General features: G+C 45.5%; 9 protein-coding genes and 1 long non-coding RNA gene across 21 annotated transcripts; 5 read left to right on the plus strand and 5 right to left on the minus strand.

Annotated features, from left to right (window-relative positions):
* Positions 1-22,689: 22,689 nt before the first annotated feature.
* LOC136586843 (zinc finger protein 271-like) lies at positions 22,690-40,094 on the minus strand. Of its 2 annotated transcripts, XM_066585097.1 has the most exons (9): positions 39,970-40,094; positions 34,852-35,016; positions 32,398-32,577; positions 32,192-32,315; positions 29,164-29,261; positions 28,998-29,076; positions 28,776-28,873; positions 28,497-28,623; positions 22,690-25,199 (listed from the first exon to the last, which is right to left on the minus strand). In XM_066585097.1, exons 2-9 carry the CDS (start codon positions 34,972-34,974, stop codon positions 23,209-23,211), a joined length of 2,820 nt encoding a protein of 939 aa, XP_066441194.1. In that variant the 5' UTR covers positions 34,975-35,016; positions 39,970-40,094; the 3' UTR covers positions 22,690-23,208. The 2 variants fall into 2 exon arrangements, with proteins under 2 accessions (XP_066441194.1, XP_066441195.1); XM_066585098.1 differs by lacking the exons at positions 34,852-35,016; positions 39,970-40,094 and adding an exon at positions 32,674-32,693.
* A 4,188-nt stretch (positions 40,095-44,282) lies between these two features.
* LOC136586853 (tyrosinase-like) lies at positions 44,283-50,562 on the minus strand. The gene is made up of 4 exons (XM_066585120.1): positions 49,777-50,562; positions 47,856-48,069; positions 46,179-46,317; positions 44,283-44,684 (listed from the first exon to the last, which is right to left on the minus strand). The coding sequence occupies exons 1-4, from the start codon at positions 50,560-50,562 to the stop codon at positions 44,501-44,503; spliced, it is 1,323 nt and encodes a 440-aa protein (XP_066441217.1). The 3' UTR covers positions 44,283-44,500.
* A 5,668-nt stretch (positions 50,563-56,230) lies between these two features.
* HASPIN (histone H3 associated protein kinase) lies at positions 56,231-93,229 on the minus strand. Of its 3 annotated transcripts, XM_066585092.1 has the most exons (16): positions 92,912-93,229; positions 88,106-88,304; positions 79,725-79,889; positions 77,277-77,394; positions 74,661-75,980; positions 74,320-74,512; positions 71,155-71,234; positions 66,547-66,753; positions 63,768-63,853; positions 63,341-63,403; positions 61,424-61,515; positions 58,843-58,922; positions 58,548-58,636; positions 58,285-58,427; positions 58,091-58,193; positions 56,231-57,099 (listed from the first exon to the last, which is right to left on the minus strand). In XM_066585092.1, exons 2-16 carry the CDS (start codon positions 88,300-88,302, stop codon positions 56,892-56,894), a joined length of 3,144 nt encoding a protein of 1,047 aa, XP_066441189.1. In that variant the 5' UTR covers positions 88,303-88,304; positions 92,912-93,229; the 3' UTR covers positions 56,231-56,891. The 3 variants fall into 3 exon arrangements, with proteins under 3 accessions (XP_066441189.1, XP_066441190.1, XP_066441191.1); XM_066585093.1 differs by lacking the exon at positions 92,912-93,229 and having other exon boundaries at positions 88,067-88,194; XM_066585094.1 differs by lacking the exons at positions 88,106-88,304; positions 92,912-93,229 and adding an exon at positions 84,265-84,710.
* Positions 93,230-93,232: 3 nt separating this feature from the next.
* On the plus strand, positions 93,233-105,097 carry LOC136586859 (uncharacterized). Its single transcript, XR_010787339.1, has 3 exons — positions 93,233-93,376; positions 96,201-96,323; positions 104,955-105,097. It is a non-coding gene; the product is annotated as an uncharacterized lncRNA (long non-coding RNA).
* Positions 96,096-130,598, minus strand: LOC136586858 (regenerating islet-derived protein 4-like). 2 transcript variants are annotated; one of them, XM_066585128.1, is made up of 6 exons: positions 130,530-130,598; positions 100,999-101,070; positions 100,280-100,377; positions 98,792-98,929; positions 98,481-98,595; positions 96,096-96,305 (listed from the first exon to the last, which is right to left on the minus strand). In XM_066585128.1, exons 2-6 carry the CDS (start codon positions 101,063-101,065, stop codon positions 96,238-96,240), a joined length of 486 nt encoding a protein of 161 aa, XP_066441225.1. In that variant the 5' UTR covers positions 101,066-101,070; positions 130,530-130,598; the 3' UTR covers positions 96,096-96,237. The 2 variants fall into 2 exon arrangements, with proteins under 2 accessions (XP_066441225.1, XP_066441224.1); XM_066585127.1 differs by lacking the exon at positions 130,530-130,598 and adding an exon at positions 101,181-101,275.
* Positions 130,599-135,851: 5,253 nt separating this feature from the next.
* SMARCD3 (SWI/SNF related, matrix associated, actin dependent regulator of chromatin, subfamily d, member 3) lies at positions 135,852-190,509 on the plus strand. Of its 2 annotated transcripts, none has more exons than XM_066585118.1 (13): positions 135,852-135,976; positions 167,094-167,284; positions 167,379-167,421; positions 168,527-168,649; positions 171,209-171,331; positions 172,237-172,332; positions 173,704-173,805; positions 180,575-180,736; positions 180,886-180,983; positions 181,700-181,835; positions 182,959-183,081; positions 183,224-183,325; positions 189,079-190,509. In XM_066585118.1, the coding sequence occupies exons 1-13, from the start codon at positions 135,965-135,967 to the stop codon at positions 189,130-189,132; spliced, it is 1,365 nt and encodes a 454-aa protein (XP_066441215.1). In that variant the 5' UTR covers positions 135,852-135,964; the 3' UTR covers positions 189,133-190,509. The 2 variants fall into 2 exon arrangements, with proteins under 2 accessions (XP_066441215.1, XP_066441216.1); XM_066585119.1 differs by lacking the exon at positions 135,852-135,976 and adding an exon at positions 160,092-160,363.
* A 119-nt stretch (positions 190,510-190,628) lies between these two features.
* CHPF2 (chondroitin polymerizing factor 2) lies at positions 190,629-199,299 on the minus strand. 3 transcript variants are annotated; one of them, XM_066585105.1, is made up of 6 exons: positions 199,164-199,299; positions 195,239-195,290; positions 194,240-194,497; positions 193,574-194,138; positions 193,032-193,214; positions 190,629-192,009 (listed from the first exon to the last, which is right to left on the minus strand). In XM_066585105.1, the coding sequence occupies exons 3-6, from the start codon at positions 194,494-194,496 to the stop codon at positions 190,753-190,755; spliced, it is 2,262 nt and encodes a 753-aa protein (XP_066441202.1). In that variant the 5' UTR covers position 194,497; positions 195,239-195,290; positions 199,164-199,299; the 3' UTR covers positions 190,629-190,752. The 3 variants fall into 3 exon arrangements, with proteins under 3 accessions (XP_066441202.1, XP_066441203.1, XP_066441201.1); XM_066585106.1 differs by lacking the exon at positions 199,164-199,299 and adding an exon at positions 198,884-199,077 and having other exon boundaries at positions 195,239-195,286; XM_066585104.1 differs by lacking the exon at positions 199,164-199,299 and adding an exon at positions 198,884-199,077.
* LOC136586560 (uncharacterized) lies at positions 195,222-197,360 on the plus strand. Its single transcript, XM_066584696.1, has one exon. It carries the CDS (start codon positions 195,222-195,224, stop codon positions 197,358-197,360), a length of 2,139 nt encoding a protein of 712 aa, XP_066440793.1.
* Positions 199,300-212,029: 12,730 nt separating the features above from the next.
* Positions 212,030-220,731, plus strand: ABCF2 (ATP binding cassette subfamily F member 2). 2 transcript variants are annotated; one of them, XM_066585107.1, is made up of 14 exons: positions 212,030-212,172; positions 215,483-215,653; positions 215,887-216,099; positions 216,346-216,528; positions 216,619-216,790; positions 216,868-216,963; positions 217,713-217,815; positions 217,896-217,991; positions 218,091-218,210; positions 218,334-218,423; positions 218,504-218,614; positions 218,692-218,883; positions 219,276-219,479; positions 220,301-220,731. In XM_066585107.1, exons 2-14 carry the CDS (start codon positions 215,518-215,520, stop codon positions 220,427-220,429), a joined length of 1,845 nt encoding a protein of 614 aa, XP_066441204.1. In that variant the 5' UTR covers positions 212,030-212,172; positions 215,483-215,517; the 3' UTR covers positions 220,430-220,731. The 2 variants fall into 2 exon arrangements, with proteins under 2 accessions (XP_066441204.1, XP_066441205.1); XM_066585108.1 differs by having other exon boundaries at positions 212,143-212,221.
* Positions 220,732-223,486: 2,755 nt separating this feature from the next.
* On the plus strand, positions 223,487-235,162 carry ASB10 (ankyrin repeat and SOCS box containing 10). Of its 4 annotated transcripts, XM_066585114.1 has the most exons (6): positions 223,487-223,505; positions 223,680-224,033; positions 230,077-230,344; positions 231,292-231,796; positions 234,273-234,386; positions 234,858-235,162. In XM_066585114.1, exons 2-6 carry the CDS (start codon positions 223,727-223,729, stop codon positions 235,041-235,043), a joined length of 1,380 nt encoding a protein of 459 aa, XP_066441211.1. In that variant the 5' UTR covers positions 223,487-223,505; positions 223,680-223,726; the 3' UTR covers positions 235,044-235,162. The 4 variants fall into 4 exon arrangements, with proteins under 4 accessions (XP_066441211.1, XP_066441212.1, XP_066441213.1 ...); XM_066585115.1 differs by lacking the exon at positions 223,487-223,505 and having other exon boundaries at positions 223,614-224,033; XM_066585116.1 differs by lacking the exons at positions 223,487-223,505; positions 223,680-224,033 and adding an exon at positions 228,738-229,410.
* The last annotated feature ends 13,308 nt before the right edge of the window (positions 235,163-248,470 follow it).

The following is a 248,470-nucleotide window of genomic DNA, read 5'->3' on the forward strand; positions in this document are numbered from 1 at the left end:
GTTGAATCTGAGCCCATCAGACCATGTGCCTGTATCCACTTAAACCATATATTGTAGTATTTTTGGCTGGTTTTGCGTTTGGAGTATATATTCCTTTCCCATTGAAGGATTTGATTAACTTTATTTTTGAATTCACACAGTGTAGGAGGGGCCTTGTCCAACCAGTGTTGGGCTATCGTTTTTCTAGCTATGTACAGTAACCTAGCTACTGCAAGTCTTTCGTGTTCATCCAGTGCCAAGTCATGTATTTAGCCCAGGATTCACACAAACAGCGTGAAATCTATAACTATTCCAAACACTGTGTTAATCAAATCGCATACTTCCAACCAATATCGATGTAATACAATTTCTACATATTGATGTGAATGAGTCTGCTAATGATCGGAGTCTGCTACATATTGATCAGAGTGAGTCTGCTAATCATCCCTAGTGACCGTCTGTTCCCCCAGCCCGGTGACTGTATGTACAGAGCTATTTTTCTGCACCATATGCTGGTAATACAGGCTGAGTCACATCAAAGTAAATGGGAATCAGTATGCAATACCAGTCTGGACCACTGTGCAAAGTACGATGCTGTTTGCTTCCAGTGACAAAACAGCTGAATACACACAGGCACTGGGCTCGGGGATCGCAGGCAGTCCTGAACAGCCGGCCCTGAGGATCTGCTATTGATTATGTATTCTGAGAATATGAAGTGGATTAACCCGTTTAAATACAATTGTTCTTATTCTTTTTTAAGGTCAACTTCACACGAGCGTAAGTACAATTACGCATATCTTAGCACAACTTTTTTGCACTGTGAACAAGGCATTTTGCATGCATGCTGTCATATTTTACTATACTTTTTCTGCCTGCAGGACGTTTTTTTATGCACAGGACACAAACACACACCGATTGTAATGGCTAATTAGTCTTAACGAGTTGCAGATGCGTAGTTTTTCCAGCAGAATTATGCAGTATTTCACGCATGTATTGCACGTGCATTTGCGCACCCCCATTGACTTCTATGGGGACCATGGGTGTACAAATACATAGAAAAATAGAACATGTTTTATCTTTGTTTGTGAAACTGAAATGCGTGAACCAAAACATTTACATCAATGGGTTCTATTCTGGCATATTGTGCGCACAAATACCGCTGTGTGAAGTCGGCCTAAGTGACATAAATGTAATTCGTTAGACTGACCTAATTTCCCACTCACACTGCTGTCCGCTCGTTTATTTGATGTCCTACTTCCCACACAATTAACACCAACTAGCCAATGAATGACCCCCCTCTGGGCTGCATTTGGTGGAAAGATAATCTACATTGCTTTATTGGATCTGGGGGGAACGGACTTGAAAAACAGAACAAGATATTCGGAAAAGTAATCATACTTTAACAAGCTAATGATGGAAGAAGACTTCAAGGCTTGGAGATGAGTTGTAAATTACCACAGCAATGATTGGGAAAATAGAACTATGGCTTATTGCTGATTTAATTTTTGGGTTGTGTATTTGAGGGGTGAGGGGTGAGGCGGTGGCGGAGCTAAGCAACACCCCGTCTCGCCACCTCCCATTGCTGGCTGTGGACAGTGGGCGAGGAGAGGCAGAGCCTAGTACCGCCCCCCCACCGCCCCTTTCCATTGCAAAGAGCAAGCGGGGAGGAGCGCAGAGGTGAGCCTGCGAGTGGGGTGAAGAGCAGAGGGAGGGAGTTTAGCAGCCACGCTGCTAAACTCCCTCCCACCTCCAGCTGCTGTCATAGGAGCCCACGCAGTGGCCAACGTATTCCAGCCCAAAAGATAGTTCCAGGACTATCTTTTGGGCCCGACGTAAAAACCCTGCTGCTATATTGGCCTGGCCGGGCGCTGTTACGTCACGAGAATACGGCCATGTGATCTGATGCATTGTAATCCAATGCATCAGATCGCAGCGTATATCGGCCGGCCGTGAAAATGGCGGGCCAATATACACTCGTGGGAATGAAGCCGTATAAAGACATGGCTGCTTTCTTCCAAACACAGCGCTATCCTTGTCCGTGGAATGTGTAATGGAAGTGAATAGAAGCTGAGCTGCAATACCACACACAACCCTATGGACAAGTGTGGTGCTGTGTTTAAAAGAAAAAGCAACCATGTGTTTTGAAAGCAACCATGTTTTTCAAACCCTTTAAGTCATAGATTGAGATTGCTATTTTTGAACTAGTTCATGTGACGGCATTATATGGACAGTACTAGTGATATGGCACTTTATTCATTTATTTACTATATAATGGGAAGTGTCTCATATTGACTGAGGGAGGGATCCATGGGATTGCCAGTTAGGCACTTCTAATTGGTTTCATGCTTGTCTGCTTTTCTGTGTGTCAAGAAATAAAATATCTTTTTGTTTTATTTGCTTGTGTTTCTTGGATTTTGTGGGTACACATCTCTTTGAGCGTGTAAACACATATATTTATTACCATGGATAGTTCAAGGTTATTATGCTCTGGTACCCACCGCTGACATAGCTAAAGGCTCGGGGCCCTGGTGCACACGTTCAGCTTGCCCCCCTGCCCTTAATCCATTACCCTTCATGGCTGCTGGCCGTGGACCCTTTACCTCTAGAGAAAAAGAATAATGCAGTTACCATGTAATAGATACCAGCTAGAGATGAGCGAACCTACTCGGCCACGCCCCTTTTTCGCCCGAGCGCCGCAATTTTTGAGTACTTCCGTACTCAGGTGAAAAGATTCGGGGGGCGCCGTGGGTGAGTGGGGGGTTGCAGCGGGGAGTGGGGGGGGGGGATAGAGAGAGGGCTCCCCCCTGTTCCCCGCTGCTACCCCCCGCTCCGCCACGACTCCCCCCACCCCCTGGCGCCCCCCGAATCTTTTCACCCGAGTACGGAAGTACTCGAAAATCGCGGTGCTCGATTGAGTAATTACTCAAAAGGAGTATATTCGCTCATCTCTAATACCAGCTCTACACAGTGATAGTGATTACAGTGCAGTTACCTCCAGTGGTCACAGGTGGCCTTGTCACAGTTTGGAATTGTTGTTTCTCTTTTTCTTCTGATCCAGACCAGCATGAAGACTTCTTGCAGCCACAACTCATCTCTGCTGTGGCCTTTCACGGCGCCTCTCCTACAGTACATCTATTACGAATTATGTGCAGCCAATCACAGCGCTGCCTCCGCTAATATGTCTATTATATCGACACATAATGACAGATGTATGAGTGGTGACGGCGCTGTGATCGGCTGAGCATAATAAGTGATATATGTAGAAATAGTGTTGTGACAGTCTGCAGCTGCCATATGAGTAATACACATGTATTTTCCATTCCAGGCTGGAGTTTTAGGCTGGCTTCACACGGGCAACAAAATCATGCGAGATTTGTGCGTTGCGAGCACAAATATGAACCCCATTCTTTTGAATGGTGTCATACACATGAGCGATTTTTTTTTTTCTTGCATGGCACTGCATAGCAAATCGTAGCTCTCGCATTGCACCACCCAATGTTTTCAATGGGGCTGGTGGCAGCATCGCACCATGCACAAAGTGCACACGATGTGATGCAAGGTCTCTCATTGAAAACAATGGGAGAAACTCTACGAACCACCGCTGCAGCTGACAGCCATGGTGGAGGTTCCCTGCATCCCCGAAGTGATGCGAGGCTGTTTTCACATGAAACCATCTGATATCGCTCTCGCTCGTATGAAGTTAGACTTAGGGGCCCGATGACTGTGGCAAAGGGAAACTTTGAGCGCCCACACTTAGGGACCTGGTCATGGCTGTGACTGTTGTGACCCCCATAGCTGCATCACTGCTGCTCACCTTTTTTGTATTGTTTTGATAAGCTATCCAGAAAGCTCATAATGCTGTCTGTTCAGCAGTTGTCCGGTATTTATTGTAGCTATCTCCCATTGAAGTGAAAGGAGAAGAGCTGAAATAGTTAATCGGGCCCCTGCCAAATGGACAGTGTTATGAACTCTTTGGTCTGCTTGCAGCAGCTTCTTAGATGATTGGTGGGAGTCCCTAGTAGCGGATTGACGCCACTCTGCTATTAGTCTGGAAAACCCCTTTAAGTGGCTATTCCATTGGAATCAGTTTAGCTGTTCCAGCCATTAGTGTGGGAGCTCAGCTACTAATGTAAGTCAGGATACGGGAAATACTGTAAATCTAGCTGACGACTTACAGTATTGTACTGATAGATCCAATGAAAGGCGTTAAACAAAGAAAGGATTAGTGATTTTTAAAGGAGTATTCCCAACTCATAAAGTAATGTCACATTGCTAGAATTTTCCATAATTCAGCGATTCTAAGGACGCCTTCACACATGCAGTAAACGCTGTGGAATTTCCACAGAAATTCCATTGCACTTCCAGTACAAGCCATGTAGAGGAAATTTCAGAAATCTCCTTCACATAGTGCAGAAATTTTTCTGCAGCAAATTTGCAGCGTTTTTGAATTTCTGTTGTATTTCTGTTATGGAATTCAACTCTTGAAACACAAGTTCTGCATTTAAAACTTGGCCAAATCCGCAACATGAAAGTGCGGAATTGCTACAGGTATATCATTATCGAATGCCCGCAGCGATTCTCTCATGTGAAAAGACGGCCTATGAATAAAGTAATTCAGCACAGTATGCCCTTCAATGTTTTTCACAACTGTCTAGGAAAGTACAACTGGCCCCATTTACTTGTATGGAAGTGTACTGCAATCTTCCTGCTGCTGGTTGCTAAAACACTGCAGCCCCTTCATTCTCAGGATCTGTGACAGTCCCAGATTTCGGACCTCTACCTCTACCATGCATGTTCTGCTGTGTTCAGTGTCTATGTAGGTGACCAGACACTTGGTGTGATCTGCTCCCTGTTTAAGATGTACGTCACTTTTCTGTTTGTGTGTGTGAACTGTGTCCTGTTCTGCGTATATGTAGTATACCATCTAGAGCGAGCCAGACCCCTAGGTTCCAGTGTGGGACCATCCCTATTTGGATGATTACCCCATTTATAGGCAGGATTCCTGGGGTTTAAATTGTCTTGGTAGAGTAGGGACTCGCGAGACAACGAGGACCCTTATCGTGGGCTCGTGAGCTTGACTAAAATACGAACCAATACCTCATAGGTACTTTAGCTATTCCATTTACTTTTGCATGTTGGTATTCTAGGTAAGTGTTTTGGTGTTTGTCAGTCATTGTTCGATAACACCAAAACACTTACCTAGAATACCAAAACACATAAGCAGATGGAATAGCTAAAGTACCTATGAGGTATTGCTTCGTATTTTTGGCAAGTTCAGGAGCCCACAATTAGGGTCCTTATTGTCTCGTGAGTCCCTACTCTACCGAGACAACTTAACCCCAGGAGTCCTATCTATCAGCTGGGCGATCGTCTCAATAGGGACGGCCCCACGCTCAAACCTACGGGCCTGGTTCACTCTAGATAGTATACAACACCATTCACATGCACAAACAGACAAGGGACATACACCTAGAACAGGAAACCGTTCCCACCTCATGTCTGGTCACCTACACATTGTTGTTCACACCAACAAACAGACTCCCACCCAGAAGCTCCTGCAAGCAAGCAACACCACAGCAGAACATGCATGCCTCCAAAAACCAGGGTTCATAGAGGGATTGCAAAAAACAGAAAACGGAATAAATGACCAGAACCCTCTGGAAGGAGGGGTTGGTATTTATATATACAGACGCATGGTGATTGGCTGGCTAGCAAACTCCACATCATCAGCCAGCGAAATTAACCACACCTGCAGCAGTGTGCACCTGGAAACCCATAGAACTACAGGTCCCAGGAGCACAAAGGTGACAAGTGCCTTATATGGTATATGAACTCTGAATGGGATTACATGTCGTTATCTGGGCACTATACACTTCTGCACACACAGACACATGTACCTACACCATAGATGGGGTTTTCACCTTCATCAGTGGAGCAGACAGAAAACAGTGGCAGATGGGAAAAGGAGAGGCAGCTCACGCGATAGGAGAGGTGCCGCTGCCATCAGAGCACCTGCCTTTCCTTCCTCATCAGTTGTTAGTGCTGCTGTAGACGAGCCGTAGCAAGTGGCGTCCTCTAAATAACTGGGCTGAAGTTAGTGGGAGGTCTGGTGGCCATGGAGTTGGGGATGTGCTCCCTCCCCACATATGATAATCTGAGAGCAGCTATCGGCTCCATGATTCTCCTTAGAACTACCGGTAATAGCTAATCATAATGCCATTTTTTGACCACCATAACTGTCAGTGGGACTTTGTGAAGACTAGTATTTTTGCAGGGGCAACCTGTAATTTCTATTGGTACCATTTGGGGTACATATGACCTTTTGATTGTTTTTTGAAGACGAGGTGACTAAAAGAATGCAATTCTGGTTTTGTGAATTTTCTTATGAAGGCATTAACTGTGCATTATAAGTAATGGGATATTTTAAGTCAGACTTTTACGATGCAGCAACACTATTTTTATCCTTTTTTAGTGCGACTGAGAAGTTTTCAGCATTTTTAAATGCTGCATGCTGCACTCATCTCTAGCACACTGAGCACGTCACACTCATCGCTAGCAGGCCATACACATGCCGTACGCATCACTATCACACTGGACACATACCGCACTCATCACCAGCACGCTGGACACGTGCGACATTCATCGCCAGCACGCTGGACACATGCTGCACTCATCGCCAGCACGCTGGACACATGCCGCACTCATTGCCTGCACACTGTACCCATGCCGCACTCATCTCCCGCACACTGGACACATGCCGCACTCATTGCTAGCACAGTGGATACATGCCACACTCATCGCCAGCACAGTAGACACATACCGCACTCATCGCCTGCACACTGTACCCATGCCGCACTCATCTCCCGTGCACTGGACACATGCCGCACTCATCTCCCGTGCACTGGACACATGCCGCACTCATCGCTAGTTCACTGGACACATGCAGCGCTTATCACTAGCACACTGGACACATGCCGCACTCATTGCTAGCACAGTGGACACATGCCACACTCATCGCCAGCACAGTAGACATATACCGCACTCATCGCCTGCACACTGTACCCATGCTGCACTCATCGCCAGCACACTGGACACATGCCGCACTCATCACTAGCACAGTGGACATATACCGCACTCATCGCCTGCACACTGTACCCATGCTGCACTCATTGCCAGCACACTAGACAGATGCCGCACTCATCGCTAGCACACTGGGCACATGTCACACTCATTGCTAACTCAGTGGAACATGCCGCACTAATCGCTAGCACAGTGGACACATGCTGCACTCATCACCAGCAAGCTGTACCCATGCTGCACTCATCGCCAGCACACTGGACACATGCCGCAATCATCGCTAGCACAGTGGACATATACCGCACTCATCGCCTGCACACTGTACCCATGCCGCACTCATCGCTAGCACACTAGACAGATGCCGCACTCATCGCTAGCACACTGGGCACATGTCACACTCATCGCTAACTCAGTGGAACATGCCGCACTCATCGCTAGCACAGTGGACACATGCCGCACTGATCACCAGCAAGCTGTACCCATGCTGCACTCATCGCCAGCACACTGGACACATGCCGCAATCATCGCTAGCACAGTGGACATATACCGCACTCATCACCTGCACACTGTACCCATGCTGCACTCATCGCTAGCACACTGGACACATGCCGCACTCATCGCCAGCACACTGGACACATGTCACACTCATCGCTAGCTCAGTGGAACATGCCGCACTCATCGCTAGCACACTGGACACATGCCGCACTCATCGCCAGCACACTGGACACATGCCGTACTCATCGCTAGCTCAGTGGACACATACCACAGTCATCACCTGCACACTGGACACATGCCGCACTAATCACTAGCAGAGTAGACACATACCGCACTCATCGCCTGCACATTGTACCCATGCAGCACTCATCGCCAGGACACTGGACACATGCCGCACTCTTCGCTAGCACAGTGGACACATACTGCACTCATCGCTTGCACAATGTACCCATGCTGCACCCATCGCCAGCACACTGGACACATGCCGCACTCATCGCTAGCCTACTGGACACATGCCGCACTCATCGCTAGCACAGTGGACATATACCGCACTCATCACCTGCACACTGTACCCATGCCGCACTCATCGCCAGCACACTGGACACATGCCGCACTCATCACTAGCAGAGTGGACACATACTGCACGCATCGCCTGCACACTGTACCCATGCCGCACTCATCGCCAGCACACTGTACCCATGCCACACTCATCGCCAGCACACTGTACCCATGCCGCACCCATCGCCAGCACACTGGACACATGCCGCACTTATCGCTAGCACAGTGGACACATACCGCACTCATCACCTACACACTGTACCCATGCTGCACTCATCACCAGCACACCGGACGCATGCTGCAGTTATCGCTAGGGCAGTGGACACATACCGCACTCATCACCTGCACACTGTACCCATGCTGCACTCATCGCAAGCATAATGGACACATGCCACACTCATCTCTAGCACACTGGGCACATGTTACAGTCATCGCTAGCAGGCCAGACACATGCCCCACTCATCACCAGCACACTGGACACATGCCGCACTCATCGCCAGTACAATGTGCAATGGTTTTAAAGGACTCCATTGCTCAATGGATTAGAATGACAATCCCAATCCATAACAACCATCTACAGCTCCGGCTCTATAATTTCGATTATGGTGACAGGTTCCCATTAATTTGTATACTTCTTGCTTATATTTTAAAGCATTATGTGCACAAGCAATTGAGGGCTGAGAAATGCCTGCATTACTGCAAGACACTGAAATATACTATTATTTTAGTTAGGCTTATTCATTCGTGTGGGTGTTCTTCAAACTCCTCCATCTTTTTTTAAATATCTTTTTTACCAACTAAGTTACCTTAGCATCAAACTGAGCAGGCACTGAAGTAAAGCCTTTCTTATCTCTATTTTCTGCACAGTTAAAGGGAACCTATCACCAGGTTCATGCTGCCCGAACCATTTGTAGATGCTGTCACTCTAGATAATGTGGGCAGTGAAGGGTAGCATGGTCTCACCCCCATGACCCGGAGCTTCATTTGAACAGAATCTTCAAAGTACGCTGTAGTTTCAGACATACATTGGCACATTGTACATACCTTTCCTAGGTTCCACCTGTCCGTGGTTCAGAAAGCACGAACCTGGTGACAAGTTCCCTTTAAATACATTTTAAACTCGGAAATACTTGTGTATCTGCAGGCCCAATCTGATAATCTGGCAGGCCAGCCAGATACCTGGTGGGCCGGTCAGTCAGTGGGCTGGCCATCACTACACAGTATAAACTGCACTAATAATACTGCCCCGTACTGTCAGTTCAGTTAGGAGGCTACAGTGGATGAAGGAGCTGCAGTGACATCAGTCACATGACCATCACAGGTCCTTCATCATGTAAACCCTCAGCAGTATGCGGTGGAGGTAAAAGAGGAGCCGGTATAGCTCCCTCCAGCATCACATATAGGGGTGAAGGCGGGTAATGTCAGAGGAGGAGGGATGATTAGGGGGTAAAATGCTTCTGCTGGTGGGGGAGAAGTGAGTGGAATGCTGCTGCTTTCATCTGTGTGTGTGTGGGGGGGGGGGGGGTGCTGCCGCTGCCAGTGTGCAGGGGGTGGTGTAAAATGCTGCTGTTTGTGCTGCACGGTTGTAATAATCTAGCATTCCTGGTGAAACTTTATGCTGCACCGTGATACTTGTCTGGTGCTGTAGAGGTGATATGTTGCACTGCACTGCGGCACTGGCCATTGATCTGCAACTGTCGGGACATGCTGGGTTGCCTTGTCTTTTATATTTTTCCTGTCCCTCGAGTGGACTCGAAGATGCGATCATTTGAATGCTAGTATACTACACTGCATTACTTAAAGGGGTTGTCCCGCGCCGAAACGGGTTTTGGTTTTTTTTTAACCCCCCCCCCCCGTTCGGCGCGAGACAACCCCGATGCAGGGGTTAAAAAAACAAACCGCTCAGCGCTTACCTGAATCCCGGCGGTCCGGCGTCTTCATACTTACCTGCTGAAGATGGCCGCCGGGGTCTGCTCCCTCCGTGGACCGCAGCTCTTCTGTGCGGTCCATTGCCGATTCCAGCCTCCTGATTGGCTGGAATCGGCACGTGACGGGGCGGAGCTACACGGAGCCGGCATTCTGCACGAGCGGCTCCATTGAAGAGAGCAGAAGACCCGGACTGCGCAAGCGCGGCTAATTTGGCCATCGGAGGGCGAAAATTAGTCGGCTCCATGGGAACGAGGACGCCAGCAACGGAGCAGGTAAGTAAAAAACTTTTTATAACTTCTGTATGGCTCATAATTAATGCACAATGTACATTACAAAGTGCATTAATATGGCCATACAGAAGTGTATAGACCCACTTGCTGCCGCGGGACAACCCCTTTAAGCATGTGTCCCAACCATGCCAGATTTGGCGGGACAGTACCATATTCGGTCACTTACTGTGAGGGGGTCACTGAAGAGCACTATTATACAGACAGCATGGCTGAGCATAAAAGCAGCGTGGCCTGTCTTAAAGATTTGCCATAACGCGCATAGCACTCGACTACTGTAGCACTGACGCGCATAGCACTCCACCACTGTAGCACTGACGCGCATAGCACTCCACTACTGTAGCACTGACGCGCATAGCACTCCACTACTGTAGCACTGACGCGCATAGCACTCGACTACTGTAGCACTGACGCGCATAGCACTCCACTACTACCGAAGTTGTCACTACAAAAAATATAGTGTATTGTTTATTAATATGGTTACGTTTGTTTAATAACTGTACTAGAATGGAGTTGGAGAAACCACCAAGTCTCAGCCAGTGGGTAGTCTCAACCCTTGTCTAGCCCCTGAGCCCTATGCTCATGGCTATACCCAGAGTTCTTACCCCCTATAGGACCAGACACTTTTTAGAGATTTTACCCATTTAGTGGTTTTACTGTCCTATTTTTTTTTCCTTTAGCTGCCAAAATTATTTTTGCTATGGTTTTTTTCTATGACATATAGGGATCTTTTTAACCCCTAAGTGACCACCCCATAGTGATTTTACGTTCCGCCTGGCTGGGCTTTAATCTCAAAGGCTGTAAAAACACGCCAACTCTGGGGATTAAAGCCCTGCTGATGGTTAGCCAACAACCTGGAGCTGTCATGGGGGGCAACGGGAAGCCCCCGGTCATGCGATCTTCGGTATCCACAGTCATGCAGTGTCCTAGGAGCAGGCCCTCAGTCGAGGACACAGCAGGGTAGAGAAATAACCTTGTCATGGGGCTCTACCATCTCCTCACTACAGGTGACTAGGAACCAGACCTCGTTACAGGGGAGATCACAATTAGTAATCTGAGTTACCTTTTAGTCCTGTTTGTCATGATAACGCCGACGTTCCATCTTCTGTGGCGGATCGCCCTAATAGAATAAAGTAATCCACACACAAGGGGTATTTTCTGAACAAGAACCGGGATTGTTCGGTCCTGTCTGTTTACTTAAACTCTCCATAAAGTAACAATAAACAGTCCTTTCACAAGACAACTTGTACAGTGTTGAAGCAGTGAGGATTCTCAGGGCACTGTATATCCACAGTCTTAGTTATCTGTAGGATACTACTGCCAGACACTCACTTTTTCTCGCACACTGGCGGTTTCTCTCTCTCTCCAGATACATGCGGTTCTTACACTGAACTCCCTTGTGTTTCCACCATGTACGGGCTTTCATACCCCTAAGGGTTCCTGGTATGGCTGGGCTCTGGCAATAGCAGCAGACCATCTTTCCGCTTCCTCCATCTCTCCCTCTCCTCTCTCAACTCCTCTCTCTTCTTAAGTCCTCGCTTCTCCCTTCACCACAACTCATTTCAAGCCAACTTTAGACACCTCACACTCAACTCATCACATCACATGGACACAGACAATAGACAGTTAGACATATATATACATTTTTCTAGACAACACCAGACATGACCAGACATTAACCCTTTCATGCCTGCAAACTCCAATAGACATAAATCTGATGCATTCCACATTTAAGACAGTAATACAAGACAAACATAAAACATGTATTCTGAGGTGCTGGAGGGGACCCCAAACTCAAGGCCACTACAGTTATTATCACCAACTGGGTCACCATTTCCTAACCTTAACCCTAGCTCAAAAGCTAATCTAACCCTAAAGTTAACTCAACACTAACCCTTGCTCAACCCTATCCATAGCCTAACCCTATCCCTAGCTAGACACTATCCCTAGACTAACCCCACCCTAGCTCAACCTTAACCCTAGTTTAACCCTAACACTAACCCTAGTCTAATCCTAACCCTAGCCTATCCTTAGGATTAGGGTCAGGGCTAGGGTTATGGTTGGGGTTAGACAAGGTTAGGATTAGGCAAGGGTTTGGGATTAGTTTTGGGGTGTTGCACGGAGTAAAACTTTAATACAGAGGGGCCTATACTTACGGTTGCAGTTTAACAATTTTACTGAGGAACATTAAGTGCTGTAACAAAACATATTTCCATCCAATCCACTCTGAGCTTTTTCTTGATATGGCCTCTTAAATTCGTCCTTGCTGCTCCTCCAACATTACTTTAACTCATTAACTGCAAAATAAATAAATAAAAGCTAAAAACAAAAAAGAATTTATATGGTAGAAGAAGGTCATAAGGGTCATAAGGGACACACGATCCACATAAAGTGCTGTATGTTTGCATATTTTTCCTTTGAGGCATGCTACCTGAGTCCTATCGCTCCTGATAGTGGCCTTTGGCAACTTCCGAGGCACACTTTTTCTTGTGCCTGTTATGATAAAGATCTATTGTGGTGTTCCACAATGCAGGCTGCTGTTCTGCAATGGCAATTAGCTTGCCTAGATCCACACTATGTGGCATCCTGAGGTGTGCAATTACAGATGAGCACAAACGTATACGAGCAGCAAATGATCTCACTCTTTCTTCCTCACAGCACAGGCTTTACTTCCTGCTCTCGTTTTTTTTGTCTCCGTAAAAAACACAGTAAACAGCCATGACACATCTGTGTTCACTGCAGGTTTTTTTGCATGCCAATTAACTTGAATAGGCAATTTTTGTCCATGAAAAACAGAAGTGAATTGCCCATTCAAGTGCACAAAAAATCTGTAGTAAACACGGATGCCAATGCATGTTTGCTGTATTTTCTAATACTCCCATTGACTATAATGGGCGCCTTTGGTCTGTAAATTTGGAACAAAGTAGAACATGTGGCGATTTTTTTTTAACGTGCCCATCTAAATGCACCAATTTAATTTAATGGTCTGTGTGCTGTCTGTATTCAGTCAGTAAAAAATACGTCCTGAATACAGACAGAAAATACGCCAGTGTGCCTGAGTCATGTTGCAAGACCCGTTAATGACAATGGCAATCTCTCCCTCAGCAAGCATTAACAAAATAAAAATTGTTGCACAGAACTGGGCACCATAATGAAAATGCAATAGAACTACTTTTGAGCTACATCTGGTGAGCATTTAGACACATATAGGTGCTTTCTGTTATGTTTTGCAAATTGCATTTCTTTATTGGGCTAAAGTAGCCATTGTGGGGCAAATTTACTAATATGATTGAACCTAGCAGATCTTATGGAAACATCATACTAATATTGAATTACTTTATTAATATTAAAACAACTTGAAACGTAATGCTCATTACAATATAAGGTAATTTTTATTTATACTTCTCTATAAAATAAAATTGTGGAATTTGGAGGAAATTGGGAATGTTCAGCAATGAGGAGAAAGATGGCTTTGCATTGTGTTAGCACATAGAAGTCAAATATGGAACTAGAGCTCCCACTAGTGTAGAAGTGTAATCTGTGCACCTCTAGCTAGTCATATGAAAGTTCAGCACTGTAGATAATTTGTGGGGTTTTTTTGTTTTTTTTTAAGGATGCATAATATAAGAAATCACAAAAATACATATGAATATTAAGTAAATGGACATGAAGATAAAAGGGGCATCCACCACCTTGGGATCTTCAAGACTGAACTTCTTCCAGCTCTTTACAAACACTGCTGGCAGCAGGAAAATGAATATTTAGAATATTTCAAGTGTACCACCAATAATATGAAAGTTTTAATGTGTAAGATCTTACCCAATATGTGTGTCTTATCCATTGTATGGACCCCTTGCAAGGCATAATAAGAATCTGACATTGTGGTAGCCTATCAGATAGAAATTTTGAAGTGGCAGCCTCTGAAGATTATTCTCCCAATGTAGCTCTTAAAAGTGTCGCCCAGGTATCCGACGATCTTTCAACTATAGCTACAAATGTGTTAAAATAACCAAAGCAGCCATACTTACCCATCCTCTCTCGCCTGGCGATCCAGCACTGTGGTCCTCCCGGTCTCTATTTAAGAATGGCTACTGCCTGAGAGCTGCAGCCAATCAGAGGCAGTAGCAGTCATGTGCCATTCTCCTGGCATAACCGCTCAGATACTAGGAGCCATGATGCCAGGAGAACGACTTCTGACTACTGCGGTCTCTGATTAGCTGCAGCAGTCAGCTAGTAGCCATTTCTAAACAAAAACTGGGGGGACCACTTGGATCGCCAGAGCAGAGGACAGGGAAGTACTACGCTTTTGTTATTTTAACACATTTGCAGCTGAAGTTGAAACATTGTCCGACAACTGGACATCCCCTCCAAGCCCAGGCACTCATTCATGTTAGAGGAAGAGAGCACTGCCTCACCTGTTTTGTCTTGGTGATGTATATCTGTCATCCTCTAGTGATTTGGATTCTTACGATAATTTCTTTGTCAGAAAGGAAGAGTCATCCAACCTTCTCAAGGTGGTCAAGTCTACTGTGGGAGAGCATGATAAGGAGTTGCCCAGAGAGGGTAGAAGAGGACTTTTATTTCCCTAGAGAAAAAGGAAGAAGTTTTCCTTCCGTTTCAGTGCTTGAGACTACAGTAACAAGAGCTGACAGTCCCTGACAAAAAGCTTGATTTGGGTAACAGCTTTGTAGTGGCTCAGTACTAGCTTTCCTGGTCCCCTCCATAATGTCATATATGTAAAGTCTTGTGTTGATGCACCGTGCAAAATGTCGTGTCAGTCTGTTGTGTGTATTGCACAGCTGCAGTAAGTGATGGGTTAATGTCTGCAAAATATGAGTTGTCTGCCTGTGTATGTAACAATTCTATCCTGTCACGTGGTGTTATAGTAGGGATAAATGTGAGTGCTTGAGAGCAGGAAGGGGAGTTCCATCTTCCAGAGCTGCTAGAGAAAGTACAGAGACACATGAGGGCACCTTCAGCCCTTATGTGTTGAAGATGGAGGAAGAGAAGTTTTCCCGGAATGCGTGTCTTCCATTCAAATTGTAAGTGAGCCCCAAAGAAAGAGAGTGAGCAGAGCGCAAGTTTAGCTAGTCACGGCCTAGTGCAGAGGTACTCAATTGTCTGTGTTTCACACTCAAGCATCTTGAAGTCTGAGTCCTGCTGAGTGGAGGTACTTATCTGTCGGAGAGTCTGTGGAGTGACCCTACCCCTTTTCCTCCTCTGGAGAGTTCCCCGTCCAGGAGCGGTTCCTGACAGATAACGTGGACTGCAGGACTGGTATCATCCTGAGTTTCCTCCCTGACCTCGAATCTCCTGTCTTACCTGCACTAGTGTATTTTGTGAATGTATGCCTTGTACTACTAAAGTGCAGTTTTCAGTAAAGTTATTTCAAGGCCCTGACCATTCCCGGGGACCTGAGGTACCTAAACTCTCTGTGGCTCATTTATTTCCCCTTCCGATGGTCATGCCGGGGGGTACCGGAACAGTGGCATCACACGTGACAAATTCCTCTACACCTGTTATCCTGTTTATTGGACATCCCATGCCGGGGGTGTCCAGGAGAGTCCCAGCGCTACCCTGGCCTTGGCTACGTGTGTCCCTCCGGAAGAGAGCCTGGTAAGTGCCGCCGTGACAAGCCAACAATTTACCCTTGAGGCTCCTTAACGTATGTCATGTGTCCGGGGTTACCCTACGGGACGCTGCAGGTTGATGTTTGTTTATAAAATAGATTAAAAAGACTCTGCAGTCTGCCATACTCCTGCTAAAATGTATTTAGCTGTTACCAAGCTGGCCAGAAGAGCTGTATCCTCCGTGGAGGATACTTCTTAAAAATGTAATAGACAGAAGAGCCATTAGAGTTTTGGAGAACTGGAAGTACTGTCTGTGAACCTTGCCTAAAAGAGGTGTTCCCATTTTGAGCAAACGTTGGCCAAGATGATAGAAACAATCAAGCTGAGCTGAGCTACACTGTTTCAGTAACTCCTATAGATGTCAATGGAAGTTACACAAACAGCTTAGCATAGCAAGCTTCACTGTTTCCACAACTCCCGATTTACAGATACAACATAGCTTGTTGGGCTACACTGTTTGCGTAACTGCCATTAGAAATTACAGCATAGGGCAAGTCACTTGTCTGCCTCGCCCTCTCGAACATTGCATGCAAGGTGGCCGGGGGCATTAAGGACCCTAACTCAAAGTAGTTGTGGATCCCCCAGAGGTGGGACACGCACCTATCAGACTTTTATGGCATATCCTAGGAATGTGCTATTAACCCTTTAAGGAAATGGCCTATTTTGGGCATAAGGACGCAACGATTTTTAGGGGATTTTCATCTCCTCTTTTCAAAAGCCAAAAGCCATTTTTTATTTTTGATATGACTGTATAAGGGCTTGTGTTTTGCGTGGCGAAATATAGTTTTTATTGGTACCATTGGTACTTTTTTTTTTTTTTTTATAGAGCAGGGTGAAAAAAAACAAACATCAATTCTGTTAGTGGTTTTTATTTATTTATTTTTTTTACATCGTCAGTCATACAGCATAAATGACACAATACATTTTTTCTGCGGGTCAGTGCCTTTTTTTAAAAATTATAATTATTTTTACATTACTGCATTCAAAGTACCATAAATCTTTTATTTTTCCATGGATGGAGCTCTGTGAGGGTTTCTTTTTTCCGTCACCAGTTGTAGATTTTATTTGTACCATTTGGGTGTATATATAGTTTCTTTGATCACTTTTATTGTGCTTTTTGGGAGGTAAATCAAACAAAATAAGCATTTTGCCCCCATTTTTTACGGCTTTTGCTGTGCAGAATAAATAGTGTGGTCAAATTATAGTAAAGGTCATTACGAACATGATGATACCAAATATGTGGGGTTTTTCTTAAATTTGTAATGTTTTTATACAAAGGGGAAAATGAGCGAAAAAAGTTTTTTTGTTGTAATTTTTTTACACAATTTTTTTTTGTTTTCTTACACTCTTTATGTCCCTGAAGAGGACCTGAACCACAGCACCTATGATAAAGCATGGCAGGACTTATGTAGTGTCACACCTTATCGCTTATAATAGTGATCATGGGCAATGGCAAGCCGAGATGCTAGTATCTGATGTCCTGTTGCCATGGCAATTGATCGGCCCTCTGAGATTACATCGCAAGGGTTCAATGACGCCACAGAGGGAGTACCCTCCCTCTGTGAACCCTTTACATGACGGAGGGTACTACATAGATCGCGTCATGTAGGGAGTTAACAGAGGGGGTCGCTGTCCTCATGTACCCCCCCTGGTTTGTGAAACTATTTTTAAAGCTTTTTAGTACCAGAAAACATCAAGCAGATAATAAACTGGATGGCTGAAAACTACGGTACCATCACTTTGCGTTACTCCCTGGAGGACATTATATTTTCAGATGGCAGTCATGGATAAAACAAAAGATCCACTAAAGCCTAATAGGCGGAAGTGGTTTCAGTGTATTTGCCAGACTGTATCTTGGGCCTCAGCTTCTACCTTCCTAACGCGTTATAAGCTGGGCTTTGCTTTCTCTGTGAGTAGCAAAGCCTAGCAAAGGCATTGCTGAATACTCACAGAGGAAACAAAACCTAGCTCATAGCGCTTTTGTCTTAGCTGTTTAAATCCCATGGGTGTCACCGAAAATGATAAGGAAGGTGAAAATTTACTTATATGAAACTTTATTTACCTTGAGTCTGAAACAGCAGACGCCCACCAAATACATGTTGTTTTTTTCAATTTCTAGGTTGTTGTTTCACATTGTTGGTTCCTAGCTTTTATTGAGATAAGAGTGGATTATATTAACTCTTTTGCACTTGCTACTTTTAATTAGGTTTTCATCCTAATTCTGGTTGGAACCCAAAAGCTATGGGTGCTGCCTCTGACTCAAGGAAAAGAAAATTTCAGGTAAATGAATTTTCATGTTATGACTACTTTAACTCCTTCTAGCAGCAGCTAGTCTTGGCTTTTTGACATAGCCTCATTTTCAAATCTCACTTTATGTGGAATCTCGTAATAACTTTGGAAAGCCTTTAACACCTTAGAGAACAGCCTATTTTGTGCCTTAAAGGGGTTCTGTCAGAAAGATAAACAAAAATTATACTCACCTGCATCCCTTTAGGCCTTAGTCAGACGGGCGATTTTTCGCGCGATTTGCGCATGCGCATGCGTCCGGCGATTTTATAAAACCATTGCTTTGCAATGGTATCGGACACATGAGCGCTTTTTATGCGCTCGTCCGATAAATTATAGAACAAAAAATCGCAGATCGCACCTATCTGCGATCTGCGATTCCTGTTCTCTTCTGTATATGCACTCAATGGGGCTGGCGCCAGCAGCGCCGACCCCATTGAGAACATATAGAAGACAAATCATTCTTCTCTGCCACAGCTGTAACAGCTGTGACAGAGAAGAACGATGTTTGCCCATTGAATTCAATGGAGCGGCAATACAGCCGCTCCATTGAAAGCAATGGGCTGCCAGCGTGCGCGGGGTGAATTGTCGGGAAGGGGTTAAATATATAAACCCTTCCCTGCAATTCATTCTAAAATGTGTTAAAATAAAAAAAAAAATCGATACTCACCTTTCCGCTGCAGCCGGAGTCCAGCCGCGGCCGCTGTCAGTTCTCCTGAACTGCTTCTTGGCACTATTCAGCCGGCGGGGCTTTAAAATCCCCGCCTGCTGAATGATCTGCCTCTGATTGGCAACAGCCCTGACCAATCAGAGGCTGAAAACACTCACACACCCATTCATGAATTCATGAATGGGTGAGTGACTGCTGCCTCTCAGCGCTGAGCCAATCAGGGGCAGGTCTGACTCACATCCATTCATGAATTCATGAATGGGTGTGAGTGAGGCATGCCTCTGATTGGCTCAGCGCTGAGCCAATCAGGGGGCAGGTCTGACTCACACCCCCTTCACACCCACTGCAGGACGGCCGCACGGAGCTCCGGCTGCCGGCAGAAGGTGAGTATACAATTTTTTTTTATTTTAACACATTTTAGGATGGATTGCAGGGAAGGGCTTATATATTTAAGCCCTTACCGACAATTCATCCCGGGCTCGCCCGCAGCGCATTGCTTTCAATGGAGACGGCTCTATTGCCGTCTCCATTGAATGCAATGCGCTGGACAGCTCCGGCCCGTTTCTAATGAAATGCGGCTAGGAGCAGATTTTCGGGCGATTTGCGGGCGACTTGCGCGCACCGGTCACGCGATTTGCGGATGCGCATCCGTCATGCGATCCGCAAATCGCGCGAAAAATCGCCCGTCTGACTAAGGCCTTACAGTGCAACCTGTGGAAAGAGAAAAGTTAAAAAAACAAAGCATACTCACTAGAGAAGAGCGCGCATACTCGATAAGGCAAACTACTCGAGCGAGTAGGGCCTTAATCGAGTACCTGCTCGCTCGTCTCTAAAGATTCGGGTGCCGGCAGGGGGCGGGGAGCGGCAGGGGAGAGCGAGGAGGAACGGAGGGGAGATCTCTCTCTCCCTCTCTCCCCCCCACTCACCCCCGCAACTCACCTGTCACCCGCGAATCTTTAGAGACGAGCGGGCAGGTATTCGAATAAGGCACTACTCGCTCGAGTAGTTTGCCTTATCGAGTATGCTCGCTCATCTCTAATACTCACCTAATCCCATTGTACTTGGTCCCTCCGTTGTTCAGGTGCCGCATGAGGGGTCATCTCTAAAGATGAGCGAGCGTACTCGTTAAGGCAAATTACTCAAGCGAGTATCGCCATTTTCGAGTACATGCCTGCTCGTCTGAAAAGATTCAGGGGCCGGCGGGAGTGAGCGGTGAGTTGCGGGAGTGAGCAGGGGGAGTGGGGGGGAGAGAAAAAGATCTCCTCCCTGTTCCCCCCCGCTCTCTCCCACCGGCCTCTGAATCCTTTCGGGCAAGCAGGCATGTACTTGAAAATGGCGATACTTGCTCAAGTAATTTGCCTTAGCGCGTACGCTCGCTTATCACCAGTCATCTCTCAACAGCTCCAATGGCTCCTGCGCGTACATGCGCGCTTTCGCCGACATGGCTGCGTCTAACCTTTGCCATCCACGAAGAGTTGACAGCGAGTGCGCAAGCACATCGGGAAGGGGGATGCATGCGCACTCACCTCTCCAAGGAATGCAGAGGTTAGACGCGGGCAGTCCGATCAGTGGGCAACGCAGGGGCGGAAGCTGGCACTTTGCCAGCTTCTGCCCTGCGATCAGACAGCTGCCGGAGGGAGAGGAGAAGACCAGCAGGTTCCCGGTGACCGGCCCTGTAAGGCAAAGGTGAGTATGATTTTTTTTTTCTTGACAGAACCCCTTTAAGGACCAAGTGATATTCATCATCACATTGCAAGAGACATAATTTGTGGAAATAGCCATATGAGGGCTTATTTTTAGTGGGACGAGTTGTATTTGACCCTACAGGTGTTTTATAGAATTTATAGAATGAACAGCACATAGTGAAAAGTGAAATTTGCTTTTTATTCACAGAAAATTTCAGGAACCAATTTCTTCTGCCAATCTTGTGCCATTGTAAGCCATAAATTAACTGGGTTCTTGCAGGTACAAAAATTCCATTGGGTCCAGAAAGTCTTTGGCCCATTGCACTTTTTGCTATGTTGTGGCCTTGTAAAAATTCAAAAAAAGTTCACGTTTTCCCCCATCATTCTGCATTCAATACTCCATAATGACAATGTGCAGACAGAATGTTAGAAATTTTTAAAAATATAATTTATTTATTTTTAATTCTAACAAACATTTTGCATTGACATAAGTATTCAGACCCTTTGGTATGACACTTGAATTTTGGTCTGGCGGACTTCCCATTTCTCTTGATCATCTTCAAGATGTTTTTACACCTTGATTGGAGTCCATCTGTAGTAAATTTAGTTGTTTGGACATAATTTTAAAAGACACACCACTGTATATAGAAGGTCTCACTGCTCATAATGCATATCAGAGCTAAACCAAGCTATGAGGAGGAAAGAACTGCCTGTAGAGCTCATAGACAGGATTGTGTGGAAGCACATATATGGAGAAGGCTACACAAATATTTATGCTGCACTGAAAGTCCCAAGACCACACTGGCCTCCATATTTCTTAAATGGAAGAAGTTTGGGACAACCAGGACTCTTCCTGGAGCTGGCCAACCCACCAAACAAAGTAATCAGGGGAGAAGTGCCTTGGTAAAAGAGGTCACCAAGATCCCAATGGTCAGTCTGGCTGAGCTCCAAAGATCCTATGCACAGATTTTGCTGGGGCCCCTGAGGTACTAGCAACACCTTAGGCTAGTCAACTTGATATAATAAAGAGTAATTTTGTTTAGAAGATTACTGGCATTTGAATTCACAATGTGGGTTCATCTGTTAACTGCCCAGGATAGATCAGGGCATATTTTTTGGGATGGATAAGTGTGTATAAATATGCATGCCTCTTCAGATCCAATCCATTTAAGCCGGAAGAAGTACCCTGCGTTGGTACGAAAGCTCGCTATTATTACATCATGTGTTTTTGTTAGCCATTAAAAGGTATCATATCTACAAGATTACGTCGTTTCTCTTGCTGAGAACAATCACATTTTGGGATGGAGTAATGAAAAAGAAACTAAAACAACAATTCTGCCATGATTGCATGGATTTCGGTAAAACGGCATTAAACTTGCAGTATACATGACATGTCAACTTTAGTCTGCAGGTCAGTATGATTATCGTAATACCAGACATAAATTGTTTATATTGATGATTTATTACTTTTACACAATAAAACACAGGGGTGTACATAGAAATCATGGAACCCCAAAGCAAAATTTAGAATTGGGCACCCCCCACTAAGAAAAAAAAGTTATGTTAGCGCCAGCATATTTATAACGTGATGGATTTAGACACAGCGGCTCAGCTCTAGGATACCTCTAAATAATGCAGTTGGTATATAATACTCAGATACAGAGGCGTAACTTGAAGCTCCTGGGCCCCAATGCAAAACCTGTAACAGGGCCCCCAACTATAATGCTTTATTCATAGTACTGGGCTCCCTATATGGAGAAGTGAGGCCTTATGAGCCTCCTAAGGCTCCTAGGCCCAGGTGCAACCACATCTCCTATACTTACGCCAGTGCTCAGATACCATTTCTACTGTGATAGTGATTACAGTACAGTTATCTCCAATGATCACAGGTGGCATTTTCTCTGTTGAGTGAAGATCCGTTGTTGTTCTTTATCGGATCCTAGATGACCATGAAGCTTTTCTCCAGCTATGACTTATCTCTGTGTACTCTTAACATCCTGCCACTCCCCCTAATGAACCTTTCCGTAACCCCCCTATAGTACTATTGTCCCCTCTGTGGCCCTCCAATACTGTGCCCCCCCCCCAAAGCACTAGTGTTCCCTCTGTGGCCCCTCAAAGCACTGGTGTACCCTGTCTTCTTTCCATGAATGTTTAATAGCATAAGCTTCATTTACATTGTAGTAGAGAGAAGGAAAGGAGCCAGCTGCACTGAGAGAGCAGTGTGAACGTAAGTGACACTTGTGTTGCTTCAGTGAAAGGGGGTAGGTTCGTTGATAGGGGAAGGGGACCTTAGTCCTGAGCCCCCTATCCCACGGGCCTCATGACACTCACATGGCGTGCCTAACATTGGTAGTACATCACTGATAAAACACTTTTTTAAAAAGAAAAAACGCTTTTCTCACCACATTCTCAGAGGCATAAGGTAAATAAGACTTCTTGATCACATTTTATTCTATTTTTGGGATATGGAATGAACAAAAAAACTGCAGTTCTGGAATTATTTTGCTGTTACAACATGTCCTATATTCTGAAAAGAACATGCTTTGTTCCCTAGAAGAATTCTCACATTTCAATATTTGATTTTCTTTACAACAGTTTCCATATATAGAACATCAAAGTGACATCTCCCCTGTGTGACTTCTCTGATGATCCCCAAGTTTGGCTTTAGTAAGAAAACTTTTCCCACATTGTGAACAAGAATGCGGTTTCTCCCCTATGTGACTTTTCTCATGTATAACAAGATTTGATTTACTTGTAAAACATTTCCCACATTGTGAACAAGAATGCGGCTTCTCTCCCGTGTGACTTCTTTGATGATCCCTAAGTTTGGCTTTAGTAATAAAACATTTGCCACATACTGAACATGAAAATGGCTTTTCCCCTGTATGACTTCTCTCATGTATAACAAGATTTGATTTATTTACAAAACATTTGCCACACAGTGAACATGCAAATGGCTTCTCCCCTGTGTGACTTCTCTCATGTATAGCAAGATTTGATTTATTTGTGAAACATTTCTCACATTGTGAACATGAATATGGCTTCTCTCCTGTGTGACTTCTTTCATGCGTAACAAGATTTGATTTATTTGTAAAACATTTCCCACATTCTGAACATGAATATGGCTTCTCTCCTGTGTGGATTCTGCCATGTGTAACTAGACTTGATTTTTCTGTAAAGCACTTCCCACATAATGAACAAGAATACGGCTTCTCCCCTGTGTGAATTCTCTCATGTGGAATAAGATGTGATTTTTGTGTAAAACTTTTCCCACATACTGAACATGAAAACAGTTTTTCTCCTGTGTGAATTCTCTGATGTTTAACGAGATCCGATTTCAGCATAAAACTTTTCCCACATTCCAAACATGAATACGGCTTCTCTCCTGTGTGACTTCTTCTATGTATAACAAGATTTGACTTTTCTGTAAAACATTTTCCACATAGGGAACACGAAAATGGCTTTTCTCCTGTATGAATCCTCTCATGTGTAGCAACATTTGACTTTTTTGTAAAGCATTTCCCACATACTGAACATGAATACTTCTTCACTGCGTGAACTCTCTCATGTGTGACAAGATTTGCTTTATTTATAAAATATTTGCCACATACCGAACATGAAAATGGCTTCTCTCCTATGTGACTTTTCTCATGCGTGTCAAGACTTGACTTGTCTGTAAAGCACTTCCCACAGACTGAACATGAAATTGGCTTCTCTTCCTTGTGCCTCTTCTCATGTATAACAAGATTTGATTTTTTCGTAAAAAGCTTCCCACATACTGAACATGAATACGGCTTCACTCCTGTGTGAATTCTATCATGCGTTACAAGATTCGATTTTTTGGTAAAACATTTCCCACATACTGAACATGAATACGGCTTCTCTCCTGTATGAATTATCTCATGCTTAACAAGATCTGATTTCTGCATAAAACTTTTCCCACATTCAGAACACCTAAATGGTTTCTCCCCTGTATGAAGTCCCTGATGCTGCTTCAGTTTGGCATTTGTGATAAAACATTTTCCGCATTCTAAACATGAAAAAGGCCTCTCTCCTGTGTGTATTCTCTTATGTGTAACAAGATTCGATTTTTGAATAAAACATTTCCCACATTCAGAACATGTAAATCGTTTCTCCCCTGTGTGAATTCTCTGATGATCCTTGAGTTTGCCATTTGTGATAAAACATTTCCCACATTCTGAACATGGAAAAGGCTTCTCTCCTGTGTGAATTCTCTGATGTTTAACAAGATCTGATTTCAGCATAAAATGTTTCCCACATTCTGAACATGAATATGGCTTCTCTCCTGTGTGAGTTTTTCTGTGTGTAAAAAGACCTGAGCTTTTTGTAAACTGTTTTCCACATTCGTCACATTTAAACTTTTTACCCCCTTTCTGACCTGTACTTGTGGAAACAATCTGTAATTGGTCAGGAGAAGGATTCTCAAGACTAGGAGGATTATATGATAGATCTGTAGAATGATGTCCTGGAGGTAAATTAGGGGGAAGGAGGTTTTCTGAAGAGTGTTGCATGATGTTTTCATCGTCTACTTTATAATTCAGCAATAACAGAAAGTTTCCTTCAGAGTTTTTACTGGGATATTCTGTTAGGGATAAATTGGATTTTCAGGTCAAACAACAAAGCAGACACTTATAATATTCCTACGTAGCTGGAAACACACATGCAGTTTGAGGTACAGTTTTTGAGCAAAAGAAAAGTGGCTTCAGTAGGAAATCCTTATGTCCTTTCTTGATATTTTTAATTTTTTTAGAGACAACTTCTGGCTTAAAAACCGTACAAAAAACTGTCACAAAAACTGTATACGCAATTCCGTGTTTTGCTGCAGAAAATCTGTCAGGAATTTCTACAGGAAATCCACAGCAGCAAACCAACATCACTTTGGTGCTGACCTGCTAGTAGATTTGCTACTGCGAAAAAGTTTAAAAAAACACATTTACTCACCTTCTTCCCACTTACCTGCAGAGGCTTGCCTGCTCCCCTATCGGTCTTTTGGCCCCCAGCAACGACGTCTTGACCCATGTTACCACTGCAGCTTGTGATTGCTTACAGCGGTTAAATGTCTATACCACACATCATCACTGCAGACCAGGATGCAGAGCGAGGGAGCAGACAAGCCTCTGCAGGGGAATGAGGTGAAGGTGAGTAAATGGTGTTTGTATTATTATTTTACAGCCTTTTTTTAATGTAACATTGCTAATGTCTCTACCTGTGGAGTTTGTTGCAGATCCATGGCTAATTTACAGCAACATCTGCATCCATTTGGATTTGTTGCAGATTTTGTCTTTTCCATTGAACTCAATGGGGAAAATCTGCAACAAATCTGTGACCAATCAGCAGCATAAACTGACATGCTGTGCATTTAAATTTAACACCATAGGTCACTTTACTGCTGTTTTTTTTCACACTGGATGAGATTCACAGAAATGGGATCCATGCTCACTTTGTTGCTACCCCATTATGTTGTGCAAATTCAGGTGAAAAATCCACAGAAATTCTGCCATGCGTGAGCAAGCAGTTACAAGGATCTATATAACACGTATTGAGAGTCCTGGCCTAAACTCATTGACAACTTTTAGTAAATAAACCTACAATTGATAAAACTCAAAATTTTGAAATATCACAACCTTGTTTGGCAATCTAGTATGTCCTCTGCCGACACACTTGGCTCTTCGATAACAACTGGCCATTAGAGATGAGAGAGTATACTCGCTAAGGGCAATTGCTCGATCGAGCATTGCCCTTAGCGAGTACCTGCCCGCTCGGGAGCAAAGATTCGGTTGCCGGCGGCGGGCAGGGAGCTGCTGGGGGGAGCGGGGGGGGGGGGGGATGGAGGGGAGATCTCTCTCTCCCTCTCTCCCCCCCGCACCCCCCTGCTGACTGCTGCAACTCACCTGTCACCCGCGTCGGAAGCCGAACCTTTTCTCCCGAGCGGGGAGATACTCGCTAAGGACAATGCTCGATCGAGCAATTGTCTTTAGCGAGTATGCTCCCTCATCTCTACTGGCCATCACTTGAAGACAACCTAATGGTGATTTCGCATTACTTAAAACCGTTTCACAATCACTCTATCGTAGTTTCTGCTGATCAGTGCATGTAACTGCTGCAGCCAATCACTGGCTACAGAAGGTCACTGCCGTGGAGATTGATTGGCTGCAGCAGTCACATGTCTTTGGGAGCAACAACCAGGAAGTACAGAGTGGTTGGGAACCAATTTTAAGTCACAAGAAAGCCTTTTAAATCTGGTTATTGGCAATCTACTGATTTGCCACAGAGAATGTTCCATGAAACAAAGCACACATCTCAGCCTGAGTTCATGGTGCATGGCAGCCTATTAGCTACACAGTCACCATATCTCAATGTTATAGTGCATTTATAGGGTAGAGAGGGAGGTTCTCAATGGGAATTTGTAAGGCCAATTCATATACAGTAAGTGCATTAGAGGCGCAATTATGTGCCTGTTATATGGACAAATGTGCTGACACGACCATGGGTCTCCTTACCTAAACTCAGGGCATTATAGGAATCTATGATGTTCTGAGTTCAGGTCAGCAGACCTAAAGTTGGGCGAGAAACTCTTCCATATTATAGTGTTAACTTGCCTAAAAAAGGTTTCCAATGCCTTGTTGAATACATCCACTAAGAATTTAGGCTGTTCTAATGGGACAGAGGGTCATATTACCCCACCCACAGCTCCGCTCCTTACCCCCTCAAGTCTAATCAACCTGTCCTTGTTAAGATGACTTTCTCAGACTACAGATAGCCACCATTTTGTTCATTTCCTAAACTACCCTTTTAATCCCTTAAGGACCAGGCTGTTTTCTGCCTTTTTTAAATATCGTTTTCACTGACTTTTTTTCCGTTTTTTAGTTTTATTGGGGGTAAACAGCTGAAAACATTATTTTTTTTTTACATTTATAGTTATTACTTTTAAATTAGTATAGTTACGCTAAAATAAAGTATGGGAATGGGTTCCTCATTTTGTTTTGGACGTTTTGATATATAAAATGTATGGCTTTGGATTACAGGGTGCATACAGTGATGATTTTGGTTGGCAATGGATTTTGGTTATTTTCTTTCTTATGTATATATTTTTATTTTATTCTGTAATTTTGTTTTACTTATTTATGTGAGTATTTTTCTACTATCTATGTCCCCCGTGACATCATATAAGACCTCTGGGGGACATTCACGTGGTCTTTTTTTTTTTATTTGACATTTTTCCACTCTAGCTGAGGCATCCATAGGAGCCCCAGTTACAGGAAAAACATCCCCCTGTAGTGACAATAGTCACAGGCAGAGCTGATCAGGGTCTGCTAGGACCCTGTAGCCCTGCTGTACTAGGGGATCCCGGTGGTCATGTGAAGAAACGCTTCCACTTTGACTCTTTAGTACATAGCGCTGTGTACTAAGGAAAGGAGGAGGCAGAAGGGGTTAAAAACCACTTCTCCCTCCTCCGGGTTATCAGCTGTGTCTAACAGCTGACAGCCCAACCTGCTTCTGATTGATTGCAGAACAAGGGCTTTAATCCAGTGCTGTATTTTTACTATCAGTTGGGATTAAAGCCCAGGACCAAGCGCCGTAAATTTACAGTGCTTGATCCTTAATGAGTTTAAAGATTTAACTGAGCTTTCTCATATCCTGGCCATTAGTGCAGCTGTTCATCACAGCTGGTGTGCCCAAAAAAACTGATGCAAAGCCATGGCAGGATCTATAGAAAACCTTGGAGAGAGTTTCTATGTGCATGCACAACTCCTTCAGATCCCGCACTGTGCATAACACAATATCACTTTTACCAGAAGTGTTACTTTAATATAACTCTAAGGTGGAACCTCACCTTAAGAATCCTCTAAATTCACCTCCTACATATATAATTACATACCTCTGGTAGCATCTACTGGGATTTCCTTCTGCACTTCACTGACATACAGTTGATCACTGCTCATTCTCTCCTCTTCAGCTTTAAGCTCCACTTTAATATTAGTCAGACCTTCATCCTGATTTGACATCTGTAACAATTCAGTGCAATATAGCGGTTGGAAAAATCTGACAGATCAGCATAAGAAACCACCAAAAATCTATGACAACATTGATGACTGTAGGACCAAAAAAGGTCCAAACACCAATATATAGATTCGGTATATGGCTCATCGTCATCTACCTGATGATTCTCCAGAACATTGGGATTTTCCTCTGGACATTCTTGTGAATACAGAGTATTGGGACATCGCACTGATTCATTTCCTTCAATGAGTCCGTCTGTAGGAAACACACAGACATGGATTAGATTGTTTGCATGTGATGATCAGATGATGGGTGTAGTATCTGACTGACCCTCAAATCAAGTTTTCCTTTAACAACCAATAAAAGTCCCCCTCCTTACACTGCCGATGATCCTTTAAATCCATCAACTCTTCTGTTTCATCTATAACCTCAACCTTAACATCAATCAGATTTTCACCCTAAAAAGAAGAGTAAAAAAACTGTAGAATGAACTCGGGTGGATTTACTTTAAGGTCATAGTATGGTGAGACTCCAGTGCCTTCTACCTGAAGGTTCTCTGGGACATTGTGATTGTCCTCTGGGCAATCCTGGGAATACAGGAGACTAGGACATCTCTCTGCTGGATTTTTCCTACTGAGTCCATCTGTGGGAGACAAAAACATAGAATGCCTCAATATATTATCTAGTGAACATCTGACTATATATCAAGAACTTCAGTTCTTGGTTTATTTATGTGGGACCTAAATGTTGTGCTGCTCAGAAACTTTCTACTAGAACATAAAGCTAATGCAGTCAGCTCAACACTAAACTACCAGGAGCTGCTGCTGTCGTTCCATATAGAGACTCGACTTTCACTCTTTTTTTTCAGGACACGTCAATATCAACAGGTGGAAGAGACTCCAACATTCATGTGTCTGATTGGATTGTCTGGTGTACAACACATTTTTAAATGCCTTATTAGGGAATTCTGAATTTCAAAAAAAGAAAATATTGTGCAAGATCCCTTCACTTAAGCAAAAACCAGTAGTTTGAAGTTGTTCAGTGATATCTGGCACCAAGATGTTAGCAGCAGATCCTTTAGAGGAGTGTTCCGGAGACTGGGCAAAATTTTAAACCTTTTTTCAAAATTTCCACTTACTGCAATTACTCAAAATAGCGATCCTAATTGTATGACTGATGTTATGGTAGACATATGTGTTTGATGCACTGATTACTATGACTGTGCTGTTGCGTTTCCCCTGCATACATGGGCAATTCGTAAAACTCACCTGAAAATGGGACTTTTTTATTGTAGATTTTGAATTTGTCTAGTTTAAAGATATTTAGTGCAGAACTTAGTCATATTAAGTGAATTTTTAACCCTTTAGAGGCATAATTTTAGCCTTAAAGGGGTTGTCCCGAGCCAAAACCACAAAATTTTAAATCTGCACATTCCCCCAGTCACCCCTCGGCATAAAGCAGTCCTTTAAACCGTTTAAAAACCGCTTCCTACTTACTGTTGAGATGAAATAATAACTTATAAAGTTCAGCAGCTAAGATGGCGCCTGTGTTGTCCCGTCCCATGGTGCATCGTGCTTCCAGGAGGCCTTCATGCGCTCCAGCAGCAGCGGCGTTCTGGCTCCGCCCCCTTGTACGCGTCATCGCGAAGCTCCGCCACATCACATGTGCCGATTCCAGCCAATCAGGAGGCTGGAATCGGCACATGTGACGGGGGCGGAGCTACGCGATGATGCGTACAAGGGGGCGGAGCCAGGATGCTGGCTCGTGCCGGAGCGAAGAGATGGCAAAAGACCCTTCTGCGCAAGCGCGTCTAATCAGGAGATTAGACGCTGAAATTAGACGGCACCATGGAGACGGGGACGCTAGCAACGGAACAGGTAAGTGAATAACTTGTGTATGGCTCATATTTAATGCACGATGTATATTACAAAGTGCATTAATATGGCCATACAGAAGTATATAACCCCACTTGCTTTCACGGGACATTAAGGGCAACATACTTGCCTGAAACATGTAGACAGCACATGCTCTCTGTTCCTCTCGGTCTGTCTGGATTTTTCAATAAAGAGAAAGAGTTTTTCTCCTACGCTAGACCTATTCCCTTTTCCTGTACAAATGGCGGGAAGAACTATTAGGAAGCCCCTATCTTGGACACTCACTGTGAAGGTCAGGTTCTGTTCACATCATACTTGCAGGTATACATCCTGACAGAAGGCTTTGACAAATGCCACTGTATCAAAATACTAACGACCACCTGTCCGTGAGTGACTGTGTGAGTTACACATGATGATGTCACTGTCATGTGATAAGTCATGTTGCTATAAATACAGCAGTACTTAGTCTGGAAGTTTTTAGCTTGTTATGAGACAGCTGGACACCTGTGTGGAGACTCCAATAAATGATACCTCACAAATGTCCAAATACATAGCTGGCAGTGCATATTGAGCAACAACATTAAAGCATAGTCCTTCACGACCATCTTCACATCTCCTAAACACGATATCATGTCATCTCAAGTGCTAATGCCGCCAACACCAGTCCAGCTTCCATCTAATCATGAACTGTTGTCCAGTGTTGAAACAAACCGTCCTTGTCGTGCAAACATGTCACCACAGAGGGTTCAACACCGCCGTATAGCTAATGCAGCTTACATGACAATATTTTGACAATTTCAATCCCTTTCACTATATTATATTAGTAAGTGGTTCATTGCGCCACCAGAAACATTGGTGGCACAATGCAAATCAAAATACTAACGACCACCTGTCTATGAGTCACTGAGTAATGAGTGACTGTGTGCATTACATGTGATGATGTCCAGTCAACTGTGTGGGAAGAGTCCGGAGTCACATGACCAGGGGGTGATCAGTGTGTGCAGGACTCTGCTGTGCTGGTTGTGATCCTGTGTAGTAGAGACTTGCATGTAGCAGAGCTGTGTGTGACGTGCTAGTAGCAGAGCTGTGTGTGATGTGCTAGTAGCAAAGCTGTGTCTTGTTGTGCTAGTAGCAGAGCTGTGTGTGACGTGCATGTATCAGAGCTGTGTGTGCGTGATCTGCATGTAGCAGAGCTGTGTGTGTGATGTGCATGTAGCAGAGCTATGTGTGTGTGACGTTCATGTAACAGGACTATGTGTGTGACGTTCATATACCAGAGCTGTGTATGTAATGTGCATGTAGCACAGCTGTGTGTGACATGCATGTACCAGAGCTGTGTGTGTGACGTGCATGTAGCAGAGCTAGACTAGTAGTCATTATGTTTGCCAATGTAACAACAAGGTTATGTTGAGGGGAAAAAAACGAATATGGCCTGGCAAAATCCTTTTGCGAGATGTCATTGCAGAGAATAGCTTAGTCTACTACACTATCTAGTTGGATGGAAGCCCTATGCATGAATTTGACATGTACAGTGATGTAAAAAGAGCCTAAAATTTGGGAGCTCCTATATTACACATCACTGCACAAGGATGCTAGTATTGAGGTTTCAACATACCTGCCAGTGCCAGCCTTTGCCCACAGTAATGGACAAAGGGCCAAAAAAAATTATAATTTTATTATATATAATGTCTCCTCTTACCTCGTGATGTGAGAGACTGGTAGTTTTCCATCATGACGTCCTTGTACAAATCTTTGTGTCCTATTAAATATTCCCATTCCTCCATGGAGAGATAGACAGTGACATCCTGACACCTTATAGGAACCTGACAACACAATATTCAGTCATCACCCATACCCCTCCAGTGCTGCTAACATGTAATGCCCCAGCATTCCCCGCAGTGTCACCTCTCCTGTCAGCAGCTCAATGATCTTGTTGGTGAGTTCCAGGATCTTGTGTTCATGTATCAGTAAGTAAAGTGAAGGCTCAGCGACGGGGCTCTGGCTCCTGCTCCATCCTCCTGACTCATGGAGGTGAATGATGGGAGTCACACAGTCACCAGATGTCTTTTTCACTAATATGTAATCCTGTGTTTGGAGAAAGACACTTAAAGGGTTTATGTTACTTTGTACTATCGGTGACCTATCAATGAATTCAATGGGTAGTGCGCCTACAATACTAACCCAAGCTGCTGCACTTTGGTCAGCACTAGAGATGAGCGAGCGTACTCGGAAAAGCACTACTCGCTCGAGTAATTTGCTTTATCCGAGTATCGCTGTGCTCGGGTCTGAAGATTCGGGTGCCGGCACGGAGCGGGGAGCTGCAGCGGAGAGCGGGGAGGAACGGAGGTAAGATCTTTCTCTCCCTCTCTCCCGCCCGCTCTCCCCTGCTCCCCGCTGCGACTCACCTGTCAGCCGCAGCGGCACCCGAATCTTCAGATCCGAGCACAGCGATACTCGGATAAAGCACATTACTCGAGCGAGTAGTGCTTTTCCGAGTACGCTCGCTCATCTCTAGTCAGCACCTTCTGCGCCATCTGAAGTGACAGCAGCGTTGGGAATCAGCTGATCAGCGGGGATCTTGAGAAACGGTTCCCCGATGATCTGCTATTGATGACCTATCCTGAAGAGAGGTCAGAAATAGTACAAAGTGACAAAACCCCTTTGACTTCAAGACACAAATATTTGGGGCCTTCAGTACATGTCAAATTTCTTTTTGCATCACTGCGTCCTGAGAGTGATAACTTTTTGACTTTTCCATTGTTCACAGCCATATGAGGGCTCGCTTTGCGCGCCATTTTATGTTACTCTATATATATGTGTGTTATAACTAACACCCAGGTGTGCATCTATGCTAGCATGGAGGGGGGATACATGAAAACTGGGGGTGTTCTTAAAGGCATTTACTATATTGGATAAACAATGCATTAATTGTATAGTATTGGTTATTACCGTTACAGCAATATTAAGTATATAACCTTTTTATATAATAAAGCATCATAGAATGGGAAAAAGGGGTTTTTTTGTGTTAATTTTTTTAATAAGTTTTAACATTAATTTTAACTATTTTGTACATCTTTTTAAACAGTATTAGGCTGGGTTCACACAGGGCGGATTTGCTGCGTTTTTTCCCGCGGTTTGCTGTTGCATATCCGCACTGCGGCAAAACCGCTGCGTTTGCAGTGCAATGTAGCACAAATGAGATTTGGAAAAAAGCTGTTCTCACAGGACGGATTTTTTCCGCACAGCCGCAGTGCGGAAATGCAACTGCGGCGCGGTTTTTAAAGAAGCAGCATGTCCATTCTTCTGTTTTTTCCGCAGCGCTTTTTTGTCCATAGACCTCTATGAACGCAGCTAAATCCGCACCAAAATACGTTGCAAAATGTAAAAAAGCGCTGCGGAAAAAAACGCTTGTGGATGTTTCCACAAGAAAATCCGCAAGCTAAAATTAACCTTTGAAGCGGTTTTGCCGCAGAAGCAGTTCTTCTGCGGCAAAACCACAACGGAAAAACCGCGTCAAAACTGCAGCAAATCCGCCCTGTGTGAACCCAGCCTTAGGGGGATATTTTTGTCCTACTGTAAACAAGGCAGAAAGGGGAAGATGCTATTCCCGACATTTTTCTTACGGCCCGATACAGGACAGAGATTTCTTCATATACAGACTATATGAGCACAAACGAGCTAGCGGTGACGTCACTTGCTCATTCTCTTGTTCAAAGTTACCCTCTAAGGATATCTTCACATGGAGCAATTATCTTTCAGATAGTCACTCAGACAAGTCGTTGAATCTTACAACAGTTGTTTGAAACCTTTTACAAAGAGCACTTTCTGTTCATTGGTTGTTCATTGAGATATCGTTTGTAGGGGGATCTCTATGCAGATTAGTTTTCAAGTCGTTCAAATACGAACAACTTCGACTTTATACCAGGCGACTTGTAATCAACCAGAGACTATTTTTTAAGTCAGCTGACCTAATGACTAGCAGATGAATTGTCACCCGGTTGGTGGCCTTGCTTACATAGAACGGCTGTTGTTTGAATTCACTCTATCAACAGATTATTTAGACAACAGTTATCAAAAGGCACCCCAATTCTCATATCCCTGGTGGGCTGTTCTCTCCTTGTTACAATAGGCCTTTTTGCCAGCCTCACTGCTCCTACAATATAACTATGGGTGCACTGATTACCATGCTACATGACCTGCCATATTGGTGGCTGATGTTCATGTTTTCTGCTGTTCTGTTCTTTTCCTTCACTTGGAAGGTCTGCAAGGAGACTGGATTCTTCCTACTACTTCTTATTATGGATTTCCCTTCCCTTGTTAAATAATACAGCAAAGTTCACAGAAATATAGAAAGTGTACCTCTCCACTCAACAGGTAGATGATCTCCAAAGTGAAATTTAGTATTTTTTTTGTGATCTCATTTCTGTCTTTGTCCATCTTTGGTGGGTCATTGAGGAGAAGGATGGTTTGGGATGAGAACATGAGAAAACAGGATAAACTGGAGGGTTCTCGCACTGCAGGCACCTTTATGAATAAAAGGTGAAGATATTAATCATAAGTACATAAACTCACTTATTGCACACTGAGAGAAACAATTTATCAGAGCCTTCACCACATGAATTAAAAAGATATTCTCAACATAGACATTTATGGCCGATGCATAATATATGTTATAAATGTTGGCTAGGTCCTGCACCTGTGTGGATAATAGGGGTCGCCGATTTTGGTAACTCCTATAGAAGCAAAAGGCAAGAACTGCGCATGTGTGTCATCTCCCCAGTTGTTCTCCACCTGGATATGGCGACCAGCTCACGTGGGTAGTTGGGGTTCCCATGTTCCCCAAAAAAGTGCAGGTTCCTGAGTTGGGATCCTCATGTATCAAGCATTTGTGGCAAAAGTGTGAATATGTCATAAATGTCTGTGTTGGGAATAGCCTTTTAAGTTAACACTGTGGTGAATCAGTTAAAGGAACTAAACTATTGAAGACCTATCCACAGGATCAGTCATCAATAGTTGATTGGCAGAGTCCACCACTTAAGATCCCCACCAATCAATTAATTGAAGAGGCTGCAACCCTTGGGTGAGTGCCATAGTCTACTCCTAGGCCTGTGACATCACGTTCATCAGTCACGTGGCCTGAGAGCAGCTCAGTGCCATTCAAGTGAATGGGACTGACCTTCAATACCAGGCACAGTCTCAATACGTACATGTTGCTGTACATGATATAGACTAAAGTGGCTGCCCCACTCATCTGAGCACTGCTGTCACATCAACCAACTGATCTGCAGGGATTCTGAACGGTAGACTTAGGCCAATCAACAACTGATGACGTATCCTGGTCATTAATAATTTAGTCCCGGTAAACCTGTCTAAGAATTTCTACCTTAGAACAGTATAATGAAGACATTTCCACAGACAGGGTTCACTACACACAAGTAGCCTCTGAGAGACTTTTGATAGACCAAGGAAATCACTTTTAGGCCGGGCTCACACAAATGGGTTTGATTCAACTTGGTGATATCCGCAGCGGAAGACCTGCGTATGGTCGCATATGTGTGCGGTTTTCTGGGTGGATGTACATTTAAGGACAGAAAGTTGCCCAACCCCCCTGGAAACACCCTTCTATCGCTCAGGTGACCGCCCAGGCGACATTCTCTTGTGCTGTCGTGGTGAGAGCTGTTCTGAGAACCATGCCTTCAGAACGGGATACTGCTGTCTTGGCTGGTTTTATACTACTTTTTTTTAAAGTAATATAAACCACTTAAAAAAACTAGGATTAATCTTACCATTAGTCCCTTTTCCATGAGTCCATCATAACAGCACACATGGAGGTTGCCCTCTGGGACACATTGGGGCAATAAAGAGTACCCTGGTCTGGCTGGTTTAATTTTTTTGTAGGGCTCGGGAGATCGGAGGAGAGGGGAAAAAGCATATGCCAAGTCCATGCCCTATTCTTGGGAGAGAGCATCCAGTACCAGGGGATTGTCTGCTGGGTTTAGGGAAAAGAACCTGTGGCACTTTGAGTTCCTCCTTGAGGCAAAGAGGCCTATTTAGGGCTGACCCCACCGAGACGTTAACTGATTGAAAACTTCCAAATTCAGAGATCATTCCCCTGAGTCCAGTTTTTGCTGGCTCAGAAAGTCTGCTATGATGTTCTGGGAGCCTTTTAGATGAATGGTCTATAAGGACTTTATTTTGCCTTCTGCCCAGAAGAATACTTTTCGTGACAGATGTTGGAGATTTGGATGTCTGGTGCTGCCCTGATGGCAAATAAAAAGCACTGCTGTAATATTATCGGAAAATATTTTATCATGTTTCCCACATATTATCTCTTCTGTTTGCCTCAGCATCTCCCATACTGCTCTAAGTTCTCTAGTGTTTGAGAATTGAGAGCGGACTTGGGAAGGCCAGAAACCCTGAAGTTTCCTATTTGCCACCTGTTCCCCCCAACCGGACAGGCTTACATTGGGGGTTACCGAAATGAATGGGGATAAGGACCATTAAACCCCTCTTTTAAGGTTTTGGGGTAACAGCCACTGTTCTAGAGATCTTTTCAATTGGGTGGACAATTTAAGTTTCTTGTATAAAGATGATTGTCTCCTATCCCATGCCCACAGGATTTTCTGCTGGAGGCGCCTAGAATGCAATTGTGCCTAAGGGACGATCTGTAGACAAGCGGTCATCTGGCTTAGTACCCTCATGGCCTTTCTTCTTGAGACAGAGTCCTTCTCCTTAAATCTTTTAATGGAAAGGATGATATCCCCCCGTTTTTATTAGAGCTAAAAAGGAGTAACCCTATGATGATTCAAGGAGTACCCCATGAAAATGTTTTGAGTGTCCGGGTCTAGGCTGGATTTCCGAAAGTTAATAAACCAACCTAGCTTGAATAGCAGTTTAACTGTCTGCCCCAGGTGACTCTCCATAGAGTCCGAGCTATCTGAAATAATTAGTAGGTCATCTAGAAAAGGAATGATGTTAATTCCTATTCTCCTGAGAAAGGCTATTGGCTCAATCATAACTTTGGAAAACTCTCAGAATTTGATTCTGTACTCCAGAGCTGTTATCTGCAGCACCCAGGGATTCCCAGTTCTCTGGTTCCATGTCCCCGAGAACTGAGAGAACATGCCTCCCAGGGGCTTTCTATTTTCATCTGGATTTCGGTTGTCTTGGGGTAAAGAGGGAGCTCTTAACCTTGCCTCTTTTTGGGTAGGACCATTTACCCGTTTTGCCCTTGACTTTCTGGTCATTAGGCTGATATGCCTGCTTATGAAACGAAGGATTCCTCTTGGGTAGGTAATCAGTTGGGAAACCTTTTTTCGTATATATCGCTTTCTCCAGAATCTTGTCTAGTTTGGGCCCCAATAAATACTCCCCCTGGAAGGGAATGGTGCATAGCTTATTTTTTGAGACTCTGTCACCTGCCCAGGCCTTAAGCCATAGGGCACGCCTTGCGGAATTTCCCAACGCTGTGTTTTTGGCTGAAAAGTGTACGGATTGTGTTGATGCATTTGCCAGGAATATGCTGGCCGTTTTAAGCAATGGCCCTTAATAATTTCCTCCCTGGAGGTCCTCTGCTTTAGATGGCTTTCTAGCTGGGAGAGCTACAGGTACATTGAGTGTGCCGCAGAGGTGGCCGCTATATTTGTACCTAGAAGACTGGATGTAGTCTCCCATGATGTTTTGAGGTCTGCCTTTTTATCCATTGGGTTTTTCAGCTGAGAATAATCCTTGAACGGCAAGGAGGTCTTTTTAATTACTTTGGCCAATTGTATATCAACTTTGGGCACTTCACTTCAGAGTTTAGTATCTTCTAGCGCAAACAAAAGCCTATCTTCAAACTCTTGGGAGATAGCCAGCCTTTTTTCTGTATTCTCCCATTTGTCTGTTACAAGGTGTTTTAGTTCATTCACTGGGAAGACTATTTGATGGTGTGACCTTAACCCCCTAAACATTTTGTCTTGAACCGAGCGCAGTTGTTGGACGCCTTGTACCTCCATAGTGTTTCGAACGTTTGATATTATGGGTGGGAAAAGAAACATTTTTTTATAATCTTCAACGATATGGGGGGCTGTTAATTCGGAAAGCACTCCCTCAGATAACTATCTTCGATAATTTGGATGTAGAGGACATATAACCCTGAGTACAGGCCCTAGTCTAAAGGGGCCCAGCGTGGGCTGAGAGACTGGTTCTGCTTTTAAGGCCTGAACCTCATCAGAGATTATCCATTAAGAAGTTTTGCTCTTCCTCCCTGACTATATTTGTTGTACAGTCAACACAAATTAATTTCTTTGCATTATTGTCTAATTTTTTGAAGCATAATGAATATTTCTTTATCCTTTTTTAATCAGGCATTGTCTTTGGAATTTCATTCTAACTCAAACAGGAGAAGCCATTATACCAAACATAGACAGCCTGTAAATGAGCTTTTTTGTCCAGGTGGACTACTCATGGTTTGTGGGATTCCCCTGTCACCTTCCAATTAATCCATAGCATTTTTGAGGTGAACTTTTGCGCCAAAATCCTGCAGGAGAGGCTTTTTGGGGTAGTGTAGCTGTCACCTTTTGAATTTGGCAGGGCTGACATTGCCAAAGCGTGCGTCTGACGTCATAGAGAGCCACGCGGTGCTGCATCATTACCGTGCACCCCTGCGCCAGATGTCGCGTCACTACTCAACATCGGACCCATACACAGGGATGCTGTGCATATGAGGATGAGCCTGACGATCTGGGGACCACCTCTGCTCACAGAGCAGGTGCAGGATCCTGCGCTTCATCGCTTAGGTAAGCGATCCTTCTGTCCTCCTCCATCAGTCCACGGAGGAGCTCCTCTGTATCCGTAGGGACAGGAAGAACACTGGAGAATGGTGGTAGGGGATGGCCTTTTGAACCCTTCTCTTCCTGTCCCAGCAGGGTCAGAAGACAACGTCCATGTGTGCTGTCAGGATAGCAGAATGGTAAACCTTACTTATTCTACTGGAGGAAGGGCCCAGAAGAATAAGTGGAGGTTGCAGACAGCAGTCTGGATGGTGTGTTGCTTCCAAGACTCTGTCCTGCATTGTCTGCCAAGAACTTCCTGCTTTCTTTATTCCATTTGTATCTGGTCTCCTAGCAACGTGCGTACGAATCCGCATCCATATGTAATGTAAATTGAGTATGAACGCATCTATAGAGATCAATGGAGCCCATACATTCAGAATCCGCAATTCCTACCTGCAAGTGTGAGCGAACTGGTGAAAGTCAATGCATTTCATTGCCTGAGTATCACACGTGCAGATGGCGATTGCGGAATCAACAATTCAAATTCATTCATGTGAGGCCTTAGGTGGCAAGACCGTTCATCTAATCATGCCACAACTCTCATCGTGTACATATCTGCCTGAGATGGAACTGCATGCTGAGTTTTGCAGCATAATGATATCTTCTTCTATGTGCTGGATTGTTTTTGGCAATGAGTGTGTATGAACACATACAAGCTTACCTGAAGGCTGCAGTCACACAGCGAGATGCAGCAGAGGGCAGCCGCGCCTGTAGCCTCCTACAGTGTAACATATATTGTATACACAGAGCAGGAGATCTCACACCAAATGCTGGACTGTACAGGCTCTGTGACGTGAGGTCACATGACCAGTCAGGGAGAGGCTTATAGCTAATGCAATTCTACGCAGGGCAGAGGGGAGGAGGAGGAGGAGGCTGGGAGCTACTAGTGTTGTGAGGGAGCAGAGGAGGAGGCTGGTTGAGAGGAGACGGCTGTCTGTGGAAAAAGTGCTCTACACGAGGGGAATGTTGTGTGAGGGGCTGTGCGAGTCCTTCTATAGCTGCGCCGCACTTCTTATTTTAGTTGTTTTTCTTAAAGGTTCGTTCACACAAGCGTATTTGCGCCAAGTGTTACGTGTGCAATGCGCAGTAAATAGAACCGACTGATTTCAATGGGTTCGTTCCTATGAGCGTATGACCATAGAAGCCCACTGAAATCAATGGGTATGTGTATATACCCCTGAAATATGATGGAAACCCGCATATTCGCTGTGTATTTATGCTTAAAATCAATGCGTTTTTATGTGCTCTTTTTTGCGTGTAAAAGCGATTTTTAGTTGTGAAAATATGACTTTAAGGGCTCCTTCAGACGAGCATCTGCACGCACTTCAGCGTAACATATTTAAGCTATGAAATAAGTTGTTTTGTATGTGTGTCAGTACTTTTTTCCGCCCACAGAGCCTGTTAATATGTGTGCAACACCCCATAACCCTGATTAAGGGTGCCTGTCCATGATTTCGCCCTTGCTATGGAAAGCGCCGGCAGTTGTCCACGAGCGGAGAATCATTGCGATTCTGCACTCGCGGCGGGCAATTCGCAGCATGCTGCGAATTGCCCCGATTCTCCGCGGCCAGCCTATCTATCAGATAGGGATGACCAGGGGAGAATCGGCGGCGGCTCCCGCGGAGATCTGCCGCGGGACTTCGCATCGCCCGTGGACAGGGGGCCTTAGTGTCAAAAGATTTTATTAGTTATTTTGCAGATTTATCGATATAACAAACTGTTGTGCTTGATATTACCCCTCGCAGGGGGGTCTTATATATTCGATAATCATTGCAACAAAATAAACAAACTTACAAACATACAAACATACACTGCCTTAGTGACTTGCTTAAATTAGTGTTCTGCTATAAATTTCAGGATTTACTCTGTAATGATATGTGTTCTGCTTCCCGACTACTCCACCTCCTCCTCCCCTGTTTTATGGTGTCGTCCAGTTCCTTCCCTTCCCCTCTTCCCCATATCAAGATGCCAGGTCATCCTCTCATATTGCTAGCAACCGGGGCAAACCGGGAAGTTAAGGCATACAGACCATGGCGACCAGGTCTTAAAGAAGCCTTCCATGTGATCTTCCCTCATGGTGGACAACTTCTCATACAGCATCATTCTAGATATTCTCATTAAAATTGGTTCCAGGTGTAAAACAGGCGAGAGCCACTGAGAGGCGATATAGATTCTAGCCGCCATGCAAGTGTATTGGGAAAGCTTGTGTTGTTGGTTGTTAAATCCCCTAGGTTTGTCTGCCAGGAGGCAAGCCGATAGGAGAAGTGGGAACGTCCTACCCAAGGCTCTTGTTATTAAGTTGGTTACTTGACCGCATAGGGATCTCACCAGTGGACATGTCCACCATATATGACATACAGTCCCCAGAGCTCCACACCCCCTGAAACAATAGGGGGAGGAAGTTGGGGAGAACTTGTGGATGGTCGTGGGAATAATACTCCCTATGAAGTATCTTATATGAGGATTCTGTTAAAGTCACTTGGTGAATTCATTTAGAAATAAAGGTGCAGCAATGACGCCACCGTGCAAGTGATAGCGATAAGTTCAGGTCTGTTTCCCAATGTTTCATGGAGGGCAGTTTGTCCTCAGTTTATGGTCGAGTACAGGAATGAAATCATCCTCTGTTGCATAGGTGATCTCAAACAGAACCTTTTAAAAGAAGTTGGGTTCATGGAGGTGAAGGGTCGGGAAAGCCTGGAGCGTATAAAACTACATATCTGATTTACTTCTATCCATAGGTGAGCTGGGACCATGTATTTCTCAGACCTTTGTTGTGGGATCAGGGGCTTGTCTAGTGAGGTAAACTGGTGTAATGATGTGATACCACTGTTCCTTCACCACGTCAGCCTCTCTCCTTGAATACTCGGTGGAAAGGCCTGATTAGGTATAATGGGGAGCATTGGAGGGTGGGCTGACATCAATGGATATTTAAATCTATTTTTCCCCCATATTAATTAGAGATGATAAATTAGGGGGAATTGTTTTGCATATCTTCTGTCTTTTCATCTTTATTCCAGAACGACCCCAAGTCCTGCAGGGAAGACCAACGAGGCTTCTAAATCTACCCAGAGGGGATCTCCAGGGCCAGCAAACATGGGAGGGAATCTGTAATAATTGTGCTGCAGCATAACATTTCTGCAAGCTGGGTACAGAGAATCCCCCTTCTCTCCTATGATAAAACATGATCTTCTGTTTTATACGGGTCTTTTATTGTTCTATATAAATTGGAAAATTGCTTTTTGCATATCTTTGCACAAGGCATTGCACTGGCATTGTTATAGGGAGGTAACGGAACAAATAAAGCAAACGTGGCAACGTGTTCATCCTAATGGAATTTATGCGCCCTATCCAAGAGAGCGTGTGTTGATCCCATTTTTTCAGTTCGCTTTTGAGCTTGTTAAACAGGGAGGGGTAATTCCATTAATAAAATGTTCCCAAAGATGAAGTGATCTTAATACCTAGGTATGTGAGGTAATGTTGCGGGAACTGAAATCCAAAGTTGATCTCAATCAATTCCTGCATGCTCAGGGTGATATTGATATACAGAGCTTCTGTTTTATTTATATTCACCTGTAGCCCTGAAATCACTGCAAACCTGTCCAGGATGGCCATTAAATTAGGAAAAGATGTTAGTGGTCTAGCTAGGGTAAGGAGGATGTCATCCGCAAATAGGTTGGCCTTATACTCCTTCCCATCTTGCATGATCCCTGCTACATCAGGGTCACACGGGTGACAGCGAAATCGCCGTGAAAAAATTGCGCAACTTTTTAGCGCAATTTTGCTGCAATGTTTTCGTGAGAAAGAGAATAGGACTTTCTAATGTTAAAATTGCATCACACGAAAATTGCGATTTCATGCGATGCAATGCAACAAAAACAAAGGCTCTATAGGGAAACACGGGGTACAAAACATTGCAAATCGCTGCGATATAGAGCATGCCACAATTTTTATTCTCGCAAGATAGCAGCAGAGAAAACATCGCTACATTGGAAAGCATGGGCTTCACATACATGCGTTTTCTTGCGCTATCGCATCGCGGCAAAATCGCACGATTTTGTCGCCTGTGTGAAAGCGGCTTTAGTCATAAGACATAGTCATAACTTCTTCGCCTGTAGCTACCCTAGAGAGAAGAAACGTGACTCTGCAAGAAGAAGACTGCACTTTTTCATGCAGGTTTTCCATGTTTATTAACCCCTTCCCAGACTCAGAAGTTGTGGCATATGCTGCAGGTGCCAACTATAAGATACAGCAAGCACCCACTGCAGCATTGGCAGGGCTCAGCTGGTGGTCTGTAGGGAATTATGAGCTGCTCTACAAATAGGGCAGTTTTTTGTTGATTCTTTTTTTCCCTAACTTTTGATATTTTTTATTTATTTATTTTTTAAATCCCAACATGCTCTGGGTGTAGGTTTTTTTTCTGGCTTTTTCTATAGGCGTCTGGTCATCTTCGTACACAGAATGCAGCAGAGCGCTGCCAACAGACGGAAGAACCGAATAGAGGAGCGACAGTGGTGGTGGTGACCTATAAACTACAGCTGCAGTAGTAGCAGCACCACAATGAATCAGGCCACCGACACAATGCATATTTGCGGCCGTGTGCTCTCTTAATTCACAAGCACCACATGGCCTCATTATAGTCTATGGGGCTATTCTAATTCCATGTCCTATTCCTGTCCGTATCACGGAGAAGAAATAGGACGTGCCAGTGCATGTGTCCCTCTAAATCGAACAGACAATGCTCCTTCAAGCGGCAACCCTGGTAAACTTCTCAAAGGACATTGTAGTGGCCCGGAGTTAACGGGGCCCCTCTATAAGTGTGAATGCATTTGTCTTGTGCCTATGTGTTGTCAGTAAGAGAATATAACTAAAAAACTGGTAGTGGAGGAGGCGCAACACCCCAGGTTAAAGCAAATAGGAAGTGACCAAAGGTTTGGGAAACTTCTCCTTTTATTTAGTAAAGTACATGATCAGCTTATGAAAACGCGTTTCAGGGATAACCCCTTCGTCAGTTCATCTGGTGTTTAAAACATACAAGCAATTGGTGGGTCCCAAAAGGGTTAATGATTAGATCTGCTTGCCTGTAGGGTGCGGGTCAGCCAGGGCAGGAGCAGGAGAGGTTCAGAAACGGTTTCTGAACCCAGTGCTGGTGGGGTGTGATCCTCGGTCATCAGTGCGGGTCAAGATCCTTGTCCTCACATGTGACCAGAAAAAGAAGAAAATCGATAACCAAATTCAGCTGATCTGCGGATGAGATCCTTGTTCTTGTAGCATGGGAAGAAGGGAGTTACACAGTCATCCGGGCCGTGACCAAGCTGGTTATTCTCTGGATATGTGAGAGGTGATGCATTATACCGCACAATCCATGACTCCAATATCCTGTAAAATACGCAGGAATTCCAAGATGTGAAATATTACCATCAATTACTGGAGAATGAAACGTTCTGCACTTACATGTGATAGCCTTGTGTTCCCAATCCTCATAGATTTCTGCTGGCTGTTGGTAAATGGATCGTTATCCTGCTAACACAGTAGATGGAACACATCTAGTGCTCCTTTTGTTTAGGGCCTGCGTCGCACAGGTGTATTTGCACAAAATTTACGCACGCGATACGCAGAAAATAGAATGCATTGATTTCAATGGGTTCATTCACATACGTGTATTTTCCTGCGCATTTCCGTCACGCAAAAAAAAAACAGAAATGCAATATGCTCTACTTTCCTGCGCAGTTATGCACTAAAGGTCTCCCATAGAAGTCGATGGGGGGTGCTCAAATGCACGCGCAATATGCAATAGTGCAGAGGGGTGGAGAATTGATGGAGAGGGGCCGGGAGCTCAGAGCACTGATCCTGACTCTTCCAGCCTCCTCCCCCTGCAGAGAGGGACGCGTGAATACGCGGCCGATATACGGTCGTCTGAATAAGTCCTAAGGCAAAGAAACATGCCTTGTAAACTGTTCTAATTACAAAACAATAACCTTGTAAGGGTTAACTTAATTCTTGACTTCATCCTGCTCTAACCTATGAAATTTCCATAGTGTTGACTGCATGTATCTGTTATGTGTGCTGCTGGGATCTGTAGTTCTAGGCTTCCTAGCAGCACACGTAACAGTATCTTTATACAAGGAACTACCTCTAGTGGTGGCTATATATATATATCAGTACACAGTAATCGCCCCCTAGTGGTGGTTGTATAACTCTGTAAACAGTGTCATCTCCCTAGTGATAGCTCTATAACACTATATAGTAAGCTCCCCCTAGTGGTGACTATATATCTCTGGTTGTACAAATCTGTATGTCGTGCCCTCCACCTAGTGATGGCTTTATATATCTGTATACAGTAATCTCTCCCTGGTGGTGATTGTATAGCTCTGTATATAGTGAGCTCCCTCCCTCTAGTGGTGGCGCTATAAAATATATATAGCCATCTTCCCCAGTGGTGGTTGTATATCTGTATACAGTGAGCTCCCCCTGGTGGTGGCTTCAGTGAAGCAAAGTTGTATCATGTAACTCTATCACTGTGTAATGGGGTGCAAGGAATCTGAAACTTTGTATCGGTAAACTGAAGCTCGAACTCATGAAAATGTATTATGAAATGAAGCCACACACAATTTAGGAATTTGACACTCTGTGTCAGAAAACTGAAGCTCATATTCCTATAAGCATAAACATTTGCTGAATTTTTTTCCCTTTCTGAGCTTTTTTTCTGGGACTCTGGGATTTCTATGTATAGTCTAGTATCTATAGGGTCTCTCCTGAAATAGTCTTGTTTTCTTTCTGTCATTAAATCTTCCTACTGATCTGTTTCTCTTCAATAATATATCTGTTTAGGCCATATCGGATGGCTTCTTCATATTTGCTCTTTTTACTTACTTGTCAACAAAACTGTGATGTAATAAAAATATGGGGTCATTACTGGAGATGGGGATCTGAGACATAGTGCCTCCCAGGTAGATGTGGATCAGGTTGTGCATGCTTCTTTTTAATGTCACCCCATCAGGGGATAAGAAACCTGTAAAAGGGCAAGAGAAGAAATATATATTGAGTATACTTCATGCTGTTGTGTAATCATATCATTAAAGGCAATTCTTTATTGAAATTCCTAACTGGCTTAATTATGTTAAAGGGAATCTGTCATCATCTTTTTTGCAGCCCTGACAGCACCCTGAGGCCTCTTTCACGCGACCGTATGCGTTTTTACGTGCGCCGATGCCGTAACAACGCGTGAACAGGCACACAAATCTAACGTTTGTGTGCCCATTCAGATGTCACGGGCCCCGGCGCATATATGCCGAGGCCGCAATGCCATTGCCTCCCCTTCGTTCCCTGGCTCACCTCCTCTCTCCTTCCCGTCGGCTGTTTGCAATGGGAGTGGGTGGCATGGGGCGGAGCTAAGCACCCACCCCTTTGTTCGCAGCCAGCAATGTGAGTCCCCCCCCCCAAACCCTCTCATCCCACCCCCTTCTATTGCAAACAGCTGGAGGGGAGGAGAGTGGAGGAGAGAAGAGGTAGGGAGTTTAGCAGCAACGCTGCTAAACTCCCTCCCACCTCCCTTCTCCGGCTGCTATCATTGGCTCCCATAGGAGTTCATGCAGCGGCTGACGTATTCCGGCCGGAAAGATAGTTCCAGGACTATCTTTTTGGCCCGACGTGAAAGCGCCCGATGCTATATTGGCCCAGCTGGGTGCTTTTACACTGAAGGAATACGGCCATGTGATCTGATCCATTGGAATCCAAATGCCGAGATGACAGTGCCTCTTAGGTGATGTATTATTTTTTATTTTTCTGTAGCTAGGGCTTAGTTCAGGGCTTTAACAGTAGGTTTTCCTACTGTCAAAGTTGCATTGCACCACACGAAAATCACGTTTTCGTGCAATGCAATGCAACAGAGAGGAAGGCTCTATGGGGAAACATGGGCTGCAAAACCTGCGAGGTTTTTGACTCACAATGTCGCATGCCACAAAACCATGCATTTGCTTGAAGTCCTCTGCCAGCCCTTCCTGGATTTGAGGATCAAAATCCCCGCCTCCAGGAAGGGCTGCCTGTGATTGGCTGATGAGCTACATGGCTCATCCAATCATAGCCATTCAATAAATGAATGAATGCATTGGCTGGCTGTGATTGGTTCATCGAGCGTGGGCAATGATTGGCTAAATCACAGCCAGCCCTTCCTGGAGGCGGGGATTTTGATCCTCCAATCCCGGAAGGGCTGGCATAAGATTGAAGACAAGTACGGAGGTGAAGAGGAGATCCGTGCTGGAGCCGGACAGCACTTCCTATGTGATGTATTATTTTGTTCTGCAGCTAGGGCATATTTTGGGGTAGGGCTTATATTTTCTTGATTTTCTCACGGTGATATCGTGTCGCCTGTGTGAAGGATGCCTAAAAGTCTTATGATTTTTTAAAAGTGGGTAGAAAGAAAGAAAATGCGAAAACGAAAAAGGGCTGTAGAGGGAAGGGGTTAAATGAGAAAATATGTACATTTTGTTATAAAGCAAGGTAATTCAGTAAAAACTGCTCTGAAAAATAATGTTATATGACATCGCTCACCTTCCAGGGCATTCCTGAAGCTGTTTACGGATGTTTCATTATAAGGTGGAGTGTCAAAGTTCCCCAGCTTCAGTGTGTGCTCCACATCTTGGAATGTGGGCATGTTGGGGGCATATGGTGTGGTCCCAGGCTTTCTGTGCAGTCTTTCCATCTTGTACTCGGAGTCCGCCAATGGACAATATTCATCTGGGAAATTGAACCCGCTGCAGATTGCCTACAAACACAGTTAAGGGAGCGAAAATCCTGTTGACTAATAAAAGATTAGACGACAACTGCGGATACTGACACTTTATCATATGTTACTGATCTGTATAAAACACACCCATTTGTCCTATATTTGCTTTCTTTCTTCTCTGTTTGGTCTTCATAGGAAGCTCTTGACGGACATGGAAGGACATATTCCTCCCAGACTACTCTTGCTTCTGTAATATCAGTGCTCACACTCTAGACTTTGAAAAGTTTCTCTTGATGTCTCTATTAGGCTGCATCCGCACGGGCTATGAAATCTCGCTCATGTGAAAGAACCCATTGGAAACCCCGGGCTTCACATTGTAGCGATGATTTTGTAGCTCATGCAGAAGCAGCCTTAGGTAGAGTTCCTTGATGATAACTGTGGTGTCCAGAGTGTTAAGGCAGCAGAAATGCAGTCCTAAGCTCCCGCTCACGACCTGAGGGTTGCGAGTTCAATTCCAGCTTGGTTTAGGTAGCCGGCTCAAGGTCCTTCTGATGTCGGGAATATGAGTACCCAGCTTGCTCGGGGGTAATAAATAAAATGACATGAAAGTGCTGTGGAATAAGTTGGTGCTGTACAAATAACAAGATTTATTTGATGTTCAGATAAGGCAAAAATCTAATTCTTGGATGTTACAAAGTCATTGTGGAATTGGTTTCCTTTAGGCCAATTCAAGATATATGTCCTGTAAATCTCGGCAGGCTGTGTGCAATTCATATATCATCTCAAACATTACTTACACCATCATCACGTAGGTCCTTTTCAATATCGTGATTACTGTTAGTCTTTAGAAATGATCACGACTTCACAGAAATCAGTTTCAATTTATAGCAATCAGTAAAAAAATTATACCAGGATTTTAGAGCTTAGGCCCAATGCACACGGGCGTATTTGCACTGCGGATCCGGAGTGAGTGTTCCCCTCTAGATCCCGCAGCAAATACTGCCCATAGACATGCTAAGCAAAACACTTTTCCATGCCCACGAGCGGAAATCAACTGCGATTTTCCGTTCATGTCCTATCCTAATGCGAGCCTCGCACAAGCTTGCAGTGATGGCTTCCATTGCAGTCAATGATGCGGATCCGCGTCATCGCCGGTGTGACTCTCTGCACAGCGCATGAGCAGAGCTGGTATATCCAAAGCGAAATAAATCAATATAGGTACACATTACTATTTAAAATGTCTGAGAGTAAACAGCAGACGTGTAAATGGTGTAACAGCACACTAGTAACGAGCACCTACATACATTTATTCAACTTTGGATATATCTGATCACCTCTGCATTGAACATTTAGAGGTGTTGCTACTTGCATTTTGGATATGCACTCCACCCCAATCTGCCCAAGGCTTTTTATTCAGCCTAGGTCCTACATGTCCTAAATGATTTGGAGGCCATAGTCCCAAAAGAGAGGTAAGTCTGATTGATAGGGTTCTGTCACTGGCAGATGGGCTCTCACAATTTGATCAAAATGTATCTCGATTATATACATAATACTTTTAGCAGTAATGCAGTTCATGTTACATATTGAGTGTTGGCATAGTTGTTGGTGCTTTTAGTTGGCCGTTAGACCATTTATATGATCACAATCAGGTATTCCAATAAATGTATGCAGCTCTGCTACATCTGCAGAAGAAATTGTCAAATTATAATTCTATCCACATAAGATAATTAATGTCACGTGGCTTACCTTCCAAAAAGAGAAGTGGGAGTAGGGATTGAGAACTCCTTGGTCATCGTTGGTTCCCAAAAGGTCATCTGTACATATGGAGCAGTTTTTGTCCCCTCGCCAATCATAGTATGGGATGGCAAAGTCTTCATCTCTTGTCATGAGCTGAATTTGTCTTTCTAGAAATAGGAGATGTAAACGATGCCATCCGGGAAATGCAGGACCTTGGTGAGCAAAGTTCTTAATAGGGTCAAATGTGCTATTTATCATGATAGGTTTCATGGCGTAATAATGCAACCATGCAAAGACATCATAGAGAGATGCATTTACAAAGCGGTAGGTCTCACGATGATGTCGGTCTCCTGTGCTCAAGACAACAAAATCATGACTTTTTGTGGTCTTGGCCAAGGCCAAGTAGCTGAATAATCTTTTCTGTTCCAGAACTGACAGTTCCCGGAGCTCTCTTCTTATTATTGCTTTCTTTTTGTCACACTTCTCACCATGGTAGCCAAATTTGCAGTCGCCACAATCAAAACCACTATAGTTTCCAAAGCACTCGCAGGTATAGTCATAATAGTGTCTTGGCCAATCTAAACGATCATCATTGTACTGTGGAATCTTCATTCCTGTTGAAGTTACCCAGTCTCTACATCTCCCACGACCTGAGAAGGAGCCACAAGGACTTTTGTCTTTCCAAAGCGGACAGCAGCTCTTGGTGCGAAATGAAGCTTCAGTTGTGCAAACTCTGGGGAACTGGCTCTCCACGAAGAAAAGGCAAAAAGTGGCGAACATGACAATGGGAAGCATGACTTTCCAAAGCTGTTGGGTAGCTAATGACCAAAAAATGTAAAACAATGTTACTACTTCTAAACTTAGTTTAACCCATTGAACTGAATATATTTGAAGAAGGGTAGGGGCATCAAACTGGTCTGACTGAACTCCTGCTGGTCTTTTTTTTTTGGGGGGGGGTAACGTCCATGTGGTGTTGCCAAGAGCGTTTGTTCATATTGGGCATCTATATCGCTCCCTAGTGTCAAGAGCTATGCTGTAAATGACCCTTCGCTTTGGCTAATAGAAGGGTCTAAAGAAAGGATCTCTTCTATTACCTAAACAAGGCATAATGCACGGAATGTTGGAAAGTAAGAACTTTTTACCTTTGCTGCTTCCTCACATTTAAAATCACTGCGGCTTATTTATTAAGCCCTGGATGCCAGGGTTGCAATTGGTGCATATACCAAAATTTCAACTTTTCAGACATTTAAGCCATTCAATGCAGTTTTTACAAAAAATACGGGGTCACGGCTGTAGGGGATGGTTCTGCACACAGCCCTTCGCATATGCTCTAATCTATGACAAAAACTGGTGTAGATTAATGCGAAAACCTACTTCCACCGATATATTACAGAGCCATATGATATGAAGGTAAGTATTAACCATATATTTCTGTCTCCTTCACAATAGCAAGATGTAAAAGAGCCATGTTCTATTAGGATTACTATTAACCCTATAGTCTCAGTCCAGCTCCCAAAACAGCGAAATACAAGGGAAACATGTAATATTAGTATAAGGCTTAACCCCATATTTTAGTCCGATTTCTGGGGTTTCGCTACAATTCTTTGTCATGTCCCAGGATCTGCCTTGTACACACAGAATCATGCCTGTCCTATGGTTCTCTAGTGTGAATGTAAATGCCCTCCATCTATATAACACAGAGTAATGAAGGGAGTACCTTGCATGCTGCTGGGTGTCTGCTGGCCACTGCTCACAGCTTATGAGTACCTGGGTAAGGGGAGCTCAGTTTATAGGTGGCAGAGCTGGGAGGTGACAGGTGTCACAACTCTATAGTGACTTTGAGTTGAGTCACTGATGAGAGATGCACATCAATGGCTTATTAGGAGCCACAGATTACTGATCACAGCTCCTGAGCACTCAAACACCCCAAATCCAACAAAGAGCTCATGTTGGAGGCATAAACATGCACTGGTACTGCTATGTATCTGATTTTAGTTATTCTTAATAATACATGGTGTATTTCTATATGACTTAATATAATTAATTTAGACCTCATTATTATAATCTCATCCAAGCTCATAAATAAAACCTTTCTTTTGCCAAACTTTTTACAGACACAAAGGGATAAACTCTGAAGTCAGCAAAATGTCCAAGCCTCCCCCATCCTGAAATATTTTAGTAAGAAAACATGTGTTGAGTCATTTGGAAGCGACGGTTCTGATGAGACAAATCAGTCTGAACCACCAGATAACACTAAAGATATTCAATCTAATTCCTGCCCCAGCCACAAAGAGGTGAATCGTCTTGCAATACATTTACTGACGTTTCTACCTGGGACCCTCTATTGATGAGGCTTCACATCATATATATCCTTATGATATTGGGCTTTTCCCTAGAAAAGATATTTCAAAAGAAGAAAAGCTGAAAACGTTAAGTAAAACCTTGGAGCCGGATCCTGGTTTTGTATCCAGCAAAGGCTATAAGCAATTTATGATTTCAGAATAAATGGCTTTATCTCTGGAAATGGGTTAGGCTACTTTCAAAGCAAATGTTTCATACCTGCACTAGAACTCAGTTCAGGGTTTTCGTCTCTATGCTCCATTATTGAAGAAGAGAAACCAAAAGAAATAGTTTTTTCCCCCCATTGATTTCAATGGAGTTTCAAAAGACCATTAAGGCTTCTGTTTGGTTCCATTATGACAGGAAAAATAACGCTACAGGCTGCGTTTTTGCAATCTTTTTGCCTCTCTTTCTAGTGTGGGCTTTGGGTGTCAACCTTTACTCTAGTTATAGAAAACAAAATTTGTTAACTGGTAAGTTGTAATCTTCCTATTCCCCCCGTATGAGAGTTGTCACTACCATCAAAAATGTGAAGATTGCAGAGTCATTGGATGTATTGCATGTAGAGACAAAACTCGTCTATGAGCAACGTGACACTGGGGTGGGGGTGGGGGGCGTTAACTCAGCGTAATTTGGAAAAAGGTTGTGTTTATTTGGAAAGACTGCATAGAATGTTAGCTGGTTACAGAAAAATATTATAATGTTAGTGTTTGCTAGAGTAAAAGCCGTAATACTGCTAATTACTAGAGATAATGCTAGAAATAGCTGCCTGGGTAAACACATGTACTCTTGAAAGTCAGCAAGGGACATTAGGTTGTGTACCCCACAACAACATTCAGCATATGGGATAGCTGAAGGGTGCTTGATTTCTGCCAGCCATGATCCTCCTCCTATAGGGCAGGTCACAGTGAAAGTAGATGCAGTTTTGTCACTCTGGATCATACTTGGTGCTGGCGCTGTCACTGGAATTCAGGATTAAACTTTTGTTTATTGGTAGAAGGCTAATGCATTTCGGATCGGTACATTATCCTTCATCAGCTTTTAACTACAACACTTCTTAGATGTAAAATGAGGAAACTCATTAGGTATTTCGAGGAGTTGCGGCCCCGCGCATCTGTCATCTGCAGGGTAGTATGATGGGATGTTGTACTCTCAGATCAGCAATTCATTTCAAGTGTTCCTCATACTTGTATTTATGGAGATACATGAACCTGGCGGATTAAACTCTTTGATCTCATTCCTGGACAGCCAGTAGGGTTTGGCATAGAAAGCAGTGAATCCTTCATAGGCCATAAGGTGGAGATAATTGTAGAAGAACAAAGAGAAGTTTATATAGAAAGTGTTAATGGCCATGAATCATGAGGTCTGTACTGTTTTATTACACACAAGGAAACTGAAGAGGCGAAAACAGTCAACTTTCATCTCTGGCTACAAGGCGTTCATCATGATCATTATACAGATACTAAAGATTATCACAATGAGCAACAAAATAGAGGACTGAAGGAAAATAGGGAGAGAGAAGGGAAAACAGAAAAAATAGGAAGGAAGGGGAGGAGGAAAAGGGAAGACAGGAAGGAAGGTCAAGAAGGAAGGAAGAAAAAGAGGAAGGAAGTGAGGAGCATATAAAGAAGGAAAATGAAGGAAGGAAAAGAAGGAAGGGAAGGAGGAGAAAATAAAAAGAAAGAATGAAAAGGAAGGGAGGTAAAGGAAGGGCAGGAAAAATAGGAAGGCTGGAAGGAGGAAAAGGAAAGAACTAGCCAGGTAGAAGGAAAAGAAAATGAAGGACACAAAGGAGGAGGATAGGGAGAAGGGAAAAGAACATCAGCAAAGCAGGACAGGAAGGAAGGAAAGAGGAAAGGAGGGCTCCTTTGACCTGTCCAGACACTTTCCAGGCAACCGAGAGATGGTTTATGAAATGCGTCAATCCTACCAAAAACAAATCTCCAACTTCCTATTGGTGAGTTTGCTCTGATTAACAGTTATCATCTATCTTTTACAACGTCCCAGTTCCTTTTTGTATATGGTCAGCATCAAAAATTATATTTCTTTTCAAAAATTAAGGCATATGCTCCTTAATGCTCATTAACCCCCCCCCCCCCAACCACACTTTTTCCCCACCAATTTTCCCCATTTAAGGGGAAAAAAATTCCTGACTCCAATCTGGCAATCGGAATAATCCCTGGATACTATATGACATGTAAAGAACCCCCTTCTATGTTGGTGCAGAAACCTTCTTTCCTCTAGATGTAGAGGGTGCCCTCTTGGTAAGAGTCACAGTCCTGAGTATAAACAGATCATGGGAGAAATCTCTGTATTGCCCCCTGATATATAATACATAGCTATTAGGTCGTCCCCTCGGCTGTGTCTTTTTTCTAAACTACATAATCCCAATTTTGATAACCTCTCTGGGTATTGTAGTCCGCCCATTCCATTTATTATTGTAGTTGCCCGCCTTTGTACCCACTGAAGCTCTGATATATCCTCCTTGAGTACCGCTGCCCAAAACTGTAAATAATATTCCATGTGCTGTCTGACCGGTGACTTGTAAGGAGGAAGAACAATGTTCTCGTCATGTGCCTCTATACATCTTTTGATGCACCCCATGATCCTATTTGCCTTGGCAGCAGCTGCCTGACACTGGTTGCGCCAGTTAAGCTTACAGTTAACTAGAATCCCCAAGTCCTTTCCCATGTCAGTGTTACCCAGTGATTTCCCATTTAGTATGTAATGTAGACATGTATTTCCTCTGCCTATGTGCAGAACCTTACATTTATCAGTGGTAAACCTAATTTTACACTTTCCTGCTCCCAACTTATCCAGATCCTCTTGCAACCACATTCTGTCTTCTTTTGTGTTAATTTCTTTACATAGTTTTGTATCATCTGCAAATATTGATAGGAAGTAGAGCCAGTGTTCCAGTGTTCCTTTAACTTTGAATTTGCCAACTCTGCTTCCAACTGTATCTCTAGAAACAGTGTCTTTGCTATCTTTTAGTATTATTTTCTTTGTTTGTGCAAGGCAATAAACGCTTAACCTTTTTGGACCAGGCTCTTACCATATTATAACATACAATCAAACCTCACAGACAACAAAGCCGTAGACAGCCCATATTCATTTGATACCTTTTATCTCAAACACACCTGATGCAACTAATAAAACTCTAGACTAGTTGTATCAGATGTGCTTGAGATAATACCCGACTTGCAAATCTGTGCTTTTATGAGGGATTCTATTCAGGGAATTGAATAATTCTGAAACTGCAGCAGTCATTATGGCAGTTTGCTTGAGTTTAGAGAAACCACTTATTATATTAGTTGTGTTGAGCTATTTAAAGGTGCTTTTCCACAGAATGATTACCTTTCGAATTTCCACGATCGTGCGAGAATCCGAACGATAATCGTTCAGTGTAAATTCATGCACCAACTAAACGATGAACGAGAAGTCTTTCACTTCTTGTTCGTCGTTCAGTTTCTGCATGCAGAAAACTGAACGACGGATTGTGCAGTGTAAACAGGCAGGCGTTAACTTACTGCAAATGGAGATGGGCGGGCCGGAACGATCACTGGCCCCACTCCACCTCCTAACGATGCTTGCTGCTGTATAAAAAACACCAGTGAAAAACAATCTAAGCTCTTCGGGGGGAGGGGATGTGTAAGTTTGGCAAATAAATCTAACTTGCAATGAGGATTGAGTAATTTTGATTGCCACTGCCCAGTACTTGTTTTATAAGACCTGAGAACATATGAAATAAAACTTGCGGGTCCGAACCTTGGACTTTGTGTGTGGCAACTGTATGCTGTGAGAGGGCAGTTTGAGTTGTCTGTAATGGGCACTGGACTTTTGATTTATTGACTAGAACTGTGGGTGGCTTGGTTTAGAGGTGCCTTTTGCAAGATATAGGCTTATTTTATGCTGAGTCAAAGAAGTGCAATATTTGAGGATACCATTAATATATATTTTCTTTTATGAAACAGGTTAAATTTATATTCACGCTTTATAAATTACAGTATGTTCACACTGACCCAGTGTGAATGTAAGGCATTTAGCATTATGCTCTGTGTACATAAAACATTAAAAGTCTGGAGTAACAATTAGATTGTGATTCAGTTATGGTACAGTTCCATTTATGATGCAAATTAAGCAAAAGTCTTTTATTTATCATTTTTTTAAAAATATAACCAGAGAAATCTAGAATATTAGAAGTGAAAGAGCTGATTTTGACGAGCTGCTGAGCTGTAGAGGAGAGGAAAGAAGCCCAACTTTTACACCGCGGCTGATAAAAATACAGGTATAAAGTCCTAGGCTAGAGCCTGGCCAGACAGCTCCACTATAGGACACAAAGCCTAGAGCGGTAGAATATCCAATGCAATGGGCCAGGCCAGTAGATGTTATACGCTTGGACTCTGGATTTTCCATTTTTTGCTCTAGGTGGATTTTAATGTCTATAAGCAGCAATTCCTCATGTGGCTGACCCTTTTAATGTAATACTTGGTGCCAGAGGATAAACTCCAGAAGCAAGAGAAGCTAAATAACGGAAGAATAGAGCATAAAATTTCAAGGGCATTTAACTATAACGAAAAGATTAAATAAAATCAAGCAGCCCAGCCTCTCCGAGCCACATCCACTATGGACCATGTGTAGCGGACCCTCCTGGCATCACCACCAAATCACCCCTTCTTCTGGAGGATGCAACTACAGGTCACAGTTTACATCAGACCAGGATTTGTAAATTTCTTGGATCTCCTGACTTCAGAAGACTTATGACTGTGCTCCAGGGTTTGGGCTCACTTAAACAGGCGGCTTCTCTTCAGCACTTCTGTAGCAGATCCAAACTGCTGCACCTCTCTCCTGAAATCCTGGAGTCTGCGAAGCTCCCGGCGCTGAGGGGCAGATGTTGGCTTCTTTATATACTTGACTTCACTAAGAAGCTTATCACACAGATAGTGAAGCCACAGGACATTGGAATACGGTTTATAAGAGGACCAGACGTTCCTGAGGAGAAGGAGGACATTAGGATGAGTGTAGCCTGGACCCTGATGAACAACAAGACTCTAAAACGGGACATGCAATGTTCATTATTAACCTGAGGGCCACTAATTTATACAGCATGTCATTTCATAATTGCCCAAGCACCCTTCTCTCCTAGTCAGTCACTCAACTGATGAGTAAAGCTGGACATACGCTTGAAAGAAATATTGTCCAAAATGGGCAATTTAGGCCATTTTGGGCAACCATCGGTTGTACAATTAAAGCAAATGATCGTTCATGATGGCCGATGGTGGACTATAGTTGGAAATTTTATTTGCGGATGCACTCCAGATCATCCACACCCATTGACTTCTATTGAGCCCGTCCGCACTGAAATGGAGCATGCTGCGATTTGTTTTCCACATCAAACGATCTGCAAATCAAATCCGCCCGTGGACATTGGGCCTTCCTGTGTCTACTGAAGAGAGTCACGGCTCTGGTGGACCTCCTAGCATTGAATTACTACAAATTCAAAAAAATGTTCTCCATTATAGAATGTTCATAGTTCAAAATATAAGATGGGGGTGCCTTTGGCTCAAGAGTCTAAAAAAAAATTAACAGCCAACTAACATTTTTTTGGTTGCCTAATTGAAAAATAAATAGTTTTCTGCTATTACTGTACATTTTAAGACTTGCACATATACAAGCTGGGAGTCCTCATTCATCCTCCTCCCTGTTGCAATTTGCCAATAAGTTTAACTTGCTGTAATTAAAGACAATTGAGAAGTCCAGAATTTGTAACAGACACTAAAGTGGTAGAGGTGATAAGATATAGAAAAGACATAAAAAGATGACTCCTGCCGTGTGGACAGAGGACCCGGGACAAGTCACACCTTAGGAGTAGACACTGGCAGAAGGAGTGGACTTGAGGACGAAGTACAGCAGCTACTTATAGAAAGGATGGATTTGAGGACATCCATCCCCCACAGATAAGACATCCTCCACAGTCACTTACTGGTTCTTCTGTCTCATTATTTTATAAACCTCAAACTGCAGATCTCCCTCTCCCATGAAAAGCTCCTCATCCGTGGACAGGTCGCAGAACACTGTGAGTCCATCTGAAAAAACGCAGCAAAGACAAAGTAGGTTTGTGAAAGCAATAGTCATTTCTGCATTCAAGGGCAACTACATATAATCTGGCCCACGAACCTTTATCCAGCCGAGACAGAGTATAGTCAATGATCTTCACTTGTACCCCAGCGTTGGGAATATCAAAAATCTCACCATTCAAAGACACTGACATAGTGCATGAAACAGATTTCTCAATCAGGAGATTACCCCAGTGTAAATCCCTTAAAGAAACAAAAAAAAAGTTAGATGGTGGGCAGCATGGTGGCAGCTGAGGGCAGACCCTAAACATACAGTATATGGGGACATTTAAGGACAAGAATGGCCGATAACAGGGCAAATACCTGTGCTCAAATCTCAGCTCTTCTTCTGCCACAGCCAGGGCTGCAGTCACCTGGTGCAGGATACTGCGGGAAGCAGCCACAGAAGGCAACTGTAAAAGGGACACAATGATGGACCATTAATGGCCAAAGCAAGGAAAGGGGGAAAAAACTGTTCTTACACAGTGGCAGAGCTGATTGGCTCCTATGGGCAACATAGATGCATCCAAAGAAGTTTTTACATGTCAAGTCTTACGTCTTCAACCTCTCTAATGTGGCATTCAGTTTACAGTAAAGTTACAATGTCATCAGCGCTCACCCTGGAACTCATGCACTCCAGGTCTTCTCCACCAAACTCAAACTCCAGAATCATGAAGAGCTGCTCAGGTCCAAACAAGTCTGCAGGCAGAGAAGAAATGACTTAAGACAAAAGTAAAGATACACAGCAATATACAATAATACAGAAAACAAAGCTCTTCAAAAGTAACCTGTCACCTCCCTACAGCACCGTAAACCAAGTTATTGTGCTATTAGGGAAAATGACAGGGAGCCGGGTGATGACAATACATCGCCTGTCTCACTGTCACCTCCATTAACAGCACCATAACTTAGCTTATGGTGCTGAAGGGAGGGAACAGATTCCTTTTAACCCCTTAAGGACCAAGCCTTGTAAATTTACGGCACTTGGGCCTGTGCTTTAATCCTTTGCAGATGTACAGCACGGGATAAAAGCCTCTGCTCTTGCAATCAAGAAGGAGCAGGTCGGGTTGTCAGATGTTACCAAAAGCAGAGATCGATTCCCAGCAGCACTGCAATAGTCCTCTAATAGAGTCAGGCAATAAAAGTGCAAACGCCAGTAACGGAGCCCAAACCAGGCGAGCTCCACAAATGCAGTCCAGATAAAGATAATAGGAACTGGTAGAAAGATACAAAAAGTATTTATTTACCCCATTACATAGAATAATAGCGGCGTTTCGGTCAAGTGGACCTTCCTCAAGCTTGAGGAAGGTCCACTTGACCGAAATGTCGCTATTATTCTATGTAATGGGGTAAATAAATACTTTTTGTATCTTTCTACACTCTCGATTGCTGCCAGTTACTATTATCTTTATCTGGGTTGTCATATGTTAGTCACAGCTGAGAACCCGGAGGAAAAGGGAGATGTGATTTGTAACCATTTCTGCCTTCTCCTTTCCCGGGTACATAGTGCTCAATGAGCATCATGTACTAAGAAGAGAAAATGGAAGTGTGTCTTCCACTATGCGACCCGGTGATCAGGTGACCGTCGGGTTCACCTGTCACAGCTCGGCTAGTGACTATTGTCACTACAGGGGATGTTTTCCCCTGTCACTGGGGCTCCTATGGATGTCCCAGCTACAGTGGAAAAGTATCAAATGAAAAAAAAAAAAGACAATGTGAATGTCCCCCATAGGTCTTATATGATATCATGGGGGGTCATAGATGGTAAAAGAAATAGTTACATAAATAAGTAAAAATGAGTTATAGACTAAAATAAAAATATATACATAAAAAAGAAAATCATCCAAAGCAAACACAAAGCAAAACCATTGCCGTGTGCACCCTTCAATCCGAAACCATACATATTATATATCACAACGTCCAAAACAAAATGAGAATCCCATTACTTTAGCATAAATACACTAATTTAAAAATTAAAAAAAAACTTTTTTGAAAAGATTTTTTATCCCTAATAAAACTGAAAGTCAGTTACAAAGATATTAAAAAAGCCCTATATGTCACGGAAATAAAACGCAGCAAAAATTATTTTAGTAGCTAAAGGAAAAGAAATAGGGCAGTAAAACTGCCACATGGGTAAAATCCCTAAAAAGTGTCTGGTCCTTAAGGTACAAAACAGTCTGGTCCTTAAGGGGTTAAAACAGCAGCCTATAAAGCAGTGATCTCCAGCCGATGGCTCTCCAACTGCTGCAAAACTATCAGAGGATGCTGGGAATTGTAGTTTTGCAACAGCGGGAGAAATACAGGTTGGAGATAACGGTTATAGGGAATCAAATTTTGACTTGTTACGGATGTTCAAGACCAAGATTTGACGATTCCCCATGTTCATCACAGTTTTCCCTTCATAGATCCATTGACTTAGATCCTCATACGTGTGTGATCCTGGTTTCCTATATTGCTGCATACAACACTCTTCCTAGATTTAGCCCAATTGTGAACTTCACATTAATGTTACTGTTAGGTAAGGGGAATATTGCATATGAAGTGCCTGGCTACTTTAGTAACCCTGACTAGACACCATCTATGGAACTGGACAAAGCTGTGGCACAGTCTTCCCTGTGCAGATATCCAATATCTCAAAAGAATGAGTCCAAGGGAATCTGTCAGCCACTTTGAGTCCTTTAAGCTGAGCTTATTGATTTAAAAAACCAACACACCAAGTCCGGGGATGTATATTTTTTTTAGGGCGCCATTAGATGGAACAATTATAGTTTAAAAAATTGTTCCAACGAGCGAAAGTGAATGATAATCGTTTTGTCTAATTGCAAGCAAACGACAAAAGAAAATTGTTTGCTACTCGCTCAGCATTTATTTTATGTCTATTTAAACATCACATGTCTATTGGGATTGTCTTGTTGTTACTTGTAAAGCCCAATAAATGTAATACTGGCGGCCATGATAAGATACAAGGATCATAAAAATCTGAGAAAAAGAAAAAAGCATAGGAAGATTATACAAATCTCAAATTATAGACTTTGGAAGAACTTTCCTACAAGCAAATTAATTTTGCAAGGGAGATAAGGGACCTGAAAATGAAGCAAACAAAGCACAATACTGTTAGAGCAGCTGCACCCCATGTTTGGGACAGCAGTTACTTTGGGGGTGTTGTCTAATTTGTAGTTATGTGGTTACATTGTTCTTACCGGGCCGCTCATTCTCTGTCCCCTTGTCTTCAGCAAATGTGTCCCAAGCAGAAAGCAACTCCTGGGGATATGAACCCTGAACACAGTGAGCTCTGCGGGTGAGAGGAAAAGGGTTAACCCTGTAAGCCAACATACAGAATTGATGAGTGTCGGGGCGACTTAATCTGAAAGTCCAATAGGCCTCACGTTGCCCAAGGTGTCAGAAACTATTAGAGATTTTGAGTGGGATTTGGAGTAAAGGCCCATTTAGACACGATTATCGCTCAAAAGCCGTCTTTTGAGCGATAACCGTTGCGTCTGAGCACCTGCCCATCGTGCACTTTTTGTTCAATCGCTCATTTCTAATTTTCTAGAAATGAGTGATAACTCTTATCAGTGGCGCACAATAATATCTCAGTCGGCAGCGCTAATATGATTCTCTCAGCTGGTATCCCGCTGGCAGTTCTCAGCGGGACACCAGCTGAAAGCTCAGAGAACACTGCAGCTGTTTGCATATGCAAAACAGCTGCATTGTTCTCGTAGTGATCGTGGAGGTATCCTGCTCCGCCTACATTAACTCTTTAGTAGCTAATTAGCCACTTAGAGTTATGCATAGATGATCGCTCAACACTGTCACTCAAACTGTCGTTTGAGCGATCATCTATTAGTGTAAACGGGCTGTAATGCGGAGAAGCTTAAGATCAGAGTTATGAGCTACTGTATAATAACAAGATACACAATGCAAAGCATATTTCTTTAGTATGTAGGGCACCACCAGCTCAGTCTGCTTCGTTATTACCCTCTTTGATTGGTTCTTTTATATGTTGCAAAGCTCGCTGTTTATGCTGTTTTAGTATTTCCCACAGGCGGGATTATTTTAGTTCTACAGTCTGTTCTGAGAACTTCCCAATTTGGTCATTTTTAAATTGTGGGTCTGACAATGGGTCTACAATACATGGGCAGGACTATACAGTCCTATGTGCTTGTCTCAACAAACATAGATCCAACGTACTGAACAAATATGCTTTACGTAAGTATATCTCGTCATTTTAGAGTAGCTCATAAGGCTGATTTTAAGCTTCTCCGCATTACTCCGGTCAAACAAATCACATTCACAATCTCTTATAGGTCCCTACATCTCAGGCAATGTGAGGCTTATTGGACCTTCAAATTATGTACCTTGGTTCCCAATGGCCTTAATGAATGCAATGAATCAGTCTGTTAAATGTTATAATCCACCCCCCTTTTTTCTTCCTGACAGCAGGAAGAAAAAAGGAGGGTGGATTATAACATTTAACAGTTTGGAGATGAAGGGGAGATTAGAGATAGGTCGGTAGATGGCAGTATCAGTCGAGTTAAGAGTTGGCTTCTTTAGCAGTGGGGATATGATTGCGTGTTTGAGAGAAGAGGAAAAGATGCCTGAGGTTAGAGAGAGGTTGAATATAGTGGTGAGATTGGAGATGACCACCGGGAAGAGGGATCGGAGGTGGTGTGACGGGAGAGGGTCGCTAGCGCAGGTGGTGGGGCGAGCAGAGAAGAGCAATTTGGAGACTTCTTCCTCTGTCGTTGGTCTGAGTACAGTGAGCAGGTGCTAGATGCAGCGCTGACAAGACTAGGGTCAGGGCTAGTCTGGGATTGGGAAGTTATTTCCTGACGGATGTCGTCAATTTAATGTGCTGTAATGTGCTTAATACGCAACGAAATTGGGCATGCTGCATTTTGACACACGCATGAAAAACACAAGTCTCAACGGTCCAATGTAAATCAATGGCACTGCGTATTTTGCGTGTAATACTCCGACAATATACACCTGTGTGAGTGAACCCCAACTCTACTCATAATGACCATCAGACAAAACACAAGAAGTGAAGGACAGCACGCAGGAAGCAGAACACTGGAAAACAGAGAAAAGGCAAAAGGACACGGGGAGGAACTCACATATGCAACTGAATGAAGCCGCTGGTCTGGTTGGCTTCTCCTTCACTCAATAAGCTGAGCTCCCTGCAACAAAAAGGGAAACATATGAAGACCCCAACATACATGTGTACCACGTGTTCCTCTCATGATGGCTTTGAAGAGGCATTTTCCAGTAGGATACACAAGAGGGTCACAGGAATGTCCCCAAACATGGTCATACTTTCATGGCCGCCCAGTCATCAGATTTATTGCCAATAGAACATGGATGGGATCATCTGGGATGCCAACTTCAACAGCCTATGAGCTTATGCAGAGCATCCCTTTGCTGTGGAAGGAAGCTTCGAGATGCACATATCAGGGCTATATGAAGGGTGAGGAGCCCATGCATTCACTTATACCAACCAAACATGTGACAAAAATCCTAGAAAGGAGCCCAAATTATACTCACTTGGAGATGATGATTTCTGGGAGAATTTCTGCAAAACTTTTCTGATGCTCTCCATTAACCTTCTGGCATCCTTCTATGGGGATGACCTATGAGAACAAATTGATAGCTGAGTTCAGAGTCATGGCGAGTGGACAGGACACAGTATCATCCAGGACAGATTAGCAGCCCCTCTGTGCACCAGGCACACACCAAAGACAACACTTGTCCCAAAAAACTTGTTAGAATTGAACACAATTATTCTGTTGACTTTGTGTTTTTTTTTAATTGGAAGGGTTTTGTTTTGCTTCTTCAGAATCTATCAGCTGAATCTTTTTTAACCTAAGTAGCAATGTCCATGACAGCGGTCAATATATGGCTAGCAGGGAGCCGCCATTACCCAAATCTACACGTCTGATTTATACTAGTAGCACAATAGTATGTGGAATACTTTCCTGCTTATTGCCATTGGTCAGGTGAGTGAGACAAAAACAATTTGGTAGGGAAAAAAAAGTTTCATAAGCTTGTTCTGTCACAGTCATTCAGAAGCAGCATGAAATTGGAGGTTCCTTAATAAAAATGGAAAAGCAGGATCTGGACAGTTCTGATACATCGTGCAGCAGCATCCTCATCACTAGGGGGCAGCAGGTACTGGGATTGCACCTGGAGATACATGGCCATTGGACTGATCATTGAAGCTCTCTCTACTGTAGGTAGGAATCACACATGCCGCAAGCCAGGATCGGACCCCAAAAGAAGGAAAAGTATGAAGATAAAACTAATATATCTCCTCTCTTGTATCCACTTTTGTGTCTACAAGCGTGATTTCAGCCTCAAACAGAACAGAAAGTTGCAGGATACTGGAACATTGATTTCTCCTAAAAGGGAAATAAACCGCTTTAAAACCCATATTAGGGAATTGTGAGCGGGTATAAGGGGACTCTCTGGAGGACCTGTCCTGTATTATACAACCATTGAAGTAAATGAGCACTGTATGTAATGCTTTATTTTCCCTGTGGGGGCAGTAGAGAAATTGAACACTTACTTTCAGGTTTCCCCACAAATTACAACTGCTCACTGGGGGTTCCTACTGGGGGACCTTTATGATCTTATGTGATAGCCAATATGATAACTAGCAAACATTATTTACCTAAAACAATGTTTTTGTGCTGAACAATGCTAGCTACTAGGGGTCTGCTTTCCTTTTAACTTGCTGTCCACTGTCTGTTATGTGAAGTCTGCTTGTAGCAGTAAAAACACATTACAGGAAGTGGGTCTCTGCTTGCTGCTGCCTCATGCTGTCCACAGAGGTCTACGGGCAGCATATTAGCACTAACTGCTTAGGTTAAGCAGCGCTGCTGATTAGAGCCACCTGATTGGCTCTTCGGCACCACGTGACTACACAGCGTGCACGCGCATTGCCTTCAGCAGCCGTGCACTACACAGTACAGTTAAGCAGACGTGCACTACACACTACACTTAAGCAACACGGGGTTGGGTTTAGGTGTAGGGTTAGTTTGAGGGTTTAGGGTTAGGTTTAGGGTTAGTGTTTAGGGTTAGGTTTAGGGTTAGGTTTAGCTAACCCTAAACCTAACCCCGTGTTGCTTAAGTGTAGTGTGTAGTGCACGTCTGCTTAACTGTACTGTGTAGTGCACAGCTGCTGAAGGCAATGCGCGTGCACGCTGTGTAGTCACGTGGTGCCGAAGAGCCAATCAGGTGGCTCTAATCAGCAGCGCTGCTTAACCTAAGCAGTTAGTGCTAATATGCCTACGGGCAGTGGAGGGAGAAGAGTTGCTTGGGGAAGACAGAGGAGGATAAAATTCACAGAGATACGTGGGTTCCAACTTCTAGTAAGTGTTTTATCTCACCTAAGTACTGCATTCAAAATTACACTACTGAGTACTGCTGTATAATATCCTCCATGCTGCTTGTGTGTGTGACAGAGATAGGGGAATAGGACCTCCTCTTTTCTGCTGTGTATGGGAGAGATATAGAAGTTGACATCCCACTTCCCTATGTGTACTGTGTGAGACATATAAGATATCCTTGTCCTGTATCTCTATGTGTGCTGATATAGAGGAGCGGATCACCCTTTCTCTATGACAGACACCATAGCAGCTGGTCTCTACCAGGGGCCCCTCTAACAAGTATGGATTGTCCAACGTGGAGAACTATTCTAATTGGAATTCAGTGCAGAATCCTTAGGTAAAATCTGCAGCAATTCTGTCCCGTGTGGAATTACCGTCTATTTGCACAGCTGAAATTCACGGCGGATTACAGTACCAGGCAAGTGGATCAGATTTTACAAATTTCATCTACATGCAGAAAATCACATGTGGTGCAAATTTTAGGACCTGCGTGTCAATTTCTGTTGTGCATTTTCACTGTGAATTTCACACCTTTCAATGTAATGGCTGAAAACCACAGTGACTCCCGAGCAAAAGCTACATGTTGCCACAACGCTCCACTGTCCAGTCACAATCCCAATACTAGTCACTTGGAGCAAGAGGTGATTCTAAATATCCAACCAGAATCCACTCACAAGGTAATAATGGAGTTACCTCAAATAAGCAAGCGCAATTTAGCTGAAAGCCAGCAATAGTGATTTATGGAAGCAGCCCTACACACATTTTGGTTTTTGGTGTGGCTGTGAATCCATTGGTCATTTCCCCTGCAGGATGATTAGGATATAAGAGGTTTGCCTATACAGCTTTGGACTGTGAGCTGCTCATTGTTTATACCTTTTATGATTTTCTATTACAATCCACTCTCTTATGTCGGCACTCTCCAGACTACAACTCACCTTCAGAGCTACATGCTTGCGCCCTCGCAGGGTCCGGAATACTTCACCGTACACCCCTTCTCCCACCTTCTGACAGCGGCTCAGCTGATCCCGAGTGAGACATTGGTAAAACGGGATGGGCTTGTCCTGCTGACATTCAGCAAACACCTTCTCAGCATCTGTGAGCTCGTGTGTAGAGAGCGACGACTGAAAGGGTGACAGTAACAGCTGAGAACAGAAAAAAAAGCAAATGTAAGAAATTTGGAAAGTCGTGCACCACTTGACTGCTGGGAGGTTAATGAACACGTCCCTTTAACTCCTTTTACACCGAACGAGTGACCCAGCTGGTGACGTCATCATCAGCTCGCTCGTGCAGCCTGTTTAGACAGGCAGATTGATCGCTGAGAATAGTTTACATCTCGCTCAGCATTCCACATTCCTACATGTAACACTGCATGATTACTTTTTAAACGCAACAAGTGAACGAGCAAACATTGATTTTTATCCTGGCTAAAACTGAACAACCGACAAGAAGTGAATGATTCTCGTTCAACATGGAGTCGTTGGCTCACGTTTAGCCCGAACGATTCTCGCTTGCTATCGAACGATTTTTTAAACGATAATCGTTCCCTATAGACGCAGCATCAGAATAGCAACTAGCTTTCCTAGTCACATCTGGTGACTGGCAGACTACCCCGTGATAAGACAAGCTAATAGGAGTTCCAACTAATTGATTATCGAGCCTTCCAAAGCTCAGTAGTCATATCAGGGCGGCAAAAACTGACACAAACTCAACGTCCCGCTGTATCAAGTGAAAATTTCTCAGTTTTGACGTACACTCATTTATTTTTGTTTTTACAATCAAATACATAGAAGTTGTTGAAATGCAATGCAACTTTCTCTGTGTGATTGTAACATTGATATAAGTAAGTGATTACAATATCAGAGCAAAAGGAGAATTTATTGGGCAAAACTGACCTCTTGTTGTACCGCCTCTAGCTTGGATACAAGCTGTGATACAGGCGGGCATGGAGGCTCTAGTACCCTGTTGTACTGCCTCTAACTTGGATACAAGATGTGATACAGGTGGGCATGGAGGCTCTAGTACCCTGTTGTACTGCCTCTAACTTGGATACAAGATGTGATTCAGGCGGGCATGGAGGCTCTGGTACCCTGTTGTACCCGTGTAGCGTCCAGACCTGGAAATTGCTGGCGCAGCTCCCATTAAATGACAGTGGGCTACCACTACACAGGGGTCTGGGCGATCTAATTCCGCTCTGTACCCCTTGTGTTTTCCCAGTGACAGCAGGTGCTGAATAGTTAAACAGTCAAGGTCCCGCACAGCGGACCCCAGACGATCAACTATGGACAACCTACCCTGTGGATAGGTCATCAATTACATTTGCCTAGAAAACCCCTTTAACTTTTTTGTCAATGTGGCCTTATGACGGCTTGTTATCTGTGGGACGGGATGCATTTTCATTGGTATCATTGTGGTATGCATGGGACTTGACTATTTTTTTTCAGATGGGAACATGGGTTAAAAGAAAAAGCAACTCAGCAGTTCCTACATATTTTGTTTACATCTTGAACGGTTGGTTAACTTGATGGGTTTAACTTTATTATTCGGGTTGTGAAGATTGCAGCCATAACTACACAGCAAAAGATTTTTTTTCCTTAAAAGGTGTGTTTTTTTGCTTTTGTTTTTTAAGCGCCTTTACAGAGAAGAAAAAAAAAACCACACACACACACAAAAAGAACACACCTTTAATGGAAAAAGATCTTTTATTGGGTAGCTTTTAATAAAACTACATTAATATATAACTATTTAAAAGGGGTTGTACAGTTGCTGGCCGTTTTTTTACCTATAGGCTTAAAAATGTGGTAAAATAAAAGCAGGGGTTCTACATTACCCATCATGTTCCCCGGTGATCCGCAGTGGTCAGTTTCTGTTTTCCTGGCTCCCAACAACTGAGAGGGGATGTTAAGAGAATGGCACGTGACCACTGCTTTTGTCATTTTGACACATTTAGACCCCCTTAACACAGACGACACGGCATCGCCGCGATATCGCATCGCTGCATCTTCTCACGACAATACCGCGATTTTGTAGCGCTACAAAGTCAGATTTTTTTGGGGGGGGGGGGTGCTTGAAATATAAGCCCTACCCTGAAAATAAGCTGTAACTAAAGGAAAAAAAAAAAAAGCATATATCACCTCTCCTGGGCTGTCCCTGGCGCAGCCGCAGCTTCTCCCCGGGCCCCGGCACTGATCTTCTTCATCTTCTGGCTGAGGATTGAAAAATCCCCGGCTGCTGGAAGCGCTGGCTGTGATTGGTTGCCGCTTAGCCAATCACAGCCAGTGCTTTGAAGAATGTCCGTGATTGGTTCAATCACTGCCATTCATCGAGCACTTGCTGTGATTGGGAAAGTGTCAGCCAATCACAGCCAGCGCTTCCAAAAGGCGGGGATTTTTGAATCCCCGGCCAGAAGAGAAGAAGATGATTAGTGCCGGGACCCGAGGAGAAGCTGCGGCTGGGCTGACAGCACGTCTAAGGTGATGTATGTGTATTTTTTTTTCTGCAGTTAGGGCTTAGTTTATAGCTTTGACAGTAGCATTTGCTACTGTCAAAGTTGCATCGCATGCAAACCGCGTTTTCGTGCGATGCAACAGAGAGAGGCTCCATAGGGAAACATGGACTACAAAACCTCGCGAGTTGCGGGCATATCGCAGGACCCATGAGGTTTTTGTGTTGCTTTGTAGCATGCTACAAAACATTGCATGTGTGAAGTAACCCATAGAAGGCATGGGCTTCACATACATGCGATTTGTAGCAACGCGACAAAATCGTGCGACTTTGTCGCCCGTGTGAAGGAGGCCTTAAGCATATACTGCAACTGGATAGCCCCTTTAATTTAGTCCCACTATGAGACGTCACAGTGTGATCATCTGATTGCTTTTCTAATGCTTTGGTATACTCAGCATAGCAAAGCATCATTCCCTTTGAGTTTACAACGGTCATGCAATCTACAGCCTGATACACATTCAGGCATGGCAGGTCTGGTTGTTAGTCTTCCAACTGCTGTGACAACATATTGGCTGGCAACCATTAATTATGGTCCCTCTAAGGGTGATATCACACGGGCGACAAATTCGCACAATTTTCTCGCGATGCGAAAGAGCTACGAATTGCATGTATATGAAGCCCATGCTTTCCAATGGGTTCCTTTACATTAGTCATGTTGTGTAGCCTGCGACATTTCGAGAGAAAAAAAAAAATCCTGGGTTGCTAAATATTGCTGCAATTTGCAAGGTTTTGTAGCCCATGTTACCCTATTAAGCCTTCCTCTCTGTTGCAATGCATCGCATGAAAATGCAGATTTTGCGCAGTTCAACTTTTACAGTAGGAAATCCTACTGTAAAAGCCCTAAGATAAGCCCTAGCTGCATAAAAGAAGAAAAAACAACCAAAGGCAGCGCTTCTTGTAGGCGGGAGGGGGGGGGGGGGGGGGGTTCAACCTCCTGACCAGAAAGCAATGCTTTCAAACAAGTGCCGGGGAGCTTTGGGAAACATGCAGCGGAGCCGGACAGCGCCTCTTACGTGACAAATTTCTTTTTCTTTAGCTAGGGCTTATTTGTCAAGCCCACCAATGTGATATTGATGGGATTTTCTCGTGGCGATATAGCGTTGCCCTTGTGAAAGAGGCCTAAATGTTTACATACACATTTAGTGGGTTAAAAAAAAGTCACGATTGGAGTTATTGCCAAGGCTAGCCGTTACTACAGGAGCCTGGCTGTCTGTCAGTGGTGAAGGGTTCCCGTAGTGATCATGCAGGCACAGCTCCTGTACCCATACGATCACCATATAATAAATGTCCATCATGGGGGCCCAAATCAGGCTTTTCCTTGCTGTACTCTTGCACCATGGTGCAGTTAAGGGTTAAACAGACAATCAAATTAAAGACAATTGAATAACATTAGCCCCTTTATGTCAGAGTAAAGCGCCTGCACACATTGTGGATGTCAGCGATAACCACATGTGGATCAATTTTAATTGCATGCCGATACCTTGACTTCATAGAAAGTCCAGGTGCTGCCCAGCAAATAGGGCTCACTCACATAGGTATTCTCATGGGTTCCTGAGCGCGGGTTTTTTTTGCTATATTGCCTACACCTTACTGGAATACGCAGCCTAGTGAGAGGCTGTACCCCAATGACGACTCTCCAGAAGACTGGATCACGAACCCAGGGTGGTTGTTTAAGCTACCGTGGAGACTAGGTGCCGGTGGTTTCTCTAACCAGAGAAATCCACCGAGCACCAAGTGAGTACTCACCCACATGTTTTTACTACACTCTAAACACTAAGTTAATAGAGGTGCTGATTGATTGAGTTATTTGTCTTGTGTATTATTAGTATGCCGTGCTAAAATCCCATTGACTTCTATTGGGCGTATTTGCTGTGTGTACTGTGTATTACGCGCTTGAATAGTGTGTAATACGTAGCCCCCCCATACGCCTGTGTGAGTGAGCCCTTAGTGGGGGTCCGCATGCAGTTACAGCAGATCTTCTGCGGTGTATACGGGCACACTTATAGAAGTAAAAGCATGATTAGAAGGTGCAGACACATTACCAGAGACGAGTTCTGGAAGTTCATTGACATCTTTCCTCCATTTCTGTGCAGTGCGTAACTGGAAGGTGATCCAGCTTCAACTGAAGGGAAGACACAGATTGATAAGATGACATAAGACTAGTGAGGGAAAGAATAACACAAAGAAGCAGCAATCAAAGAGTCAATCAATATTAGTATCCTCACTTATCAGAGAACGGCTTCGATCTACAACCATTAATGTAAATTCCTAGCAAATAAAGGCTTAAAAGCGAGGGAACCTCCTCTATCCTCCAGCTAGACCCGTATCTACACTGCAACAAAATAATGGGACTTAAGCCTGGTTTAGAAACAAGGATTATCGCTCAAAAGATGTCTTGAGCGATAATCGTTGTGTGCATTTACAGCGCAAGGTGATTGCTCAAACGCCGAGCAATCACTTTGCACTCCGAGCGGGGGATGCAGAAGACAAGTGGGGCCGCTTGTCTTCTGCATCCAGCTGTTCTCTGCTTGGAGCGCCCAGTGGTTATACAGCTGAGCGCTTCGAGCGGGGTATGCAGAACACAGCTGGACCGCTGTGTTCTACATACCCCTCCTGTGTTCAGGGAGCGGGATACAGCTGAAGCAATAGTATCAGCTGTATCCCGCTGTAAATTCCTGATAAGGCTAATCGTTCTCTTTCAGCATGCTGAAAGAGAACAATCAGCAAATCGTTAACAGAAACTGCACGATGTCAGCGCAGTTAGGCTAAACGATTCTCGCTCAAAAGATGGCTTTGAGCAATTTTTGAGCAAGAATCGCTGTGTCTACATCAGCCTTTAGAACAAAGGACAAGAGTAACAAGGACCTAGTCACTGGGACTCAGCTGCCCCTTAAAGGAGTTTTCAATGGCATAAATCCACTCATTGTCAAAATTAAAAAAATCCCTCCCGTAGAAGTTATTGGAATGGAAAGAAACTTTCTCTGTGGATTGTAACATTGATATAAGTAAGTGATTCTAATATCAGACCAAAAAGATAAATTTACTGCTGAAAACTGAACCTTCAAAGGGAGGCTCTAGTACCCTGTTGTACCGCCTCTAGCTTGGATGTAAGACGTCATACAGGGGGGCATAGAGGCTCTAGTACCCTGTTGTACTGCCTCTAGCTTGGATGTAAGATGTCATACAGGGGGGCATAGAGGCTCTAGTACCCTGTTGTACCGCCTCTAGCTTGGATGTAAGACGTCATACAGGGGGGCATAGAGGCTCTAGTACCCTGTTGTACTGCCTCTAGCTTGGATGTAAGATGTCATACAGGGGGGCATAGAGGCTCTAGTACCCTGTTGTACCGCCTCTAGCTTGGACGTAAGACGTCATACAGGGGGGCATAGAGGCTCTAGTACCCTGTTGTACTGCCTCTAGCTTGGACGTAAGCCGTCATACAGGGGGGCATAGAGGCTCTAGTACCCTGATGTACCACCTCTAGCTTGCTGGTAAGATGTGATGCAGGCGGTCGTGGAGGGTCTAGTACCCTGATGTACTGCCTCCAGCTTGGTGGTAAGATATGATACAGGTGGGCATGGAGACATGCAGGTTCTGTACGGTATCCGGCAGTATATCGCTCCACATTTGCTGTAACTGAGCCTCTAGAATTGTACAAACTCGTAGGCTGCAGAAATTGGTGTCCCAGATGATCCTATACATGTTCTATTCATAATAATCTGGTGACCTGGCAGCCACAGAAGTGTGACAATGTTGTGGGGACATTTCTGTGACCCCCTTGTGTGTGCGGCCGAGCATTATCCTGCTGGAAAATGTCTCTTGCAAGCCGCCATGAGAGGAACACATGTGGCTGCAGGATGTCCTGAACATATCACTGAGTGTCATTGTCCCTCATACCATTACTAAGAGTCACCGACTGTGGTATGTGATGCCTCCCAGAGCATAACACCAGCAGTGGGGGCAGTGTGCTGCTCCACAGCAAAGGCAGGATTGAGGCGCTAACTCATAGGACTCCAGACATTAACACGGCCGTCAGTGTCCAAACTAAACCTGGATTAATCTCTAAAGACAACCCGGTTCCACTCTGTCGCATTCTAGTTTCTTTGTTCACTATACCACTGCAAACAGAGGCGACAGTGGGTGGATGTCAAAGGCAGCACACGTATTGGGTGCTGTGAGACCAAGTGTCCTCCAGCCAAGCACCTGGAAATGTTTCATGCTTGTCAGATGATCAGACGATCCTCTCTACCAGTGGTCTGTTGAGGGCGCCCTGAGCTCGGTTGCCTTTTGTGCCCTCCTCCATCCACTGGTCCCAACACCTCCCAACAGTCTGGTCAGAACGGCCCGGGTGACAGGCAATTCACCAATACGATCATTCAGCTTCTTATATTCCAATAATGTGCCACCCCCCAGACTCTGGTAACGCGGCAAAATCTTTTCAATTGCATCATAAAGGCGTCTAGTGGTCAACAAACTCCACACAAGTGGAAAAAAGAGGTCACTACACACAAGGAGCCTCCAAGAGCCTTTGTATAGGCTGAGGGGGAAACCATTTTTAGGGTCTCAGGTGACAAGACCGTTCATCTAATCACACCACAACTCTAATCATTTGTATATCTGCCTGAGGTGCAAAAGCATACCGAGTTTCGCAGCAAAACGACAACTCCTGCAAGTGGCTTGATTTTTTTTTTTGACAAAGAGTGTCCTATTGATGACCTATGCTCAGGATAGGTTTTCAATAGCTGAATGGTTGGGGTATGCCACTTGGGAACCCGGCCAATCAGCTGAGCGGGTGCAAGCTTTTAGCACCGCAATGCACAGGGTTCAGAGGAAAGCAGCTGCTCCGACCCCTGTGCAGTGGCCGGCACTTATAACTACAGGCGCAGCTCTCCTTAAAATCAATTGGAGCTGAGCTGCAATTACAAGCGCCAGCTACTACACAGGGGCCGGAACAGCAGCTTCCGCTTTGACCTGTGTATTGTGGTGCTTACAACATGCATCTGTCCAGCTGATTGGCCAGGCTCCCGAGCAGCGAACCCTGGCCAATCAGCTATTGATGACGTATCCTGAGGATAGGTCATCAATAGTATTTGTGCTTAGAAAACCCCTTTAATGGTAGAAGGGCAGCTCAGTGCTGGATACAACTCATTTACCCTTCTGGACATCCCATTCCCACCACCGAGTGTTACATTACACAAATTCCTAACCTTTCTTCCTTCTGTGGAGTGACAACGCTGCACGTAGTCGTGCCCAGCGCTGATGTTCTTTCTGAGGGTCTCGACCAGTCAGAGATTCCGTAGATAAATTGAGATTCATGACAGCCGTAGAGTTCATGAAGGATTCTGTCAACAGCGAAGAAGAGAACAGAGAAGAAGAGTGTGTGTCACCAACACAGAGATCCTGAGGAACAGAAAACAGAGGACAATTATGATTCACATGCAAACAGAAAAGGACCCCAAAACCCTTTATCAACCGCTACCAGGTCATAGGATCCTGTAACACCCACACATCTCACATCACTTCCTCTAACCAGTTAAAGTCGCCTCACCTCTCTCGATCTGTCCTGGAAGGAGAGGTGCTGCTTAGTTTTGGTGGCTGTTTTTTTCCTGAGTGTGCCCCATCTCTTGGCACTAAAGCCACTGATGCAAACCTTCCTTCCAGTGCCTACGGTCTGTGGTACCGCAGAATTCTGCATCTTGTTCTTCAGCACAGAGGTTGTGATCTGGGGGGTCTTATTTATAATCTGGAAGGTAGGAATATGGCAGCTGAGGTCCAACACTGGAGACTTCTTTGTCTTGGGCAAAATATCAATGTTCTTTGAGTCATCGGACACCTCATCCTTCGTTAGAAGATACTTAGTGACTGCGGCTGAATCAAGACTCACCACTGGCTGTATACTACTCACGCAGGAGTCCATAACAGGAGCGGTAACATTGGGCCGACTATCATAACGGACACTGCTCTTATTCAGCAAATCTTTACTGTTCTGCTGAAAATATTTTGTCACAATTTGGGAATTTAATCTGACAAACGGCTGAAATTGTTTTCTGCTGAAATGTTTCCACTTATTTGGAGAAAATCCACTTAAGCACCACGTAGAAGGGCCGTCGCCCAGATTCTCACTTTTGTTGTTCAGTACATGGACCATCGCATTACTGCTGCAGTGTAGCCGATGCGGCGTCTCCCGATTTTCCTGGTGGACCGGAGCGGTCTCTTTGTTTAACGTGTCATCACTTGAGAACAGTTCAGCGCTGGTACCAAAAACATTATCACTATGTCCGTGGAGATGTGACGTCATCTTCGCATCGCTCATGAGAACAGTCTGCGACTCAGGAGAGACGAGACAGACAGGCGAAAGTTTTTCGTTGTTACTCGTTTGAATAATCAGGCGTTTTACCCCTGACCCATGTCCAGCACCAAAACTTCCTTTATCAAGTGACTTAACTCCGGGGGTTTTAAACTCCACTGTGTTTTTCTCACTTTCTTCGGTGGCTGTTGTTGCCATGTCACTACTTTCTTTACGTGAGAGTGTGACTTCACTTTGTGTTCGAGTCATCCTCCCAAGGAGGTTTCTACAGGATGACGGCACCCGCTCATTTACATCAGAGTCTACAGCACTGATGACCACACTATCGTCCAAAGGTTCAGATAGAGCCAGTTGCCTAACAAAGGTGTTCCCCTTCCTTGGCACAGCGGTCAGCACCATGGATGGCGTGCTAGAGAGAAGGGGGGGCTTCTCAAGAGGACTGTGCAGAATCTCAGTCGAGGAGCTCAGAAGATTGGTCACGTCTGTACACATCTTCCTCCTCTTCTTCAGAGTCAAATTATCAGCTTTAAAATCACATGAGTCGGGAGACAAGAAGGGATCCTGCAGGAAATGTAAGAAGATAATTGCGGTCAGGAATGATTCACGCTTGCCTTCTCCTCATCCTTAGGCTAAATTCACACAGGCGAGTTTCTCGGCCCGATATCGCGCTTGCCAACGGACCTTTTTCACACAGATGCGAGGCGGTTTTCTTTCAAAAACACCTTGCATCACTTCTCTGAAGTTGCAATCCTCATCACACTCGTATGCAAGTGTCATGTGATGTCTTTAAAGGTCCCATTGGAAACAATAGGCGAGGCGTTCCGAGGGAGCGCCAAAAGATAGAACATGATGCCATTTATTTTCCTTGCAAAAATATCGCTAAGGTGAATAAGCCCATTTAAAAGAATGGAGTTCATATTTGTGTGAGCTTTGTGTGAGATTCTTGCCCGTGTGAATGTAGCTTTGGTCTGTTGATTCTCATATGCCTCCCCACCATCGCTAGCCTGCCGCTTCTCGCATGTCTCCCCTATCCCACCTTCCAGCCAATTATCTTATAAGTGCTGCCCTCTGTCCTATACAAGCCACTTCATCTAATACTTTCTGTTAATATCTGTATCTGAATCCTCTCGTGAAGCTTTCTCTTCATCCCTTTCAGAGTTATCTTGGTCACCTACTTGGGTAACTGGTGCACGTCATGGCTACCTTTAGGGTGAGTCCACCAGTTTTCCATATCCCGAATGGCATACAGATGAATGTTCATACTACTTTGCCCAAAAAGGGTCAGCACTGTGGGAAAACAGGAATCTGTCATACAGGATACACCGGGCCATGGCATTAACAATAAAATACTAAGCTACAGATCATGGACCCGGTTCAGCTTGTAAGACTCAGGGTTATATGTGGCTCTTACTATCTACTAACCACCTTAACCAATCAGGGATGGGAGAAGAAACAAAGTCCATGTATCAAAGATTGTATTATATGGCGACGTGACCATGAAATACGACAATATATTACACCCATCACCTCAGCATCCAGATGCCCCATCCCCAACACCCCACGCTGTGACGACTTTAGCTCTAATGTTTGTCAAGTCAAAGCCTGGCTAAAACAGAAAACCGACCTGACGTGCCCCATGGTGAAATAAAATCCCTCACCCACGATTTGGAGTGAGGGAACATATTTATATCATCAGAGCAACTCTAAAGTCCCCTGCCCCACTAGATGACCCCTCTGTCTACAGAAACTAACCCCCATATCCTAGCACACTGTACAACTCTGGAGCCCCAGCGGCAGGTGCGGTGTACTTTCCTTGTCCATCTATATGGACACATAATAACCAGTAAATTGTCTTACCGCATTCCTTTTGGGTTTACTGCTCAAAGGCTTCATAGTGACCCCGGGGCCCTTACGGCGAATCGTCACAAACTTCCTAAATGGTGTTGAAAAGTCAACTGATGAAGATGGGTGAAGCCTTTAAAATACAAAAGAAAACCCATATCTGAGACAAAGAAAAATGAAATTTAAACAAATCGACCACCATATAACAGAGAAGAATTCTTCGGGGTGGATGATGTATCTGGATCAGCAGGTGAAGCTCATCGGCTTCTCCACCATTGTAGAAGCACATTCTTTACACTGCGATAGTCAGGAACTCATCCCTAAGAACCTGTGTGAGATCGCTCAGCTCACAGCAAAGAAAGGGCAGGATATTAGCAAACAGGAATCCTTTCCTTCTGCGCCAAGATCTGATCACTCATTCCGGCGCCTGAGGCTGCACTACTGAGAGGATCTTATGACCATTGCGTTGTCATGGAGGCCACATGTGTAATCAAACCATCACCAGCGGTGTCCTGTCTAGTACAAATGCACACACACACACATATATATATATATATATATATATATATATATATATAATATATACACACACACACACACACACATATATATATATACACACACACACACACACACACACACATTGATGTGGGCAGTGATTCACAGGCTTTTCAGAGGACTTTACAGAATAGGCTGTCGTATGTGTACAAAAGGAGTGGCACCATTTCTGGCCATTATATAACGTGTATCCTGCATTTTTTTCTCCAGTTTTCTCCTCTGCAGGCTGTATCTCTAATTTTCAGTTAGCTACTACAGTTTCGGTGTTTCTTCCCCTCTCTATAGACTTCTATGGACAGCATAAGACTCACCATCTGAACCGTGGCAGATCCCTTAACAAACAGACTTTCCCTAAGTTATACACTGGAGCAAACTCTCTTGAGGAGTATATCGTCCAAGCTATTTTTTCAGCATTATGTGACTGTAGAATCGACCATCAGGGAATGGAATTCTGAATAATCACATAAAAATATCTTACTTTTTTGTCACTATATGGACGGCTGTATTGAACTATTGCCCTGATGACGAAGTTCATATAGTCCAAAAACACCTTCTATTCAAGGTCCCACCCGGGTTGGTGACATCTACAGTATAAGATCCAATCAACTACTACAGGACTGACCCCCTAGATGGCTACAATACGTCAGTAGGGGTCTAGGACATATAGGCCACAAATCAATCCCTCTCTAGGACACTCTTATGAAAACTGAGTGACCTACTCAGTGAGAGCGTTGGGGTAACCGTATCCACGTCACCAACATATTATTGGCCACACTAAAGTCCGTCATTGGGTCCACACTGTAATTGATACACCATCAATATTCTTAGCTGGTGAGGACTGAAGTTATGTGTGATATGTTTGTCCTAGTCTAGTTGGATGTGCCTTTCCAGTGATAGGGCTTTATTCTCTTGTTAAGACTTGCTGCCCCTCCTGTGAATTGAGATTTTGTTTATGACTCGAGGCTCAACAGTCTTGACTAAGGCTCTGTGCACATACGCACTGTTGATTTTCATTGTCCAGCTCCCTCATGGGGGCATGACGCACGCAATCGGCACCAGCTGGACCCCATTAAAGGTTTTTTTTTTTGAGTAACAAAGAATTGATGGCAGTTGTGGATGAATCATATATTAAAAATACAACACTCATCGCTCTGCTATTGCGCTGCTTCAGACCTCCAGTCTTAGTTTACTTCGGCTGCAGAGGTCACATGGTTTACCCTCGTGACCATTGCAGCCAATACGAGGCCCTGACACTGGACGTCATCAGTCATGTCCAGTAAACGTGCCGGGGCTTCTACATTAGTAGCCTATGTAACAGGTTTATGGGATGTGACTAGGACAGAAGACCTAATGGCATCACCTGTCAGATGCTATGGCACCAAATGGCGCCACAGTAAGTATATTGCTTTTATATAGTTTTGGGCACAGGAGACCCAAAACTATATTTAAAAAAATAAATAAATAAATAAATAAATCGGATATTCCTTTAAACCATAAGGTTTGTCAGGTTTCTCAGCATTTTATAGGACAAAATTAGCGCAGCGTACTGCTCTACTTTGTCCAGGATCTGCGACGGAGGATGTAAATGTAGCCTCCAACACATATGTTACAGAACCTTTCAAATACTCAGCTGAGGGGTTGTTACAAATGTATCATACGTGCACTGAACAAAGCAGCACCGCAAATCTCTGTCTTGTCCTGATAGTTTGTTACAATGTATCAGTGCAGGTAACATGTATCAGTCTACAGTTCAGGAGATTTTGCTCAGACAGTTGTCTAGACCCAGTACAACTGAAGCGAACCCTCAGCTGTGAGAAGTACTGTATTGTCCGTACAGGTTTCAGTTTCTGGATATGATCAAATGTTGGGTGGCACTTTTTTCTCTGCCTCTGCACATTTCCTCACCTCTCTTCATTCTCCTTTTCATCACTAGTAGACTGGGCGGGTGAGCTCAGGTTCTCCCGGCTCTTCCTTTGTGGCTGCAGAGATTTCTTCTTCTTCTTCTTCCTGCAGTTCGTTTGGATGTCTGGCTTCAGCTTCACTTTTCGACAGGACCTGGTTGCTTTCCTCCTACAAGACGCAGAGCAAAGCATAAACCCAGGCTGCTCCCCTCAGTAGTGTGGGGGCGATATGAGTGATGATATGTACCTGTCCCCAGGTGGTGTGTGTAATGTGATTAAAGGGGTATTCCAAGGTGGAACATTCCAAGACAAAATCACCTAAAATAATCAAAGAAGTAACACAAGACTATCTCTGATTTTTAAGAAATTTTGCACATGTGCTCATTACTAGAACCTATATACCTATACCTGAGGTCAAGAAATACGGAGGGGTGGGGGTGCGGTCAATTTTTGAAAGGTCATCAAGAACTGTACATTTTTGATCATTCATATCTTGGAAACTATTGGGCATAGGAAGATGTGCAAGTTGTCATTCTCTTCATAATGATGTGTAGCCTTAGAACATTGCTAACACTGTCATCCCAATACAAGTTAAAGTAAAACTGAAACAAAAAGGTCTTAAATCTTTTTCTGAAAATGAGCGAATTCAGTGAGAAAGCTGAAAAATTATATATTATATATACCCCCCCCTCCCCCCCCCCCCCCATACATTGAAGTTTAGCACAAAAATTTCAGTAAGACATTCTTTGTAGTTTTTGAGAAAACAAATCTTAACCTCTTACTGACAATAAGATAGTTCATAATTAATGATACTGGCATGTGATAATAAATATGGTGTGTGGAAAGTGTTTTAAATGTGTTTAATATAAAAATGTCTTATGGTCAGAAAAATACATTATATACAGTATAACGTATTTTTCTGATCATAAGACATTTTTTTAGCAATAGAAGTATTGCGAGTGTTGTTGTACCTTCGAGTCTTAAGGGTCTTCACCGCTTTCCTGTCTGTTCCATGTCCAGCCAAGTGCAGAGCAGTGATGATGTGGCTGCCCCCCAGCAGCGAGCCCACTTTCACTTTAACTAAGCCTTGAGCGACTGATTCTAGACTACCCAGCTGCAGGTACTGCCTCTCCATCTTTCTTCTTATTCCTCTCACCTCACTAAGTCTGCTGAATCACGTCTCCATGCCCCAGCACACAGGCAATCAGTGATAGCGAGAGGAGGCTGAACTTTTAGGCAGAGCAGTTAAGTCATGGGAGGAAGCCATGCTGTTTAACCCTGCGATACTACATCTTCCCAGGCAGATAGAAGATTACTATTCAAAAGTAGTTGTACAACAATTGCCAAGTATATCATCACACGTCTAAAAGTTTAATAAAGTTTTGTTGTCATAAAAGAAATTAAAAGTGTGATTGTTCTCAGTAAGAGAAACCAAGTGATCTTGTAGATATGATATCTTTTAAGGGCTAACAAAAGATATAATATTATAGCGAGCTTTCCAACCTACTCAGGGTCCTTTCTCAGGTGAAAAAGATGGAAGGAACCTAAGTAGTTTGGAAAGCTCGCTGTAACATGATGTATTTTTGTTAGCCATTAAAAGGTATCATATCTACAAGATTACTTGGTTTCTCTCGCTGAGAACAATCACACTTTGCTCTACTGGCTAACACCATAACAAACTTTTTTCTTTTTAAAAGGAATTAAACTAATGGCGCTTTGATGGCACCAATTTGAAAGTTTTATAGGCTAAATATTCACCCAGGGTAGTATTTGAGGGTTAATAATGTCCAGTTATTTGAGCTGAAGCATTACTGAGGAGGGAGTTACACCTTTAAGGCCCAAGCCCTGTAAATTTATGGCACTTGGTCCTGGGCTTTAGACCTCCTTCACACAGGCGATACAGCATTGCGCCGAGAAAATCGCAGTGATATCGCAGTGTCTTCTCGCGGCAATACACCGACTTTGTAGCACCACATGCAAGGATTTGTTTTTTAGTTGGTTTGATTGGTTCATCGAGCACTGGCTGTGATTGGCTAAGCGTCAGCCAATCATAGCCAGCGCTTCCAGGAGGCGGAGATTTTTTTAATCCCCGGCCAGAAGAGATGAAGAATAGTTCCGGGGATCAGGGGAGAAGATGCAGCTAGGCTGACAGCGCTGAAGAGGTGATGTGTGTGGGTTTTTTTTTGTTGCAGCCAGGACTTAGATTAGGGCTTTGACAGTAGGAGTTCCTACTGTCCAAGTTGCATTGCACCGCATGAAAATTGTGTTTTTGTGCAATGCGATGCAACAGAGAGGAAGGCTCCATAGGGAAACATGGGCTACAAAACCTCACGTGTCACGGGCATATCGCCATACCCGAAAGGTTTTTGTGTTGGGTTGTTGCATGCTACAAAACCTCGCATGTGTGAAGGAACCCATAGGAAAACATGGGCTTCACATACATGCGATTTGTGACATTGTAGCAGCGCGACAAAATCATGCAACTTTGTCGCTCATGTGAAGAAGGCCTAATAGCAGAAATACGGTGCAGGATGTTTTCCCCTGTAACTGGGGCTCCTATGGATGCCCCAACTACAGTGGAAAAGTGTGTAATAATAATAATAAAAAAAGACCATGTGAATGACCCCCAGAGGTCTTATATGACAACATGGGGGTCATAGCTGGTTAAAAAAAAAAGTTACATGAATAAGTTAAAAAAAATTACAGAATAAAATAAAACTATACACATAAAAAAGAAAATGACCCAAAGCTGACACCAACCAAAACCGTCGCCGTATGCGCCTGTAATCCAAAAACATACATATTATATATCAAACGTCCGAAACAAAATGAGGAACCCATTCCCATACTTTATTTTAGCCTAAATATACTAATTAAAAAAAAAGAATTTTTCCCCCACAAAACTAAAAAACGGAAAAAAAAGTCAGTGCAAAAGATATTAAGAAAAAATAGCTCTATATGTAAAAAACAGCACAACTAATTTTAGTAGCTGAAGGAAAACAAATAGGGCAGTAAAACCACCACATGGGTAAAATCCCTAAAAAATGTCTGGTCCTTAAGGTACAAAACAGCCTGGTCTTTAAGGGGTTAAGCACTGAGAGATGATGTGCACGCAAATCGTTCTGCCTAAATGATGAACAAGAATCGTTCACCGTTCTTTTTGTGCAGCATAAAAACCATCTTTGGCTCGTTCACTTATCGTTCAGTTCAGGCAGCACATGTTCAGTCCCCCTCAGTGGCTTATACATGTGAAAGACTGAACCATTCTCGTATGATCCAACGATGTATCTGCCTGTATAAACAGGCTGCCCGAGACGTCACTCACTCATTCAAACGATAATCGGCTTGTCTAAAAGGACATTAAGTGGCCAGAGGACATCACTGCTACAATATGTCAGGAATGCGAGTGTCCACTCTCAGGCCTCTTTCACACCAGCAAAGCGTTTTTTCAGCCAGCCGGATCGCGACCGAGAAACACATGGGCAAGAGAGAGCCGCGACCAAGGCCTGGCTAAATCTCGCGTTTTTTCACCCATTCACATGGCCGGAATTCCTTCGGGTGGCATAAATCCTCCAACTGGCTCAATAGAGCCAGTTGACATAGTTTAGCAGCGCTAGCCCAATTCTGGGCTGTTAACTACAGGCTTCACCGTAGGAATAGGCTGCATCTTAATGAGGAGGGTGCAGCTGTGCTAGGGAAGAAGATGGCTAGAAGATTGGAGGAGTCTTTAAACAAGGGATTGGAGGGGAGGACAACAAGAGAGATAGAGGGGAAGACAGTGTTGATAGTGACCTGGGACTAAGTAATAGGAATGGAGCTGGAGCGGTGGGAGGAATTAGTACAGATAGAACTGGCAGAATAGCCAATAGGAATACACTTAAAATAAAAAAATAAGCCAAACCTTCTAAACTGTATGGTGACTGATGCTAGAAGTCTGACCAATAAGGTTGACGAACTGAAAGAAATAATGTCTGAGGAAATCTACAACATAGTGGGAATAACGGAGACCTAGTTGGATGAAAGCTGTGACTGGGCGATTAACTTACAGGGTTACAGCCTGTTTATTTGAAATTAAAAAAATAGGAAGGGGGAGGAGTTTACCTTTATGGAAAGACCACATTATGTGAAGAAATATTTGAAGGGGATGAACATGTGGAGTCTGTATATGAATGAATCAATCACAGCTATTCATTCATGCTGACAGCGCCTGAGAGGCAATGTATGATTTTTATTTTTTTTTGTATGCACATAGGACTTATTTTCAGGGGAAGGGCTTATAGTTCAAGCATTCCGGCAAAAGAGTGCTACAAAGATCGCCGCGACTTTGTAGCGACACAAAATTGCAATATTGCCGTGAGAAAATGCAGCAATATCGCACAGAACACAGATGTGATATCGCTGCAATTTTCTCACGTCCATATCGTTGCCGCCCGTGTGGAAGTGGCCTTAAGGAGAGATGATACCCTACCCAATCCTTTTTTCAGCCGTACACACTATATTATCTCATTCAGCCTTTAGGTAAAGTTATAAAAGTTAGCAAATACCTTCAATTTCTTTTGCACTTTTCTCTGTACACTTCCTTTCCCCCATATGTTGCATACATGCACTTTCCATGTACACCGTCCACTACCGCCGTCCTGCAGCTGTCCTGGCTGAGTTCTCAAGAGCATGCTTCAAAGATCACGTGCAGCAGCTCCCCATCGGCCCCCTCTCTGCATCTCCATAGACTTGAATAGAACGGCTCTGGCACATGTGCAGCAGCACCAGAAGCCGTCCTGTCCTCTCTGTTTGCTGGGAAACTTCATACGGAAGTATAGCAGAGAGGTGTTTGTCACAGTGTGCACTAGCAGGAACAGAGGACGGAAGGCTAATGAAAAAGGAGCAGATGCTTTGCTTCGCTGGTTACAGAAGAAAAGGGGAAGTTTCTAACAAACTGAGTGGCCTGGTGGTCTGTTTATATTCCTCCTTATCTACAAGGCCTCTGCTGACTACACCGAGGAGGGCGGGAGGACAGAGAGGAAGACTGCAGTAATAGGACAGTGCACAGCTGCTCTTATCCAGCTTCCTGCATTCTTACATTCCTCTACAGGCGGCATACTGGTGATACCTGCAGCTGCTCTAATAGTTGTATTACATATTAGTCACAAAGGGCTCTTTTACACTGAGCAAACCATTCAGAGTCTCGCTGGATCACGAGAATCTGAACAATTATCTCTCAGTGTAAATCCCGACACTGACTGAACGACACATGATAATTCATTCGTCATTCAGTTTCTGCAGGCATAAAAATCAAATACCGTGTTTCCCCGAAAATAAGACAGTGTCTTATATTAATTTTTGTTCAAAAAGGTTTAACTTTTTTTACATGTATAGCTGCCTGGACACTATTTAAATGGACTTTTTTAATTAACTGTTAGCAGGGCTTAATTTTGGAGTAGGGCTTATATTTCAAGCATCCTCAAAAAGCCTGAAAAATCATTTTGCATCCTCAAAAATGCTAGAAAATCATGCTATGTCTTATTTTCAGGGAAACAGGGTAGTATACAAAAAAAGGAAAAAACGATACAGCTCAACGTTAGACGTTCACATATAAAGATCCAATGTTCTTGTAAAGTAATCCACAGGTGCCCAGTCCCGGAGTAAGGCTGAAAAGTATGAAGATTTGATCCAGCACCAATATTCTTTTTAAAAAAATCACTTCTTTATTAAATACACAATAAAAATTCCGAAGTGCACAGGGATTAAAAGACCAGCTGACGCGTTTCGGCTGTTATACAGCCTTTGGTCTTATTCCCATGAGCATATATCGGCCGGTGTTTTCACGGCCGGCCGATATACGCTTCCATCTGTGCAGTCCCCCCTTCCCTCCCACTCACCGTCTCTCTGCTTCTCTCCTCCACCCCTGCATTTGCAGTGGGAGGGGCAGGGCAAAGCTAAGCTCCACCCTGTCCCGCTCACTCCCACTGCAAACCGCTCGGAAGGGAGGAGAGAAGCAGAGAGCCATGTGAATGGGAGGGACCGCATATATCAGCCGGGCGTGAAAACCCGACTGATATACTCAAGTCTAAATAAGTCCTTACTCATAGCATGGCACCACAGTAGAAATCAAGATCCTAAATAGTATAGAAGGATATGACATTAGTCCAACCTTCCCCCAGGACTACCAATCATGAGTGCTAACATTAGCCTCCTGACTAAATCACTGAATGATTATCAGCTGGTGACCCCATACCACAAAAGTGAAGGAACACATCCCCCTAGTGTAGAGACCATACTAATAAAGACATTTGTATCAGTTATACAACACAACAATGGTAATGTGTCCAGCAATACAGACTGTACATTTTGGGGTATTTGTCAAAAAATCAAATGCCAATCAGCCTGTAAAAACAGGCAGTCGTTCATTTATGAACAGCGGCCTGTTTACTGTGAATGGAGGGAGGCGTCCAGAATGATCTCCAGCCTGCTCCACCTTCATTCACTAAGCCATCAAGCACAGGAGCGACTATTGCTGGGATGACTGTAGGGCATCCTGTGTAACAGGATCCTAAGTATGTAGCGCTGCTTACCTTCATTCAGGTCTGTGAGCCAGCAGTGTTAGGGGGGGGGGTTCACACAGGGCGGATTTGTCGCAGAAATTCTGTCCAAAATTTCCGCGCGGCAAACCCGCATGCGGCCGCTAATCTCGGGATTAGCCAGCCATGTGGACGAGATTTCTCAGAAATCTCGTCCACACGGGACGGCCAATCCGCTGCGGTTAATCCAGCCGAAACCGTGGCTGCGCCGACCGCGGCATGTCCATTCTTTTTTCTTTCCGCTGCGGCCGCGCTCTCCTCTATGCGTTTCTCCCGGCGGAAATCTCGCGGTTTTTGCTGCGGCCAAACCGCAAGATTTCCGGCGGGAATCCGCCCAGTGGGAACCCACCCTTAGAGCAGCTCTAGATATAGATCACTAACATGTAAACTCAGTTAAGGCCATTTTACACGACAAAATAAATTGGAAGGAGCATGCAACCAGCGGTGCCATAGCAATGTATATGGTTGGCTTAGTATACATGTACACTGAACAATAATTGGGTAGTTTTGATCGTTCATTCGAACATAATCGCACTTCTAGTCAACCCTTCTGCTACTGCTTTCTATTAGGAAAATCATACAATGCATCTTTACACCAAATGATGTAGCGGCAGAAGGAGGATGATTTTCAGGTTAGCATGAAAGATCAGATCAGCAATAATCTGAAAATGTATCGCTGATTGTTAATTTGATACACACATTTACACTTAACAATTATGCAACAATCTATGGGAGGAATTGAGCTAAACAGCAGCACATGTCAAAAAGACTTGGTTATACTAATAGATAACCAATCACTGAAAACAGCCATATATTTCGCTGTTATATTACCCTTACTGTGATACACCATACTAATAGATAACAGACTGAACATGAGCCAACAATGTGATGCAGAAGCCCAAAAGGCAAACACAATTCTGGGATGTATTAAGAGAAGCATAGAGTCTAGATCACGGGAGGTAATTATCCCCCTCTACTCTTCCTTAGTCAGACCTCATCTGGAATACTGGGTCCAGTTCTGGGCACCCCACTTTAAAAAAGGCATAGACAAACTGGAGCAAGTTCAGAGAAGAGTTACCAAGATGGTGAGCGGTCTGCAAATTATGTCCTATGAGGAACGGTTAAAGGATCTGGGAATGTTTAGCTTGCAAAAAAGAAGGCTGAGAGGAGACTTAATAGCAGTCTACAAATATCTGAAGGGCTGTCACAGTGCAGAGGGATCAGCCCTATTCTCATTTACACAAGGAAAGACTAGAAGCAAAGGGATGAAACTGAAAGGGAGGAGACACAGATTAGATATTAGATAGTGAGGGTGATCAATGAGTGGAACAGGTTACCACAGGAGGTGGAGAGTTCTCCTTCAATGGAAGTGTTTAAACAAAGGGTGGACAAATATCTGTCTGGTATGATTTAGTGGATCCTGCACTGAGCAGGGGGTTGGACCCGGTGACCCTGGAGGTCCCTTCCAACTCTACCATTCTATGAACTGTGCAATGTAAAAGGGCTTTTACTCAGTTACACTGTAAGGTCCTGATGCTGCATACATTACTGTATAGCAGCATCAAGAACACGCACAGAGTCCTGCTTTTCTTGTGATTCAGCAGCATAGTCCCACCCCCCCAAATAAAGCAGGGCTCAGCCAGGAAGAGTGGAGCTGCAGTGGATGATGATGAACTGGGGAGATGGGTACACCCCTTTAATAATGCGTGCCTCCCTGGGTGGTGTGTGAAATATGACTGATATGTATGCCCCCCCACAGGTCATGTGATACCTGACAGGGAGCATGGGTCAGCTCCACCTTGTGACGCACCTCGTAGAAGGTTTATACTCAGGATCTTCAGAAGATGTAGTTTCATGTGAAGAATCAAGGCAAGACGAGGAGCTGGAGAAGAGATGCTTACAATCCTTTGGAGAAAACCACTTCTGAGACTCAATCTTCCTTAGAGGACGCAGTCGAGCATAAGTCCGTATGACGCCACCCTGCAAACGCCCACGTCTTGATGCCATATCTGCAAGTCATGACATCACAGGTGAAGAAACATTAGCAAACGTGCATGTCCACAGCCCCCATCCAGTATAATCTACGTATGCACATCCAGGTAGCTCCCCTCCCCCTATAGTCCGAGCTCCCACCCAATATAATTCAAGGGCTAATATAATCTATGAATACACATTCGGTGCCCCCGCCATCCCCCAGGATAGTTTACATATACACAACCAGACCCCATAATATAATCTACCTATACAGATCCAGACACCCCTTATATAACCTATGGTAAATATACAAATTCAATGCATCTACCTAGCCCGAGACTTCTATCCCCTTGTAATATATATAGGCAGGGGAGGAGAGCTGTGTACAACCCTTCATATATCTACACAGCAGATAACATTATGTGGGAGGGTGCTCAGGCTGTGGAGATTTATTACATGGTGGAGAGGGCTCTATAGATATATCTACACAGCCTGAGCCCCACGTAATATATGCTTATATATGTAATATATGCGAGCGCAGGAGATGAGCTTTATCATCTGTAGCAGCTGTGACCGACAGTCAGCCTCCCACTGCAACAGCGGGTATCTGTGAGAACACCGATCCCTGCTGTTAACTTCTTACAACTTTCAAGGTTGACCGCGGCAAGTACAAGGTTCACAGAAGGAGGGCGCTCCCTCTGTGACGTCATTGTCTCTCCGCCATGTAATCACAGAGGGCAATGGGCTGCCGTAGCAACCGGATGTCAGTCAATGACATCCAGGTCTACCATGGCCCGTGATCGCTATGCTAAGGAATAATACATTGCAGTACAGATGTACTGCAGTTTATCAGAGTGCATATATCCTCGCAGGTTAAGGCCTCTTTCACATGGGCGACAGTGATATCAGCGCTACATAATCGCTGTGATATCGCAGCTGTGTACACATGATTTAGTAGCGTCAGTGATGCTTTTTCTTGTGAAAACAGCTTGCAACGCGTCGCTGCTACATGTGATTTTATCACAAGAAAGTAAACCTGTATCCGCACGGGCGATATTTGTTGGGCGATTTTGTAGCGATGCAACAGTGCTACAAATCGCATGTATGTAGAGCCTGTGCTTTCCTATGGGGTCGTCCACACGAGCGACGTTTTGTAGTCTACACAGAAAAGAGTTCTTTACTGTAAGAGCAGTGAGACTGTGGAACTTTCTGCCTGAGGAAGTGGTGATGGCAAAATCCATATTGGAGTTTAAAAGGGGACTAGATGTCTTTCTGGAGAGGAAGGACATTATAGGATATAAATCTTAGGTTAATTGTCAATCCGGGTATACAGGCAGGTAGGAACTATTAGGGGTTGATCCAGGGAACAGTCTGATTGCCATTAGGGAGTCGGGAAGGAATTTTCCATCAAATGGGCTTATTCGCTTCTGCTCTTGGATTTTTTTTTGCCTTCCTCTGGATCAACAACATAGGAGGATAAACATGCTGGACTAGATGGACATTGTCTTCATGCGGCCTTACATACTATGTTACATTGCGAGACTACAAAATCGCGGCATGCTCTATACAGTGGGGATTTGCTATTTTTTATAGCCCATGGTTTTCTACGGAGGCTGCTACTTTCTCGCATCGCAGAGCACGAACTTGCAATTTTTGTGCGATGCGTTTTTAACATTAAAAAGTCCTATTGACTTTCGCGTAAAAAAAATGCAGCGATATTGCGTGAAAAACAGTAGTGTGCAGGGGCCCTTGGCCTCACGTGCATAGGGGAATTCAGGCCCACACGGATTCCCTATGCACAATCCCGCAAACATGAGGCCAAGAAATTAGATAATACTTACCTGTCTGGACGCTGCGGGTCTCCCCTCCGTCGCAGCCGGATCTTCTTTCTTCGGCCCAGCGGATGTGCTCGGCACGCTGGCAGCGTGCCACTCGCATGCGCTGGCGATATATATTTTTTTAAACTCCTGTTTCCCGCGGCAGAGCACAAATACGGCTGTGGGACTGGTGGCTTCCATAGGCTTCAATGGAAGCCGCGGGAGCCGTCCGTGTGGGAAACCTGCACAAACTGGAGCCTTCTGCGGGTGCTTTCCCGTGCGTGCGATCGGCATGCCAGGAATAAATTACATCCGCAGGTATTTAATGGATTCCCTATGGGCGCATATCATGCATGCGGGACACCAGCGCGGTTTTAATAATTCTATTTTGCCCGTGGACATTGGGCCTTAATAGGACTTTCTAATGTTAAAATCGCATCACGCGAAAATCGCAAGTTCGTCTAATGTGATGCAATAAACAAGGAGGCTACATGGGAAAACAAGGGCTATAAAAAAAACCCCGCTAATCACGGCTTTATAGAGCGTGCCGTGATTGTGTATTCTCGCAATGTAGCAGCCTACAAAACATCGCTAATGTGAAGGAACCCCTCTGAAAGCATCGGCTTCACATACAGGCGATTGGTAGAACTGCTGCATTGCGAGAAAAACGTGCATTTTGTATCCCGTGTGAACGCAGCCTGAAGTCCTTATCGGGACGGTAAAAAAATATAAACTAATTAATAAAAATAGTCTGGGGCAAAAAAACAAAATAAAACAGTTAAAAAAGAAGGGCTTAAAAAGCAAACGGCGATTGGCCCGTGTAAGCGGGCTGTTGTCCGTTTAGGAACGACAGCCATGAATGGAGTCAGGCGGGCCGGAACGTCGCCTGCACCGCTCTGCCTTCATTTACTGGACGATGATCGCTCCTATGGAAAAGCGCAAGAGTGATTACTGCTGGGGCGACTGTGTAAACAGACTCTAAGGGGTTAATGTCTTAAGACAACTTTCTAGGACAAGTTAAAGGGGCATTCTGGGCACTAACGTCTGAAGATCCATCCCCGCCAATCAGCCGATCCTCTGGCCCGGATCAGCGGTGCACGCCTGCCGATCGACGATTGATAAACTGGCTGGAGAGTAGGTCATCAATAGTAGATATACTACATGTGTAGATACAGTATATGACACGGGTAGGGTGGGAGGACTTTAGATATACTACATGTGTAGATACAGTATATGACACGGGTAGGGTGGGAGGACTTTAGATATACTACATGTGTAGATACAGTATATGATGGGTAGGGTGGGGGCTATAGATATGCTACATGTGTAGATACAGTATATGATGGGTAGGGTGGGGGGACTGTAGATATGCTACATGTGTATATACAGTATATGACACGGGTAGGGTGGGAGGACTAGATATACTACATTTGTGGATACAGTATATGACACAGGTAGGGTGGACGGACTGTAGATATACTACATGTGTAGATACAGTATATGACACGGGTAAGGTGGGGTGCTGTAGATATGCTACATGTGTAGATACAGTATATGATGGATAGGGCGGGGGACTGTAGATATGCTACATGTGTATATACAGTATATGACACGGGTAGGGTGAGAGGACTGCAGATATACTACATGTGTAAATACAGTATATGACACGGGTAGGGTGGGAGGACTGCAGATATACTACATGTGTAGATACAGTATATGACACGGGTAGGGTGGGAGGACTGCAGATATACATGTGTAGATACAGTATATTACACGGGTAGGGTGGGAGGACTGTAGATATACTACATGTGTAGATACAGTATATGACACGGGTAAGGTGGGGTGCTGTAGATATGCTACATGTGTAGATACAGTATATGACACGGGTAAGGTGGGGTGCTGTAGATATGCTACATGTGTAGATACAGTATATGATGGGTAGGGCGGGGGGACTGCAGATATACTACATGTGTAGATACAGTAAATTACACGGATAGGGTGAGAGGACTGCAGATATACTACATGTGTAGATACAGTATATTACACGGGTAGGGTGGGAGGACTGTAGATATACATGTGTAGATACAGTATATGATGGGTAGGGTGGGGGGACTGTAGATATGCTACATGTGTAGATATAGTATATTACACGGGTAGGGTGGCAGGACTGTAGATATACTACATGTGTAGATACAGTATATGACACGAGTAGGGTGGGAGGACTGTAGATATACTACATGTGTAGATACAGTATATGACACTGGTAGGGTGGGAGGACTGTAGATATACTACATGTGTAGATACAGAATATGACACGGGTAGGGTCCCCGGACTGTAGATATACTACATGTGTAGATACAGAATATGACACGGGTAGGGTGGGAGGTCTGCAGATATACTACATGTGTAGATACAGTATATGATAGGTAGGGTGGGGGGACTGTAGATATACTACATGTGTAGATACAGAATATGACACGGGTAGGGTCCCCGGACTGTAGATATACTACATGTGTAGATACAGAATATGACACGGGTAGGGTGGGAGGTCTGCAGATATACTACATGTGTAGATACAGTATATGATAGGTAGGGTGGGGGGACTGTAGATATACTACATGTGTAGATACAGTATATGACACGGGTAGGGTCCCCGGACTGTAGATATACGACATGTAGGACTGGGCTGTGTATATATGACGGGGTGGGGGGAGCTCCGGCTGTATAGATATATGACATAGAGGGAGGATTAACGACATGGTATACAGAGAAGGACCGGGCGGTACAGTTATATCTTGCGGCAGACAGCCGGTGTCATTTCTCACCCGTCCTGTGGGCCGCGGGTTGTTCTTTATTTTCACTTCCGGTTCCTCACAGGATTCAAACTTCCCGCCTTGGTCACGTGACAAGGCCTCCTTCGCCATCTTTGTAACGGGCAGCTCGGTTCAGGAGTGAAGCAGCGGGGTCATCCTGTATGACAGTGGTTCCCGAACGGGGCTCCACGAGCGACAGTCAGTGGCTCTGACCGCAGGTCTCCGTGGTGGCGCAGCTCTGGCACGCGTGCCGACGGCCGTTCGCCCCCTGTCGTGATCACAGGCCGACTGTCGCAACTCCCCGCCGGTAATCACGCAGCGACGGTGACCCCGGTGCACGCTCTGACGTCAGAGTCCCCTCCTCAGTTCCGCAGGACAGGACAAGTTTGAAATCGTTCCGGGCTCATGCACTGACGTCAGTGTGCACCCGGGCTCAGCGCCGAGAAGAGGAGGAGCGGCGCTGACTACCAGGAGGAAGTAAGTATATGGGTGGGTTAATTTTACTGTGGTTACTAACTACTGGGGCCACGGTGGGGGCGCCTGTTAATGCTGGGGCCACCAATATAGGGGGGCACTGTTACTACAAGGGGTGGATTGTCTGCTGGGGCCATGGTAGGGGGCTGCCTGTTAGTGCTGGGGTCGCTGTTACTACATGGGGGTGGGGGGCTGCCTGTTAGTGCTGGGGTCGCTGTTACTAAATGGGGGTGGGGGGTTGCCTGTTAGTGCTGGGGTCACCACTATAGGGGGTCGCTGTTACTACACGGGGTGGATTGTCTGCTGGGGGCATGGTGGGGGGGAGCCTGTTAGTGCTGGGGACACCAATATTGGAGGTCACTGTTACTACAAGGGGCATATATGCTGCTCGGGCCACGTTGGGGGGGGGGGGGTCGCCTGTTAGTGCTGGGGCCACCAATATAAGGGTTCACTATTACTACACGGGGCGGCATTCACAGTAGCTGTAGCTGCAAAGTAGATGAGATTCTAAAAATCTTATCCACACGCTGTGGGAAAAATCCGCACAAAACCCGTTCGGATACTGAGATGTGGTGCGGAATTTAATACCGCGGCATGTTAATTTTAAATCAAACTACTAACGACCACTTGACCGTGAGTATATATGTATGTTTGTGTGTGGGTGCTTCTCGTGCTCCGCCCCTAGTGATGTCATCGCTCCCACGTGTTTGCATCCATGCAGGTTGCTGTAGGGGTAAACAGCGGCGTTTTCTATGCAGGTGGCTGGACCTGAGGTGTGAACAGTCCTGTTCCGTGTGGTCTGTGTGTTGGTGTGGACTGTGTCCTGTTCTGCTTGGATTGTTTAGCATCTAGTGTGAGCCAGGCCCTTAGGTTCCAGCGTGGGGCCGTCCCTATTGGGACGCTCGTCCTGCTTACAAGCAGGACTCATGGGGTAAATTGTCTTATGAGAGTAGGGACCCACGAGACAATAAGGACCCTTGTCACAGGCTTAAGTATATTGGCCAAAATACAAACCCATACCTCGTACCGTAGTAATTCCATCTGTTTATGCGTGCAGGTGTGCTAGGTGAGTGTGTTGGGTTATGTCTGCTCGCGAGACACGTTCGCAGTTCTCTAGGTAGCTAGATGTAGCGTGTACTGCTTTGTCTTTTTTTTTTTTTTTTAATACAAGAGTATTTAAAGGGGTTGTCCCGCGGCAGCAAGTGGGGTTATACACTTCTGTATGGCCATATTAATGCACTTTGTAATGTACATTGTGCATTAATTATGAGCCATACAGAAGTTATTCACTTACCTGCTCCGTTGCTGGCGTCCTCGTTTCCATGGAGCCGTCTAATTTTCAGCGTCTAATCGCCAAATTAGACGCGCTTGCGCAGTCCGGGTCTTCTTCTTCTTTTCTCAATGGGGCTCCGTGTAGCTCCGCCCCGTCACGTGCCGATTCCAGCCAATCAGGAGGCTGGAATCGGCAATGGACCGCACAGAAGCCCTGCGGTCCACCGAGGGAGAAGATCCCGGCGGCCATCTTCAGCAGGTAAGTAAGAAGTCACCGGAGCGCGGGGATTCAGGTAAGCGCTGTCCGGTGTTCTTGTTTAACCCCTGCATCGGGGTTGTCTCGCGCCGAACGGGGGGGCTGTTGGAAAAAAAAAAAAAAACGTTTCGGCGCGGGACAACCCCTTTAAGGTGTATCTCTCATTTAGATCAAAATGTGTAGAATAGGTAATGAAGCATTTTTGTAATATGTTTCATCAACATATTTTGTCCGTTTTTGCTTCAAACCCTCTCTTCTGCTATGCTAGTACTGTTCTCTAATGCTGCCAGGCACTCTGCGGCGCTCTGGCCCCGTTGTGCGGCGCGCTCTGGCCCCGTTGTGCGGCGCGCTCTGGCCCCGTTGTGCGGCGCGCTCTGGCCCCGTTGTGCGGCGCGCTCTGGCCCCGTTGTGCGGCGCGCTCTGGCCCCGTTGTGCGGCGCGCTCTGGCCCCGTTGTGCGGCGCGCTCTGGCCCCGTTGTGCGGCGCGCTCTGGCCCCGTTGTGCGGCGCGCTCTGGCCCCGTTGTGCGGCGCGCTCTGGCCCCGTTGTGCGGCGCGCTCTGGCCCCGTTGTGCGGCGCGCTCTGGCCCCGTTGTGCGGCGCGCTCTGGCCCCGTTGTGCGGCGCGCTCTGGCCCCGTTGTGCGGCGCTCTAGACCTCCTATGGTGGGCTCTTAAAATGGATGTTACTTGGATATTAATTTGGCCCTACATGGCAGTGTTGTGTGGGCTGTATACACAGTAATATGTGGAAACTGTATGGCTGTATTGTGTAGTCAGTATAGGAGTGTTTAACCCTTTCCAATCCAATTTGTATCCTGGTTTTCCTAGGGGGCTTACTCTTTTTCTGTTATACAACGGCGCTATCTGCTGGCTAAAGCCAGTACTGCATGAGGTGACACGTTGGATAGGCTCCAACAGAAGAGAGGCTGGCAATATACAGTAAGAGAACCCTGACGGATGTCTTCCAACATCGGAGCTGTACAGCCTTACATCATAATGTCTTCAGAGGTCAGACAGTGGATTGGAAAGGGTTAAGTATTGTATGACAGTTATATTTGGGCTGCTTTTACTGATTAGAAAAAAAATCTAAAAATGGTGATCAGGGCTCCCTGTGTTGGTTGTTGCCCTGAGATACAGTCAGTCCCAATATTGGGAGGATCCCCTTTTATTATAGAATGTACACGGAGACCAGCAGTAATGTCCGGTCAGTTCTTTATTGATCGCTTCTCAGTGTGTGTCTTATCAGGATGATATCCCAGGATGTCAGATTTGACCCTCTTCTTGATGGTTTCCTTTCCAGCTCCTCAGAATTCCTCGGTTCTACAGATGTAAAGGATCTAAGGCTTGAACTTGCACACGTAAGGACTGGCTTGATTACAGATGGCGTCGTTCCACGTTTGAAACTCTGCAAAAAAAGCAATGGGTGAGAAACCTGTGCCGATCCTGTAAGAAGCTCCAGACTCTGCGGTGTAAGGGGAGATCTAACACATGGTGGCAGGAGGGGAAACTGGAACAACTAAGAGCAGTGATGTGGTGCCCACACATATGGGGCATGCACACCTACCCAGACGGGGTACGGCGAGATTCTACCCCAACAGATAAATATAAAAAATAGCCATACTTGCCTGTCCCATGGCCTCCGTGGTCCAGCGCCGCCACTCCGGTACAACGACAGTCAGATCCCGGAAGTGAGTGTAGCAATCACATGCCATTCATCAAGCATCTGTGTAGGAATGGCACATGACTGCTGATGCCAGTGATCGGTGAATAGCCCTTCATCTGTACCCTCTCATTGTTTGCTTGATTTTCCAAGATACAAAAAAAAAAACCTTTAATTATGTTTAATGAGGTAATAATCACTATGTGCCATTAACCCTTTAACTGTCCACTCCAGGGAAAACACATTTTTCCATTACTGTGCCCCTCACCTGATTGTCTATCGCACTTTTGCCATTTCCTATGGATATTGCACTTGCTTCCATGCAGTGCAGCCTCCTGTATGATACAGACTATATACTATCTTGATTTTTGGATCCCCACATCCACCCCATTTCTCTCTCTCTGTGCTGTGCTAACAAATCCATGATGCATCAGCAGAGCATCACAAGACCAGCTAGAGCCAGTACCATCTCTGCCTGCCAGGAGGACAGTATAAATATCATTACCCTCTATATCCTGAATAAGTTATAGCCCAGTGGTGTAACTATAGTGGGTGCAAAGACTACAATTGCACCCAGGCCCTGGAGCCTTAGTAGGCCCATAAGGTCTCTCTTCCCCATATGAGGAGACCCGTACCATGAATGTAGCATAATAGTTGGGGAGCCTAATCACAGATGTTGCATTGGGGCTTGGCAGTTACAAGTTACGCCTCTGCTACCGCCCATAAGTATACAGTGAGGGAGGATGAACTGTGATCATCGATATACCTGTGACAGGAGCCTCTAATCATCATTAGTAACCATGATAGAAGTTTCTGCAGGCTCCTGTAAAAACTTGTGTGGTACAGTCCATGCAGTTTCATCATACAGGATGTTCTGCTGACTGAAATAGTGACTCTTAAGAACAGAGACTAGTAATTCCCAGGTGGCCACAATAAAATCACGTGACCTACCTGAAGAGAAGGATGCCAGAAATTTCCAGATAGAAAGGCGTAATTAAACAAGGTAATACTGGCGGATTTACATAGACCACTAGTAGCTGTTTATTACATATGTGAAAAAGAAAACTGCAGCATGTGCTATTTTGATGCATATTACACACCAATATAGGTGGAAATTTGACGTACGTGGCAAATACACGTGTATTTGCTGTGTTCTGCGTATTTTACGCGTGGTACGTATACGTCTGTTTGCGTGAGCGCTTACCTTTTTCATTTTTCCGTCAATTTTTTTTCACCATTTTTTTATGTCCCTCTGGGGGACTTTAAAATGCAATTGTATGATTACTCTGACAATGCATAGAAATACTTCTGTATTGCGGCATATTTTTCTCTCTGTTCTTTTAGCTGATGATGTATGAACATACATTATAAATACAGACGGAATAAGTTTGTGTGTCACTGGCCTTGCACTACAAGCCATGGCAGGTCAGTATTAGGCCTCCGGATGCCATGGCATCCCATCAGCTCTCTGCAATTATATTGTGGAGGGCCGATGCCGTAACAGAGGGAGTTCATTCCCTCTGTTAACAGCTTACATGCTGTGGTCAGCACTGAGTGTGGCATCTAAGAGGTTAATGGCCGAAATCAGTTATCTCCAATCCTGGCCATTGTGATTCCGATCTCGGCCATTGCAGTGAGACCCCAGCTGTCAGTTACAGCGATGGTAGCATGGTGATCATGTGGGCATAGCTCCTGTACCCACCCAATCACCACAGTGTACATCTACATCAAATCATAGGCACTATTTCGTTCTCATGACATTAAAGTGCATCATGGGACGGGAGAAAAGCGTCAAAAAGTGAGTTGCGTTGTTACATGCAGGGGTGAATAAAGAACCGTTTTTGGACTACTGCAATTTTTCATATATGGATATGGGATATTCGTAGATTTTACTATATGCATATTAAAGAGGTTACTTACTTTCTATGCATGACAGCTCCACACAGTACTCTTTTTGGTGATAGTTATCTGGTTGGTTGCGGAGCCACGAGCGATAGTTATACGTGGAACCATCAGTCCACTTCCAGCGGCGATTCTGTAACGTGAGGGTTTTAATGATAAATGTTGAGACTGGCAAATCTCATATATTAAGTCTCGTCTGGGTGTATACTGACATACACTGGGTACTAGTGTACATGAATAGCATTATTAATGGCAAGCAACCCCACACCTAGATGGTAAAGATTAGCCGATGCTATTCTACCCCATTCCGCATGTTACCCTGTAATCACCTGCTCAGGGTCATGAAGTCCTATCCATACTGGATGATTAATCTTCTGTGCAGAAATATGGGTGCCGATGATATCTGCTTCTGCAGCATCCAGGATGGATGCCAGATGAGCTCCGTGACCATACGATTGGCAGTCAAACTATGGAGAGAAGACATTGGATACAAGGTTACTCTATTGATATGTGCATAGCATGAGTTGGTCTGCAAGAGCAAGGACGGTTTGCGACTGGAAAGCACCAATTTTGGCACATGTGGGGTTTTCGGGTGTTTACACCATTTTTTTTCCCAAAAAACTAAGGGGGCATAGCTGTGCGCGGCCCATCACATTTACCATAGTCTAAACCAGAAACTGGTGCAGATTTATAGTAAAAACCTTCTCCAGCTTAGAGTTGGCGTAGATTTTCGTCTGGTGCGCGGAGGTGCCGCCATATGTAACAAATGTATTTAGAGATTTACGCCTCTTAATACATTTGTTGCTCATAGTCAGGCGCAGGGTTTACTTAGACTGGCATGTCAAACACTGATCTAAGTAAATAACCCCATAACTCACAGAAAAGGGAGCCAAAAATGTGCCATCTGCTAAACTGCAGAGCGGGTTCAATCACCATAGACCCTGGTTGTATGCAGAGAGCCAGATTGCAATACGAGCAAGCTAAATATTCAGTGCAGACTAATATGATGCCACCCAGCTCAACCCAGCCCAAATTGGGGTAGGGGTGACTGCTAACAAACATAGTCTGCACATATGAACTGATACCAAGGATGCCAGCCATAGTTAAGTGCGCCACACCATACAGGAATGCAACCCCTACTGGCAAAGCAGTGGATTGCCCTGTATCATCACAGTGTGCCACACTGGCATGACATCCTGGGCTCGCTCAACATCTATAGTAAACTGCAGAAAAAAATAAATAAAAACACACATACTGAAAAATGCGGGTGTAAGTCTGCATTTTGGCTAAAACACATAAGCTGACAGCCCACGGCAAGGCCACCATGTGTACGTCAGAACCTACGCAATCTCACTATTAACTAAATTCAAATCACAGAGGTGAGAGAAAAAATGTACAAAGACTTAACTCACAGAAAAGGCAGTCAAAAAATGCATCATCTGATAAACTTCAGGGCAGGTTCAATCACCATAGATCCCGGTAGTATGCAGAGAGCCAGATTGCAATGTAAGCGAGCTCAATGTTCTATTAATTTAGTTAATGGTGAGATATCGTAGGTTCTCCCCCTAATAGATGATGATGTTGGATAGAAAGAGCAGGCAAACTGAATTGAGGTATCTGGCAGTAGCTTGCTCTCTCCTCCCCATTTAAAGCCCATGCACGTGCAGCCACCAGCTCTTGAAGGTGTGTGGGCACCTTGACATCATATACATTTTTGTACCAAGTTTGCCACACTCTGGTTTTATTATGTACAGAAGCACAACTTCCAGCAGACAGGTCTGCGGTGGGTACTGAGGAGGTCCAGGTTTCATTCTTACCTCTGCTTCGGACCACCTTAATGGATACTTGAAGACACCATAACAGTTTGCCTTGTAGAAGAACCAGCCATTGGGACAGCTTGAGCGGGCTTTACTAACTGAAAACAGGACACAGTAGTAAAAAATAGAATGGTGGCTCCATAAAAAGGCAATATATAGGCTGTATGCCAATGGGCCACCCTAACCCACAGTCTATAAAGAGAGAAATGTCACCCCCGAGGGATGATGCAACGTAGTAGCAATGTGGCAGATGGGCCCTTCTTCAGGTCTTGTGTTGGTTCCTTTCAGGACTGCAGATTCATGCCCATGTTTATTCTTAATGGTGAATGCAAGTGTTTATAAGAAAGGAAGGGCATTCAACATTCAGGCCACTGCTCAACGTCATATCATCAGAACATCTGGAAGACATTTCCAACTCTAGAGCCCATAGAAGTGATGACATAAGGAGAAATAAGGGTGGTGTAAGCAACAGAAGACTGTCACTGAGGCGCAGTTAACCATTTGTATTGTGCAATAATCCCAGTGTTGGTCCCCTCTTAGTAAGTGTAAAAAATAAAGGAATAGAGGAGGATTAATGATGCAGCAGCAGTGACACAGGAGGAGAATTAGGAATTAGTGCTCCGCAAACCCGGAATAAATGGTGAAATAGCAGCACCTACAACCCAGCACAGCGCAGAAATGTTTAGTAAAAATTAGGAATAGAGAATCTAAAACTGTACCTGCAGCCACCTGCGTGACTGCGAGGGAGCCCACGAGAAGAATGACGACACACCAGGTGAGGGCCATGATACCTGAAAATGAGCATTGAGTGTCAGGACCAACATTGAATTGTTAATCTACATAGGCTAATATTAGGGCACATTGATCAGCATATATACAGTATACTTCTCTCAATACTTACAGACTCAGCAATTTTCCTGGCAAGCTCTGGTGCCCCATTCATCTTCACAATTTGCAGAATGGCAGTAGCTTTTGTCTGCTACCAGGGAAACTGTTGTGTGTAGCCCCAGTAGCCATCAGTACTGAAATCTACTGTACATAAGGGCAGCAGCCAGAGGCGTAACTTGAAGCTCCCGGGCCCCAATACAAAACCTGTAACAGGGCCCCCCAACTATAATCTTTTATTCATAGTACTGGGTTCCCTATATGGAGAAGAGAGGCCTTATGGGCCCCCTAAGGCTCCTGGGCCGGGGTGCAACCGCATCCCCTGCATCCTCTATAGTTATGCCAGTGGCAGCAGCACTCTAACATTTGGGTGCTGGAGTAGGATCCCAATCGAAATCACTACATTCCAACTGTGACCCTCTCCATTCTTTATTGAGCGGACAATTCAACACAGCATGTGACATTTTGGTTCAAAACAACATTGACATTTGTCCAACACCATGTTTGAACAGAGAAAATTACAATAAATTATATATACCAACTAGCTGATATACCGGACTTCGACAGAGTTAATTTGATACAGGTGTTTACGTGTTGTTTGCACGAAAAATTTTATGAAGTCAAGGGTACTTTAGAGGAATCGAGGAATGAAATATGTATACACATAGAGGAGCGTTAGATTCTCCTCAGACTGCATGTACCGATGTCCCTTTGCAGAATGTGCCACCTTTCCCACTCTCCTCACTTTAGACCTAAAGAATGCTCGCACCAAATTTCACGCTTTTAAGACACCGGGAAGTTACATTACATAGGGGTGCACTTACTTTTGCAATTAGCATTGAATAATCGAGTTCTGACCCCTTTACTTTTCCTATTTAGGACCTAAAGAATAGTCGTGCCAAATTTCATGTTTGTACTACACCAGGAAGTTAGTGAGTCAGTCAGTTAGTCAGACAGTGAGGGCTTTCACCTTTATATATAAAGACTATGTCAAGAAAAAACTGATTATTTACACATGTAGTAAGTCAACATATAACTCATGGTATACTGTATATCCACATATCGCAAAACAGAAATGGCACACAAAGTATACACATAATGTGTAGGCACACTACTAATAGTAGTATGGTAGTAAAGGAAGCATATCACCTGCAGGAATAATACTGATCTATGGAGACATAAGGGAATATCCACCTGCTAAGACCAGCTCCTTTTCAGGTCCAACATTTCTACATAAAGTTATAGGGCTCGGATCTGTTTTTCTGGTACAGAGCTCCAAATTCCTGGTACAGTGCCATCGCTACAATTGTGGCATCGTTAGGAAGTTGCAAAGATGTCCTTGCACAAAAATGTATGACTTTTTGGCCTTCTTTCTCCACTTTTTTCCAAAAATAAGGTAGGGTTAAGCCCCATTTACACTGGACGAGTGTTGGGCAAACGATGCCCGACACTCGTCCCTGTGTCTCCGTGCTCCTGCACAGGAGCTAGCAGAGCAGCCTGGTTCACGGAGCGGCCAGCAGGGGGTGGGGCAGTGCAGAAGATTTCTCTCCTCTCGCTCCCCCCCCCCCCCCCCCCTCTATTCGCGTAACACAGCGGCCATTCACTACTGAACGGTGGCTGTTTAAACTGCACCATGAGCTTCATCGCTCATTTTTTATGCAGCATAAACGATCAGCAATGAAGCTCATCATGCAGTTTAAACAGCCGCCGTTCAGTAGTGAATGGCCGCTGTGTTATGTGAATGGAGGGGAAGTGAGGCTCCGTGAACCAGCCTGTTCTCCTAGCTCCCGTGCAGTAGCACGGAGACACAGGGACAAGCGTCGGGCATCGTTTGCCTGACGTTCGTCCCGTGTAAAATGACTTGATCACGTCATTTCTTCACGCAATTCAACGGCACGTGCAGGCGACCCGCAAAAATGCATACACTCGTGTGAAGGAGCTTTTAGGTAAATGTGTTCCATAGAGTTATATGATTACATTTTGGCTGCTTACAGCTACCACTAGAGGGAGCTCAGGAGCTTACTGCCTAATGTGTTATAATTGAGTATGCAGGGACTGTAAAGATTGATGAGAGACTAAGTGTGTCAGTAAGGGTATTTTACACAGACCAACAATCAGCTAAAAAAATAAAATTCTGAAACAAATGAGTTTAAGTGATACTTGTCCTGTGTAAATGCAGGACCCAACAGTGCTGTGTGCGAAATCACTCATTGGTCACTAGTTGCTTTGAAACGAAACTCCTAATGAGTGACGTCTCGTTCAGTCTAAACAGGCAGTCCTTCATCTATGAATGGAGGCGGCTGCCCAGAAGAGGTCTCTGGTGCGCTCTGCCTTCATTCATTGAACGACTACTGCTCCTGTGTGAAAGCGCAGGAGCGATAGTCGATGGAACAGCTATTGGGTGCTTATGTGCCAACAGTTGTCCCGTATATAGGTACCCTATGGGAACTAGAGGTAAGAGTAACTGTGTCATTAAGTGGATTGTAGACTGAGGTGCGGGAAGGAACTAGTTCAATAATAATAATGTAGTGCGGCTGTCTTACCGGGGTCACAGGATGAGCGCAGTAGAGCTGTGGCTTATTGATGGCTGCTCTCCTTTTATAATAATTCTGAAGATGAAGTATTTACATGTGAGCATAAAACTTTATGGCGTCCTGATAATTGAGACAGCTGGAGAGTAACTCCCACACCCATTTATAATCCCCACCTAATAGTAATGTTCCACCACCTCTCATACCGGTCTCTTATTTGCCCTGAATGATACATGTAATATAATTAACACAATGATAGGTCATCGGAAAGCAAGAGTCTGACTGAAGTAAGGGGTCCCTGGATTGGACATCATTAACCCTTTCCAATCCACTGTCTGACGTCTAAAGACATTCTGATTCAAGGCTGTACAGCTCCGATGTCGGAAGACGTCCGGCAGGGTATTCTTACTGTAGATTACTGGCCGCTCTGTTGTCGGGGGGCCTCTCCAGCATGGCACATAACGCAGTACTGGCTCTAGCCAGCAGACAGCGCCATTGTATAATGGCAGAAGGAGAAAGCCCCCTAGGAAAACCCTGAATCCAAAACTGGATTGCAAAGGGTTAATATAGAAATATAGAGATCTGATCCTATTCAGCCTACATTTCTGTCTACATTCAGAAAGTACTGGATGCTCTCATCCTTGGTCACTCGCATAGGTATGCGCTTCCATTAGCGTAACCTAGAGGTGAAGAGGTTTCATGCTTTTCATCATCTGTCTCCCACCTACCCATCTGACAACCAAGGCGTCCATACCACTTGACTATACCACCTGGTCTTTAGAAGAAAATTCTTGCCACTTGCTTATTGTGAAGAGAGGGGACAACTACCAGGGTAACGGGCATAGCAGCCGTCATGGAGCCCAGCAACTAAGTGGGCTAATTTCTACTAATATATATATATATATATATATATATATATATATATATATATATATATATATATATATATATATATATATATACAGTTATTCAGATGTAGCACCACCAGGCTTGACCGGCGAGGCGCACTACAATATTTGCATAGTCTAAACAGACATTCAATGGCTATGCAAATAGCACAGTTCCACAAGTTAATCAGATAGATTATTATCCATTCTCCGTAGCATTATGTTTTGCATCATCCCTGTACAGTATGTATTTCATACATGTATTATATCTGCACATGACCTCAATATAGGTATTTTATCTTTTCTGTGGGGTTAAAGGTACATGGTGATTTTTCTTTGTTAGTTTTATCTGTACTATTATATTAACCACAGGTTGTCGGGATTCCCCTTGGCTTTTGGAACCCCAGCATCCCTAGGTCTCCAATTATCTGTATATCTTAACCAGCCAAAGTGAAGAAGAGGTTTTGCCCCAAAATGTGTTTCCCATGCTGGCTGCACACGTTATGTAATAAAAAGTTTTGCACTGCATTATCTTTAATATTTGACATTTAGAGTGTTGCACCATTACCACCAGTTCTTTTAGGCCTCCTTCCCACGAGCGTGACGGGCTCCGCCGCGTAATATTACGCAGTGAAGCCCGTCACGGCGCCCCCCAGAGACCCCATACTTACCAGCGGAAGATAGCGTGAAGACGCTTCCCCGCCCACCGCCGTCGCGTCATGTGACACGCCCACCGCGTCACATGACGCGGCCGGCCGTGTCACGTGACGGGCCGGCCGCGTCATATGACGCGCGGCGGTAGGCGGGGAAGCGTTTTTTCACGCTATCTTCCGCTGGTTACAGCGGGAGATAGCGTGAACGGACGGCTTCCATTGACTGCGATGGAAGCCGTCAGCGCGTACACCCGCGGCAAATAGAGCATGCTGCGGGTGAGGACGGGAGATTTCACGGTGCGTAATTCCGCGGTGGAATTACGCATCGTGTGCATTGTGCTATTAGGTTCAATAGAACCTAATAGCAGGGGGCAACGCAGCGGATTTTTGCCGCGGATTTACGCGGCGTAAATCCGTTCGTGGGAAGGAGGCCTTAGTCTTATCCTCCCGTTAAGTGGGCATTGACTTTTTTGCATATGTGATAGCTATTGTGACAACTATGAAAGTGCAAATCCTTGTACTTAAAGGGGTTTTCCAGGCATAAATACTATTGATGACCTATCATCAGGATAGGTCATCAATAGTTGATTGGCCGGGGTCCGCCGCTCAGGACCCAGACCGATCAGCTGTGCTGGCGCATGCTGTCAGCACAGCAATAACGGAGGTCGGAGTGGAAGCCTCCGCGGCGACTTCCGTGTAGTGTCCAGCGCTTTTATGTGCAGGCATAGCTTTCATTGAAATTAATGGGAGGCGTGTCTGCAGTGACAAGTGCAAGCCGCTACATGGGAGGTTGGCGCCGAGGCTTCCGCTCCGACTTCTGTGTTATTGCGATGCTGACAGCATGCGACTGCTCAGCTGATCGGTCTGGGTCCCGAGCAGTAAACCCCAGCTGATCAATTATTGATGACCTATCCTGATAGGATAGGTCATCAATAGCATTTATGCCTGGAAAACCCCTTTAAATGATGTTTTTGTAGAACCACTCTAAAATGCTGCCCACTAGAGGTCTCCCTATCTTCTCATTTGTTGTATACTGTCTGTTGTTAAAGAGTACCCGCACTTTCACTTCGGAGCACTCCTGCTCTGTGGGCTGTATTTTGCTCCTTCCGGCAGCTGAAGACACCCAGATTTCGCTTATATAGTGCTATATGGGGCCCTCTTGAACTGCCAGAAGTCAGAATGGCTTATAAAGCAGGAGCACTTTGAAGTAAAAGTATGGGTACTCTTTAAGTCTCTAGTAACGAAGAGAAACTGGAAGAGGGTGATGACTCATGTAGGCCATAGATATCTATGGAGAGCAGAGGGTAGACAAAGAGACAAACACAGACATGACTGCTGCTAACAAGTGATTTGCAGCTACTGAAATCACATCTACACTGCTCAATACAGCTATAAAATGTCCCTTCATGTTGATCACATCTCTGTGTGTGCTACAGACATCCCAATGTTTTTCCGACCATGCCGGTTTTTTTTTTTAATTCACATGCAGAAAAATCTGCATTGCATATATTATGGCGTGGATCTGTATTTACCCCAATGGCATATTAAAATTACCCAGTTTTCAGTTTTGAATCCACACCAATAAATCTCCTTGCGAACGAGGCCTTAGGGAGAAGAATCTGCATTTTTCTCCACATGCATAAATTACAACATAGCGGTAGTCTCTTCCCACCACCTCAGAGACAACTGAAAATCAGAGATACAGTCTGCAGAGGGAGAAATCGGTAATAGATACCATCTACAAGTCACCTAATGGGCAGATGTAGTGTTATTCCTCATGCACACACCACAGCTTATTCTGAAAAGTCATGTGAAAAGTTAGGTATGCTCGAAGTATAAAACTATAGTGACACAACAGCAATGAGGAGATACTAGAGGAATTATATTTATAGAACTTTACAGTCCTGATCTGTGTCCTTGACTATCTCCAAACACTGTCAGACCTTCTTATCTTATCTGTGTACATACACTATACCTAGAAGTAGGACTTCCATCTGTGACCATCTCCCTCCACCCACACAATGATTACCTATATTGACAGGAATCTGGCCACATATTTCTTTCAGTATTTAGGCCCGCCTGTTTGCCCATTTTTAACCCTTTAATATAGGAACCCTTCAGATTCCAAAAAGGAAGGGACCCAGAATTCTGGAGGAAGCCTATGGCATGGAGTCAGCGAAAGAGCAGAATGTTGCAAGGAGCTGTAACATGGAGGACCGACCGTGGTTGAACTCTATTTTTCGCCAACAAGGAGTAAGTGGGGCCCCCATGATTTACTTTGCACTCCAACAGAGACTGAGTAAGAGGGTTCACAGGCCTGCAATAGTCTGAGAGATTACAGGTTTGTAGCGACCACTTAGGAATGTGTTATATAGAGAGTGGAGATATCGTTGAGTAGTGTGTTTTGTAATTAATGTAAGATGGTATAGCGCAGTAGATAACCTGACTGGTAAAGTTCAAGTAAAGGTGTTGTAGCTGAAATGACCTTGCGGCAAATTGTGGTGTCGGTGACACTGTGTTCCTAATGTATGGGCGCAGCCCTATGGGGGAAAATTGGGACGGGCTATGGTAGCTAGTCAGTATCGTCCTACAGCCAATATGTGTCATTCAGTGATTTGCTGCCACCAGTGCTTAAAAGATGTGTATTAGTAATGTGATAATGATGACTACAGTTCTATATAGGATGCAAGTCCATGCACCTACGGTGTTGTAGGTTGGAGTAGTGATGCCAATCTGAGAGTAATGACAATGAAAAGTAATTCTGATGAGTGATGGTGAAAATGGAATGCCTATGTAGTAAGTGTTGACTTGCAAGTTAGAGAAATGTTCAGTTAATCAATACACTTATAAGGAGTGGCAAAATGAACCAATGTTTAAATAAAATTTTCTTTATAACTACTGCCTCCGCCTTTGTTTGTCACTGCCGTATCATACATAACACCACTACCTGCTTCATTATACTAAGACACTAAAGCTTACTGTCAGGAATTGAACCTGAGACTTCCTGTACTCCAGTCGATGGCTCTCACTACTAAGCCATCTAGCCTGCAGATAGTTCCCTTGCATGACTCTTAGCCTTGTTCCAAAATTGCAGTTATCTAGTTCCTGCCTCCTGGTCCTGACCCCGCCTCTGTTCCTGATTTGGGTTCATTATAAAAGCCTGACTCTGCCATTGCACCAGCATGTGATTAGTCTGCTCCATAGCACTGATTGATCAAGCTTCACTTTTCTGCTCCTCTGCTATTTCTACAAGACCTCCTGATACTGACTTCTGGCTTCCCTTCTAACTAAGCTAGCAGCCTCATCCATCAGTACGGCAAACCAAGATCTTCTGTTACTGACTACTGGCTTTCTTTCTGATCACGCTACACGTTTTATCCATCTGTACTTCAAACAGAGACCTCCCGTTGCTGAATCCTGGCTCTTCCTTGACTACTCTCCAGACCTGCGGCTATTACACCTGAGGTTCCAACCCAGTGCCTGAAACTGCTACACTTACAGTCCAGTGGTAATATTGTCTTTCTCACAAGGAGAATGGAGAAAGTCCAGGGTTGGGTTGAAAGCTTTCTGGCTTTATTCATTCATGCAGACAGATCTACATGGAGGAAGAAAAGGACTAAGGGCAACCTGTTTCCCTGAAACATCTAAGCGGCACATGCCCTTATTCCTCCATGTCTGTCTGTCTGGATCATCTAATCATCAGAGCCTCGTGTGGCACAGAGTGTAAGCTTACGGTTGCAAGTTCAATCCTCGCATGATTCAGGTAGCCGGCTCAAGGTTGATTCATCCTTCCGAGGTTGGTAAAATGAGAACCCAGCTTGGTGGGGGGTAATAAGTAATAATTACCTGAAAGCGCTGTGGAATAAGTTGGTGCTATGCAAATACCAAGATTTATTTTATTTTTATCTAATAAAGTCTGCTAACTGCATGGGATTTAGTCACTCTGAGCCCGGGGTCACCAACCTACAATACCTGGTTACTACTGTGGCTGTACTGTAATATCTCCTTATTATTGGCCCTTCTCTCATCCTGGGGATTGGCTAGGGACCCCATGATTGGTGCAGAGGCCCCTTTCAGCTAGCTTGCCTTCTCAAAAACTCCTCTTGCACCAAAATTTCTCCTACTGATCTGGACTTTACATTTTGCCCCCAGAACACTAGAGTGCGGTGTAGCCATGCCTATACCTAGGTTGACTGGCCTCCCAGTCACCAACATTGTGCCCAGGGCGGCAACTCCCTGGTGCTGTGCTGAGCTTGCAGTATGTCTACAGCAACAGAAACCTACAATATCTGCCAGAGAGATTCACCACCTGTAATTACGGTTGCAATGACTATAACAATATTAGGATTCCTTCAGTCGTATTTTTGGTGAAAAAAACCAAGCAGAAATATCAGATGCATTTTTGGGGGGCGATACATGCATTTTAGTGTTGTTTTGGTCATACGTACATTTTTTTCAGTAATTTTTTCCTATAGAGAAGCCTATGGGGAAATGCCAGAAAAAAAAATCCAAATCATGTTGTGATTTTGAAAAAAAAATGGAATGGGCCCAAAAACACAGCAAGAGTGAAAATGACACCAGAAACCCTGGTCAAAGGTAACACTGTCTAAATATTAGATGGCGTGGCTTCAGCTCGAGCGGGATGATGTGTGGCTGTAATAAAGCCCATTTTCAAAACAAGAGACTTTGTAATGTCATTATTTGCACTTTGATATAGCTGTGACATTGTAATGAAGTTTGACAATACTTTATAGAGTAGTGTTCTATCAAAGGGAGAACTGTGATCTGACAGGTGGTTATTGACTTTAGCCATCAGAGATGCAACAGAGAGAAATACAAAAAATCTTTGAAAGGCTCAAATATATAGTACATATTCGAGATACTATAGTGTGCTTCAACCCATGTGCCTAAAAAGTACACCACTGTGCACTGTACACCCCTCAAAAGTACCTCATTGCACACATCCCATTAAAAGATGGGTAAGCTAATTTGGTATTATATTATTATGAAACAAATCAAAAAGAGTGGAAACCCTGGGGTATTCACCTATTTTTGCCCAGCTTGGGGCTTAAGATAAATACCCCTTTCCATGGATAGGAGTCAGTTCTCTTTTTTTTCCTGAATTCCCCAAGTTGGGAGGTTCTGTATTCAGCCAGTACTGTGCTATCAATTTGGGTGCCATATAAAGCAATCTAGCAATAGCTATCTGCCCCACCTCTTCTACCAGCAGATCACAGACGTACCCCAGGACACAAACCAGGGGGGCAGCATGCAGAGATACTTGATATACATTGGCAATTAAAGTAATTACTAGAGATGAGCAAGCACCAAAATGCTCAAGTGCTCGTTACTCGAGTTGAACTTTCCGCGATGCTCGAGAGTTCGTTTCGAGTAACGAACCCCATTGAAGTCAATGGGCGACTCAAGCATTTTTGTATATGACTGGTGCTCCGCTAAGGTTTTCATTTGTGAAAATCTTAGCAAATCACCAAAGTCATGTAAAAAACACAGAAATGGATAGGGCAGGCGGGGAGCAACATGCAGGGCTGCATTTCGGGCTCCGAGGTCTCACTATTAAGCCACAATAGTGGCAAGAGTGAGGGGACCCCCCCACACTGTCAGCATAACGATCGTTCTCCTCTGCCACAGCTGTGGCAGAGAAGAACGATGTTAGCCCATTGAATTCAATGGAGCCGGCAATACAGTCGGCTTCATTGAAAGCAATGGACTGCTGGCGAGCGCGGGATGAATTTTCGGGAAGGGCTTAAAAATATAAGCCCTTACCTGAAAAAGAAAGATTTTAGTGTAAAAAAGAATAAAAATGCAGGCATTCTCTTCAATGGAGCTGCTGCTGCTGCCGGCGACTCCATTGAAGACAATGGTCCGCTGGCACACCTGAATTCTTTTTCAGGGAAGGGCTTTACATATAAGCCATTCCCTGGAAATGAATTAAAAGTGATTTAAAAAACAAAAAAAAATAGATACTCAGCTGCCGAGGCACAGCTGCGTTTTCTCCTGCTGTCCCCTGCACTGTGGTGCTGAACTGCTGTCATTCAGCTGAGAGCTGCGCTGAGCCAATCAGAGGCAGCATTCACTCACCCATTCATGAATGGGTGTGAGTGAGATCTGCCTCTGATTGGTCAGGCTGTGACCAATCAGAGGCAGCTCATTCAGCAGGCGGGGATTTTAAATCCCCGGCTGCTGAATACTACAGAGAGCAGTTCAGGAGAACTGCCGGCCGGCAGCAGATGAACTCTGTCTGCCGGGAGCAGGTGAGTATATATATATATTTTTTTTTTTTTTTACACATTTCTGGATGAATTGCAGGGAAGGGCTTATATATTTAAGCCCTTCCCGAAAATTCATTGTGCGATCGCCGGCAGCCCATTGCTTTCAATGGAGCCGGCTGTATTGCCGGCTCCATTGAATTCAATGGGCTAACATCGTTCTGCCGGGACAAGGTGAGTATTTTTTTTTTTACACATTTTAGGATGATTTTCAGGTAAGGGCTTATATTTTTAAGCCCTTCCCGAAAATTCATCCCGCGCTAGCCGGTAGCCCATTGCTTTCAATGGAGCCGGCTGTATTGCTGGCTCCATTGAATTTAATGGTCAGTGCTCGTTTAACCTTTGTCTTTCCAGTGATCAAACTCTGTTGATTTGTTAAGTTTGGAAATCCAAGGAGTGCCCCAGATAGGAGTATAGTGTGTGCACCACCTAACTTCCAGGATTCCCCTAGTTTTCCACCACACTTCATGCATGAGTGACAATGTGGTAAGACGCCGGGCGTTACGTTGAAGCATACTCAGTGTAAGAAAAAAAATCAAGCACCTAGTTGTTGGAATGGAATTAAATTTTTTGTGTGTGACTGTAGTGTTGATATACGTAATAGATTACAATACCAGAGCAAAAGGATAAATTATTGTGGAAAACTAACCCTTGACGGGAGGCTCTAGTACCCTGTTGTACCGCCTTTGGATACAAGATGTGATACGAGTGGGCATGGAGGCAAACCGGGTCCGTATGGTATCCTGCAGCATCTCGGACCACATTTGCTGTAACTGAGCCTCTAGATAGTGCAAGCTCATGGGCTGTTGAAGTTGGCGTTCCAGATGGTCCCATACATGTTGTATTGGCGATAAACCTGGCGACCGGGCAGGCCACATTGTGGAGACATTCCAGTGACACTCTGCCCTAATAGAAGGGCCCTGCCATGAGAGGCAATGCATGTGGCTACAGGATGTCCTGAACATATCGCTAAGCTGTCATTGTCCCTCGTACCACTACTAGGGATGACTGACTGTCATATACGATGTCCCTCAGACCCTCACACCAGCAGTGGGGGCAGTGTATCACTCCACAGCAAAGGCAGGATTGAGACGCTCACCCATAAGTCTCCATACACGAACACGGCCGTCATCAGTGCCCAAACTAAACCTGGATTCGTCGCTGAAGACACAGTTCCACTCCATAGCAATCCAGTTTAGTCGTTCATGACACCACTGCAAATGGAGGTGACAGTGGGTGGGTGTCAAAGGCAGTAAATGTAATGGGCGCTGTGAGACAAAATGTCCTTCAGCCAAGCACCTGGTAATTGTTCCGACAGACACAGGGGCCTGTAATGATGGTGTCACCTGTCTCTGGATAGTGGACAAGAAAATAGTTGGAGCTGTTCTTGCTTGTTGGATGATCAGACAATCCTCTCTACTGGTGGTCTATCAAGGGCGTCCTGAGCCCGATAGCCCTCTGTCCATGCTGTCACTTATCCACTGGTCCTAACACCTTCTAACAGTCTGGTCGGAACGGCCTAGGTGGTGGTCAATTCATTGATACGACCATCCAGCTTCTTGCATTCTAATAATGCGCCCCTCTCAAACTCTGTTAACTGGGCGAAATCTCTTTGATTGCATTGTAGAGGAATGTCTAGTGGTCAACAAGTAGAAAAAGAGGTCTATTACACAGAAGGAGCCTCTGACAGCCTTTTCATAGGCCTGGGGTTGTACCACTTTTAGGGCCTCAGGTGGCAAGACCGTTCATCTAATCAGACCACAACTCTAATTATTTGCATAACTGCCTGAGATGTAACTGCATGCCGAGTTTAGCAGCAAAATGACAACTCCTTCTAGGTACTTAATTTACACCCCGCTTGTCTTCTGCATCCTCCGCTCGCAGCGCAAAGTAATCGCTCATCTTGAGCGATCATCTTGCGCTGTAAATGATACGATTGTCGCTCAAAAGATATCTTTTGAGCGATAATTGTTGTGTAAATGGGCCTTTAGTTACAATGATATTTTGGCCCCAGTCTGTTTTGCTGAGATTCAATCCTGCTTTAGTGATTTCACAGCTTCATATGCTGATGACCCTAAGGCCGCCTGCAGACGAGCGGGTCGGATCCGGCGGCGAGAATTCTCGCCGCGGGACCCGACCTGAGCGCCTGCAGAGACGAGCGCGTACTCACCCGCGCCTGGCGGCCCCGGCTCTTTCATGTGTCGGCTGCCCGGCAGCCGGCGCATGCGCAGACCGGAGCCGGCGGCTGGGTGAGTGACGTATCTGTGCGAGGCTCTGCGAGCCCCGCACAAAAATAGGACATGCCGCAGTTTGTTTGCCGCGCGAGATTTCGCGCGGTCCAAACCGCGGCCGTCTGCATAGGAGTGCGTATTGTAATGCACTCCTATGCAGGCTTTGAGCGGCGGAAATCCCGCGGGAAATCCCGCCGCGGGATTTCCGCCCGTGTGCAGGCGGCCTAAGGGCGCTACCACTAAGTGGGAGGCTCTCAAATGTGTTTTGTGGAACATTTTAGTCTCCCACACCAGTAGGTTAAAGAAGATCAGGGCAGGAGATTTGGAGACACTTTACACTAAACTTTCCAAACTGGAACTCTTACACAAAAGATCTTTGACCGCCAAATTGTTAAGAGTATTTTTGATACCAATGATGTATTTTTTAATTTCATTTGATGTAATTGATAGTCCCTTTTATTTTGTTCACATCGATGTTCTATTGACACACAAGTGTAAACACAATTAGTACTAAGAAGTTTTATGTATGGAAAGTCTATTGAAATCTATGTGGAACAATCTATTCATTATAGCCTGTGCCTGGAATCCGTTATCAGTCAAGCAGGAGTTAGGAGGAGTCAGGTGCAATACCTTGTTTTCAATTAAATTTTAACTGTCTGCTTTAAAAGGAAATTACGTTCTATGTAAGTGTGGTGATCAAGATTCATTCCTGAATCGAAACGCGTCCTTTGTACTGGACTTTATGTGGAACACTTGTTAATAAAGGCTTTGAAATTTCTTCACGGTGAAGCAGCCATCCTTTGATGTGGTACCACTAGGTCAACCTACCGGGTAGGTGAAAGACCAATCCAGTGAGGTTGACAGCTGATCCTTGGTGATCGGAGGTGAAGATACCAGGCGAATGTGACACAGTCCGAAGAAGATACCTATAGACGAAATACCTAATCCTCAGCTAGTACAAGAGAGAAGGGACAGCCGTGCCTAGAAGCGGGGCTGGTGTCCTGATAAGAACGACCCTGCGGTCTTCATATAGGGCCTAGCTATCCGTTGGATAGCGCTGATCGCATTGCCGGGGCGGACTGCCCTCAGCCCAGGATGACAGCTCCATGCTGTCACGTCCTCAGCTAAGAGGGCTTTAATCCAAAGAGGATGCATGTTTTTACGTCCTCTAGGATTAAAGCCCACTTAGCTAGGACGTAAAAAGGCAATGGGGCCGTCACTAAGGGGTTAAAGAATTTAAAGTTAGTAAACGTCTCGGTCCAGATGGCTACATTCAACGGTTTTGCAGGCTGTTTTTCCAAAATTTAGTTTGCTGTCTCCCGTGGGTGTTTAATTAAATTGCTGAGGGTACTATGTTCCCTCCTCAGGCGCTCACTGCTCATATCTGTGTTATTCCTAAGCCTGGAAAAAAAAATTCATCTGTGAGAACTAAAGGCTGATCTCCCTTATCAATATTGACATGAAACTTCTCTAAATTGATCGCTAATCGCCTTCAAACCTATAGCCGGTCTTTGGTTCACACAGATCAGGCGGGTTTTGTGCCTAAAAGGAAAACAAGAAATAACACAATAAAGACCTTGTCCATGATTTCATTGATGCGGCATAGGGGGATCCTGCTGTGCCTTCTTTCTATTGATGTAGAGAAAGCTTTTGATCAGGTGCAGGGGGATTCCGTGCATTTGGCCTTGGAACATGCAGGCCTGGGGAAGATTTTGCTTACATGCATAATGGCCTTGTACGCCTCTCCCCAGGTGCAGGTGAGAGTTAATTCAATTCCAACTGCCAAAGGCAAAAAATACCCATAGCTGATATCCCCTAAAATATAATATAAATACTTTTTTGAATAATAAAGACAAAGACAACATCGAATGATATTTAAAATAAAGGGGCAAATGGTGGTAGCAGTGAAATGTGACCAGCAGTCATTAATTAGTATCATGCGTGTAACTGTGCATATACTCACTAAAACATAGGCTTGCATGGCCAACTTCCAAAAGCCTAAGAGGAAATTAGTAAGTAAGCACCACCAAAACCCTATTAAAATCTAATCTTTACACACCCCTTGGTGCTGCTGACTTAATTCATTTTCACATAAGCTTTTGGAAGTTGACTATCCAGGCCTATGTTTTAGGCTTCATTCACACGGGCGCGACAACTTTCGGCCGGCTGTGTCACGGCCAGAGCGCAGCTGAAAAACGCGTGAATGGGAGGCAGCCGTGACCAAGTCACGGCTGCTACTCCCGTTTTAACGCCTGTGCAGAAGGCCGAGGCTGCGGTGCATATACGCCACAGCCCCAGGATACCGTCAGCCAGGGGGTGGGAGTTTGGCTCTGCTAAACTCCCACCCCCTTCCTGCTCCTTGCCAGTTTACGATGAGAGGAGGGGATGGAAGCTTTGCAGAGCTAGTTCCTCCCCCTCTTCGCTCCAGCCTAAGGGGGCAGGACTTTAGCACACTAGCTCCCATCCCGTCCTGCCCCCTTACATTTTAAACAGCCAGCAAAGGGCAGAGAAGGGGAGGGAGTTTAGCAGTCACACTGTTAAACTCTCTCCCACCTCCCTTCTCCGGCAGCTCTGATAGGCTCACATGTCGAAGATAATTCCAGAACTATCTTTTCTGGGCGGCGTAGAAACGTCCTGCCGGAATGCACACCATACGCACTCTCTTGGCCGGCCGGCCATTTTTACGCATTGGAAATAACCCCATCTAAACTGATGCATTGGAAACCAATGCATCAGTTGGGTAGCATATATCGGCAGTCCATGAAAATGCGGCTGATATGTGCTTGTGTGATAGAGCCCTTAGTGAGTATATGCACAGTTACACACGATACTATTTGATGACTGCTGGTCACATTTCACTGCTACCACCATTTGCTCCTTTATTTTAAATATAATTCGATGTCGCCTTTGTCTTTTTTTAATAATTAATAAAGTATTTATATTATATTTTAGGGGATATTAGCTATGGGAATTTTTTGTCTTTGGCAATTAGAATAGTGTTTATATAAGCTGGAGTATTCCTAGGCCAATTTCATAATATATTCTTGAATTCTAGTGAGGGTTAACTGGCGCATAGCAAATGTGGTGCCAAAATTCAAAAAGGGGTCAAAAGGTGAACTGGAAAACTTTAGGTCGGTAATAGAGATGAGCGAGCACCAAAATGCTCGGGTGCTCGTTACTCGAGTCGAACTTCCCGCGATGCTCGAGGGTTCGTTTCGAGTAACGAACCCCATTGAAGTCAATGGGCGACCCGAGCATTTTTGTATGGGACCTATGCTCCGCTAAGGTTTTCATTTGTGAAAATCTGGGAAATTCAAGAAAGTGATGGGGACGACACAGAAACGGATAGGGCAGGCGAGGGGCTACATGTTGGGCTGCATCTCAAGTTCCCAGGTCCCACTATTAAGCCACAATAGCGGCAAGAGTGCCCCCCCCCCCAACAATTTTTACTTCTGAAAAACCCTCATTAGCAAGGCATACCTTAGCTAAGCACCACACTACCTCCAACAAAGCACAATCACTGCCTGCATGGCACTCCGCTGCCACTTCTCCTGGGTTACATGCTGCCCAACCGCCCATTTCAGTAATAGTAGCAGTCAAGACAGGCCCCAGTAACAATTCCAAAGCAGCAGTATAGGGGGAGCACAGTATTAGTTCCATTTCAGTAGTAGTAGCAGTCTGGACAGGCCCCAGTAACATATCACTAGCAGCAGTATAGGGGGAGCACAGTATTAGTTCCATTTCAGTAGTAGTAGCAGTCTAGACAGGCCCTAGTAACAATTCCAAAGCAGCAGTATAGGGGGAGCACAGTATTAGTTCCATTTCAGTAGTAGTTGCAGTCTAGACAGGCCCCAGTAACATATCACTAGCAGCAGTATAGGGGGAGCACAGTATTAGTTCCATTTCAGTAGTAGTAGCAGTCAAGACAGGCCCCAGTAACATATCACTAGCAGCAGTATAGGGGGAGCACAGTATTAGTTCCATTTCAGTAGTAGTAGCAGTCAAGACAGGCCCCAGTAACATATCACTAGCAGCAGTATAGGGGGAGCACAGTATTAGTTCCATTTCAGTAATAGTAGCAGTCAAGACAGGCCCCAGTAACAATTCCGAAGCAGAACGCTGTAATTAAATGTGCCGCTTATTGGCCTGTGGTTGGAGGCTGACTTCGCTTACGCAACGCACAGCAGAGCCAGGAAACAATTATGCGCAAGCCTGTAGTGAGACCTCGGTGCGTATGACTGAGTTACTGGAATTCACAGCGAAGAACCAGTCAAGTGGCCAAAGGCCAGTGGTAGGCCTTAAGTATTTTGCTTCAATTTTTTAAAATGGTGAGGTGAAAAACCAGACAGACATCGTATGCAGCGTATATATGTATACTCTTTCCCTCTGGCGGGATGACGGCGATCATGTAACGGACACAGCAGAGCCAGGAAACAATTATGCGCAAGCCTGCTGTAACGCTTAGCTGGGTAATAATGAGCGACTACTACCCCCAGCAGACACGCAGTAAACTGTACACGGTCACAGGCTTGGCTGGGTAATAATGAGCGACTACTACCCCCAGCAGACACACAGTAAACTGAAGACGGTCACAGGCAGCCCAAATATAGTATTTTTTTCCAATTTTTGGGAAAAAGCCCACTGCCTATATAGCCCGTATATGGATTTCCCTGTTGGAGGATGACTGTGGTTATTGAAAGCACAGTGCAGCCAGAAAAAATTATGCGCAAGGCTGGGTATTAATGAGCGACTACTACCCCCAGCAGACACGCAGTAAACTGTAGACGGTCACAGGCTTAGCTGGGTAATAATGAGCGACTACTACCCCCAGCAGACACGCAGTAAACTGTAGACGGTCACAGGCTTAGCTGGGTAATAATGAGCGACTACTACCCCCAGCACACACGCAGTAAACTGAAGATGGTCACAGGCAGCCCAAATATAGTATTTTTTTCCAATTTTTGGGGAAAAGCCCACTGCCTATATAGCCTGTATATGGATTTCCCTGTTGGAGGATGACTGTGGTTATTGAAAGCACAGTGCAGCCAGAAAAAATTATGCGCAAGGCTGCAGTAACACCCAGCTGGGTAACAGTGAGCGACTACTACCCCCAGCAGGCACGCAGTAAACTGAACACGGTCACAGGCAGCCCAAAGATTTTTTTTTCCAATTTTTTTGAAAAAGCCCACTGCCTATATAGCCAGCATATCTCTTTCCCTGTACCACTGTCCCTGCCTCACCAGTACTGCCCCTATACTCAGTAAAATGACTGCAAACTGAGGACGCTATGGTCTGCACGCCCGATATACAACCAAAAAAAAATGTGCAAAACTGCTAAAAGCAGCCTCAACAGTACTGCACACGGTCAGATGTGGCCCTAAGGAGGACTGTTGGGGTTCTTGAAGACGAAGATAACAGCCTACCACTCTCCCTATAGCACCTACAGCAGGACGGCACTTTCCCTAATGTCCCTCAGCGTGCATCTGTGGCGAACCGTGGCCGGCCCCAATTTATATACTCGGGTGTCACCTGATCTCCCCAGCCACTCACTGCAGGGGGGTGGGATAGGGCTGGAACTTCACAGGAGGAAGTTGTAATGCCTTCCCTGTGTTTCTATTGGCCAGAAAACGGCGCAAACTTTTGCTATCCTGGAGATGCTATCCTGGAGGACCTCAATAAAATGAGCTGTATAGCTCCGTATCAGCATGAGTTTATGAGAGATCACTCCTGTCAAACCAATCTGATCAGCTTCTACAAGGAGGTAAGTTCTAGACTGGACCCGGAAAAGTCATTGCATCTTGTATATCTTGATTTTTCCAAACCGTTTGATACTGTGCCACAGAAAAGGTTGGTAAATAAAATGAGACTGCTAGGCTTAGGTGAGAATGTGTGTAAGTGGGTAAGGAACTGACTCAGTGATAGAAAGCAGAGGGGGGTTATAAATAGTACATACTCTGATTGGGTCACCGTTACTAGTGAGATACCACAGGAGGCATTCCTGTGACCCCCTTGTGTGTGCGGCGGAGCATTATCCTACTGGAAGATGCCTCTTGGAAGCCACCATGAGAGGAACACATGTGGATGCAGGGTGTACTGAACATATCGCTGAGCTGTCATTGTCACTCGTACCACTACTAGGGGTGACCGGCTGTTGTATGGTCTGCACCCCAGACCATCACACCAGCAGGGGGAAAAGTGCCGCTCCACAGCAGTGGCAGGATTGAGGCGCTCACCCTGAGGTCTCCAGCCACGAACACAGCCGTTGCCCTAAATAAACCTGAATTCATTGCAGAAGACAACCCAGTTCTACTCCGTAGTGTCTAGTTTCATTGTTAATGTCAGCACTGCAAATGGAGGTGACAGTGGGTGGGTGTCAAATGCAGTACATGTTTTGGGCACTGTCAGACCAAATGCCTTTCAGCCCGCTGTGAGATCAAATGCGCTTAAGCCAAGTGCCTGGAGATGGTTCTCACAGACGCGGGGGCCTGTAACGATTATGCCACCTGTGGAATGGTGGACAACAAGGACGTCCTGAGCCCGGTCACCTAGTGTGCCCTCATTCATACACTGGTCCCAACACCTCCTAACAGTCTGGTCAGAGCGGACCAGGTGACGGCAATTTGTCGATGCGACCATCCAGCTTCTCACATTTCAATAATGTACCCCTCTCAAACTCTGGAAACTGGGCAAAATATCTTCTCTGCAGCGTAGCGGCGCCTAGTCGTCAACAAGCTCTACACAAGCGGAAAAAGAGGTCACTACACACAAGTAGCCTCCGGGAGCCTTTTATAAACCAAGGTGGGAACCTCTTTTAGGGCCTCAGGTGAACAGACCGTTCATGTAAACATGCCACAACTCTAATTATTTGCATATCTGCCTGAGATGTAATTGCATGCTGAGTTTTGCAGCACAACAACTTCTTCTAGATGCTTGATTTATTTTGACAAATAATGTACATACCAATCTTATATATATATATATATATATATATATATATATATATATATATATATATATATAAAGGTGAAAGCCCTCACTCACTTACTCACTCACTAACGAACTGACTGACTTGCTACTAATTCTCTAACTTCCCGGTGTCTTACAAACATAAAATTTGGCAGGAGCATTCTTTAGGTCCTACATAGGAAAAATAAAGGGGTCACAATTAGATTATTCAATGCTAATTGCAAAAGTTAAAGGGTTAATGGTTTTGGTATAGTTGTGGATGGGTATGGGTTAAATGTAAAGGTTTATGGGGGCGGGGGACTTTTTTCTAACCTCTTTTATTAGGTCATTGTAGGGTCAGCTGGAGCATGAAGAAATTGCTATGGAAGAACTGTTGATAGAGAATGATTGGGCTAAGGAAAATGGCGGGAGCCTATCAGGAGAGCATGTTCTGGGATGCAGGGACCTAGCAACTGGAGGCGATTGGTGGAGGTGACAAGCGGGAGTGGATAGGAGTTCTTATAAGAAGGTGCTGGTTAGTCCGTTTCCACAGTTTCTTCACAGCATTGAAGTTTTCCCCGCCCGATGATATAGCTATGTTAATACCTTGTCGCAGCATCTTAAATGGGAATATGCGGGTGGACATAAAGGTTTATTAAGAGTACTTTGGTGGTGTAGACTGGAGTATGCTGGACTAAGTCTACAGGTTATATTATATTTCATTATATTTTATTTGGTGAGTAGACTTGAGGAGGACGGACTGAGTCTACGTGTTATATATTTAATATGTTACTTTAACCTCATTTAAATAAATGCCGTGGACTTTTAATCTAAGTTTGGACTTTGTGTGTATTTATTTCAAGTTTAAGATACAAATATTTGTAGCATAAGATTCAATGTTCTCCAGTGGGACAGCTGCTGAAAGAATGTTATCAGCGCTGTCCATGGAGAACTCAGCGTGCAGTCCGTCTTATCAGTCCCGATGGATTTCAAGCTGAGCTGAACTCAGCAATGGACGTAAAGTGCATAGTAAGTGCACGATGGGCACGGATTTATAAGCAACGATTACACAGATCTGCGACAAAAAAGCTGTTTGATTATTTTCAACTAATTTCCATGTATTTTGGTGTGCTGAAAACGAAAAAAAATTGGGAAAAAATCCTAGACGTCAGGATTTACCACAAAATGCAAAATTCTCTTCCCATTAAAGCAATTTTTTCTCAATTTTTGGTATTTTTTTTATCTTAGGGTTTTTAACTAAATTTACAGTCAAAATTACTATTAATTAATTCACATCAGTGCATTTAAAATATATAATGCCAAAAAAAAACAACTTTCAAAGAAAAAAACTTCCAGAGTGAGCTAATAGAGACCAGCATCAACCTGTTGCAAGCTGACCGCACAGGCACTGAGATGCACGGGCTTGATTCAATTTCTTTTCTTGGGTCTCACCTGTGGTACTATTGTATCTTGATGCCACCAGACGTATGGGTGGAGACAAGATACAGGGTGCTTGACAGAGCGGGAGCTGATTGGCTGTCATGAGCAAGGTCCTAGCACGCAGAAGCAAACACTCTCCCCGGAGCAGCCATCCCCCTTCCTCCTCCCTGGGGTGAACCGCTAGGCAGCACCTGCGCTGACAGTGTGATACTGTAGCTGCTCTAGGAATCCCGCTGCTGTGAGGCTGTGCCCTCCCACCTTCCCTGGCAAAGCCTCAGAGCATCTCCCTGGGCCATATGCTCCCTCACAACTCCCTCCGCAGACGTGTCTGTGCCGCCTCTCAACTCTGTCCCAGACACCGGCTCTCTGCTGCTGTGGCCACTGACAGCTTGCTCCCCCGCTCAGTATCTCCTGCCACTGTCAGTGACGCCGGCTCTCTGCTGTTGTGGCCGCTGACAAACGGAAAGATAGGGAGTAACTCCCACAATCTCTTCGTGTTAGCTCGTCATTCTTAAATCATGTTTCCCCAAGTTAGCGTTATGGCTCCGCGGAAGTGTATTAATTCGCCTGTTTCTGTTACATTTGTGGTGAATATACAGTGTTGAAGCAACAGCTGAATATTACAGACTTTGAGGAAAAAGTATACTTCACATACTTTAGACTAAAACTTGGGGATCAAGATAAAGTTTGGGCGCCTCATAAAGTGTGCAAATGGTGTGTTGAGGACCTCTGATTCAAGGGTAAGAAAATGTTTTCCGTTATCAGATTCCTATGGTATGGCGTGAGCAAAGGAACCATAGTGATGACTGTTACTTTTGTTCATGAGTTGTGAAAGGGTATAATTCCAAATGGAAGCATTCCATTTCATACCCCAATCTTCACTCAGCAATTCGTCCCATCCCCCATGGCACAGATATACCAGTACCCAAAACCCCTGCTACCTTGGAAGGGATACCTAGCTCCGATGAAGGTGGAGTCATACTTGAACCAGATGACGAATCAAGTTGTGACTTTGAAGATGATGCAAGACCAAAATTTTTTACCCAGGAGGAGATGAATGATTTGGTAAGAGACTTGAATCTGAGTTACTCGGTTCAAGGCTCAAAAGCAGGAATTTATTGCCAGGAGTGTCTTTTTCATGGTTCAGATATCGTGAAAAGGAGTTCGTTCCTTACTTTGCCGAGGAAGACAAGTTGGTTTACTGCATCGATGTCGAAGGTTTGATGGGTCAATTCAAAATTTAATATGATTCAACGCAATGACGTCTTTTCAAAAAGAAGTCTCAAAGCAGTTTTGCTCCACAACGGCAGTTTTTACCCATCCATCCCTGTAGGTCATTCCGTACAGTTGAAGGAAACCTAGGAGAACGTGGAAATGGTTCTTCATAAGCTTAAATATGAAGACCACGGTTGGCAATTGTGTGGGGATTTAAAGGTCTTGTGCATGCTGCTCGGGCAACAAGCTGGATATACCAAATACCCTTGTTTTCTGTGTCTATGGGACAGTTGAGACCGACAAAATCACTGGACCAAGAAGAGTTGGCAGCCAAAAGCGCTGACATTCGGTCAAAGAAACTTTGGTACCTCCGCCTAAAGTTCTTCTATCACCTCTCCATATAAAATTGGAATTGATGAAGCAATTCGTGAAATCACTTCCAAGAGATGGAGAATGCTTCAAATATTTGGTCACCAAGTTTCCAGACCTCTCGGAGGCAAAATTGAAGGAAGGTGTGTTAGTTGGACCAGACATTAGAAGGCTTATAGCTGATCAAGAGTTTGTCAATACCATGACGGATTCTCAAAAAGAAGGGGTGGATTGCATTTAAAGAGGTCGTAGAGAAATTTTTAGGCACTAAGAAAGATCCTGACTACAAAAAGATCATCGGATGAATGCTGAAAGCATTTCAATCTTTAGGTTGCCTGATAAGTTTGAAAGTGCATTTTCTCCAATCCCACCTTGACTCCCTTCTTGAAAATTTGGGAGCTGTGAGTGAAGAACAAGGTGAATGATTCCACCAGGACATTAAAGAGATGGAAAGAGGATACCAGGGAAAATGGAGCATTACAGTGATGGCAGACTACTGTTGGATGCTTCAGAGAGACATTCCAGATACTACTCACAAGCGTAAATGTACGAAGAGGAGCCTCACAGGGAAGAAGAAATGATTTTAGTGTGTTTTAGTGGCTCGTTTCAGTTCAAAAATGATTTTCATGTAAAATTTGTAATTAAAAATTAATTTTATAAGTCTATTTTCATTTATTTTGAGGTATTTCCTGAGGTATCAGGAAAATTGATGTCCTATGATAAAACAGAGGTCATTTTCGGATTCAGCGTACCGAAAAATATAAATATTATGTGGAATACCCAAAACAGCTCTTAATTTTTTTTTGCCGACCTGTGTTATTGCTCAAAAGATAGCTTTTGAGCGTAATTGTTGTGTATAAAAGGACCTTTAACCCCTTGAGTGGCACACCCGGAAATTTTCCGGGAGGAGCTCTACTGCCCATAGCGATATAGCCCAGAAGATTTCCAGGCTATGTATCACTATGGGAGCTGCAGAGCACAATGCCACAAGCTGTGGCATTGTGCTCTGCCTGCACAGACCCACACAGAGCAGTTCAGGATTTTGAAATAAGAAGCAGGGAGATACTGCCGATCTGCCGGCAATCTCCTGCTTTTAATTTTAAACTCCTGCACTAGTTTGTATACAGGTTGCCATAGAGACCATCGGCTTGACCAAAGCAAGCAGGGGGTCTCTGTGGCAGGGAGAGCTGGTGCTTGGCTGTCAGAGGACAGCCAGGCACCAGCTCTTACAGCAGAGATCAGAGAAAACCTCAGATCTCTGCTGTGTTAACCCTTTAAATGCTCCAGTCTATGTGACTGCAGCATGTAAAGGGCTGTCATCATTGGACCCCCGGAATGTGATCAGGGGGTCCTGATGGGTCTCTGTGAAAGTCCCCTAAAGGGACAAAAAAAAAAAAAAGTTTAAAAAAAAAGTTAAAAAGTTATTAAAAAAATAAAAAACAAAAACAATTGTCTCCCTTTACTTTGTAAAAAAATTAAAATAACATTACACATATGGTATCCCTGCATCATAAGGACACAGAGAAGGAAGTTAGTACATTATTTAACCTCTTAATGACACGGCCCCTTTTTTTCTTATTTCCCCATTTCTTTTTTTCCTCCCCCTGTTTAAAAAATCATAACTCCTTTATTTATCCATCAGTGTCGCTGTATGAGGGCTTGTTTCTTGCGGGACGAGTTGTATTTTTCAATGGTGCTATTTAAAGTACCATATAATGTACTGAAAAACTTTTACAAAATTCTAAGTGGAGCAAAATGAAAAAAAAATGACATTTCTCCATCTTTCAGTGCATTTTGTTTCTATGGCACACAAATTGCAACAAAAATGACCTGATAACTTTATTCTATGGGTCAGTGCGATTACTACGATACCAAACTTGTATAGTTTTTTTTTTGCTGTAGTACTTGTATTTTTTTCAGACATTTAATTTTTTAAAATTATTTTCTGCTGCATCTTCTGCGCGGAATAACTTTTTTATTTTTCCATCGACATACTTGAGCTCATTTTTTGCAGGATGTCCTGTAGTTTGCGTTAGTGCTAATTCAGAATACATACAACTTTTCGATCGCTTTTTATTGCATTTTTTCTGGGAGGCAGGGTGACTGAAAAAGTGCATTTGTTGCGTTGTTTATTTTTTTTTCGGACTACGTCCACCGTGTGGGGTGAATAATGCACTACATTGATAGATCTGACATTTACGGACACTGATACCAAATATGTATTTTTCTTTTATGATTTAGATCTTTTTATTATAGATATGGCAAAAGGAGGGTGATTTTAACTTTTATAACTTTTTTTTTTTAAGTGTGAAAAAGTTGTGAAAAAGAAAAAAAAACTATTACAATTTGGTATTGGCATAATCGTACTGGCCTGTAGAATTACTTTGATACATTATTTATACTGCTCAGGGAATGCAGTGAAAAATAAAAAACATGCCAGAATTACAGATTTTGTTAATCTTGCCTCTAGAAAAAATGGAATAAAAAGCGATCAAAATTTTACATGTTCCTAAAAATTAGATAAATGAAAACTAGAGTTCATCCCGCAAAAAACAAGGCCTTCTAGAGCTCAGGCAATGGAAAAATAAAATAATACGGCTCTTGGAATGTGGTGACACACAAGCAAAGCTTTAAGAAAAAAAAATGTTTTAAATATACCAAAATAGCAAAACATAAAAAAAACTGTATAAACTTGGTATCGCCGGAATCGTGCTGACTCAGAGAATAATGTTATCTCATTCATTATTATGCACACTCAACGCCGTAAAAATGAAATCGAAAAAACAAATGGCAGAATTTCTTTCCTTTTCCCCAATCTCCCTACAAATTTTTTTACAAAAGTTATGCAATACATTATATATACCCAAAAATGATGCCATCAAAAAGTACAACTTGTCCCGCAAAAAACAAGCCCTCATATGGCTGTGTCAATAGAAAAATGAAAAAGTTATGGCTCTTGGAACGCGACTTCAAAATTAGTTGAAATTAAATGATTAGACCATTTAAAAAACCTGCCCTGGTGGGTCTGACAGGGTGGTAAGAAACCTGCCACTCAAGGGGTTAAATATCACTGCCAGCAGCTATATTTACCTCCATGTATCAATGGAATCTACCTGTCTGCATTCTGCTGGGAAGTGAAGTTTATACCTGCCTTTGGTAAATATGGTTGCTGGCAATGTTTAGTTGATTTAGCCAAATTTAGTAGTAACAAGATTAACACTACCTAACCTTATATACATACGCACAGACACAGAGGGGTGGAAAAATTAAATGGCTGTGGCCTTTTTTTTAATTAAAGCTTAATTCAAAGTTTTTCATAATAACTATTCAAATAAACATAAAAACGTGTTACAGTGAAAAATGAGTCCAGCCATAGGCTTGAACTCCAGAAAAACCTCAGAGAATTGAGTCCATTCAATCAATGAATGACTTTCCCCCAGCTCTTAACAATAGGGTGTGACAACAATAAAAGGAGTGGGCAGGGGGCTTTATTAACCGCCTTTCCAGATGGTTGAGCAAAGACAGCCAATCAGCCCTGAACGTCAGTTTTTATAACAGTTGCCAAGTTACATGGGCTCCAAGTGAACCCAATGACCTGCTGTTGGGAGGTGAGGGGGAGCAGAGAAGCTTAAAGGTGCTTTTTCACGGAATGATTATCGTTAAAAAAAACAAAACCGTTGGATCATTTGAATTTGAACGATAATCATTTAGTACATCCACGGCCAAGGATGAATGATAATTAATTTGCTTATTGTTCATTTGCAAGTATGGAAATCATCATTGGCTCGTTTGCTAATTCCTTGGTTTAAACACTAATCGTTTCGTCGTTCTTATTCACTGGTACAGCGAACTGAACGATCCTGTTAAAAAAAAAATGAACGATTTATCTGTGTTTAAATTGCGCAAACGCGCAAACTGTGTCGATTTTTCGGTCCGTGAAAAAGTCCCCCTACCAGCAGTTACTGGCACTAATAAAATAGGAACTTTGTCCAATCGGCTAAATCATCTCCCGGGGAAATTTCTGTTGGAAAGCAGGCAAAAGAGCAGGAAAATTTCCCACCTAAACCTATAGGAATCCACAAGAAATGTCCATAATCCCATGTGGATCCCTCCATAAGGTCTGGGATCCGGCCGTGAGAATAATCGAAGTTTGAACGTTTGTGGGGGAAAGACTGTTAAGAATGAGTGTGAAGCTAACACTATCCCACACCTGATGGGTGTACAACTGTAATCACAAATGGTCCAAATGTTACAAGATAAAGTCAAAGATCTACGGCATCGGTTACAATTTTTTCGAACCTTGACATATCGATGTAGGGTTACTGGGGAAGATCTCATTAACCCTTTCCAATCCAATTTTGGATTCAGGGTTTCCTAAAAGGCTCTCTCTTTTTGCTGTTATACAACGGTGCCATCTGCTGGCAATAGACTGTAAGAATACCCTGTTGGACGTCCTCTGACATTGGAGCTGTACAAGCTTCAATCAGAATGTAGAAAGACGTCAGACAGTGGATTGGAAAGGGTTAATAATAATCTTTATTTATTCAGCGCCAATTTAAGGGTGTAGCGCTGACATTGGTCCTTACATGTTGCAGCAGCTTGGCTACTGTGACAGTCGGCTTCTGGCCACTAGAGTCAAGCCATGCCCCCTCTGCCCTGGAGAGGGGACTCAGGGGAAATTAAGAAACATGAGGTTTAACGTGCTATCGCTTCGCCTGGAAAATCGTGTGATTTTGTAGTCCGCGTGAAAGCGGCCTTACAGCTTTACTGTCTCGCGCACACCGTTATCAGTGCCAGTGAGCAGGCGCTTCAGCACAGATAACGGTGTTTGCGAGACAGTAAAGCTGTAAGGCCGCTTTTACACGGACTACAAAATCACACGTGTTCTAGGCGAAGCGATAGCACGTTAAAACGCATGTTTCTGAAACCCATGCTTTTCATTGGTTTCCTTCACATTAGCAATGTTTTCACTGATGCTTAGTTGTAAGAAAAAAAAAATCTTTCTGCCATGTGCTATTTTTTTTAATTTTTTTTAAGCTCCCATATTTCCCTATGGAGCCGCCTTGTTTATCACATTGTATAACACGAAGTTGCGATTTTCATGCAATGTGATTTTAACATTAGAAAGTCCTATTGACCTTCGCCATAAAAAAAAAATCACGCAATTTTGTTGCGGGCGGCAGCGATGCGATATTATTCTCAAGAAAATGCATCGGTGATGCTCAAAAAGTGCCGCAGAGCTCTGAGGCCTTAGTCAGACGGGCGTTTTTTCGCGCGATTTGCGCGTCGCATGCGCAAATCGCGTGACCGGAGGTGAAAAATCACGGGAAAAATCTGCACCTAGCCGCGTTAATCGTCGCAGCAAAACGCCCGTCTGACCGGAGAAAAATCGCCGTGCGCATCAAAATGCGCATGAAACTTCGACTGGCCGGCGAAAAAAATGATTTTGGTGCACACATAAAACGCCGAATGCAGATAGGCGCGATCTGCGAATCGTCGTGTCCTATAATTTATCGCATATCCGCATAAAAACATGTGACCGATACCATAGCGAACCATTGGTTCTATATATGCGCAAATCGCACGAAAAAACGCCCGTCTGACTAAGGCCTAAGAGTGTAGTATGGAGACGGTTATTTAAATATTCATGAGTGTAAACTTCCGGTTGATATTACGCATCGCTTAAGTGCGAAATACCCTCCTAAGGAGTGAAACCAGTTTGTTCAGTAAAGTTTAATTTTTGTATACATGCTGTATCCGCCTCCATGTTTTACTGCTGCGCCATATATAATACTACAACCTGCTTCACCAAAATATTCCACAGCACTTTAGAAATCATTATATGTTGAGTCTGTGGCCTACGTTGGGTAATACTTGATGAATAGCTGTGATTGGTTTATCGAGCGCTGACTGTGATTGGCTAAGCGTCAGCCATTCACAGCCAGCACTTCCAGGAGGCAGGGATTTTTCAATCCCCAGCCAGAAGAGTTGAAGAGAAATAGTGACGGGGGACTGGGCCGACAGCGCTTCTAAGGTGATGTATACTGTTTTTTGATTTTTTCCTGCAGCCAGGGCTTTGACAGTAGGACTTTCTACTGTCAGAGTTGCATCTCCCCACACGAAAATCGCGTTGTCGTGCAATGCGATGCAACAGAGAGGAAGGCTCCATGGGGAAACATGGGCTACAAAATCTCACGAGTTGCGGGCACATCGCTGGACCCGTGAGGTTTTTGTGTCAGGATGTTGCATGCTACAAATCATCGCATGTATGAATTTACTGATAGGAAAGCATGGGCCTCTACTTACATGTGATTTGTAGCATTGTAGAAACGCAACTTTGTCACCCGCTGTTCACACCAACATACCAGGTTGTGCAGCACACCACATAGAACAGGAACCCCACCCAGAGCTCACATACATACAGATGGTCAACCAAAGCCAGTCCAAGTGTCCTCACACCAGGGGAATAGAGAGTCAGCCACCGTGCTGACATAAGGAACAGTGTCAGGCATCACCCATCTGACACACACACACAAGACATCAGACGTCTGGAGGTCGCACCTCTCAGAGGGAAGAGGAGGTCTGCATATGGGAGATACAGGTGTCCAGACTATCTTTAGGGTAGGAGAGAGGGACACTACAGACTAGCATGCACACACCAGCTCTGAATGGGATTACCACAAGGATACACTGAATCACTAATATGACCAGCAATCTCTCACAAGAGTTGCTGGTATTTGTCTACAGCAGACAAGGGGGATTGGCTGGTGGAGAATACCACACCCAGCCAGCTCAATTAACTCCTACCTGTGAAGGTGTGCACAATGAAGCCTGTAGAACCACAGGTCCCAGACAAACAATCTTAACACTGGCAAGGGGGAGGGGAAGAGACTTGAGCCGCTGCTAAACTTCCTCCCCCTTCCCTTTTCTGATGTCTATCATAGGCCTCCTGCAGACGGCCAGGTCAGATCCCGCTGCGAGAATTCTCACCTGCAGGCTCACCTGCTCCCGGCGTCTTCGCCGGCACGTGCGCAGTGCTGCGCGCCAGCCGTGACGTTTCTATGCGGGCCTCTGCGAGACTCGCACAGAAATAGGACATGCTGCGATTTGTTTCCTGCACGAGTTTTCACGCGGTCAAATCTCGGCTGTCTGCATCGGATTGTATTATCTAATGTAATCCTATGGCAGCGAGCACGGGCGGAAACTCTGCAGGAAATTCCGCCGTGGAATTTCCGCCCATGTGCAGGAGACCATATGCTCCCATAGGAGTGTATGGGAATGGCCTGCGTATTCTGGCAAAAAAATGGGACAAGACCTATCTTTTCCAGACGTGCGTAAGAGCGGCTGGCCAGAATGCGCACCGTATGTGCTATCTTTTACGGCCGGATGATTTTACGCACTGGAATCCAATGCTTCACACGGTCGTGATTTTCATCCAACATTTTTACATAGCTAAATAGCTGTGTAAAAACGCTCGTGTGAACAAGGCCTAATGTTGTGTTGTTCCACTTCTGGGCTGTGTTGGTAATTTGAGGGGATTCTGCTATAGATTAAGGGCTTATTCAGACGACCGTATATCGGCTGGGTTTTCACGCCCCGGCCAATATACGGTGTGCTTGTCTGCAGGGGGAGGAGGATGGAAGAGCCAGGAGCAGAAACTGAGCTCCCGCCCCTTGCCATTATTTGCAATAGGAGGGGGCGAGATGGGGGCGGAGCTAAGTATCGGCGCTTAGCTCCGCCCTGTCCCACCCCTCCCATTGCAAATAGTGGCGAGGGGCAGGAGCTCAGTTCCTGCTCCTGGCTCTTCCATCTCCCCCCCCCCCCTGCAGACAAGGACATCGTATATCGGCTCGGTGTGAAAATATACGTTCGTCTAAATAAACCCTAAGAGAGTGGTTAGATGTATCTTTCCTCTGGAGTTTCAAATTTGTTAGGATTGATTTATTAACCCCTTAAGGACCAGACGCTTTTTAGGGATTTAACCCATGTGGTGGTTTAACTGTCCTATTTTTTTTCCTTCAGCTACCAAAATTATTTTTGCTGCATTTTTTGTCCTGTGACATATAGGGCTATTTTTTAATATGTTTTGACTGACCTTTTTTAAAAATTTTTTTAGTTTTATTGGGGGTAAAAGCTAAAAAAAAGTTTGTTTTCTTTTAGCATTTAGGGCTTATTTACACAGGCGTATATCGGCCGGCGTTTTCACGGCCGGCCGATATACGCTTCCATTTGAGTAGTCCTCCCCTGTCTGTCCCCCCTCCCCCTCACTGGCTCTCTGCCTATCTCCTTCACTCCGGCATTTGCAATGGGAGGGGATGGGGCAGAGATAAGCTCTGCTCTGTCCCGCCCACTCCCATTACTGGCTGCAGACAAGGGTTGGGAGCTTAGCTCCGCCCTGTCCCACCCACTCCCACTGTAAACCGCTCAGAGGGGAGGGGGGAACTGCTCAGATGGAAGCGTATGTCGGCTGGCCGCGAAAACGTCGGCTGATATACTCTTGTGTAAATAAGCCCCCATGGTGCCTTTCCACTAGCCTTTCTTTATCGCTGCGTTTTTTTAAACGCGATTGTCAATGGGACTTTCTAATGTTAAAAACGCAACGCAGCACAACTTACGTTTTTGGTGCACTGCCTTTCGTTGCGCCAACATTAGAAAGTCCCACTGACAATCGCGTGAAAAAAAACGCAGCGATAAAAAAAGGCTAGTGGAAAGGCACCCTTATAGTTTGATTTTTTTTGTAAATTTAGGCTAAAATAAAGTATGGTAACGGGTTGTTTATTTTGTTTCGGACATTTTGATATATAATATGTATGGTTTCAGATTACAGGGCGCATATCACGACATATGGTTGGCATTGGCTTTTGGTTATTTTCTTTTTTATGTATATATTTTTATTTAATTCTGTAATTTTGGTTTATTTATTTATGTAATTATTTTTTTTGACATCTGTGTCCCCCATGACGTAATATAAGACCTCTGTGGGACATTCACATGTTTTTTTTATTACACACTTTTCCACTGTGGCTGGTGCATCCATAGGATCAGCATACATAGGAGCCCCAGTTACAGGGAAAACATCCCCCTGTGGTGACAATAATCATTAGCAGAGCTGATCAGGGTCTGTAGGACCCTGTAGCTTTGCTGTGCAAGGGAATCCCAGTGGTCACGTGACCGCTAGCTCACGTAGTGGAAGAAACTGTGACTGACAGCTGACAACCCGACCTGCTTCTGATTGATTGCAGAAACAGGGGCTTTAATCTCATGCCGTAATTTTACTATTAGGCGGGATTAAATCCCAGCGCTTGGTCTTTAGTGGGTTACAATTCTACATATGCAGTGGACTGACCATCCCTGAGGCCTGTGTATAAAATTTTGGATATTGTTTGGTCGTCCCTAATGTTTTTCTATAAGATGCTGGATATTGTGTGACCTTCCCTGATGTCTGTCTATATTATGGGAGTGGGAAAATGGCACACAATGGCTAAACGGAACCCTCATATGACAGAACCACACAGCGCTAAATGGAATCTATTGAATATGATGGGGTCCTTTTATTTCTCTCCATCCATCCAGAATTTTACAGATCGAAATATCCTGTATTCTAATGGAATTCAGCTATGGAAGATCCAAATGGAACCTCCAACGCTGATGTGAACAGGTCCTAATAACCTAGATATTGTGTGACTGTTCTTGACATCTGTCTATAATATGCTGGATATTGTGTGACCATCCCTGATGTCTACGTATAATATGCTAGATATTGTGTGACCGTCCCAGATGTCTGCCTATAATATGCTTGATATTGTGTGACCGTCCCAGATGTCTGCCTATAATATGCTTGATATTGTGTGACCGTCCCTGATGTCTGCATATAATATGCTGGATATTGTGCGACTGTCCCTGACATCTGTCTATAATATGCTAGATATTATGTGACCATCCCTGATGTCTGCATATAATGTGCTGGATATTGTGCGACTGTCCCTGATGTCTGCATATAATATGCTAGATATAGTGTGACTTTCCCTGATGTCTACATATAATATGCTGGATATTGTGCGACTGTCCCTGATGTCTGCATATAATATGCTGGATATTGTGCGACTGTCCCTGATGTCTGCATATAATATGCTAGATATAGTGTGACTGTCCCTGATGTCTAGATATAATATGCTTGATATTATGTGACCATCCCTGATGTCTGCATATAATGTGCTGGATATTGTGCGACTGTCCCTGATGTCTGCATATAATATGCTGGATATTGTGCGACTGTCCCTGATGTCTGCATATAATATGCTAGATATAGTGTGACTTTCCCTGATGTCTACATATAATATGCTGGATATTGTGCGACTGTCCCTGATGTCTGCATATAATATGCTGGATATTGTGCGACTGTCCCTGATGTCTGCATATAATATGCTAGATATAGTGTGACTGTCCCTGATGTCTGCATATAATATGCTAGATATAGTGTGACTGTCCCTGATGTCTAGATATAATATGCTAGATATAGTGTGACTGTCCCTGATGTCTAGATATAATATGCTTGATATTGTGTGATTGTCCCTGATGTCTGCATATAATATGCTGTATATTGTGTGACCGTCCCTGATGTCTGCATATAATATGCTGTATATTGTGTGACTGTCCCTGACATCTGTCTATAATATGCTAGATATTATGTGACTATCCCTAATGTCTGCATATAATGTGCTGGATATTGTGTGACTGTCCCTGATGTCTGCATATAATATGCTGGATATTGTGCGACTGTCCCTGATATCTATGTATATTATAATATGTGGATACTGTGTGACCATCCCTGATCTCAGTCTATAATGGCTGGTTCACAGCAGCATTTTAGGGTCTCGTTTTCCTGCTCCGTTATGGAAACAGGAAAATGGAATGCACTGGCCAAACTGAACCCTCATATGACAAAACCATACAGCGCCAAACTGAACTCATTCACTATAATGGAGTCCTTTGGTTTCTCTCTATTTCTTTCTATTTTAACGAAATTCAACTATAGAGGTTCAGATAATGAGAATAGGTCCTAATATGCTGGATATTATATGACCGTCCCTGAAATTGCATATAATATACTGGATATTGTGTGAACGTTCCTGATATCTGCATATAATATACTGGATATTGTGTGAACGTTCCTGATATCTGCATCTAGATATACTGAATATTGTATGACCATCCGTAGATATCTCCGTATAATAGGCTAGATATTATGTGACTGTCCCTCTACATACAATATGCTAGATATTGTGTAACCGTCCATGATGTCTACATGAAGTATACTGGATACTGTATGACCATCTCTGATATCTCCTAATAATAGACTAGATATTGTGCGACCGTCCCTGATGTCTACGTAAAATATGCTGGAAATTGTGCGACTGTCCCTGATGTCTCCATATAATTTGTGAAATATTGTGCGACTGTCCCTAATGTCGCCGTTTAATATGCTAGATATTGTGTGACCATCCCTGATGTCTATGTATGATATGCTAGATATTGTGTGACCGTGCCTGATGTCTGCGTATAATATGCTAGATATTGTGTGACCATCCCTGATGTCTACGTATAATATGCTGGATATTGTGCGACCGTTCCTGATGTCTGCCTATAATATGCCGGATATTGTGTGACTATCCCTGGCATCTGTCTATAATATGCTGGATATTGTGTGACCGTCCCTGACGTCGCCGTATAATATGCTAGATATTGTGTGACCATCCCTGATGTCTACGTAAAATATACTGGATATTGTTTGACCGTCCCTGATGTCTGCATATAAAATGCTGGATTTTGTGTGACCCTCCCTGATGTCTACGTAAAACATGCTGGATATTGTATGACCGTCCCTGATGTCTACGTAAAATATACTGGATATTGTGTGACCCTCCCTGATGTCTACGTAAAACATGCTGGATATTGTGTGACCGTCCCTGATGTCTACGTAAAATATACTGGATATTGTGTGACCGTCCCTGATGTCTGCATATAAAATGCTGGATTTTGTGTGACCCTCCCTGATGTCTACGTAAAACATGCTGGATATTGTGTGACCGTCCCTGAAGTCTACGTAAAATATACTGGATATTGTGTGACCCTCCCTTGAGTCAGTGGAAGGAGCCGGCTATTGTCAGACAGTGCCTCTGTTGTTGCGCATGTGCAATGTGTACTAACCCAACAGAACCAACGGAACCAGAACCCAGAGCCACATGGAGAGAAAGGTGAGGCTGCAAGAAACATTCACTGTGGGAACACCACTATCTGCATGAGACAATCACCCTGAGACCCCCACGGTCTGCAAGTGATATTCATCCTGAGACCCCCACTGTCTGCAAGAGGCAATCACCCAGAAATCCCACTGTCCGCCTGTGATATTCAATATGAGACATTCACCCTGAACTCCCTACAGACAGCAAGTGACAATATCTCCGAGACCCTCATAGACTGCAAGGGACAATCACCCCAAGACCACTGTTGTCTGCAAAAGCCATTCACCCAGAGACTCCCTAACTAACAACAAAAGACATTCACCCAGAGACCCCCCTCAATTTGCAGAAGACAATCACCCAGAGACCCCCACTGTCTGCAAGAGACAGTCACCCTGGGATCTTCACTAACTGCAAGAGACATTCACCCTGAGACACCCCCTCCCATTATCAGCCAGAGATGCTCAGAGTGCAAGAGGCTATCACCCAGGGATCCTGACCATCTCTAGTAGATATTCACCTAGAGAGCTTCAGTGTTTCCCGGGTACACCCCCACTGTCTAGAAGAGACATCTACCCCATGACATGCAATCGCTGCAAAACAGACATTACTCCTGAAACCCCATTGTTTGCAAGTAGGGTTCACTTGAAGACTCCTACAGTCTGCAAGAGACAATCACTTTGAGATCCCCAGTGACTGCAAAAGCCATTCATTTAAAAATCACCACTGACTTCAAGAGACACTCACCTAGAGCCCTGCAGTGTCTCCAGGACATTAATCTCGAGACATCCTACTTTTATGATATTGCTGGCATCAGAGACCACACGTTCATAAAACAGATGACCCCCAGGGACCGTTTATTCATGATACCACTGAAACCCAGGGACTGTATATTAATGGTACAGTTGAACCCCAGGTATAATTTACTAATGATGCCACTGACACCCAGAACCTTACATAAATGATACCACTGACACCTGGGACCTTACATTCATGATACCACTGACACCTGGGACCGTACATTCATGATGCCACTGACACCTGGGACCGTACATTCATGATACCACTGACACCTGGGACCGTACATTCATGATGCCACTGACATCAGGGACCGTACATTCATGATACCACTGACACCAGGGACCGTACATTCATGATACCACTGACACCAGGGACCGTACATTCATGATGCCACTGACACCAGGGACCGTACATTTAAGATACCACTGACACCAGGGACCGTACATTCATGATACCACTGACACCAGGGACTGTACATTTATGGTTGTTGCTGACACCAGGGACCGTACATTCATGATACCACTGACACCAGGGACTGTACATTTATGGTTGTTGCTGACACCAGGGACCGTACATTCATGATACCACTGACACCAGGGACTGTACATTTATGGTTGTTGCTGACACCAGGGACCGTACATTCATGATACCACTGACACCAGGGACTGTACATTTATGGTTGTTGCTGACACCAGGGACCGTACATTCATGATACCACTGACACCAGGGACTGTACATTTATGGTTGTTGCTGACACCAGGGACCATACATTCATGATACCACTGACAACAGGGACTGTACATTTATGGTTGTTGCTGACACCAGGGACCGTTCATTCATGATACCACTGACACCAGGGACTGTACATTTATGGTTGTTGCTGACACCAGGGACCATACATTCATGATACTACTGACACCAGGGACCGTACATTCATGATACCACTGACACCAGGGACTGTACATTTATGGTTGTTGCTGACACCAGGGACCATACATTCATGATACCACTGACACCAGGGACTGTACATTTATGGTTGTTGCTGACATCAGGGACCGTTCATTCATGATACCACTGACACCAGGGACTGTACATTTATGGTTGTTGCTGACATCAGGGACCATACATTCATGATACCACTGACACCAGGGACTACATTTATGGTTGTTGCTGACACCAGGGACCATACATTCATGATACCACTGACACCAGGGACTACATTTATGGTTGTTGCTGACACCAGGGACCATACATTCATGATACCACTGACACCAGGGACCATACATTCATGATACCACTGACACCAGGGACCATACATTTATGGTTGTTGCTGACACCCAGGCCCGTAAATTCATGATACCACTGACACCAGGGACCGTACGTTCATGATACCACTGACACCAGTGACCGTACGTTCATGATACCACTGACACCAGGGACTGTACATTTATGGTTGTTGCTGACACCAGGGACCATACATTCATGATACCACTGACACCAGGGACTGTACATTTATGGTTGTTGCTGACACCAGGGACCGTTCATTCATGATACCACTGACACCAGGGACTGTACATTTATGGTTGTTGCTGACACCAGGGACCATACATTCATGATACCACTGACACCAGGGACTGTACATTTATGGTTGTTGCTGACACCAGGGACCATACATTCATGATACCACTGACACCAGGGACTGTACATTTATGGTTGTTGCTGACATCAGGGACCATACATTCATGATACCACTGACACCAGGGACTGTACATTTATGGTTGTTGCTGACACCAGGGACCGTTCATTCATGATACCACTGACACCAGGGACTGTACATTTATGGTTGTTGCTGACACCAGGGACCATACATTCATGATACCACTGACACCAGGGACTGTACATTTTTGGTTGTTGCTGACACCAGGGACCGTTCATTCGTGATACCACTGACACCAGGGACTGTACATTTATGGTTGTTGCTGACACCAGGGACCATACATTCATGATACCACTGACACCAGGGACTGTACATTTATGGTTGTTTCTGACACCAGGGACCATACATTTATGGTTGTTGCTGACACCCAGGCCCGTAAATTCATGATACCACTGACACCAGGGACCGTACGTTCATGATACCACTGACACCAGTGACCGTACGTTCATGATACCACTGACACCAGGGACTGTACATTTATGGTTGTTGCTGACACCAGGGACCATACATTCATGATACCACTGACACCAGGGACTGTACATTTATGGTTGTTGCTGACACCAGGGACCGTTCATTCATGATACCACTGACACCAGGGACTGTACATTTATGGTTGTTGCTGACACCAGGGACCATACATTCATGATACCACTGACACCAGGGACTGTACATTTATGGTTGTTGCTGACACCAGGGACCATACATTCATGATACCACTGACACCAGGGACTGTACATTTATGGTTGTTGCTGACATCAGGGACCATACATTCATGATACCACTGACACCAGGGACTGTACATTTATGGTTGTTGCTGACACCAGGGACCGTTCATTCATGATACCACTGACACCAGGGACTGTACATTTATGGTTGTTGCTGACACCAGGGACCATACATTCATGATACCACTGACACCAGGGACTGTACATTTTTGGTTGTTGCTGACACCAGGGACCGTTCATTCGTGATACCACTGACACCAGGGACTGTACATTTATGGTTGTTGCTGACACCAGGGACCATACATTCATGATACCACTGACACCAGGGACTGTACATTTATGGTTGTTTCTGACATCAGGGACCATACATTCATGATACTACTGACACCAGGGACCGTACATTCATGATACCACTGACACCAGGGACTGTACATTTATGGTTGTTGCTGACACCAGGGACCATACATTCATGATACCACTAACACCAGGAACTGTACATTTATGGTTGTTGCTGACACCAGGGACCGTTCATTCATGATACCACTGACACCAGGGACTGTACATTTATGGTTGTTGCTGACACCAGGGACCATACATTCATGATACCACTGACACCAGGGACTGTACATTTATGGTTGTTGCTGACACCAGGGACCATACATTCATGATACCACTGACACCAGGGACTGTACATTTATGGTTGTTGCTGACATCAGGGACCATACATTCATGATACCACTGACACCAGGGACCGTACATTCATGATACCACTGACACCAGGGACTGTACATTTATGGTTGTTGCTGACACCAGGGACCATACATTCATGATACCACTGACACCAGGGACCATACATTCATGATACCACTGACACCAGGGACTGTACATTTATGGTTGTTGCTGACACCCAGGCCCGTAAATTCATGATACCACTGACACCAGGGACCGTTCGTTCATGATACCACTGACACCAGGGACCGTACGTTCATGATACCACTGACACCAGGGACCGTACGTTCATGATACCACTGACACCAGGGACCGTACATTAATGGTATTGCTGTCACCATGAACCGTTCATTCATGATACCACTGACACCAGGGACTGTACATTAATGGTATTGCTGACATCTGGGACCTTACAGTAATGGTATTGCTGACACCAGAAACCGTTCATTAATGATACCGCTGTCATCATGGACCGTACAGTCATGGTACCACTGACACCAGGGACCATACATTCATGATACCACTAACAGCAGGGACTGTACATTTATGGTTGTTGCTGACATCAGGGACCATACATTCATGATACTACTGACACCAGGGACCGTTCATTCATGATACCACTGACACCAGGGACTGTACATTTATGGTTGTTGCTGACACCAGGGACCATACATTCATGATACCACTAACAGCAGGGACTGTACATTTATGGTTGTTGCTGACATCAGGGACCATACATTCATGATACTACTGACACCAGGGACCGTACATTCATGATACCACTGACACCAGGGACTGTACATTTATGGTTGCTGCTTACACCAGGGACCATACATTCATGATACCACTGACACCAGGGACTGTACATTTATGGTTGTTGCTGACATCAGGGACCGTTCATTCATGATACCACTGACACCAGGGACTGTACATTTATGGTTGTTGCTGACACCAGGGACCATACATTCATGATACCACTGACACCAGGGACCGTACGTTCACGATACCACTGACACCAGGGACTGTACATTTATGGTTGTTGCTTACACCAGGGACCATACATTCATGATACCACTGACACCAGGGACTGTACATTTATGGTTGTTGATGACACCAGGGACCGTTCATTCATGATACCACTGACACCAGGGACTGTACATTTATGGTTGTTGCTGACACCAGGGACCATACATTCATGATACCACTGACACCAGGGACTGTACATTTATGGTTGTTGCTGACATCAGGGACCATATATTCATGATACCACTGACACCAGGGACCGTACATTCATGATACCACTGACACCAGGGACTGTACATTTATGGTTGTTGCTGACACCAGGGACCATACATTCATGATACCACTGACACCATGGACCATACATTCATGATACCACTGACACCAGGGACAGTACATTTATGGTTGTTGCTGACACCCAGGCCCGTAAATTCATGATACCACTGACACCAGGGACCGTACGTTCATGATACCACTGACACCAGTGACCGTACGTTCATGATACCACTGACACCAGGGACTGTACATTTATGGTTGTTGCTGACACCAGGGACCATACATTCATGATACCACTGACACCAGGGACTGTACATTTATGGTTGTTGCTGACACCAGGGACCGTTCATTCATGATACCACTGACACCAGGGACTGTACATTTATGGTTGTTGCTGACACCAGGCACCATACATTCATGATACCACTGACACCAGGGACTGTACATTTTTGGTTGTTGCTGACACCAGGGACCGTTCATTCATGATACCACTGACACCAGGGACTGTACATTTATGGTTGTTGCTGACACCCAGGCCTGTAAATTCATGATACCACTGACACCAGGGACCGTACGTTCATGATACCACTGACACCAGTGACCGTACGTTCATGATACCACTGACACCAGGGACTGTACATTTATGGTTGTTGCTGACACCAGGGACCGTTCATTCATGATACCACTGACACCAGGGACTGTACATTTATGGTTGTTGCTGACACCAGGCACCATACATTCATGATACCACTGACACCAGGGACTGTACATTTTTGGTTGTTGCTGACACCAGGGACCGTTCATTCATGATACCACTGACACCAGGGACTGTACATTTATGGTTGTTGCTGACACCAGGGACCATACATTCATGATACCACTGACACCAGGGACTGTACATTTATGGTTGTTTCTGACATCAGGGACCATACATTCATGATGCTACTGACACCAGGGACCGTACATTCATGATACCACTGACACCAGGTACTGTACATTTATGGTTGTTGCTGACACCAGGGACCATACATTCATGATACCACTGACACCAGGAACTGTACATTTATGGTTGTTGCTGACACCAGGGACCGTTCATTCATGATACCACTGACACCAGAGACTGTACATTTATGGTTGTTGCTGACACCAGGGACCATACATTCATGATACCACTGACACCAGGGACTGTACATCTATGGTTGTTGCTGACACCAGGGACCATACATTCATGATACCACTGACACCAGGGACTGTACATTTATGGTTGTTGCTGACATCAGGGACCATACATTCATGATACCACTGACACCAGGGACTGTACATTTATGGTTGTTGCTGACACCAGGGACCATACATTCATGATACCACTGACACCAGGGACCATACATTCACGATACCACTGACACCAGGGACTGTACATTTATGGTTGTTGCTGACACCCAGGCCCGTAAATTCATGATACCACTGACACCAGGGACCGTACGTTCATGATACCACTGACACCAGGGACCGTACATTAATGGTATTGCTGTCACCATGGACCGTTCATTCATGATACCACTGACACCAGGGACTGTACATTTATGGTTGTTGCTGACACCAGGGACCATACATTCATGATACCACTAACACCAGGGACTGTACATTTATGGTTGTTGCTGACACCAGGGACCATACATTCATGATACCACTAACACCAGGGACTGTACATTAATGGTATTGCTGACATCTGGGACCTTACAGTAATGGTATTGCTGACACCAGAAACCGTTCATTAATGATACCGCTGTCGCCATGGACCGTACACTCATGGTACCACTGACACCAGGGACTGTACATTTATGGTTGTTGCTGACACCAGGGACCGTTCATTCATGATACCACTGACACCAGGGACTGTACATTTATGGTTGTTGCTGACACCAGGGACCATACATTCATGATACCACTAACACCAGGGACTGTACATTTATGGTTGTTGCTGACATCAGGGACCATACATTCATGATACTACTGACACCAGGGACCGTACATTCATGATACCACTGACACCAGGGACTGTACATTTATGGTTGTTGCTGACACCAGGGACCATACATTCATGATACCACTGACACCAGGAACTGTACATTTATGGTTGTTGCTGACACCAGGGACCGTTCATTCATGATACCACTGACACCAGGGACTGTACATTTATGGTTGTTGCTGACACCAGGGACCATACATTCATGATACCACTGACACCAGGGACTGTACATCTATGGTTGTTGCTGACACCAGGGACCATACATTCATGATACCACTGACACCAGGGACTGTACATTTATGGTTGTTGCTGACATCAGGGACCATACATTCATGATACCACTGACACCAGGGACTGTACATTTATGGTTGTTGCTGACACCAGGGACCATACATTCATGATACCACTGACACCAGGGACCATACATTCACGATACCACTGACACCAGGGACTGTACATTTATGGTTGTTGCTGACACCCAGGCCCGTAAATTCATGATACCACTGACACCAGGGACCGTACATTCATGATACCACTGACACCAGGGACCGTACGTTCATGATACCACTGACACCAGGGACCGTACATTAATGGTATTGCTGTCACCATGGACCGTTCATTCATGATACCACTGACACCAGGGACTGTACATTAATGGTATTGCTGACATCTGGGACCTTACAGTAATGGTATTGCTGACACCAGAAACCGTTCATTAATGATACCGCTGTCACCATGGACCGTAAACTCATGGTACCACTGACACCAGGGACTGTACATTTATGGTTGTTGCTGACACCAGGGACCGTTCATTCATGATACCACTGACACCAGGGACTGTACATTTATGGTTGTTGCTGACACCAGGGACCATACATTCATGATACCACTAACACCAGGGACTGTACATTTATGGTTGTTGCTGACATCAGGGACCATACATTCATGATACTACTGACACCAGGGACCGTACATTCATGATACCACTGACACCAGGGACTGTACATTTATGGTTGTTGCTGACACCAGGGACCATACATTCATGATACCACTGACACCAGGGACTGTACATTTATGGTTGTTGCTGACACCAGAGACCGTTCATTCATGATACCACTGACACCAGGGACTGTACATTTATGGTTGTTGCTGACACCAGGGACCATACATTCATGATACCACTGACACCAGGGACTGTACATTTATGGTTGTTGCTCACATCAGGGACCATACATTCATGATACCACTGACACCAGGGACTGTAAATTTATGGTTGTTGCTGACACCAGGGACCATACATTCATGATACCACTGACACCAGGGACTGTACATTTATGGTTGTTGCTGACACCAGGGACCGTTCATTCATGATACCACTGACACCAGGGACTGTACATTTATGGTTGTTGCTGACACCAGGGACCATACATTCATGATACCACTGACACCAGGGACTGTACATTTATGGTTGTTGCTGACATCAGGGACCGTTCATTCATGATACCACTGACACCAGGGACCATACATTCATGATACCACTGACACCAGGGACCGTACATTCATGATACCACTGACACCAGGGACTGTACATTTATGGTTGTTGCTGACACCAGGGACCATACATTCATGATACCACTGACACCAGGGACTGTACATTTATGGTTGTTGCTGACACCAGGGACCGTTCATTCATGATACCACTGACACCAGGGACCATACATTCATGATACCACTGACACCAGGGACCGTACATTCATGATACCACTGACACCAGGGACTGTACATTTATGGTTGTTGCTGACACCAGGGACCATACATTCATGATACCACTGACACCAGGGACCATACATTCATGATACCAGTGACACCAGGGACTGTACATTTATGGTTGTTGCTGACACCCAGGCCAGTAAATTCATGATACCACTGACACCAGGGACTGTACATTAATGGTATTGCTGACATCTGGGACCTTACAGTAATGGTATTGCTGACACCAGAAACCGTTCATTAATGATACCGCTGTCACCATGGACCGTTAACTCATGGTACCACTGACACCAGGGACTGTACATTTATGGTTGTTGCTGACACCAGGGACCGTTCATTCATGATACCACTGACACCAGGGACTGTACATTTATGGTTGTTGCTGACACCAGGGACCATACATTCATGATACCACTAACACCAGGGACTGTACATTTATGGTTGTTGCTGACATCAGGGACCATACATTCATGATACTACTGACACCAGGGACCGTACATTCATGATACCACTGACACCAGGGACTGTACATTTATGGTTGTTGCTGACACCAGGGACCATACATTCATGATACCACTGACACCAGGGACTGTACATTTATGGTTGTTGCTGACACCAGAGACCGTTCATTCATGATACCACTGACACCAGGGACTGTACATTTATGGTTGTTGCTGACACCAGGGACCATACATTCATGATACCACTGACACCAGGGACTGTACATTTATGGTTGTTGCTCACATCAGGGACCATACATTCATGATACCACTGACACCAGGGACCATACATTCATGATACCAGTGACACCAGGGACTGTACATTTATGGTTGTTGCTGACACCCAGGCCAGTAAATTCATGATACCACTGACACCAGGGACTGTACGTTCATGATACCACTGACACCAGGGATCGTACGTTCATGATACCACTGACACCAGGGACCGTACATTAATGGTATTGCTGTCACCATGGACCGTTCATTCATGATACCACTGACACCAGGGACTGTACATTAATGGTATTGCTGACATCTGGGACCTTGCAGTAATGGTATTGCTGACACCAGAAACCGTTCATTAATGATACTGCTGTCACCATGGACCGTACACTCATGGTACCACTGACACCAGGGACTGTACATTAATGGTATTACTGACACCAGGGACTGCTCATTAATGATACTGCTGTCACCAGTGATCGTACATTCATGGTACCACTGCCACCTCGGACCGTACAGTAATGGTATTGCTGACACCAGGGACCGTACATTCATGATACCAATGACACCAGGGACTGTACATTAATCGTATTGCTGACATCTGGGACCGTACAGTAATGGTATTGCTGACACCAGAGACTGTTCATTAATGATACCGCTGACATCAGAAACCGTACATTCATGATACCACTGACACCTAGGACCTTATGTAAATTATATCGCTGACACCAGGGATTCTTACAATAATGGTACCAGTGACACCCGGGACCTTACATTAATGATACGGCTGGCATCAGGTACCGTACATTCATGGTGCGGCTGACACCCAGGACCGTACATTCATGGTACCGCTGACACTGGGGACTATAATTCATGGTATCACTGACACCCAGGAATTGCAAATTCATGGTACAGCTGACCTCCAGGAACCATCATTTCATAATAGTGTTGGCACCAGGTACAGAAGAATAGTGAGTTCAGCTCTGGAATATTATACCTTCTCTAACTCCACCAGCAGAATAGTTAATGCAGCTCTGGAGTATACTACAGGATGTAACTCAGTAGCCACAAACCTCACACCAAACTCGTGGCTCACCATACACTGATGGCTGTTAGTCCCGTTCCAATACGCACGGTGCACAGGAATTACCGGCTGCATGCGACCGGATTTGTGTCCGCCTCTGAGTTCCGCAGCAAATACCTTCCATAGCATGTTATGGAAAAAGTGCAGCTGTACCGGCAGATCGCAACTACCCTAAAGTGCAGACGGCTTTCATTGAAGTCAATGAAAGCCCTCCGACCCGCGGCGCTTTCGCAATTGAAAAGCAGGTTTTTGGTTTTTTTTAAAATTGCATTGCATATGTCCGACGGCGAGCCATGTGGACCATCCGCAGTACAGAAAAGGCGGCTGAAATGACAGGTATGCGCGAATGCCAATACGGGAAACAAATTACGGTATGTTTCTGTGTGCTGTCGCATCACAGCGCCCATTGTCTTCAATGGGTCTGGCGGCAGTATTGCACCACATGCTAAGTAAAAGTGATGCGATGTCTCCCATTGAAAATAATGGGAGAAACTCTGACAGCTGCGACGGAGGATCGCAACTTCCCTGAAATGATGCGTTTTAAGACAAAACGCCTCACATCTGTAGAGAAAAAGCATGTTGGGGATGCCGGAATCAGGGCATGATTTACTGCCCATGTGAAGTTAGCCTAAGGCGAGCTGCACACATCAGAGCAAATGCTCGCCATTGATTTCAGTGGAGGCCGTCCACGCAGAGTCTGCAGCAAAATAGAGCATGCTGTGATTTTGTTTCCTACGCTTGCTATTTTTTTCATACCTTTCAATGCATGCTATTTGCTGCAGATCCTCTGTGCGAATGCCGACCACGGATTCCGCAGTATGAATACGGCCGTGTAAAGCCGGCCTAAGGGTGCAGGCAGCGCATTCTGAAACAGAGGCGGCTGTAGGCCTGACTACACTAAGGGCCTCTCACACGTGAACATGGAAAAGCGCCACAATTTTACTTTCGCTTTCGCCACAGCTCCCTGCTGTTTTAGCGCACCCCATCATTGTGATGGGTGATGAGGTGCGCTAAATGGCCAAAGATAGAGCAGACAGCGCTCGAAAATTGCAGCGCTGGAAAGCGCCATCCAGCCCCGCAATACACAGTGTCTACACGCTTATGTGCATGGATCAATGAAAGGCCATTGACTTTCATTGACTCCATTAACCGCATATCATGCCCATGGACATGAACCCTTACTAGCACACTGAGTTTACTATATTCAGTAGGAAGCTGATTAAAGTTAAAACTTAAGTAACAGGTCCTGTTTGTGACATACAAGAAATACCCTGTTTCTGTGAAAATAAGACCTATCCCAATAATAGGCCCTATCCTTAATTTTTCAAGATTTCCGGGAGGCTTGAGATATATGCCCTACCCTGAGAATAAGCCCTAGCTGTATTACATTAAAAAAGGAATACGTTACCTAGCAGGCTCGGTCTACGTCCCTCTTGCTCCTCTCAGCGTTGTGGAGGCGGGATTTATGAATTGAGTCGTGGCATTGATTGGCCAATTCATAAATACTAGAGCTGAGCGAACATACTCGTTAAGGACAAATACTTGAGCGAGTATCGTCCTTTTCGAGTATCTACCTGATCATCCGCAAAGATTGTCGTCGGGGGGCGGCAGGGCAGAGCAGGGGGGAGATCTCTTTCTCTCCCCACCCTGCTCACTCCCGCAACCCACCGCTCACCCCCGCCGGCACCCGAATATTTGTGGACGAGCAGGCAGATACTCTAAAAGGATGATACTCACTCGAGTATTTGTCCTTAACGAGTATTGTCGCTCATCTCTAGTAAATACGCCTCCACAACATGATGGCTCTGATTGGTTCTTGGGTGCTGCTCAACCAATCAGAGCCATTGCTTCCTGGAGGTGGGATTTATGAATCCCCTAACCAGGAAGTGATGTTGTATGAGCATCTGAGAACTGCAGGAAGTCTGCGGGAGCAGCAAAAGGGGATGCGGACCGAGCCTGCTAGGTAAGAATAATAAGACCTCCCCCGAAAATATGACTTAAATTAATATAAGACAGGGTCTTATTTTTGGGAAAACATGGTATTAGCTTGCTACATTTGTCCAAGTGTCTCCATCAATCAGAATAGTGAGTGCAGCTCTAGAATTCAGGATGTGATTTAGAATCATACAGCATAATTATGTATATACACAGTGAATCCACTATCATCGCAGTGAGCAGAGCTCTGGAAAATATAGTGTATAACTTTGTATATGTACAAGATATTAAAGGGGTTTTCCAAATTTTATATGAAAAAAAATGGGCAGAGGGCAGGAAAGGGTTAAAAACAACAAACTAATGGCAGCTGCAGGCGCATTTGCCCCCGCAAAATCTACGTGCGGAATACGCAGAGAATAGAATCCGTTGATTTAAATGGGTTCTTCACACAGTGTTTTTTTCTGCGCACATTTTGAGCATGCAAAAAAAAAGACAATGTGCTCTATTGTGGTGCGCAATTACACACCAAAGGCCTCTGTCTACACAAAATCGTGGGACTAAGTAGGCTGGCCTACCTACTTGATGCAGACAGATGCAGACAGACAAGAGCAGCATAAGGTCGATACGTCGTATGCTATGTTGATGGAGAAATAAAGGAGCATCAAGACTGATGCATTTTCAATGGAAGCACTCGTTATGCTGCTCTTGTCTGTCTGCATCTGACTGATGTTTTGGGACTGTGGCGTCAGGTCCATTTTTAAGAGCTTTGCATCTTTTCTCACCTCCCATGGTAGTGCTGCTGTGATACTCTCACTTCAAAGGCCTACCTACTTAGGCCTCGGTCACACGACCGTTTTTGGTCCGATCTGCAGACACACTTGCGATCTGCAGATCTATAGACCAAATGCGATCGGTCACATGTCCGCTTTTTATGCGGATGTGCGATCAATTATAGGACACAACGATTCGCAGAATGCGCCTATCTGCGTTCTGCGCATTGCTGTGTTCTATATATGCGCTCAATGGGGCCGGCGGCAGCAGCGCCGAGCCCACTGACATTTCTGTGCGGGCCTCTGCGAGACATGCCGCGATTTGTTTTCCGCGTATGTTTTTTTTTATGCGGACAAATCATGGCCATCTGCATAGGATTGCATTATCTAATGCAATCCTATGTAGGCGGGCGCGGGCGGAAATTCTGCGAGAATGTCCGCCCGTGTGCAGGGGGCCTATCAGTGAGGACAGTGATTGGCTGCAGTGGTTGTTTGTATATATAGAATGTCACCACTGCAGTCAATGTAAACTAGATCGCTGGTGGGAGCAGCAGCGCTGAACCAGCCTGGGAACGGAGTGCTGAATATGGTTCAATTTATTGTTATTTTGCAATTTGTTGCAACTCAGAATGAAATACAGATAGTCCCCGACTTGCCAACGTTCGAGTTACGAACTTTGCAAGATGCGAACAATCTGTCCTGCATATTATGATATGGCGCTACATCATACTGTGAGGGACCGGACAGGCTTCTATCAAGCCTGTCCGGTCAGATCGCTGGACGCTGTGCGGTCTCTAGGCAGCCGAAGGCCTTCTGAAAGGCCCCAGGGCTGCCTATGCAGAGCGCCTATCAAGCCGTGCGCTTGATAGGCACTCTGCATAGGCAGCCTTGGGGCCTTTCAGAAGGTCCCCGGTTGCCTAGCAACTGCACAGTGTCCTGCGATCTTATCGTGGGACATTGTACAGGATCCCCGAATGTCGGGTGCCGGCTGTTTCTTACAGCGGACACCTGGCGGCAGCAGTTCTGACGAGCCGCGCCGCTCGTCGAAACTGTTAACACTTTAAATACCGCTGTGTATTCTGACAGTGGCATTTAAAGTGGTAACAGTTGCGACGAGCGGCGCGGCTGGTCGGAACTGGTGCCGCCAGCTGTAAGAACAGCCTGCACCCGATGTTGTATGGAGCGGGATCCAGCCGCGATCCCCTCCATACAACCATTTGTTCGGACATACAAACAAATGTGCTTGCGGACAGGCCTGTTCGCACGTAGGGGAGTATCTGAATAAGATATAAGATGTGACAATTGTTTCAGCTTTCTGGGGAAAGAAGTTATTTTTTTCTGTAAAAAAAAAAAAATTAGGAGACCTTAGAATTTGATTGCTCCTCGTACATTGGGAGGCTGTTTCTTACAGCCAACACCAGGCGGCAACAGTTCCAATCATCCGCGTAGCTAATCGGAACTGTTAACCCTTTAAATGCTGCCGTCAATTTTGACAGCTGCATTTAAATCTCCTGAACGATGTTTGGGGGGGGGGGCCCCCCCACGATTAGCCGTGCATGTGTTATGGCAGCTGGGTGTTAAAGGCCCCCGGGCTGTCATGGCAGAATACCTATCTAGCCATCCCTGCGGGGTGGCTTGATAGACTGCTTGTCTGATCGCAGGTTGATATAATGCTACAGCATTACATCATACTGCAGGAGCCATCAAAGCATCGCAAGTTGTTGTCTCCTGTGGGGACTAAAAAAAAAATTAAAAATAAGATCAATAAAGTTTTACTAATTATTAAAAAAGAAGTAAAAAAAATAAAAACCTCTTGTCTTATGTATAATAAAAAAATTTAAATATTAAAAAAAAACAAAAAACATATTTGGTAGCGCTGCGTCTGTAAAAGTCCAATTAATCAAAGCAACGCGTTATTCACCCCACACAATGAACGTTGTCAGAAAACATAATAGAGAATGGCAGAAATGTGCTTTTTTTGTCACCCTGTCTCCAAGAAAAAATGCAATCAAAAAGTCGTGCATATTCCAAAATGGTACCACTGCAAACTACATGACGTCCCACAAAAAATGAGCCCTCGCATAACTATGCTGCCAAAAAAAGAAAAAGGCTATTGCGCACAAAAAATGGCGGCAGAATATAATTTTAAAAAGTGAAATATCTTTGAAAAAAAAATACAAATAGTACCGCTAAATAAACCCATATACGTTTGGTATCGTAGTAATTGTCCTGACCCATAGAATAAAGTCACCGTGTCATTTTTGTTGCAGATTGTGTGCTGTAGAAACGAGATGCACCGAAAGATGGCGGAATTTCATTTTTTCCCATTTCTCTCCACTTAGAATTTTTAAAAAGTTTTTTTCAGTACATTAAAGAGTACCATTCCAAATACAACCCGTCCCATAAAAAAAAGCCCTCATACAGCAATGCCGATAGATAAATAAAAGAGTTAAGATTTTATAAAAGGGGGGAGGAAAAAACGAAAATGGAAAAACGAAAGAAAAAAAAAAAAAGCTTGGTCACTTAGGTGTTAATTTACACCAAAAACTGGTGTAAATTATGCCAGAAATGTACGGCACCTAGCAAAAATTTCTGAAAGGGCGCATGAAGCTGCCAGGATGCGCTGAATGCATGAAGAGGCCTGCAACTCTTCTTTTATTCAGCACACTGCGTGGCGGCAGAAAATATGCTAAGCCCGGGGGCACAAAAGCAGGGCTCAGTAAGCCCACCTCTATACATCTGGGGGTTTAAGAATGAACACAGAATATAAAAGTAGGTTACAAAGTATCAAGACGATATACAGTAGAAGCCACAAGAATTAGGATAGCATGTATGTATATAAATAAATAAATATATATATATATATATATATTACACACACACACACATATATATATATATACATACACATACATATATATATATATATATATATACATACACATACATATATATACATATATATTAGGAGGCCAGAAAAGTATCCGAATGCTATGGGGCAGATTTAAATAATTTACGTTGGGTTCTGGTGTAAACAAATCTTTGTACAAGGGGATATTTGTGCAAAAAAATGTTTGTTTTTTTAATACATTAGTTTTTTCCATTTTACACGACCCCCGGACACACTTCTGAAAAGGTGTGAGGCTTGACAGACTTGGCGTGCATGTCTGAGAAGGTGCACAATACATGGAGACACGTACGCCTCTTCACTGTGTGCTAGGCGAAACCGTACGAAGTCTGGCTTCGGAAATGTTGGGCTTAGTAAATTTTCCCCTATATATTTTGGGGGAGGGGATGATAAGATTAATGGAAATATATATAAGGCAGGACTCACACAAACGTGTGTGCTGGCATGACGCACGTGATCACGCAGTAAGTACGCAACGGCATGCGTATTTGCTGCTTGCCGCCAATCACTATACACTATCTTGGCATATGGGTGAGGAATAATGAGGATACTGTATACTGGAAAGTATCAGGACACTGTATATATTTCAGGAGGATGTGGAGTATCAGGACATTATACAGGGTGACCATGGAAAACTAGGCTGGAACCACAGTGTTATGAAAGCTATCTAAAAGAATATCTGTCTTTGTTGCCCATAGCAACCAATCACAGCACAGCTTTCATTTCCTATCCTGCTGAGGTAAAATCAAAGCTGTCCTGTGATTGGTTGTTATTGCTTATACTGCTGAGGTAAGATGAAAGATGCGCTGTGATTGGTTGTTATTTCTTATACTGCTGAGGTAACATGAAAGCTGCGCTGTGATTGGTTGCTATTTCTTATACTGCTGAGGGAACATAAAAGCTGCGCTGTGATTGGTTGTAATTGCTTATACTGCTGAGGTAAAATGAATTTAGTGCTGTGATTGGTTGCTGTAGGCACTACACTCTTATGAAAGCTGTGTAACAGAAAATCTTTGTTGCCCATAGCAACCAGTCACAGCACAGCTTACATTTCTTAAACTGCTGAGGTAAAATGGACGCTATGTTGTGGGATTTTCTTTCAGACACCTTTTCAGAGTGTAAGGATAAAGCTTCATGCCCACGTCTGTGTCGGACTCCGCAAACTGAATATCGCAGCAGAGTCCGACACGGCGCCCCCCAAAGACCCCATACTCACTTCTCCGCATCTGCCACATAAGTCCCGACTGGCAGGCTGGCGCGCATGCACAGTACAGTGCATGACACGCCAGCAGTGGGCAATGACGCGGTGGGCGGTGACGCGTAATCACACAAAACTTCCACTGTGCTCACAGCATAAGTATTGCGTGACAGCTGCTTTCCACTGACTACAATGGAAGCCGGCCGCACGTTTTTCCGCGGCAATTAGAGAATTTCTTTCATGCTGCGGAATTCCGCAGCGTGAACATTCAGCTAACCTAATAGCTGCGGGATAACACCGCGGATTTCCGCCGTGTAAAATGAGACAGAAATCCGTCTGTGGGCATTAGTCCTAAAATAGATATAAAAACTAATCTGTGCAGCATAAAGGGGTGCAAAAACTATCCAAGTCTTTATTCCTACATGTCCATAACAGGAGTGCTACGTTTCGACCCAAATGGGTCTTTGTCAAGGATTTCAGAGTGTGGTGATGGCCTATTTATGGCCCACCATGAAAATCGAGTTCGGGGAAGAATGCATATAGTATATACCAGAAAGCTGGGGGGAGTTTCAGGACACTATATATTGGGATACAGGAAGAATGCAGAGAGTATGTAACGGGGTTGGGGAGTATCAGGACACTATATAATGGATATATACCAGAATGCTAGGGATGTATCAGGACATTATATAATGAATATATACTAGGAGGCTAGGGATGTATCAGGACATTATATAATGAATATATACTAGGAGGCTAGGGAAGTATCAGGACACTATGTAATGGATATATACTCGGAGGCTCGGGAGTTTCAGGACGCTATATAATGAATATATACCAGACTGCTAGAGAAGTATCAGGACACTATGTAATGGATATATACTAGGAGGCTGGGGAAGTATCAGGACACTATGTAATGGATATATACTAGGAGGCTCGGGAGTTTCAGGACACTATATAATGGATATATACCAGAATGCTAATGAAGTATCAGGATTTTATATAATGGATATATACTAGGAGGCTGGGGAGTATCAGGACACTATATAATGGATATATACCAGAATGATAAGGAAGTATCAGGGCACTATATAATGGATATATACTTGGAGGCTGGAGACGTATCAGGGCACTGTATAATGGATATATACTGGAATGCAAGAGAAGTATCAGGGCACTAAATAGTGGATATATACCAGGAGGCTGGGGAGTATCAGGACACTATATAATGGATATAAACTAGAAGGGTAAGGAGTATCAGGATACTATATAATGGACATATACCAGGAGGCTGGGGACGTATCAGGATGCTATATAATGGATCTATACTAGGAGGCTGGGCAATATCAGGGCACTATATAATAGATATATACCAGGAGGCTGGGGAGTATCAGGACACTATATAATGGATATAAACTAGAAGGGTAAGGAGTATCAGGACACTAGATGATGAATATATACTAGGAGGCTGGGGAAGTATGGTGACACTATATAATGGATATATACCAGGACGTTGGGGAAGTATTTGGACACTAGATGATGAATATATACTAAGACGCTGCAGAAGTATCAGGGCACTATATAATGGATATATACCAGGAGACTGGGGAATATCAGGACACTATATAATCGATAAATACTAGGAGGTTGGGGAAGTATCAGGACACTATATAATGGATATATACTAGGAGGCTGGGGAGTATCAGGACACTATAAAATGGATATATACCAGGAGGCTGGGAAGTATCAGGACACTATATAATGGATATACACTAGAAGGATGGGAAGTATCGGGATACTAAATAATGGATATATACCAGGAGGTTGGGGGAAGTATCAGAACACTATATAATGAATATATACTAGGAGACTGGGGAGTATCAGGACACTATATACAAGATATATACTAAGAGGCTGCCGAGTATTAGGACACTTTATAATGGATATATACTAGGAAGCTGGGGAAGTATGAGGTCACTGTATAATGGATATATACTAGGAAGCTGGGGAAGTATGAGGTCACTGTATAATGTATGTATGCCAGGAGGTTGGGGAGTATCAGGACTAGAGATGAGCAAACCTACTCGGCCACGCCCCTTTTTCGCCCGAGCGCCGCGATTTTCGAGTACTTCCGTACTCGGGCGAAAAGATTCGGGGGGCGCCGTGGGTGAGTGGGGGGTTGCAGCGGGGAGAGGGGGGGAGAGAGAGAGGGCTGGGTTACAGGAAGAATGACAATAATCTATATCAGGAGACTAAGATGTATCTGCACGGTGTATATAGGGGAACTAGGAAGAATGTGGATAGTACAGGATTAGGCCGGGCTCACACGGATGTAATACACTGCATGCTGCGCTCGAGGCGGCAGACAGCAAGAATGCAATGGCATTGCGTACTTGTTGCTTGCCGCCAATCGCCATGCACTATCTTGGCGGGTATGTTCACATAATATGCGCCAAGATCGGGCATGCTGCAATTTTTCTTGTGTGCGCATTTCACACAGTATGTGTGAGCAGCAACAAGGGAGCCTATGGCAGATTCGTACAGCGTGTTATGCGCGCAAAACCCGCACACAAAATACACTATCGCCACATGCTCGTGTGAACCCGGCCTTATCCAAACGAAGGAGCAGATTTGGGGATTTAATTACAAACTACAAAAGTTGTGTCCACAATCCTCACATCACTGAAAAGAGGAAGGTACTAAGTTATTTATGACATACCAGTAAGTTCCATTTTCTGCCGCCCCACAGTACGTTTTCAAGAGACGTGCGTGGGCGACCAGTGATTTTCTCTTTGCACATGCAACCAAGTTCTATAAATTTTCTGTGCCACTCATAAATTTGCTTGTAACGAGGCGGCTGTTTTTGGAATCGACGCTGGAATTCACGTTGCGCTTGAACAATGGATTCACACTTGGCAAACTCAAGAGCATAAAATGATTCCTCCTGCCGTGTCGCCATTTTCCTAAAAATTGCAAATGACAAAAAACAGCGCTGTGGCGTGGCAGAGAATGGAACTTATTAGTATGTCATTAAAAACTTTGAACCTTTGGGCTCACTTACACATGCGCAGTGAAGACCTGGACAGGTGAGCACTGTCCCCGGCCGAGGGCAGGGTCGGATTTCGCTGTGGGCTCCCGCATGCGGAATCCATGCATTGCAAAACAGATTCTTCATGCACATGAGCGGAAACAAATTCCGTTTTCCGCTTGCGGAGGAAAAATCGCAGCATGCTCTATTTTCCTGCGGTTCCCACACTGACGGTTTCCATTGAGGTCAATCGAAACCGTCTGACCCGTAGCCCGTCCGCAATTACCATTACCATTGCCATTGCGGACGGGCTGCGGATTCTGTGAGAAAAGCAGGAGTTTAAAAAAAAAAGTGTACTGTGCATGTCCGACAACGAGCCGTGCGGACCGTCCGCAGTACAGAGAACCCAGCAGAGAGGTCTGTGCGGACACCGCCTGCACACACAAGTAAAGCAGGGTCACCTACTGCGGTCACGGTTGGACTCTGTGCGGGATTCCCCAGGCGGAATCTGTGCATGCCATGTGCAGGAGGCCTAAGAAAGACTGATCCAGCGCTATACCTCACTACCGTGTCCTTTATTGAAATTACAATAGCATACTTGAATAGAAAGGCATGGATGAGCTACACGGGCCCCTAGGAGCCCCAGAACATGGATTTCAGGTATCAATCCGTGTTGAGAGTCCCTGGAATTAACACGGGCACAATGAGGCGATTGCGCCAAATTCTTATCCACACGTTCACACTAAAATTTGCATTGTTTTCTGATTGGGTTGTGTTCTTAATAGTAACTTTTATTGTATCTGCAGTGAATCAGCGCTTCGCCGTTCACTAACACGGTCCCACAATGATAGCATCAGCCCTGGCCTGTACTGTCCAACGGCTTCATGCATGTAACGTAGCAGAAGGAGGCCACTTGGCCTCATGTCCACGGGGAAAATCAGGCCCGCCGCAGATTCTCCATGCAGAATCCCGCAGCGGGTCCCCGTGCCGGAGAGCAGGACTTCAGCTGCGGGTGTGCCGCGGATCCGGACGGCTTCCATAGGCTTCAATAGCAGCCTGCGGGAGCTGTCCCTGCAGGAGACCCACACTAAAATGGAGCATGCTGCGGGTGTTTTCCCGCACACGCAATCTGTGCCTCAAGGGAAAATGACATCCGCAGGTATTTAATTACCTGCGGGTGTCCAATGCATCCCTATGGAGCGCGGATCATGCGTGCGGGACACCCGCTGCGGTCTGTCCCCGTGGACATGAGGCCTTAGAGTACCTATTCCTTACTTCAGTCATCGCAGCTGTCCCACAAGACTTGGAGAGACACAGAAAGTGGACTTCTGCTTCGCACACGCTGCTCTTCAACTTTGCAGTTGGGTTTTACTCTCTTACAGGGACCATAATACAAAATTGAAATCCATGTTCTGGGGCGGCCTGAGCGCCACCCATTGTGTAGCGCATCCATGTCTTACTATTCAAGTACCCTATAGGACAGCAGGATTGAGATATAGCGCTGGATCCGTTTTTTTGACTACACCCTGTATACTGAAGTCTGCGAACAGTGTGGATGGTATGTACCAGGAAGCTGCGGAATATGAGAATACTGTATATTGAGATTAGAAAAGAATGCAAACGGTATATCCCAGGAGGCTGGGAAGTGTCAGAGAACTATATATTTTGGTCCAGGAACTATGTGCATAGTATATACCAAAAGGCTCGGAAGTATCAGGATTCTATACTTTGTGGTTCGATAAGAATGAAAATACTGTATATCTGGAGTGTGGAAAGTATAAGCACACTGTATATAGAGGAAGAATGTGCTTTGTATGTTCCAGGAAGCTGGAGAGTATTGGGACATTATATATCGGCTTCTGGGAAGAATGGGGATGGTATATACCCAACGGCTGTGAGAGTAGCAAGATACTATACATTGGGTATATACCAGGAGAATGGGGAATATGGGGGCAGTATATGTTGGGGTAACAGAACAATGTGGAAGGTATATACTAAGAGACTGGGGAAATATCGGGACAATATATATTGTGCTGCAGGTATATACTGGGAGACTCGGAAGTATCTGTACACTATATATTGGGTATATACCAAGAGGCTGGGGAATATGAGGATATTACATGTTGGGGTGCAGGAAGAATGGGGAGAGTATATAACAGGAGACCGGCCATGTAACAGGATGCTACATATTGAGCATAGACCAGGAGGCTGGAGAGTATGAGGATACTATATACTAGGGTCTGGGATAGTATATAGCAGGAGGCAGGGGAGTATAAGGATACTATATACTGGGGTCTGGGATAGTATATAGCAGGAGGCAGTGGAGTAGGAAGGAGGTACTATATACTGGGGTCTGGGATAGTATATGGGGTCTGGGATAGTATATAGCAGGAGGCAGGGGAGTGTGAGGATGCTATATACTGGGGTCTGGGATAGTATATAGCAGGAGGCAGGGGATTATGAGGATATTATATACTGAGGTCTGGGATAGTATATAGCAGGAGGCATGGGAGTATAAGGATACTATATACTGAGGTCTGGGATAGTATATAGCAGGAGGCAGTGGAGTAGGAGGTACTATATACTGGGGTCTGGGATAGTATATAGCAGGAGGCAGAGGAGTAGGAGGTACTATATACTGGGGTCTAGGATAGTTTATACCAGGAGGCTGGGGTATGAGGATACAATATACCGGGGTCTGTGAAAGTATATAGCAGGAGGCAGAGGAACAGGAGGTACTATATACTGGGGTCTGGGATAGTATATAGCAGGAGGCAGGGCAGTATGAGGATACTATATACTGGGGTCTGGGATAGTATATAGCAGGAGGCAGGGCAGTATGAGGATACTATATACTGGGGTCTGGGATAGTATATAGCAGGAGGCAGGGCAGTATGAGGATACTATATACTGGGGTCTGGGATAGTATATAGCAGGAGGCAGGGCAGTATGAGGATACTATATACTGGGGTCTGGGATAGTATAAAGCAGGAGGCAGGGCAGTATGAGGATACTATATACTGGGTCTGGGATAGTATATAGCAGGAGATACTATATGTATACAGTACTATGGAGTACAGGGGTATCATGTGCTGGGAGGCCCCTGGCTATTGTGTCCTGCTGCTGGGAAGTATGTGACCCTGTCTGCAGACAGCCTATAGTGTGGGAAGTGTGCGGACACTTGTGGATCTTATGTCCTGCCTATAAAGGATCCTATATGATGGCAGATCCAGGAGACAGGCAGGGACAGCTGAGCAGGAGACAGCTGGGACAGAGGGAGACAGACCGAGACAGCTGGGGCAGAGGGAGACAGACTGATCAGGGTCTGCGGCTGCTGCTATTCCTGGCTTATCAGTGGAAGGAATTCAGCAGCTGGAGGAGGGTGGAGAGTGGGCCCTCAGCACAGCCCCGGAGACCCCCGCTCTGCCCAGATCCCAGCAGAGTGAGCGGGAGAGACTGGGAATAGCGGGGGGCACAAAGGAGAGCGGGGGCGCTGCAGCCTCCGGAGGGGATGGGAAGGGGCCAGCACAAGTCCCAAGAAGAGTTAGTGGCGGGCACAGGAGGGTGGCATTACTTACCCCTCACCCGGTGGGTGGCACTGGCTCTGTGGCTATGGCAGCTGACGATGCCGCTGGAGGAGCTCGTAGAGCAACTAAGAGCAAACTGTTTGAGTTCCTGGTGCACGGCGTGGTGAGTGCGGGGCAACTCAGGAAGGCGAGGGGCAACCATACCCACACTGCACCCCTATACATGATCACATATATGTCTACTCAACCCTCTGCTACTAATATACTCCCCATCCACTGTATATGATCTGTCCACTACATAGTACCTACTCATCCCTCTGCTGTATGTACAGTATACTACTACACTCACCATCCACAGTATATAATGTATATGATGTGTCCACTACATAGTACCTACTCATCCCTCTGCTGTATGTACAGTATACTACTACACTCACCATTCACAGTATATAATGTATATGATCTGTACACTACATAGTATCTACTCATCCCTCTGCTGTACGTACAGTATACTACTACTACACTCACCATCCACAGTATATAATGTATATGATGTGTCCACTACATAGTATCTACTCATCCCTCTGCTGTATGTACAGTATACTACTACTACACTCACCATCCACAGTATATAATGTATATGATGTGTCCACTACATAGTACCTACTCATCCCTCTGCTGTATGTACAGTATACTACTACACTCACCATTCACAGTATATAATGTATATGATCTGTACACTACATAGTATCTACTCATCCCTCTGCTGTACGTACAGTATACTACTACTACACTCACCATCCACAGTATATAATGTATATGATGTGTCTACTACATAGTACCTACTCATCCCTCTGCTGTACGTACAGTATACTACTACACTCACCATCCACAGTATATAATGTATATGATCTGTACACTACATAGTATCTACTCATCCCTCTGCTGTACGTACAGTATACTACTACTACACTCACCATCCACAGTATATAATGTATATGATGTGTCTACTACATAGTACCTACTCATCCCTCTGCTGTACGTACAGTATACTACTACACTCACCATCCACAGTATATAATGTATATGATGTGTCCACTACATAGTACCTACTCATCCCTCTGCTGTACGTACAGTATACTACTGTACTCTCCATGTTTAATGTATATGATCTTCCCTCTCTGTAATATCTACTCATCCCTTTGCTGTATGTATATTACTATGTCTACCATCCATGGTATATCATGTATATGGTCTATATGGTATATGTATGTACAAGATACTTCTACTATACTGACCATCCATAGCATAGAATGTATTTGATCTATGCATTCTGTAGTATCTCATAACTGTGATATACACGTGAGTGAGGGACGGTTTTAGTCCGGTAGTAGGCTATTCCAAAAGTTCTTTATCCACAGCAAGATGGAGAGCAAACAGACCGAGAAGGCGTATACAGCAATCCAGGGTGATGAGCGCCAAAGAAAATGGGCTTATGCTCAATGGAAGATTGGAAACAGCTCACACTGAGAGAACATACATATATATGAGATGTTACATATACATGCATATGTTTGGGGATCTCTCCATGAGCCCCCCCTGCAGCGTGTATATGCAGCTGAGAGAAGTTATCTTTGGACCCAAAGGTGCTTCAGTTTTAGGATTTATTCAGTAGGAACACAGTAACAGACGGAGGACGACGCGTTTCGGCCTTAGATAGGCCTTCTTCAAGCATAAAAACATATAGTCACGTCAGTATATATATAAGGGATACACTTACAATCTTTTCTGTGGTTGTTCAGTGGCATTTCCCCGTCATTTGATGACGTCAGTTGATGACGTCAGTGGGGCCGTCATGTGTCACATGACCTGCAAGGGAGTGATTGGAACGCAAAGCGAGTGTTCGAAAGGGAGACGCACTGATGTCATTATGTCTCTGGCGACTCCGAACAAAGTCCCTGCGTTATATTAACACGAGGAAACAGAGTAATTGGAACGAAAAACGTGCGCTCCAAGGGGGACGCGTGATGGGGTCACCACATGATATCAAACTTTATATAGTAAAACTACTCATAATAGGTTATAAAATACAGAAATGGCACATTTATGATGAAAATGGAGCTTAAAAAACATACTTTGGACAGAAAATGACAAGTTCAAGACTAATGTATAAAAAATCATGAGTGTCAAATGGAGATGCGAGGAGAAGGGGAAATGTATGGTTAACCCTTTCCAATCCACTGTCTGACGTTTAAAGACATTCTGATTGAAGGCTGTACAGCTCCAATGTCGAAAGACGTCCAGCAGGGTATTCTTACTGTATATTACTGGCCGCTCTGTTGTCGGGGGGCCTCTCCAGCATGTCATATATCGCAGTACTGACTCTAGCCAGCAGATGGCGGCATTATATAATGGCAGAAAGAGAAAGCCCCCTAGGAAACCCTGAATCCAAAATTGGATTGCAAAGGGTTAAAGAAGAATAATTTTATTTGGATACCCAATCCAGAAACGTCCTACTTTTATTTCCTTCCTAAATCACATAAGGACCCAATCAACCCACCCGGACGACCGACAATATTGGGCATCGACTCATGTACCAGCCATTTATCAGAATTTATTGATACTCCCCTTCCATCATGTCTGAGGGGCACAGGCCACCGCTTAGAATGCCTCAGAGATTTCCCGTGGGAAGACTCCAATCTTCTAGTTACACTGGATGTCAAGGCGCTGTACTCCATACCCCATGAGAAGGGTTTAGAGGTGATCAAATTGCATTTAGATGAAGATCATTTAATGCCGCCTCATCAAAAAACGTTCTTACTAACCGCAGTAAAATTTATTTTGGAAAACAACTATTTCAAATATGGAGGAGTCGTTTTACTTACAAGTGAAGGGAACGGCTATGGGGACCAAATGTGCCCCATCGTACGCCAACTTGTATATGGCAGCCTATGAAAGGAAGATCCGAGACACACGCATCAAACTTTAACATCTCATATATATATGTTCCCTCAGTGTGAGCTGTTCCCAATCTTCCATTGAGCATAAGCCCTTATTCTTTTCTTTGCATCCCCCTGATATATATATATATATATATATATATATATATATATATATATATATATATATATATATATATGATCTGTCCACTCCATGATGTATACTCCTCTCTATGCTGTATGTAATGGGCAACATTTCTATTATATCTACCCATCCTGTTAGTATAGTATACATAATGGACACTAGCCCTCTGTGTATCATATCCCATTAATACCCACTAGCTTTGCACTATATACTGCTGCTACTACTCTACTAACCCTACATGTATACTACTACTAATCTACTAACTCTCTACTATATGTATACTACTATAATACTACCACTGCATTTTATGTATGCTACGGTATTACTGTACTAACCTTCTACTATATGTATACTACTACTATTATACTAACCTTCTACTATATGTATACTACTACTATTATACTAACCTTCTACTATATGTATACTACTACTATTATACTAACCTTCTACTATATGTATACTACTACTATTATACTAACCTTCTACTATATGTATACTACTACTATTATACTAACCTTCTACTATATGTATACTACTACTATTATACTAACCTTCTACTATATGTATACTACTACTATTATACTAACCTTCTACTATATGTATACTACTACTATTATACTAACCTTCTAGTATATGTATACTACTACAATACCACTATATGTATACTACTACAATACCACTTTATGTATGCTACTACCATATATCGTAATTAAGTGATTACAATATTAGAGCAAAAGGGTAATTTATTGTAGAAAACTGAACATTTGAAGGAAGGCTCTAGTATCTTATTGTACCGCCTCTAGCTTGGATACAAGATGTGATACAGGCGGGCATGGAGGCTCTAGTACCCTGTTGTACTGCCTCTAGCTTGGATACAGGATGTGATACAGGCGGGCATGGAGGCTCTAGTACCCTGTTGTACTGCCTCTAGCTTGGATATAAGATGTGATACAGGCGGGCATGGAGGCCCTAGTACCCTGTTGTACCGCCTCTAGCTTGGATACAAGATGTGATACGGGCGGGCATGGAGGTTCTAGTACCCCATTGTACCGCCTCTAGCTTTGATACAAGATGTGATACGGGCGGGCATGGAGGTTCTAGTACCCTGTTGTACTGCCTCTAGCTTGGATACAAGATGTGATACAGGCGGGCATGGAGGTTCTAGTACCCTGTTGTACTGCCTCTAGCTTGGATACAAGATGTGATACAGGCGGGCATGGAGGTTCTAGTACCCCGTTGTACCGCCTCTAGCTTGGATACAAGATGTGATACGGGCGGGCATGGAGGTTCTAGTACCCTGTTGTACTGCCTCTAGCTTGGATACAAGATGTGATACAGGCGGGCATGGAGGTTCTAGTACCCTGTTGTACTGCCTCTAGCTTGGATACAAGATGTGATACAGGCGGGCATGGAGGTTCTAGTACCCCGTTGTACCGCCTCTAGCTTGGATACAAGATGTGATACAGGCAGGCATGGAGGCTCTAGTACCCTGTTGTACCGCCTCTAGCTTTGATACAAGATGTGATACGGGCGGGCATGGAGGTTCTAGTACCCTGTTGTACCGCCTCTAGCTTTGATACAAGATGTGATACGGGCGGGCATGGAGGTTCTAGTACCCTGTTGTACTGCCTCTAGCTTGGATACAAGATGTGATACAGGCGGGCATGGAGGTTCTAGTACCCTGTTGTACTGCCTCTAGCTTGGATACAAGATGTGATACAGGCGGGCATGGAGGTTCTAGTACCCCGTTGTACCGCCTCTAGCTTGGATACAAGATGTGATACAGGCAGGCATGGAGGCTCTAGTACGCTGTTGTACTGCCTCTAGCTTGGATACAAGATGTGATACGGGTGGGCATGGAGGCTCTAGTACCCAGATGTACCACCTCTAGCTTGAATATAAGATGTGATACGGGTGGGCACGGAGGCATACAGGTTCCATATGGTATCCAGTGGCATATCGGTCCACGTTTGCAGTAACTGAGCCTCCATATCATGCAAACTCATAGGCTGTCGAATCTGGCGCCTCAGATGATCTCATACATGTTCTGTTGGTGATAAATCTGGTGACAGCGCAGCCATAGAAGTGTGACAATGTTGTGGGGACATTCCAGTGACCCCTTGTGTGTGCGGTCGGGCATTATCCTGCTGCCTCTTGGAAGCCGCCATTAGAGCAACACATGCGGCTGCAGGATGTCCTGAACATATAGCTGAGCGTCGTTGTCCGTCGTACCACTACTAGAGATGACAGACTGTGGTATGCGATGGCCCCCCCAGAGCATCACACCAGCAGGGGGCAGTGTGCTGCTCCACAGCAAAGGCAGGATTGAGGCGCTCACTCCTCAGTCTCCAGACACGAACATGGCCGTCATCAGGGCCCAAAGTAAACCTGGATTTGTCGCTGAAGACAACCCGATTCCGCTCCGTAGCGTCTAGTTTAATCATTCATGACATCACTGCAAATGGAGGAGACAGTGTGTGGGTGTTAACGGCAGTATAGGTGTTGGACTCTGGGACAAATATCTCTCAGCCGCGCACCTGCAAATGGTTCTAACCGACACAGGGGTGTAACGATGGCGCCACCTGTCTCTGGATGGCAGACAACTAAACAGAGCGGTTTGTGCTTGTCGAACTATCAGACGGTCCTCTCTACTGGTGGTCTGTCGGGCTTCCTGAGCCCGATCACCTTGTGTGCCCTCATGCATCCACTGGTCCCAACACCCCCTAACAGTCTGGTCAGAACGGCCCATGTGAGGGACAATTCATTGCTACGACCATCCAGCTTCTCGCATCCCAATAATGCGCCCCTCTCAGACTCTGGTAACGGGGGGAAATCTTTCCAATTGAGTCGTAGAGGCGTCTAGTGGCCAACAAGCTCTACACAAGGGGAAGAAGAGGTCACTACACACAAGGAGCCTCTGAGAACCTCTTTATGGGCCAAGAGTGGAACCATGTTTAGGCAAGACCGTTCATCTAAGCACGCCACAAGTCTAATCAGTTGCCTATCTTCCCCAGGCTGGGCTCACACGACCATATGGTAATACGCTGCATAAAAATCGCAGCATTTTACTGGCATAGGGAACTGCGTGCCCCTGCGTAGTGTCGCATACGCCTGCGCATGTACTGCTGCTCTGCACCAGCTTCCTGGTTTCCACTTTTTTTTTCAATTTCCTTCTCATGTCTCCTAGCAACATGCATAAAAAACCGCGCACATACGCAATAGAGAACACCCATAGAGAACAATAGGGCTCTTGCGCACGTAATGTACAGTAAAATAGAACATGTGGAATAATGAAAATCAATGTACTTTCATTGACGCCATTTACCACATATTATGCGCGCGTACATTACATGCATAATACGCAATGCAAATACATTCATGTGAGCACGGCCTGAGATGGAACTGCATGCCGAATTTTGCAGCAAAAGGACAACTCCTTCTAGGTGCTTATTTTTATTTGACAAAGAGTTGCGTATTGACTGAAAGCATTAATCATATTTGCATTCATTTCCCATATACTGTGTGTTCTTGTTCTGTAGATACCAGATTTTAACCCTTAGTACAGCCGGCTAAAAAAAAAAAAAAGGGGACAATGTACATTATTACCGCACCGCCACACAGCAAGAACTCACATGATATCGATACACTTTAGTAAGACTGGCGCCTCCAGATTTCTGCCATATAGAGAGTGGATAGATATTGTCCACGGTCACTTTCAGTTCTCTGACTTATCTTTTTTTTGTGTATTTGGGTTTGTATAATACATAAAATTATGTGCTAGTCATGATCTTCCTGTTTTGTCTCCTTAGCGCCCTGGGATGCCCTCTGGGGCCCGCATGCCTCATCAGGGTGCCCCCATGGGCCCTCCAGGACCCCCATTTGGTGGAAGCCCATCTGTCCGTCCTGGAATTCCACAAACCGTAATGGAACCAACCAGAAAACGGTCAGCCCCACCGCAGGTTCAGCAGCAAACGGCATCCGCGCAGGGGAGGAGCCGAAGGTGAGTCGCTGAAACTAAGGAGTTTCCAAGACAATGAGATGGATAAATATTGTAGCATAATAATAATGATCCACCTTCTATTTTCATTCTTCAGTGCAAAGAGACAAAAGATGGCGGACAAGATCCTTCCTCAGCGGGTGAGTTGAATATATCACAAAATATCTCCTCTGTTAGGTCGTGTGGTAGAGCGTTTCTTCTTCAGGTCACATCCTGTATATGAAGAAATGTCCTCTAAAGGCCCATTTAGACACAACGATTCTTGCTCAGAATTCATCTAAATGCACGGGCATCGTGTAGTTTTCGTGCATGATTCGTCCCTCGCTCAATTCTAGTTTTCTAGAATTGAGCGATGAACTCTTATCAGTGGTGGAGGCTGTTATCACAGTCGTGAGCGCTGATAAGATTCTATGAAGCTTGTGTCCCACTGGTAGTTAACAGCGGGACAGGAGCTGTAAGCGCGGAGAACAATGCAGCTGTTTGCTTATGCAGAACAGCTGTATTGTTCGCCAAGCGATAGCAGCGGTGTCCTGCTCCGCCTGCATAGCTCTTTAGTAGCCACTTAGATGATTGCTCAAAACTGTCACTGAGCGATTTTTGAGCAATCATCTCTCATTGTAAATGGGGTCCCTCTGCTCTGTGACAACCCTTCAGATATTTGTAGACAGCTATTAAGTCTCTTCTCAGTCTTTTTTTTTTTTTTTGCAAGCTGAATATTCCCAGATTCTTTAACTGTTACTCATAGGACATGATTTGCAGACCGCTCACCATCTTGGTAACTCTTCTCTGAATTTGCTCCAATTTGTCGATGTCTTTTTTTAAAGTGGGGTGCCCAGAACTGGACACAGTATTCCAGATAAGGTCTGACTAAGGAAGAGTAGAGGGAGATAATTACCTCATGTGATCTAGACTCCATGCTTCTCTGATTACATCCCAGAAATGAGTTTGCCTTTTTTGCTACTGCATCACATTGTTGACTCGTGTTCAGTATGTGATCGATTAGTATACCCATCAATTGAAAGTGTGAAATCTACTGCAGATCCATGTCAAAATCCACATAAAATGCTGCAGATTTTGGTGCAGATCCTTACCAAAATCCACCTCGTGTGAATGCACACTTATAGTCTTGCAGTCCTGGGAATGCTCTTTGAGTTGTCTCATGTGTTTACCTCAGACATGGGGCCTCATTGACTTCGCCAATTTTTCATTGTTGTTAATCATTGACTGAGCATTTGTCGTCTTTAGATCCGAGAACTGGTTCCCGAGTCTCAGGCTTACATGGATCTGTTGGCATTTGAAAGAAAATTGGACCAAACCATAATGAGGAAACGTGTTGATATCCAAGAAGCTTTGAAGAGACCGATGAAGGTGATGGGAAGCAGCAGGATTAATAGGGGTCCATGACTGGTGTGTTAAGGGGGTTACAGCAGCAATATAAAAAAGGGGGACTACATAACAGGAGATGACTTAGATAACATGCCAAAAGATTATATGTTTTTCTTAATGTTTCAGCTGCTGACAATGGTATGTTGTTCAGGTCTATTTCATAGTGTCTTCTGTAAGAGAAATTTTAGGTTCTGAGGATTATCATGTAATTGAGACTTAGTAGCAACATACTGTATATGCAGGAACAAAACAATCAAAGAGTAAACGTCTACAAAAGCCTTAAAGGGGTTGTCCCGCGCCAAAATGGTTTTTTTTTTTTTTACATAGGACAGGACAGTTCAGCGCAGGACAAACCCAAGGGATGTGTTGAAATTTTAAAAAAAAATTTTACTTACCCGAATCCCCTCTCTGCAACTTCTTCCTTCTTTTCCTCCAAGATGGCCGCCGGGATCTTCACCCACGATGCACCGTGGGTCTTCTCCCATGGTGCACCGTGGGCTCTGTGCGGTCCATTGCCGATTCCAGCCTCCTGATTGGCTGGAATTGGCACACGTGACGGGGCGGAGCCAGAACGCCGCTCGTGCCCGGACCGACCAGAAGGGAGAAGACCCTTCTGCGCAAGCGCGTCTAATCGAGCGATTAGACGCTGAAATTAAACGGCATCATGGAGACGGGGACGCCAGCGCAGGGAAGGTGAGTATATAACTTCTGTATGGCACATATTTCATGCACGATGTATATTACAAAGTGCATTAATATGGCCATACAGAAGTGTTTAACTTAACTTGTCATCGCGGGACAACCCCTTTAATATCAATAATTACAATAATTAGCTTATATGAAATCTTCCCGACAATATCTAATCAAAGCCGAGCAGACACATTGAAGTGAGACAAGCTATAGGAGACATGCCCATATTTGTGGTCCACGTGGAGTCTATTCTGTGTCAAAAACTGGATCAAATCTCATTAGAGCAGGGATGCATAACTTGCTTTTGTCTAAGGGCTACTTTGTAATACTGAGCCACTTCCAAGGGCCGCAAGGGTATTCCCATCTGAAACATTTATGGTATATTTTAAGTTTTTGCTATAGTAAATCGAGGAAAGTTTCACTTCAAGGATTTCCACCTATTGGGAGAATGGGGGTCACCTTCCACCCCAATCAGCACTCCAGAGAGGAGATGGCAGTGCATGTGACTCTCTCCATTGTAGCTGAAGGATGTTGAAGTAACGGCCTGGCAATTATAGAGCTGCATGCGTATACAATGCCTCTAACTCATATACTCCTTTATGGTCAAGAGACTTTATTCCATAGGGGACCCAGACATACACAGTGCACCCTTAGTACATGTCCTAATATATAGGAGACCCAGACATGACTACACAGTGCACCCTTAGTACATGTCCTAATATATAGGAGACCCAGACATGACTACACAGTGCACCCTTAGTACTTGTCCTAATATATAGGGGACCCAGACAAGGCTACACAGTACAGCCTTAGTACTTGTCTTAATATATAGTGGACCAGACATGGCCACACAGGGCACCCTTAGTACTTGTCCTAATATATAGGGACCCAGACATGGCTACACAGTGCACCCTTAGTACTTGTCCTAATATATAGTGGACCAGACATGGCAACACAGGGCACCCTTAGTACTTGTCCTAATATATAGGGGACCCAGACATGACTACACAGTGCACCCTTAGTACTTGTCCTAATATATAGGGACCCAGACATGACTACACAGTGCACCCTTAGTACTTGTCCTAATATATAGGGACCCAGACATGACTACAAGGTGCACCCTTAGTACTTCTCCTAATATATAGGGGGCCCAGACTTGACTACACGGTTCATAAATGTGCAATCAGATCAGCATGTCAGGGTTTTCTTTAGAAAAAACATCTTTATTCCTCAATAAAAAGTCTTTGCGACCTTTCGATCCTGTATTGGACCTTTTATTAAGCAGATCCAATACAGGATCGAAACATCGCAATGACTTTATTGAGGAATAAAGATGTTTTTTCTAAAGAAAACCCTGAAGTGCTGATCTGATTGCACATTTATGGGCTTCTCGTTTTTGATCCTTGGGTCTGGATCATCCATTGGAATGGTGCACTAGTAGCCAAAGTGTGCTTGTGAAAGTGGTTGGACGTGCTGCTACTCATATACCTTTCTTCTTGATGACTACACAGTTCCTCCTTAGTACTTGTCTGTTCTTTTTGACCTGCTGTGTGCCACTCCCCTTCATCCTGACATGAAACTACATGTGAACAGCCACGCATAGATATTTCCGTGTCCAGATGATTGGGGCCGCGCAGGATGTTATTGTGGGCTGCATGTGACCCTAGAGCCACATGTTGTGCACCCCTGCATTAGACTGACAGACACTACATGATCGCAGTTATAAAAAGGGAAGAGGGTAAATATTATACGTGGAGCAGCAGCCCCCATACGTGGCACATATCCATGGGACCATGGTTCTGGGGTTTCTTCATCACGTGACATTTTCTCACTTGTTTTCTTTCTTCACAGCAAAAGCGAAAATTACGACTTTACATTTCAAACACGTTTAACCCTGCAAAGCCGGATGCTGAAGATTCAGATGGAAGCATTGCATCATGGGAGTTGCGTGTGGAAGGAAAACTACTGGATGATGTGAGTTGAGGTTCACTTTACATTCTGAACCATAGAAATGTTAGGATACTGTGAACATCTCTGGGGAACATTTATGAGTCCCAAGCCTGAAGATACATAGTATTCATGGAGGAATGCTCAGGAAGGTAGGAGAAAGGGGCTGCTGTTACACTACTACAAAGACCAAAACAGATAAGGAACAAAGAGGATGAATGTGTCTCGGGTAACTTGTGCAGAGGACAAGACATCAGGGCAGACAGTCAGACAGCTAAAAAGATAGTACACCCTCCATAATAAAAAAAAAAGATGTGGTTAACTGTAGAGGTGGCCTCACATACCCCAGGCAGTCAGGCACACCACTGCCAATGGTCAGACCATCACCTATTACCTCTTCCTCCATCATACATAAGTCTTGACCGTAGAAGCGTACAATCTCTAAGGAATAAGGAGGTGATACAAGAGGTGGAGGATGACCCTTCTTCTACTGCTTCCTATTCAGCAAATCATTGCAATCCCTGTTTACACGAAGAGATTTGCAGCAGACGAATGATGATTTTTAGGTCTGCAAGAAAGATCCAATCACAGATAATTAACGATTTATTGCTTACTGTTCGCTCGCTGCACACGTTTACATATAACAATTATCATGGCAATCGCTTGATCTAACGATTGTTCGTGACGTGTAAAAGGGTCATAAAAGACCAGACCATAGGAGCTTCCAATCTTTAAGGAATAGGGGCGAGATACGATTGGAGGGAATCAGGAGATTAGGTCAGAATAGGTTATGCCACTCTGATACGCGTATCCCTATACAACATCTTTCTATGACATCTCTCTACAATGTTTCTCTATGATGTTTCCATACTATGCTTCTCTATGGTGAAGAGGAATGAGTTTGATGTGATGTTGTATTTTTGTTCTCACAGCCCAGTAAGATGAAACGGAAATTCTCCTCATTTTTCAAGAGTTTGGTCATTGAGTTGGACAAAGATTTATATGGACCAGACAATCACCTGGTGGAGGTGCGTTTGATTGTCAAGATAAGGTGCTGTCATAGAATGTGTGTGAGACATGTAGAGAGCCATTTCTCTCCAGACACATACAGGGAGTGGCCAAAAATATGGAAACACCCTACGAAATGCATCGGTTTTAATCATTAGCACTGAGCTGCCCTTTTGACCCCTACTTGGCTGAGAGGTTTCCCACCAAATTTGTGTTACTTTACCTCTTACCCTGCTCTGGCTGGTTTTGGGAGCCAGCTGGTAACAGCAGCTGAGTAGCACAAAACCCTGACCAATGGAACCTTGTTGCTGGGGCAGATGTTCACTTTGGCCCGGACCCATCTGTGTCATATTACCTCCACTTAAAATTGGTCTCTTCTTGTCTAATTGAAATATGATTTATAATCCCATGTAATTTAAGGCATGCATTTCATACATTGTTTCCATATTTTTGTCCACCCCCTGTACTAAGAGCCCCCATCTCTTTTTAAAGTTTGAGTGGCCTACTTCTCTATGTATAGTTTGTGGGCAATACCTGTCTGGTTACAGGTTGAAGGAACTAGTTGAGAAGCAGCAACTCTCTGGGTCCTATTAGAGTACGTCTCTGGGTTAGGTTGAGGGACACCACCTTTTTGTATATGTGTTTAGTGGTGCCACCTCTGCAGGTATCAGTTGAGGGGCACCGCTTCTCTGGGTATCAGTTGAGGGGCACCACCTCTCTAGATATAGGCTTAGAGGCACTACTTTATTGTGCATACATTGAGGGGATACCTTCTCTCTTGGTATGGGTTGAGGGGCACCACCTCTCTGGGTATGGATTGAGGGGGCACCACCTCTCTGGATATAGTTTTGAGGAGCACCACCTTTCTGGGTATAGTTTTGAGGGGCACCACCTCTCTGGGTATGGGTTGAGGGGCACCACCTCTCTGGATATAGTTTTGACTGGCACCACCTCTCTGGGTATAGTTTTGAGGGGCACCACCTCTCTGGGTATAGTTTTGAGGGGCACCACCTCTCTGGGTATGGGTTAAGGGGCACCACCTCTCTAGATATAGTTTTGAGGGGCACCATCTCTCTGGGTATGGGTTGATGAGCACCATTTCTCTAGGTATGGGTTGAGGGGGGGGGGGATCACCAATTTCAGTATCACTGGAGGAGCACCACTGCTCCAGGTATGGGCCGAGGGACACCAGCACTCTGGGTAAATGATGATTAGCATAACTTTTTAAAGTATATATTAAGCAGTTTAGCTTTTTTTAATTAAACATTTAAAGGGCCCCCTGTCTTTGTAGGAATTAGTAGCCTCAGATCTACAATATTGTGGGCAGGTAGTCCTGTATTTAATTCATTCCACAGTCTATCAGCTCTGAGCTTATGATCTCCTCCTCTCAGTGGCACAGGACTCCGAGCACTCAGGAGACAGACGGCTTCCAGGTGAAGCGACCAGGAGATGTTAGTGTGCGCTGCACCCTACTACTGATGCTGGACTACCAGGTGACCCTTACATTACACTGCATCCCTACACATTCCCTCTACTCCAATGTATTCATGGAGTAACATGCACTGCACTACCGCTACTCCATCTGTATCCGTGTATTACACTACACCCAACTGATAACAGTCTACTCCATCAGTCCTGCAAAATCACACTGCAAAGTGCTCCTAAAAGCCTAATCATCTGTATCTCTCATTCACAGTGCACTATACTGTCTCACTTGTATCTCCGCATCACATTACACCATAGTGCCAACCTTTATCGATGGGTCACACAGCATAAAATTATGTACTCTGTCTGTATAACTAAAGGTGCATTTAGACTAAAGGTGGCTTTTGAGCGATCATTTTGCATAATCTTCTAATTGGTACTTATGCCTATTAGTACCAATTAGTAGAGGCCCACTTACACAAAGCGATGATCGGTCAAAATTCACTCAAACGACAGTTTGAGTGACAGTTTTGAGCGATCATCTTCGCATAACCCTATCAGCTAATTAGCTACTTAAGAGTTATGCAGGCGGAGCGTGACACCGCCACGATGGCTCGGAGAACAATGCAGCTGTTTTGTATATGCAAACAGCTGCTTTGTTCTCGCTGTGTCCCGCTGAACTGCTAGTTCCGAAAAAACAGCAGGAGCGCTGACAGTCCTTTGTTCTCGGACCTTTCAGCTGGTATCCCGCTGGGAAGGCATGTACGTTCGTTTTTTTCGCTCACACTCGCGGAAACAAATTACCTATTCCGTGAGCTAAGGAAAAATCACAGCATGCTCTATTTTGCTGCAGACTCCGCGCAGACAGCCTCCATTGAAGTCAATAGAGGCTGTCAGACCCGCAGCCCATGCGCAATTAACAGTGCGTATGGACCATGGGTACCTGCATGATCACTAAGCGACGGCGCGGGTAATAAAAATTTTGAAAAAAAATCTGTACTGCGCATGACTGATGGCAAGTCGCCGCTGTCATACGCAGGCAGAAACCGCAGGTACGCGGGGTCAGCGACCAGCTTCACAGCCGTAATCCACTGCACGTTCTCGCATGCAGAATCCAACCCAGTCGTGTGAAGCCAACCTTAAGTATGGTAGTGGTTCCGTTTTTGCCTTGGGATGTTTTACATGGCATGCTCTTGGTCCGTTGGTTGTAGTGGCAAGAACCATGAACTCAGAGGCATACCTTGACATTCTAGACCAGTGTTTCCCAACTGCGGTCCTCAAGGCACCCCAACAGGTCATGTTTTCAGGATTTCCTCAGTATTGCACATGTGATGAATTATTGTCAGTGCCTCAGACATTGCCACAGGTCTTCTTACTATAGGATATCCTGAAAACACGACCTGTTGGGGATCCCTGAGAAATGGTGTTGAGAAACACTGCTCTAGACAATACTGTGCTGCCAACAATGTGGCAATACTCTGGGAATGGTCAGCAATACTTCCAACAAGACAACGCACGTTGACACAAATCCAAGGCTGTTTTACATTGGTTTGATGATATAGATGTTCCAGAATTGGACTGGCCTGCACACACTCCAGAGCTGAACCCTACTGAACATCTTTTGGACAAACCTGAACTTTGGATCAGGAAATACGAACAATGTCTATCTTCTATGAAAGAACTCACCAAACATTTGCAGGATGAATGGAGGGAAATGCCAGCTGAAGTGTATTAGACCTTAGAAGAAAGTATGCCATGGAGAGTATCTAATGTCATTAGGGCCAAAAGAGGCCATATTAAGTATTAACGTAAATACTGCTTTTGGTTCTTGCTCAGGTGTCCAATTACCTTTGGTAGCTTATTGCATGCTAATAAAGGGCCTTTTGCATGGGCCAATAATGGTTCAGATTCCGGCGATCCAGAATCTGAATGATTATCGTACGGTGTAAATGCAAGCACCGACTGAATGTCGAACAAGTATTTGTTCGCGTCTCGTTTGTCATTCACTTTCTGTATGAAGAAAACCGATCGATCCATGCAAAGGGCACATTACCCTCCTATCATGTAGGGGGCGTCGTTAACCACACAACTCATCTGCATCATTTTAGGAACAATGGCTCAGGAGCAGCAGTCATGATCACAGGGGAGAATTCCATTGGCAGTGTACAGAGTGCTGCTGTGACCTGTTGATGGAACTACAGGAGCTGCTATCTGTGTCAAGGCTAAGGAGGCAGACTCCCTCCCCTATGAGTGCTGCTGCTCACATGAGTCAGCCTGAATATCTTGAAGATAAGTGTCCCCTAGTATAAAGGATGGGTGAGCTATCTCAACCAGTTATGTCTCTTGCAATGTGATGAGAAAAATAGGCTGGTCTCTAAGGGGTTAAAGAAATAATTAACTTTTTTATAATTGGGGAAAGTGAAGGGGATGCCAAAACAGGATCGTTTGTATCACCAATTCCACCAGCTGCAGGGAAGATTAAAGTAGTTTGCCGGGGTGGTGTAAAATAAAGAACTAAGCCATATTCACAGAGCGTCCAGTGCAAATGGCCCAACACTCTTATGTATATTGTATCCAGTGAGCCGCCATCAATACTGAAGAAGAAGCATTGTACTGCTGCGAAACGCGTTGCGCCTACTAAACTGGTCTTATCAAATACAAACTGTGATTTTTCATGACCCGGGCTGTGTATGCGCATGTCCATCCAAGGGTTGGCCTTACTCCCCTTTTATGTTTTACCTTCATCACTACATTCAGGCCTCTCACACAGGCGCTTTTTATTAACACGGCATTTTGAACGCTGCGTTAACCGTGGTCTAACACTCTCATTTAAATCAATAGGGCCTTGCAGGCATGCGTTCCATCGCGGCACTCCACGCCGCACCTCATTACCCATCACAATGATGGGGTGCGCTAAAAAAACACACTGTCAGCCGCAGCTCCCTGCGTCCGAAAGTGAAAGTAAAATAGCTGCATTTTGCGGCGTTCATGTGTGAGAGCGGCCTTACTGTACGTCAACCCACGGGTTGTACGAATACTGGGTTGGCTGCACCCAATTCCCCATGCACATGCCTCCTTTACTACCAGGATACCTAATTAGGATCAGTACCTCTCGTGCCGGACGTCTCATGAGTGATACAATGTTATATGTTATAATCACTGATTACTTCAGCAGGGTTGGTGATCCGGGGATTATCCTGATTGCCAGATTGGAGTCGGAAGGGAATGTTGTCCCTTATATGGGGAAAATTGGCTTCTACCTCATTGAGGTTTTTTTGCCTTCCTCTGGATCAACATGGTGGGAGGGGAGGGGGTAATAGGCTGCACTGGATGGACATGTGTCTTTTTTTTGGCCTTACATACTATTTTGCTTAAGTCCAAAACTGAATTTATTTATTGAAACACTATCCACCCGCGTGAAGCGAGAGACAACCTGCTTAAACCAAAACCGCAACTGTAGCCTACTTTGGGGAGAAAGCGAGGAAGACGTCCAGTTTTCAGCCAACATCTGGAGGCCGGGGTCCCGCTTTTCCTCTTATGGGCTCCAGATCTTTCAGTGCTGTCAGCAGGCCACCCAATTCTTCTGGCAGATGTTCTGGAAAGTGCTGAAGGATCCCCCAATGGACCCTGAAATGTCCTCTCAGCATAGGTGAGCTATACAAGCACCGTCTTACTAGAGGGGAAAAAAACAACCATATTAACCATTAAGCGCCCGGATCCCATGTGGCTTCTGCTCGTAAATGTTCCATTGGCCTTACATGAGTTTCGGTCAGACGTGACTGATCCGCAAAATCCCAGTGCCTTTGTATATACAGCCAAATACCAACGTACTGGCGCCCTCGATGGGAAGGAATGTAACCAGTATATCACATGAGGCGTGCAGTAATAGAGATTTCATGTGAAAATGCTGAGTTTTTATTTACAGTTTTTAAAAAAAATTTTTTTTAAGTGAAATATTAATGCAGAAACCTCTCCCATTATTGTACGTGGGGCGGTATGCTCAGCTCTCCTCTGCTGTATGTGGGGGTGGTATGCTCAGCTCTCCTCTGCTGTATGTGGGGGCGGTATGCTCAGCTCTCCTCTGCTGTATGTGGGGGTGGTATGCTCAGCTCTCCTCTGCTGTATGTGGGGGGGGTATGCTCAGCTCTCCTCTGCTGTATGTGGGGGCAGTATGCTCAGCTCTCCTGTGCTGTATGTGGGGGCGGTATGCTCAGCTCTCCTGTACTGTATGTGGGGGCGGTATGCTCAGCTCTCCTGTGCTGTATGTGGGGGCGGTATGCTCAGCTCTCCTGTGCTGTATGTGGGGGCGGTATGCTCAGCTCTCCTCTGCTGTATGTGGGGGCGGTATGCTCAGCTCTCCTGTGCTGTATGTGGGGGCGGTATGCTAAGCTCTCCTCTGCTGTATGTGGGGGCGGTATGCTCAGCTCTCCTGTGCTGTATGTGGGGGCGGTATGCTCAGCTCTCCTGTGCTGTATGTGGGGGCGGTATGCTCAGCTCTCCTGTGCTGTATGTGGGGGCGGTATGCTCAGCTCTCCTGTGCTGTATGTGGGGGCGGTATGCTCAGCTCTCCTGTGCTGTATGTGGGGGCGGTATGCTCAGCTCTCCTGTGCTGTATGTGGGGGCGGTATGCTCAGCTCTCCTGTGCTGTATGTGGGGGCGGTATGCTCAGCTCTCCTGTGCTGTATGTGGGGGCGGTATGCTCAGCTCTCCTCTGCTGTATGTGGGGGCGGTATGCTCAGCTCTCCTCTGCTGTATGTGGGGGCGGTATGCTCAGCTCTCCTCTGCTGTATGTGGGGGCGGTATGCTCAGCTCTCCTCTGCTGTATGTGGGGGCGGTATGCTCATCTCTCCTCTGCTGTATGTGGAGGCGGTATGCTCAGCTCTCCTCTGCTGTATGTGGGGGCGGTATGCTCAGCTCTCCTCTGCTTGATGTGGGGGCGGTATGCTCAGCTCTCCTCTGCTTGATGTGGGGGCGGTATGCTCAGCTCTCCTCTGCTTTATGTGGGGGCGGTATGCTCAGCTCTCCTCTGCTGTATGTGGGGGCGGTATGCTCAGCTCTCCTCTGCTTTATGTGGGGGCCATATGCTTAGCTCTCCTCTGCTGTATGTGGGGGCGGTATGCTAAGCTCTCCTCTGCTGTATGTGGGGGCGGTATGCTCAGCTCTCCTCTGCTATATGTGGGGGCCCGTATGCTCAGCTCTCCTCTGCTGTATGTGGGGGCGGTATGCTCAGCTCTCCTCTGCTGTATGTGGGGGCGGTATGCTAAGCTCTCCTCTGCTGTATGTGGGGGCGGTATGCTCAGCTCTCCTCTGCTGTATGTGGGGGCCCGTATGCTCAGCTCTCCTCTGCTGTATGTGGGGGCGGTATGCTAAGCTCTCCTCTGCTGTATGTGGGGGCGGTATGCTCAGCTCTCCTCTGCTGTATGTGGGGGCCCGTATGCTCAGCTCTCCTCTGCTGTATGTGGGGGCGGTATGCTCAGCTCTCCTCTGCTGTATGTGGGGGCGGTATGCTAAGCTCTCCTCTGCTGTATGTGGGGGCGGTATGCTCAGCTCTCCTTTGCTGTATGTGGGGGCGGTATGCTCAGCTCTCCTCTGCTGTATGTGGGGGCGGTATGCTCAGCTCTCCTCTGCTGTATGTGGGGGCGGTATGCTAAGCTGTCCTCTGCTGTATGTGGGGGCGGTATGCTCAGCTCTCCTCTGCTGTATGTGGGGGCCCGTATGCTCAGCTCTCCTCTTCTGTATGTGGGGGCGGTATGCTCAGCTCTCCTCTGCTGTATGTGGGGGCGGTATGCTCAGCTCTCCTCTGCTGTATGTGGGGGCGGTATGCTCAGCTCTCCTCTGCTGTATGTGGGGGCGGTATGCTCAGCTCTCCTTTGCTGTATGTGGGGGCGGTATGCTCAGCTCTCCTCTGCTGTATGTGGGGGCGGTATGCTCAGCTCTCCTCTTCTGTATGTGGGGGCGGTATGCTCAGCTCTCCTCTGCTGTATGTGGGGGCGGTATGCTCAGCTCTCCTCTGCTGTATGTGGGGGCGGTATGCTCAGCTCTCCTCTGCTGTATGTGGGGGCGGTATGCTCAGCTCTCCTCTGCTGTATGTGGGGGCAGTATGCTCAGCTCTCCTCTTCTGTATGTGGGGGCAGTATGCTCAGCTCTCCTCTTCTGTATGTGGGAGCGGTATACTCAGCTCTCCTCTGCTGTATGTGGGGGCAGTATGCTCAGCTCTCCTCTGCTGTATGTGGGGGCAGTATGCTCAGCTCTCCTCTGCTGTATGTGGGGGCAGTATGCTCAGCTCTCCTCTGCTGTATGTGGGGGCGGTATGCTCAGCTCTCCTCTGCTGTATGTGGGGGCGGTATGCTCAGCTCTCCTCTGCTGTATGTGGGGGCAGTATGCTCAGCTCTCCTCTGCTGTATATGGGAGCAGTATGCTCAGCTCTCCTCTGCTTTATGAGGGGGAGGTATGCTCAGCTCTCCTCTGCTGTATGTGGGAGCGGTATACTCAGCTCTCCTCTGCTGTATGTGGGGGCAGTATGCTCAGCTCTCCTCTGCTGTATGTGGGGGCGGTATGCTCAGCTCTCTTCTGCTGTATGTGGGGGCGGAATGCTCAGCTCTCCTCTGCTGTATGTGGGGCAGTAATAATGTATTCTTACAGTGTTTTATTAGGATTTACACCAGTGATATAAACGGTAATTTCCTGACATTCTGTAAGGCTTATTCGGTAGGATTAGTTTTGCCCGGTTCCTTGAGGAGTGCCAGGACTCCTCACACATACAGGACACACAGATATCCTGACCTTTAAGATGCCGGGTTCTTCCCTGCTGACCTTGCTGTCTCCTTGTCTCCACAGCCCCCGCAGTTCAAGCTTGATCCTCGTCTTGCTCGTCTGCTGGGGATTCACACGCAGACGCGGGCGGTCATCATCCAGGCGCTCTGGCAGTATATAAAGACCAACAAACTCCAGGACTGTCATGACAAGGAGTATATCAGTGGAGACAAATACTTCCAGCAGGTGGGCTGCCCGTATCCCCCGTATGTCACCATGCAGTTATAGTGAGGGGCTCATTATATGTTCTGAAGTAACATTCTCGCCTCCTTCCTCGCTTAGATTCTTGGCATTAGTCCTTAATTTTATTGATTTTCTTTCCTGTCATTTCACAGATATTTGATTGTCCTCGGTTAAAGTTTTCAGAGATCCCACAAAGGCTTACAAACCTCCTGCTGCCGCCGGACCCCATTGTCATTAACCACATCATCAGGTACCGTGCCAGATTGCTGCGCAAGTCATTAGAAGTGAATGAGAGAAGGTTCCTGCTTGTCTAAGAACTTCAGGTCTCCCCACTACTTGGTCCGGCCTGTACAGTTTGCACTATCTGGTCCTCTGGTAGATGACCCCCAGTCTCCCATCATCATGGACAAGTTTGTGCAGATGAATATTATCCATGACAGAATAAGAGCTCGTTCACACAGACGTATGCGTACAACACTGCGAGTCTCTCACAGTTCTACACATTACCACCCATACGCCCTGCAGCCAGAGACCACCTCTGGGATGTATGTGGCGCTGCACATGCCCGAGAATGATGCAATCACGGACATGCGCAGTGCAATTTTATTTATTATTTTTTAAAATTCTGAACAGAGCGGGGATGCATATTGAAGCGCTGCCCATGCGCAATGCATGCGTATGGACAGCTCTTCATACAAGGGAAATGGCGTTTCATACACAGAGAAATAGAACATGCTGCGATTTTATTTCTTCTGTGTATCGATACGCAGTACCCACACGCAGGTGTGAATGAAAGTCCGTGTTACGCACGGGATATACGCGTGCGTAATACGCGGTGACAATACACCCATGTGAATGAGCACTAAGGCTGTAACGTAACAAAATGGGGAAAATTGAAGAGAGAATATTCCTTGAATGGACAGCAAATGTCTAACTTCCCAATGAATAACCTGCTATTCCCTACAGCGTGGATCCCACAGACCAAAAGAAGACTGCCTGCTATGACATTGACGTGGAAGTGGAAGATCCGCTTAAGAGTCAGATGAGTAGCTTTCTCTTATCAACTGCCAACCAGCAAGAGATCGCCGCACTGGATAATAAGGTAATCCTGCGTTTAGGGGAGCCAAGGTGGACTTGGTGACTATAACATTGATGATGGTGCAAACAGGGTGGACATAGTGACTGTAATCCTAAGGCCAGGCTCACACGGGCGGACTGTATTCTGCATGCGGGAGGCCCGCAGCGGATTCCAGCTGTGAGCCCTGCTGGTGACCCTGCGTACCTTATTTTGTTGTATTGCAAATGACTTTGGCAAAATAGTGCTACGATTTTTCCTCTGCTCGCAGAATACACAATTCCTACCCGCGAGTGTGAGTGAAAAAGCAAAAGTACATGCTTTTCATTGTCCACGCTTTGCTGCGGATCCTCTGTGCGGATGCTGATCCAGGATTTCACAATTGGAATCTGCTTGTGTGACACCGGCGTAATAGTGGGGAGCAGGGTGAACATTGTAACTGTAATCCTAAGGGTCAGGAGCGGAATGGACATGATAACTGTCATTCTAATGGTGGGGGGCAAAGTGGACACAAATTGCTGATACAATCAGATGTTTGCAGTAAATGCGGTCACTTCTAGCAATCCTAGATATCAGATGATTTTGCAAGTTCTTCAGAATTATAACCAGTCATGCATCTTCATCAAACCGATAAACTGACAATCCGGCAAGAAATTCCTCTACAGACCTGGATTTTGGGCCGTACGTGTCATCACTTCAGGTTTATGATCCAACTAGTCATAAAAGAGCAGCCACTATTTGAGTTTTGCACTCAGTATTTGGCCACACATGATAGTATTCTTATTGGCCATTCCAATGGCAGTTCTCCATCTTGTGTCTATAGCAACTTAATTCTTTAAGACAGAATATTCTTGACAGGTCTGAAGTCTGTTACTCATCAGAAAAGGACTCCCTCCATCAGCATGAACATACCAGAGCTTTAATTGCTAACCTGTCTAGTAGATGCCACCTCCCTCTGGATATAAGGGACGATCTTGTGCTCCGGTGTTCTCCAGGTCTCATGTGATACATAAGAAATGTGTGTTTTTAGGATGTCCTTAGTGCACCCGGGCATTACCACAGGTGTTCTCCAAATGATAGATTCTCACATCATGACTTGTTGGGGTGTTTGAGGATCAGGATCTACACTGATGAGTTATTTCTTTTCTAGATCCATGAGACCATTGAATCAATAAACCAACTGAAAATACAACGAGACTTCATGTTGAGCTTCTGTAGAGATCCAAAGGGTTATATCCAGGACTGGCTATTGTCCCAGAGCAGAGACCTCAAGGTAACATTTTTGGTTTTTGTTCTAGCCTTCCCCAGCTATGTCTGGAAAATGGCTGTAAAATTAGTGCAAGCCTGTCGGTAACTTTCCTGGGTCACTTCTCTCACTGAGCTAGATTCATTAAAAGATCTCCCACTTTCACTAGATTATGACAGATGTGGTTGGGAACCCAGAACAGGAGAGGAGAGCCGACTTCTACCAAGAGCCTTGGTCCCAGGAGGCTGTGAGCCGCTACTTTTACTGTAAGGTGAGACCTGCCGAATATTGTGTATTTTTCACACTTGCTCAAAACATTTAATGGCCCTTTTACACAGGCCGCGACTCTTGCAATTCATTCGGAACGAGCTGATGATGTCATCACCAGCCCGTTTGCGCTCTGGCAGCCCATTTAGCCCAAGAGAGATTGTTGTTGAGAATCATGCAGTTTTCGTGCACGTACAATTCACTGTTTCACATTCCTATGGGAAACGCTGAACGACCAGTGCTTAAATGTCACAATAAGTGCTGCCAAAACCGGCTGAAAGTGAACGACGAATGAGAACCTCATGATTCTCACTCGTTGTTTATCAGCATTCAAACTGAACAATTATAATTCAGTTTTGTTCGTTTGAACAATTCACTGAACGATAATCGTTCCGTCTAAATGGGGCATAAGACTTCGTCACCATCTTCTTGCAGCCCTCACTGAGAGCAGCATAAGGGATTGCCTGTCACACTTGATTACAGTGATATGTCTGCTGTGTGGATCTGTGCAGTAGTTTTGGAGAAACTTGCATTTAAAGGGGTTGTCCCGCGGCAGCAAGTGGGGTTATACACTTCTGTATGGCCATATTAATGCACTTTGTAATGTACATTGTGCATTAATTATGAGCCATACAGAAGTTATAAGAAGGTTTTCACTTACCTGCTCCGTTGCTAGCGTCCTCGTTCCCATGGAGCCGACTAATTTTCGCCGTCTAATGGCCAAATTAGCCGCGCTTGCGCAGTCCGGGTCTTCTTCTGTTCTCAATGGGGGCTCCGTGTAGCTCCGCCCCGTCACGTGTCGATTCCAGCCAATCAGGAGGCTGGAATCGGCAATGGACCGCACAGAAGCCCTGCGGTCCACCGAGGGAGAGGATCCCGGCGGCCATCTTCATCAGGTAAGTAAGAAGTCACCGGAGCGCGGGGATTCAGGTAAGCACTCTCCGGTGTTCTTTTTTAACCCCTGCATCGGGGTTGTCTCGCGCCGAACGGGGGGGGGGTTGGGAAAAAAAAAAAACCCGTTTCGGCGCGGGACAACCCCTTTAATTAGTAGCAGCCAGACACACAACTAGTCCTGCATATTCAGCCTGCTATCTCCCCCCGCCCTCCTTCCCAGCTAATAATTGGCAGTTCTCACTATGCACAGTAATAGGCAGAAAGCAGTCAATCAGTGACTGGAGTGCGGGATGGGTGTGGCTAGCCTGCAGCTCATGAATATCCAGGCTTACTATAAGTAGTCCTCTATGCATGTGCTGCTACTGATAAAAGGCGAGTTTCTCAAAAACTACTGCACAGATCCAGACAGCAGACATATCACTGTAATCCATGTGACAGGCACTACCATATGCTGCTCTGAGAGAGGACTGCAAAAAGATGGCGACAGAGTCTCTACCTGCACAAGCATGCTACTAAAGGGTATCAGGAATGCAACCATAAAGAGGCATCTTACAGTTCTGAAAAAAGTATTTGCCCTCTTCCGAATGTCAACTGTATTTGCAAACAGTGAAGTTTTAAGTAGTTTCTACAGAAGGGTCCAGCATCGCCCGTTGCTTTGTTAAAAACTCCCATCTCTATTCCAAACACATGCAAGTAGTAAAAATAAGTACCAGGAGACAGATACGTGTAGCATATCGGAAAATTATCCTTCACAGCATAAGACCATATATAGTTGACTAATTTAAATATATGCTCCAACGTCACATGATAATCAACCAATCACAGATAGAAACACAAGAGCATTGAATACACAAAGCTATCTTAAACATCATAACTTTGCTACAAATTGTAATACAAAAAAGATACTTCAATCACGATACTAGAATCCTGGAGTATATTGAGCCCATATGGAATTCTCATGTGCAGTAAAAATAATCCACCTTGTTTCTCTGCTATGCAGCAGCTGCTTATGGTTTCCGCCTCTTCGTGGGCTATTAATTCTCTCAATACCCTGAAAAGCAAAAGGTACATATATTACCATCATGACAAGATTAGTAGCGTTGGGGTTGTTAGCGCCCACCAGATGTTCTCTAATCCTAACTTTAAGGCCTCATGTCCACGGGCAAAGTCGGATTTTAAATCCGCAGCGTTTTTCCTGCACGCGGATCCGCGCCCCATAGGGATGCATTAGACACCCGCAGGTAGTTAAATACCTGCGGATGTCATTTTTCCCTGCAGGTGCGGGTCCCGCGTGCAGGAAAAATTCCGGACATGCTCTATTCAGGCGCGGGTCTCCCGCGGGGACGGCTCCCACAGGCTTCTATTGAAGCCTATGGAAGCCGTCCGGATCTGCAGGAGACCCGCGTCTGAATTAAACTCACTGCTCCGGGCGATGCAGGAAACTTCTTTCTTAGGGGACCAGGAGGGAGCGACATCCTGCAGCAGCGCCGCAGAACGCCGGGGAAGGTGAGTAATGATTTTTTTTTTTGTGCTCCGCTGTATTCCCGGCGTATAAGGTGACAGTTGGGGGGTCGTCTTATACGCCCCGTCGCCTTATACGCCGGAATATACGGTAAACGAAAAAGTCATCACATTTGTTCTTCACCCCCCCCATAGCGGGTGCTGATAGTCTATATAATGACCAAAGGACCTGATATAGGGGCAAAAAGATTACATTCAGAAAACAAGAAAGCCCTTTCCCAAATCGCCATGTAAATTTTTGCAAAGGAAGAACATTTCCCACCCGTAGAGGTCCCCGGTATGAAAACCTTCCTGTCAAAGCTGAAGCAATTACATTTCAGCAAGAAATCCATAGCTTGGACAATAAATTAATCTCCGCTGTATATGTACTTTGTTGCCGTAAAAACCTGGATAGAGTTTGCAAACCTTCAACGTGTGGGATCGATGGATATAAAGCGATAACATCACAGGTAATCCATGTTATTAAACATTCCCAAGGCTCCAAGCCAATCTCTTTAAAGTCTTGAAGAAGTGATAAATCTGCTCAGAAACCGACCCCGCCAAAATCATTCCCTGAGGCATAACAGTAAGTCTTCCAAGAAGTAATAGAGGCTTCCAGAAGATCTTCCAGAGACATCAGCTTCCTAAGCCAAGATCAGTGCTCAGGACTCCACAATAAGAAAGAACAGAAAAGCATGGCTGCCCAAACGGAACATCTATGCTCGGCACACGCTTGTAATAAACCGCTGGAGGACCACAAGCCATGTGGAAATGTCTTCTGGATGAAGTGGAACTTTAAAGACAACAGAGGTTACATTAGATCCAGTAAAACAGAGGGATCTATGTATTCTGCACTGGACAAGAAGACACCGGAGGACATCCACTCACATGTCCAGAAGCTGTAGCTGACAGGTCATTGACTTCTGCAGGAAGACAACAATCCAAGAACTTTTCTACTGAGGAGACACGACATGAAGGTTCTGCAGTCACAGTCTCTACCTGAGCCCAAGAGAAACTCCTGCAGCGGGATCAGTATCTGTCCGTTCACACAGGAACCCAACACAAGAGGTCTGACAGTAAAGAGAAGAACTGAAGAAACATTCTCAATAGAGTCAGACAAGGCTGAGATCCAACGATGGAAAGTAGAATTCACAGGGGGCTTACAGATCTTTAAGAGACTGGGATTCACAGGGAGGATCTAAAACGTAACTTTTATTTGTGTGTCTAAAAACATGAGCAGATATATAGTCACACAGAACTATGGATGGCTTCAACTAATGTGATGGTATGCTACCTCAAGGGACCCAATGGCCTGGATCCTAAAATCTAGGAGGCGGCCTTAAGTTCCTACGGTACCAAACACTAGTGTATGTGGGCATGTCTGAAGAAAAGGGGATCAGTGGGAGGTGCACACCGTGGGTCCACGGACCAATTTGACAGTCGCGGATTTAAACGGTGGGGGTGCTACCCTGCAAAACAGATGTGTATTCAATGAGAGGGGTGACAGCAATGCTGCACCTCTCGCGGATCCGATCCATGATGGAAGGTTAAAAAACTCACCCCCATCTCATGACGATATGGTCCTTCCAGGACCTTATGTTGTCTTCTCTGAATATAAGGGCTCATGCCCCGGGAAATTTAAGATCCCTATGCTCCCAGCCAGCATGTGTAGCCGGGAGCAGAGAGATATCAGGATAACATTAAATGGATAACAGTAATCATGTAAAGTTAAAAAAAAAAAGTTTGTTTCATCTGCCCTTACGAATCATAACCGTGAGGGAGGATAAAATTAGGTACCTAAGGCACCTGGATTTATCTGCAGACCTCACCGCAGCTTCTGTGCATGCGCCCGTCACTAAAATGGCGGACGCATGCGCAAAAGCCGCCGATTGCCCGGGTAATTTAATATCTCTCTGCTCCTGGCTACCAAACATAGCTGAGAACCTGGAGATTTCACTGGGTCCTGCTGTAGGCGATTACGTGATTGCCGCTATCTAATGAATAACAGTGATCATGTAAAAGTTTAAAAAAAAGTTAAAATTTCACCTCCCGTCACAGATGCGATCCATGAGGGGAGATGAAATTACTTACCTAAGGCCTCCAACGGTGTCTTTTAATAAATATACACAAATTCTATCGGTCTATTTTTACCACCTATATGAAATACAACATGTGGTGAAAAACAATGTCAGAATCACTTGGATATGCAAAACCTTTACGGAGTTATTCTATGTTAAAGTGACCTGTCAGATTTCCAAAATTTGGCCTGGTCATTAAGGCGCAAACAGGTTTGGTCACTAAGGGGTTAAGGATGTGGCCCTATTTTTCATTTTCGCTCTCTTCCTCCTCGCTTTCAAAAAAAAATCTCAACTCTTTTATTTATCCATCAACATAGCTGTCTGAGGGCTGCCTTGCAGTACGAGTTGTATTTTTCAGTGGCTCAATTTAATGTGCTAAAAACTTTTCATAAACTTATAAGTTGAGTGAAATGGGGGGGAAAAAATGAAATTCCACCATCCTATAGGGGGTGGAGGGGGGGCTTGTTTGTATGACATATACACACTGCGGCCAAAATGACAAAGCTTTATTCTATGGCTCAGTACAAATATGACGGCACCAAATTTATATAGTAGTTTTTTTGCTGTACTGCTTTAGGGCTTATTCAGACGACCGTATATTGGCCGGGTATTCACGCCGGGCCAATATACGGTGTCCTCTGCAGGGGGAGGAGTCTGGAAGAGTTGGGAGCAGTGCACTGAGCTCCTGCCCCCTCTTCGCCCCTCAGCACTATTTGCAATGGGAGGGGGTGGAGCTAAGTTCCAGGACTTAGCTCCACCTCCTTCCATTGCAAATAGTGGAGAGGGGGGCCAGAGCTCATTGCACTGCTTCCAGCTCTTCCTGCCCCTGCAGAGAGGGACACCGTATATCGGACGGGCGTGAATCCTCGGCCGATATACGGTAGTCTGAACAAGCCCTTAAAAAGATAAAATGTTTTGGGGAAAAAATTCTGCCGCCATCCTGACAGCCATAACTTTTTTGATGAAGGGTGTTTTTAATCATCAGAATCTGCTGGGTAAATGAGGCCTCTTCTACCCTGTCATTTAAATTGTATTAAAAAAAAGTGGTAATTTGGCCAATCTAGAACCTCTCGTTGGGATGTATTTCACGTGGTGCCCTGGGTCGCTGTGGGCCGTACATGCTGCTTACTGCTAGGTTTAATCCTTCCTGATAAGATGACACTGCAGTGCTGACTGTCCATTTATTATGGAGTAGGTTTATTAATAATCCTGCTATTAATACTGTCCATCTGGGGCAGGGAAGGAATGGAGACTCCATACTGAACTGTCTTGACCTTTGTTTCAGATCCAACAAAGACGACAGGAGCTGGAGCAGTCTCTTGGTGTCCGGAACACATAATCGCCTCCTCTCCCCGTTGATGTCAGTGTTCCTGTTCTCGGCTGATACGTGGCTTCTCCATCCTTACTGCTCCCTCACGGTACATACACAGGACAAGAACTCAAGGCCTATTAGAGATAGTCCTGGGGCTCATTTTCTGTTATGAACCCATGGTGGCTCATACACTCCACCCTGTTATGCAGCGTCGGAAGACCTACCTTCTAAAGCAAGTGCCAATAACTGTTCACCATTATCATTGTGATCAATGTTTGCGATATACATTAAGGACCACAGGTGGTTTCTGGACCAAGTTCTGGCTTTAGTCAAGGGCGATGGGGTTGAGCTGTCAGGCAGGGGAAGGTCCCATTCAGGCACCAACATCAGTATTTTTTTTTGTTTTTATACAGTAACGCTATACTGCAGTGTCATACACACATTAGTTAAGTCATAGAGCTCAAAGCCCAGTTGTAGATACCAAAGACATTGAATAGTTTTGAAAGGTCTTTTGGAATTTTTGGGGATGACAAATGTATAACTTTAACAGACCCTTGATGTATTAAAGAAACCTTCAGGTTTCAGGACAGAATTATGTCCCAGGACCAGAGTAGGAGAGGGCTATGTTACCTGCAATTGTTCTTCTTTGCTGTCCCTTCAAGCCACAGGTTTCAGATTCTGTTTTCAGTCGTCCAAGATAGCGGACAACCTTCAGACTACCTAATCCCCCACAGTGCATTCATATAGTGTTAGACTACTAATGCACTATTCCTGCTCTCTGATTGGGTAGAGTTGCTCACGTGATTAGAACTGGACAATCAGAATAGGGTAGTTTACAATAAGTAGTTAGAAAACTGCTGCCGAATATTGGACGGCTGAAAACAGGGCCTAAAACCAGAGCATCGGAAGGACGGCAGAGAAAACCAACTGCAGATAATATACCCCCGTCCCAGGGCAAAGCCGGACGGACGCAGTCCGCTGGTTTATTGATCACTATTGCCATAGAAAGGACTAATAGCTAGTTTATCTGTCCGGTCAGGGTACAAGAAAGGTTTCACACCTGGTATCCACTGTCTTGGTACAACGTTTTGTGCCACTGTAATGCACTGCCATGGAGTAATCCACAAACCCATACACTACACCCAAACTATGGCTGTCTTCTGCTTGGCATGGTCCATGAATTCAGCACCAACACACGTCATGTAACAAATATTCCCACTAGGGAAGACCTCCAGGGTGTGCATCCAATAGTTGTCAGTTTAGCCCTGCACCATTAGGTAGTTCGAGGAGGGAAGGGGGTGGGAGGGGTAGATAGAATTGTGTTCAGCACTGTATATTACTGTCGTAGCTGCTGTGTGTAGAGTCACAATGTGACAATTCAATAAATTCCATTTCTACCTATAACACTGAGCAGGTCATTACTTTATGCACTACGGGGCGGAATATGCAATATGTGGAGGAGACACGTGATGAAGAATTCAGTCGTCGATACCATGCACAATACACTACTGACAAAGACTTCATACAGTATAAATATATTTATTTGCATATTTACAAAGAACCACAGTAAACATCGATATCATTAAAACCATCATGTGACATATTTTGGGATATGTAAAGTTTTTCATGTCACAACGTTGCAGCAGTCTATGTACTGTTAGTCTGATCTTGTTCAAACAGAGCCATAGCAAGATGAACCCGGGAGCCAAGAGCTTCTAGATTGCTGAGCACACATCGGTGATAGCCCTCACCAGACAGGTGGGTGTTGCACTTTTTAAGTGAGAATCTCTGTACTAGCGCCGGCTCCAATGCTCGAAACACATGGAGCTCCGAATGACGAAGAAACAATTCCAGCAGTTCTATGTCACCATTATCCTCGTCCTCTTCCTCCTGCACCACCGCTGCCATCCGGCTTCTGGCTCTCATGAAGTCCGAGTTATAGAAACAAAATTCCGAAGACGACAGTCGGTCAAAATGTCCATCACGCAGGAATTCTGCATACTGTGGAATAGAGAAGCCGTGACGTGAAATGTCAGGGCTGTACTCCTGGTAGTGGACAGGAGAAAACACCTGCCAAGCACCAATGGCATTCATTCGGCAACGGTTTAATGCCTCTGTCGTCACCTCACTCCACACACTCATAAGAAAGAAGAGAGTGTCCATTGAGTGTTTTTTAGACACAACCTCCATGAGGCGCACCTGAGATGGTAGCTCTGTGCGTACACTGGACAACTCCAGGCGTAGGAATGTATAGCGCTTTTCCAGCTCCATTAACATGGCACGTACCTCCTCGTACACATCTTTTTCTTGCCCAGATGAGCCCATGTCATATACAAGTAGTACAGTTAGGGCTACATTCTCTTGAGGGTCAAGGAGGTTTGTTGCAAAGGCATCGAGAAAACCTGCAACGTGGCCAGTGTCAGAAGGCATTAAAGGTAATACTAGCTGAACTCTTGTGGCTTCTGTCACATACGGCATAGGAAGAATCTCCACAAGACCTAGGGGGCGTAAAAGGCTTAGGCGCTTAGTTATTAACCCAGCATGACCCTTTTCAGTAGTAGCTTCTAGCAAAAGGTCCAACATGTATTCCATCCCCCTTGTGGGATCAAAGCGTCTGTACCCATTGAGCAGCCGACGCTTTCTGAATTGCAGCCATGGATGGTAGCGCTGATTGAGTTGATTCACGGCTTCTTCCAAGACCTGCTGAACATCCAGTAGCCACACTCCCTGCAAAGGACACTTAGGGGCTCCATCTGGGCAGGAGAATGTGTGCATCTCTGTGAAGTATTCCCAAGTCAGCAGATCAAAACGAGACGTTGGACTGAATGGTGGATTCACACCAATGGGCCATAAGAGACCCGAGTCTCCATCCGGTGTGAAGGATGAAAGATTTCGGATCTCGCTCTGCAACAAAAACAGTCATGTCGTTAGTAAGGATGAAACAGACTTAAACCAAATAGGATTAACCTATACTCCTGCAATGTTCATCCATAATGCTGCCCCCTATGGTCTTCACTGGTAACTGTTTACCCATCTCATAGTGACCCATGTGGACCTCACCAGTAACTTTAATCCCCACCAATATAGTGGTCTTTTCTAGTAACCCTGACACCTACCAATACTGATCCCTTTCAGCGCTGCCCCTTGTGGTTGTCAATTAAAATAGTGATCCTCGCAAGTAATTGTGAAATTATAGAAGGAAGGCAAAAAAAATATTGGGTAGCTCATAGAGATGAGCGAGCGTACTCGGATAAGCACTACTCGCTCGAGTAATTGGCTTTATCCGAGTATCACTGTGCTCGGGTCTAAAGATTCGGGTGCCGGCACGGAGCGGGGAGCTGCAGGGGAGAGCGGGGAGGAACGGAGGTAAGATCTTTCTCTCCTTCTCTCCAGCCCGCTCTCCCCTGCTCCCCGCTGCGACTCACCTGTCAGCCGCAGCGGCACCCGAATCTTTAGACCCGAGCACAGCGATACTCGGATAAAGCCAATTACTCGAGCGAGTAGTGCTTATCCGAGTACGCTCGCTCATCTCTAGTAGCTCACCAATAGATCAGACTCGAGGAAAAGGCATTGAGCGCACGGAAAATGTTTTTGCTAGTCAAAGAAAAACAAAAAGTGTATTGCAGAAAGTAAATATTGGCTTTCCAGATGTCTTAGAAAAGCAGAAAAATGTTATGTTTGTATAATAAAGTATATAATTATAGGGGGTTTCTAAGTAATTGAGGAGCATTTTTCCAAAATGAGTCAAGTCCAGTTATAAATAAAATAAATCTGGTTATTTGTATAGAGCTGTATCTGTGTTCTGTATCCTCTACAATACATGCTAAAGATATGTATTAAGTATTAGAATACACAAAAAGAATGGAGAGCTGAGGCAGAAGAAAGGGGTTAGTAAGTGGTGGAGCAAGAAGCAGCACCCTTGTTACCTGGAGCCGCTGGATCCGACTGTAAGTCCTATGCAGTCTTATCTGGCTGAGTTTACGCTGAAGCTTGTACATTACCATACCGTCCTTCACTAGGTGAACCGAGAGTGCAGGTCCCAGCAGGGTCTCGTCAATATTCTCTACATCTGTATTTCTAGGAAGATCATAAGAAACAAACCGCAGACCCTAGACCAAAATAAACAAAAAAGAATAATGAATCTCTTGAAATGGTTTAGTCCAGGAAAGAAGCCTGGGAGCTGGCTGGCCCAGGAGCGCGGCCAAGCCTGGGAGCTGGCTGGCCCAGGAGCGCGGCCAAGCCTGGGAGCTGGCTGGCCCAGGAGCGCGGCCAAGCCTGGGAGCTGGCTGGCCCAGGAGCGCGGCCAAGCCTGGGAGCTGGCTGGCCTAGGACAGTAGACTGGAGAGGTGGTGATCAATGGCTATGGACTCACTTATCAGGCACGTTGTATGCATACACATTGTATTAGACCCATATCTACACTCATGATTGTAGGCCAGAGTCCTGAGTCTTTCAATACATTTATTACCTGAAACTCTGCCACACACGCAATGCCCAGAGTGTCCTGCAGGCAGCGCCCCAACCATTCATCTGGTCTGGAACTCAAGATATCAGAGCGACAGAAATCCAAATGTGGTCCCAGGCTGAGGAGAAGAGCCCTGGAGAGAAGATATCCAGAGGCTCCATGACAGTATCTCCAACCTTCCTGGCCTCCTATAAACTCCATGGGTTGGCCAATGTACACCACAGGCCCAGGGCTCAGGTGACTGACAAATTCTTGCAGGTGGAAGCCATTGGTGAAGGTATCATCCTGGGAAACGTAGAACCAGTCATATGTGTTTAGAAGGTGCATCTCAATGTAACGCAGGGTGTGGTATATCACCCATACAGGCCGCTCATCTCCATGTGACACAACTTCCATTCCTGAGGGTATCTTAGGGCCTCGGGCCCCTGTGAAAAATACTAAGCGGCTTACATGAGGTGAAAGAGTCCGATTCACAGCCACAGCAAGGGAGTTCAGTGTGGAGCGAGAAGACAAGACCACCACTGAGAGGCGCTCTCTAAATCCAAGCTCTGACTGGATGTAGCGGGTCCTGCGGGAACATCAGTTGGTGTCACATCAATAACAAAATCTAGACGCAACCACTCGCCTCACATACACTACTGATGGCGCCATGACAGTATTCGCACTTACCTGAGAACCTTCTTGTGTGGAGCATGTGGCTTGCGACTATATGGAATAATTCGGGGTTTCAGGTCATGTATTGGGGCATCCTGTTGGCCATGTTGTAGTCCATGGATACCGATGAGACTGTCCATACAGGGATTCTCTTCTTCCTGGATCCAGGAGACCCGCAAGAGGCTCAAGCTGCAGCCTATGGACAGTCCCAGGATGAGGGGAAGTGCTGGGCGTAGCAGCCCCAGCAGGAACGGGTAAAGTCTAGGACCCATCCTGTAGGGGAGGAACATGAAATATAATACTATGAAGGCACACCAGTAAGAAAGGCGAGAGACTATTGACAAGTCCAACATGAAGAACTATCAAAACATGAAGTGACAAAGGAAGGAAAAATAGAAGCCACATAAAATCTGAGGCTCACAGAAGGTGCTAAAGAGAACCCTCAACTCCACACATTGCACCACTGGTGTAGCCAAACATCGTGGCACCTTACCTGCAGCAGAAAGCTACAGTGCTTACATTGGTGGAGAGGACATGCGTTCCCTTAGGATCCTTTTACACCATAGATTATATCAGAGTTCGCTTTATACAGGCAGATACATCGTTGGTTTGTTCAGACGAGAAATCATTCAGTCATTCATATTCGCAGTATAAGTGACTGAGAAGGACTGCATGAGCACCGGTTACACCGAACGATAAGCCAATGAGCCAACGATGGCTGTTATGCCTCCAGAAAATGAATCAAAAACGAACGGTGAACCATTATCGTTCGTCGTTCAGTCGTTGGCTGCAATCAGACTGATTCGTTCTCTTTCACTCGTTTCAACATTAATCATTTCATCTAAATGGGCCTTCACTTGCCTGTTTGACCGTTTACTTCACCAATTTAAATCAGGCCTAATAATGGAGTCACCACCAAGTGCAGGGTCCTGTGTGACCCCAAATATGAGAGGTGTAGCAGATCTCTACGTACACAGAGCATGAGGGAGACGATCTCATGAAGCACGTCATTACCTGTGATTCCAGGAGACAGAAGCAACATCACCGCTCAGCCATTACCGCCTGCCTGAAAGAGAGAAGCATCGTTATACACAACCCAGCACAAACACCACCATACTGCACCCCACTGGAACTAGTGCACCCACCACCGTACTACACCCCAACCATCAGTGGAACCAGTGCACCCACCACCGTACTACATCCCAACCATCAGTGGAACCAGTGCACGCACCACCCTACTACACCCCAACCATCAGTGGAACCAGTGCACGCACCACCCTACTACACCCCAACCATCAGTGGAACCAGTGCACGCACCACCCTACTACACCCCAACCATCAGTGGAACCAGTGCACGCACCACCGTACTACACCCCAACCATCAGTGGAACCAGTGCACGCACCACCGTACTACACCCCAACCATCAGTGGAACCAGTGCACGCACCACCCTACTACACCCCAACCATCAGTGGAACCAGTGGCTCGCACCACCGTACTACACCCCAACCATCAGTGGAACCAGTGCACGCACCACCGTACTACACCCCAACCATCAGTGGAACCAGTGCACGCACCACCGTACTACACCCCAACCATCAGTGGAACCAGTGCACGCACCACCGTACTACACCCCAACCATCAGTGGAACCAGTGCACGCACCACCCTACTTCACCCCAACCATCAGTGGAACCAGTGCACGCACCACCCTACTACACCCCAACCATCAGTGGAACCAGTGCACGCACCACCATACTACACCCAACCATCAGAGGAACCAGTGCACACACTACACCCCAACCATCAGAGGAGCCAGTGCACCCACCACTATACTACACCCCAACCATCAGTGGAACCAGTGCACGAACCACCGAACTACACCTCAACCATCAGTGGAACCAGTGCACGAACCACCGAACTACACCTCAACCATCAGTGGAACCAGTGCACGCACCACCGTACTACACCCCAACCATCAGTGCAACCAGTGCCCCCACCACTGTACTACACCCTATCAGTGGAACCAGTGCACCCACACCGTAATACACCCCAACCATCAGTGGAATCAGTGCACACACCCCCATACTACACCCCAACCATCAGAGGAACCACTGCACCCACCCCCATACTACACCCCAACCATCAGAGAAACCAGTGCACACACTACACCCCAACCATCAGAGGAACCACTGCACCCACCCCCAAACTACACCCCAACCATCAGAGGAACCAGTGCACACACTACACCCCAAGCATCAGAGGAACCACTACACCCCAACCATCAGAGGAAACAGTGCACACACTACACCCCAACCACCAGAGGAAACAGGGCACCCACCCCCGTACTACACCCCAACCATCAGTCGAACCAGTGCACCCACCACCATACTACACCCAACCATCAGAGGAACCAGTGCACCCACCACTATACTACACCCCAACCATCAGTGGAACCAGTGCACCCACCACCGTACTACACCCGAACCATCAGTGGAACCAGTGCACCCACCACCGTACTACACCCCAACCATCAGTGGAACCAGTGCACCCACCACCGTACTACACCCCAACCATCAGTGGAACCAGTGCACCCACCACCGTACTACACCCCAACCATCAGTGGAACCAGTGCACCCACCATCGTACTACACCCCAACCATCAGTGGAACCAGTGCACCCACCATCGTACTACACCCCAACCATCAGTGGAACCAGTGCACCCACCATCGTACTACACCCCAACCATCAGTGGAACCAGTGCACCCACCACCTTACTACACCTCAACCATCAGTGGAACCAGTGCACCCACCACCTTACTACACCTCAACCATCAGTGGAACCAGTGCACCCACCACCTTACTACACCTTAACCATCAGTGGAACCAGTGCACCCACCACCTTACTACACCCAAACCATCAGTGGAACCAGTGCACCCACCACCTTACTACACCCCAACCATCAGTGGAACCAGTGCACCCACCACCGTACTACACCCAAACCATCACTGGAGCCAGTGCACGCACCACCGTACTACACCCCAACCATCACTGGAGCCAGTGCACGCACCACTGTACTACACCCCAACCATCAGTCGAACCAATGCACTCATTATCATACTACACCCCAACCTTTAGAGAAACCAGTGCATACACTACACCCCAACCATCAGAGGAACCAGTGCACCCACCACCGTACTGCACCCCAACCATCAGTGAAACCAGTGCATCCACCACCGTACTACACCCCATCCATCAGTGAAACCAGTGCATCCACCACCGTACTACACCCCAACCATCAGAGAAACCAGTGCACCCACCACCGTACTACACCCCAACCATCAGTCGAACCAGTGCACCCACCACAATACTACACCCCAACCATCAGTCGAACCAGTGCACCCACCACAATACTACACCCCCAACCATCAGAGGAACCAGTGCACACACTACACCCCAACCATCAGTCCGGCCGGACTCCAGCGCGCGGCACTGGCCCCGCTGCGGGCGGGCGGACACCCGCGGGCGGCCGGACACCCGCGCGCGGCATTGGCCCCGCTGCGGGCGGGCGGCCGGACACCCGCGCGCGGCATTGGCCCCGCTGCGGGCGGGCGGGCACCCGCGCGCGGCATTGGCCCCGCTGCGGGCGGGCGGGCACCCGCGCGCGGCATTGGCCCCGCTGCGGGCGGGCGGGCACCCGCGCGCGGCATTGGCCCCGCTGCGGGCGGGCGGGCACCCGCGCGCGGCATTGGCCCCGCTGCGGGCGGGCGGGCACCCGCGCGCGGCATTGGCCCCGCTGCGGGCGGGCGGGCACCCGCGCGCGGCATTGGCCCCGCTGCGGGCGGGCGGGCACCCGCGCGCGGCATTGGCCCCGCTGCGGGCGGGCGGACACCCGCGCGCGGCATTGGCCCCGCTGCGGGCGGGCGGACACCCGCGCGCGGCATTGGCCCCGCTGCGGGCGGGCGGACACCCGCGCGCGGCATTGGCCCCGCTGCGGGCGGGCGGACACCCGCGCGCGGCATTGGCCCCGCTGCGGGCGGGCGGACACCCGCGCGCGGCATTGGCCCCGCTGCGGGCGGGCGGACACCCGCGCGCGGCATTGGCCCCGCTGCGGGCGGGCGGACACCCGCGCGCGGCATTGGCCCCGCTGCGGGCGGGCGGACACCCGCGCGCGGCATTGGCCCCGCTGCGGGCGGGCGGACACCCGCGCGCGGCATTGGCCCCGCTGCGGGCGGGCGGACACCCGCGCGCGGCATTGGCCCCGCTGCGGGCGGGCGGACACCCGCGCGCGGCATTGGCCCCGCTGCGGGCGGGCGGACACCCACGCGCGGCATTGGCCCCGCTGCGGGCGGGCGGACACCCACGCGCGGCATTGGCCCCGCTGCGGGCGGGCGGACACCCACGCGCGGCATTGGCCCCGCTGCGGCCGGGCGGACACCCACGCGCGGCACCGGCCCCGCTGCGGCCGGGCGGACACCCACACGCATCAGTGGCCCCACAAAAAAATGGAAGGGGTGCAACCACACCTATAGGAAATGGGGACAATGATGAGTGTAACCCCTGTGTGCACACAGCCATGTAACGGTCAGTGACTTGACAATGTTCCGGCCAGTTAGAGGATGAACAGATCTTGCCATTACGTTCAGCGGTGAGGGACTGACCTGCTCCCCCGGCTCCTTCACCTCCACCGTCCTACCCGCTCCCGGGCCCTCCGCATCACAGATAATAACACTGACTTGCAGGTCACGTGGCCACCGCTTAGCCCCGCCCCCCGCTTGGTCTAATCTAGCTCGTTGACAACGAAACCGAAAACCATAGAGAGGAAGAAAAGCTAGAAGAGCTCTGAGGTCACATGGGCTAAAACGGTGACGTAGCTCAGCTCCGTCATCGATGGGGCAACCATAATGGCAGGAGGGTGTATGGAGAGTACAGACGGGTTACCTGCTGAGTAGAGCAGAGATCCACACCGCGTCCTTAACGGATACATCAGCGCCCTCTAGCTGCTGGGAGGAGCTCCAGCAGTGTTCACAACCAGTTTAGTCCTGAACGATGGGAAGTCTGGCATTGCGGGGCCACACGGCTCCTACAGGGGGATCTGGGGCAGCGTATTTACATCTTCCATCAGCACTTCGGCCCTATTCACCAATCAGGTTGTTGGAATTGTGAGACAGACAACCCAAACAACCAATCAGGTTGCTGGAATTGTGAATCAGAACCAATCAGGTTGCTGGAATTGCTGAATAGGACCAAAGTGCTGATGAAGATCCTAATATGCGATCCGGGCAGCGAGCACTGCTGAAAGCAGCGTCGAGGGGGTAGTAAACCACAGAAGCCCATCCCTCCTTCAGCAGCAGCAGCCTCCCTGCACGGGACACTAGGAACAATACAGACAATCCAGGGAGCAGGAGAGGAAGAAAAAACTTGTATGCCTTATTCCTCCATAATAAGAGAAACACCAGCGACGTTTCGACCCGTCAATGGGTCTTAATCATGCTTAGTATTGCCGGGTCTCCTGCTGCCTGGATTGTATGTATTCTTCCTGGATGACGCTGTGCTCTTGATCCTGACCTCCAACCGGGCCTTGCAGTTTTACTCCCCTCGCCTTGTGAGTCAGGCGTGTATAAACACCAGAAGACCTTTGGAGTCTTCAGTTGCTGCAGTTTAATATTCTTATATCTGCAGTCCCTGCATGGGACACGTGATCCATGGCTGACTGCAGCAGGATTGGACTAGTTATATATATATATATATATATATATATAACACTTTTCTGCTTTGATAATCCCTTTAACTCCTACAACTGGGTGGGAATTATCAACCCCCCCCTCCCCAAGAAAAAATAATATATATATACATATTTGATGCAGAATATCAATAATGCGTCAGGTTTGGATACATGTCTGGGATACCTCTATATCACCCTAAAAAAGAGGGTGTGGGCAGGGGCGTGGCGAGACATAGCTAATCACAACCTCCGTTACTCCAGTGTTTCCTATAGCGCCCCCTCTCGGTGGGACCAGTAATAGCTACGCTCCCTCTGTGGCCTCCGTCCAATTGTTAAAAATGCTCCATCATATTGTCCCCATCATTAAAAATGCTTCTTTTGATGCCCTGTCAATAATAATGCCACCCCCCCCCCCCCTTGTTGCCCCATTATCAAAAATTCTGCCCTGTGTTGCCCCATCATTGATAGTGCGCCCCCTTGTTGCCCTGTCAGTAATAATGCTGCCCCTTGTAGACCTCCCCATTGTTGTCCCCATCAGTAATAATTAGAGATGAGCGAACGTACTCGGATAAGCACTACTCGTCCAAGTAATGTGCTTTATCCGAGTATCGCTGTGCTCGTCTTGAAAGATTCGGGGAGCGCCGCGGAGCGGGGAGCTGCAGGGGAGAGCCGGGAGGAACGGAGGGGAGATCTTTCTCTCTTTCTCTCCCGCCCGCTCTGCCCCGCTCCCCGCCGCAACTCACCTGTCAGCAGCGGAGCGCCCCGAATCTTTCAAGACGAGCACAGCGATACTCGGATAAAGCACATTACTCGGACGAGTAGTGCTTATCCGAGTACGTTCGCTCATCTCTAGTAATAATCCCCCTTGGTCCCTCCTATGCTGTATGATTAATATATATATATATACACACACACACTCACCTCCCTTGCAGTCTAAGCTGCTCCGCTCCAGTGATCCTTCCTTCCACTTCAGTCCTTCCTGACTTGCGGTTGCATGGTCACACGTGATGGCTGTGTCCAGTTGGCTACAGCAGTCACATACCGCATGACCGTGCAACCGGAAGTCAAGCAGGACCAGACTGGGGAAACGCTAAAAAGGTAAGCACACTAATTTTTTAAATTATAGCCTTACCTGGCCACCACTTATACTGGAAGCTAAGGGGATGCCTGTAGCAGCTGCTGGTACTGCGGGCGACCCCAGAATGTGACCAGCCTATCGGGACTTTTGCCAATGGACTGAATGACCAACCGCCCCTGGTACCTCTGCCGCAGCACTCCGGTTGGGAATCACTGCTCTATATAATAGATACCAGCTCTACACAGTGATAGTGATTACAGTGCAGTTACCTCCAGTGATCACAGCACAGCCGTGATGGTACTTTACGGTACAGTAAGTTTTTATTTACATAGTTTTAACACATTTCGCAGCAGTTTACAAATCCAAGGGGACATAAATAAAACCACATATTACATGCAGGGCCCTGCTCACAAGAGCTTACAATCTATGAGGAAGGATGCAAGAGGTAGCAGTGCTTGTTCCGTATAATACGCCAGCCAGCTTTTCCTAAACATGGTAGTATACATAAGTGTGAAAGGTGCATTGCCTTGCTGGAAGTAACCATTCTGCAGCTCCTCCTCATCCAGCTGGATCACAAATTTTGTATGGTAACGTTCAGCGTTGATGAGGTCATAGAAGAACATGGAGCTGATGATAACGCACACCACATGCCAACTTTTTCAGGATGCAGTTGTTTTTCTCAGATGTCATGCTGGTTAGTTGTGGCCCAGATCCACGTGTTTCTCTTTTCAGGTGACCATACAGATAAAGCAACGTCTCGTCTGTGAACCACAGGATGGCCTAAATGTGTCTGGAATCCCTCTCTGTACTCCGCGTGCTTCATCATATCACGCGGCTGCAATTCCTACGCCATCCATAGTCATACAGTAGGGCTTGACCTTGGCTTGCTTAGCGGCTCTCTGGCCAGAACTGATGATCAGTACTCAGCAGATATAATATAAATGTTATGTCTAACAGACGCTGGATTGGAGCCGCAGGTGTAGTAGCCGTGCTGGTCACTGGAGAGTAGTCAAGATAGCTGGAAGTTGTTATTGGGAAGTCACGGTATGCATTACAATGGGAAGAGAGGGAAGCGTAGTCAAATGGAAGCCAGAGGTCAGCAGCAGTACGTGTCAGTACAACTGCAGAAGAGGGAGAGGAGCTTTACCAAGGTGGTGGAGCACAATAATCTCACACTGGATCTGAGGCACAGGCAGGCTTTTATAGGAAGTCCTAATCAGTGGCTTGGTGGAGCCAGGAGAGGAAGACAGGAAGTGGAGCAAGGAAACAAAGAACAAGGCTGGGTTTCATCAAAGAACTGTCCAAAACCTGGATAGCCCAGGTAAGAGAGCTGCTGACAGGAGCGCAAGAGGTCCCGGGTTCGAGTCCTGACAATAAAGCAGAACAAGGTATGCGTGTATGGGCTCACAGTAGGCACTCACAAGATCCAAGACAGCAACAAATGAAGTAAAAATATATTTTATTTCATGATACACAAAAAGACCAAAGTAAAATCAATTAAAAGTACCAAGTGGTCTGTTAGTACCTCTGAGTAAGGCCTTAGTCAGACGGGCGTTTTTAGCCGCGATTTGCGCATGCGCATGCGTCCGGCGATTTTATAAAACCATTGCTTCGCAATGGTATCGGACACATGAGCGCTTTTTATGCGCTCGTCCGATAAATTATAGAACAAAAAATCGCAGATCGCACCTATCTGCGATCTGCGATTCCGGTTCTCTTCTCTATATGCGCTCAATGGGGCCGGCGACAGCAGCGCCGACCCCATTGAGAACATATAGAAGACAAATCATTCTTCTCTGCCACAGCTGTAACAGCTGTGGCAGAGAAGAACGATGTTTGCCCATTGAATTCAATGGAGCGGCAATACAGCCGCTCCATTGAAAGCAATGGGCTGCCGGCGTGCGCAGGGTGAATTGTCGGGAAGGGGTTAAATATATAAACCCTTCCCTGCAATTCATCCTAAAATGTGTTAAAATAAAAAAAAATTGTATACTCACCTTTCCGCTGCAGCCGGAGTCCAGCCGCGGCCGCTGTCAGTTCTCCTGAACTGCTTCTCGGCACTATTCAGCCGGCGGGGCTTTAAAATCCCCGCCTGCTGAATGATCTGCCTCTGATTGGTCACAGCCCTGACCAATCAGAGGCCGGTTTCACTCACACACCCATTCATGAATTCATGAATGGGTGAGTGACTGCTGCCTCTCAGCGCTGAGCCAATCAGGGGCAGGTCTGACTCACATCCATTCATGAATTCATGAATGGGTGTGAGTGAGGCATGCCTCTGATTGGCTCAGCGCTGAGCCAATCAGGGGGCAGGTCTGACTCACACCCCCTTCACACCCACTGCAGGACGGCCGCTCGGAGCTCCAGCTGCCGGGAGAAGGTAAGTACATATATATTTTTTATTTTTACACATTTTAGGATGCATTGCAGGTAAGGGCTTATATATTTAACCCCTTACCGACAATTCATCCCGGGCTCGCCCGCAGCGCATTGCTTTCAATGGAGACGGCTGTATTGCCTGCTCCATTGAATGCAATGCGCTGGACAGCTCCGGCCCGTTTCTAATGAAACGCGGCTAGGAGCAGATTTGCGGGCGACTTGCGCGCACCGGTCACGCGATTTGCGGATGTGCATCCGTCATGCGATCCGCAAATCGCGCGAAAAAACGCCCGTCTGACTGAGCCCTAACACAGTTTATGGTACTCAAGGTGCTGACAGAGGCCCTTTTCCATAGACATAGCCATGTGAGGGCTTGTTTTTTGTGGGACAAATTGTATTTTTTAACGGTATCATTTTTGGGTCCCTGTGATGTATGACTTTTAGTCATTTTTTTTTTAGGGGGATTGAGAAAAAAAATTCCGCCATTTGTTTTTGGGTTTAATTTTTATAGAATTCAGCATGCAGAATAAATAATGTGATAACATTGTTCTTTGTGTCAGCACAATTCACAATACCAAGTTTATTTCTTTTTTTGTTTTACTACTTTTATACACAAAAAACACTTTTTTGTCTAAAGATTTGCTTTCGTGTTGCGGCATTCCAAGAGCGAGAGCATTTTTTTTCCATCTACGGAGTTTTATAAGGGCTTGTTTTTTTGTTGGATGAACTTTAGTCTTCATTTATCCCACAACATTTATCACATTGACCGCGGCATGTAAAGGGGTAATCAACGGGGATCCTTGGTTTCTCAGTTTCCCCGTTTGAGCAACTGCCAAGCTGACAGCTGAGCCCCCGCACCCCCTTACACTACTGCACAAAGGTTTTAGCCAGGTATAGAAAAAATTCTGCGAAGTAAGAACGCTTTCAAACTGAGTGATAAGAGTTTATTTTTGTCAATTAACCCCTTAGTGACGGAGCTTTTTTGCTTTTTTCCATTTTTGTTTTTTCCTACTCCCTTTTAAAAAATCGTAGCTCCTTAATTTATCCATCGACGTCGCTGTATGAGGGCTTGTTTTTTGCGGGACGAGTTGTATTTTTCAATGGCACTATTTATTGTACCATATAATTTACTGAAAAACTTTTTAAAAATTCTTAGCGGAGAGAAATGGGAAAAAAACGACATTCCACCATCTTTCGGTGCGTCCTGTTTCTACAGCACACAAATTGCAACAAAAACGACCTGATATTTTTATTCTATGGGTCAGTACGATTGCTACGATACCAAACTTATATAGTATTGTTTTTCCTGTAGTACTTTTATTTATTTATTTTTTTAAGATATTTAATTTTTTTCAATTATTTTCTGCGGTCATTTTGTGCGCACAATACCTTTTTTATTTTTTCGTCGACGTAGTTGAGCAAGGGCTCATTTTTTGCGGGATGTCCTGTAGTTTCCGATAGTATCAATTTGGAATACATATAACTTTTTGATCACTTTTTATTGCGTTTTTTCTGGGAGACAGGGTAACTAAAAAAGTGTATTTCTGGCGTTCTTTATTTTTTTTTTCAGACGACGTTCACCGTGCGGGAAAAATAATGCACTAGTTTGATAGATCGGACTTTTACGGACGCGGCGATATCAAATACATATTTTTATTTTATGATTTTGATTTTTTAATAATGGATATGGCAAAAGGGGGGTGATTTAAACTTTTATAACTTTTTTTTTTTTAACAATTAAAAAAACTTTATTGATTTATTTTTTTTACATTACTTTGAAGTCCCCCTGGGGGACTTTAACATGCGATGCTTTGATCGCTCCTGCAGTATGACGTAATGCTATAGCATTACGTCATACTGCTTTTTTACAGGCAGTCTTTCAAGCCACCCTGTGTGGATGGCTTGATAGGCAGTCTGCTAAGGCAGCCCTGGGGCCATTCATTAGGCCCCCGGCTGCCATGACACCTGCACGGCTCCCCCGGATCACCGCGGGGGGGGGGGGGGCCGTGCGGGACCCCCGAACAGCGTTCGGGGGATTTAAATGCCGCTGTCAGAATTGACAGCGGCATTTAAAGGGTTAATAGCCGCGATCGGCACGACTGAGTACAGCAAGACTGAGTAATTGAACAAGCACAAAGAAACGGGCAACGTTGAGTACCATAGAGTAAGTGGTCGGCCAAGGAAACACAAGATAAATACAACCATGCTAGTATTTACCTTATGCGTCAGCAAGACGAGCCAGTGATTTGTCGCAGAATGATTGTATATGGCCACCAGTTACAGATGTGACAGACCTTCCTAATAATGGTTATTTAGGTAATGTTAGTACTAAATATAGCCACCCATATGAGTGCTCCCAAGGGCGTCGCTAGGCACTTAGATCTGGGACCTGTGTCCCAGTTCATAAGGGCATTGCCCAGAAATTCTCACCTGCTCAGTGCTGTAAAAAAAAAATCACATAGCCTAGCACAGCATGGGTGTGGTGCAGCAGCAGGAATATACCTCACAGTGGACTTACCCCCTTCTAACTTCCTGAAGTCATTGTTCAGTTCTGGCTGGTGCAGGTAGCATCCCTCAATGCAGCGCCAGCGGCCGTTCGTTTTGACAGTCATGCGCACAGCATGCACAAATACCGCCTACAGAATCCCGCACGGAATCTGCCCGAGACCGCAGTGGGAGACCACTTGTATCTGTGCTAGCAGGCGTCGTCATCCACGCGGACCCCTCTTCTTCCTAGCTATCTGTACTGCGGATGGCCCGCACGGCTCGCTGTCGGACACGCGCAGTACAGATTTTTTTTAAACTCCTGCATTTCCACAAATCAAATCTGCATGCTTAAATTCAGCTGTGGGCGCACATGTCTCCCTACGGGCGGCTTGAATTGCGGATCGTCGGATTCTGCAATTCAAATTTGCCCATGCACATTGGGCCCTAGAGACAGAGGGATGGGTCTCCTGAACAGGCTGACCTGATGATGTCATCGCATCACTGCGGCCCGCGCAGAGATCCTGCCCCAGCATCCCATAAGCAGGTATGAAGACACTGAGCTACATTGCAGTGTGAATTGGGCTAGGTAAATACTATTATTATTGAGGCACTATATCTGTGTTAAGAACAGTAAAAGGGGGGCACTAACTAAGGGGCACAAATACTGAGTGGAGGGGGGCACTAAGAGCCGTTATAACTGAGAGAGACTACTAATAAGGTAACAATATTGTATGGGGAGGATAATTACTCAGTGGGAAACCTAAGAGTAAATTATTGCCTTCCAAGGGGCACATGTAATATTATTACTAGAGATGAGCGAACATGTCCGTTACGGACACATCCGCACCCGGACACCGGCTTTGCCGAACACTGCAGTGTTCGCGCGTAAAGGTCCGGGTGCCGCCGGGGGGCGGGGAGATGCGCGGCGGCGCGGGCGGCAGTAGCGGGGAACAGGGGGGAGCCCTCTCTCTCTCTCCCTCTCCCCCCCACTCCCCGCCGCACCCCCCCCCCCGCGCTGCCACGGCGGCCCCCGAACTTTTTCGCCCGAACACTGAAGTGTTCGCAAAGTTCGGTGTTCGGGCGAAAAAGGGGCGGGGCCGAACGTGTTCGCTCATCTCTAATTATTACCTTCACAGAAGCACGGTATGAAGATAATTACTGTATAGAGGCAGTATGTGGTCCTGGTATAATGGCAGCAATGTCATATAATTATATGCGTATGTCATTTATTTTATTTCTTTTTTTGCAGGAGGTGACATATGCCTTGGGGTTTGTGCCCTTCATCTTTTAAGACCCTAGCATCGCCACTGAGTGCATCAAATGGATTTTGACTAAATATTGGGCTTTCCTGCTACACGATCCTTTGACTTTTTGATCACTTTTCATTAAATTTTTTTCTTGCTGACGAGGTGACTAAAAAAGTGCAATTCCGGCAATGTGTATATATTTTTTAACGGCTTGCAACAGAGGCCAAAAGCAATAAAAAATGATTTGGGGGGTATATCAAAAGCAAAAGAAAACTCAAAGATGTTATTGGATGATTACAGGATGAAAATGGTGAACTGGTTAAGAATGATGTTGAGAAGGCCAAACTTTTAAATTCCTATTTTGTATCTGTTTTCTCTTAGAAAGTAGATGGAACATCAACTGATCTTCCCTGTACTATTGGGGGAATAAAAAATGCAAGCTGTCTATAAGCAGAGAGATGGTGAGGGAACACTTAGGTAACTTAAATGAATTCAAGTCTCAAGGTGCAGATGAATTACATCCTAGAATACTACTAAGAAAGCAACAGAGGTAATTGCTGAGCCACTAGCCATGATCTTTGAAAACTCCTGAAGAACAGAAAGAGTCCCAGAAGATTGGAAAAGGGCAAATGTTGTCCCTACCTTCAAAAAATGGAAGAAGGTGGATCCAGGAAACTACAGGCCTGTGAGCCTGAATTTTCTATACCAGAAAAGATCTTTGAACAAATTATTAAACAGCATGTATGCAAGTACTTGGATAAAAATGGAGTAATTAACCAGAGCCAGCATGGGTTTGTAACAAACAAGTCATGCCAGATGAATCTAATTTCATTCTATGAGAGAATCACTGACTGGGTTGATCAGGAAAATGCAGTAGATATAGTATATCTTGACTTTAGTAAAGCATTTTTCACAAAGTATCTCATACCATACTTATTGAAAAAAATGAGCAAATATGGGATTGACAAGGCAACTGTTAGATGGATTCACAACTGGCTGAGTGATCGTACTCAAAGAGTGGTCATAAATGGCTGCACATCCAAGTGGAAGAATGTATCAAGTGGGGTACCACAAGGCTCTGTCCTAGGCTCAGTGTTGTTCAACATTTTTATAAATGATCTGGAGGAGGGAATTGATGGGAAACTGATCAAATCTGCCGCCGACACAAAGCTAGGAGGGATAGCTAATACAAGATAAGAGAGAGAGAGTATTCAAAAAGATCTAGGAAAGCTTGCACAGTGGGCAGCGACTAACAGAATGGTATTTAACAAGGAGAAATGCAAAGTCCTACATCTAGGCAAGAAAAATGAAAAAAAAGCAAATACAATATGGGAGGAATTGTGATGAGAAGCAGCATATGTGAAAAAGACTTGAGTATACTAATAGATCGTAGACTGAACATGAGTCAACAATGTGATGCAGCAGCCAAAAAGGCAAACACAATTCTGGGATGTATTAAGAGAAGCATAGAGTCTAGATCACATGAGGTAATTATCCCCCTCTACTCTTCCTTAGTCAGACCTCATCTGGAATTCTGTGTCCAGTTCTGAGCACCCCGCTTTAAAAAAGACAGAGACAAACTGGAGCAAGTTCAGAGAAGAGTTACCAAGATGGTGAGCGGTCTGCAAATCATGTCCTATGAGGAACGATTAAAGGATCTGGGAATGTTCAGCTTGCAAAAAAGAAGGCAGAGAGGAGACTTAATAGCTGCCTACAAATATCTGAAGGGCTGTCACAGTGCAGAGGGATCAGCCCTATTCTCAAAGACTAGAAACAATGGGATGAAACTGAAAGGGTGGAGACTTAGATTAGATATTAGAAAAAACTTTCTGACAGTGAGGGTGATCAATGAGTGGAACAGGTTACCACGGGAGGTGGTGAGTTCTCCTTCAATGGAAGTGTTCAAACAAAGGCTGGACAAATATCTGTCTGGGATGATTTAGTGAATCCTGCACTGAGCTGGCGTTAGAGCTGATGACCCTCGAGGTCCCTTCCAACTCTACCATTCTATGATTCTATTCTATGATTCTATGCATTCACCATGATAACTAATGCATTAATTTAATAGATCGGACTTGTACGGACGTGGTAATCCCATATATATATATATATATATATATATATATATATATATATATATATATATATATATATACTGTTATTAAAGGCTGGTTTCAGACAAGTGTATAAAAAACACATCCATAATACGGATCAGTATTACAGACAGGTTTCAAAAGACATATACTTGTGTCATCAAATTTTCAGCAATATTTGAATCCATATTTTTATTATGTTTTATTGGGCAAATACTGACCTGTATTTGCCCAAAAGAAAATAATACAAATATGGAAACACACCTTATAGATTTACCTTAGTTCCATATTACAATCCCCATAACACGGTCCACATTTGCTCTGGCTGAGCGTCTAGATCAGGGTTGTCAAATTCAGTTTCACTGAGGGCCACATCAGCATTATGGTGGCTTTTAAAGAGCCGTTTGCAATTTTCAGACTATTTTAATGTATATAATAAGGTGGGGGGGGGGGGGGGGGGGGACGGGGGGACAAATAGACCACAGCAAGGTTCTAGGCCAGAAAACCTAGGGCACAAATCCCCCAACACAGACACAGCCAGGTAGTCAGAGAAAATGAAAAATTCTGGAAATTACGTGGCAGAACTCACTGGGTTAAGCAGCAGTATAACACAACATCCTCTCTGGTCCGTGCAACAGGTTCACAGGATACGGATAGGCAGGCTGGAACAGCCTGTCCTCTGCAGGATGGTAGTGAGGACCAGCCGGGATGTACAAGCCGCCTCACGGTTTGAGTCTCGGCAAGCAGCGCTGTACTGCAGGATAGGCTGAGCGGGAGAAGCAGACGGGAGTGCACACCAAAAGCTGAGGGGCTGCAGTAACAGCCACAGCGCTCAATCTGCATACACCCGACGTCAGCTGCGATCCTAGTGCCCAGCGGCAGGCTAGAAATGAGTCCACAGTCCACCAGAGGGTCATCCCAGCACAACTCAAGACCATCTGATCTAGAAGAGGCTCTTCAGCATCCAGACTTCGCGGGCTATATAATATGACATGATGGGCCAGATTTGGCCTGTGGACCTTGAGTTTGACATGTGCTCTAGATTGTGCAAACTAGTCGGCTGTTGAAGTTGGTGTCCCAGATGCTTCCATACATGTCCTATTGGCTCTCACTCACGACCTGAGGGTTGTAAGTTCATGGTTCAGGTAGCCGGCTCAAGGCTGACTCAGCCTTCCATCCTTCTGAGGTCGGTAAAATGAGTACCCAGCTTGGTGGGGGGTAATAGATAAATTACCTGAATTAGTGTTATACAAACAAGTCCTTTTCCCCCTTTCTTCTCTGCATCTACAAGCCAAGAAAAGGTCAAGTAGCCTTTTAGACAGGGGCGTAACTATAGAGGGTGCAGGGGATGCGGTTGCACCCGGGCCCAGGAGCCTTAGGGGGCCCATAAGGCCTCTCCTCTCCATACAGGGAGCCCAGTACTATGAATAAACCATTATAGTTGGGGGCCCTGTTATAGGTTTTGCATTGGGACCCAGAAGCTTCAAGTTATGTCTCTGTGCAGCATGGTTTAGGTATGGGTACGGGTACAGATACAGATAGAGGGGGGGCCCCAGCTCATCTTTTGCATCAGGGCCCCTGAGCCTTTAGTTACGCCCCTGCTCTGAGAGCCTCTTTATAGGCCGTTCATCTTATCACCACAACTTTAAAGGGGTTGTCCCGCGCCAAAACGGGTTTTTTTTTTTTTTCAACCCCCCCCCCCGTTCGGCGCGAGACAACCCCGATGCAGGGACTGAAAAAAAGAACAGCACAGCGCTTACCTGAATCCCTGCGCTCCGGTGACTTCTATACTTACCGGTTGAAGATGGCCGCCGGGATCCTCTACCTCCGTGGACCGCAGCTCTTCTGTGCGGTCCATTGCCGATTCCAGCCTCCTGATTGGCTGGAATCGGCACGTGACGGGGCGGAGCTACACGGAGCCCCATTGAGAACAGAAGAAGACCTGGACTGCGCAAGCGCGTCTAATTTGGCCATTAGGCCATTTTAGACGGCGAAAATTAGACGGCAACCATGGAGACGAGGACGCCAGCAACGGAGCAGGTAAGTGAATAACTTTTTATAACTTCTGTATGGCTCATAATTAATGCACGATGTACATTACAAAGTGCATTAATATGGCCATACAGAAGTGTATAGACCCACTTGCTGCCGCGGGACAACCCCTTTAATGCCGAGTTTTGCAGCAAAGTGACAACTTGTCACTGAGTGTATATACATTTGGTATCATCAGAACCAAGGATACAGTTGGTGCCACTGTGTGTGCCTTATGTGTGCCCCTCGCCCCAAATGGTGCCATTGCATTTTTTTGTTTCCCCATTTTTAAGTTCTTCAGTACATTAAGTAGTACCTTTGAAAAATACAACTTGTTCGACAAATTACAAACCATCAGCATCCACATCGATGGACAAAGAAAAATACGTTATGATTGTTTTTCAAGTGGGCTGAAGAAAACAAAAATTTAAAAAAATTACAAATGGTGTGTTCTCAAGGGGTTAAAACCGTGAGGCGAGCCCCTCCTAGAATAATAAAACCTCTCAGACGTAACATCTTCCTGTCCCTTCCCAGGCCTCACCTGTTTCCCGCCCTCTATATAAGCCACACCTCCTCTCCCGCCGCCCGCAGTCTCGCTGTATTACCTCACACGGGGACGTCACGTGACTCCGAGGCTCGTGCACACGCCTCCATTTATTTTTTGCTGTATGACGTAGTAAGGGAACGCCCCCTCCTACCGGGAAGCCGGAGAACGATTGTCGCAGCGCATTTTGGGAAATGTATTGCGAGCCTGAGCATTTCATATGGTAAATGCTATTGGAAAACTACATCTTCCATAATGCTTTGCGCTCACCCCACTGACATCTCAGTAAGGAGAGCGCTGATTGGACAGAGAGCCGGCGACACGTGGGGAAGAGTGTGAGGCAGATACCGGGAGACGCGTAGAGAGGTGAGCTGCGTCCTGAGATATATGAAAGAAGGCCGGGAATAGGGAGAGGGTGAGCGAAGAAGTGGAGGCCGGGCAGGTGGTGATGGTGGCGAGGCCACGGGGACGTGGAGGCCGGAGGGACATACGGAGAGGAAGCGGCAGGGACGTGGAGATAAAAAAGGGCAAGAGGAGGCTGGGGATACGGTGTGTAGATGGTGGAGTAAGACTACATATACGTGGAGGCCGGGAGGTGATGGAGGTTGGGAACATTGGACTATGTATATGTGGAGGCCAGGAGGTGGTGATGTGGAGGCCTTGGAGATTAGATTACGCCTGTGTAGGCCGAGAGTAGGGACCGGAGGTTGGGGAGAGGGGACCGCGCGTGTGTGGAGGCCGAGAGTAGGGACCGGAGGTTGGGGAGAGGGGACCGCGCGTGTGTGGAGGCCGAGAGTAGGGACCGGAGGTTGGGGAGAGGGGACCGCGCGTGTGTGGAGGCCGAGAGTAGGGACCGGAGGTTGGGGAGAGGGGACCGCGCGTGTGTGGAGGCCGAGAGTAGGGACCGGAGGTTGGGGAGAGGGGACCGCGCGTGTGTGGAGGCCGAGAGTAGGGACCGGAGGTTGGGGAGAGGGGACCGCGCGTGTGTGGAGGCCGAGAGTAGGGACCGGAGGTTGGGGAGAGGAGACCGCGCGTGTGTGGAGGCCGAGTGTAGGGACCGGAGGTTGGGGAGAGGAGACCGCGCGTGTGTGGAGGCCGAGAGTAGGGACCGGAGGTTGGGGAGAGGAGACCGCGCGTGTGTGGAGGCCGAGAGTAGGGACCGGAGGTTGGGGAGAGGAGACCGCGCGTGTGTGGAGGCCGAGAGTAGGGACCGGAGGTTGGGGAGAGGGGACCGCGCGTGTGTGGAGGCCGAGAGTAGGGACCGGAGGTTGGGGAGAGGGGACCGCGCGTGTGTGGAGGCCGAGAGTAGGGACCGGAGGTTGGGGAGAGGAGACCGCGCACGTGTGTGGAGGCCGAGAGTAGGGACCGGAGGTTGGGGAGAGGAGACCGCGCGTGTGTGGAGGCCGAGAGTAGGGACCGGAGGTTGGGGAGAGGAGACCGCGCGTGTGTGGAGGCCGAGAGTAGGGACCGGAGGTTGGGGAGAGGAGACCGCGCGTGTGTGGAGGCCGAGAGTAGGGACCGGAGGTTGGGGAGAGGGGACCGCGCGTGTGTGGAGGCCGAGAGTAGGGACCGGAGGTTGGGGAGAGGGGACCGAGAGTAGGGACCGGAGGTTGGGGAGAGGGGACCGCGCGTGTGCGGAGGCCGAGAGTAGGGACCGGAGGTTGGGGAGAGGGGACCGCGCGTGTGTGGAGGCCGAGAGTAGGGACCGGAGGTTGGGGAGAGGGGACCGCGCGTGTGTGGAGGCCGAGAGTAGGCACCGGAGGTTGGGGAGAGGGGACCGCGCGTGTGTGGAGGCCGAGAGTAGGGACCGGAGGTTGGGGAGAGGGGACCGCGCGTGTGCGGAGGCCGAGAGTAGGGACCGTAGGTTGGGGAGAGGGGACCGAGAGTAGGGACCGTAGGTTGGGGAGAGGGGACCGCGCGTGTGCGGAGGCCGAGAGTAGGGACCGGAGGTTGGGGAGAGGGGACCGCGCGTGTGTGGAGGCCGAGAGTAGGGACCGGAGGTTGGGGAGAGGGGACCGCGCGTGTGTGGAGGCCGAGAGTAGGGACCGGAGGTTGGGGAGAGGGGACCGCGCGTGTGTGGAGGCCGAGAGTAGGGACCGGAGGTTGGGGAGAGGGGACCGCGCGTGTGTGGAGGCCGAGAGTAGGCACCGGAGGTTGGGGAGAGGGGACCGCGCGTGTGTGGAAGCCGAGAGTAGGGACCAGCGGTTGGGGAGAGGGGACCGGGAGCGTGTGGAGGCCGAGAGTAGGAACGGAGGTTGGGGAGAGGGGGCCGGGAGCGTATGGGGGCCGAGAGTAGGGACCGGAGGTTGGGGAGAGGGGACCTGCGTGCGTGCCTGTGGGGGCCGAGAGTAAGGACCGGAGGTTGGGGAGTGGGGACCGCGCGCGTGTGGAGGCCGAGAGTGGGGACTGCGCTCGTGTGGAGGCCGAGAGTAGGGATCGGAGGTTGGGGAGAGGGGACCGCGCGCGTGCGGAGGCCGAGAGTAGGGATCGGAGGTTGCGGAGAGGGGACCGCGCGCGTGTGGAGGCCGAGAGTAGGGACCGGAGGTTGTGGAGAGGGGACCGCGTGCGTGTGGAGGCCGAGAGTAGGGACCGGAGGTTGGGGAGAGGGGCCCCCGCGCGTGTAGGGACCGGAGGTTGGGGAGAGGGGCCCCCGCGCGTGTAGGGACCGGAGGTTGGGGAGAGGGGCCCCCGCGCGTGTAGGGACCGGAGGTTGGGGAGAGGGGCCCCCGCGCGTGTAGGGACCGGAGGTTGGGGAGAGGGGCCCCCGCGCGTGTAGGGACCGGAGGTTGGGGAGAGGGGCCCCCGCGCGTGTAGGGACCGGAGGTTGGGGAGAGGGGCCCCCGCGCATGTGTGGAGGCCGAGAGTAGGTACCGGAGGTTGGGGAGAGAGGACCGCGCGTGTGTGTAGGCCGGGGATATGGAGGGCTAGAGGAGTCTGGGGAGATGAGTGTGGGAGAGGAGGCGATGGAGACTAGGAAGACAGGAATACCAGAAGCAGGCTGCGCAGAAGGTGGTGGAGATGAGGTTGAGAGTACTACATGGATGGAGGAGGCCAGGGGAGAGGAGGCTGGGTGACAAGGAGACTAAGCAGATGAGGTAAGAGAGGGCATGAGAAGGCTGGAAAGATAAGGAGGCTACGCAGAAGAGGGAGAGGAGGCTGTGGAGACAAGGCGGCTGGGAAGATGAGGCTGGAAATACAGAATGTGGGAGAGGAGTGGTGGGGATGAGGCTGCAAAAATGAGACTACACATGTGGAGCCAGGAATACGGTGGGGAGGTGGTGGAGAGATGGAGCAGGGAAGATGAAGTCAGGAATATGGAGTGTGGGAGAGGAGACCGGGAAGCCAGGAACACTGGAAGGAGGCTACGCAAACGATGAGGAGGCTGAGAAGATGGGATTAATACACAAATGAGGCCACTGGGAATATGCAGAGGCTGGGGAGATGGAGAAGGGTGGGCTGCTGGGACCAGATGGCTAGAGGCGATCAGAGGATGTAGAGGGAAGGATGAGTGGGAGGTTGGGGGGGCTGCCCTCACTGGGGGCAGTTTTCTGGGTTGTCTGTGGAACGTTTAGTAGCACAATGCTGGGAGCTTCTGGGTGTTGCTGGAGACATGTGGATTGCTGTCAGGAAGCAGCTATGAAGTCGCTCATCCCCTTTCTTCTGCTTCTCCCTTTAGGCTTCCTGAATCGTGTGTCCTCCTGATCTGCAGACATGCCTTCTGACCTGGCCAAGAAGAAAGCTGCCAAGAAGAAGGAGGCTGCCAAAGCTCGCCAGAGACCCAAGAAGGAGAATGGGGACGTTGCTCCTGAGGATGCCGATCAGCCAGTGAATGGCACAGCAACCCCTGGTCAGTCCCTTCTGGGTAGTATATTGACTAGCGGTCCCCCGAGCAGGAGAGAGGAGTCTGCTGATCTTGTTAGCGTTACATAGTGGAAGGAGCTTCCCAGTAGCACAGAGGGTTTTAGGAGACCATTTACATAGTGGGAGCATTATTGATCTTCTTGGGTTTCTTCCTGAGTTTTCTCATAAATGGTAATCTTCCTGTGGCTTTAGTTCTTTGCTAACTCTTATTCTCCGTAGATGTGGATGATGTGACCCGTCAGGTGGAGGAATTCGAGCTTCGTAAGGCCGCAGCCCGGGCGGTCACTGGGGTTCTGGCCTCCCATCCGAACAGCACAGATGTTCACATCATCAATATGTCATTGACATTCCATGGACAGGAACTGTTGACCGACACCACGTTGGAGCTGAACTCAGGACGCAGATATGGACTTATTGGTCTCAACGGGACAGGTGAGAAGTGGATGCTGTATTCAAGGATCCCCACTGTTGACTGTATGATCTGAGGAGGGAGGCTCTGCTCATATCTGCACTGAGAACCTCCATAGGGAGCAAGAATGGACCCGGGCCTTGTACTGAACTCTGTGCTACGTGTCTGTTGGGTCATGAAGATGTGCAGTGCACAAGGCCAAAGATATTGTCTGTCAGACAGTTCTCGTGCCTAGGACTTTTGTGACTCTGTGGCTTGTTCTTCTACAGGGAAGTCTATGCTCCTGTCAGCAGTGGGAAAGCGCGAGGTTCCGATCCCAGAGCACATTGACATCTATCATCTGACTCGAGAGATGCCTCCCAGTGACAAGACGGCTCTGCAGTGTGTGATGGAGGTGGACACGGAGCGAACCATGCTGGAGAAGGAAGCTGAGCGTCTGGCACATGAGGATGGTAAGAGGCTTGGGCAGATTTTGTGCCGATTTTGTGCCCTTGTTGATGTTTTCCTTTACTCTCTGCTTGACTCTTCACTTTTCTCGGCAGCGGAGTGTGAAAAGCTGCTGGAGCTCTACGAACGTCTGGAGGAGCTGGATGCATCCAAGGCTGAAGTGCGGGCATCTCGGATCCTACATGGACTTGGCTTCACCCCTGCCATGCAGCGCAAGAAGCTGAAGGATTTTAGTGGAGGCTGGAGGATGCGTGTCGCCTTGGCTAGGTAAGGCATGATCTGGGACATGGCTGCCTAGTGTCCGTCACACGAGACATCTGGTAATGGTGCCCTCTTCTCCACAGAGCCCTATTTATCCGCCCATTCATGTTACTACTTGATGAGCCAACCAACCACCTGGATCTGGAAGCCTGTGTATGGTTGGAGGAGGAGCTGAAGTCGTGAGTATTGGGGATCTCTGTTGGCTTCTTTGTAGTAAGACCCAGAAGAGCTTATAATCTAGTTTCTGGAGCAGAGGCGTGCGATCGTTAAGGAGTCCTATATAGTAGGAGGGTGCAGTTTCCTGCCAGCTGCAGCCTCTATCCTGGGGTCTCCAATATAGTAGGAGGGTGCAGTCGTCTGTCAGCAGAAGCTTCTGCTATGGGGTCTCCAGTATAGCAGGAGGGATGGGGTCTCCAATATAGCAGGAGGGGGCAGTGTCCTGTCAGTAGAAGCTTTTATACTGGGGTCTTCTGTGTAACAGGGGGGTGCAGTCTCTTGTCAGCAGCTTTTTCTCTGGGGTCTCCAGTATAGCAGGAGGGGGCAATGTCCTGTCAGCAGAAGCTTCTGTTATGGGGTCTCCAGTATAGCAGGAGGGGGGCAGTGTCCTGTCAGCCAAAGCTTCTGTTATGGGGTCTCCAGTATAGCAGGAGGGGGGGCAGCGTCCTGTCAGCAGAAACTTCTGTTATAGGGTCTCCAGTATAGCTGGAGGGGGGAGTGTCCTGTCAGCAGAAGCTTTTATACTGGGGTCTCCAGTATAGCAGGAGGGTGCAGTCTCTTGTCAACAGCTTTTTCTCTGGGGTCTTGAGTATAGCAGGAGGGTACAGTCTCCTGTCAGTAGAAGCTTCTGCTATGGGGGTCTCCAGTATAGCGGGAGGGTACAGTCTCCTGTCAGCAGCAGCATCTCATTTGTTTGTGTTCTTGCTTTCAGTTTCCGCAGAATCCTGGTCCTCATATCACACTCTCAGGATTTCCTCAATGGCGTCTGTACAAACATCATGCATTTGCACAACCGTAAACTGAAATATTATACGGTAAGTGACTTATCTGTGCGGCGCTCCATCATATCATGGCCTCTCTGTGCGGACTCGCTCATCTCTATTCATCTTTACAGGGAAATTACGATCAGTACGTGAAGACTCGTATGGAGCTGGAGGAAAATCAAATGAAGAGATTTAACTGGGAGCAGGATCAGATAGCACACATGAAAGTGAGTGTTCACCTCCCTGTGGAGGGGTTGGGGGGTGGGGCGGGGGCTGTTTTATCATAGAGCGGCAATTGACAAAAAATGTTTATTCTCTCCATAAAGAATTACATTGCACGGTTTGGTCACGGCAGCGCTAAGCTAGCTCGTCAGGCACAGAGCAAAGAGAAGACGCTGCAGAAGATGATGTCATCAGGGCTGACCGAAAAAGTGGTCAATGACAAGGTATGTGGGGGTTCTGATGGCCTCACCAAGTCACTGTCCTTCTGATGCATCACTTTATGGGTCCTCCAGCATCTTCAAGGAAAGGGCTGCCACAATCACGTGATTTTGTTTCTTGCATTTCAGACACTGTCTTTCTACTTTCCGTCCTGTGGAAAGATTCCTCCCCCAGTAATCATGGTGCAGAATGTCAGCTTCCGCTACACCGCAGACGGGGTAAGGATCATATAGTTGGTAGATTTGAGCTATACCAAGGAAAGGCAACATGTAACATTCATCTTTCTCCATCAATTCAGCCTCTCATCTATAAGAACTTGGAGTTTGGAATAGACCTGGACACCAGAGTGGCCCTTGTGGGTCCTAATGGAGCTGGCAAATCCACCTTATTAAAGCTGCTGACTGGGGAGGTAAGGACCAGTTGGTGTGCTATGGCTGCTCTCCCTACCCTTGTCTTCACTGAATCGCTCTCCTTTTGTCTGTGTAGCTGCTGCCATCAGATGGGATGATTAGGAAACATTCTCACGTGAAGATTGGTCGATACCACCAGCATCTGACTGAACAGCTTGACCTCGACCTCTCGCCTCTGGAGTACATGATGAAATGTTACCCCGAGATAAAGGAAAAGGAGGAAATGAGGAAAATTATTGGCAGATATGGACTTACGGGGAAACAGCAGGTAAGTGCTGAACAACTACAGAGACTTCCATTTACTGCTGGGCAGGAAAGGGTGTACACAGGGTGTTACTGCAGAGTTAGCAGGCTGACGCTCCTTTTCATGTCTCCCTGGTGTGAAGGGGCTTCGACCAGCATATTCCAGCCTACGCCATGTGGGGTTTCATCATATACTTTGACCTTTTGTCTCTTGGCTCTTCTTCCATAGACTGATATGATTGGTGTTTTGGTATTTCTCCAGGCATTTTGCAACCCTCCCCTTTTCCCCGGTTTGTGCCCACAGAGTTATTACCAGCACTTGGGCGTTCCATATTCAAGTCCTGCCTTCACTTTCCTTCCTAGCTCTGATCTATTTGGTTCTTTAATTTATGCTTTCCCTTTTGTTTTGTTGTTCAGGTGAGTCCAATTCGTAATTTGTCTGATGGACAGAAGTGCCGCGTCTGCTTTGCCTGGCTCGCTTGGCAGAATCCCCATATGCTCTTCTTGGACGAGCCTACCAATCATTTGGACATCGAGACAATTGATGCCCTGGCCGATGCCATCAATGACTTTGAAGGAGGGATGATGCTCGTAAGCCACGACTTTCGGCTGATCCAGCAGGTGAGGTGTTGGTCTCAGGTCCTCAAGGACACTTGCTCTAGTTCTCTGGAATAATGTCACAACCTTTTAGGTTCTTGCATTCCTCTCGACAATTCTCCAAAAAGTGTGCGTGTCTTACAGGGCATGATCTTACAGAGTCGTAATTTACCATACTTTATGCAAAAAATTGGTGCAAATCTATGGCAGCTCATAACTGGCGTAGTTTTGATTTCTAGTGTTTACTGTAGGATGCGCCAAATTTATCAAGAGGTGTGTTTTTAAGGCCCATTTACACACAACGATTATTGCTCAAATTTAGTTTAAACATTGTCTTTTAAGCGATAATTGTTGCATGTAAATGCTACCACCGTTATCTTTTCGGCAGAACGATGATTTTTAGTTCAGCATAAAAACCATCTGCCGGCCAGCTAATAGCAGGGACCCGCATGCTGTGATTCTCCACGGGAGCGCTGATAACATTTTCAGCTGCTGTCCTGTGGGAGAACAATGGAGCTGTATGCAGATAACAGACCACCCGCTGTTATCTGCATACAGTGTGCGGAGGCTCATTTTACATGCAACTGAAGCTAATAAGCTACTAACAGGCATTAGTGCCCATTAGTAGCTATGCAAAGTGATCACTCAAAACTGTCACTCAAACTGTATTTTGAGCTATCATCTTTGCATGTAAATGGGGCTTTAAAACTCGGCACATCTTACTTTGTGCAGCTTATATCGAGACAAATGCTGGAAACTCCTATCTTGATAAATGAGGGTCGCGGACGTGTGAGAACTGTCCATGGAATATGGAACATACTAATGGGTTGTCTATCTTACGGCAGGTGGCTCGGGAGATCTGGGTGTGTGAGAAACAAGCCGTCACCAAGTGGCCCGGAGACATCTTATCCTACAAACAACATCTGAAGGCCAGACTGACCACCGACGACGAGCCGCCACGAAGGGGCAACTGAGCCGTTTCACTCCACCACGAGCAGATAGATTCCATTTTCCTATGGCTAATAAAACCGTACCATAGTCATCAGCAGCAGATTTGTGTGTGCACAGCTCTATACCGCCGCCCTGTCACCCCTGAACTCACTGTACAAGGACAATTAGTCTCTGTGTGAGGGGACATGGATAGCACTGCAGCGCCTGAGGCTTCAGGGGGCATCTGCACTCTCATCATTGATCAGCAAATTTCTTTCTTTTGTTTTATTTTTAAAAAAAATTTATTTATCTGTAACTGAAAGGACAAAATAAAACCAGAAACTTGCCTGCTGGTCTTCACTCCCTCCGCCCTGCTGGGGAAAGTTTCAGGATGATGACTGGTTAGCCTACTAAAGAGCAGATACTAATGTAAGCCACGCAGGTGAATGTAACGTGGCTGCATGTCTGTTCTATCACTTTATATGGAAATCCATAGAATGCCCTCCATTACTGGAATGTGCAGGGTCTGGTAATTCCTGTTGCCTAGTAAGTCCTTCCTGTCTTATTGACCAATACTGGAGTTCCTCTATTAAACTGGTTATATAGTATCTTATTGTGCAACACTGTATGGTCGTTACATCAGTCCCTGTCCTGCACTTAGGGCCAATTACATTGGAAAACCATTGATGATATCAGTTTTAGTTGAAGAATATTGAAACCCCAGGCATCTTTTATCTCCAGTCCGATTCAAACCCAGGACCGCAATGCTGCTAGAAAGCTACTGAGCTGCCATATTGCTCATATGCAAAAATGAAGATCAACTTTGCTATCACCTAAAAGTTGGCCTGTGCTAGAAGCTATTCTCATATATAGTATGCTCTGTATGTATATACAGAATTGTTTTTAAGGAGGAGGACTATTAGCATAGTTGATGGGGCTTTTTTTTTGTTTAAAACCTTATCAATTCCAACCTATATTCCTAACGAGTTGAGTCAAAAGAATGCAAAGAACACAGAAAGATGACAATTGCCCCATAAGCACAACAAATCATTCCTGACTCCAAAGAGCAATCAGAATAAATCTCTAGATCAACAACCCATTTCCAGGAGTCTAGTAACTATTATTGTTCTTGTCCTGTGTGAACTAGATCAGATTTTTGTTTTATTATGCTGGACTTCCTAAATTACGTCAGGCTCTCAAAGATTGCAGCTCTTGGGTAGTTTATTTTGAATTCTGCCATATCAGAAGGCCCCCTCTATGGAATGACCTTGCTGAATCCCCATCGTTGTGCTGCTGTGTAGGACGTAAGAGAAATGTTGATGACTAAAGTTAATGTTCTCCTTAGTCTAAAGAGCAGCACAAGCTTACTACCACTTTATGCAAAGTGGAAGTTGCTAGAAATCCTTACAGGCTCAGGGCTCTAGTTCATTAGTGTTTAGGTTTTTTTTTGTTTGTTTTGACTCAATTGGTTTTAATAGTACATAGGGAAAGAATTAACTGCATCATTGTGCTGCTGTTTGGAATATGGGAAAAAAGATTGTTAGAAATCAACATATTCTCTTTTCTGTGAGGATCAAAGACCTTGGAAGCACATGGAAGAGAAAATAGAGTGCCATTTATATCCCAAAATAAAAATCCACCTCTAGACCCACTGGATTTGAATTGTATTGCAGTCTCTTGGATGTCACGCTTGGTCTTTTTCAACCATTAAAGGTTGAGTTCTTAGATTTTGGAAAGAATGGCCTTTGGGTGGTTTATTCGAAACTTCATAGTACAAGAGGGCCACCCTATAGGGTTGTTACTTGCTAAATCTCCATTCCTGTACTGCTGAGTAGGACATAAGGAAAATGTCAATTTCTAATGTTAATGTGTTCTCCATTAGTCCTAACAGCAGCACAAGTTTCTTGCTCTATTAAATACTTTTATAATAAACCAGTGAGATGGATTTATGTAACTATGATAGAATAGGGGGAATGGGTTTAATTTGTTTAATTTACTAAAAAATTCCACATGCACTACCAGGACACATGCAGACTACACGCATTATTGTGCTTCTGTAAGGACTAAAGGAAAACTGATCAATGCTAGAAATAAATGCTTTTACCGTGGCTACCACTACTCATTGTACCAAATTAAGGCTCGGATTTATTAAGTCAGATGTTTCCTATTTCTGTCTTACAGGAAATCTGTCACGTTATTTTGACAGTGTAAACTAATTGTTTTTGACAGTTTTTCCTTTCCTCTGCAGCACAGAGTCTACATTTTTACTTGCATGTGTCAAGATATTGAACGGGCACCGTTCAAAAAAGAGGGGGGAAAAAAGATTTCCACATGTTGTGGGAAGCAATATACATATCTAATTGATAATTTAACAGGAATACTAGAAAAACACAAAACAAGGAACTTTTTTTACCCCGCTATGGAAATTAGTGCAAAAGAATTGTATTGTAAAATTTGGGACTAGGTGGCGATCATAACTGTACCTTACCATCAATAGATGCGCCAATCCAGAAAAATCAACGTTGACACGATTCACACGCGGTATGCAAATGAGAAGCCGTTCCCCTCCCCTTCTGGTCTGGTCTCTCTTCTACCCCTCCTCCCTCTAAACATGCCCAGTGGAATCTCGGAGACATCTTGCATTTCAAGTATTCTGCACTAGGGAATCCAATGCATGCACGGTGATGCAACCTCTGTCATGACTGGCCGAGAGTAAGTAGCTGTGCATGAGCCAGACCCGGCAGTGTAGAGTTATAGAATCAAACCTACAAGGTGTATGGTATTACAGGGGAGCTCTAGTGGCCAAGTGTATTTATCATGTATACTATAAGTGATAGTATTCATATGGCTCCCCAGGAGAAGCCGTTGCCATGTGCAGTGACTACTATTGTAATACGGACCACGGCACTGGACAATCATAAAAGCAGACCCTGTTGCCGATGGCTCCCACTGCTCCCTTTATGCATTGGGGATAACTGGCATCTACCTATACTCCACACTGGCATCTTTGTCAGGCTCCACCAGATTGGACTCCGCAGCGGGACGTGAGGCAGCACATTCTTGGGATATTTATATCTTGGAGCAGAGGATGGACATGAATAGAAGGTGCTCGTGTTACGGGTAGGTTATATGGATACACAACAGACTGCACCGGAGTGGGTAGAGATGGTGAATAATCACAAAAGATGATCGGAAATAAGATATTTTAAACACAATGTGAAAGTGGATGAGAGACAATCACTCCAGACATTTCATGTTTCCATATTGTGACTTGTGTCTTACACTTGTATACAGGTGACGAAGAGGATCCGCACACCGCAGTGTAACCCCAGGAGTGTGATATGGCCTTTTCTTTCCCCTTCTCGAGTTGTGCTTTACGTTCTCTTCAGCTAGAAATCGAGGAGCAGGAGAGGTGGGAAATTCGGAGAAAACTGTCTCGTATGACTTTGAAGTCCTTACTCCACAGACACCAGCCAGTAGACAAACCACAACAGCAGCCCCCTCGCCTCTGCACCGACCCACTGTTCCAGGTGGCACTCTTCACTGGGGACCTAGAAACTCTACAAGGGCTTCTAAGTGCAGAGGGATCTGCAAATCTGCTGGTCCCTACACGGAGCCATGACCTGATGTGGAGCAGTCAACAGACTGGTGAGTGAGCGAAAGCAACATATGTACAATTGGTTACGGGTCACAAACCTTGTACTGTAAGTTGACAAGATTGTACTTTGAGAACTTTTCTATGGTAGAGCAGCAATTGGTTCTGGAGGCCCTCAAAATGTTATCCCAAACGAAGGCCAGCTGCACACAACCAGGTCGGATTCCACATGTGGGAGTCTGCAGCAGAATCCGACCCTGTGCCCGGCTGGCGTCCGTGCGTACCTGTCATTTTGTCTCTTCTTCTGTACTGCGGATGTTCGCACGGCTCGCCATCAGATATGCGCAGTACAGATTTTTTTCTTTAGACTCCTGCTTTTCCCGCGTCATCGTCAACAATGTCAAATGTGGAAGGGCCACAGGTTGGATGGCTTCGATTGACTTTGTATCCTTGATTTTTCACGTCCACCAGTCTATTACACTGGTCTACAAAAAAATATGATTTCTTTGTCACAAATGAAGGAATATGTTGTCTCAATGTAACTTTTTGTGGTGATTACAAATATACTTTGTTTTCTTCTATCACACAAGGTTTCTGAGTGACACCCACTTGAAATTTTTGGAAAATGTTTATTTTAATACTTAGGCCAACATGAAAAAAATATATTTCTTTTCATAAAATGCAGTGACAGAGGATTTTCTGCTCTATTTTGCTTGTGGTCCATCCCTCTCCAGTGTCCAGCAGTAATCAGCAAGCATACTGGGACTCCACTTGCCTTGGTACTGCTTCTCCATGCTTGAGCTATCTTAATGAAACCTCTCACCATGCTCATCGCTAACTGCACCAAGATTGTCCGGAAAGAAATCCAGATGTGAATGGAGGAAATGGATCTTGAGAGACGTGTTACATCCCAAGAGTTCATTAACTAAGTCACTGTAGTTTTTGGCCTTGACATTTCCTAACAAGTTCTTGCAAACGTTTCTAAAATAATTCAGTGCTGCTGCTTCAACTTCATTTAAGCGATCTTCAAAATTTCCATCCTGCAGCAATTCTCAAATCTGTGGTCCAACGAAAATGCCTTCTTTCATTTTTGCATCACTTAGACTAATCCAGCAGGATTTCGATCCATTCCCCTGACAAAGTTCTACATTAATCTCAGTTTAATATGTAATGGTGGTAAGTAAATATTTTCAGATTCGACCAGTGGAGGATGTGCAATATTTGTAAGTCCTGGAGTAAGGGTTTCACGGTTCGGCCAGTTCTTTTTGATATAATGCCTTTCCCTGTCTCTACTATCCCACTCACACAGAAAACAACAACATTGTGTATATCCAAGCTGTAAACCAAGAGAGCAATGACTTTCAAGGTGAGACAGATTTGCCAACTGTATCTGTCGTACTCTATCTTTTTCAAAAGCAGTTTCATGTTTTCGTGAGTCTCTTTCGTGTTGGCTGCATGTGCTACTGGCTCTGATGGGAACCTATTTCCGTTGTGAAGGAGAACAGCTTTCAAACTAACTTTCGAAGAATCAATGAATAAGCGCCACTCTGCTGTAATATGTTCATGACCAAGCGTTTCCATTACACCAACATCATTGCAGTACACTAAATCATTTTCTTGTGAAAAGAAGTCTTTAAATTCATCTTGCCGTTTACGGAAAAAAAGCATACTTTTGTGTCTTCGTGAAGCAGATTCCACCTAGAACCTAAAAGATAACTCAGTTTTTTGGATTAATGTAAATCACATACGAGGTCATTCAAATCTCCCTGGGTTAATAAATGAGGTTCAGATGAAGCACCTGCTTCAAAATTTGTGTCATCTGACTCTTGCTCATGACTAGAGATGAGCAAACATGCTCGTCCGGAAAAAAAAAAACTTGGTACCCGGCAGGTCCATTGCAAAAATGCTCGAGTCTCCCATTGACTTCAATGGGGTTCGTTACTCGAATATTACGAAAAGCTCGGCTCGAATAACGAGCACCTGAGCATTTTGGTGCTCGTCATCTCTACTCATGACTATCTGAATTATCATCACTAAATGTCACATTTTCTGAAGGCTGTGACACAGATAAATCATCACTATGAGGAACTGGTTCTCCTAGCAGAAGGCAAATCTGTATATTTAACGGTATGTTTTGATTTAGATGTAATACCTGTAGTCGTCAAACAGAAATAACAGTCTGAAGAATGGACTTTTGGTTCGCTCCATACCATTGGAACCACAAAAGGCATATGACGTTTACCTCTAATCCACCCTGTAAGAAGCCAAACACAAGTTGCACAACATTGACGAGGAGCTCAAGTCTTATCTTGGTCACTCACTTTACATCCAAAGTAAAGTTCATAGCACTTTTTGATGAGCGGTGTAAAGTTTCGCCTTTGAACTTTAAAAGTTAATTCCCCACAGATGTAACAGAATATGGAATATTTACACAACGCCTTGGCATATTGACACCGTCTTGTGCACACGATCTGTAATAAAAATTCGATAGAGATTACTGTATATTAGAGATGAGTGAACAGACTCGGTTCAGGTGTTTTTGGACCCAAGCACCGCTTTTTCCGAGTAACTGACTACTTGGACGAAAAGATTCGGGGGGTGCGGGGGGTTGCAGAGGGGAGTGGGGGGGGCGGGGGGAGAGAGCTACCCCCTGTTCCCCACTGCTACCCACCGCCCCACCACGCCGCCCCCCCAAAAAAGCGGTGCTCAAGTCCAAAAACACCCGAACCGAGTACGTTCGCTCATCTCTACTGTATATCCCAATACGTATACACAAAAAATATAATTTAACGATAATGCTGTCACGCAAAAACCATGGGTGATAGAAAATTTCTGATTACACTTTTGAATTCAGCATGAAAAGTTACATTAGAAACACCATCAATGTTTCTTGTGACAAAAATTGTGTTTACCAGTGTTATTAGTGTGCAATGTCATTTTCGAACAAAGTCTAGTGAAGATTCACCGAATGGGTGCACAGTTCATAAGTGGTACTCCAATTTTACATCTGTAAGCCAAGATCATCTGGCCATCCACCAGTAACCGTGGAAACAGCGGAGCGCGTCCTGCAAGTTTCATGCAAAGTTCTCAGAAAGCCACTGTCAAAGCCAGCAGATAATTAGACATTCCGTCACCAACTCTGTGGAAGATTCTGTGCGGTGTTATCCCTACTGATCGCAATTGTTACCGGCCCTGAAACCGGACGGCAAAGAGAGGTGACGTTCTTTCTGCGAGTATATGCAAACTATAATGGAAAGTGATGGTTTCATGGAATCGTTAGTGTTTAGTGATGAAGCCGCCTCCCACTTTTCGGGCAACATACGCAGTGTCAGAATCTGGGGGGAAACCAATATATTTACGTGGTGTATATATGCCCAACTCCCCGAATGTGAATGTGTTTTGTGCTATGACCTGAAGGAAAGTGTCCGGCACCTTCTTTTTTTATAAGGAAGCAATCCCAGGGATTTCGTGCCTGGACTCTACAGATATGGCTTCTGCTGCAGTCGGAACAGGAAATTTCAATCATTTTCACAATGAAGTCAGAAATGAGATCAATAAGCGACTACCAAACAGATGGATTGGCCGTGCAGGTTGTGAACTTCTTTCTTGGCTTCCATGCTCCCCAGACCTTACACCTGTTGATTTTTGTCTCTGTTGGAGTGTTAGATCTCCCACCACTCCGAGTGGTTCCCCCAGTCTTTCTTTACTTTGCTGCAGTAATTCCTGGCTTCTGCAATGTGTTACTGGTTATAGTGTAAGCTGTGTACATATAAATCTGGGTATTCATTGTATGCTTCTAGTCTCCTGTTCCTAAACTAGCTTTGTTTCTTATTATTGTAGTTTTGTGGTTATTTTCAGTTCTTTGTTAGCCTTGCAGTTTGTAGTTTGCCTTTTCCCGATTTGTATCTTGCCTTTTCTTGTTTCTAAGTTCTGCTCTGCTTAGTTTGCTTTTCTTCTCTCTGGGTCTAAGGCACATATGTCAAACTTAAGGGCCCCTAGGCCAAATGCAGCCCACCACCTCATTTTATGTGGCCTGCCGACAACCTAACAGGTATTCCACTCACCCAGCCCAAGCGTGCAGATTTGGTCCGGGAGCAGCAGTGCGTGAACACTGACCTCTTCCACAGGCATCCCCTTGCTCTGTCCTGTTGACAGCGCAGACACCCCGAGAGGAGAGGTCAGCGGTCACAGACTCAGCAGCGGCTACCGCCACCGGCCATAGGTGCAGGCTGGGTGATTGAAATGCCTATAGGGATGCTGCCCAGCCAGAGGCCAATAGAGGCAATGTAATCTCCCACTCCTGTGCAGAGCACAGTGTGCGGTTTGTGTTATCTACTCTCTGGCTAAACTGGATTTTAAGCTCACTTTAAAGTCATTGTTCAGCTGAAAAGTAAACGATGGCAGTGTTTACACGCAACAACGATCGCTCATTTGTGGTTACTTGACGGAATTTTGAACGATAATCGTTGCGTGTAAATGGGCCTTTAGACTGGGTCTACAGAGGGGTTAATTTGCAGCAGATCAGCAGCGGAAAGCCTGCCTAAAAACCCACACTATTTGGTGCGGATTTTGAAGTAGGCTTTATCACGTATTCCCCCCTCATTGAGGAGAGGTAAATTCGGCAGCGGAAACGTCTATAAAATTGGCAATTTTTCCGTACTGAACGTCAATTTCTGCAGCTTGTGGACGAGGTTTTCAAAATCTCATCCACTTTGCTCCTACTATAAATGTTGCAGATTTTCTGTGTGGAGGGAAATTCACAGCAAATCTGCCCCGTTTGAACCCAGCCTTAGCGTTCTGCTGAGGGTGGATGCTTGCTCCATCTATATGACACATTCTCATTGCCAAAGTGATGGAATGCCTGCATTTAGCGGACGGTCGCCCAGCTGCTTGACTTCATAGCAAATACACAAATCACAGATAAGACACAAAATAACGTTTAATAACTGAACATTCTGGCTTTCTCGTATTGACACTTTTTGCATTTTGAGTAGAAGCTGCTCCTTGTAATGAGACCGGATCCTGTTTACAAGGAGCTCCTTCGCCAGCTCTCTCCTCCTCCCTCGGCCAACAGAAAGTTGTCAGAACTGTATCAAGGACATGAAGCAGATGGATGATAAAACTCCGCCATGGACTTGGCAATCTATAAACAGGTCCAGTCCAAACCTGCCAAATATAGAAGTGAAAGCGAGCGAGAGAAGCTTCACAGCAGAGAAACCACAGAATGAAACAAGGGCATGTCCCAGGTGATTTTGACCCGTAAGGCGGAGGGGCCGGCCTTGGACTATTGGCTCTCACTTCTATCTGGTCACTTGGACACGATCCAGGATCTACTGGAGGAATCCCATCCGCTCATTCACCCCAACTCTGTGTTCGATACAAGTGACGTGGATGGATGGAGGAACTATCGCTACAACACTAAAGCTCTGAGTATGACTCCCCTAGTGTGACTGCTATACATACGGGGGGCTCGAAGCCTCGATGGGGCTGTGTCCCTGTGCTACGCTATATGAATCCCTTCCCGTGTGCGTGCTGCATGCTATGTGTCAGGCCTGCCACTAGTCACGGAAAACGCCTAAATTAGGCATGAGGACACTTTTATATATAGACGACACAGACGGGAGAACCAAGAGACAGTCAAAGAAGAGACAGACAGAAAGAGAAGAGACAGGCATACAATAGACAAAAGCAGACAGACAGTGAAGAAGAGACATATACACACAGAGGAGACAGACACAGTCACAAAAGAGAGAACTAGGCACAGAAGAGACAGACACAGAGAAAGTAGGAGACTGATAATTCAGAGCCCTTCCATGGTGACATGTCTGGGGTGATTGTGACTCGGAAGGCCGTGGGCTCAGCGTTAGACTACTGGCTCGCTCTTCTATCCGGTCACACAGAGACAGTCCAGAATTTGCTAGAGGAGCCAGAAGACTTAATTCACCCCAACTCGGTGTTTGATACGAGTGATGTGGATGAATGGAGGAACTATCGCTACAACCCCACAGCCTTGAGTATGTTACGAGATGAGTCTTCGTCCCCATAAATAAGTAACCCTAATGTGCTGAGCAGAGGCCCCTTCTTCTCCCCCCCCAGGGATCTGGTCTCTGACGTATGAGGAAGAATTCACGTGTCCTCTCTACGTTACGGCGAGTCGTGGGTACAGCGAGTGTCTCCAGCTCCTCCTCAAGAAGGGGGCAGATGTGGATTTTGCTCCCGGTGGAGAAAGCGCACTTCATGGAGCCTGTGAGAATGGCCACAATGAATGTGTGAGGCTTCTACTCAGATACGGTGCCAATCCCAACATACAGTCCCAAGATGGCTTCTTCCCGCTCCACCACTGTAAGACAGAGGAGTCCTACCTGTAAGTTCAAGATCCACTTATCAGATGACATTAATGATTAGTATCAGGAGAACAGATAATATAGTAGTCCTATGTAAGACCACCGTTAATGCAGTAATAACTCTCTGAGTGCAGATAATGTAGTAGACCTGCTGTCCTATGTAACACCACATATAACACAGTGATAACTCTCTGAGGACTCATAATGTAGTAGAAGTTACCTGCAGTCCTATGTAACACCAGAGATAAAACAGTGGTAACTCTCTGAGGACACATAATGTAGTAGATGTTACCTGCAGTCCTATGTAACACCACCGATAACACAGTGATAAGTCTCTGAGTACAGATAATGTAGTAGATTTTACCTGCAGTCCTATACAACACCACAAATAATACAGTGATAACTGTACAGGTAATGGAGTAAATGTGACCTGCAGTCCAATGTAACACCACATATAACACAATAATAACTCTTTTGAGTACAGATAATGTAGTAGATATTACCTGCAGTCCTGTGTAACACCACAGATAACACAGTGATAACTGAGGACACATGATGTAGTAGATGTGACCCACAGTCCTATGTAACACCACAGATAACACAGTGATAACTCTGAGCACAGATAATGTAGTAGATATTACCTGCAGTCCTGTGTAACACCACAGATAACACAGTGATAACTCTGAGTACAGATAATGTAGTAGATATTACCTGCAGTCCAATGTAACACCACATATAACACAATAATAACTCTTTTGAGTACAGATAATGTAGTAGATATTATCTGCAGTCCTGTGTAACACCACAGATAACACAGTGATAACTGAGGACACATGATGTAGTAGATGTGACCCGCAGTCCTATGTAACACCACAGATAACACAGTGATAACTCTCTGAGTACAGATAATGGTGTAGATATTACCTGCAGTCTTTCTGCCATTTTTTTCTTTGGTTTTCTCTGCCAGCTGTGCCAAGTTGCTTCTACAATATGGAGGCCACGTGAGCAGCCAGTCGGAGGATGAGAACCTCACGCCATTACATGTGGCAGCTTGCCATGGGCTACTGGGACATGTAGACCTTTACCTGCGGTATGGAGCTGCTGTGGATAAGCAAGATGCCCAGGGGAACACGCCATTAGGTGTTGCTTGCAGTCACCCCCAGACTACTGACCAGCTGGACAGTTACTATAATGTGTGCCAGAGGCTCGTTGATAGTGGCGCCAACATCCACACTCGAGACAATGACCAGCAAAGTCCTCTTCATCTGGCATGTAAGAGCGCAAATCCTTTGACAGTGGAGCTGCTACTGAAGCAGGGGGCCGAGGTGAACGCCATGAGTTACAGTGGGAATACTGCCATGCAGAACATCCTACAGGTGACGTCATACAAGCTACAGAACCAGCCAGAGCTCATCGTGCGAGCACTGCTGAATCACGGAGCCATCCGGGTGTGGCCAGGAGCCCTCAGAAAGGTAACATGAACCCCCAACCTGTCAAAGTTTCCCTTCACCTGGATCTCAAGCTCCACCCTCTTAATGAGGTTCAGCCAATCTGAATGAGCCAAGCTGCAGTGTAAAGGCCCTTTTCATTACAACGAACAAGTTTACGCAATAATCGTTACATGTAAACGCAGGCATTGTGCACTATTCACTCACTTGTCATTTATATCTGGTTTTTAGCCCTCGTAAAAATAGTCATTGGGCAATTCAAAATTTGTTCCATTTGAATGGAAATTGTTCAGTACTTTGAGCTGCTTGCTGACTTGAGGGGAGTAAACAATGTACTCCGTGTGTTTGACTTGCATACAAAATGAGTACATTTTTTACTCATGCTGGGAGAAGACAACGGAATCCTGCAGGCCAGATAATCCCTCACATAAACATGTGCCCACCTGAGCAAACAACAGAGATGATTTCAAGGCATTATCTGTACTGTAATTTTCTGCAAAGAAAATTGTCAGTTCGTCCAGTCGTGTGGCCATTTTGGCGATAATCATCGTGTATAAAAGGGCCTTTAGGCTGCTATTACATGAGCAAAAGCGGTGGCCACTTGTGCTCACATTTTCCTGATAATTGCCGGGCTTCACCTGCAAGTGCAGCCCAGCAATTAGCACTCTTACACAAGTATTCCATTCATCTATTTTCTTCACCAGTACAACGAGAGACGCCCACAAGCTATTGCCACATCTGATATGGCTGTCCAGCATGCATTTTAACAACATGTTGGCCTCAGAAGAGATGGGAAGATATTGTTCCCATTTAAGGCTGGCATCCCCTGTGAAAAACTTGTATTTTAGGGTCTGAGTCCATCCAATGTCTGCCCAACTATAAGGGTGCCTTCACACTTCCCAGTAGTTCAGCTATGTCACTTAGTTCTTCAGTGGACAACTTGTAACCCCCCGGCTGCACCCTTCCCCTTGGCTTACTTTTTAATGTATATAAGGGGTTCTGTCATAAAAAAATACTATACTTACCTACTCCTTCTCAGGCAGCCTTCTTACCAGATCCTCACCTCCCCGATCTACTCCTAGCTCCAGTCCCCAAGGTCACATCGCCTCCAGCCAGCCAGATCCCCTTCTTCCTTTGACGAAGCCTACATTGCCGGCATTCTCCTTCCTGCAGGGCAGTGTACAGGTCACCAGTGATATAGCGTTCACAGCCTAGCAGGGAATGCTGAATACTTGGCAGCCTGCTGCGCATGCGCGATACACACTCCCATAATGCAGACAAGCGCGCTAAAGCATAAAACAAAGACGCACCAATTCAAATAGCTAATTAGTCTAATGAGTTCCAAATGTGTTCTTTTCTTGCGGAATTACGCAGTGTTTCACGCACCTCCTAGCGTATTCCACGTGCATTTGTGCATCCCCATTGACTAATATCACACGTTGCGGATGGTTCAACCCTCCTAAAAGCACATTGGCACTACTTTTGGCAATATCATTGGCCTTCCTACACCTTGACGTAATAGTACTTTGTGGTGATGAGGTAGTTGGCGCACCTTGACTTACTATTACTTTACGGTGATAACGCAGGCTGAAAAGTTGTGCTCGTCCCATCACTTCAGGAGCCCGGAGGTGATGAACAGCTAGACTCTCACTGCCATGGCCAGGATCACCGATAACCCCTTAGATCCTGTGGTCAATAGCGACCACAGTACCAAGGTGAAGTCATCAGAGGAGGGGGGCTTTCTCACCCCATCAGCACCCTCACAATGCAATTGTGGGGTACAAATGGATTGCCATACTAGGTTGGTGTCTAACAAAGACCCCCCAAGCCTGGCTTGGCTATATGCCTACTAGACTGTGTCAACGTCAGGCTCTAACAGATTGTCTGAGTATACTAAAGCAACACATAAGCGATCAGAAGATCATATTGTAAAGTTCCCTAGTGGATCTTAAGTGGGGATTTTGGGTGCACATTTCTTTTTTTTGGGGGGTGGGGGACCGAAATGCGCAGGTAAAATACGCACATGTCAACAAACCCATTAAATCAATAGGTTCTATTCATTGCCTATTGCAAGGGGGCCTTATGTGCAGCACACTGTGATTACACACAAATTGTGATTGTTACTTACATGTAAATACTTGACACGACCACGTGTGATGACATCGTGATCACAGATCTTTGGATAGTAATTTCCCCAAATCCTTGTGTGTAGCTACAGTTGATAGTCTGACGATTAAACTTAGACTTTAGTGCGGCGCCTCTGTAAAGCGCAACTTCCATCACATCACAATCTGGAAGAATTGACACATGTAAATGTACATCATTAGAGCTGAAGCCAATTGTAGCATATGAGAGAGATCGGCAAACCATATGCGATATCGAATGTAGCAAAAGATCCAAGATTCACAAATCCACCATCCATGAGAATCTTCATGCCAGACCATATTTGCTGGTGCCCTCCTTGCCCCTCCGATCTCTGACCTCTCCCCTCTCCTCCCAGGTCCTCCGCTACTGCTGCTCTTCTCCACGTACAGTTGAAGTTCTGCTAAACACGTACAGTAAACTGCGAGGCACCGAGGACTGGGCTGAGGTCGTCCCTGAGGAAGTACAGCAGGTTTGTCCATCTGTTTGTGAGCGTGACCCCAATTAGGGCATATAGATTGGGGGGGCTCCACCATATCAGGGGGTATACAATGTAATTTAACCCTCCTTTTGTGCAGCAGTACACTCCTACCGCTCGCCTAGCATTCTGGCAATGACTTTCGGTATTGACCCCCACCCCAATTATGGGTACTAACCCATACACCTTTTTTTTTTTACCCCTCTGATATGGTGACCAGCCATACAGCTGTGTGCCAACTCCACTCGTACACTTGCCCTCACCCACTTTTGTTCAGGCGGCGCAGCTCTCCCTTGCCCATTTTGCTAGCATTTGCATATACTTTGGTTTTCACAAGTTGTCTTCTGGGTTGGAGAAGGCTTTCATGTATTGATTAGTCCCGGTGTTGGGAGTAGAGGGTTTAGTGTTACAGCTGGGGACTGTAGAGGGTCCCTGTTCGTGACTGTCTTATATTAATCTTTTCAGAAAAGCCCCCTCTTCTTCCAGTCCGTGTTCCTGATCTCCCGCAGTCCGCGCTCTCTCCAGCACTTGTGCCGCTGTGCTCTACGCTCATATCTCGAAGGAAGACTCCCGAATACACTGCCCAACTTGCCTCTGCCTCCACCGCTCTTACAGTTTGTACAACTTGCTTTTGAAGGTATCTTGTACTGACAGATCCACTGGGAGCAGAACGGTCCCGGGGTGCAGGTCCTACTTGTATTATAGGATATTATATATGTTGTGTTGCTGATAACCTGCTAGCTAACAAACAATAAAAATATGGAAAATGACTATCTTTATCACTTAATTTATGCCAACTCCCTTTAGGACCCATATTGTGCCGCCGAGCATCAAATAACAATATAGGGAGAAATGTACTAAACCCAGCATTTCCAACACCGGTTTTAGTATAATTCACGCTGGATTTGTGAATCTGAATGATTCATCGTTGCGTGTAAAAGGGTCCTATGGTCAAACCAGGTAAAGACTTGGAACAGGGCGGACTGAAGCAATGCATGCAGGAGCTGGACGGACTAGAAGAAGGGCCGTAGATGGATCCTCAGGTACGGAATGAGGGAACCGGCTGGATGTATATGATGATTTCACATGCAGTGTTTTATGTAGTTTCTTGAGCGAAAGCCAGAAGTGAATAAAAAAGGACTAAGAAGTATAGAGGGAGAACTTCTCCTTCCTACTGGATCCACTTCTGGCTTTGGCTCAAGAAAACTGCATAAAAAACTGCAGTGGCATTTTTTCTGTATGCAAAACCACCCAAAGGGCTTATTCACACAACCGTGATTTCGGCACATATTACGGCACGCTGTGAATGGAGTCAATGACAGTAAATGGACTTTTATTGATTTGGTCACATTAGCGTGTAAACACTACGTGTAGATTCGAGCGAGAAAAAGATGGCAGCATGCTCTATTTCTTGGCGTACCACGCAGCGTGAGCCCTATACTTCTGTATACACAACCCCACTAGCAGGGAATTAAAAAGAAAAAACACAAAGTCACACTGCACATAACCGCATACGATATGCGGTCATGCGCAGTGCACTTGCTGCCCTATGCGGTCTCTGCCGGCTCAGAGAGACTGGTAAAACGCTGTGGGACTCCTGCAGTGTTTTATGGATACAGTCGTGTGAATTAGCCCTAAGGTCGCTTTCACATAGCCATGAAAATCGCGCGAGACTTGCGCGTTCTTTTGAATGGGGTCATATACATCAGCGATCTTTTTCCGAATCGCGGTGCGGGATAACGTCATGACATGTCCTATTTTTTTTTTTTTTACAAAAGCTGCAGATTAATTTTGGAATTATTCCACACCATTGAAAGATTTTTGTAATCTCCTTCACATTATTTGTATTGTAAATCTTGCATAATTTTGGTAGCATTTGTAGCATATGTGAATGCACCCTGACAAAGCATCCTCAATGGTAAGTAGGAGAGAAAGGAGGCAATCTCAGCACACACATGAAGATCTGCAAGTTCAATTTTTTATCTTGCCACTAGATGTCCTCAGTGCACCACTCAGGGGGTACAGCGCAGCTTCTTCAACTGGGGAGCTGTCCGATATCAAAGCGGAGTTTCCTGCTGCAGGGCTCACTGCACCTTCTCTCTTCCCCAGTGTTCACATCCACTCCCTGCACTGTCTGGGCTGTAGATGACTTCATGCTTGACCCCCCCCCCCCCCATTGCCATTATGACTCCGAGCAGACAAGATTGCCTCTTTACACTCCTCCCACAGATGGGGCAGCAGCAAAACTTCCAATGATGGCTACAAAAGTTACAACAAAGGTAAACTAATATCACATGTTGAGGATGGTTCAACCCTCCTAAAAGCACATTGGCACTACTTTTGGCCATATCATTGGCCATCCTACACCTTGACATAATAGTACTTAGTAGTGATGAGATAGTTGGCGCACCTTGACTTACTATTACTTTACGGTGATAATGCAGGCTGAAAAGTTGTGCTCGTCCCATCACTTCAGGAGCCCAGAGGTGATGAACAGCTAGACTCTCACTGCAATGGCCAGGATCACTGATAACCCCTTAGATCCAGAGGTCAATAGCGACCAAGGTGAAGTAATTAGAGGAAGGGGGCTTTCTCACCCCATCAGCACCCTCACAATGCAATTGTGGTGTACAAATGGATTGTCATACTAGGTTGGTGTCTAACAAAGACCCCCAAGCCTGGCTTCGCTACTAGACTGTCAAAGTAACAGATTGTCTGAGTATACTATAGCAACACATAAGCGATCAGACGATCATATTGTAAAGTTCCCTAGTGGGTCTTAAGTGTTCACATTTATGGAGTTATCTCACTTTCTCTATACAGCATAGAATGAACAGTATGTGCCATTTACCTGCATGCAGGCGTCTTGGCGTGGTATTGCAGGTACAGCTCCATTCACTTGTGCCTGCAATACCATGCTGGGCCACTGCAAAGTGTACGGTTAGGCGGCATTTACGCGGGGCAGTTCGATTGCAATAAAAGCCGCACCAAAAAGTGCATTGGTTAAACCATGCGCGTTTTTACTATGTTTGTAGTAAAATGTGGCAAAAAAACAGAATTGCAAATGCACTTTTGGTGCGGTTTTTATTGCAACCGAACTGCCCTCGTGTGAATGAAGCCTTATGTGCTTCCAGCTCCATACACTGACCCAGCGAACAGTTGATTGGCGAGGATCTTCAGTGGTAGATCCTCACCGATCAGGTATTGATGACCTATGCTGATCTGGTAAACCACTTTAAGCAATAATGTATATGTACCCCAAACTGATGTTAAGGAGCACTAACTTCTCAGACAACTTTTAGCCTCTATGTGTCTCATCAATCTTGTAATGTACTTCTATTAAAAATGTTATTGTTTTATCACTGTATTATCACTATAAATCAAGATTAAAGTGGCGGTCACTAGGAGACTCCCTTCCAGCCCTTCTACAATCCACTGCCTGTTGTTAGGTACTGAGCTTTAGTAGTAACAGGGGTACTAGGATGTGAAAGAGGGTCTGTCTTCACTGGCTGATCCCTATGCTCAAAGGCTGACAGATTTGCAGACACAGTCTCTATAATCTCTGCCTCTAGGTCAGAATGTCTCTGAATGCCTGAATCATCCTAGGACAGCAGAGGGGCAGATCTGCAACTGACTTTGGCTTGCCGTTCCTCTCACCTTGCAATCAGCAGCCCCTCACTGTAGCAAACGGAGCAGCCCTCACCAGCCAACTGCAACTAAGTGCGTGGATGCCGGTCAGGTGATATGCCCTACTCCCACATCACCTGACTAGCAGTCACAGTGCTTAGTAGCAGTTGACAAGTGAGGGCTGCTCTGTACGCTGCAGTGGGGGCTGCTGATCACCAATTGAGAGGAATGGTGTCACGTGCGTGCGGAGTGGACTGGGACGATACCTATCAATCCCGCCTCTGTCACAACTACTCACGGATCGACTATTCCGAGCGCACTTGCAGCTACCAACCATCACGGCAGAGCCTCAATCAATCATTCTAGTGAGATTGCAAGCTTGAAGTCGTTAGAATACAGGCTGATTTGTATCCAGCTTTCCCGGGCTTCTGCAAGCATTCAAAGTGAAAGCTCAAATCACCAACTGGTCCAGTCTAATGCACTCCAGTGCTCTACAATGCCACGCACATATACATGCTGCCACCACCAGCTGTTAAGGGAAGCTGGGACCCAGACTATGGATTATGAACACAATCTTCGGAAATATGATTCGTTTTAAAACGGACAAGGCTTAACTAATAAATTGTCGATTAATTCTAGAAAAAGACTAGCAGTACAGATATATATATATGTACTAGAATATACAGAAAAAGATGTTATACGGGAGTATAAGGATATGCAGGAGAAAATAAAAGTAAGTTACCAGAATTTGGGATACAAAAGGGTCTGATTGGTGGATTTCCTAGAAGTAAAAACGGGATAGTCCATATGCAGCTGCATATCTCCGTGGTCTGACAATGGATCTCTCTGCGACCCTTAGTTTTAACATTTTCCCAGAACACACTTCCTCACGGAGCCTTTTAGGACATTCAGAGAGGGGAGGGCTGGATTCGTATGAGCTCTGAAAAATCATAATTCCCCATTTTGGTCATGTCTCCGCACAAGGTCCTCCAATCGGGAATATATGCCTGCCATATTTCTGGTCATGATTCATTGATATCAAGCATGGCACGTGAATTATAACCAAGTATGGGGATACGTAGTTCGAGGGGGTTCCGGGGTTCTACTGAAACGTGTGTCAGTGCGTTTTATTCAGCTGGGCTGCCCGATTCTGAATATATATTTCAGATAAGGCTAGGACCCTCACTAACCCTCATTAAAAGATTTTCCCTCATCTGAATTTTTGGCTCTGGCGTGTCTACAAGCAGCCCTCTGCTAGGTGAATGGTTTTTCTAAGACTTCATTAACAAGTGCATGGTCATACAACTCAGCATCTTCATGCTAATACTACCCAAACAAATACAGGTAGGCGAAGAAAGAAAAGGGGGTATTTACATCACAGCATGGCTCTTGTCCAGGGAAGGTGAGGCAATGGCCGTTTCTAAATGTGAATATCAACAGGTAGGGGTTAAAGGTGATAAACCTTTATAACTGCATTCCAACTACTCAAGGCCTGCATGGGGATTATACAGTGGATAAAAAAATTGGATGCTGAATATAGATCTAAGGCCAAACGCACAGAACAACTTGCCTGACGGCCTAACAGTCTCTATATCACAAATGGCAGGCTGAAGTAAGAAACGGATCCGCAGCTGATTTCAAGTCAAAATGCTGTGGATTTGCAGTGGAATTTTCCACAGCAGAAAATTTGCATTTCTGCTATGTGTGAACATAACAACAATTCCACAGCAACTGGCTCTAATCTTATCCAGGTTTTCGTCAAGTGTTATTACAATAATGTTTGAAGAGACAACGTGATTTTGACGCTGGAAATCATGTGGATTGACCTTCAAGTGGGATTATATAAAACCTTATATTGCTCCCTCCCAGACTCTAGGCAGCTCCAGCAGTGGCCATATGTGCCAGGATTATTGTCCGTAGTTCAGCCCACATGCACTACTGCACTGCATCATCCTCCTGCTGGACTGTCTCAGCAAACTCCTCAATGTGCCATACTGCTACACCCCAATGTCAAGGGTGGAAACAACACCCAACTTCTATAACTCTCCCAGTGAGGATCATGCAATGTTCTTGTTGCGTCCAACCGGACATGCAATATCCAAAACAAACAAAATGGCACAACTGTGCAAAGGAAACATAAAACTACGGGAAATCCTCTCCCCATAAACCCCTAACCCGGGAGGGGGCCCTGCCTACTCGGCGGGCCGATCGCTCCGATAGGTGCGGACCCGAACTCGTGCCTGGGCCACTGACAAGTCCCTATCAGGGAGCCCTAGAACAAAAAGAAAGGGAAACAGAAAACCAAACAAAACAGATATAGGAACTTAGCTAGCACGGAGGAGCTTCAACCAGGATGTGTTCCTCAGCAGCTATCCAGCGGCAACTGAAGCATTGACCAGCACTGGGGTCAATGCTAGCACTGCTTAAATAGGAGCAGAGCTACTCAGCACCAGGTGATGACTGACATTACTCTTGCAACCACCACACCCCTCATCTCCAGGAGAGGTAGGAATACTGCTAAACTCTGGTCTGGCCTGAAAGCAAGGTGGGAACCTCCGAACGGCTGCAACAGTTCTCCACTCTATCTGGCATCCTTCTATGTATCATGACAGCCAACTGTACCTTCCCACATCTTCGCAGGACATCATCCACCATGACACCACGATTTTTCAACCACGAGCAGTAACCGCGATTGGTTTCCGTTTATCTGCATGGTCAGTATTTGCTGCGGAATCCACAGGCGGACGCCCGCTCTGGATTCCTTAATTCAAATTTGTCTGTCTGCATGAGGTCTTAAGTGAATGGAGCAGCAGGGCGCATATTTAATTGCTGCTGCACACCTTAGGGACCCCTATTTTCAGGATTGATGGTGGTTGGTCCCCCATGAATAAGAAACTTATCCTTGGACAGGGAATAACTTTTAATGTTGGCATAACCCCTTTAAAGGCATTTTCTGAGTTATTAAACACTGGTAGGTGTTGGGATTCATATATAAACCACCCCACCAAGATTCACCTCTCCGCTGCCCCCGTCCTCCAATGCTCTGTTTACTTGGTCTGTAGTGGTCATGTGGGTTGTTTACCCTCATGACCGTAGAAGCCAATAGGAAACCCAACAGGGACGTCATATACATTAGAAGTCCATGTGCCAGGTTTACGGGACCACGCCAAGCCAGAAGACCTGGTGTCATCACCTGCCAGATGCTGTGCCACGGCACCCTGGCGCCACAGTCAGTACATTGGTCTCATATAGTTTTGGGCATGGGTCCCAAAACGACATAAAATATTACTTTGGACAACCCCTTTAAATCTATATATTAAATAGTAACATTATTAATCTTCAGGAGGTAATGCTCCACTACCGAACAACTTTCAGAAACTTTCCTCAACTGATTCTCAGCACAATCATTTCTATGGTGCGGTTCTCCAGCCTAATGTGGACGGTCAGACGGACAGAGGTCCTGTGAGGGCGACCAGACTTGTCAGTAATTACTGTGATAATTAGCATCTCTGACCCTCTGTGCTAATCAGCGGAGCCCCCTCTCCAGTAATCAGACGGGCAGCTGAATAGGCCTAATCAGAGGCAGGAAGACTCAAATCAGCACTGAGAGGGGGGCAGTGCCCTACAATTAACACCTGCACTGCCACTGCCACAACGCCAACAAAAGATGAGGTCAAAATAGTGTTGTAGTCGCCAACGAGCCAGAGATTAAATGCTTATGATGGCAAACCTCCCGGGAGCTCTTGGTGCAGCAATGAGGATCAGATAGTAGGGGCAACCCTAATCAGTCACTGCTCGGGACCAATTATAGGGAGGCAACTGGACTTGGTGCATGACCGGACATCGCTAGAAGAGAAAACAAGGGTTAATTTGTCACGTAAACCTTCTTCGAATCAAGCAGCACCTGACTGTACGTTTTCTATTCTGCGTTCCACCACAGTGGACAGAAAATCAACAGAAAAATGTACTTTATTCTCATTTCACAACGGATACATTTCCTATCCCATATTTACCCCATATCTGTGGAGATCTATATTTTAACTATAGGAACAGGAAATGTCCCCAAAAAACATAAAATGTTTAACTGAGCGCAAGTGAAGACCATGTAATATGTCAGACAAATGGCAAAAAACCTCATCAACTCTGTCCCCAAAGGCGTACAATCTAATTACCATATCTCATAAATGTATCCCAAGAGCTCACAATCTAATCTCCCTATCCCTGACACAATGTATTGCTTCCATCCTCCTCCCTCCTCAGGAGCTCTCAAGCTAATTACTGTATTGCAGGCACAGTGTATCACTCCCACCATCACTGTCCTCAGGAGCTCGCAATCTAATTTCTGAATCTCAAACACAAGGGGGCACAGTAATAAAGGGGTTTAGGCCACTTTCTGCCATAAAAAGTCACTTTTTTTGCACAAACGGGTATTTGCACAAAAATTTGTGACTGCTTGCGCCCGCCCCACCCCTTTCCAAAAAGGGATCAATAGATATATGTACATTTATGCCAGAAACTGGCCAGAATTGTATTCTAGGTTGGACGTGGCGTACATTTCTGAGAAGGCGCACGGAGGAGCTGGGATGTTCCCAATAGGTGAAGAGACGTGCACCTCTTCATATATCCAGGAAGTGCAGAGTTTAGCAAATTTTCCCTAATGTACCACTCCCATCATCCTTCTCCTGGGAGCTCATAATGTAATCTCTATATGTGACACAATGTATCACACCCATCGTCCTTCTCCGTGGGAGCTCACAATGTAATCTCTATATGTCACACAATGTACCACTCCCATCATCCTTCTCCTAGGAACTCACAATGTAATCTCTATATGTCACACTATATATCACTCCCATCATCCTTCTCCTGGGAGCTCAGAATGTAATCTCTATATGTGACACAATGTATCACACCCATCATCCTTCTCCGTGGGAGCTCACAATGTAATCCCTGTATCCTTCACACAATGTATCACTCCCATCATCCTTCTCCGTGGGAGCTCACAATCTAATCCCTGTATCCTCCAGACAATGTATCACTCCCATCATCCTTCTCCTAGGAGCTCACAATGTAATCTCTATATGTCACACAATGTATCATTCCCATCATCCTTCTCAGAGGGAGCTTACAATCTAACCCCTGTATCCTTCATACAATGTATCACTCCCATCATCCTTTTCCATGGGATCTTACAATCTAATCCCTGTATCCTACACACAATGTATCACTCCCATCATCCTTCTCCGTGGGAGCTCACAATCTAATCCCTGTATCCTCCAGACAATGTATCACTCCCATCATCCTTCTCCGTGGGAGCTCACAATCTAATCCCTGTATCCTACACACAATGTATCACTCCCATCATCCTTCTCCTAGGAGCTCACAATGTAATCTCTATATGTCACACAATGTATCATTCCCATCATCCTTCTCAGAGGGAACTCACAATCTAACCCCTGTATCCTTCATACAATGTATCACTCCCATCATCCTTCTCCTAGGAGCTCACAATGTAATCCCTGTATCCTTCACACAATGTATCACTCCCATCATCCTTCTCCGTGGGAGCTCACAATCTAATCCCTGTATCCTACACACAATGTATCACTCCCATCATCCTTCTCCTAGGAGCTCACAATGTAATCTCTATATGTGACACAATGTATCACACCCATCATCCTTCTCCTAGGAGCTCACAATGTAATCTCTATATGTCACACAATGTATCACTCCCATCATCCTTCTCCTAGGAGCTCACAATGTAATCTCTATATGTCACACAATGTATCATTCCCATCATCCTTCTCAGAAGGAGCTTACAATCTAACCCCTGTATCCTTCATACAATGTATCACTCCCATCATCCTTCTCCTAGGAGCTCACAAGCTAATCCCTGTATCCTACACACAATGTATCATTCCCATCATCCTTCTCCGTGGGAGCTCACAATCTAATCCCTGTATCCTACACACTATATATCACTCCCATCACCCCTTTCTACTTGAGCCCAGAATCTAATCTCCGTATTTCACACCCAATTTCTGACTCCCATCATTACAGGACCCCATGCTGCAGAGTAATGCCTTGTTTACACGGGACGACTGCCGGCTGAACGTCACCGCTAGTTGTTTGCGCTCATGCAGAATGCTTAGACAGAGCAGATCCGCACTGAGTATCGCTCCCTACTCGCTCAGTGCTTTCCATTCTGAGACGCAGTGAGAAGCGAGCGAACCAACAACGGTTTTTATGCTGGGTAAAAGCCAGCGACAAACGAAAAGTAAGCAAATCGTGCACAATGGTTGTGCATCTAGATGTAACGATCATCGAGCGGTTTCATTTGTTTGAATGAATTTTGTGTGACAATCGTTACGTGTAAATGGCCCTCAGCGGTGCTGATGACAGATGTCTCTTCCCAACCTAAGGCTATTTTAAATGGAATGATTATTATTCAAAAAAATCATTCAAACAAGCGAAAATGAATGATAATCGTTCAGTATAAATGCAGCCAATGACTGAACGATAAATCGTTCGCGTTTCGTTTATCATTCATTTTATGCAAGAAGGAAAATCATCGTTGGCTCGTTGACTAATCGTTCAATTTACATACCGATCGTTCGGTCCTCTCAGTCACTTATACAGCGAATGTGAACAACTCAACGATTTCTCATTTGAAGGAACCAACAATGCATCTGGCTGTATAAACAGGCTGCCCGAGCGCGAATGAACTGACAGCGTTTGCTCGTTCAAACAAGAAACCATTTGGTGTAAATAGACCCTTAGGTTACTTTTACATGGCTGACTCTATCGGCTGAAAAATTGATCGCCCAAACGAGAGATTTTAACTCACAGTCGTCCCATGTAAAAACAGGACCCAAGAAGATACTGAGCGAGAAATTGCTCATTAGTTGCAACTTCTTAAGGCCCATTTACACGCAACGATTATCACTCAAAATTCATTCAAACAATGGCATGTGAGCGATCATCGTTGCGTGTAAATGCTGCCATCGTTTACTTTTCGGCTGAACGATGATTTTAAGGTGAGCTTAAAATCCATCATTTAGAGATAACAGCGACCGCGTGCTGCATTCTCCACGGGAGTTGGATATTACATTGTATTCAGCGGATAGCCTGTGCGAGAACAATGGAGCTGTGTGCAGAGCTCAGACCACATGCTGTCTCTGCAAACAGCTCCCAGAGGGCTTTTTACATGCAAATGAAGCTAAAGAAGTGTTAATGGACATTAGTATCTATTAACACTTTATGTAAAATGATAGCTAAAACTGACAATCTATCAATTGTTTGAAAGATTGTCTTTGCGTGTAATAGGGCCTTTACTCAGTGTAAATAGGCAGCTATCATCTTTGAAAGACTGCCTGTTCAATGTGAAAGGAGGTGGACGGCCAGAAGAGATCTCTAGCCGGCTCCTTCATTTAGTGAACGACTATCGCAGCTGTGTGAAAGCAGGGGAGTGGTAGTCACTGTAACGGGCGCTACTGCCGGACAGTCATCCTATGTAAGAGCACCTTCATGTCCACGGGCGGGTCAGTCTCTGCATGTGGGAACCCGCAGCGGAATCCAACCCTGCCGGCCACCCTGCGTACCTGTCTGTGTCTGCTTTTTTCTGTACTGCGGATGTGTGCGGAAGTGTCGGCCGTTGCACATGTGCAGTACAGGTTTTTTTTAAACTCCTGCTTTCAACTGTGGACGGGCCGCGGATCGGATGGCTTCCATTGACTTTAATGGACGCTGTCCGCAAGGAATCTCCCCTAAATAGAGCATGCGTAATCCGGAAAACAAATCCACATGTGTAAATTGAAGTGTGGACACCCATGCTTCCCTATGGGTGGCTGGAACTGCGGGTCTCCTGCGTGTATTCTGCAAATCGAATCCGCCCGTGAACACTGGGCCTTATGTGGTGAAGACCCTTCCATGCTGATGATAACATTCGCTGTAATGTAGATGCTCTGGATGCTGCTGCTGTGGTTGTAGGCTGGGAAATAGCGCAGTCCTAGGATAACAAGATCTTCCCATTAACCCCCCTCCATAAGGGTGCACTTACACGGGCGAGTGCAATATCGGTCTGAGAAACTTAGACCGACATCACACTTACAAACCCACGATTTATATGCGAGTGCGATGTGTATTGTGAAAAAATTGCGTCGCACTCACATTGCTGCATCTACGATTTTCACACACAGGAAAAACACCTGTGAAAATCACCCATTATTCCCAATGGGAGCAAAAACACATTACAGTCGTATGTACATGTGAGCGCGATGTGAATTTATTCTATCCCCATAGGTAAGAATGGCTGATTCTTCAACAGAATTGCCCAAAAATAGGGCAATTTTGCTCTCGCATTTTTCTTCTCGCAGAGCTGCAATGCATCCATTAACCCCTTCCAATCCAATTTCGCATTCAGAGTTTCCTGAAAGGCTTTCTCAATTTGCTGTTATACAACGGTGCCATGTGCTGGCTAAAGCCAGTGTGTGTGCGCCAGAGAGGCCAGAGTGGCTGGCAATCGACGGTAAGAATACCCTGTCGGACATCTTCTGACATTGGAGCTGTGCAAGCTTCAATGAGAATGTAGGAAGACGTCAGACAGTGGATTGGAAAGCGTTCAATAGTAATGGGTTCTTTTCCCGTGGGATTTCTGTACATCTCAGAACGCACAAAACTCATGTGGGGAAAATCACCCGTGCAGATACACCCTAAAAGAAATCCCCCAAGCACATGGGACTAGAAGATCCTCACACTCCTTCCCGCCAGTATGTCTTCTCTTCCCAAGGCCTTACATAAATCCTGGCACCTCTTTCTCCCTTTCCTTGTAGACTGTCTTTCTCTGTAGCAGTCTGTCACTCATGGTGTCATCTTGCTTTATGCTATTGTATGGACCTAAATCCTTCTCACGTGTACAGCGCTCTGGAATGAATGGCGCTACAACGGGGCGAGTGCGATGTCATTCTGAAACTCGGAGCGATATCGTACTCTTAAACCTGCAGTTCTTCGCTGCGCCTGCCGTCTTCACGTGCATGAAAATCGTATGTTGTTTCAATAGTGACATCGCATTCGCTTGAACCTTGCATTTACATGTGCGTGCAATGCGATTTTTTTTTTCAATTTCCATAGGGAATAATAAGCGATCCTTGCGCACAATCGCCCAATATTAGGCCACACTGAGATTTTTCCATCTCGAGCATTGCTGCAAGAGAAAAATTGCCCATCTAAATACGCCAGTTTAACATAAGAGGTTCTTTACACGAGTGAGTTCTGTGCATTGCGCAACGCAAAATTTCAAAAATCGCCTACGTAAATTCATGACCCCCTCACACAACCTCAGCGGAGCATATTTTTCTCTTTAGCCTAAGGCTGCATGTACATGGGCGGGTTGGATTCTGCATGCGGGAGCCCGCAGCAGAACCAAACCTGTGCCCGTCTGGCATCCGCTCGTACCTGCTTTTTTTCTTCTTTTTCTGCACTGCGGATGGTCCGCACGGCTCGCCTTTGGACATGTGCAGTACAGATTTTTGCTTTAAATTCCTGCTTTTCCCGCGCAATTCGCGGCCCGTCCGCACTGTCAATTGCGGACGGGCCATGGGTTGGACGGCTTCCATTGACTTCATGCTGCAATTTTTCATCCACGAGCGGACACAGCAATTGGTTTCTGCTCGTGTGCAGGAATCATTTTTCCACAGCATGCTATAGAGGGTTATTGATGGCCTGCTCCGGATTCTGCAACAAAAATCAGACCGTGTGCGCGAAGCCTAATGCCTTCCAGATGTGTTCATCTTCTCACGGAATTGTGCAGCTTATTGCAGATCCCGTTGTGCACCTCCCATAGTCTTCTACGGGGACCTTCAGTGTGCAGATGCGCACAATAATAGAGCACGTCCTATTTTTTGGCGCATTCAAAAAAGAAATGAGAATAAACCCAATGAAAACAATGGGTTCTATTCTCTGCGTATTGCGCACGCAAATGCGCCCGTGTGAAGGAGCCTCATAGTGATAATGAGAATCTCATATACCTCCTGTCTCCGCTTCTCGAGACCCTTGTACACAGAACGATTAGCGACTTAAAAAATCATGGGACTCTGAACGATGATTGTTCAGTTTAAACATGGCCAACAATTGAACATTGAGTGATAATTCATTCACTTATCTTCCATCATTCTTTTTACGCAGACGTACAAATCATCGCTCAGTCACTACGATTCACTGGTACAGTCCGCTGAAAGATTAGCAATCAATGAGGAAAAAACGGACACGATTATCTGCACGTGTAGCTTGATGCATTTTAAAGCAAACGACTTTGCCATCATTCCCTCGCTCGCACAATTTCTCGCACTCCCTGCGAAACAGGGGTGCTCTAGGCAGAGCAGGGGGTAATTTTCTGCCAACCCAGGGGCATCTCTCTGCGAGGCAAGGGCTATCTCTTCGCCTACTAGGGGCTA

The sequence above is a fragment of the Eleutherodactylus coqui genome, chromosome 12, assembly GCF_035609145.1.
Source record: "Eleutherodactylus coqui strain aEleCoq1 chromosome 12, aEleCoq1.hap1, whole genome shotgun sequence".
Lineage (NCBI taxonomy): Eukaryota > Metazoa > Chordata > Amphibia > Anura > Eleutherodactylidae > Eleutherodactylus > Eleutherodactylus coqui.

Bases quoted from the DNA above. Each gene is read 5' to 3' on its own strand.
- LOC136586843 (XM_066585097.1), bottom strand. From the start codon at position 34,974: ATGTTCTCATCCCAAACCATCCTTCTCCTCAATGACCCACCAAAGATG. The intron at 32,578-34,851 runs GTACACTTTCTA...CTCCAAACACAG, and splicing joins TCTACCTGTTGAGTGGAGAG to GATTACATATTAGTGAAAAA. The intron at 29,262-32,191 runs GTAAGAGGAGAC...TGTCTCCCACAG, and splicing joins CCAGTCTCTCACATCACGAG to ATGGACTCAGTAGGAAAAAT.
- LOC136586853 (XM_066585120.1), bottom strand. From the start codon at position 50,562: ATGCTTCCCATTGTCATGTTCGCCACTTTTTGCCTTTTCTTCGTGGAG. The intron at 46,318-47,855 runs GTGAGCGATGTC...GCCCTTTTACAG, and splicing joins CTTCAGGAATGCCCTGGAAG to GTTTCTTATCCCCTGATGGG. The intron at 44,685-46,178 runs GTAAGTAAAAAG...CGTATTTTACAG, and splicing joins CATCACAGTTTTGTTGACAA to GATATTGGAGTCATGGATTG.
- HASPIN (XM_066585092.1), bottom strand. From the start codon at position 88,302: ATGGCATCAAGACGTGGGCGTTTGCAGGGTGGCGTCATACGGACTTAT. The intron at 71,235-74,319 runs GTTAGGAATTTG...TCTTCCCTTCAG, and splicing joins ACTCCACAGAAGGAAGAAAG to TTGAAGCTGGATCACCTTCC. The intron at 58,194-58,284 runs GTTCGTGGGCCA...GCGTTTTTTCAG, and splicing joins TCTGTCTCGGCTGGATAAAG to ATGGACTCACAGTGTTCTGC.
- LOC136586858 (XM_066585128.1), bottom strand. From the start codon at position 101,065: ATGGCCCTCACCTGGTGTGTCGTCATTCTTCTCGTGGGCTCCCTCGCA. The intron at 98,596-98,791 runs GTGATTACAGGG...CTCACGTTACAG, and splicing joins GACTTCATGACCCTGAGCAG to AATCGCCGCTGGAAGTGGAC. The intron at 96,306-98,480 runs GTAAGTAACCTC...CTTTTTTTGCAG, and splicing joins GGAGCTGTCATGCATAGAAA to AGTTTCAAACGTGGAACGAC.
- SMARCD3 (XM_066585119.1), top strand. From the start codon at position 160,286: ATGGCAGCTGACGATGCCGCTGGAGGAGCTCGTAGAGCAACTAAGAGC. The intron at 183,082-183,223 runs GTAACATTTTTG...CACTTTCACTAG, and splicing joins CCCAGAGCAGAGACCTCAAG to ATTATGACAGATGTGGTTGG. The intron at 183,326-189,078 runs GTGAGACCTGCC...CCTTTGTTTCAG, and splicing joins GCCGCTACTTTTACTGTAAG to ATCCAACAAAGACGACAGGA.
- CHPF2 (XM_066585105.1), bottom strand. From the start codon at position 194,496: ATGGGTCCTAGACTTTACCCGTTCCTGCTGGGGCTGCTACGCCCAGCA. The intron at 193,215-193,573 runs GTAATAAATGTA...ATTTTGGTCTAG, and splicing joins CGTGTGTGGCAGAGTTTCAG to GGTCTGCGGTTTGTTTCTTA. The intron at 192,010-193,031 runs GTAACAAGGGTG...TTTTTGTTGCAG, and splicing joins GTCGGATCCAGCGGCTCCAG to AGCGAGATCCGAAATCTTTC.
- LOC136586560 (XM_066584696.1), top strand. From the start codon at position 195,222: ATGAAGCACGTCATTACCTGTGATTCCAGGAGACAGAAGCAACATCAC.
- ABCF2 (XM_066585107.1), top strand. From the start codon at position 215,518: ATGCCTTCTGACCTGGCCAAGAAGAAAGCTGCCAAGAAGAAGGAGGCT. The intron at 216,791-216,867 runs GTAAGGCATGAT...TCTTCTCCACAG, and splicing joins ATGCGTGTCGCCTTGGCTAG to AGCCCTATTTATCCGCCCAT. The intron at 217,992-218,090 runs GTGAGTGTTCAC...CTCTCCATAAAG, and splicing joins ATCAGATAGCACACATGAAA to AATTACATTGCACGGTTTGG.
- ASB10 (XM_066585114.1), top strand. From the start codon at position 223,727: ATGGCCTTTTCTTTCCCCTTCTCGAGTTGTGCTTTACGTTCTCTTCAG. The intron at 224,034-230,076 runs GTGAGTGAGCGA...CTCCCCCCCCAG, and splicing joins GTGGAGCAGTCAACAGACTG to GGATCTGGTCTCTGACGTAT. The intron at 231,797-234,272 runs GTAACATGAACC...CTCTCCTCCCAG, and splicing joins GGCCAGGAGCCCTCAGAAAG to GTCCTCCGCTACTGCTGCTC.